At 39.2% G+C, this 288,358-nt stretch overlaps 7 protein-coding genes and 2 long non-coding RNA genes across 15 annotated transcripts; 4 read left to right on the top strand and 5 right to left on the bottom strand.

Annotated features, from left to right (window-relative positions):
• The first annotated feature begins 34,635 nt into the window (after positions 1–34,635).
• Positions 34,636–38,692, top strand: LOC112433187 (uncharacterized). 2 transcript variants are annotated; one of them, XR_013099314.1, is made up of 5 exons: positions 34,636–34,954; positions 35,366–35,849; positions 36,016–36,132; positions 36,249–36,352; positions 36,457–38,692. It is a non-coding gene; the product is annotated as an uncharacterized LOC112433187 (long non-coding RNA). The 2 variants fall into 2 exon arrangements; XR_013099313.1 differs by having other exon boundaries at positions 34,637–34,937.
• Positions 38,693–77,789: 39,097 nt separating this feature from the next.
• Positions 77,790–131,255, top strand: sema4ba (sema domain, immunoglobulin domain (Ig), transmembrane domain (TM) and short cytoplasmic domain, (semaphorin) 4Ba). 3 transcript variants are annotated; one of them, XM_004553195.4, is made up of 15 exons: positions 77,790–77,925; positions 107,709–108,117; positions 118,600–118,760; positions 118,963–119,025; positions 119,452–119,550; positions 120,098–120,209; positions 120,429–120,545; positions 120,797–120,954; positions 124,324–124,505; positions 124,830–124,980; positions 126,078–126,288; positions 126,367–126,482; positions 126,890–127,047; positions 127,547–127,638; positions 127,802–131,255. In XM_004553195.4, exons 2-15 carry the CDS (start codon positions 108,000–108,002, stop codon positions 128,572–128,574), a joined length of 2,511 nt encoding a protein of 836 aa, XP_004553252.1. In that variant the 5' UTR covers positions 77,790–77,925; positions 107,709–107,999; the 3' UTR covers positions 128,575–131,255. The 3 variants fall into 3 exon arrangements, with proteins under 3 accessions (XP_004553252.1, XP_004553251.1, XP_004553250.1); XM_004553194.5 differs by lacking the exon at positions 77,790–77,925 and adding an exon at positions 89,836–89,989; XM_004553193.5 differs by lacking the exon at positions 77,790–77,925 and adding an exon at positions 89,836–90,024.
• A 1,202-nt stretch (positions 131,256–132,457) lies between these two features.
• rasef2 (RAS and EF-hand domain containing 2) lies at positions 132,458–143,441 on the top strand. Of its 4 annotated transcripts, none has more exons than XM_004553198.3 (18): positions 132,458–132,606; positions 132,856–133,171; positions 134,830–134,982; positions 137,069–137,159; positions 137,502–137,597; positions 139,756–139,833; positions 139,921–140,036; positions 140,119–140,187; positions 140,833–140,914; positions 141,046–141,116; positions 141,220–141,406; positions 141,486–141,587; positions 141,805–141,949; positions 142,044–142,125; positions 142,266–142,380; positions 142,480–142,593; positions 142,715–142,791; positions 142,888–143,441. In XM_004553198.3, exons 1-18 carry the CDS (start codon positions 132,543–132,545, stop codon positions 142,988–142,990), a joined length of 2,061 nt encoding a protein of 686 aa, XP_004553255.1. In that variant the 5' UTR covers positions 132,458–132,542; the 3' UTR covers positions 142,991–143,441. The 4 variants fall into 4 exon arrangements, with proteins under 4 accessions (XP_004553255.1, XP_076741897.1, XP_004553254.1 ...); XM_004553197.3 differs by having other exon boundaries at positions 132,466–132,606; positions 141,802–141,949; XM_076885782.1 differs by lacking the exon at positions 132,856–133,171 and having other exon boundaries at positions 132,461–132,606; positions 141,802–141,949.
• fkbp16 (FKBP prolyl isomerase 16) lies at positions 142,602–175,235 on the bottom strand. The gene is made up of 8 exons (XM_004553201.3): positions 173,571–175,235; positions 173,176–173,345; positions 172,041–172,129; positions 149,041–149,258; positions 146,046–146,227; positions 145,745–145,822; positions 143,986–144,123; positions 142,602–143,878 (listed from the first exon to the last, which is right to left on the bottom strand). Exons 1-8 carry the CDS (start codon positions 174,010–174,012, stop codon positions 143,792–143,794), a joined length of 1,404 nt encoding a protein of 467 aa, XP_004553258.2. The 5' UTR covers positions 174,013–175,235; the 3' UTR covers positions 142,602–143,791.
• A 1,435-nt stretch (positions 175,236–176,670) lies between these two features.
• LOC101472138 (RNA polymerase II elongation factor ELL) lies at positions 176,671–201,806 on the top strand. Its single transcript, XM_004553202.4, has 12 exons — positions 176,671–176,847; positions 179,640–179,687; positions 189,022–189,149; positions 190,895–191,049; positions 193,000–193,241; positions 194,205–194,329; positions 195,708–195,822; positions 196,614–197,070; positions 197,541–197,604; positions 197,983–198,154; positions 198,271–198,315; positions 198,609–201,806. Exons 1-12 carry the CDS (start codon positions 176,710–176,712, stop codon positions 198,717–198,719), a joined length of 1,800 nt encoding a protein of 599 aa, XP_004553259.2. The 5' UTR covers positions 176,671–176,709; the 3' UTR covers positions 198,720–201,806.
• Positions 201,807–203,603: 1,797 nt separating this feature from the next.
• Positions 203,604–206,409, bottom strand: pex11a (peroxisomal biogenesis factor 11 alpha). The gene is made up of 3 exons (XM_004553203.4): positions 206,014–206,409; positions 205,768–205,883; positions 203,604–204,763 (listed from the first exon to the last, which is right to left on the bottom strand). Exons 1-3 carry the CDS (start codon positions 206,067–206,069, stop codon positions 204,195–204,197), a joined length of 741 nt encoding a protein of 246 aa, XP_004553260.1. The 5' UTR covers positions 206,070–206,409; the 3' UTR covers positions 203,604–204,194.
• Positions 206,410–213,754: 7,345 nt separating this feature from the next.
• On the bottom strand, positions 213,755–216,199 carry LOC101472739 (uncharacterized). The gene is made up of 4 exons (XR_191237.6): positions 215,778–216,199; positions 215,450–215,594; positions 215,002–215,063; positions 213,755–214,717 (listed from the first exon to the last, which is right to left on the bottom strand). It is a non-coding gene; the product is annotated as an uncharacterized LOC101472739 (long non-coding RNA).
• A 12,496-nt stretch (positions 216,200–228,695) lies between these two features.
• Positions 228,696–240,979, bottom strand: gnrhr4 (gonadotropin releasing hormone receptor 4). The gene is made up of 3 exons (XM_004553204.2): positions 240,229–240,979; positions 232,479–232,683; positions 228,696–229,746 (listed from the first exon to the last, which is right to left on the bottom strand). Exons 1-3 carry the CDS (start codon positions 240,742–240,744, stop codon positions 229,283–229,285), a joined length of 1,185 nt encoding a protein of 394 aa, XP_004553261.1. The 5' UTR covers positions 240,745–240,979; the 3' UTR covers positions 228,696–229,282.
• A 39,143-nt stretch (positions 240,980–280,122) lies between these two features.
• Positions 280,123–282,053, bottom strand: si:dkeyp-59c12.1. The gene is made up of 4 exons (XM_004553205.3): positions 281,933–282,053; positions 281,787–281,840; positions 281,618–281,694; positions 280,123–281,184 (listed from the first exon to the last, which is right to left on the bottom strand). The coding sequence occupies exons 1-4, from the start codon at positions 281,979–281,981 to the stop codon at positions 280,759–280,761; spliced, it is 606 nt and encodes a 201-aa protein (XP_004553262.1). The 5' UTR covers positions 281,982–282,053; the 3' UTR covers positions 280,123–280,758.
• Positions 282,054–288,358: the final 6,305 nt, after the last annotated feature.

The raw sequence follows: 288,358 nt of genomic DNA, 5'->3' as shown, positions 1-288,358 counted from the left end.
GAACTAGTATTAAGAAAATAACACTAATAATAAATAGTATTTTGATGTATGCTTTCTGAAACTATTACAGAAGGCACTGCATGCTAGTGACGAATAAAAATTGTTGAAAAGAAAGTAAATAAAATATACTGAGCCTCACATATTTAAAGCTAACAAGCATTGTTTAATATCCCTCGGAATAAAAGGGAGGTTTGGTTGCAGCGTTGCTTCGTTTACAACCTGTGATCAGTGCCTGACTCACATGGTCATAAGGTACTTGTGTTTTAGTAGCTTCTCGTAAGGCCTTGTTTAATTAAGATGTTACTCAATACATTTTAAAGCATATGACCTGAAAGTTTGGCGTCATCAGTTCCTCAATGACACATCTGGACACTTGTGCAGTTCATGTGCTTATGGGTGACTGCTTGCATCACATCCAGGGGAGGTCATACCATTTATTATGTCTCATGTCTTACACTTACTGTTCATTTAGGCAGTAATACCTATTCAACTGCTTGTTAACGCAAATGTCTAATCAACTAATCACATGGCAGCACCTCAGTGCTTTTAGGCATGTACAGTACAGTCCAGACAACCTGGTTAAGCTCAAACTGAGCATGAAATAGTTTCTACTTTCTTGATAACTTATTTTAATCGTTTTAATTTTACCAGTTGTGAAACAGGTAATGAAAAGACTAAAAAGGAGACACGGGAGACTTTTGAGTATTTCTTCCATGCTGGACCACATTTCAGCTTGCAAATGTTCTTATTTATGGCAGTGTATATTACATAATATGTCTCAGCTATTAGGAACATTAAAATGTAGTTAAACTTTTATGGGCTTAACAGTTGCACAAGTTAAGCATTTAACCTGTGTCAAGACATATTTTCAGTCACTTTACTTTGGCGAGCTGGAGTGCGCCTGAAGTCTGGTCAAACAGAAGCTGTTTTGTTTTAATCCGAATACAGCCTTGTAAGTGGATATGTGCTGGATCCAAAATCTACAACCAGAAACTAAAGGCAAATAGCTCCCTGTGTTTTATTCTTTGGAGGTGCTTTGTACTCTGGCTCTGACAGAAACTCCATCACAAGACCCCTTCAGGCTAGTGGTAGTCAGTAGGCCTGTGTGCAATGGGTGATGTTGCGCTCCAGGCTTAATTCTCAGCTTTGATAAGGGGTTTTGTTACGTTGTTGGAATATATCAGTTTCAGTTTTTGGTGTGTGTTTATGATCGGTAAAATCCCCCTCTCTCCTTATAGCCTTTGTACTTCATCCATAATGTGATCAAGTTAAATCTGGTTATTTATATGGTTTCTCTTGGTTGAGAAATTTAAGTTACAAAGGTAACATTTTGGTTATTTTACCAGTGAGATGGCTGGTTAGGTTTTATTTTCGACTTTTATGTTAAATCTTATTAGCCTGCACCTGTGTGGCTGAGTCAAGTTGCATTAATATGTAGTTACAGTAATATGGAGGTGCGTCAAATTGTGTGTAGAGTTTCAGAAGGTTTTGCAGTTACATGCCTACAGCACAAATTTAATGCAGAATCATCCACTAGATTAGTGGCTCTATTGTTAGGACTGTGTATTGTATGCATACGAATGTGTTCATGAGTACATTCTTCTGTGTCTGTTACAAATACAGACATAAACACAGAAAACCAGCTCCACAGAAATTCTATAGGAGAGTATTTCTGCTGCATTCAAATTGAAGAGAAGCAAGATTGGATGACAGATTCACACTGACTCCAAGTGGAGAGTCAGCCTGTATTGATGTAAAAGTAATCCTGTTACCTGTGAGTCTCATAGTAAGAGTGCTTTCTGTTAATTGCGCCGTAACTTCAAGTTACCCTAGAGTGATATAATTCAGTGTTTAATTCAACAGACATAATTTTCCCATTTGTCAAATGACTTTTTAAAAGGTAAAATTTCATAGACCTTTTTTTTAAGCTTAGGAAAATGACTCCTATAAGATCCTTACAGTAGATATGTTTAACAGTGTAAAATACAGTCAAGAGCTTACTTAGGCAGTTACTTAGATTTTTATCAGAATTGTATTATTCCTCTGGGCTCTCTCTTGCACGCAGGAATGAAAATATTTGGACACCTGTTTTTTCTTTCTGAACTTAAAAAGAAGGGCCCGTATTCAGTGTGAAGTGTGTCTAATAACTGTCTCAGCTTTTCTTCTGTAGGCAACACGAGTTCTCATTTTTAACCCCTATCATATCGTGCAGCTGGATCCGTCCATAGGCTTTGTTGTTCGGTTAATGCACAGTTAAGCACTGTGGAAGGGTGTCGGCATGATTGCTACTTCAGTGATTGATGCGGTACTATCAAAGCTTTGCCTGTAACACAGACTTCACCCTCTTCTCACCTAACTATTTGTCAAGTTGTAGCTGGCATAAGAACACATATTGGGTGGAACGGATGCAGCAGCCTGTGGGGAAGGTGATGCAGTTTTCTCTTTTATGAGTTTATATTTGAAATGCTGTATATTATAGAATTAGTTTCACTCTTTGCAGTGGCTCTGCAGTCATTTTAGGGAAATAACAGCCTGACAGAATCCAGGCATTTAGAGTATGTATACCATTGATGTCAGGTAAGTTTACATAGACTCATCATGGGCATTGAATGTCATGGTAATTTGGGTATTTTAATTATTTTTTTGAACAGTTCTTTTTCCAGGTTGGAATAATAGCAGAGCATACATCTTTATTGGTTTTAAAAACAGGAACTGGAAGAAAAAAATTGAATTTATTTTCGATTTTCTCTAATTAAAAAACTTTTAATTAAAAAGTATACATACCTACACCAAGTTAAATCTTTTAACAAGTGGTGCTGAAGGTTCGAGAGCGTCTTTTAACTTGACAAGTCTAAGGCCAATTAACTTGTAGTTAGTGATCATGATTGACTACAGCTGGTAGTTTCTCTTTGCCTGCATTCAAAAGGATTTGTTTGGGAGCATTGATTGGACTGACCCATACTGAAAACAATAGGAAACTTCAAGAAACTTAGTGAAGCTCTAAGAAGGACAATTGTAGGTTTACACAAGTTGGGAAGGTCTCTTATAGCCATTTCTAAACAACGACAGCTCATCAGTTCAAACAAGTTATTAGGATGTGTTACCAATTTGCCAGAGTCTGGAAGAAGACCTAAACTATTACCCCTCAGATAGTAGGAAATTGGCTAGGATGTTCAGGAACAACCCAGGAACTCATCAAAGTTCAAGCCTGCAATGAGCTGAAAACTCCTGGAACACCAGTGTTCACAGTAAAGCCAGTTTCATATTGTTTGAATGAGAGGGTGCTGAGCAAGAAGGAAGCCCCTGCTCCAAAATCTTCACCTTTTTGATGAATTTGCAGCTGCCCACGTGAACGAGCTGCACAATTTTCGTCAGACAAGAGAAAGTTTAAAATATTTGGCAACAATGACCACAGACACAGGTGAGACCTTCAGACCTAACTACACTGTACCAGCTGTCAAGCATAGTAGTTGTAGCATCATGCTCTGGAGCTAGTTTGCTTCCAGTGGTACTGGTCCAGTGGATCGAATAATAAGGACACAATTGGGTGTTCTAGCAAGACAATGATGCCAAAAACACATACAAGCTGATTTTGGAATGAATAAAGCAGGCTAACATTAAGCTGCTGGAATGATCCTGAACTAAGCTACTGCCACCCCCAAACCTACAAGTTCTATGACATTCATCCCCATGATGAGTTCATGTAACTTTATGACCGTGAGTCTACGTATATGCTGGATGTTTTTGTTTGTGTTTTAAATATATTTTCAGCGATTAGTAGAACTGTACATTATTTGTTTATGGTATATACAGATTGTCTTAATAACACTAAGACAAGCCTAAAACTAGCACACCTGTAAGATACAGTTTATTTATTTATTTTTGTTTTCTGTGAGCATGATATAGGGTTAAATATATATTTATACTTAAGAAATGAGAATAAGCTTGTGGCTTAAAGAGTACAAGCAGATCTGTACATGTGTTATAAAGCAGTAGCTATAGCAGCAGCATTATATATATATATATATATATATATATATATATATATATATATATAAAAAAAATAGGCCTGTGAATCATATCTGAAGACTCCTCCTGTGGGTGATCAGAAGTAATACTTGCGGGTTGAGTCCTGTGTTGTCAAAATATATTTTTTCAAAGGGAGCAACATGAAGCGGTTTCAGTAAACGCTGGAGGAAATATACACACAGGAGGTGCCAGTATCACAAGAGCCCTGTGTGACAGATGGTCAGAAACTAGACTGACCAGGCGAGATCACAGCATGCTCCATTTCAGGGCTTCCTTTGTCTCTGTTTCAAATACCGTAACATAAATCTGATGAGGCATTTTCAAACTCCAAAGAACTGGGCTATTTCTAGCTTATTAAATTATTTTCGCACCCAAGAGTTCTTGTAATCTTGACAGGACTTTTAATGTGACGACATTAAACCTGGGCAAAAAAGAATTTATGTCTTAATTTTTTTCTTTTTTATCCACAGCTAGTGGATTAGCAAAAAAAATATAAATAAATATTATCATCTGGTGTAAAATTTATTGATTAAGTCATATTTGATTAAGAAGAAAATAAAAGCAGTGAAACAGTTCACACAGTTCAGCCACAATAATAAAACCAATTTAATAATACAGATCATCTGCCAACAGATTCTCTTGTGGGGACAACTTGGATAATGCATGTGGATTTTATTTTGATCCATCTAAACAATGTATGAAGCACATACCTTCTCCCCAGTGGCAGTGACCTCTTTCCCTCAGGTCAGTGGGTGAACTTCCAACTGCAGGAAAAGGGTTCAGCAGTGCCTGAAGAAACACCACAAGAAACATAAAGCCACTGAACACCAAGATCCCAGTAACGGTCAGCATCCTGGAGTTAGATTGGATCAAGCCTATACTATAGAAGGTCCATCCTACAGAATCCTCTCATCCTGATAATCGAAGATGAGGACACCCTCAAACTTCTTGTTGTGTACTCAGTTCCTGTGAATTTCTATACTACGTAAGGTCAGAGATGTATGGCAGATCTGCTGTTGGTGTACAATTCTATCTTGCACTTTAACCTCCTAAGACCCGAACTCTTCCACGACATGCATTTTTGATTTCTCTTTGATATTTGAACTGATTGGGACCCAATGAATGTAAAAACAAAGAATTACCAGATTTTTTTTTTTTTTTTACCTGATTTTTGTTTCTAAGAAAAATGACAGCCACATATGAGGATATTCGTTTAGAATTTCGATAGAACAGTAGCAGTATATTGTCCTCGTAAGTGGATATCAGGCCCTTGTAGAGCAAAATAACCCAAAATGTGATGTCCACATATGTGGACGCCAGGTCCTAGGAGGTTAAAGGCTTTTATCTTGGTTTCAGACTTTTGGCTTGAAAAGACTTCCCAATGATAGGATTTGGAAATTGGGAAATTTTTTCTTTTTCTTTTATTTTCAATTCACAGATTTATAAATGTTTGATAAGTTTATTAAAAAATAGGCCAATAGATAACAAAAATAACCAGTATTTTTTGTTGCTGATATCCTGGTAGCTGCCTGACATATCAAACAGAAGTAAAATACTGCATTGGATAACAAATAAATAACTCGGTGTAACATTTGATTTTCAACTGAAGAAGTCACAGCATGAACTAAAGCAAATAATGCATGACAAAACCCATGGATGTGGTGTTCAATAAGCTGGCATTAAAAAAATAGATTCAAGAATGAAAGTAAGCAGTAATGGCTACTAGTTAGTGATAAAGAGAGTTATAGCACCTCTTAAAGAGTGTGTGTGTGTGTGTGTGTGTGTGTGTGTGTGTGTGTGTGTGTGTGTGTGTGTGTGTGTATAAGTAAGTACTGCAGAGTATTGTTTGAAATTATTTATTGATTTATTTGTCATACATTTTTTATGTATTTCCTGTTATGGATGTCAAACACTCAAACCTGAACCTAAACTGTCAGTGCTCATCAATTTCTTTTCTCTCAGCGGAAAGGTTGTAAATGATAATGTGACTCATATGGTTGAAGCGGATGCTAATGAGCTTGATTTTCCTCTGCGTAACCTCTTAACTTTCCAGGACTATAAGCAACCCCATTTGTCGGAAATGTTTTTCTTTCAGTGAGTGCATCTATTTTAAGAACTCCTGAGCGGTCAGACTTCTTCCAGCTCAGTCTCAGTAAGAATGCAAAGGGAAAGGTACAGCAGCTACCCAGTCTGTTTTCTTTGTTTTCTTTCACGCCAGTATATTTGAGCAGATCTGATGTTTAATCCACACTTCAGGTGTGTTCTATTTCTGCAGACTGAATATTGCTTCACTTGTGTTAAATGTCTGAAATTTTAATCTAGGGTTACTTAACCATCTTAGTCATGTGTGTATGTAGTACTTGTTGTCATAGAAGTGTTGACGGTAAATGTGAATTTCCTTATAATAAAGCTTACCCTCACTTTCTCCCATTCATGCAATGCAAAATAGAGAAATGCACTGACTAAAATGAGGATCTTTCTAAATATCTATCTAAGGCAAGTTCCATTTCTCTTTTAAAATCACTTCGATTGATCGTTGAGTTGGGCACCAACGTGATTCAGGTCACTGGATTGTCACCATCGATATTCTTTCTAGTGCTTAGTTTATTGCAGTGCACGTGATTGCCCACCAGGTATCATGTGCCAAAAGATTTGTCCACTTTAGCATGGAGCCATCAATTCTTTTCATTACAGAAGCCAGCCACTAAAATTCCCTGCAGCTGGTTGCGTGATTGTTTAATAATTGGGACTGTTGGATCAATGTCAAACACCAGTCAGTGAGCGTGCATAAGCCCATTTATCTGCTGGTTAGTGCTGTGACAAGCCCAGCTGACCTCAGACAATTGGTGATAGTGGTTTTTAAGAGCACACTATTACACTGTGGCTGCAGTCCATCGTTATTCAAGCACTGCCTTTTAATAAATAACAGCTAGTGGAATCCAAGTTATATATTGCATTTGGTCAGAAACTCATTAAAAAATACTTTGCACTTACATTATGAATAGTTCTTCCATTATCAAAGTCAAGTGGCAACCTCCAGAGCTAAGAAGTGAGTGCCAAAAACTGAATTTCCTCTAATGGCCACTTGACACACCCCTGTTAAAGTTAATAATAACATGTTTACAGGCGGGTAGCAAAAAAAAAACCTTGTTGGCGGCTACTCTATTACACACATTGGATTTTGGAAGTGTGACCACTTTGAGAGGTGTCTTGACACAGTAAGCTGTCTGTTAGGCCTTGCCTCCGCTAATTAAAATCATTGTGTTTGTGGAGCATTTTTACAGAATTATCCGACACATATGAGCTTCTGTGTGCTGCACCTTCTTCAAGAAATGAATGAAATCCAAGGATTTTATCAGTCTGTTGTTTAGCATTAAATAAATATCTGTGTTTCTCACATGTAGCTTACTGCTATATTGAATTTTTTGAGTTTTCATTTATTTTGGGTAGGTTACAACTCTCTACAAAAGAGTGCCAGCATAAGCAAAAAGAGTCAGGTAGCAGCAAAAAATTGAGTTGAGGTGACAGTGGCTCACAGCTACTAAAAAGCAAAAAACAAAGAAAATCACAAGTCTCAACACTTCATTAAACCTACTGCTGCAGTGGCCAATATAAGATATAAGGCACATGCTTCCTGCTACGTGTTTATTAGTTTCCAGTTCATCAGCCCAGACCAGATCATTTTAAACAGTCTAGAGACCAAATGACATCGAAACTAGACGAGCATGCAGATCATAACAAGTAGGGGTCATTACGCTAAAAAGAACTATTATGTATTACACATTACTCCTTACTTTCCTGAAAAGTAACGTAGTACGTTACTTAATTACTTACCGGACAAAGTAATTAGTTACCCTGCTAGTAACATTGCTTTCACGTCTCCGTAAAGTGACACAAATCAAAAATGAAAACCAGCCCAAAGAGATTTCAGAGGGATTATTTAGTGATTCTACTGTAAAAACATGTACAGATGGAAATTGAGGCTACAGTACTTCAACCAAGCTCATCAGTGCCTTTGCTACCTGTTAAAGTTCAAGCTCTGGCTCTTTAGGCTGGAGTCCACATACTAGCTAGCTTTGTGATAGCATGCTGCGGGTCCAAACACTTGACAAGAACTTAAGTTGTGCTAACAATTGTGTCTATCCACATCTCTAATCGTCAAAATCTGTAGATCACTCCAAACTGAAATCAGCTGATTGTAGTACAAGTGAGCAGGAAGAAAAAAAGCACATTTGTGTAGATAACTGAAGAGCCTTTTTAATTTAATTACTGAATTTAGTACACTCCTCCTTGAATCGCTACCTTATCGTGGTGGAGGGGTTTGTGTGTCCCAGGGATCCCAGGGGCTATGTTGTCTGGGGGCTTTTGCCCCCTGGTAGGGTCTCCCATGGCAAACTGGTCCTGGGTGAGGGACCAGACAAAGAGCGATTCAGAAGACCCCCATGAAAAGAATATCGAGAGAACAGTTTACCCTGCCCGGGATAGGGTTACCGGGGCCCCGCCCTGGAGCCAGGCCCGGGGAGGGTGCCCGAGGGCGAGCGTCTGGTGGCCGGGCCTTAGTCCATGGGGCCCGGCCGGGCACAGCCCGAAGAGGAGACATGGGCCCATCCTCCCGCAGGCCCACCACCCGCAGGAGGCGCCATAGGGGTCGGGTGCATTGTGAGCCGGGTGGCGGCCAGGAGCGGAGGCCCTGGCGGACCGACCCCCGGCTGCCAAGACTGGCAATAGGGACATGGAATGCTATGTCACCTCTCTGGTGGGGAAGGAGCCTGAGTTGGTGCGTGAGGTTGAGAGGTACCGGCTAGATATAGTTGGGCTCACCTCTACGCATTGTCTGGGCTCTGGAACCAGTCTCCTGGAGAGGGGCTGGACTCTGTCTCCGAAGGGTGGCTGGCCTCTCCCTTAGAGATAGGGTGAGAAGTTCGGCCATCCGGGAGGGGCTTAGAGTAGAGCAGCTGCTGCTCCACATCGAAAGGAGCCAGCTGAGGTGGTTCGGGCATCTGGCAAGGATGCCCCCTGGGCGCCTCCTGGGCGAGGTGTTCCAGGCATGTCCCACCGGGAGGAGGCCCCGGGGCAGACCCAGGACACGCTGGAGAGATTATATCTCTCGGCTGGCCTGGGAACGCCTTGGTATTCCCCCGGACAAGCTGGAGGAGGTGGCTGGGGAGAGGGAGGTCTGGACCTCTTTGCTTAGGCTGCTACCCCCGCGACCCGACCTCGGATAAGCGGATGAAGATGGATGGATGGATGGAATTTAGTACAGTAATGTTACATAAGTGTGTTACTGAAAAATGCAAGTGATTATAGTAGCGTGTTAGTTTGGAACAATAATTGTATCATGAAAAGTTGAAACTGTCATGAAAATAATTGATTTAGGAGTTCAATCTGGCCTGGGAGCGGTGAGGGAAGATTGGTATTGGTATTCAATGTTGACATGAATTTGTTCAGGAGTTATTTGTGTTTATACGTGATGCAACAATGCAATGGCGCACAATCAGAATATTCAGAGTATTCAGTATAGTATAGTATAGTATAGTGTAGTATAATATAGTATAGTATAGTTATAGTACAGTAGTATACACTATAGATTAATATTTATTTATTTTGAATATTTTTCAAAATAATGTGGAACACACAGTTACTTATATGTTTACAAACCAAATAATGGCATGGTTAAGTAAAAAGGATCACACGCACGCACGCACGCACGCACGCACGCACACACACACACACACACACACACACACGGTATTGTTCTGGTTCAGTATTGTCCATGGTGTTGCTGAGAATTTGAGCAGTTATCACATATCTTTGCACCCTTTGAGCGACTGCCATGTGACCTGGCTGCAGCTAAACATTCTCTGATCTGGTCTGTTTCTGGGCTGAGCTAAGTTTAGAGCCCTGCAGAGAGGACAGGGACCTGAGAGGATTTCTGGGTGAGGCAGATGGAGCCCTCAACTGCTGCTATATCGTCTGCACCCTTTTCCAGTCTTTATATTTTTCCTTTCTGGCATGGTACTAAAATTTGCAAATGTTCTAGCCCAACTTGGAGGATGGTTTGGATGTGAGATCTGAGAAGAAGCCAATTTTTAGTAGTCCTCCAAAAAGTTGATTCTGTTCATCTGGACGTAGCGTTTTTGTGGGAGAAATGTTTCGTCACTCATCCAAGTGACTTCTTCAGTCTCAGCTGACTGCAGGTTTCCCCAATCTTATAAAGAGTACATTTGCATAATGACTGAAACCAGCCCACTGAAGGAACAATGGGCTGGGAGGTCAGTTCCTTAATCTTAATTATGCAAATTCTCATGACCATTGATCGACAACCACTGACCAAAACCCACTGATCAAAGACCACTGATCAATGGCCATGAGTACCATTCACAGAGAGTTGGGGAATGGCTGCAATCACAGCATTGTAAGATGGCGAAAGATGTACCCTTAGGCCCCCTCCTTGATTCAGAGATGGTCTTTCCCTTTTCACATGAATGGCCTCCTTGACTCCACGCTCAAACCAGCGTTCCTCCCTGTCCAAGATGTGTACATCCTCATCCTTGAAAGAGTGTCCACTGGCCAGTAGGTGTAAATAGACTGCAGAGTCCTGGCCTGACGAGGTAGCTCTTCTGTGTTGTGCCATCCGCTTCGCCAGAGGTTGTTTGGTTTCCCCGATGTATAAATCCTGGCAATCCTCCTGGCACTTAACAGCGTACACTATGTTACTCTGTTAGTGTCGGGGGACCCGATCCTTGGGGTGGACCAGTTTTTGGCGCAGCGTGTTTTGGGGTTTAAAAGCCACAGAGACCCGGTGTTTAGAAAAAATGCGTCTCAACTGCACCGAGTTAATGTGATCCGTGATCCAAATTTAATTAGTTTTGTATTTCTGCCATCCAGCAATAAAACCGTGTTTTTGAGCTCATTTTTGCCTCTGTGAGTCTGCATTTGGGTCCTATCCTGCCTGCTTCATGACACTTATGGTTTCAATTATAGAGGAAATCAACAAAAAATAATTATCTAACACAGAAAAGTAACCTAGAAGCCAAGTGCACACAGAATAAATCAACTATTGTCATTATAGCTAAGGAAACTATCATTTTGTATGAATTTTGTCACTGAAATCTTTGCTGCTATTATTTCTTAATAGGCTATAGAGGGCACTGGGCCACAGCGTGTCTTTGTTCAAACAATAAAAATCTCCAAATTATGTTGTGTCTTGAGCCACTTCTTTCAAATAAATTAACACATATAAAATATTGCTAATGCATAATATCAGCAACTAATTTTTGATTTTTAATTATTAATGTAATGCATCTGTTCAGACACTGTGTACTAATCAGCTGCCTAATTTAGAAGCCTTTTACCTCAGCTTTTTATCTTTCATCTGAGTCCTTGAATGCAACTCCCACCTAAGCTTCCTAATGTGACTGTATTATGTACTTCAGCCTGCACCACTGTTAGCATGTATTATGCTCTAAATATTTCATGAAGTGACTCATGAAAAACTGCTGCTGAGCCCACTCCAAACCTTGTTGAAGCCCTCAACATCATGTCAGCTGACTAGCTATAAAAGCTTGCTCGCCTTAACTAATTTCATTAAAATGTATCACAGGGGCTTCTTATATGTGTAGATAGATTTTTGTAATAACTGGTCAGTTCTACATTTCGGTCCACAACAGGGCAAATAAATGTGGCTAAATTGTTATCTCTATGATAGTCAGAACTTTCTCATTATTTGCTTTACGAACGTTGAATGTATAGCTGATCTGTTGTGTTCCAATACTTGGGTACTAAGTGTAAGTGCATAGTAAGTGTTGGTGAAACTACCTTAAATACACTCACTGGCCACTTTATTAAGTACCCCTTGCTAGTACTAGGTTGGAGTCTGTTTTGGTTTCAGATCTGCCTTAATTCTTCGTGGCATAGATTCAACAAGGTGCTAGAAACATTTCATTCTGCTCCATATAGACATAATAGTGTCACAAAGTTAATTTAGATTAGTTGGCTGCATGTCTGTGATGTGAATCTTTCATTCCACCACATCCCAGAGGTCCTGTAATGGATTGAGATCCGGTGACTGTGGGGCCATTTGGGTACAGTGAAGGGGCCCAAAGTGTACCAAGTAAATATCGCCCAAACCAGTCAGGATGGATCCATGCTTTCATGTATACCTTAATACATAGTTGCTGTCATGTGATTGACTGAATATTTGTGACCACTTCCTGTAAAAGGTTTTGTTTTTTGTTTTGTTTTATAAATAAACAATATTTACTTAATTGTGCTAACAAGCAGTTGTACAAGTGTATACTGTTCACTGTCCTAGTAGACACACCAGTAGCTAAGATCCCACAGAACATATTTGGATAGTTCTGAGTTTACTAACTGCAAACACTGTATAGTTAATTGCTAGCCGTTTTAGAGGAGCAGTAGAAATTAAAGAGTTTTTTTTTTTTAATCCTGCAGCGTTACTTAAGCTCAGTTTAAGGCTTAAATCTTCTTAGGTGTTGAACAGAACTGTGCTCCTTATGATCTTGAACTTCAAACTGAAACAGCTGATTTTTCATTGGAATCCCACCCTGTCATTAGAAGAGCGACAGAGAGACGCTTGCAACAGTTTAACTGACTACCTACGTGCCCGCATATTACTGAGCTCCTGGCCTACCTGCTTTTTAAGAAGAGCCTTTAAATTACCATTGCCCAATTTGCTCATCTTAGATGGAGGCAGAAAAACTGTAGTTTTGCCATGAAAGTGTCAGGCACTGAGAAGTCTAAGGAAAAGATAATGCTACATACTGAAACAGTGTCACGCAGTGCTTTACTTGGAGATTAGATGTACTTTTGTATCAATGCAAGAGGCAGTCAGTGGACAGAACAGGGTGCTACTAAGGATATATAACGGCTTTCAACTGCCAGAACTGTTGTGTTGGTGAAATACAAAATACTCATTATATCTATATACTAATTTATATATAAAACCAAAGGGAGGATGCTTTTCAATAATAATACAGTACACACGGTGCAGTTAACCTTCAACTTTGTAAGTACAGACAAAACACTTCAGACTTAAAGCATGTCAAAAGCCCTGTTTGCACAGGTTTACTATTATCAGGGCACCTCATGTAATTTAGGGCACATACACATCGGTGTGTTTTGTCCAGCCCATTCACACACGAGAAATCTTTATGTAGTTTGCAGTTAAAGAACTAACATTAACAACTTTTAAAAAATCATCCAAATCAAAATACTGCCATAAATGAGCTAAAAAGCCTAAAGACACCAAAATGCTATTCTCGTTTTTGTCACGGTCCGCTGTGACAGACCGTGCGGTGGTGTGTATGGTGGACCCAGGTGCGAACACAGGTGAGCAGGCGGGAGTGAACTTTAAACAAAAGCGAGCCTTTATTGTGGCTGATGACAAGGTATACAAATACAGCAGGGATAGCGTGGCTAAACGGAAACCTAAACTGGGAATAACTAAGGTAAAGCTATGACTAAGAATACAATAGACCGGGCATGGAAACATAGAGGGTGGAAACACAGACGACGCGACACAGACTACATGAAACACAGAGACTAAATACACAAGAGGGATGATCAGGGGAAGTGGCCACACATGGGAACACAGCTGACACAGATAAACATAACAAGACATGGCAGGAGTAAACACTGACGGGAGACTGTCAAAGTAAAACAGGAAGTACACAGAGGTGCAAACAGGAGGAGAGAGAGAGCACGGGCATAGTGGGCTGGGGAAACATGGAATGAAACACGAGGGGAGATGAGGGCTCACAGATACATAGAGGGGCACACAGGGGATAAGAGTCACAAGGGGAAGTCAAATAAGGAACAACATAACAGGACAACTCAGGAAACATGACCTAAATAAGGAACGAAATACAAAAACACAAGGAACTGAGAATACTGGGCCCGCATGGCCCAGGACCATGACAGTTTTGTTTACTGCAGTTTTATAATTCAGGTGGAGGAACGAGGCAGATGAAAGGTGTAGAAAACACAGATTAGCAACTGACTAATGTTATGACAGGACTACTCTGTTTAGTGAAATATGGTACATAGTATGTGTTGGAATTTTAACTTTGCAAGCTTCAGACATTGCAATTTTGCACAGTTGACCTCTGCAGTTATTACAAATAACTAGAGTTCTTCTAATAACAGTCCTGTGCAAATCAGGCATCTTGTTCAGTACACAGAATTAAAATAGAGCTCCAGTTGTTGCAATTTTAAATTTACAAATTATTATCAAATAATAAGTTAATCTTTTCAGTTGTTACCATTATTGCTTTCTAACATCTGCGTCTGATTTGTCTGTACTTAAATATTTATAGGTATAAGTTATACATTGTCATATAATCCAGATGTATTTATAGTGACTGCCACCTTCTTGATGATGATCATGATCAACTCTAATATGTTTATGGACCAACATGCTGTTGTTCCTTCACTAAGACTAACCGCTAAATATATTCTGCTGAAATATTAGTTTTAAGTGCTCAACACAATGACGCTTGGCCTAATGAGGTTTAGTTTAAAATGCGCCCTCTGAACAACTTTTTAATAAAGTGTAGAAACACAGAAACATTCATTACACAACTGGTAATCTCAGTCACACTTATACTACCTAGTTTTTAATCATTCAGCCATATTTTCAAAGAGTAGCATAAGAAACCAAGAAGTGAATTGCAGTCAATTACATTTTTTTTTTCGTGCTCTGATGATCACCACAAGGCCAAAATGTTTGAACATGTTTATTGACATGACCACAATAAATTGGGGGGAATTGACATATGTCTTTTTTTGTGCAAATGTTAGCTTTTTCGTCTGCCTTCACACAAATATGAGCTTTCTTATTACGTAGGGTTTAACATCCACCCACCATTTGCAGCTATAACAGCTTCAACTCTTCTGAGAAGGTTACGGAGTGTGTTTATGGGAATTTTTTCACCTTTCTTCCAGACGCACATTTGTAAGGTCTGATGTTGGAGGAGAAGGCCTGGACCAGCACCAGCAGAAAGGTTCGGTTTTCAGACCTCAAAAGACAGAACTGGCTCTGAAGTGATACTACATTGGTGGTATTTTTGACTTCTGAAGGATTTTTTTCACATCTGGCACCCCCCTGTGAGCCCCTTGGTGTTGATTGTTGATAGATAAAAGAATAGACAGATAAGATACTGAAAGACATTCTCTTTTCCATCTTGCTGAAGGGCTCTGACCTGTCTTTAGATCAACCTTCTAATGCGATATGCCTGCTTTTTGTTTCTTGGGGGCACGAGAGTAGGGCATGAATGGAAAGGTGAACATAATGGCAGCGTTGCCGAGGGAACGTGGAACATGATACTGCAGTGCGAGTCAGTAAACACGGTGACTGGTTAGGCACTGCTGTACCCTGTAACATAAGAACTCAGAGTACTCACCTGTAGCCTCTTAGATCAGCAGCCAAGACAATGGAGTAGATCCATGTATCATTTCATTAATAGCCAGTGTTTCCAGAAAAGCGTCATTGCTATTTTTATAGCACTTCATCCATTTAAGGCTGGAAATTCATGTATGTGGAGGTGGAGAAAATGTTCAGCATATCACTGTGAAAATGAGAGGGACGCTTTCCATCTGTTGATTGGATGGGAATGATTATTATGGAAAATAATAATAAAAAAAGCTTTGTTCCTCCCTTCACCTTTCAGAAATATATCTCTTCCAAGTTGGTCCGCAGACCAAAGCATGCCATATTAGGAAATAAGAACACTTGTGAGCACATCCATCACTATAAATCCAGCTCTCTTGGAGGTTTAGAAGAGCAAAACATTCATGTTAATGGCACAGTGCCTTTACTTAGCTTTACTCAAACACATACCCAAATACCAGTGCTGGTACTGTGCATGTCCCACATTGTACCAGAGCTTTATCTGAGCAGCTGTGCAAGAAACCCCGAGACCCCGAAGGAAGGTGCCAAGGGCGGGACTCAGTTATCTTTCAGCTGTAAAAGCTAGTGCTGGGGATTAACGTCACTATTCTAAGACGCAGTAATAAGATGCAACTGCCGCCCTTCATCTTTTTACCGATGGCAGCATCTGCTTCTGATTGCCCTAAACACTGTGTTTGGCATCCCTTCGTAAAACTTTCAAGGACATTGCGTGATGGTTGTAAGCAGGGACACGAAGCAACGTGAACACGGAGGTGGTCAGAAATGACAAGATCTACATGAGGTTTATGTTAAAGTAGGTGGTTTATTCACAGAGGCCACTGAGTGAAACTTGTATAAACCAATGTTCAAACTATCTGCTGATGCTCTATATAGCTTGACATACAGTAGGGCATGTGTTTATGTTTTTATTTGAAATAAGCCAGAGTTAAATAGCGACGGAAATCACTTGTTTAAAGAGATGAAGGTATTGTCGCTGCCTTTCTTTTGCTCTGGTGTTTTTGTCCTGTAAAACATACCAGACAGGTTTGTCAGTAGAACAAAATATATACCTGTGTTATATAAGAGCATTAAGTTTTTAGTTTGGGTGTCTTAGACTTGTCTCGCCTAGTATTAAAACCGTCCCGCTTACTAATCTCATAAAGAAAGTGAGGTATGTCATCGTGCACTTTTTCACCTCGGATGGCTTTGCGCGTGCAAATACTACCATTACTTTAATGCTCATGTCAGCTTGCTGTACTCTTCCGCATGTGACAAAGTGGAAATATGAGAGTGCGGGTCATGATGGTTGATTACTCCTGCTGCTTCAGCAGTAGCAGACCAGCCAGTCACCTTTGACCTTTTTAATTCTGAAGTGGTCTCTGGAGCCTGAGGAGCAGGGGGTGGGGATAAGGCTCCTGCTGCTAAGTGAGATCAATCAACACCATGTATCACAGTTGACCATCTCTTCCTGCATGTGTGAAATTTGAATAATTCATTGACACATTACCCTCCGGGGGATATTCTCTTAAATTGGATTATGAAAATGGATCGCTGTATAGGCTTCGTAATAACTGTAATATTTATACATGGTCCAAAGTGGCAGTGTGCATGTTCTTTTACTCTTCAAAAAGGGACTTTTTTCAGACGCAATGAGGATGCCATAATAGGAACATTAAAGTCTTCTCACATCTGGGCTTTTAATGCCATGCTTATAATGGGTTTGTCCAAAAACTTCACATTTGATTTTGTTAGAGAGCTCATCTTTGAAAATTTATGCTTGGAACCTCTGAAAAAGGTCTTTGTATTCGAACAGGATGTGCTCATGTCAAGGTCACTCCCTTGTCTTTCTGTGCTGTCATTGTGTTTTTTTTTTTTCATTTTCCCTTTTGCAAAAAAAGAGCTTGAATCTGTTTGTAACTGTGAAACAGACTTCGCTTTGCCAAAGAGGCTTTTCATTGGAAAAGCTGGATGATTGGCTGCAGTGGCAATAATATTTCAATGCTGTTGTCCCCTCCGGTCACAAGGGGTTCAGCCAATTCGTGTTACCAAAGGTCAGGCCCATCTGGAGTGCTGTTTACATTCTGGGACACCCTCCTTTGTCAGACACCATCCATGAATAGTGTCACACACACTGGAAATCACACGGCCTCGTCCGAGTACAGTCTGTGTTCCAGCCAACCTACAATACTCGGTATGCGAGGAATGCTGTACACTCCATTTTAAAATGAGGCAGACAAAAGAGCAGTTGGATTGATTTTTCCTCGTGTACTGTCACACTTATCGAGGCCTCACATACACTGCTCCTTTATAGTCTTCCTCTGTTTGGGTGCATTGTAACTGAGATAATGTTACTGTTCTAGTGAAGGTCACATCTGCAAGTTGCAATGGTGCATCTGTGCTCTGAGTTTGCTTGACTGTGATACAGTGCACCAACAACTGTTGTTTTATCCTTTATTTTTCATTAAGATGAGGCTCGTACACAATATGTTGGTCTGATTGTTTTGTTTTGTGTGGAGAAAGGATTGCGCATTACAGATAGCAGATGCTCGTTGTCTGTTAACATTACAAGCCAGGCTTTACTTTTAAATTAAAAGAGTCTCTGCTCTGTCATTGCTGCCTTTCAGGACAAGCTGTATCATCTCTGCTTCAGTGTAAACTGGTAGCCTTCATTTTATACTTAGCTGCCAAAACATGCTGTAAAAGCCATCCTTCTGTATTAAAGTTTGCTTTGTTTTCTTTTACAGTTTGCGGAGCTCAACCAACATTAGATTCCTCAGTAAAAATAAATCTTGCGCACTAGGTTGAACTCAACGGTGACCAGAATCCTTCTGTCTTCAGGAAAAAAATATATAGTCCAGTGTATCAAAGCTTCTTTATTCTATATATTGGTCACATGTCTGGCTGCTCATGCCTGCTAATTAGTGTGAATGCTTGAAAAGCATTCACAGTATTGTTGTTGTAATCTTTATTATTAGTGTGAATGCTTGAAAAGCATTCACAGTATTGTTCTTCTAATCTTTATTATTATTAGTGTGAATGCTTGAAAAGCATTCACAGTATTGTTCTTCTAATCTTTATTAGTGTGAATGCTTGAAAAGCATTCACAGTATTGTTCTTCTAATCTTTATTCTATTTTATTAGTGTGAATGCTTGAAAAGCATTCACAGTATTGTTATTCGAATCTTTATTATTATTATTATTATTATATTTTATCTATTCCGTACGTTTTTTGTAATCCTATAACTTCAAAACCGTTCAACTTAGAAAAACCATTCAAAGACCGTTAGATTCCTATTCTTTTGGACAACACTGCTTCTATTTTTCATATTTTTAACATTTATATTTTTAATTTTATTCAACTTTATTCAACAAAAATTTATAATGTATTTCAATGGGGAGACCCTTCAAATCCTCATTCAACTTACTCATTTTTAAACTCTTACTACTTCTACATACATTGACATAGAGCCACCATTCAAACTTTAAAACGAAGACAAGACATTCAACTATTCAACTTGTATTTATCTTTTCAATATCTATTATACTTTTTCTTCAGTTCCAGTTTAAGTTTCATGATGTTTTTTCAGCCGTTTCAGAGTTTATAATGGGTGTGTATGGGACGGAATGTTGGGGCTAGAGTGAGAGAGCTCAACTGCTAGAGTGAGAGGAGCAAAAAAATTAATCTTAAAATCTTTTTTAAAACTGCTGCTGTGTCCACAGCGTTTGCTCTACAGCCACCATTTTACCCTCAAAACGTAGCCATCGCTGTCCTCTTTCATCCAATGTGTTTACTATTGTCCTAGGTGTTATGGTTCTTTCATAAATGTCACCAATGCACAGCCTCCTCCCTCCAACTCTTCCATAGACTCTAATGTTAAAATGGCTCAGAAGGTTCTTTTGAAAATCAGAAGAGCATGGTGTCTTTCCACTGTCACCACGTCCATATAATAAACTCCACAGGCATGAAAACTGAGAATTCAGTAGACTAGACATTGCTGTCGCTCACGGTGAAAGAATTTCGTCAATACGACTTGTACTTTTCATATGGGAACGATTTGTTTCGGCCTGACTTTTCTGTTCATTTTAAGCAGCAAAAGTGAGGTGCATGTCTGTGTCCGTGTGTATGGAGCCATTGGGTGCGGTCACTATAGCAACCAGGCTCACACCTGCCTGCTTAACGAGCTCTCTCTCTCACTCTGCCAAGATTCATCTGAAACACTTCTCTTTCAACTGCTGCTGTCTCCACAGTGTTACAGCCATCATTTTACCCTCAAAACGTCGCCATCGTTGTTCTCTTTCCAACATCTTGTCTTTCAAAGCTCAGAGATGTAAACTTTTTAAACTGTGTGGATCCAAGTGGAGGGATCACATTTTAGTCATTCAGTGATTCAAAGAATATGACCTTTTAATATTCTTTCAGATGTTTTCTGACTCTAAATGTTCTTTTCTCATTTCTTAGGTTTTTCTAATTTACAATTAAAACATTTTCAGCTTTTTTCCAACTTCTTCTTCTGTGTAACCTTCAGCTTTTAGCAGTTCAGCACTTTTGTTTTCAGGTTAAATTCGGGGTTTTTTTTTTTATCTCATTCAAGATTTTTAACTTAAATTCAGTAATTAATTCATTTCAGTGCATACATTCAGATTCAAGCATTCACACTGCAGTTTCTTCAGAAAATGCACTTTCTAGTTTATTATTATTCTGTATTCCGTACGTTTTTTGTAATCTATCTCCTTCAAAACCGTTCAACTTAGAAAAACCATTCAAACACCGTTAGATTCCTATTCTTTTGGACAACACTGCTTCTATTTTTCTCATTTTTAACATTTATATTTTTTATTTTATTCAACTTTATTCAACAAAAATTTATAATGTATTTCAATGGGGAGACCCTTCAAATTCTCATTCAAATTCCTCCTCTTTAAACTGTATCTACTTCCACATACATTGACATAGAGCCACCATTCCAACTTTAAAACGAAGACAAGACATTCAACTATTCAACTTGTATTTATCTTTTCAATATCTATTATACTTTTTCTTCAGTTCCAGTTTAAGTTTCATGATGTTTTTTCACCCGTTTCAAAGTTTATAATGGGTGTGTATGGGACGGAATGTTGGGGCTAGAGTGAGAGAGCTCAACTGCTAGAGTGAGAGGAGCAAAAAAATTAATCTTAAAATCTTTTTAAAAACTGCTGCTGTGTCCACAGCGTTTGCTCTACAGCCGCCATTTTACCCTCAAAACGTAGCCATCGCTGTCCTCTTTCATCCAATGTGTTTACTATTGTCCTAGGTGTTATGGTTCTTTCATAAATGTCACCAATGCACAGCCTCCTCCCTCCAACTCTTCCATAGACTCTAATGTTAAAATGGCTCAGAAGGTTCGTTTGAAAATCAGAAGAGCATGGTGTCTTTCCACTGTCACCACGTCCATATAATAAGCTCCACAGGCATGAAAACTGAGAATTAGGTAGACTACACATTGCTGTCGCTCATGGTGAAAGAATTTTGTCAATACGACTTTTACTTTTCATTTGGGAGCGATTTGTTTCGGCCTGACTTTTCTGTTCATTTTAAGCAGCAAAAGTGAGGCGCATGTCTGTGTACGTGTGTATGGAGCCCTTGGGTGCAGTCACTATAGCAACCAGGCTCACACCTGCCTGCTTAACGACCTCTGCCTGCCACTGTACCAAGATTCATCTTAAGCACTTCTCTTTCAACTGCTGCTGTGTCCACAGTGTTACAGCCATCATTTTACCCTCAAATTGTCGCCATTATTGTTCTCTTTCCAACACCGTATCTTTCAAAGCTCAGGCATTTAAACTTTTTAAACTGTGTGGATCAAAGTGGAGGGATCACATTTGAGTCATTCAGTGATTCAAAGAATATGACCTTTTAATATTCATTCAGATGTTTTCTGACTCTAAGTGTTCTTTTCTCATTTCTTAGGGTTTTCTAATTTACATTTAAAACATTTTCAGTTTTTTTCCAACTCCTTCTTCTGTGTAACCTTCAGCTTTTAGCAGTTCAGCACCTTTGTTTTCAGGTTAAATTCGTTGTTTTTTTTTGTTTTTTTTTTTAAATCTCATTCAATATTTTTAACTCAAAATTCAGCAATTAATTCATTTCAGTGCATACATTCAGATTCAAGCATTCACACTGCAGTTTCTTCAGAAAATGCACTTTCTAGTTCTATTTTATTATTATTCTGTATTCCGTACGTTTTTTGTAATCTATCTCCTTCAAAACCGTTCAACTTAGAAAAACCATTCAAACACCGTTAGATTCCTATTCTTTTGGACAACATTGCTTCTATTTTTCTCATTTTTAACATTTATATTTTTAATTTTATTCAACTTTTTTCAACAAAAATTTATAATGTATTTCAATGGGGAGACCCTTCAAATTCTCATTCAACTTCCTCCTCTTTAAACTGTATCTACTTCCACATACATTGACATAGAGCCACCATTCAAACTTTAAAACGAAGACAAGACATTCAACTATTCAACTTGTATTTATCTTTTCAATATCTATTATACTTTTTCTTCAGTTCCAGTTTAAGTTTCATGATGTTTTTTCACCCGTTTCAAAGTTTATAATGGGTGTGTATGGGACGGAATGTTGGGGCTAGAGTGAGACAGCTCAACTGCTAGAGTGAGAGGAGCAAAAAAAATTAATCTTAAAATCTTTTTTAAAACTGCTGCTGTGTCCGCAGCGTTTGCTCTACAGGTATGATTTTACCCTCAAAACGTAGCCATCGCTGTCCTCTTTCATCCAATGTGTTTACTATTGTACTAGGTGTTATGGTTCTTTCGTAAATGTCACCAATGCACAGCCTCCTCCCTCCAACTCTTCCATAGACTCTAATGTTAAAATGGCTCAGAAGGTTCGTTTGAAAATCAGAAGAGCATGGTGTCTTTACACTGTCACCACGTCCATATAATAAACTCCACAGGCATGAAAACTGAGAATTAGGTAGACTAGACATTGCTGCCGCTCACGGTGAAAGAATTTCGTCAATACGACCTATACTTTTCATTTGGGAGCGATTTGTTTCGGCCTGACTTTTCTGTTCATTTTAAGCAGCAAAAGTGAGGCGCATGTCTGTGTACGTGTGTATGGAGCCATTGGGTGCAGTCACTATAGCAACCAGGCTCACACCTGCCTGCTTAACGAGCTCTGCCTGCCACTGTGCCAAGATTCATCTTTAGCACTTCTCTTTCAACTGCTGCTGTGTCCACAGTGTTACAGCCATCATTTTACCCTCAAATTGTCGCCATTATTGTTCTCTTTCCAACACCGTGTCTTTCAAAGCTTAGGCATTTAAACTTTTTAAACTGTGTGGATCAAAGTGGAGGGATCACATTTGAGTCATTCAGTGATTCAAAGAATATGACCTTTTAATATTCATTCAGATGTTTTCTGACTCTAAATGTTCTTTTCTCATTTCTTAGGGTTTTCTAATTTACAATTAAATCATTTTCAGCTTTTTTCCAACTTCTTCTTCTGTGTAACCTTCAGCTTTTAGCAGTTCAGCACTTTTGTTTTCAGGTTAAATTCGGGTTTTTTTTTTTTATCTCATTCAATATGTTTAACTCAAAATTCAGTAATTAATTCATTTCAGTGCATACATTCAGATTCAAGCATTCACACTGCAGTTTCTTCAGAAAATGCACTTTCTAGTTATTAGTGTGAATGCTTGAAAAGCATTCACAGTATTGTTCTTCTAATCTTTATTAGTGTGAATGCTTGAAAAGCATTCACAGTATTGTTCTTCTAATCTTTATTATTATATTTTATTCTGTATTCCGTACGTTTTTTGAAAGCCTACTCCTTCAAAACCGTTCAACTTAGAAAAACCATTCAAACATCGTTAGATTCCTATTCTTTTGGACAACATTGCTTCTATTTTTCTCATTTTTAACATTTATATTTTTAATTTTATTCAACTTTATTCAACAAAAATTTATAATGTATTTCAATGGGGAGACCCTTCAAATCCTCATTCAACTTACTCATTTTTAAACTCTTACTACTTCCACATACATTGACATAGAGCCACCATTCAAACTTTAAAACGAAGACAAGACATTCAACTATTCAACTTGTATTTATCTTTTCAATATCTATTATACTTTTTCTTCAGTTCCAGTTTAAGTTTCATGATGTTTTTTCACCCGTTTCAAAATTTATAATGGGTGTGTATGGGACGGAATGTTGGGGCTAGAGTGAGACAGCTCAACTGCTAGAGTGAGAGGAGCAAAAAAATTAATCTTAAAATCTTTTTTAAAACTGCTGCTGTGTCCGCAGCGTTTGCTCTACAGGTATGATTTTACCCTCAAAACGTAGCCATCGCTGTCCTCTTTCATCCAATGTGTTTACTATTGTACTAGGTGTTATGGTTCTTTCATAAATGTCACCAATGCACAGCCTCCTCCCTCCAACTCTTCCATAGACTCTAATGTTAAAATGGCTCAGAAGGTTCGTTTGAAAATCAGAAGAGCATGGTGTCTTTCCACTGTCACCACGTCCATATAATAAACTCCACAGACATGAAAACTGAGAATTTGGTAGACTAGACATTGCTGTCGCTCACAGTGAAAGAATTTTGTCAATACGACTTTTACTTTTCATTTGGGAACGATTTGTTTCGGCCTGACTTTTCTGTTCATTTTAAGCAGCAAAAGTGAGGTGCATGTCTGTGTCCGTGTGTATGGAGCCATTGGGTGCGGTCACTATAGCAACCAGGCTCACACCTGCCTGCTTAACGAGCTCTGCCTGCCACTCTGCCAAGATTCATCTTAAACACTTCTCTTTCAACTGCTGCTGTGTCCACAGTGTTAAAGCCATCATTTTACCCTCAAAACGTCGTCATCGTTGTTCTCTTTCCAACATCTTGTCTTTCAAAGCTCAGAGATGTAAACTTTTTAAACTGTGTGGGTCCAAGTGGAGGGATCACATTTTAGTCATTCAGTGATTCAAAGAATATGACCTTTTAATATTCTTTCAGATGTTTTCTGACTCTAAATGTTCTTTTCTCATTTCTTAGGTTTTTCTAATTTACAATTAAAACATTTTCAGCTTTTTTCCAACTCCTTCTTCTGTGTAACCTTCAGCTTTTAGCAGTTCAGCACTTTTGTTTTCAGGTTAAATTCGGGTTGTTTTTTTTTATCTCATTCAAGATTTTTAACTTAAATTCAGCAATTAATTCATTTCAGTGCATACATTCAGATTCAAGCATTCACACTGCAGTTTCTTCAGAAAATGCACTTTCTAGTTATTAGTGTGAATGCTTGAAAAGCATTCACAGTATTGTTCTTCTAATCTTTATTATTATTATTATTATATTTTATTCTGTATTCCGTACGTTTTTTGTAATCCTACTCCTTCAAAATCGTTCAACTTAGAAAAACCATTCCAACACCGTTAGATTCCTATTCTTTTGGACAACACTGCTTCCATTTTTCATATTTTTAACATTTATATTTTTAATTTTATTCAACTTTATTCAACAAAAATTTATAATGTATTTCAATGGGGAGACCCTTCAAATCCTCATTCAACTTACTCATTTTTAAACTCTTACTACTTCCACATACATTGACATAGAGCCACCATTCAAACTTTAAAACGAAGACAAGACATTCAACTATTCAACTTGCATTTATCTTTTCAATATCTATTATACTTTTTCTTCAGTTCCAGTTTAAGTTTCATGATGTTTTTTCACCCGTTTCAGAGTTTATAATGGGTGTGTATGGGACGGAATGTTGGGGCTAGAGTGAGGCAGCTCAACTGCTAGAGTGAGAGGAGCAAAAAAATTAATCTTAAAATCTTTTTTAAAACTGCTGCTGTGTCCGCAGCGTTTGCTCTACAGGTATGATTTTACCCTCAAAACGTAGCCATCGCTGTCCTCTTTCATCCAATGTGTTTACTATTGTACTAGGTGTTATGGTTCTTTCATAAATGTCACCAATGCACAGCCTCCTCCCTCCAACTCTTCCATAGACTCTAATGTTAAAATGGCTCAGAAGGTTCGTTTGAAAATCAGAAGAGCATGGTGTCTTTCCACTGTCACCACGTCCATATAATAAACTCCACAGACATGAAAACTGAGAATTTGGTAGACTAGACATTGCTGTCGCTCACAGTGAAAGAATTTTGTCAATACGACTTTTACTTTTCATTTGGGAGCGATTTGTTTCGGCCTGACTTTTCTGTTCATTTTAAGCAGCAAAAGTGAGGTGCATGTCTGTGTCCGTGTGTATGGAGCCATTGGGTGCGGTCACTATAGCAACCAGGCTCACACCTGCCTGCTTAACGAGCTCTCTCTGCCACTCTGCCAAAATTCATCTTAAGCACTTCTCTTTCAACTGCTGCTGTGTCCACAGTGTTAAAGCCATCATTTTACCCTCAAAACGTCGCCATCGTTGTTCTTTTTCCAACATCTTGTCTTTCAAAGCTCAGAGATGTAAACTTTTTAAACTGTGTGGGTCCAAGTGGAGGGATCACATTTGAGTCATTCAGTGATTCAAAGAATATGACCTTTTAATATTCTTTCAGATGTTTTCTGACTCTAAATGTTCTTTTCTCATTTCTTAGGTTTTTCTAATTTACAATTAAAACATTTTCAGCTTTTTTCCAACTTCTTCTTCTGTGTAACCTTCAGCTTTTAGCAGTTCAGCACTTTTGTTTTCAGGTTAAATTCGGGTTTTTTTTTTTATCTCATTCAAGATTTTTAACTTAAATTCAGTAATTAATTCATTTCAGTGCATACATTCAGATTCAAGCATTCACACTGCAGTTTCTTCAGAAAATGCACTTTCTAGTTAGTGTGAATGCTTGAAAAGCATTCACAGTATTGTTATTCTAATCTTTATTATTATTATATTTTATTTTTCCGTACGTTTTTTGAAAGCCTACTCCTTCAAAACCGTTCAACTTAGAAAAACCATTCAAACACCGTTAGATTCCTATTATTTTGGACAACATTGCTTCTATTTTTCTCATTTTTAACATTTATATTTTTAATTTTATTCAACTTTTTTCAACAAAAATTTATAATGTATTTCAATGGGGAGACCCTTCAAATTCTCATTCAACTTCCTCCTCTTTAAACTGTATCTACTTCCACATACATTGACATAGAGCCACCATTCAAACTTTAAAACGAAGACAAGACATTCAACTATTCAACTTGTATTTATCTTTTCAATATCTATTATACTTTTTCTTCAGTTCCAGTTTAAGTTTCATGATGTTTTTTCACCCGTTTCAGAGTTTATAATGGGTGTCTATGGGACGGAATGTTGGGGCTAGAGTGAGACAGCTCAACTGCTAGAGTGAGAGGAGCAAAAAAATTAATCTTAAAATCTTTTTTAAAACTGCTGCTGTGTCCGCAGCGTTTGCTCTACAGGTATGATTTTACCCTCAAAACGTAGCCATGGCTGTCCTCTTTCATCCAATGTGTTTACTATTGTCCTAGGTGTTACGGTTCTTTCATAAATGTCACCAATGCACAGCCTCCTCCCTCCAACTCTTCCATAGACTCTAATGTTAAAATGGCTCAGAAGGTTCGTTTGAAAATCAGAAGAGCATGGTGTCTTTACACTGTCACCACGTCCATATAATAAACTCCACAGGCATGAAAACTGAGAATTTGGTAGACTAGACATGGCTGTCGCTCACGGTGAAAGAATTTTGTCAGTACGACTTTTACTTTTCATTTGGGAACGATTTGTTTCGGCCTGACTTTTCTGTTCATTTTAAGCAGCAAAAGTGAGGCGCATGTCTGTGTACGTGTGTATGGAGCCATTGGGTGCGGTCACTATAGCAACCAGGCTCACACCTGCCTGCTTAACGAGCTCTGCCTGCCACTCTGCCAAGATTAATTAGTGTGAATGCTTGAAAAGCATTCACAGTATTGTTCTTCTAATCTTTATTATTCCATTTTATTAGTGTGAATGCTTGAAAAGCATTCACAGTATTGTTCTTCTAATCTTTATTCTATTTTATTATATTTTATTATTATGGATTCCGTACGTTTTTTGTACTCTATCTCCTTCAAAACCGTTCAACTTAGAAAAACCATTCAAACACCATTAGATTCCTATTCTTTTGGACATGACTGCTTCTATTTTTCTCATTTTTAACATTTATATTTTTAATTTTATTCAACTTTTTTCAACAAAAATTTCCCATGTATTTCAATGGGGAGACCCTTCAAATTCTCATTCAACTTCCTCCTCTTTAAACTGTATCTACTTCCACATACATTGACATAGAGCCACCATTCAAACTTTAAAACGAAGACAAGACATTCAACTATTCAACTTGTATTTATCTTTTCAATATCTATTATACTTTTTCTTCAGTTCCAGTTTAAGTTTCATGATGTTTTTTCACCCGTTTCAGAGTTTATAATGGGTGTGTATGGGACGGAATGTTGGGGCTAGAGTGAGACAGCTCAACTGCTAGAGTGAGAGGAGCAAAAAAATTAATCTTAAAATCTTTTTTAAAACTGCTGCTGTGTCCGCAGCGTTTGCTCTACAGGTATGATTTTACCCTCAAAACGTAGCCATCGCTGTCCTCTTTCATCCAATGTGTTTACTATTGTCCTAGGTGTTACGGTTCTTTCATAAATGTCACCAATGCACAGCCTCCTCCCTCCAACTCTTCCATAGACTCTAATGTTAAAACGGCTCAGAAGGTTGGTTTGAAAATCAGAAGAGCATGGTGTTTTTACACTGTCACCACGTCCATATAATAAACTCCACAGGCATGAAAACTGAGAATTAGGTAGAGTGGACATTGCTGCCGCTCACGGTGAAAGAATTTTGTCAATACGACCTATACTTTTCATTTGGGAGCGATTTGTTTCGGCCTGACTTTTCTGTTCATTTTAAGCAGCAAAAGTGAGGCGCATGTCTGTGTACGTGTGTATGGAGCCATTGGGTGCAGTCACTATAGCAACCAGGCTCACACCTGCCTGCTTAACGAGCTCTGCCTGCCACTGTGCCAAGATTCATCTTAAGCACTTCTCTTTCAACTGCTGCTGTGTCCACAGTGTTACAGCCATCATTTTACCCTCAAATTGTCGCCATTATTGTTCTCTTTCCAACACCGTGTCTTTCAAAGCTCAAACATTTAAACTTTTTAAACTGTGTGGATCAAAGTGGAGGGATCACATTTGAGTCATTCAGTGATTCAAAGAATATGACCTTTTAATATTCATTCAGATGTTTTCTGACTCTAAATGTTCTTTTCTCATTTCTTAGGGTTTTCTAATTTACATTTAAAACATTTTCAGTTTTTTTCCAACTCCTTCTTCTGTGTAACCTTCAGCTTTTAGCAGTTCAGCACCTTTGTTTTCAGGTTAAATTCGTTTTTTTTGTTTTTTGTTTTTTTTTATCTCATTCAATATTTTTAACTCAAAATTCAGCAATTAATTCATTTCAGTGCATACATTCAGATTCAAGCATTCACACTGCAGTTTCTTCAGAAAATGCACTTTCTAGTTATTATTATCTATTCCGTACGTTTTTTGAAAGCCTACTCCTTCAAAACCATTCAACTTAGAAAAACCATTCAAACACCGTTAGATTCCTATTCTTTTGGACATGATTGCTTGTATTTTTCTCATTTTTAACATTTATATTTTTAATTTTATTCAACTTTATTCAACAAAAATTTCCCATGTATTTCAATGGGGAGACCCTTCAAATTCTCATTCAACTTACTCATTTTTAAACTCTTACTACTTCAACATACGTTCACATAGAGCCACCATTCAAACTTTAAAACGAAGACAAGACATTCAACTATTCAACTTGTATTTATCTTTTCAATATCTATTATACTTTTTCTTCAGTTCCAGTTTAAGTTTCATGATGTTTTTTCACCTGTTTCAGAGTTTATAATGGGTGTGTATGGGACGGAATGTTGGGGCTAGAGTGAGACAGCTCAACTGCTAGAGTGAGAGGAGCAAAAAAATTAATCTTAAAATATTTTTTAAAACTGCTGCTGTGTCCACAGCGTTTGCTCTACAGCCACCATTTTACCCTCAAAACGTAGCCATCGCTGTCCTCTTTCATCCATTGTGTTTACTATTGTCCTAGGTGTTATGGTTCTTTCATAAATGTCAACAATGCACAGCCTCCTCCCTCCAACTCTTCCATAGACTCTAATGTTAAAATGGCTCAGAAGGTTCTTTTGAAAATCAGAAGAGCATGGTGTCTTTCCACTGTCACCACGTCCATATAATAAACTCCACAGGCATGAAAACTGAGAATTCAGTAGACTAGACATTGCTGTCGCTCACGGTGAAAGAATTTCGTCAATACGACTTGTACTTTTCATATGGGAACGATTTGTTTCGGCCTGACTTTTCTGTTCATTTTAAGCAGCAAAAGTGAGGTGCATGTCTGTGTCCGTGTGTATGGAGCCATTGGGTGCGGTCACTATAGCAACCAGGCTCACACCTGCCTGCTTAACGAGCTCTCTCTCACTCTGCCAAGATTCATCTGAAACACTTCTCTTTCAACTGCTGCTGTCTCCACAGTGTTACAGCCATCATTTTACCCTCAAAACGTCGCCATCGTTGTTCTCTTTCCAACATCTTGTCTTTCAAAGCTCAGAGATGTAAACTTTTTAAACTGTGTGGATCCAAGTGGAGGGATCACATTTTAGTCATTCAGTGATTCAAAGAATATGACCTTTTAATATTCTTTCAGATGTTTTCTGACTCTAAATGTTCTTTTCTCATTTCTTAGGGTTTTCTAATTTACATTTAAAACATTTTCAGCTTTTTTCCAACTTCTTCTTCTGTGTAACCTTCAGCTTTTAGCAGTTCAGCACTTTTGTTTTCAGGTTAAATTCGGGTTTTTTTTTTTTATCTCATTCAAAATTTTTAACTTAAATTCAGTAATTATTTCATTTCAATGCATACATTCAGATTCAAGCATTCACACTGCAGTTTCTTCAGAAAATGCACTTTCTAGTCTTAAACACTTCTCTTTCAACTGCTGCTGTGTCCACAGTGTTAAAGCCATCATTTTACCCTCAAAACGTCGCCATCGTTGTTCTCTTTCCAACATCTTGTCTTTCAAAGCTCAGACATTTAAACTTTTTAAACTGTGTGGATCCAAGTGGAGGGATAACATTTTAGTCATTCAGTGATTCAAAGAATATGACCTTTTAATGTTCTTTCAGATGTTTTCTGACTCTAAATGTTCTTTTCTCATTTCTTAGGTTTTTCTAATTTACAATTAAAACATTTTCAGCTTTTTTCCAACTTCTTCTTCTGTGTAACCTTCAGCTTTTAGCAGTTCAGCACTTTTGTTTTCAGGTTAAATTCGGGGGTTTTTTTTAATCTCATTCAAAATTTTTAACTTAAATTCAGTAATTATTTCATTTCAATGCATACATTCAGATTCAAGCATTCACACTGCAGTTTCTTCAGAAAATGCACTTTCTAGTTAGTGTGAATGCTTGAAAAGCATTCACAGTATTGTTCTTCTAATCTTTATTATTAGTGTGAATGCTTGAAAAGCATTCACAGTATTGTTCTTCTAATCTTTATTCTTCTATTTTATTATTATCTATTCCGTACGTTTTTTGAAAGCCTACTCCTTCAAAACCGTTCAACTTAGAAAAACCATTCAAACACCATTAGATTCCTATTCTTTTGGACATGATTGCTTGTATTTTTCTCATTTTTAACATTTATATTTTTAATTTTATTCAACTTTATTCAACAAAAATTTCCCATGTATTTCAATGGGGAGACCCTTCAAATTCTCATTCAACTTACTCATTTTTAAACTCTTACTACTTCAACATACGTTCACATAGAGCCACCATTCAAACTTTAAAACGAAGACAAGACATTCAACTATTCAACTTGTATTTATCTTTTCAATATCTATTATACTTTTTCTTCAGTTCCAGTTTAAGTTTCATGATGTTTTTTCAGCCGTTTCAGAGTTTATAATGGGTGTGTATGGGACGGAATGTTGGGGCTAGAGTGAGGCAGCTCAACTGCTAGAGTGAGAGGAGCAAAAAAAATAATCTTAAAATCTTTTTTAAAACTGCTGCTGTGTCCGCAGCGTTTGCTCTACAGGTATGATTTTACCCTCAAAACGTAGCCATGGCTGTCCTCTTTCATCCAATGTGTTTACTATTGTACTAGGTGTTATGGTTCTTTCATGAAAGTCACCAATGCACAGCCTCCTCCCTCCAACTCTTCCATAGACTCTAATGTTAAAATGGCTCAGAAGGTTCGTTTGAAAATCAGAAGAGCATGGTGTCTTTCCACTGTCACCACGTCCATATAATAAACTCCACAGGCATGAAAACTGAGAATTCAGTAGACTAGAAGCTGCTGTCACTCACGGTGAAAGAATTTTGTCAATACGACTTTTACTTTTCATTTGGGAACGATTTGTTTCGGCCTGACTTTTCTGTTCATTTTAAGCAGCAAAAGTGAGGTGCATGTCTGTGTCCGTGTGTATGGAGCCATTGGGTGCGGTCACTATAGCAACCAGGCTCACACCTGCCTGCTTAACGAGCTCTGCCTGCCACTGTACCAAGATCCATCTTAAGCACTTCTCTTTCAACTGCTGCTGTGTCCACAGTGTTACAGCCATCATTTTACCCTCAAATTGTCGCCATTATTGTTCTCTTTCCAACCCCGTATCTTTCAAAGCTCAGGCATTTAAACTTTTTAAACTGTGTGGATCAAAGTGGAGGGATCACATTTGAGTCATTCAGTGATTCAAAGAATATGACCTTTTAATATTCATTCAGATGTTTTCTGACTCTAAATGTTCTTTTCTCATTTCTTAGGGTTTTCTAATTTACATTTAAAACATTTTCAGTTTTTTTCCAACTCCTTCTTCTGTGTAACCTTCAGCTTTTAGCAGTTCAGCACCTTTGTTTTCAGGTTAAATTCGTTTTTTTTTTTTGTTTTTTTTTAATCTCATTCAATATTTTTAACTCAAAATTCAGCAATTAATTCATTTCAGTGCATACATTCAGATTCAAGCATTCACACTGCAGTTTCTTCAGAAAATGCACTTTCTAGTTATATTTTCTTATTCCGTACGTTTTTTGAAAGCCTACTCCTTCAAAACCGTTCAACTTAGAAAAACCATTCAAACATCGTTAGATTCCTATTATTTTGGACATGACTGCTTCTATTTTTCTCATTTTTAACATTTATATTTTTAATTTTATTCAACTTTATTCAACAAAAATTTCCCATGTATTTCAATGGGGAGACCCTTCAAATTCTCATTCAACTTACTCATTTTTAAACTCTTACTACTTCCACATACATTGACATAGAGCCACCATTCAAACTTTAAAACGAAGACAAGACATTCAACTATTCAACTTGTATTTATCTTTTCAATATCTATTATACTTTTTCTTCAGTTCCAGTTTAAGTTTCATGATGTTTTTTCACCCGTTTCAGAGTTTATAATGGGTGTGTATGGGACGGAATGTTGGGGCTAGAGTGAGGCAGCTCAACTGCTAGAGTGAGAGGAGCAAAAAAATTAATCTTAAAATCTTTTTTAAAACTACTGCTGTGTCCGCAGCGTTTGCTCTACAGGTATGATTTTACCCTCAAAACGTAGCCATGGCTGTCCTCTTTCATCCAATGTGTTTACTATTGTCCTAGGTGTTATGGTTCTTTCATAAATGTCACCAATGCACAGCCTCCTCCCTCCAACTCTTCCATAGACTCTAATGTTAAAATGGCTCAGAAGGTTCGTTTGAAAATCAGAAGAGCATGGTGTCTTTACACTGTCACCACGTCCATATAATAAACTCCACAGGCATGAAAACTGAGAATTCAGTAGACTAGAAGCTGCTGTCGCTCACGGTGAAAGAATTTCATCAATACGACTTGTACTTTTCATATGGGAACGATTTGTTTCGGCCTGACTTTTCTGTTCATTTTAAGCAGCAAAAGTGAGGTGCATGTCTGTGTCGTGTGTATGGAGCCATTGTCACTATAGCAACCAGGCTCACACCTGCCTGCTTAACGAGCTCTCTCTCACTCTGCCAAGGTTAAACCTAAAAATGTTAGATTGTAGTAAGATTAACTTTTTCAAAAGTACAATAAGACAGATTTGACAGGGTTTTGCCACAGATTAATAGTTTGTCACTAGTTAGTATATGCCAACTAAGTAGAGCATTGTGATTGGCACAAAGGTTTTTCAGATCTGGGCAGTTGGAGTCAGTTGATGACTTCAAAATCATCCTTTCTGACTGGATAATTAAAGCTCTCAGCATCTATCGGTCTGTAGTTAATTTCCCCACCTTTTAACTAACGTTTAACTAACCTAGTCTCATTTAATGTCTCTGTTTATAGTCTGTATAGTTTATCTCCCCACGAATACACTCAAAGTAGTCTTAAAATAAAACCCACAAAACAGTTCAAGATTTAATACTTTTTATTTGCTCATTTAATGCCAGTTGCCCTGTTTTTCTGTATGTCACTCATTCGCTTATACTTGGGCAAAAAGGACCAATTTGTACACTAGTATAGTGTATTTTTTCCCTCTATCTCTCTATGTCTGTCACACACAGAGACCAACACACAGACATGTATATGCTCATTATTGCTGTTCAAACTGATGGTCAAATTTCCAAGCACCACCTGAACGCCTCATCTGTTTTTAACCTATCACTGGACCAACTGTCGTCATTCCGCTTTGCTCTCTGCTGTGGTAAGTACAGTACACTCAGTACTGCAATGTTTTATTTTTATGATGGAAAAAATACATGTTTGACATTTAAACTCACATATCAAGTCCAACAGAGTTAAAAACAATTCAAAGAAGAAAGAAAGAAAAAAGAATAACCTTCGCTATCATTTATATACGTTTATTACGTTTTGCTGTTAGCAGCAGTGCTAACGCTAGCTTCAATGCTAATGCTAGCAACAATGCTAACGCTAGCTATAGTGCTAACACTAGCCTTAGCAGTTGTTAACTGACAAAAATAATATTCCTGTGATATTTCTTGCCGGTCAGTGAGACAAAAGTAAGAAATTAGCTTTATTATTGCCATTGTGGCTCAGTTTTAACAGTAAGAGTGCTAGCGCTAGCGCTAGCAGCATTGCTAACACTAGCTGCAATGCTAACGCTAGCTGCAATGCTAACGCTAGCTGCAATGCTAACGCTAGCTGCATTGCTAACACTAACTGAAGTGCTAATGCTAGCCGGAATGCTAGCGCTAGCAGCAATGCTAAGGCTAGTAACAGTCTAACAGTAGCCTTACATAAGTGGCAATACTTCAGTTAACTAGTTTGAATTGTAAAATGACTGCTGTATCAGTTGGTGTGCTATAATTACCCTGCTGACTAGAAGTTCAGTGTATCATGTCGTGTGGGCTTTGTATTTCTGTTAGTCTGATAACACTGTACAGACAACTAACGTATTATTTCTCGTTTCTTTCAGGAACCTGACTGACACTGTGCTTTGCCTGGTAGGTGTGCACATACTGTAAGAGAAGTAGACCAAAATAAAAAAATAATATGACTAATATAAGCTGTAAAGTGATGGGTTCAAACTTTGTGCTAGACCTTTTAAACACAATTTTATAATAAATACACATAAATGCAGCTTAACAATTGGGCTAAAATATTTTTTTCGTACATTTTTGTAGTCACACTACATGTGATTAATTAATGATTCACTCAATCATATTTGTATTTAAAAATATTATTGCTGAATTTAATTAAATATTTATTCTTTTAAAAAGTGCCCAATTATGCAACTTTTTGCACATGGCAGCCGACAACAGTTTAGCTTGAATATTTGTTTTGTCCTTTTGCAGTAGTCACATTTAGTTCATACAATTACCATGTGATATAATTTTAATAAAATTATTTTTTTTTCTTGTTTTTTGTTCAGAGTGTGTAGAAGAAGAAGAACAAGGACCAGATCTCCAGTCTTCTCTCTCACATCCCAACCCCCCAACCCCTCTATCCTCTGTCCTGCTCCACCTATTGTCTCTGCCTTCTTTCCATCTGTATTTCACTCTGTGGTTTGTGAGAAATTTTGCCAAACCAACAATCCTTTTGCGGTTTGATTTAAAGCCGTGTCTCTCCTGCTCTGTCTGTTCTCTCTGCTAAATTTTCTCTCTACCTGTTTTTCACTCTTGGCTTGCTGCTGAAAAACGCCAAGCGACACAGTCCTCCTGTGTCTTCTCCAATCTTCACATGTAAGATCCAACAGTGTGAGGCACATAGCAGCCAGAAACTGTAATGCCACAGAACAGAGAGGCTTCATCATCACCATCTTCATCACTGTACGATCAGAGCGTGAGACTTCACATCTGGAGCACAGGAGACATTCTGTGATAAGTCCTCCTTCTAGCTTGTCCCACAAGCAGTCGGTGAGATTTACTCACAACAAAAAGGGTTAATGACATAATTTCCATGAAAACATGTGTTCATTCTTTGTAAACTGTTTAAATTGTGTTTTCACTTGACCTTAGGAGTGTTAGAGTGTATTGTAATGTCTGTACTCAGGTGTTTCCCTCTGTGATCCATCCCCTTCAGAGCTGAGACACTCAGGACTGAACAGACTGCACAGTTTCTGTGACTGAGCCTCCAAAACACCTTCTTTGAAACCACTCATGATAGAAGGGCTTTATATTTGCAGCAGCACTACTACAGGTATTCAGTTTATTACAGGATGTGTTTGTTTCTTAGGACCAGCTCTGAGTGCACACTACCTAACATATACACCTTTCTGTTCACTACAAACCAACTACTCTGGATCATATGGCCAGTTGGCAGGAATGTTGCTGCAGGAAAACATCCCTGGAGATCACCATCATTGTCAGACTGACTGTGCCTCCTCTGTGCAGTGTCAAGATCCTCCCTAAATGAGTGTGTAAGTTAACATTTTCATTATTTTATTCCCTTTGACAAGACAAGTATCACTGATATTTACATTTACAACTACATATGTTGCTGTTTTCTGCTCTTCTTTTAAAGTTCTCAGCTATCCTGCTTCTGTGCTGCTTGCCACACATCAAACTCTGGCCGGATGACAGGGAGGATCCACTCTGAAGTCACTGGACATGATGAGGATCATATGGGACGTCATAGTTTCACAGTAACATTGTGCTCTGTGATTACAGGTTTTAAATGGATACAATGACTGCCTCTCTCTGATCAACAGGCTAAAGGATTGTTTTCATTGTTAGTGCTCTGTACAATGTATGCTTATTTAGTATTTCATCACAGAGCAAACCTTTATTTATTTAACATATTTTTATTTTGTTTTAATGTTGAATTAACTGTAGGGATTTTTTTAAGTGGGCACTCGGGATGTCATATGACCAGAAATGTGGTAACTGGAATTCAACAGTATGGAAGAAAAAATCTGCTAAGAACAAAACACACACAAAACCCCCCAAGAAAATTCAAATTCATTCCATGTAATCCAATCTAAAACATTTTAAACTGCTGAACAGCAACACAAACAGTGTTAAAAAACAGTGTTAACAGAATGATTATGATGAGTTTGTACCAAAGTTTCAGGTCACATGGCACACCTAGTGTGTAGTGTGGGGTATCAGCTGGTAAGTATAGGTTTTTTCATATTTGTGTCCTTAGAGTTCAGATAGATAAAGACTTGTGTATAATAATTAGTCATAAGCACAACTCAAAGTCAGGGACTAACTAAATTTGGGACTTTGGCTACGTTCACACTGCAGGTCTTAATGCTCAATTCCGATTTTTTGATCAAATCCGATTTTTTTTACTGCTCGTTCACACTACAAATAAAATGCGACAGCAAACGTGCTCTAGTGTGAACGCTCAAAGCGGCCCGCATGCGCAAAAGAAGACGTCACACACAACGCGCTCTGTTTAGACCCAGAGCAACAGTGTTGTTTGACTGATGGCCCTTAATATAAAGACTTCGGACTTCACGTTTCCCAATTTTTGCTTTAAGTTGTTTTGTTATTTACATAATAATGTAAATAACCTAATAATGATCCTTATTGCTGTTTAAGAGAGGAGCGGTGCTTCAAAGGATTAAACAGTACAAATAAAATGTTTACGTTGTCTTCCCAACAGTTTCACTGACATCTACGCTGGATGGCCAGGAAGCGTTCGCGATGTCGTATCGGGTGCTTCTCCGGCGCTGATAATTGGCTTCAGTCTTGTGTCGGTGACGTAAAAGACGGATTTAATGCAACTTGACCGTTCAAACAGCAGTCGCTTTCTAAAACATCGGATATGTATCGGATTCAGTACCACATACGAAAGTGACCCAGATCGGATTTGAAAATATCGGATTTGCGCCGTTCACACTGTCATAGCATGATCAGATATGGGTCGCATAGGGTCAAAAAAATCGGATTTGATGCACTTTCGCCTGCAGTGTGAACGTAGCCTTTGTGTCTGAGCCCAGGTTAAAACACTGTGTAAAAAAGCATTTAGCGGCATGGCTGAACAATGCTGTAAACTATTGATACTTATTTATCCATGTTCACAAAAAGGACTAATGTTTTTATTTGATTATTTGCATGTGTTAAACTGTGTCACCACCTTACGCTTTCATTTGAGTTTACTCAAAAGTCTCTATACAGTTCTCTTTTACCACTGTGTGGACTCTGTTTACATTAAAACATAAAAAAAGAATGAGTAATAAAGAGATGTGTAGACAGATCAGTAGATTAAGTAGACCAATAGAAACAGTTGTTCAGCCATGTTCTAAGAAACCAACACAGTTTAAAGGTTCAGGATTGTGGTTTTAAAAGTGGAATTTTCATGTATTTCATATGTTGCTTATTATTTTTATTTACTTATTTAATTTAGTTATTTTTATTTTTTCTACTAGTCCTTTTCAGAAAGAAGCTGTAAAATATGACTTAAGATTTTTATGTTATTTTCTATGACATACAAAACAAATTGATGTATATAATACCGGTACTATTAAACATGATATACATATGTGTATATGTCTGAAAAACATTATGCTGTATATGAAAGTTTGTATTTTCTCCAGAATGTTTGTTCATCTTTTCAGTTCAATTTAACAAATTTGTTTTTACATTTATTTTTATTATTTTTTTTATGAATTAGAGATTTATAAAACATAATTCCACTCTTTAAGTGATTAGAAGAATATGAACTTTTGTTATTCATTCAGAGGTTTGCTGACTACATTTTCTTTTTGTCATTACTCATCTTTTTCTAATTAAAATTTTAAACATTTTCAGTTATTTTCCAACTTCTTCTGTGTGAACATCAGCTTTCAAAAGTTCAGCACTTTTGTTTTCAGGTTAAAAATTCTTTATTTTCCAGCTAATTCAACATTTTTAGCTTAATATTCAGCAATTAATTCATTTCAGTGCATACATTCAGATTCAAGCATTCACACTGCAGTTTCTTCAGAAAATGCACTTTCTAGTTATATTTTATTTTTCCGTACGTTTTTTGAAAGCCTACTCCTTCAAAACCGTTCAACTTAGAAAAACCATTCAAACATCGTTAGATTCCTATTATTTTGGACAACATTGCTTCTATTTTTGTCATTTTTAACATTTATATTTTTAATTTTATTCAACTTTATTCAACAAAAATTTCCCATGTATTTCAATGGGGAGACCCTTCAAATTCTCATTCAACTTACTCATTTTTAAACTCTTACTACTTCAACATACGTTCACATAGAGCCACCATTCAAACTTTAAAACGAAGACAAGACATTCAACTATTCAACTTGTATTTATCTTTTCAATATCTATTATACTTTTTCTTCAGTTCCAGTTTAAGTTTCATGATGTTTTTTCACCCGTTTCAGAGTTTATAATGGGTGTGTATGGGACGGAATGTTGGGGCTAGAGTGAGGCAGCTCAACTGCTAGAGTGAGAGGAGCAAAAAAATTCATCTTAAAATCTTTTTTAAAACTGCTGCTGTGTCCGCAGCATTTGCTCTACAGGTATGATTTTACCCTCAAAACGTAGCCATCGCTGTCCTCTTTCATCCAATGTGTTTACTATTGTCCTAGGTGTTACGGTTCTTTCATAAATGTCACCAATGCACAGCCTCCTCCCTCCAACTCTTCCATAGACTCTAATGTTAAAATGGCTCAGAAGGTTCGTTTGAAAATCAGAAGAGCATGGTGTCTTTCCACTGTCACCACGTCCATATAATAAACTCCACAGGCATGAAAACTGAGAATTCAGTAGACTAGAAGCTGCTGTCACTCACGGTGAAAGAATTTTGTCAATACGACTTTTACTTTTCATTTGGGAACGATTTGTTTCGGCCTGACTTTTCTGTTCATTTTAAGCAGCAAAAGTGAGGCGCATGTCTGTGTACGTGTGTATGGAGCCATTGGGTGCGGTCACTATAGCAACCAGGCTCACACCTGCCTGCTTAACGAGCTCTGCCTGCCACTGTGCCAAGATTCATCTTAAGCACTTCTCTTTCAACTGCTGCTGTGTCCACAGTGTCACAGCCATCATTTTACCCTCAAATTGTCGCCATTATTGTTCTCTTTCCAACACCGTGTCTTTCAAAGCTCAGGCATTTAAACTTTTTAAACTGTGTGGATCAAAGTGGAGGGATCACATTTTAGTCATTCAGTGATTCAAAGAATATGACCTTTTAATATTCATTCAGATGTTTTCTGACTCTAAATGTTCTTTTCTCATTTCTTAGGGTTTTCTAATTTACATTTAAAACATTTTCAGTTTTTTTCCAACTTCTTCTTCTGTGTAACCTTCACCTTTTAGCAGTTCAGCACTTTTGTTTTCAGGTTAAATTCGGTTTTTTTTTTTATCTCATTCAAAATTTTTAACTTAAATTCTGTAATTAATTCATTTCAGTGCATACATTCAGATTCAAGCATTCACACTGCAGTTTCTTCAGAAAATGCACTTTCTAGTTATTATATTTTATCTATTCCGTACGTTTTTTGTAATCCTACTCCTTCAAAACCGTTCAACTTAGAAAAACCATTCAAACACCATTAGATTCGTCTTCTTTTGGACATGACTGCTTCTATTTTTCTCATTTTTAACATTTATATTTTTAATTTTATTCAACTTTATTCAACAAAAATTTCCCAAAATTTATAATGTATTTCAATGGGGAGACCCTTCAAATTCTCATTCAACTTATTCATTTTTAAACTCTTACTACTTCCACATACATTGACATAGAGCCACCATTCAAACTTTAAAACGAAGACAAGACATTCAACTATTCAACTTGTATTTATCTTTTCAATATCTATTATACTTTTTCTTCAGTTCCAGTTTAAGTTTCATGATGTTTTTTCACCCGTTTCAGAGTTTATAATGGGTGTGTATGGGACGGAATGTTGGGGCTAGAGTGAGAGAGCTCAACTGCTAGAGTGAGAGGAGCAAAAAAATTAATCTTAAAATCTTTTTTAAAACTGCTGCTGTGTCCACAGCGTTTGCTCTACAGCCGCCATTTTACCCTCAAAACGTAGCCATCGCTGTCCTCTTTCATCCAATGTGTTTACTATTGTCCTAGGTGTTATGGTTCTTTCATAAATGTCACCAATGCACAGCCTCCTCCCTCCAACTCTTCCATAGACTCTAATGTTAAAATGGCTCAGAAGGTTCGTTTGAAAATCAGAAGAGCATGGTGTCTTTCCACTGTCACCACGTCCATATAATAAGCTCCACAGGCATGAAAACTGAGAATTAGGTAGACTAGACATTGCTGTCGCTCACGGTGAAAGAATTTTGTCAATACGACTTTTACTTTTCATTTGGGAGCGATTTGTTTCGGCCTGACTTTTCTGTTCATTTTAAGCAGCAAAAGTGAGGCGCATGTCTGTGTACGTGTGTATGGAGCCCTTGGGTGCAGTCACTATAGCAACCAGGCTCACACCTGCCTGCTTAACGAGCTCTCTCTCTCACTCTGCCAAGATTCAACTTAAACACTTCTCTTTCAACTGCTGCTGTCTCCACAGTGTTAAAGCCATCATTTTACCCTCAAAACGTCGCCATCGTTGTTCTCTTTCCAACACTGTTTTTCAAAGCTCAGACTTTTACATTTTTTAAACTGTGTGGATCCAAGCAGAGGGATCACATTTTAGTCATTCAGTGATTCAAAGAATATGACCTTTTAATATTCATTCAGATGTTTTCTGCCTCTAAATGTTCTTTTCTCATTTCTTAGGGTTTTCTCATTTACAATTAAAACATTTTCAGCTTTTTTCCAACTTCTTCTTCTGTGTAACCTTCAGCTTTTAGCAGTTCAGCACCTTTGTTTTCAGGTTAAATTTGGTTTTTTTTGTTTGTTTTTTAAAAATTTCATTTAATATTTTTAACTCAAAATTCAGCAATTAATTCATTTCAGTGCATACATTCAGATTCAAGCATTCACACTGCAGTTTCTTCAGAAAATGCACTTTCTAGTTGTGTGGATGCTTAAGCATCCACACTATTGAGTTCCTGTTTCTCTTTATTCTTTATTATTATTGTGTGGATGCTTTAAGCATCCACACTATTGAGTTCCTGTTTCTCTTTATTCTTTATTATTATTATTCTAGTTGCTTCCGTACACTTTTCGCCGTTAAACTACTTCCACAATTTTCAGCCGATTTTCACCGTTCAAATTTTAAACTATTCTGCTATTTTTGCTAATTCCTGCTACGATTTTTGCTATTTTTAACTATTATACTTTTTAAAATATTAAGCTTTTTTCCTTTAATTTGTCCCATTGAAATGAATGGGAAACTTCTGCAATTCTGCTAAATTTTGCTTGTTTTTGAAACTTAACTACTTCCTCATATTTTCACCTAGAACAACCATTCAAATTTTAAAATGTTCACAAATTATTGGGCTATTCAGGTATGATTCAGCTTTTTCAAATCTTCTACTGTTTTACTTTTATGCCTCTTAAAGTTTTGAGTTGCAAAATTGTGATTTTTCACAAAATACATGCGTTGTTATGGTTGCTATGCTCTTGGCTTCCAGTGTGCCACTGAAGGTTTTGCAATTTTCACTTCATGTCCGAACAACTTCTTGCTACTTGCTCAATTTTCACTCAACTTCCACAAATTATACATCAAAACGTAGGTATTTTTGCTGGCTTTCAGAAAATGTCACTATCATTGTTGTGGGATTTATAGAATTTTTGCAAATCTCCTCAGACCAACACAAGGTCTCAAAACTCTCCATATAAAGTCAATGGAGAGCTTGTTCAAAATCATCGCTGGATTTCTGTAATGAGAGGCATATTCGAATCGTCATATCTCCTTAACGAAGCGACTTTAAGACATGAGGCTTGTCCCCGAATATCTTCAGACACCCCTGACGCTCACAATTCAAGAATTTCTTTCTCACCTATTACCGTTCTGAAATGAGTTGGACTTGTTTGAGGGTAGGAAATTCGTCCTTCGCTCAGATTTCTTCAGATTTAAAACTCTGGAAATGAACCACTTTTTTCTCTCGTCATAACTTTTTTTTGGATTTCCACAGAGACCTGAAAATTTCCATGACTGTTCACCAAAGCCTGCTGTCTCTTACGGTGAAAGAATGATATCGATACTCCAAATAGATTTCGAGTTACAAAGCGTTGTTTGAGGGCAAGTCAAGGCAGTTTTTGCTTCGCTCTACTCAGTTATGGTGCATTAGAAGTCAAATATCTTTAATAATTCATATTTTAATGATAAATTGTAAACACTGGAAGATTCCCCCATCTCTTCTGAACAAAACGGTGTAAGAATGACCGCTCTAGCCCCTACGGTTTAGAAATTATGGTCATTTGTTTGAGGGGAGTCCTCACTATGAGAAATAGGCTGCAATAATCCTGTGCCTCTCTCTGCTGCGTGTGTAAAAAGATGCACCTGTTTTGGCGGGAAAAAGTACACAGGCTCTCTGATTGGTGGATTCAAATTCAGCAGCTCCCAGGCTGACCTAGAAACTTACTTCTCTCTCCCTGTGCATTTTTTTTGCTGATTTTTTCATTTAACAAGTATATTTGAGGGACCCTCAGCATGTTCAGCATTTTTTCAGCTGTCCATTTTGCTTTTCCAATTTTTCTGTTTAACTTATTACTATTGTGCTAAATCATACTGTTTCTGCTATTTTACAAGATTTGTGCTTAATATAGTATTTCTGCTTTTAATAGGATTTGTGCTTAATATAGTATTTCTGCTTTTTATAGAATTTGTGCTTAATATAGTATTTCTGCTTTTTATAGGATTTGTGCTTAATATAGTATTTCTGCTTTTTATAGGATTTGTGCTTAATATAGTATTTCTGCTAAATTATAGTATTTCTGCTTTTTATAGTATTTGTGCTAAAACATAGTATTTCTACTAAATGTAGTATTTATGCTTAATCATAGTATTTCTATATATTTCTGCCAGGTCCCCAGGCAGCCAATCCTCTGTGAGGACTTAGACATTCAAATTTTCAAATCAGGGCCTGCACGGTTTCCCAGCCAATCATATATGTGTCCTGAGGCATTCAAATTTGCATATTGGGGCCTTCATGGCTTCTAAGCCAGCCAATCATATCTGAGGGCTGAGGAATTCAAATCCACAAATCAGGGCCTGCACGGCTTCCCAGCCAGCCAATCATATATGTGGCCTCAGGCATTCAAATTTGCATATTGGGGGAATTCCTGGCTTCTAAGTCAACAAGTCATCCATGTCGTATATCTCTAAAAATTCACATTTTAATGATAAATTGTTAACACTGGAAGATTCCCCCATCTCTTCTGAACAAAACGGTGTAAGAATGACCGCTCTAGCCCCTACGGTTAGGAAATTATGGTCATTTGTTTGAGGGGAGTCCTCACTATGAGAAATAGGCTGCAATAATCCTGTGCCTCTCTCTGTGCTGCGTGTGTAAAAAGGATGCACCTGTTTTGGCGGGAAAAAGTACACAGGCTCTCTGATTGGTGGATTCAAATTCAGCAGCTCCCAGGCTGACCTAGAAACTTACTTCTCTCTCCCTGTGCATTTTTATGCTGATTTTTTCATTTAACAAGTATATTTGAGGGACCCTCAGCATGTTCAGCATTTTTTCAGCTGTCCATTTTGCTTTTCCAATTTTTCTGTTTAACTTATTACTATTGTGCTAAATCATACTGTTTCTGCTATTTCATAAGATTTGTGCTTAATATAGTATTTCTGCTTTTAATAGGATTTGTGCTTAATATAGTATTTCTGCTTTTTATAGAATTTGTGCTTAATATAGTATTTCTGCTTTTTATATGATTTGTGCTTAATATGGTATTTCTGCTAAATTATAGTATTTCTGCTTTTTATAGTATTTGTGCTAAAACATAGTATTTCTACTAAATGTAGTATTTATGCTTAATCATACTATTTCTATATATTTCTGCCAGGTCCCCAGGCAGCCAATCCTCTGTGAGGACTAAGACATTCAAATTTTCAAATCAGGGCCTGCACGGCTTCCCAGCCAATCATATAAGTGTCCTGAGGCATTCAAATTTGCATATTGGGGCCTTCATGGCTTCTAAGTCAACAAGTCATCCATGTCATATATCTCTAAAAATTCACATTTTCATGATAAATTGTCAACACTTGAAGATTCCCCCATCTCTTCTGATCAAAACGGTGTAAGAATGACCGCTCTAGCCCCTACAGTTAGGAAATTATGGTCATTTGTTTGAGGGGAGTCGTCACTATGAGAAATAGACTGCAATAATCCAGTGTCTCTCTCTGTGCTGCGTGTGTAAACAGAAGCACCCGTTTTGGTGGGGAAAAGTGCACAGCCTCTCTGATTGGTGGATTCAAATTCAGCAGCTCCCAGGCTGACCTAGAAACTTACTTCTCTCTCCCTGTGTGTGTGTGTGTGTGTGTGTGTCTGTGTGACAGGGAGAGAGAGAGAGAGAGAGAGAGAGAGAAAGCCTTTTAATGGGATGATCTCATTGTAAGATTCAAATTCAATATATTTAGACTGGGTGACTGAATTTGATCTTGTGTGTGGGTCTCTCTGTGCATGTGTGTTTCCTCATGTGTACATATTTGTAATTGTGTGGCTGTCATAAATTTTTTTGCAGATTTTTGTCATTTAACTAGTATATTTGAGGGAACCTCAGCATGTTCAGCATTTTTTCAGCTGTCCATTTTGCTTTTCCAATTTTTCTGTTTAACTTATTACTATTGTGCTAAATCACACTATTTCTGCTATTTTATAAGATTTGCGCTTAATATACTATTTCTGCTTTTATAGGATTTGTGCTTAATATAGTATTTCTGCTAAATGTAGTATTTATGCTTAATCATACTATTTCTGCGTTTCATAGGATTTGTGCTTAATATAGTATTTCTGCTAAATTTAGTATTTCTGATTAATTATAGTTTTTCTACTAAATCATAGTACAGTATTTCTGCTTTTTATGGGATTTGTGCTAAAACAAAGTATTTCTACTAAATGTAGTATTTCTGCTTTTTATAGGATTTGTGCTTAATATAGTATTTCTGCTAAATTATAGTATTTCTGCCAAATTATAATATTTGTGCTAAAACATAGTCTTAATTTAAAATTACAATATTCATAGTTCATCACAGTGTCTCTGGTAAATCACAATATTTCTGCTCTGTTGTACTATTTTTCTAAATCATAGTGTTTCTGTAATGTTTAAGTATTTTTGGCTAAATATATTCTTTCTGTTATCTTATACTATTTCTCCTAAATTCTTGTATTTTTGAGAAGTTATCATATTTCTGGTAAGTTACAATATTTCTGCTAAATTCTGCTATGCTATTGTATTTCTGCCAAGTATTATGTTTCCTCTAAGATATTGCAGTTCTGCTAAGTTATTCCATTTTAGCAAACTTCTTTTGCTTCTGCAAAGTTTCTACAATTTTCTGCAACTTTTCAGCTTTTTCAGCTACTTTTTGCATACAGCTTCAGCTTTAAGCATCCACACTGCATTTTCGCAGGAAATGCAAATTTTTCTAGTTATATTTTATTTTTCCGTACGTTTTTTGAAAGCCTACTCCTTCAAAACCGTTCAACTTAGAAAAACCATTCAAACATCGTTAGATTCCTATTATTTTGGACATGACTGCTTCTATTTTTCTCATTTTTAACATTTATATTTTTAATTTTATTCAACTTTATTCAACAAAAATTTCCCATGTATTTCAATGGGGAGACCCTTCAAATTCTCATTCAACTTACTCATTTTTAAACTCTTACTACTTCAACATACGTTCACATAGAGCCACCATTCAAACTTTAAAACGAAGACAAGACATTCAACTATTCAACTTGTATTTATCTTTTCAATATCTATTATACTTTTTCTTCAGTTCCAGTTTAAGTTTCATGATGTTTTTTCACCCGTTTCAGAGTTTATAATGGGTGTGTATGGGACGGAATGTTGGGGCTAGAGTGAGGCAGCTCAACTGCTAGAGTGAGAGGAGCAAAAAAATTAATCTTAAAATCTTTTTTAAAACTGCTGCTGTGTCCGCAGCGTTTGCTCTACAGGTATGATTTTACCCTCAAAACGTAGCCATGGCTGTCCTCTTTCATCCAATGTGTTTACTATTGTACTAGGTGTTATGGTTCTTTCATAAATGTCACCAATGCACAGCCTCCTCCCTCCAACTCTTCCATAGACTCTAATGTTAAAATGGCTCAGAAGGTTCGTTTGAAAATCAGAAGAGCATGGTGTCTTTACACTGTCACCACGTCCATATAATAAACTCCACAGGCATGAAAACTGAGAATTTGGTAGACTAGACATGGCTGTCGCTCACGGTGAAAGAATTTTGTCAGTACGACTTGTACTTTTCATTTGGGAACGATTTGTTTCGGCCTGACTTTTCTGTTCATTTTAAGCAGCAAAAGTGAGGTGCATGTCTGTGTCGTGTGTATGGAGCCATTGGGTGCGGTCACTATAGCAACCAGGCTCACACCTGCCTGCTTAACGAGCTCTGCCTGCCACTCTGCCAAGATTCATCTTAAACACTTCTCTTTCAACTGCTGCTGTGTCCACAGTGTTACAGCCATCATTTTACCCTCAAAACGTCGCCATCGTTGTTCTCTTTCCAACACCGTGTCTTTTAAAGCTCACACTTTTAAATTTTTTAAACTGTGTGGATCAAAGTGGAGGGATCACATTTTAGTCATTCAGTGATTCAAAGAATATGACCTTTTAATATTCTTTCAGATGTTTTCTGACTCTAAATGTTCTTTTCTCATTTCTTAGGTTTTTCTAATTTACAATTAAAACATTTTCAGCTTTTTTCCAACTTCTTCTGTGTAACCTTCAGCTTTTAGCAGTTCAGCACTTTTGTTTTCAGGTTAAATTCGGGTTTTTTTTTTTTTTATCTCATTCAATATTTTTAACTCAAAATTCAGTAATTAATTCATTTCAGTGCATACATTCAGATTCAAGCATTCACACTGCAGTTTCTTCAGAAAATGCACTTTCTAGTTAGTGTGAATGCTTGAAAAGCATTCACAGTATTGTTCTTCTAATCTTTATTATTAGTGTGAATGCTTGAAAAGCATTCACAGTATTGTTCTTCTAATCTTTATTATTATTATTATATTTTATTCTGTATTCCGTACGTTTTTTGTACTCCTACTCCTTCAAAACCGTTCAACTTAGAAAAACCATTCAAACACCATTAGATTCCTCTTCTTTTGGACATGACTGCTTCTATTTTTCATATTTTTAACATTTATATTTTTAATTTTATTCAACTTTATTCAAAAAAAATTTCCCAAAATTTCCCATGTATTTCAATGGGGAGACCCTTCAAATTCTCATTCAACTTATTCATTTTTAAACTCTTACTACTTCCACATACATTGACATAGAGCCACCATTCAAACTTTAAAACGAAGACAAGACATTCAACTATTCAACTTGTATTTATCTTTTCAATATCTATTATACTTTTTCTTCAGTTCCAGTTTAAGTTTCATGATGTTTTTTCACCCGTTTCAGAGTTTATAATGGGTGTGTATGGGACGGAATGTTGGGGCTAGAGTGAGACAGCTCAACTGCTAGAGTGAGAGGAGCAAAAAAATTAATCTTAAAATCTTTTTTAAAACTGCTGCTGTGTCCGCAGCGTTTGCTCTACAGGTATGATTTTACCCTCAAAACGTAGCCATGGCTGTCCTCTTTCATCCAATGTGTTTACTATTGTCCTAGGTGTTATGGTTCTTTCATAAATGTCACCAATGCACAGCCTCCTCCCTCCAACTCTTCCATAGACTCTAATGTTAAAATGGCTCAGAAGGTTCGTTTGAAAATCAGAAGAGCATGGTGTCTTTACACTGTCACCACGTCCATATAATAAGCTCCACAGGCATGAAAACTGAGAATTAGGTAGACTAGACATGGCTGTCGCTCACGGTGAAAGAATTTTGTCAATACGACATGTACTTTTCATTTGGGAACGATTTGTTTCGGCCTGACTTTTCTGTTCATTTTAAGCAGCAAAAGTGAGGTGCATGTCTGTGTCGTGTGTATGGAGCCATTGGGTGCGGTCACTATAGCAACCAGGCTCACACCTGCCTGCTTAACGAGCTCTGCCTGCCACTCTGCCAAGATTCATCTTAAACACTTCTCTTTCAACTGCTGCTGTGTCCACAGTGTTAAAGCCATCATTTTACCCTCAAAACGTCGCCATCGTTGTTCTCTTTCCAACATCTTGTCTTTCAAAGCTCAGACATTTAAACTTTTTAAACTGTGTGGATCAAAGTGGAGGGATCACATTTTCTTCATTCAGTGATTCAAAGAATATGAACTTTTAATATTCATTCAGATGTTTTCTGACTCTAAATGTTCTTTTCTCATTTCTTAGGGTTTTCTAATTTACATTTAAAACATTTTCAGCTTTTTTCCAACTTCTGCTTCTGTGTAACCTTCAGCTTTTAGCAGTTCAGCACCTTTGTTTTCAGGTTAAATTTGGTTGTTTTTTTTTGTTTTTTTTTTAAATTTCATTCAATATTTTTAACTCAAAATTCAGCAATTAATTCATTTCAGTGCATACATTCAGATTCAAGCATTCACACTGCAGTTTCTTCAGAAAATGCACTTTCTAGTTATTATATTTTATCTATTCCGTACGTTTTTTGTACTCCTACTCCTTCAAAACCGTTCAACTTAGAAAAACCATTCAAACACCATTAGATTCCTATTCTTTTGGACATGACTGCTTCTACTTTTCTCATTTTTAACATTTATATTTTTAATTTTATTCAACTTTATTCAACAAAAATTTCCCATGTATTTCAATGGGGAGACCCTTCAAATTCTCATTCAACTTACTCATTTTTAAACTCTTACTACTTCAACATACGTTCACATAGAGCCACCATTCAAACTTTAAAACGAAGACAAGACATTCAACTATTCAACTTGTATTTATCTTTTCAATATCTATTATACTTTTTCTTCAGTTCCAGTTTAAGTTTCATGATGTTTTTTCACCCGTTTCAGAGTTTATAATGGGTGTGTATGGGACGGAATGTTGGGGCTAGAGTGAGGCAGCTCAACTGCTAGAGTGAGAGGAGCAAAAAAATTAATCTTAAAATCTTTTTTAAAACTGCTGCTGTGTCCGCAGCGTTTGCTCTACAGGTATGATTTTACCCTCAAAACGTAGCCATCGCTGTCCTCTTTCATCCAATGTGTTTACTATTGTCCTAGGTGTTATGGTTCTTTCGTAAATGTCACCAATGCACAGCCTCCTCCCTCCAACTCTTCCATAGACTCTAATGTTAAAATGGCTCAGAAGGTTCGTTTGAAAATCAGAAGAGCATGGTGTCTTTACACTATCACCACGTCCATATAATAAACTCCACAGGCATGAAAACTGAGAATTAGGTAGACTGGACATTGCTGCCGCTCACGGTGAAAGAATTTCGTCAATACGACCTATACTTTTCATTTGGGAGCGATTTGTTTCGGCCTGACTTTTCTGTTCATTTTAAGCAGCAAAAGTGAGGCGCATGTCTGTGTACGTGTGTATGGAGCCGTTGGGTGCAGTCACTATAGCAACCAGGCTCACACCTGCCTGCTTAACGAGCTCTGCCTGCCACTGTACCAAGATTCATCTTAAGCACTTCTCTTTCAACTGCTGCTGTGTCCACAGTGTTACAGCCATCATTTTACCCTCAAAACGTTGCCATCGTTGTTCTTTTTCCAACATCTTGTCTTTCAAAGCTCAGAGATGTAAACTTTTTAAACTGTGTGGGTCCAAGTGGAGGGATCACATTTTAGTCATTCAGTGATTCAAAGAATATGACCTTTTAATATTCTTTCAGATGTTTTCTGACTCTAAATGTTCTTTTCTCATTTCTTAGGTTTTTCTAATTTACAATTAAAACATTTTCAGCTTTTTTTCCAACTTCTTCTTCTGTGTAACCTTCAGCTTTTAGCAGTTCAGCACTTTTGTTTTCAGGTTAAATTTGGGTTTTTTTTTTTTATCTCATTCAAGATTTTTAACTTAAATTCAGTAATTAATTCATTTCAGTGCATACATTCAGATTCAAGCATTCACACTGCAGTTTCTTCAGAAAATGCACTTTCTAGTTAGTGTGAATGCTTGAAAAGCATTCACAGTATTGTTCTTCTAATCTTTATTCTTATATTTTATTATCTATTCCGTACGTTTTTTGAAAGCCTACTCCTTCAAAACCATTCAACTTAGAAAAACCATTCAAACACCATTAGATTCCTATTCTTTTGGACATGATTGCTTGTATTTTTCTCATTTTTAACATTTATATTTTTAATTTTATTCAACTTTATTCAACAAAAATTTCCCATGTATTTCAATGGGGAGACCCTTCAAATTCTCATTCAACTTACTCATTTTTAAACTCTTACTACTTCAACATACGTTCACATAGAGCCACCATTCAAACTTTAAAACGAAGACAAGACATTCAACTATTCAACTTGTATTTATCTTTTCAATATCTATTATACTTTTTCTTCAGTTCCAGTTTAAGTTTCATGATGTTTTTTCACCCGTTTCAGAGTTTATAATGGGTGTGTATGGGACGGAATGTTGGGGCTAGAGTGAGGCAGCTCAACTGCTAGAGTGAGAGGAGCAAAAAAAATAATCTTAAAATCTTTTTTAAAACTGCTGCTGTGTCCGCAGCGTTTGCTCTACAGGTATGATTTTACCCTCAAAACGTAGCCATGGCTGTCCTCTTTCATCCAATGTGTTTACTATTGTACTAGGTGTTATGGTTCTTTCATAAATGTCACCAATGCACAGCCTCCTCCCTCCAACTCTTCCATAGACTCTAATGTTAAAATGGCTCAGAAGGTTCGTTTGAAAATCAGAAGAGCATGGTGTCTTTCCACTGTCACCACGTCCATATAATAAACTCCACAGACATGAAAACTGAGAATTTGGTAGACTAGACATTGCTGTCGCTCACAGTGAAAGAATTTTGTCAATACGACTTTTACTTTTCATTTGGGAACGATTTGTTTCGGCCTGACTTTTCTGTTCATTTTAAGCAGCAAAAGTGAGGTGCATGTCTGTGTCCGTGTGTATGGAGCCATTGGGTGCGGTCACTATAGCAACCAGGCTCACACCTGCCTGCTTAACGAGCTCTCTCTGCCACTCTGCCAAGATTCATCTTAAACACTTCTCTTTCAACTGCTGCTGTGTCCACAGTGTTAAAGCCATCATTTTACCCTCAAAACGTCGCCATCGTTGTTCTTTTTCCAACATCTTGTCTTTCAAAGCTCAGAGATGTAAACTTTTTAAACTGTGTGGGTCCAAGTGGAGGGATCACATTTTAGTCATTCAGTGATTCAAAGAATATGACCTTTTAATATTCTTTCAGATGTTTTCTGACTCTAAATGTTCTTTTCTCATTTCTTAGGTTTTTCTAATTTACAATTAAAACATTTTCAGCTTTTTTCCAACTTCTTCTTCTGTGTAACCTTCAGCTTTTAGCAGTTCAGCACTTTTGTTTTCAGGTTAAATTCGGGTTTTTTTTTTTTATCTCATTCAAAATTTTTAACTTAAATTCAGTAATTAATTCATTTCAGTGCATACATTCAGATTCAAGCATTCACACTGCAGTTTCTTCAGAAAATGCACTTTCTAGTTATATTTTATTTTTCCGTACGTTTTTTGTAAGCCTACTCCTTCAAAACCGTTCAACTTAGAAAAACCATTCAAACACCGTTAGATTCCTATTCTTTTGGACAACACTGCTTCTAAATTTCATATTTTTAACATTTATATTTTTAATTTTATTCAACTTTATTCAACAAAAATTTATAATGTATTTCAATGGGGAGACCCTTCAAATCCTCATTCAACTTACTCATTTTTAAACTCTTACTACTTCCACATACATTGACATAGAGCCACCATTCAAACTTTAAAACGAAGACAAGACATTCAACTATTCAACTTGTATTTATCTTTTCAATATCTATTATACTTTTTCTTCAGTTCCAGTTTAAGTTTCATGATGTTTTTTCACCCGTTTCAGAGTTTATAATGGGTGTGTATGGGACGGAATGTTGGGGCTAGAGTGAGGCAGCTCAACTGCTAGAGTGAGAGGAGCAAAAAAATTAATCATAAAATCTTTTTTAAAACTGCTGCTGTGTCCGCAGCGTTTGCTCTACAGGTATGATTTTACCCTCAAAACGTAGCCATCGCTGTCCTCTTTCATCCAATGTGTTTACTATTGTCCTAGGTGTTATGGTTCTTTCGTAAATGTCACCAATGCACAGCCTCCTCCCTCCAACTCTTCCATAGACTCTAATGTTAAAATGGCTCAGAAGGTTCGTTTGAAAATCAGAAGAGCATGGTGTCTTTCCACTGTCACCACGTCCATATAATAAACTCCACAGGCATGAAAACTGAGAATTCAGTAGACTAGACATTGCTGTCACTCACGGTGAAAGAATTTTGTCAATACGACTTTTACTTTTCATTTGGGAACGATTTGTTTTGGCCTGACTTTTCTGTTCATTTTAAGCAACAAAAGTGAGGCGCATGTCTGTGTACGTGTGTATGGAGCCATTGGGTGCGGTCACTATAGCAACCAGGCTCACACCTGCCTGCTTAACGAGCTCTGCCTGCCACTGTACCAAGATTCATCTTAAGCACTTCTCTTTCAACTGCTGCTGTGTCCACAGTGTTACAGCCATCATTTTACCCTCAAATTGTCGCCATTATTGTTCTCTTTCCAACACCGTATCTTTCAAAGCTCAGGCATTTAAACTTTTTAAACTGTGTGGGTCCAAGTGGAGGGATCACATTTTAGTCATTCAGTGATTCAAAGAATATGACCTTTTAATATTCATTCAGATGTTTTCTGACTCTAAATGTTCTTTTCTCATTTCTTAGGTTTTTCTAATTTAAAATTAAAACATTTTCAGCTTTTTTCCAACTTCTTCTTCTGTGTAACCTTCAGCTTTTAGCAGTTCAGCACTTTTGTTTTCAGGTTAAATTCGGGTTTTTTTTTTTTATCTCATTCAAGATTTTTAACTTAAATTCAGTAATTAATTCATTTCAGTGCATACATTCAGATTCAAGCATTCACACTGCAGTTTCTTCAGAAAATGCACTTTCTAGTTATTATTATTATTGTGTGGATGCTTTAAGCATCCACACTATTGAGTTCCTGTTTCTCTTTATTCTTTATTATTGTGTGGATGCTTAAGCATCCACACTATTGAGTTCCTGTTTCTCTTTATTCTTTATTATTGTGTGGATGCTTTAAGCATCCACACTATTGAGTTCCTGTTTCTCTTTATTCTTTATTATTATTATTCTAGTTGCTTCCGTACACTTTTCGCCGTTTAACTACTTCCACAATTTTTGTGCTATTTTCACCGTTCAAACTTTAAACTATTCAGCTATTTTTGCTAATTCCTGCTACGATTTTTGCTATTTTTAACTATTATACTTTTTAAAATATTAAGCTTTTTTCCTTTAATTTGTCCCATTGAAATGAATGGGAAACTTCTGCAATTCTGCTAAAATTTGCTTGTTTTTGAAACTTAACTACTTCCTCATATTTTCACCTAGAACAACCATTCAAATTTTAAAATGTTCACAAATTATTGGGCTATTCAGGTATGATTCAGCTTTTTCAAATCTTCTACTGTTTTACTTTTATGCCTCTTAAAGTTTTGAGTTGCAAAATTGTGATTTTTCACAAAATACATGCGTTGTTATGGTTGCTATGCTCTTGGCTTCCAGTGTGTCACTGAAGGTTTTGCAGTCTTCTCTCCATGTCCGAACAACTGTTTGCTACTTGCTCAATTTTCACTCAACTTCCACAAATTATATATCAAAACGTAGGTATTTTTGCTGGCTTTCAGAAAATGTCACCATCATTGTTGTGGGATTTATAGAATTTTTGCAAATCTCCTCAGACTAACACAAGGTCAGAAAACTCTCCATATAAAGTGAATGGAGAGCTTGTTCAAAATCACCGCTGGATTTCTGTAATGAGAGGCATATTCGAATCGTCATATCTCCTTAACGAAGCAAAGTTAAGACATGAGGCTTGTCCCCGAATATCTTCAGACACCCCTGACGCTCACAATTCAAGAATTTCTTTCTCACCTATTACCGTTCTGAAATGAGTTGGACTTGTTTGAGGGTAGGAAATTCATCCTTCGCTCAGATTTCTTCAGATTTCAAACTGTGGAAATGAACCACTTTTTTCTCTCGTCATAACTTTTTGTTGGATTTCCACAGAGACCTGAAAATTTCCATGATTGTTCACCAAAGCCTGCTGTCTCTTACGGTGAAAGAATGATATCGATACTCCAAATAGATTTCGAGTTAGAAAGCGTTGTTTGAGGGCAAGTCAAGGCAGTTTTTGCTTCGCTCTACTCAGTTATGGTGCATTACAAGTCAAATATCTTTAATAATTCATATTTTAATGATAAATTGTAAACACTGGAAGATTCCCCCATCTCTTCTGAACAAAACGGTGTAAGAATGACCGCTCTAGCCCCTACGGTTTGGAAATTATGGTCATTTGTTTGAGGGGAGTCCTCACTATGAGAAATAGGCTGCAATAATCCTGTGCCTCTCTGTGCTGCGTGTGTAAAAAGAGGCACATGTTTTGGCGGGAAAAAGTACACAGGCTCTCTGATTGGTGGATTCAAATTCAGCAGCTCCCAGGCTGACCTAGAAACTTACTTCTCTCTCCCTGTGCATTTTTTTGCTGATTTTTTCATTTAACAAGTATATTTGAGGGACCCTCAGCATGTTCAGCATTTTTTCAGCTGTCCATTTTGCTTTTCCAATTTTTCTGTTTAACTTATTACTATTGTGCTAAATAATACTATTTCTGCTATTTTATAAGATTTGTGCCTAATATAGTATTTCTGCTAAATTACAATATTTCTGCTTTTTATACTATTTGTGCTAAAACATAGTATTTCTACTAAATGTAGTATTTATGCTTAATCATACTATTTCTGCTTTTTATGGGATTTGTGCCTAATATAGTATTTCTGCTTTTTATAGGATTTTTGCTCAAACATAGTATTTCTACTAAATGTAGTGTTTATGCTTAATCATCCTATTTCTGCTTTTTATAGGATTTGTGCTTAATATAGTATTTCTGCTAAATTATAGTATTTCTGCTTTTTATAGTATTTGTGCTAAAACATAGTATTTCTACTAAATGTAGTATTTATGCTTAATCATAGTATTTCTATATATTTCTGCCAGGTCCCCAGGCAGCCAATCCTCTGTGAGGACTGAGAAATTCAAATTTTCAAATCAGGGCCTGCACGGCTTCCCAGCCAATCATATATGTGTCCTGAGGCATTCAAATTTGCATATTGGGGCCTTCATGGCTTCTAAGCCAGCCAATCATATCTGAGGGCTGAGGAATTCAAATCCACAAATCAGGGCCTGCACGGCTTCCCAGCCAGCCAATCATATATGTGGTCTCAGGCATTCATATTTGCATATTGGGGAATTCGTGGCTTCTAAGTCAACAAGTCATCCATGTCATATATCTCTAAAAATTCACATTTTAATGATAAATTGTTAACACTGGAAGATTCCCCCATCTCTTCTGAACAAAACAGTGTAAGAATGACCGCTCTAGCCCCTACGGTTAGGAAATTATGGTCATTTGTTTGAGGGGAGTCCTCACTATGAGAAATAGGCTGCAATAATCCTGTGCCTCTCTGTGCTGCTGCGTGTGTAAAAAGATGCACCTGTTTTGGCGGGAAAACGTAAACAGCCACTCTGATTGGTGGATTTAAATTCGGCAGCTCTCTCCCTCTGTGTGTGTGTGTGTGTGTGTGTGTGTGTGTGTGTGTGTGTGTGTGTGTGTGTGTGTGTTTAGTGGGAGAGAGAGGACCCTGCCCTTATTTGGCAGCATGTCATTGTAGGATTTAAATTGAATATAGTTAGACTGGTTGACTGGATTAGAGCCTGTGTTTGTGTGTCCCTCTGTGCATTTCTGTTTCAATATGCCTCCATATTTGTAATTTTGTAAGTTATTACTATTCTGCTAAATCATAGTATTTCTGGTACTTTTCGGTACTTGTGCTAAATACAGTATTTCTGCTAAATCATACTATTTCTGCTTTTCATAAGATTTGTGCCTAATATAGTATTTCTGCTAAATTATAGTATTTATTATTTTTATAGGATTTGTGCCAAACATAGTATTTCTGCTAAATTATAGTATTTCTGCTTTTTATACTATTTGTGCTTAATATAGGATTTGTGCCTAATATAGTATTTCTGCTTTTTATAGGATTTGTACCTAATATAGTATTTCTGCTTTTTATAGGATTTGTGCTTAATATAGTATTTCTGCTAAATTATAGTATTTCTGCTTTTTATAGTATTTGTGCTAAAACATAGTATTTCTACTAAATGTAGTATTTATGCTTAATCATAGTATTTCTATATATTTCTGCCAGGTCCCCAGGCAGCCAATCCTCTGTGAGGACTGAGAAATTCAAATTTTCAAATCAGGGCCTGCACGGCTTCCCAGCCAATCATATATGTGTCCTGAGGCATTCAAATTTGCATATTGGGGCCTTCATGGCTTCTAAGCCAGCCAATCATATCTGAGGGCTGAGGAATTCAAATCCACAAATCAGGGCCTGCACAGCTTCCCAGCCAGCCAATCATGTATGTGGGCTCCAGGTATTCAAATTTGCATATTGGGGAATTCGTGGCTTCTAAGTCAACAAGTCATCCATGTCATATATCTCTAAAAATTCATATTTTAATATTAAATTGTCAACACTTGAAGATTCCCCCATCTCTTCTGAACAAAACGGTGTAAGAATGACCGTTCTAGCCCCTACGGTTAGGAAATTACGGTCATTTGTTTGAGGGGAGTCGTCACTATGAGAAATAGACTGCAAAAATCCTGTGTCTCTCTGTGCTGCTGCGTGTGTAAACAGAAGCACCTGTTTTGGTGGGGAAAAGTGCACAGCCTCTCTGATTGGTGGATTCAAATTCACCAGCTCCCAGGCTGACCTAGAAACTTACTTCTCTCTCCCTGTGTGTGTGTGTGTGTGTGTGTGTGTGTGTGTGTGTGTGTGTGTGTGTGTGTGTGTGTGTGTGTGACAGAGAGAGAGAGAGAGAGAGAGAGAGAAAGGCTTTTAATGGGATGATCTCATTCTAAGATTTAAATTCAATATATTTAGACTGGCTGACTGAATTGGATCTTGTGTGTGGGTCTCTCTGTGCATGTGTGTTTCCTCATGTGTACATATTTGTGATTGTGTGGCTGTAATAAATTTTTTTTGCAGATTTTTGTCATTTAACAAGTATATTTGAGGGACCCTCAGCATGTTCAGCATTTTTTCAGCTGTCCATTTTGCTTTTCCAATTTTTCTGTTTAACTTATTACTATTGTGCTAAATCATACTATTTCTGCTATTTTATAAGATTTGTGCTTAATATACTATTTCTGCTTTTATAGGATTTGTGCTTAATATAGTATTTCTGCTAAATGTAGTATTTATGCTTAATCATACTATTTCTGCTTTTCATTGTATTTCTGCTTAATATAGTATTTCTGCTAAATTTAGTATTTCTGATTAATTATAGTTTTTCTACTAAATCATAGTACAGTATTTCTGCTTTTTATGGGATTTGTGCTAAAACAAAGTATTTCTACTAAATGTAGTATTTGTGCTTAATCATACCATTTCTGCTTTTTATAGGATTTGTGCTTAATATAATATTTCTGCTAAATTATAGTATTTCTGCCAAATTATAATATTTGTGCTAAAACATAGTCTCAATTTAAAATTACAATATTCATAGTTCATCACAGTGTCTCTGGTAAATCACAATATTTCTGCTCTGTTGTACTATTTTTCTAAATCATAGTGTTTCTGTAATGTTTAAGTATTTTTGGCTAAATATATTCTTTCTGTTATCTTATACTATTTCTCCTAAATTCTTGTATTTTTGAGAAGTTATCATGTTTCTGGTAAGTTACAATATTTCTGCTAAATTCTGCTATGCTATTTCTGCCAAGTATTATGTTTCCTCTAAGATATTGCAGTTCTGCTAAATTATTCCATTTTAGCAAACTTCTTTTGCTTCTGCAAAGTTTTTACAATTTCTGCAACTTTTCAGCTTTTTCAGCTACTTTTTGCATACAGCTTCAGCTTTAAAGCATCCACACTGCATTTTCGCAGGAAATGCAAATTTTTCTAGTTATTATTATTATTATTCTAGTTGCTTCCGTACACTTTTCGCCGTTAAACTACTTCCACAATTTTCAGCCGATTTTCACCGTTCAAATTTTAAACTATTCAGCTATTTTTGCTAATTCCTGCTACGATTTTTGCTATTTTTAACTATTATACTTTTTAAAATATTAAGCTTTTTTCCTTTAATTTGTCCCATTGAAATGAATGGGAAACTTCAGCAATTCTGCTAAAATTTGCTTGTTTTTGAAACTTAACTACTTCCTCATATTTTCACCTAGAACAACCATTCAAACTTTAAAATGTTCACAAATTATTGGGCTATTCAGGTATGATTCAGCTTTTTCAAATCTTTTACTGTTTTACTTTTATGCCTCTTAAAGTTTTGAGTTGCAAAATTGTGATTTTTCACAAAATACATGTGTTGTTATGGTTGCTATGCTCTTGGCTTCCAGTGTGCCACTGAAGGTTTTGCAATTTTCACTTCATGTCCGAACAACTTCCTGCTACTTGCTCAATTTTCACTCAACTTCCACAAATTATACATCAAAACGTAGGTATTTTTGCTGGCTTTCAGAAAATGTCACCATCATTGTTGTGGGATTTATAGAATTTTTGCAAATCTCCTCAGACTAACACAAGGTCAGAAAACTCTCCATATAAAGTGAATGGAGAGCTTGTTCAAAATCACCGCTGGATTTCTGTAATGAGAGGCATATTCGAATCGTCATATCTCCTTAACGAAGCAAAGTTAAGACATGAGGCTTGTCCCCGAATATCTTCAGACACCCCTGACGCTCACAATTCAAGAATTTCTTTCTCACCTATTACCGTTCTGAAATGAGTTGGACTTGTTTGAGGGTAGGAAATTCGTCCTTCGCTCAGATTTCTTCAGATTTCAAACTGTGGAAATGAACCACTTTTTTCTCTCGTCATAACTTTTTGTTGGATTTCCACAGAGACCTGAAAATTTCCATGATTGTTCACCAAAGCCTGCTGTCTCTTACGGTGAAAGAATGATATCGATACTCCAAATAGATTTCGAGTTAGAAAGCGTTGTTTGAGGGCAAGTCAAGGCAGTTTTTGCTTCGCTCTACTCAGTTATGGTGCATTACAAGTCAAATATCTTTAATAATTCATATTTTAATGATAAATTGTAAACACTGGAAGATTCCCCCATCTCTTCTGAACAAAACGGTGTAAGAATGACCGCTCTAGCCCCTACGGTTTGGAAATTATGGTCATTTGTTTGAGGGGAGTCCTCACTATGAGAAATAGGCTGCAATAATCCTGTGCCTCTCTGTGCTGCGTGTGTAAAAAGAGGCACATGTTTTGGCGGGAAAAAGTACACAGGCTCTCTGATTGGTGGATTCAAATTCAGCAGCTCCCAGGCTGACCTAGAAACTTACTTCTCTCTCCCTGTGCATTTTTTTGCTGATTTTTTCATTTAACAAGTATATTTGAGGGACCCTCAGCATGTTCAGCATTTTTTCAGCTGTCCATTTTGCTTTTCCAATTTTTCTGTTTAACTTATTACTATTGTGCTAAATAATAGTATTTCTGCTATTTTATAAGATTTGTGCCTAATATAGTATTTCTGCTAAATTACAATATTTCTGCTTTTTATACTATTTGTGCTAAAACATAGTATTTCTACTAAATGTAGTATTTATGCTTAATCATACTATTTCTGCTTTTTATGGGATTTGTGCCTAATATAGTATTTCTGCTTTTTATAGGATTTTTGCTCAAACATAGTATTTCTACTAAATGTAGTGTTTATGCTTAATCATCGTATTTCTGCTTTTTATAGGATTTGTGCTTAATATAGTATTTCTGCTAAATTATAGTATTTCTGCTTTTTATAGTATTTGTGCTAAAACATAGTATTTCTACTAAATGTAGTATTTATGCTTAATCATAGTATTTCTATATATTTCTGCCAGGTCCCCAGGCAGCCAATCCTCTGTGAGGACTGAGAAATTCAAATTTTCAAATCAGGGCCTGCACGGCTTCCCAGCCAATCATATATGTGTCCTGAGGCATTCAAATTTGCATATTGGGGCCTTCATGGCTTCTAAGCCAGCCAATCATATCTGAGGGCTGAGGAATTCAAATCCACAAATCAGGGCCTGCACAGCTTCCCAGCCAGCCAATCATGTATGTGGGCTCCAGGTATTCAAATTTGCATATTGGGGAATTCGTGGCTTCTAAGTCAACAAGTCATCCATGTCATATACCTCTAAAAATTCATATTTTAATGATAAATTGTCAACACTTGAAGATTCCCCCATCTCTTCTGAACAAAACGGTGTAAGAATGACCGCTCTAGCCCCTATGGTTAGGAAATTATGGTCATTTGTTTGAGGGGAATCCTCACTATGTGAAATAAACTGAAAGAAGCAGGTCTATGTCTCTGTGCTGCGTGTGTAAAAAGATGCACCTGTTTTGGCGGGAAAACGTAAACAGCCTCTCTGATTGGTGGATTCAAATTCAGCAGCTCCCAGGCTGACCTAGAAACTTACTTCTCTCTCCCTGTGTGTGTGTGTGTGTGTGTGTGTGTGTGTGTGTGTGTGTGTGTGTGTGTGTGTGTGTGTGTGTGTGTGTGTGTTTAGTGGGAGAGAGAGGACCCTGCCCTTATTTGACAGCATGTCATTGTAGGATTTAAATTGAACATAGTTAGACTGGTTGACTGGATTAGAGCCTGTGTTTGTGTGTCCCTCTGTGCATTTGTGTTTCAATAAGTTATTACTATTCTGCTAAATCATAGTATTTCTGGTACTTTTCGGTACTTGTGCTAAATACAGTATTTCTGCTAAATCATACTATTTCTGCTTTTCATAGGATTTATGCCTAATATAGTATTTCTGCTAAATTATAGTATTTCTGCTTTTTATAGGATTTGTGCCTAACATAGTATTTCTGCTAAATTATAGTATTTCTGCTTTTTATAGGATTTGTGCTTAATATAGTATTTCTGCTAAATTATAGTTTTTCTTCTTTTTATAATATTTGTGCTAAAACATAGTATTTCTACTAAATGTAGTATTTATGCTTAATAATAGTATTTCTATATATTTCTGCCAGGTCCCCAGGCAGCCAATCCTCTGTGAGGGCTGAGACATTCAAATTTTCAAATCAGGGCCTGCACAGTTTCCCAGCCAATCAAATAAGTGTCCTGAGGCATTCAAATTTGCATATTGGGGCCTTCGTGGCTTCTAAGCCAGCCAATCATATCTGAGGGCTGAGGAATTCAAATCCACAAATCAGGGCCTGCACGGCTTCCCAGCCAGCCAATCACATATGTGGTCTCAGGCATTCAAATTTGCATATTGGGGAATTCGTGGCTTCTAAGTCAACAAGTCATCCATGTCATATATCTCTAAAAATTCATATTTTAATGATAAATTGTCAACACTTGAAGATTCCCCCATCTCTTCTGAACAAAACGGTGTAAGAATGACCGTTCTAGCCCCTACGGTTAGGAAATTACGGTCATTTGTTTGAGGGGAGTCGTCACTATGAGAAATAGACTGCAAAAATCCTGTGTCTCTCTGTGCTGCTGCGTGTGTAAACAGATGCACCTGTTTTGGTGGGGAAAAGTGCACAGCCTCTCTGATTGGTGGATTCAAATTCACCAGCTCCCAGGCTGACCTAGAAACTTACTTCTCTCTCCCTGTGTGTGTGTGTGTGTGTGTGTGTGTGTGTGTGTGTGTGTGTGTGTGTGTGTGTGTGTGTGTGTGTGTGACAGAGAGAGAGAGAGAGAGAGAGAGAGAGAGAGAGAGAGAGAGAGAGAGGCTTTTAATGGGATGATCTCATTCTAAGATTTAAATTCAATATATTTAGACTGGTTGACTGAATTGGATCTTGTGTGTGGGTCTCTCTGTGCATGTGTGTTTCCTCATGTGTACATATTTGTGATTGTGTGGCTGTAATACTTTTTTTTGCAGATTTTTGTCATTTAACAAGTATATTTGAGGGACCCTCAGCATGTTCAGCATTTTTTCAGCTGTCCATTTTGCTTTTCCAATTTTTCTGTTTAACTTATTACTATTGTGCTAAATCACACTATTCCTGCTATTTTATAAGATTTGTGCTTAATATACTATTTCTGCTTTTATAGGATTTGTGCTTAATATAGTATTTCTGCTAAATGTAGTATTTATGCTTAATCATACTATTTCTGCTTTTCATTGTATTTCTGCTTAATATAGTATTTCTGCTAAATTTAGTATTTCTGATTAATTATAGTTTTTCTACTAAATCATAGTACAGTATTTCTGCTTTTTATGGGATTTGTGCTAAAACAAAGTATTTCTACTAAATGTAGTATTTATGCTTAATCATACCATTTCTGCTTTTTATAGGATTTGTGCTTAATATAGTATTTCTGCTAAATTATAGTATTTCTGCCAAATTATAATATTTGTGCTAAAACATAGTCTCAATTTAAAATTACAATATTCATAGTTCATCACAGTGTCTCTGGTAAATCACAATATTTCTGCTCTGTTGTACTATTTTTCTAAATCATAGTGTTTCTGTAATGTTTAAGTATTTTTGGCTAAATATATTCTTTCTGTTATCTTATACTATTTCTCCTAAATTCTTGTATTTTTGAGAAGTTATCATGTTTCTGGTAAGTTACAATATTTCTGCTAAATTCTGCTATGCTATTGTATTTCTGCCAAGTATTATGTTTCCTCTAAGATATTGCAGTTCTGCTAAGTTATTCCATTTTAGCAAACTTCTTTTGCTTCTGCAAAGTTTTTACAATTTCTGCAACTTTTCAGCTTTTTCAGCTACTTTTTGCATACAGCTTCAGCTTTAAGCATCCACACTGCATTTTCGCAGGAAATGCAAATTTTTCTAGTTATTATTATTATTCTAGTTGCTTCCGTACACTTTTCGCCGTTTAACTACTTCCACAATTTTCAGCCGATTTTCACCGTTCAAATTTTAAACTATTCTGCTATTTTTGCTCTTTCCTGCTACGATTTTTGCTATTTTTAACTATTATACTTTTTAAAATATTCCACTTTTTTCCTTTAATTTGTCCCATTGAAATGAATGGGAAACTTCTGCAATTCTGCTAAAATTTGCTTGTTTTTGAAACTTAACTACTTCCTCATATTTTCACCTAGAACAACCATTCAAATTTTAAAATGTTCACAAATTATTGGGCTATTCAGGTATGATTCAGCTTTTTCAAATCTTCTACTGTTTTACTTTTATGCCTCTTAAAGTTTTGAGTTGCAAAATTGTGATTTTTCACAAAATACATGCGTTGTTATGGTTGCTATGCTCTTGGCTTCCAGTGTGTCACTGAAGGTTTTGCAGTCTTCTCTCCATGTCCGAACAACTGTTTGCTACTTGCTCAATTTTCACTCAACTTCCACAAATTATACATCAAAACGTAGGTATTTTTGCTGGCTTTCAGAAAATGTCACCATCATTGTTGTGGGATTTATAGAATTTTTGCAAATCTCCTCAGACTAACACAAGGTCAGAAAACTCTCCATATAAAGTGAATGGAGAGCTTGTTCAAAATCACCGCTGGATTTCTGTAATGAGAGGCATATTCGAATCGTCATATCTCCTTAACGAAGCAAAGTTAAGACATGAGGCTTGTCCCCGAATATCTTCAGACACCCCTGACGCTCACAATTCAAGAATTTCTTTCTCACCTATTACCGTTCTGAAATGAGTTGGACTTGTTTGAGGGTAGGAAATTCGTCCTTCGCTCAGATTTCTTCAGATTTCAAACTGTGGAAATGAACCACTTTTTTCTCTCGTCATAACTTTTTGTTGGATTTCCACAGAGACCTGAAAATTTCCATGATTGTTCACCAAAGCCTGCTGTCTCTTACGGTGAAAGAATGATATCGATACTCCAAATAGATTTCGAGTTAGAAAGCGTTGTTTGAGGGCAAGTCAAGGCAGTTTTTGCTTCGCTCTACTCAGTTATGGTGCATTACAAGTCAAATATCTTTAATAATTCATATTTTAATGATAAATTGTAAACACTGGAAGATTCCCCCATCTCTTCTGAACAAAACGGTGTAAGAATGACCGCTCTAGCCCCTACGGTTTGGAAATTATGGTCATTTGTTTGAGGGGAGTCCTCACTATGAGAAATAGGCTGCAATAATCCTGTGCCTCTCTGTGCTGCGTGTGTAAAAAGAGGCACATGTTTTGGCGGGAAAAAGTACACAGGCTCTCTGATTGGTGGATTCAAATTCAGCAGCTCCCAGGCTGACCTAGAAACTTACTTCTCTCTCCCTGTGCATTTTTTTGCTGATTTTTTTTCATTTAACAAGTATATTTGAGGGACCCTCAGCATGTTCAGCATTTTTTCAGCTGTCCATTTTGCTTTTCCAATTTTTCTGTTTAACTTATTACTATTGTGCTAAATAATACTATTTCTGCTATTTTATAAGATTTGTGCCTAATATAGTATTTCTGCTAAATTACAATATTTCTGCTTTTTATGCTATTTGTGCTAAAACATAGTATTTCTACTAAATGTAGTATTTATGCTTAATCATACTATTTCTGCTTTTTATGGGATTTTTGCTCAAACATAGTATTTCTACTAAATGTAGTGTTTATGCTTAATCATCCTATTTCTGCTTTTTATAGGATTTGTGCTTAATATAGTATTTCTGCTAAATTATAGTATTTCTGCTTTTTATAGTATTTGTGCTAAAACATAGTATTTCTACTAAATGTAGTATTTATGCTTAATCATAGTATTTCTATATATTTCTGCCAGGTCCCCAGGCAGCCAATCCTCTGTGAGGACTGAGAAATTCAAATTTTCAAATCAGGGCCTGCACGGCTTCCCAGCCAATCATATATGTGTCCTGAGGCATTCAAATTTGCATATTGGGGCCTTCATGGCTTCTAAGCCAGCCAATCATATCTGAGGGCTGAGGAATTCAAATCCACAAATCAGGGCCTGCACAGCTTCCCAGCCAGCCAATCATGTATGTGGGCTCCAGGTATTCAAATTTGCATATTGGGGAATTCGTGGCTTCTAAGTCAACAAGTCATCCATGTCATATATCTCTAAAAATTCATATTTTAATGATAAATTGTCAACACTTGAAGATTCCCCCATCTCTTCTGAACAAAACGGTGTAAGAATGACCGCTCTAGCCCCTATGGTTAGGAAATTATGGTCATTTGTTTGAGGGGAATCCTCACTATGTGAAATAAACTGAAAGAAGCAGGTCTATGTCTCTGTGCTGCGTGTGTAAAAAGAGGCACATGTTTTGGCGGGAAAACGTAAACAGCCTCTCTGATTGGTGGATTCAAATTCAGCAGCTCCCAGGCTGACCTAGAAACTTAGTCCTCTCTCCCTGTGTGTGTGTGTGTGTGTGTGTGTGTGTGTGTGTGTGTGTGTGTGTGTGTGTGTGTGTGTGTGTGTGTGTGTGTGTTTAGTGGGAGAGAGAGGACCCTGCCCTTATTTGACAGCATGTCATTGTAGGATTTAAATTGAACATAGTTAGACTGGTTGACTGGATTAGAGCCTGTGTTTGTGTGTCCCTCTGTGCATTTGTGTTTCAATAAGTTATTACTATTCTGCTAAATCATAGTATTTCTGGTACTTTTCGGTACTTGTGCTAAATACAGTATTTCTGCTAAATCATACTATTTCTGCTTTTCATAGGATTTATGCCTAATATAGTATTTCTGCTAAATTATAGTATTTCTGCTTTTTATAGGATTTGTGCCTAACATAGTATTTCTGCTAAATTATAGTATTTCTGCTTTTTATACTATTTGTTCTAAATTATAGTATTTCTGCTTTTTATAGGATTTGTGCTTAATATAGTATTTCTGCTAAATTATAGTTTTTCTTCTTTTTATAATATTTGTGCTAAAACATAGTATTTCTACTAAATGTAGTATTTATGCTTAATAATGGTATTTCTATATATTTCTGCCAGGTCCCCAGGCAGCCAATCCTCTGTGAGGACTGAGACATTCAAATTTTCAAATCAGGGCCTGCACAGTTTCCCAGCCAATCAAATAAGTGTCCTGAGGCATTCAAATTTGCATATTGGGGCCTTCGTGGCTTCTAAGCCAGCCAATCATATCTGAGGGCTGAGGAATTCAAATCCACAAATCAGGGCCTGCACGGCTTCCCAGCCAGCCAATCACATATGTGGTCTCAGGCATTCAAATTTGCATATTGGGGAATTCGTGGCTTCTAAGTCAACAAGTCATCCATGTCATATATCTCTAAAAATTCATATTTTAATATTAAATTGTCAACACTTGAAGATTCCCCCATCTCTTCTGAACAAAACGGTGTAAGAATGACCGTTCTAGCCCCTACGGTTAGGAAATTACGGTCATTTGTTTGAGGGGAGTTGTCACTATGAGAAATAGACTGCAAAAATCCTGTGTCTCTCTGTGCTGCTGCGTGTGTAAACAGATGCACCTGTTTTGGTGGGGAAAAGTGCACAGCCTCTCTGATTGGTGGATTCAAATTCACCAGCTCCCAGGCTGACCTAGAAACTTACTTCTCTCTCCCTGTGTGTGTGTGTGTGTGTGTGTGTGTGTGTGTGTGTGTGACAGAGAGAGAGAGAGAGAGAGAGAGAGAGAGAGAGAGAGAGAGAGAGAGAGAAAGGCTTTTAATGGGATGATCTCATTCTAAGATTTAAATTCAATATATTTAGACTGGTTGACTGAATTGGATCTTGTGTGTGGGTCTCTCTGTGCATGTGTTTCCTCATGTGTACATATTTGTGATTGTGTGGCTGTAATAAATTTTTTTGCAGATTTTTGTCATTTAACAAGTATATTTGAGGGACCCTCAGCATGTTCAGCATTTTTTCAGCTGTCCATTTTGCTTTTCCAATTTTTCTGTTTAACTTATTACTATTGTGCTAAATCATACTATTTCTGCTATTTTATAAGATTTGTGCTTAATATACTATTTCTGCTTTTATAGGATTTGTGCTTAATATAGTATTTCTGCTAAATGTAGTATTTATGCTTAATCATACTATTTCTGCTTTTCATAGTATTTGTGCTTAATATAGTATTTCTGCTAAATTTAGTATTTCTGATTAATTATAGTTTTTCTACTAAATCATAGTACAGTATTTCTGCTTTTTATGGGATTTGTGCTAAAACAAAGTATTTCTACTAAATGTAGTATTTGTGCTTAATCATACCATTTCTGCTTTTTATAGGATTTGTGCTTAATATAGTATTTCTGCTAAATTATAGTATTTCTGCCAAATTATAATATTTGTGCTAAAACATAGTCTCAATTTAAAATTACAATATTCATAGTTCATCACAGTGTCTCTGGTAAATCACAATATTTCTGCTCTGTTGTACTATTTTTCTAAATCATAGTGTTTCTGTAATGTTTAAGTATTTTTGGCTAAATATATTCTTTCTGTTATCTTATACTATTTCTCCTAAATTCTTGTATTTTTGAGAAGTTATCATGTTTCTGGTAAGTTACAATATTTCTGCTAAATTCTGCTATGCTATTGTATTTCTGCCAAGTATTATGTTTCCTCTAAGATATTGCAGTTCTGCTAAGTTATTCCATTTTAGCAAACTCCTTTTGCTTCTGCAAAGTTTTTACAATTTCTGCAACTTTTCAGCTTTTTCAGCTACTTTTTGCATACAGCTTCAGCTTTAAGCATCCACACTGCATTTTCGCAGGAAATGCAAATTTTTCTAGTTATTATTATATTTTATTCTGTATTCCGTACGTTTTTTGTAATCCTATAACTTCAAAACCGTTCAACTTAGAAAAACCATTCAAACACCGTTAGATTCCTATTCTTTTGAACAACACTGCTTCTATTTTTCATATTTTTAACATTTATATTTTTAATTTTATTCAACTTTATTCAACAAAAATTTATAATGTATTTCAATGGGGAGACCCTTCAAATCCTCATTCAACTTACTCATTTTTAAACTCTTACTACTTCCACATACATTGACATAGAGCCACCATTCAAACTTTAAAACGAAGACAAGACATTCAACTATTCAACTTGTATTTATCTTTTCAATATCTATTATACTTTTTCTTCAGTTCCAGTTTAAGTTTCATGATGTTTTTTCACCCGTTTCAGAGTTTATAATGGGTGTGTATGGGACGGAATGTTGGGGCTAGAGTGAGACAGCTCAACTGCTAGAGTGAGAGGAGCAAAAAAATTAATCTTAAAATCTTTTTTAAAACTGCTGCTGTGTCCACAGCGTTTGCTCTACAGGTATGATTTTACCCTCAAAACGTAGCCATGGCTGTCCTCTTTCATCCAATGTGTTTACTATTGTACTAGGTGTTATGGTTCTTTCATAAATGTCACCAATGCACAGCCTCCTCCCTCCAACTCTTCCATAGACTCTAATGTTAAAATGGCTCAGAAGGTTCGTTTGAAAATCAGAAGAGCATGGTGTCTTTACACTGTCACCACGTCCATATAATAAACTCCACAGGCATGAAAACTGAGAATTAGGTAGACTAGACATGGCTGTCGCTCACGGTGAAAGAATTTTGTCAATACGACATGTACTTTTCATTTGGGAACGATTTGTTTCGGCCTGACTTTTCTGTTCATTTTAAGCAGCAAAAGTGAGGTGCATGTCTGTGTACGTGTGTATGGAGCCATTGGGTGCAGTCACTATAGCAACCAGGCTCACACCTGCCTGCTTAACGAGCTCTGTCTGCCACTGTGCCAAGATTCATCTTAAGCACTTCTCTTTCAACTGCTGCTGTGTCCACAGTGTTACAGCCATCATTTTACCCTCAAATTGTCGCCATTATTGTTCTCTTTCCAACACCGTGTCTTTCAAAGCTCAGGCATTTAAACTTTTTAAACTGTGTGGATCAAAGTGGAGGGATCACATTTTAGTCATTCAGTCATTCAAAGAATATGACCTTTTAATATTCATTCAGATGTTTTCTGACTCTAAATGTTCTTTTCTCATTTCTTAGGGTTTTCTAATTTACATTTAAAACATTTTCAGTTTTTTTCCAAGTCCTTCTTCTGTGTAACCTTCAGCTTTTAGCAGTTCAGCACCTTTGTTTTCAGGTTAAATTCGGGGTTTTTTGTTTTTTTTTAATCTCATTCAATATTTTTAACTCAAAATTCAGCAATTAATTCATTTCAGTGCATACATTCAGATTCAAGCATTCACACTGCAGTTTCTTCAGAAAATGCACTTTCTAGTTATTAGTGTGAATGCTTGAAAAGCATTCACAGTATTGTTCTTCTAATCTTTATTAGTGTGAATGCTTGAAAAGCATTCACAGTATTGTTCTTCTAATCTTTATTATTCCATTTTATTATTATTATCTATTCCGTACGTTTTTTGAAAGCCTACTCCTTCAAAACCATTCAACTTAGAAAAACCATTCAAACACCGTTAGATTCCTATTCTTTTGGACATGATTGCTTGTATTTTTCTCATTTTTAACATTTATATTTTTAATTTTATTCAACTTTATTCAACAAAAATTTCCCATGTATTTCAATGGGGAGACCCTTCAAATTCTCATTCAACTTACTCATTTTTAAACTCTTACTACTTCAACATACGTTCACATAGAGCCACCATTCAAACTTTAAAACGAAGACAAGACATTCAACTATTCAACTTGTATTTATCTTTTCAATATCTATTATACTTTTTCTTCAGTTCCAGTTTAAGTTTCATGATGTTTTTTCACCCGTTTCAGAGTTTATAATGGGTGTGTATGGGACGGAATGTTGGGGCTAGAGTGAGGCAGCTCAACTGCTAGAGTGAGAGGAGCAAAAAAAATAATCTTAAAATCTTTTTTAAAACTGCTGCTGTGTCCGCAGCGTTTGCTCTACAGGTATGATTTTACCCTCAAAACGTAGCCATGGCTGTCCTCTTTCATCCAATGTGTTTACTATTGTACTAGGTGTTATGGTTCTTTCATAAATGTCACCAATGCGCAGCCTCCTCCCTCCAACTCTTCCATAGACTCTAATGTTAAAATGGCTCAGAAGGTTCGTTTGAAAATCAGAAGAGCATGGTGTCTTTACACTGTCACCACGTCCATATAATAAACTCCACAGGCATGAAAACTGAGAATTCAGTAGACTAGAAGCTGCTGTCGCTCACGGTGAAAGAATTTCGTCAATACGACTTGTACTTTTCATTTGGGAGCGATTTGTTTCGGCCTGACTTTTCTGTTCATTTTAAGCAGCAAAAGTGAGGTGCATGTCTGTGTACGTGTGTATGGAGCCATTGGGTGCGGTCACTATAGCAACCAGGCTCACACCTGCCTGCTTAACGAGCTCTCCCTGCCACTCTGCCAAAATTCATCTTAAGCACTTCTCTTTCAACTGCTGCTGTGTCCACAGTGTTACAGCCATCATTTTACCCTCAAATTGTCGCCATTATTGTTCTCTTTCCAACACCGTATCTTTCAAAGCTCAGGCATTTAAACTTTTTAAACTGTGTGGATCAAAGTGGAGGGATCACATTTTAGTCATTCAGTGATTCAAAGAATATGACCTTTTAATATTCATTCAGATGTTTTCTGACTCTAAATGTTCTTTTCTCATTTCTTAGGGTTTTCTAATTTACATTTAAAACATTTTCAGTTTTTTTCCAACTTCTTCTTCTGTGTAACCTTCAGCTTTTAGCAGTTCAGCACCTTTGTTTTCAGGTTAAATTCGGGTTTTTTTTTTTGTTTTGTTTTTTATCTCATTCAATATTTTTAACTCAAAATTCAGCAATTAATTCATTTCAGTGCATACATTCAGATTCAAGCATTCACACTGCAGTTTCTTCAGAAAATGCCCTTTCTAGTATTTTATTATTATTATCTATTCCGTACGTTTTTTGAAAGCCTACTCCTTCAAAACCGTTCAACTTAGAAAAACCATTCAAACACCGTTAGATTCCTATTCTTTTGGACAACATTGCTTCTATTTTTTCTCATTTTTAACATTTATATTTTTAATTTTATTCAACTTTTTTCAACAAAAATTTATAATGTATTTCAATGGGGAGACCCTTCAAATTCTCATTCAACTTCCTCCTCTTTAAACTGTATCTACTTCCACATACATTGACATAGAGCCACCATTCAAACTTTAAAACGAAGACAAGACATTCAACTATTCAACTTGTATTTATCTTTTCAATATCTATTATACTTTTTCTTCAGTTCCAGTTTAAGTTTCATGATGTTTTTTCACCCGTTTCAAAGTTTATAATGGGTGTGTATGGGACGGAATGTTGGGGCTAGAGTGAGACAGCTCAACTGCTAGAGTGAGAGGAGCAAAAAAATTTATCTTAAAATCTTTTTTAAAACTGCTGCTGTGTCCGCAGCGTTTGCTCTACAGGTATGATTTTACCCTCAAAACGTAGCCATCGCTGTCCTCTTTCATCCAATGTGTTTACTATTGTCCTAGGTGTTATGGTTCTTTCGTAAATGTCACCAATGCACAGCCTCCTCCCTCCAACTCTTCCATAGACTCTAATGTTAAAATGGCTCAGAAGGTTCGTTTGAAAATCAGAAGAGCATGGTGTCTTTCCACTGTCACCACGTCCATATAATAAGCTCCACAGGCATGAAAACTGAGAATTTGGTAGACTAGACATTGCTGTCGCTCACGGTGAAAGAATTTTGTCAATACGACTTTTACTTTTCATTTGGGAGCGATTTGTTTCGGCCTGACTTTTCTGTTCATTTTAAGCAGCAAAAGTGAGGTGCATGTCTGTGTCCGTGTGTATGGAGCCCTTGGGTGCGGTCACTATAGCAACCAGGCTCACACCTGCCTGCTTAACGAGCTCTCTCTCTCACTCTGCCAAGATTCATCTTAAACACTTCTCTTTCAACTGCTGCTGTGTCCACAGTGTTAAAGCCATCATTTTACCCTCAAAATGTCGCCATCGTTGTTCTTTTTCCAACATCTTGTCTTTCAAAGCTCAGAGATGTAAACTTTTTAAATGGTGTGGATCCAAGCGGAGGGATCACATTTTAGTCATTCAGTGATTCAAAGAATATGAACTTTTAATATTCATTCAGATGTTTTCTGACTCTAAATGTTCTTTTCTCATTTCTTAGGTTTTTCTAATTTACAATTAAAACATTTTCAGCTTTTTTCCAACTTCTTCTTCTGTGTAACCTTCAGCTTTTAGCAGTTCAGCACTTTTGTTTTCAGGTTAAATTCGGGGTTTTTTTTTTATCTCATTCAAAATTTTTAACTTAAATTCAGTAATTATTTCATTTCAATGCATACATTCAGATTCAAGCATTCACACTGCAGTTTCTTCAGAAAATGCACTTTCTAGTTTAAACTGTTCTTCGTTGCTCAGTTCTTTAACAAATTATGAGGGACTTCAAACACCACAACATAAGAGTGACATGGCTCAATAACTAAAGAATTAGAAAAATGTTTTTATTCAATGTTCTTTATTTGATTTTTGTGCACTTGCTTCATTTCAGCTCAGCGTGGGAGTCTCTTCTGCTGTTTTTTGTGCTCAGCTCTGTTCTGCTTATTTGTGCGTCATGGTGAAGCAGTCAGATGTACTGTATACAGTTGAGTGCAACAGACGAAACAGATCACGATATGATTATTCGACTTGGCGACAACTCTAAAAGAGTTGAGAGTAGATTAGCACGAGTTAATCTATCTAAAACAATCCCAAATGTCTGAGTCCTTGGGAAAACACCGAGCGCAGCTGTGTGGTGTTTCTAGCGCCAATATGGCCACCAAAGCTAATCATACGCACATAAGACAATGCTTGCAATTTCACCAAATGCATTTGGAGAAGCACTCCATGAGTGTCTGTGAGCTCAAAATAGAACCGGGTGTATTTTTGATATAAGGCGCATTAAATTGCACAGAGCGGATGATGAGGGCGGTAAGTCAGACAGAGGAAAGGAGAATCGGTTCAGTTTTCAAAGTAAAAGACTCGTGGCAGACTAAACATTCTGCCTCTGACTCTCTGGGGGTTGTGATTTGACCCCATGCAAAGGACAGAAAAAAACAGAGTCAGACTTAAAATCAAAGGCATGCACGTGGTGTAATGCAACCTGAGCATTACACCAGGTGCTGTGAAACAATACAAGCGACAGGAAAAATAACTATTAAAATAACCAGTTGGTTGGCATATATTCGCAGCTTTACTTTGCTAACTCAATAATGCAGATAACTGATCAGCCATGGAGGCAGTTCATTACATTTAAGCACATAGACATGGTTAATACAACCTGCTGAAGTTTAAACTGGGCCTCAGAATGATGAAATATGGTGATTCGAGTGACTTTCAATGTAGCATTGTTGTTGGTGCCAGATAGGCTGGTCTGAGTACTTACTGCTGATCTACTGGGATTTTACCACACAGCCATCTTTAGTGTTTACAGAGAATGGCCCAAAAAAGAGAAAATATCCAGTGAGTGGCAGTTCTCTGGGAGAAAATGCTTTGTTGATGCCACAGGTCAAAGCACTAGCTATTTGGAGTTGTTAGGAAGGGAACAGTAATTCAAATAATCAGTCGTTATAATAAAGGTTAGCAGAAGAGCATCTCTAGGTGCGCAAGACATGAAACTCTGAAGAAGATTTACTACAGCAGCAAAAGAACATATCGACTGCCTCTCCTTTTAGCTAGAAACAGGAAACTGTGGCTACAGATCACAGGGTTCATCAAATTTGGACAACACAAGATGGGGGAAAAATGTTGCATGATCTGATGAGTCTCAATTTCTGCTGCAACATTTGGATGGCAGGGTCAGAATGGAGCAAACAGCATGAAAGCATGGATCCATCCTCCCTTGCATTTATAGTTCAAATGGGATCATTGTGGACGTCTTTTTAACGTCAAACTCATTTTAGACGCCATTTTTTATACAGCTTCTATAGGCTTTGTAGTCCCATGATTCCAGACGGTGGAGGACATGTTTCCTATAGGCTACCAGTTATTTTTTCTGTAGCTTTATTCACACCTTTGTATATGTCTCCATTTATCATCTGTGACTGAGACAATCAAATGTTATTGGAAAATGATCTGGAACAATATGCCACCTTCTGAAATGGTACTATATCATAACAGTTACGTGTAAAGGAATGCAGAGTGATCAGCAGACATCTCCAACATGGTGCGGGCTCTTGACGCTAAAACAAAAGTAAGCAGCTGCATGGTGGATTTTGGAGCAGAAATGTCTCCAGCTTCTCACAGGCAGTTTGCAAAATGCGTGCATTGGCAAAGTCTGTCAAGCAGATTGTTCAGTTCATATATACACACCTGCACAAACGTCTTGCAGTCAACCTAGCGATCACATTCATTTCCTCCTACAATCATGAGCTCTTCACAATAAAACAGGTTACTTGTAAAAATGAACCATATAAAATGCAAATGCTCATTATTAAGCACATTGTACACTTTTTAAAAGGAATTCCATTTTTTTCCTAAACACTTTAACCATTATTGTTTTACATTTTACGTGGATTTCAATGCTTTTAATATTTTTCCACAAGTTGATTAATTGAAAAAAATAAACCAACTTTAAAAAAAAAAAAAAAGTAAAATAATAAAAAACCCTCACATGTGCTGAATAAATCAGTAGGCTAACGCATAATAAATTGTTTGTTTATAAATAATCTGTATTCATATCTATCATGTTGATATTTGTAAATAAAAAATTGTCCACATGACGTCCAAAAAGTTCAAATTTTGAAAGCTCAGTATCATATTGACATCCAGGTTGGGTCATGGTTGGACGTTCAAATTGTGAACCTAGTTTATTCAACATCGTATAGATGTCCGGGATTGGTCGTGGGCCGACAGAGCCAATATAGACACGAGCAGCGTGTCTTTCCGACGTCCAATGTTTAATGGGTATGCACCAGATTTGCTTGTCAGTAGGGCTCAAACTGTCCTTACAGTTAATACTCAGATAGACCTGATTTACAAATGATGTATGATTATTATATCTTTTTTATGATTTTTATTCACTTGAACAAATTGCTTATAGTTTCGTAAACAGTTAATATGATATTTATTTCAAACTGAGTCATAACAGATGTCACTTTAGGGAGAGCTGCAGTCCATTTGCATAATGTGTTACAGTCTGTTTGCTTTATCGACTGCTGTGCCACCTCAAACATTAAACAGTTGAAATGGAATTATTATCATTATTAGTGCTAATAGTAAACTATATATTTTTTCCTCCACAGTAATAACATTAGGGAATGGGTTGGAATCCATCTGTTAATTACCAAAAATATTTGGGTCTCCAGCTTGTTTCACCTCCAACTGGTAAGTTTGTTTTTATTCTGTCTGGTGCTCAGCAGGGAGCATATGGTGGGTTTATTAGAGCTTGTGCTGGAAATATACTTTCGACCTACAGAAATTAATGAGATCTGACTACCCGCTACATGCCAAACATGAACACTAAAACACTCAGCTAAGGCTCCCAAAGGCTCTTCAAAGATGTTTTCATTACCAAAAAATTCATCTGTACACACATCATGGGATACTAAATATGTTGGACTTTTAGTAAGATGGGGAATTGTTGCACTCCAAGGCATAATTATTTTTTTAGAACACACAATTAATCCACCAATTCAGAAAAAACATGCAGAATAATAAATAATATAAATGAAAATTGTCAGTCAAAACAATTACATTTGAAATGCTGAATTTAAGAGCTACCATGATTCCTCCTCCTTTCCACTTTCCTCTTAATGACTTTTCTTCTACCTGGCGTGGAAAGCATTGTTATTAACTGTTGAAGGATTGGATGTATATTGTCAGTTGACCAGTGTATGTCCTTCTGACAACATGTACATAGTTGTGGGAGCTTTGTTTGTGTTTGTTCAGGAAAAGTGGGATCACTTGGTTCTGACTAACCATTATTGTCAAGTGCATTGTTGTCCGTGCCATTGGTCTGCGGTGTACCAGTGTGTAGGTGGTTAACAGCTGTCCGCTGCGGTAGGTGACCCGTAGCGCTCTCGTTATGGTCGCGCCTGCCTCCCAGATGTGCTCAGAGCATCGGCATAATCATGCAGTTGTTTCTGACAAATTTGTTGCGACACATAAGTTTTAATCATCGCGAGCAATCCAAACACTTTTACCTATCCACTCACTGCTCCGAGGAATTTCAGTTGACCTTTTTCCAGGGATGAATATCAGCATGCTTTGGGAGCAGTGGCGAGCAACTGCTAGTCACGCAATTCAATTACCACATAGAATAGACATTGTGTAGGCTTCCATGAGCTGGACACACACTCATGCACGCAGTCTGTGCCCCAAAGGGATGATCCACATTAGAGTGTACATCATATTATATCCATTCTGACAACAAATCCTGGTGAAGGTACACAATTAAGAGCAGCTGAGTTAATGATTAAATAGGTCTTATGCTAACCACCAAGGGCATTTCACAGTTACCAGATCATAAATATTAAATTTGGACTTGGGCACGCAAAGAAAAGAGCTCAACAGTAACAGGGAGCTTTTGCTGCTACGAGGAGCACCTCCCTTCCTCTGTCCACTCCTCTCCCACCCTTCCACAGAGGCAGCCTATGATGTAATGCTCCTGCTGCTGATAGAGCAACCCCCTCTCCTGCTTTTTTTATATATTTATATTTACCCCTCCCCTTCCGATTTGCTACTGCTGCCGTTGCACTCGCTGGTAGTGATAGTGGCGGTGGATGCATGCGTGCGGTGCCGGTTCAACTGCATCCTTGTGCAGGGATCCCTGCAGAGCTTTCTTTTCTCTGTCACCACTTGAATGAGAGCCACTCCTACTAAGCACTGCAAGACCTTGTCCTCTGCTGATGAAAGGTAATTCGTCTGGCATCATGACAGAAGAAATTCACGGGGAAAAGAGGGGAAAGAGAGGAGGAGAGTGAGTGAAATAGGGAGTGATATACAGTACAGAGGGTTGACTGACTGTCCAGTTAGCTGCTGAGTAAATTGGTCTAGTTGCTGAAAGCTTCTTCTCGCCACAGTGCTGGATGTCATGGCAATTGCTCCCTCAGTGTGCGTGCATGTACTGTATGGTGTTGGTTTCCATGGTAAAGATGAGACGGATCCCCGTGCTGGCTCAGAGGTAATTCAGCATGTGTCGTGGAAAGCTATAATTACCTTTATTTTGAAATGATTTCTCATCTCCTGTGCAGAATTTTCCCTCAGGTTCTTTTTCTTTTTTTTATGGATTTAAATATTTTTTAAAGATCACAGCTTTGTTACACTTTCTCTTATAAAAAAGAAGATTTGCATGTGATAATAATTTTGTACTTCCTTGGAATATTTGACCCATTTTGACTTGTCCGCTCAAAAAAAGAAAAAAAGAATAACTGGGCGTGTACAATGACAGCCATGTAGCTGATACGAGCAAAGCAGTGGGCGTTATCTGCATGCAGATTTTCAACTGCTTCAGAAATGAGCAGCAGTTTACAGAGCGTTGTGGTTACAGTGCTTCATCAAACACTTTTTTGAACGGCATGTGTACTTCCAGCGCAGCATCACAGTTGGACGGTTCTAGATGGATAGTAGTTGATTATTTTCAGGAGTTGTTTAACCTTAACTCTTTCGCTATATCAAATGCTAACTTAATATTTCATATTTCGTCTGCCCCACATGTAGATGCCCTTATAACTAATTCATCTTGAGGGTTTTCCCTGTGTTTGAGTCATCACTCTCTTCCTCTTCCTTTTTCTCTATCTAGTCATCTCACTGGGTCATTTCCCCGAGTACACAGTGCATTAGTAGTATAACATTTCTCTTTTGTAGTAATTGGCTTAATGAACTAACACGTCTCTGAAGCACAATCTCATTAGCTCTTTGGGATCATGATTTATTCTGGATTGCAATTTCTGCTTGGATTAGATAAAGAGTAACCATGCTTTTCAAGGTTATTTTATGGTTATCGCACTGGGTAGAAGTCATTTGTAATTGAAGGTGGTTGGACAGAGTATATTATTCATGAGAGCAGGCATACTGTATGCATGCTGTGACTAGGTTAAAACTGAAAGCAACAGTCCCACTTTCCATTTTCACCTCCAACAGTATCACCACCTTAAAGACAAGGTGACATCGACAGAAAAGCAGAATTTTAAAACATACTTAATTACGTTTAAGGGTAGGATGCGGTATGAAGAAGTTCTGGGGACAGATCCATAAACATCAAAAAGTCTTTCCCGATTTAAATGTGGAAGAGTTCCAATTCAAGGTCATCTTCTTGGATCCAGACAGATTCCAGCACAAAAGCTCTTTATAAATGAACACTTAAACTGTGTGCTCATCAGCTCTTGTTTCAAGCTCAAATTTCATGTTTAGGATCACTTTTAGGTGGTAATGAAAGATGGCTCTCTGGCTACAACCAAGCATTTTTAGCAGAGGAGTTGAGGATTTTCAATTTTCAATCCGAGGAGGATGAACAGCATTGTGTTTTTTTTAGATTCAGTAAATCACTCCATGAACTTGTACAGTGTTATGTTTTCACTCAGGCAGTCAGTCCAGACTCTCTCTAATGTCCAGGTGCTTTTGAGGGAAAGATCTAAACAGTGGTGGTGGCCAGAAGCCTTCTGATAAAAATAAAAAACAAAAGCAGCAGCTGCTCTGAAAAACGATCCAGAGCTGTGCCAGAAGAGGATCTTGAATGTGAGATTGTGCAAATTTAAATTGGGTATAGGTTTTGACTTTTACGGACTTACTGACCAATTGTACAATTTTATCATCAAGGCAATGGACTATGTTAAACAATGCGCTGCTAATTTCTGTGTAATGAGAATATCATCTTTTATTACAAAGAAAAGAACAAGAACTGGGGTCAGCAGTGTTACATTTGCAGGAAATGGCAGACCATGGTTAGTGTTTTTGTCAGGAGGATGGCTGCAAAGGAAATTGAAAGTTTGGACAGCATCTGTCATGACAGGATGCCGTTTGATTTTAATTAAACCTTTATTTAATCAGAAAAAACCCTAATGAGATTAATAATCTTTTTCACAAGTGTTCTGGCTTGAGATAGATAGCGCTATCTGAGATGGTGGGAGAAACAAGAGCTTCCGAAGAAAATACAACAAGAACATATAAAACTTCACTCAGGGTTCAAACCCAGGATTTTCTTGTTGTGATGCATTAATGCTAACCACCAAGCAACCATGCTGCTGCAATGGCAATCAAGTGGCTTGTTTAAAAAGTTTTCCCTCATTTTTTTCCAAGCCATCCAGTGCAGTGGACTGGTTCCTCTGTCGGGCCATTTTTGGCCACATGGACACATTTTTAATACCCCTGTTTCATTGGAACTAGAACTTGTAAAGAGACAGTTGAGTTCATTTGGGCATCTGACCAAGATTCCTCCTGGATGCTTCTTGGATCAGGTGTTTTGGGTGTGTTCCACTAGGAGAAGGCCTCAGGACAGACCCAGGACACACTGAAGAGACTGTATCTTTTGGCTGGCTTGAGAAGACCTTGGTGTATCCCCTGGAAGATTTGAAGGTGGTATCCAGAACACCTCATTTATTTAATATGGGGAAACATGAATGCAGTTTGTTTGCAGTCTTTCAGAAATATGTGTATATCTTTTTTTTGTTAATTAATTCATTATACTGTCCCCATCAAAACTGTAAGACCTCTTGAAAAATGGCAAAAAACTCATATGTTGCATGGTTGGATCATAACAGGGTTCCAAGTAGAGCTTCAACATGCAATAAGAAGAAATAGGAGTGAGACAAAACATTTTTGAGCATACAATTTATTGAAAACAACTGAAAGAAGCTGTTTTACAGCTGATCAAAAGTTCTAGGACCACACCTCCAAAAAAAACCTGTAAACCCCCCCCCCCCCCAAAAAAAAAAAAAAAAAAAACAGAAATCAAAGTTTCAAACATGAACTCAGTAATGAGTATCTCCGATGTTATTGTTGATCACTTCAAAAATTTGTTGTGGCATGCTTGATGCAAGTGTTTCCTTGAGGTGAGTGGGAACATTTCTCCAAGTGGTGAGGACAGCAGCAGGAAGGGCATCTACTGTCTGAAACTGTTGTCCATTTTTGTAAACTTCCCTTGCCATCCATTCCCAAAGGTTACCGATTGGATTTAGACCAGGGAACACGCAGGATGGTCCAAAAGAGTGGAAGAAGTCCCTTGTCCTGTGGACATTGTGTACTGTAGCGTTGTCCTACTGAAAAACCCAGTCATTACCACAAAGACGAGGGCCCTCAGTCATGAGGGATGCTCTCTGCAACATCTTGACAAAGCCAGCAGCCGTTTGACGCCCCTGCTCCTGCTGAAGCTCCATAGTTCCACTGAAGGAAAAAGCACCCCAGACCATTATGGCGCTCCCTCCACTGTGACGTGTAGAAAACATCTCAGGTGGGATCTGCTTATCATGCCAGTAACGTTGGAAACCATCAGGGTTAATTTTTTTCTCATCAGAGAATAAAATCTTTTTCCACCTTTCAATGTCCCATGTTTGGTGCTCTCTTGCAAAGTCCAAATGGTCAGTTCTGTGGCATTCAAGGAGATGAGGCCTTTGAAGACACTTTTGTTTTTTAAAGCCCTTCAGTCTCAGATGCCCCACGATGGTTATGGGGCTGCAGTCGGCAATAGTAACTTTGGGTCGAGGATCGTCCAGTGTCTTGACCAACAGCCAATAGGATTTTCCGGCTCAGTGCTGGTGAAATTTTTTGGGGTCTTCCACTTGACTTTTTTGTTCTATTCCAAATGACTGTCTTACTGCCTCCCACCTCAGCAGTGAAGGCGTGCTGTGAGAGACCCTGCTTATGCAGTTCAACAACCACTTCAAAAAGGGAACGTTTTTTTGCCTTTGCTATCAGAATGTCATGACAATGTGACTATCTGGCAGAAAATGAGAGTGAATCCACATTTTTGGACAGATTTGGCCTTTTAAAGGCATGTGGTCCTAAACTTTTTGTCAGCTGCAAAACAGCCTGTTTTAATATATCTGTAATAATAAAAATATATCTTTGTACATATACGAATTTCAGTTGCTTGTGTATATAGGACTACTTTGTGTCTTCCTTCTATATTTTATATCCCCCTTGCCATAAATTTCTAATTTGTGGGATAATAAAGGTATATTCTACTCTATTCTCTATTCTAAAATGTTTTGTCTCGCTCCCATTTCTTCTTGCTGCATGTTGAAGCTCTACTTGGAACCTTGTTAAGATCCAACCTTGCAACATATGAGTTTTTGACATTTTTCAAGTGGTCTTAAACTTTTGATCAGGACTGTGTTAAAAAACTTAAAACTGTATAAATGTAATTAAAAAGTAAATCATTTTTAATTTACAGTTCAGAATGCGAAGATGTTAGATTTACTATCATTTAAATCATTTCCTATAAGTAAGAATAAAAGAAAAAAGCAAAAATCTCATGCGAGAAGCTCAAACCTTTTTAAATTTTTTTGTTTTTGCTTGAAAAAATGTTAAAATTGTATCAAAATATATGCGTTTAAACTTCTGTCAACCCATCTGACTGTGTTGCAGTCTTAATACTGCAATATACTGATATCTAAACTCAAGAAAGATCTGTAAAAATGACCATGTATTTTGTATTTTATCAATCAGAATCAGAATCCTTTTTTGCCATTACATATCAGATGTTCAAGGTGTGGATGTACAAGCAGCATTTAGAATAATAGCTAACAATAAAAACAGATCTAAAATATCACCGATACAACTATACAAATGTACAAGTGAATTAAATAAGATTAATACATACAATAAAAGATACCAAATCACATTAAAAGAGCTGCTTTAAGAGTCTGATATTTCTGGCTGTCCTGATCATTGATTTACAGCATCGCCTACAATCACTTAGTATAACTACTTATATTAAAAGAACATCTAGCTCAGTATAAATAATCCAGAAAAATCACTGACTGTGCAAAAGGTCATATTTCCCACCAGTTTACTCTATGACACGAGTTGTGATAACTCGTGGCTGCTAAATCAAATTTCTGGCTGTGTCAAGAGCAGATTATCCTCCCTCAATTGTAGGACATGGTTGTTACTGTATGTGGTAGTGGGAGGGGGGTGTATGTGTGGGGGAGGGAGACCTGAGGTGGAAAATACAGGAAAGTTGAGCCGCTGCCATGGATATGTTGGGCCACCTGAGGAGCATTCGAGCTGTTCCTCTTGCTCTGTTGGATTTGAAACTGACCCAGTTGCTCTGGAGGTGCGCCCGTTTGCCCCGCTTTAACAAACTGTTTCTTTTTAAAAAGATGAAGATTGGAAAAGGATTAGCGGAGGAAACTGCCACATGTTGTGACAAAGGTCATAATGTGGGAAGGTACACGTAGATTGCGGTGATCGGTTAACCGTGTGACCGTTAATGCTGGGAACCTTTGGTAGCAGTTTCAGATAAGTGAGTAATGCATAAGATGGTGACACAGGGGAAATAACCATGTATGCAACTTTAATGACCAGGGTGAGTCACACGGGCCGCTCGAAAGCTCTTTCTCTATCAAACACACACACACGCACCAGGGTTTGTTCACTGGCATCACCTCCTGCCAGAGGGCACTCATCCCACAAACCCTCTCTGCTGGTGAGTTTCATGTGAGAGGTGGTGGAGTCATGCCTTTAGTCGTGTCATACTGAGCCATCACAGCTTCAATTTTTTTTTCTCCCCAAACACACAAAGCACCGGAGGAAAAATCGCAACATCCCACATTCACAGGTGTGTCTGAAGAGAGTGTGATTGATCGTATGCTGGGTATCTCCCACCATCTGACATGCTGCTCCCATCACATTGGATGTGAAAATGAATCAGTCACCTCAGCTGCGCATCAAACTGTGTCATCTTTGCTGGTACTTTTCTGTATAGTTTAGCTCATATTTGCTTAAATTAAAAATATTACAAATGCAAACATTAATTGAGTTTATATATATATATATATATATATATATATCCTTCAAGCTTGGGTCCTCTATCAGAGGCCTGGGAGCTTGAGGGTCCTGCGCAGTATCTTAGCTATATCAATACTTAGTATCTGCTGGAGCCACTCGCCTAGCTTGGGAGTCACCGCACCTAGTGCTCCAAATACCACTGGGACCACCTTCACCCTCCACATCTTCTTGAGCTCTTCTCTGAGCCCTTGGTTTTTCTCAAGTTTCTCGTGTTCCTTCTTCCTGAGGTTGCTGTCATTCGGAACAGTTATCTATCACTACGCCCGTCTTCTTCTGTTTGCCTACCACCACTATGTCTGCTTGGTTAGCCCCACCATTTTTTTTCTGTCTGTATCTGGAAATCCTACAGTATCTTAGCTCGCTCATTCTCCACCACCCTTGGGGGGAAGTCACATTTTGACCTCGGGACTTCCAGGCCATATTCGGCACAGGTGTTTCTGTATACTATGCCCGCCACTTGGTTATGGCGTTCCATGTATGCCCTGCATGCTAGCATCTTGCTCCCTGCTGTTATGTGCTGGATTGTCTCAGGGGCATCTTTACACAGCCTGCACCTAGGGTCTTGCCTGGTGTGGTCTGACCACACCAGGTTTGGTATATGTAAAGAAATTAGAACAAGCTGAGATTTAAAGTAGAGTTACTACTCCCAACTGGTTGGTGAGTGGTGGCCAGAGATTGTGGAGGGCTGTCACTGAGTGGTCTCTAGGTTTGTGGGACTGGGGCTTTAGTGGCTATCACAGTGACTGCCTGCAACCACTCACCAAGCAGTTGGAAATACACATTTTTCCATAGCAAGGAGTGGTGGCCAGGAAGTCAATGACCAACCTCTAGGCCTGTGTGACTGGGGCCCAAGTTCAAGTCTGAGTCTTATGACTGTCTTTGTCATTGTGGTTTGCTTGGTCATTTCAGGCGTGGTTTTGTTCCTATGTCTTTTGTCTCTGTCATCGTGTTTAGTGTTACTCTTTATGTTTCAGTGTTAAATTGTCCTTTAGTTAGTAATGTTTGCTGTTTCAGTTTTGTTTTTATTTTTGTCTTGTTTTGTTTTACTTACTGTTTTGTTTCTTTCCTTCTTTTTTCACCACCTGCCCCAACTTATTTAGTCTCACCCGAATTTATCCACTCTTTCAACAACTATGATACCCTAATAGCAAATAGCAGTCCGCTAGTAGGTCTGTCATTATGCATCCATACCTTGTGCAAACTAGAAAAAAGTCATTTGAAACTCTTGTGCAGATCCCAGACTTTCAGCTGTAGTAAATATGTCAGGCTTTGTGCTGACAAGAAACAGTCTTGAGTGTCGTGAGTTCCTGACAGAGAGAAGGGAGCTTAGCGTTGTGTAAAGTGCAAAATGTAAATCAAACAGAAGAGCTTGGCGCTCCATAAAAGCTTCTGTTTGAGAATTGTTCTTTGTGTAAACATCATATGGGTTTAATGAAGATTTGGAACAAACTATTGCTGTTACCGTCAGACTGCAGTAAGAGGATTTTTAACAACAAAGAGCTGTCGAACTTTGCCAGATCATCGCCTGACCTGGTGTCAAAGCTGTGCTAATATAAGTGGTATGAGGACAAACAAAGGCCTTAGCTGAGTAGTTGTGACTTTAGTAGCTTCACAACTTTGTTGACTGGAATTTTCCTTTTAGTTTGTAGCACTGAACAGATGCTTGAAGCAAGTGCCAGCCGTGGCCCTGCTGTTACTATGCAACTGCTGACAACCTGTAAGATGCACAGCAGTGTTTTCGCTAAAGGTGAAATATTTTCCAGCTCATGTTAACAACACTTTTATTGCTGAAAGTGAAGGTCTCAGGAGATCTTAGGTGCTTTCTTCTTATTGAAAAAAATAAGTTTGTTAAATGCTTGGCTTGAGCAGAAGCCAAGCATTTGATTGTCACAAGGTCATAAGTAGCCTCGGCATAAAAAGGTATTATTCTGACAAAATGTAGCCGCTAAAATAACGGCGTACAGTAAGGAAGAAGTTAGCCAGTTTGGTTTTTGTCTGTCACATTTTTCTATCACATGCTTTGCACAGTTACGGAGTTTCAACACATTGGATAGCACTGCGTTGACAAACATTGAAACAGAGTTGGGGGCCGGTGTTTCTCAGCTGTCTTCAGCGCTTCTGTCAGCCTCAGTGACTCTTAAGTGCTGCTATCTGGTGTGTTCCCATTAAACTAATATGTGAAACACGAGGGCTTATCGCAGCGCTGTAATTCCTCTGCAGTTATTCATTTATATAGAATGAGTTGTCAGCACTTCTGCTTGCTGTGTGTGAAACATGCAGAGGCTGGAGAATGATCAAACTTGCATTTTCAAGTGGTCTTCTGGAATCAGAAAAGCTCATTATGTATCACATGCTTAATGTTATCGAACTTAAAACTAACTGCATGGGTCTTCTCCAAGATGTCAGGGTTTATTTGCTTCATCAAACATTTCCAGCTATTTTGAGATTTTCAACAATCAGTAGATTGCTTCTGGTTAATTTATGCAAAATGTGGTCCACCGTAGTTGCTGAGTAATACGCTCTGAACAATATTTTCATTACCATATACAGTTGTGGTTTACATACTCTCATCATGGGCATGAATGTCATGGTAATTTTGTGCTTTTAATTATTTCTTTGAACTGTTCTTTTTCCAGTGTGGAATGATTGTACAGCATGTATCTTTAATGACTTAAAAAAAAAAGAACTGGATGATTAATCTTTCATTTATTTTGGATTTCTCTGATCCAAACAGGCTCAAAATGATACATATACCAACACTAACATTTGTTTGAATGGCCTTTAACAAATGGTTCTTCCCAGAATTGGTAGATCTCTTTGAAACTTTTGAAGTTTCCTGGCACAGACCCAAAATTTTGAATAACGTTGAGGCTGTTGCTTTGGGGCGGCCTCTTCAGAAGCTTAATGTTAGCCTGCTTTTATCCATTGCAAAACCAGTTATGATCTGTGTTTGGAGTCATTGTCCAGACGGAACGCCTAACTGTGTCTAAGTTTGAGCTGTCTACCTCCTGATCTGATGTGAAGCAGAAGAATTTGGAGGTAGTCCTTTTTCCTCATTTCATCCACTTTGTGTAATGTACCATTGTCACTGGCAGCAAAACAGCCTCAAAGCATGACGCTACTACTACCGTGCTTGATAATCAAACTTAGCCTCACCCTTGCTCCTCCAAACATACCTCCTGTCATTGTAGCCAAATGGCTTAAACTTTGTCTTGTCTTGCCATAAAAGCTTTGCAAATTTCAGTCGAGCTTGTGGGTGTCAGTTTTGGAGCATGGGGCTTCTTTCTTGGTTGACACTCCCTGTGATGTGACAGTGACGCTAATGTGATTTCAATCCCATGATCAGTCTTTGTATGTAAACAGTAAGCGATATCAGTTTTATTCTTAACACATAAATATTAACCTAAAACCCTATAATAATAATAATGCAACTGCCCTTTCAGAATATTAATAGATAAAAACAAGGAATTATTCACTCAGTTTTTCAAACTTTGTACTCCAGTGTCTTCTTTCCCTTAATATTTATGCTTAACCTAATTCCAAAAGCAGTTTATGGCCGACCATCCCTGAGTAATGTCCTCATAGCCTCCTCTGTGGTAGTTAACCATTTCGCACAGAGGAGCGTTTCTGTGTTTGCTAATTGCTAACTGCAGGAGTGCCGTTTTTGTTGAAGTCATAAAGCAGACGCAATGAAAAGTGACATTTTCAGGGCACGCGCATTAACTGGGCCAGTTTGTATCTGTTTGACTGGTCTGCTCTATGTGTTTAGACATCTGTCAGAGAAGTCCTACGGATTGTTTGAAACTGTCCGCTGCATGGCAGTAGCAGGTGGTTTAGCTCAACAAGAGGTGTGCCACTAATCTGAGGGAGGTATCCAGTAGACGTAAGTTATAAATAGGTGAGTGAGTATCCTCGCTACGGCCTCAGTGTGGAGTCGACTTCGTAAAAGAACACTGAGCTGAAATTCAGAGTCCCAACATCTCAAACTTGGCATCGCATCGCCCTCCTTAGCAGTTGCCTAAAGTGTATAATTAGCATATGCTATTTTCGAAACAGGCGTCCCCGTCTCAACATGCTGTTATCTTACACTTCTCTCTATTTACCCTGCAAATATTTTTGGAGCAGGCATGTAAAGTTTTTTTGGTAACACTTCGCTTCGACTAGACTTTTTAAATACTTTGATGTGTATTTATTAGCATGTTTCAAACAAACCTGAGGTATCAGCATATTAGTATACATTGTAAAAATCATGATTATTATTAATATATTAAGAAAACTATTAGAGCTCTGTTCATAAAGTACAAAAAGAGGTGATTCTTTGGAGTCTGATGTCCCCTTTACAAGTAATGAAAAGGCCTCTTCTAAGACTTTGCATCACCTCTGTCGTACTTTCAGTGTCATGGCCTGAAAACATTGCCCTTGCTACTGTTGTGTGTATTATTTTAGAACTGGTATGTGGCTCAGCTTCACATGCAGGACTCTCTTCTTCACGTGCCTCTCATGTAGCCTTAAGTTCAGTGGATCTCGGCTCTCACTGATTTACATTAAGTCCTAGGACTTTAAAATAAGCACGAAACGGTTACTGTTGGAGCATGCAAAAGGACTAATGCTGCTTTAAAGTTTTAAATATGTAGGAGGCATTGAAGAATGCTTTTGTTGCAATGCTGTGGCTACATGATAAAATTCTAGACATTTCTGTCAGATTTCTGATGATTAACTTGGAAAATGAAAAGAATGTTCGCTGCCAAGACGTAAACAAGTGAACCCTCATGCTCGAAGCTGCGTGTTAGTGACATGTTTCACAGATATGCCATCCAAAGAGAAAGAAGTGTTCCTTTTGATCGTCAGATTTTACTTCACGGAGGTTTAAGTCTGAAATAAAAGAAGCTGTAGCTGTGGTTGGGAGGTATTTGTTTTGAACAGACACTGTCTCAAGATTCGAATGACTATTAGAAAAAAGTATTACTACTAATAATAAGATGGGCGAGCTGCAAAAACAAGTTTACCACATCTCAATTAACACTAGTGAGGATCTTTGTTGTTCTATTTGTTATCAAAAGTTTGTGATGGCTAGATTTTTATTCAGGAATTTAAATTTACAAATAAAAGACTAGGAATACAGATTCATTAAAGGCTGCACATTCTAGCTTTAATATTTACTTATTAACATATTTAAGATTTACATATTTAAGAGATTATAAGTGTTGAAATCCAATCTGCTTTTGTGTCACTATAACTAGTAAGGAAGCTTCTATATGTTACTCGTATCAGTGGAGTCTTGTCCAAAAAAATAGTTTTTGCTGTTGTATTCTCTCTTTATGTTTTCACAACATTGTAGGAATTCTCTTTGAAAGCACAGCCAAAAATGTAATGACCAGAAAATGACAGGACATTAGTGTATTTATTTTAATTTTTAAAAACAAATGATGTTGGGCAAAAATGCCAAGAACGTCTTCTTAAGTTCACACTAAAGAGGAATGTTAGGATATGCATACTAAGTAAAAAAATATAAATCTGATGTTAATAGTTTACTGTCTTTGTGGTTAATATTAGATCTGTTATCTGTCTTTTACTATTGCTTATGTGTTCTTTTTGATCTTCATTGCTAACGTTCCCCATGCAGGATAATGTGAGTGTTTCTATTTTACTCTGAGTCATTAAAGTAGTGCAGAAGGTTGCTGGATTTAAAAAAAAAGAAAAAATGAGTCAACATCAGACTTGTAGAAGTGTACCTCCCTCCCTCTTGTGACTGTGTGTGGGCGGAGCTGCAGTCTGTTGAGTGGCCAGGGGGCAGGCTGTAGTAGACTGTGTCAGACAGAGGGAGAGTGTGGACGTGTGGACTCAGAGCTGTCATCTGAGAGAGATTTAAACTTCTCTGTACCTGTGGATTTTTTTTCTTCAGACGTCCCCCCCTGAAAGAGGGACTGATCTGCCTGTGGGCCACCTAAAGGAAAGCTGTTTTAGATCTGACGTGAGTTTCTGTTTAACAGCTGACTGGGACAGAGCGTAAGTAATGCTGTTACAATGACTACCCTTGTGTTCATTAACTGCGTGGTGCCGTGGCTGCATGAATCATTGATGCGAGTGCGCTGCAGTTCTGGTTACCTGTTAAAACAATGCTAGGATAACCCATCATTTGCCTGTTGGAGAATTATGATGTTTTTATGAGTGAGCCCATGTGAGGTTAGCTTCTCTCTTTAAAAGGAAAAGTGGGTGTGAGTTGACATGAGACAGACCACCATCCTCTCCACTAGGTCTTTATCGTAAGGTGATAGAAGGGCAATGGGGTCATTAAAAACCCACTTTGAGTGCAGCCTCATGCATGTGTGTGCAGTGTGTTCGTATTTGTGGGTCATTGTTCTATCTCCTAAACATGTAGGAGATACCCATGCATTAAGTGATGTTGATCTTGGACTCATTTCCCTTAGAATAATAGGTATTTGCTTGGGTGTGTTACATTTTAACACTTTTTGGCATGTATCGGCTGTCTCTAGCGTCTTTATGCTGAGGCACAGCTCTTCAGGCGTGAGCCTGTGTCTGGGGGTTTGGGCTCCTATTTGCAGGCAGAGGGTAGGAAATGTGGGTGCAATTACCCCTGCATCCTCTCCAAGCTACTTTTTGTAAATCAAGAAGGGTATGGGAAATCAGATGAAAGAACAGAATCATCAGCATGTACTTTTCCAATTGAAATTGGAATCCTTTTTTGGAATTTTGTGTGATAGCATATAGAAACATCAAATAATGTTCTCACTGACATGCTGCTGGCAAAACAATCTACTAATGGCAAACTGTCAGAAATGTGGTTAGCAGTCAATCAGTAGAAGGATATGGTTGATTTTCCCCTATTGGAGTGAGCTTTAGTTTTATTATGTTGCATTTAAAAATAACTTGTGTATTATATTGTCTTTTGTATTCTTACATCACGTTTATTTCATTTCCCTAATATAAAAAGGCTCAATAAATATGGAAATAGTGCCGTCTGACTAGAATAACTTCCGGTTGTGAACTTTGGAGGTTTCAAGCTTCCCCATAAGCTTTTTTTTAAGTTGCATATTTTACTGCAGCTGGCTGAGCGTACAATCATGTTCTCTTTTAGGTGTATGTTTATCATTCAGCACAGTAAAGGTCATTCAAAACATCCAGGCTATTTTTTGGAGTGGACTTTTTGGAGTGGAGGGAAACTTTACCATAAAACAATCTGAATCACTGTGATCTTACAGGATACATCCTCAGGAAAACTTGATATCCTCCTTAAAAGCTTATCTGTGTTTGTCTAGCATCTATCTACCAACAGGGGACATGAGAGATAACCCTCACAAACAATCTTGCACGCAGACACAGATTCTCAAGCGATCAACAAACACCCAGCAGCAGAACGGGAATAAATGCGAGCTTTCATGAATTTTCAAGAATGGCGGATTATTCCACAAGAGGGTGGAATATAATCAACAGTGCTATCACATTTGTGGCAGCGATCGACTTTTTTTCTGGCCCGCTATATGGAGATTGGTCTGTCTGCTGTAGGAGAAAAGCTTGTCTGTGCTGACCTTGGCCTGCTGTTTCTTTTGGTTTGATCCACAAAGAAAACAGCTGGCAGTTGCATTCTGGATGCCGGCGGCCTCGACAATGAGCTGCCTGTATGATGCTGTCAGAGAGGCTTTGGCTCGTTGGTAAAGGATGGTGCCTGTTATATCAATAGCTAAAATCCAGACTTCACAAAAAAGTTAAATTTATGACATGGTGGTTGTTGCTTGCAGTGAGAGCCTGCCTTGACCTGAACGCTGCTGAAACATTCCTCTGCAGACTGAAAGTGTGTTCGAGGCGCTGCTGTGCTGCATCGAGTCTGCTCAAAGTAGTGTAAGCAAGGTGGAACTGTGGGCTGTCAATGGTAGCAGCTCAAAGCAACAAGCAACCTGTTGCTGATTACTAAATCTGCATTGTGGAGAACAGACAAAGAAGAAATTAATCATACTGCATCACACTGTTTTACCACAGCTAATCCTCCGTGCTGGCCCCACGTTCACATTTCTAGTTTGTCAGCACATCCCAGGGGTATTTTCTCAGCTTTAGGCTGCTCTCATCCTCCTTCATCTGTTTATATTGTCAGGTTGACTCTTGCCCCAACATAAAGTATGCATATGCGTGTCTGCTATGTACAGCATTTGTACTATATGTATGTTCTCAGCAGTTGCGAAAAATATTTTTAAGAGATGTGTTCATCCAAAATGTTGCCCAATGACATCCCTGATCTATACTTACTGCAGTAACCTCAGGTATTCTTTTGCATTCATGGTGTTTCTTACAGAGATGTTCCTGAAAATGAGCCCTCAAGTAAAATAAATAAAATAGAAAGTGAAGATTTTGGTAACTTTAGGTCAAGTTACACGATTCTCATCAGCAGGTGGAGTTTACTTAGTGGTCAGGAAATCTCAGATTATTCGGTTTCTTTTCCTGAGTGTCGGCAATCGTCTGTAATGCCTTAACAGTTCAAACTCAGAGTCTGACCAAGACTAGTCTCGCTGCACAGTCCATGTACTAGCTGTTCTGGACTTTTTAATCACGTCACATGTCCTTTAGATGTTGTGATTTTATCTGACTTCCTTTACGTTTTTCTAAGTGTTGTTGAAAACAAGACAAAAAAGGGTTTATGGCCGGGGTACAGAAGAGAAGGGCCAGCCACTTGTAACCTAAAGGTTAAACACAGGCCTTCAGGGAGTCCTATTACTGTGTACTCACTGATGGGAACTCTGCAAACATGCATTCTGGGAGCACAGCGGGCTTCTCTGTTTATTCCCAGTCTAGTGCTGTGCCATGGTGTGGGAAATGACTGTGGACATGGAACATGGCCAGATCAGTGCTCTCACGTCAGCATCTCCTAGACCCACACGTGCCTTTTTAACCCTCATGTAACACGCATCGAAAAAACGTCACATCCACAGGAAGTACTGCGGGACCTTGTCTTGTACGTGCAGCGCTCTATTTTAACTGTACACAATCATTTGAAACAGCTTTACAAAACTATGTGGAGTATGCTTACACACGTGTCAGCATTTCCTACTTGCTGGTGTGAGAGTTGCAAAATTCCCATTTCAGGGTATATTTCCGTCACTCATCACCTCGCACCTGTTCCTCGTGCATGTTTCATTATAAAGCTGTTTTTTAAAACGTAAAGCTATAAAAAGAACGCATCGACTATTGGATCACATACAGGAAATGTACATCATGTCACTGTTAGTGGTTGAATTTGTTTGTGTCCATCCTGATGTAAGTGCGGGAGTAGCTCTGATGATTGAATCAGCCTCCGGCCGAGCCTTGTTTGGCAACTTGTCCCTCCCCCGTAGCCGTGATTTGATATCTCTAAGCATTCCAGGTTATGCCCTTTACTCTGCTAATGGTGCCACTGACCCTTAAAGACATTCCTGCGGCAGCTCTCCAATCACACGTCTGATTGCCCCTCCTTGTAAACATGCTGTCTTTTAACATTGTGATTACTTACTTTACAGAGACATATTCGATGGACATTGGCTGAAACACCTAACTGACATAGTTGCTCTTCTCTAACCTTGGACACAAATAGTACAATGTAGCCCACTGCAAAAGGCACTCTCGCCTCTCATGTGTCATGTTGCACAGAGCTCAAATATTACACACTTTGTTGTAAATCTGTTGATCAATTTTTATGAGAGTGCAGGTGTGATTTTAGTTAGCTAACTCTTATGTGAATATGTAGGCCCTGCTTGGTTGTTTTGAGGTGTCTGAAAATCCTTTGCCCTGAAAAATGTTGACTTTAACTTTATGAAGCACATGAACAGTTGTGGGTTGCTAATTAAATAGATCATCAGTCTTCAGTCTTTATTGCCAATTATGTTGAATTTGGCTCTTGAGTGTGACCTTTCAGAATACTTTCTGCTTTCATATATTGAAATGACGATGAGTCATGTGCGACAGTTGGATGGTTGCATAGTTGTAGCAAAGCTACTTCTGTATTTCTTTGTTTTTTAAAAAACAAAAAAAACAGAAGGCCTTTTATAGATTGATCCTGTTTTCTGACACAGTAACATGATCTCTTTTCCTCTCTACGCCTGCGGTCCGAGAGATGGAAACAGAAATGGAGCAAAGGGGTTAAATGCAACAGAGCCCACAGGACAGCAGTAGACTAAAAGCTTCCTGTGGCAGAGCAGAGTGTAAGCCGGACCTGGCAGACAGGCTGGCAGGGCAGATGTTTTAGGTGAGAGGCACAGTAGATAGCTCTGGTTGAATAATTCATCAGATCGGATTGAAGATGAGATATATTAAGACAGAGTACACAGGCCATCCTATGGCCTCTTTCAGCACTTTTTGTGCAGCATGAGTGGCTGCAGGGCTCAGATCCTCCTGCATCTCTGCTTTCTTTCTGGCAGTTATCCACTAGAGTCCGGGCAGTGCAGGAGACAGTTATAGATGTGCTGGCTCTAGGTCTAGAGAGGCCTCCAGACATCTGGAGGGGTTGAAGCTGTTCAGCATGCAGGTGAAGTTCAAGCTCACAGCAACTAACACTGCTGATGACTACTTCTGTGGTCACTGGGTCTTATTGGGGCATAAAAATACATAAAGAAATACTTTTTTCAGTGATGGGATTGCTTAAACTCTAAAAAATCAGTACCCTGAATAAATCTAAACAATCCTGCACAGAGCTCAGTTTATCAGGTATCTGCATATTAAACTGTTTCAAGTATTAAAATGTCTTCTGGCCTTGCTTTTTGTCCACTTCTCTTTCTGGTTTGTTAGTGATCCAAGCAAAACAAGGCTGTTTATCCTGTCCCAGCTCATGCATCAAATCACTGACTTTACATCTTATAGTTTATAAATAATGAGATGAATCACTTGCTTGGCTCATGGTAACGTCAGAGACCAGCTACAGAGCAGCCTCTTGGGTTTACTGGATGTTTGTTAAGAGAAACTTGAATGTTCCTGTTATCTGCCTATTATTTTTATAAGCCTAAATGAAAATTTGACCTTTTTTTGGTTTACGGGAATGTGCTTCATCATTATAGATAATAGGATTTTTTTCCACATTATCTGTAAATTCAACTGAAAAAAAACATGGCTTGATGTTATCTGCTGAATTTCCTAATTTAGTCCTTTCTTGTCTGCAAAATAATAAACCATCCCTTAGCACCTTCACGTTGTGAAATAGGTGCGGAAATGTGCGCTTCTCTGACATCACAGTGAAAAGGCTCAACTTTCTAGTAACACACCATTTCACCTCCATCTCTCCATGACATCAGCTCCCACCTACACGAATCCAGCTGGGCGCCGTGCAGACATGTCAGGGCTTCGATTGTATCTCGAGCACACGCTGGTGCAAACATGGAGCTACGTGAACTTTAAGGGTCCTTATTATATGCACTGCAGTTCTGCCTTAACTGACTGCTCAGAGCAATTTGGCTTTAAGATGTCATGAACTGGGATGTTTGTTAGATTATTCTTTTTTGTTGTTGTTGTTAAAAATTACTCAGTAGAATTGAAGCAATTTTTAACATACCCCTGTACCTGCAGGCAAGCACACTGAGCTCTGTCATCTGATAGTTTGCTAATCCCCTGATTATACTTTTCTAGTTAAGTAGAAGAGTCAGTCAGTCATCCATTAAATCATCAAGCCACAGGATCAGTGTTGGGCCATATATTTGCTGTGTGCACGATTTGTGTTTGCGATTTAAAGGGCAAATAAAAAAAGGGCACGAGGATAAAAACAGTAAAGAGCAAACATGTGAAGTTGAATCTAAACTGAGCAGTGCTGGCTTGACAAGTGTGACCTTGAGTATCTGGATCAGCAGCAGCCTATAGGCAGATACTCTTGATTGACAAGAGCTCATCTCCCCCGTATGGTTTACCAGATTCGCTGCCCTTATAGGTCAGATCTGGTCGTCTGGGATATTGGATCTCAATGATTGGAATTTAACCCAAATATCATTGTAGTGACGGATTCTCAAGATAGCTCGGATGACTAGGATACCAGCGTTTAAGTGATGGCTGAATACTTCACGTTAGGAATGCGCAGCTTGCTATTGATCGGTACTAAGTGAGGTCACTTGATGTGGGTGGCAGCTGCCCCACTCTCGGACCCCATATAAAGAATACAGACTACCCCCCACAAAAACTTTTTAATGTGGTTTGTTCGCCAGATAAAGAGGTCAAAAATTAACTTTTAAATCACTGAATCTTAAGGGTTAACACTAGAGATAAGACACAACTGAACGAGTATGACTACAAGCACAGGAAAAGGAGTCATTCGTCATTATTTGTGTACTCTCATGAGCTCGGTTTAGAGAACTTGGTTTTTGGTCATTGTTAGTGGACTTCCCTGAATCTCACTGAATGTGTTGTTGAAGAGCGATAAGCCTTTCAAAACATGCCTTTTGCTTCAAGTGGAAGGCCCGAATAAAAGAAGGAAAAGTCTACAATTCCTGTCATGTTAAGAGCTGTGGATACTTAAATAAAAGTTTAGCAATAATCAGATTTACAGTCATATCGCTACTGGTGAACAATCACTAGTTGCTACTTCAGCTCTTGGTATTGTAAATCTAAATCACTTTCCACACGATTGGATTAGGCTATAAACAGTTCTCATAGGTGTCATTTTATACAGAATGTACAATAGATAATTACAGCGTGAACATGAACTTGATTACACCTGCTCGGACGAACACGCCTTTCCCTGGGCTATCTTTGTTTCTAGCTAGGGATTTTCAAAAAAGCTTTGGAAGTATTACATTTCTCATTTATTATATGCTGACAATGTTTCTTTTTAACTAAATTTTATTATTCTTATGGTTTAAGTGATAGTTTTCATTCCAGTATTCTTTTAGATTCATAATCAATATTCATTAGACTGAAAGTTTGGTTGATTGCATTTTGTTCAGAATTGCTTTATTTGTCTATTTAAAAAAAGGACTGAAGGTCACCAGCATGTTCGATCTGTGAGGTTTACAATATGCTTTTTAGCCTTGATGCTCTTGACATTCGGTAAAAGCTGGTCTGTGGCCATTTGGAGAAGTGGACGTTCTGAGCCTTTTATCATTTGTACACAGTGATGGATGGGTGCAGCTCTCTGCCCAGTGGCCTATAGCCTGAGCTTGTGTGTAAGCCTCTAAGCTACTGGAATGCGTGCAGCTTCTTGCTGCGGACATCAAGCGGCAACAGCCGCCGTGTTTTGTTTACGCCCTTTCATGGATGCCACACCAGCCTAATCAATTTTAGCGAGGTTAAATATTTCAATGGATTGTTGTTGATCGAACGATCCATGAGTTTACACGGGCAGCAAATGCAAATGCAGCACATCACTTCGTTTTTGAACTGTCCACAAACTTGACTTCTATGGTTCAAAAGGTTCACTTTGCTTTTTCCAAGCATATAGTGGTTTTTTTTATGGTTGTTCGGTTTTATTTGGCAACTCCTTTACATATGCTAAATAATCTCAGGAGTCAAAAAAATAATAATTAAAAGTTAATCTTTTATTCTTGTAAAACACGGGATGGTAACATTTTTTCGGTGACAGCTGACAAAAAAATCTGATAATAACCTTTCAGTTTAAAGCTGTCCAAGTAGGAAAAAAAAGTATAATTTATAGTACTGTGTTGAGTCCTCACTTTGTGGACATTTATAATTTTCGTGTCTCTGCATTAATGAAACCCTTAATATCAAGTTCCCAATGAAATAGTCGCTTATTGTTACAGAAAGAAAGACATCTGATTTTGAGTGTATATACTGATTGGAGAAAAAGGCTGACTATAAGCTGTGGCACACTATAATGAGCAAACTTGATACATTTACAGTCTATTGCATTTTGTTTTATAAGTGAAACAAATGGTATATTACTACCAAATGTTTTTGTAATGTAATTGTATTTCTGGGAAGGTGCATGTGAGCTGTGCCATAGGCTACCATGTAGGATAACTCAGTGTTACAAATGAAAAGTAAGAGGGAGGAAGTCCTGTTAGGCTTTAGAAAATTTAATGGAAGAGTTTGGCCAACATGTACATAATATGTAGGGCTCAAAAGGTTAAGCAGAGAACTTTCAGCTTGCCAGACTTGGCAGCATGTAGTTCAAATCCTGCATGATGCCAGAATTCAGCACTGACCTATTGTTTCAGCATATGAAGCGCATGCATATATGCAAGGGCTCATCTAGCAGAAGGGAAGAGCTGCAGCTTCTCTGGAATAATTGGTACTGCAGATTTAAGCTTATTCTGACTTTATTGCTAACATGCTGCTCTTTTTAGTCTGAATCAGATGTATTTAAAGTTGTTCCAAACAAAGTTTACTATTGGGAAGAGTGAAAAGCCGTCCATCATAGAATGGTAAAATGTGAAATCATTTAAAAACGGGGATAACATGCTACATTTTCATGCAGTTTCTCGTGGGAGACATTAAAAGTGTTGCACTAGAATAAACATTACCACAGTAGTTAAATAACAAAAGCTAAAATGAGAGCTACAAAGGGAATGCAGTTCCTTGACCCTTGCTCACCTCTGTATAACTCAGCAGGTCAGTCACATGGTGAAATGGGTGTGTATGATGGTTTGTTGGTTTTGGAAGTTTACAGTTAATGGCTGAGACATCAAGTGTCATAAAAGGTGTGGATGTTATGACATCATCACCATATGACAGTTCAGACAGCATAACTTTATGCTTTTAGTACTTGAATTTTTCAGTGTGTCTTCTAAAACATGAAAACTTGTATTCAAACAGCCTCAGAATACTTTGTTGGGCAGCTGTGACTTGGGTGATAGGATGGGTCATCTACAAATTGTAAGGTTAGTGGTTCGGATGCCGTTGCATCCTTAGGCAAGAGCTGTACCCTGAGTTGCCCCTGATGCATCCACTGAAGTGTGAAAGTTAGTAAGCGCGTAGATAGTGATAGATAGTGTTGTATTATAAATGTTTGTGTTTGGTTGAATGAGACTTGTAGTAAAAAAAAAAAAGAAAAGAGTGGAAAGTGGAAAGGTGCATACAAGTACCACTCCATTTAACTTTACTTGTGTTTCACATGCTTATCTTTGAAAAAAACCAAGTTAGTGGATGTAAACAAGGAGAAGCACGGTACAGAACCTGAGGTGAATGGCTGTTATCTCACTGCATTGTGGTCGATATTTCACTCCAGCAAACGCAGACAGGATTTTATTGCAAACAAGTGGAGACATTTCGAATGGCACTGAGTGTTTCAACAGGCCTGACCTACTTTCAGCAGCCTGGGCTGAAACGGTTTCTCACCTGTGTCTGGCAGCAGGCAGGAAGCCTCATAAACTAAAGGCCCTCAATATCTTATCCAGTACTCTGAACAGTATATTACTCTGTGCTTTTATTTCTGCTATAAAATAGTCATCGAAGAATTTGTCACATTTGCTGGAGCGCATATGGTCACTCTCACGGATACAGGCTGTTACTCTCAGCCAACAGTTTGAGAGGGTGAGATGGTTAGGATGTTTCCTGACAGTGAGAACTTTAGCCTGCTTCCATCTGTAGAGTAAACTTCTTAAGCTGCAGATTAGCAACATAAATAAATATAATCATTACCAAACCTCTTACATTTTGTTTATAAGTGGAAAACTCTTTTATTTCACTGAAACTGCAAATTCATAAATAGTTCAAGATTGAAGCCGAGGCACTGTTTGCAGGTCACTCCATCCTCCTCTCAGTAGTTATAAAAGAATAAACATTTATTGTAGTATGAATAGTACTATAAACATTTGTGGTGTAAACAGCAGTGATTTTCTTTAGTGCCACTCCACCAAATGTCAGGACACGCAGTATTATATTTCCGAGTAAAGAGGAACATCTTTTTGTTTTGCAGATCTAACTGTTGAACATCGCCGTCAAAATAGTTTCAGCTTTTGAACACTGATTTTGAATATCTGGATAGTTTATCATACAAGCGATCAAGCGTAAAAGGGTCAAATTATTTACCAAAACCCCAATAAGAGAAAAATGCTTTTAATAACAGGTTGTTTGTTAGTTTTGGTCCCTGAAAGGTGCGTCATAATGAAATGGGAGATGTAGGGTGTTCCCTCTCACTGCAATCGGTGTGACAACAGTACAAGAGACTGTAGAAAAGAAATAGGCCATTTCTGCAAGATCAACAGTGCAGTCTCCTTCCTTAAAGTGGATCAGCTTACACTGGGGCTTTCAGAAGAGTGGCAAAAAGTGCAGAGAGAAAGTACAAGCTTCTATAAACATCATGGCAGTGACTATACGTGAATATTTTTAAGATGCAAGCGCTTTTTAAGCCCTGTTTACCTTTGTTTGGACATGTGAATTGGCCAACGTGCCAAGAAATAAAGGAGAAGCAAATAAGAGAAGCAACTCGCCCTCACAAGTCTGAACGTTGAACTTTGCTGATGAGATTAGCGACTCTGAAGTGATTCATTCCTCCTTACTAGTGTTAATATAAAGATTGGAGTTCGATGAGGTGACCAGCAGGAGAAGGTGGTGTCTTTGTCCTTTCATTTGCTTCTCTTTGTCCTCGGCATTTACGGTATTAAAGCACTTTTCGGCCCGTCGCAGAGCCCCTGCTGCTCTTCTTTCACCCACTTCGACGTTGATAGTAATAGCAGGTCTGGCGACAGACCTAGCTCCGCTACTTTACATTTCATCAGCAAGCTGCTTCTGCTGGCTTCACATCTGTTATGGAAATTTGTGCAGAGGGGAAATGGAATGAAATGGAAAATCATTTCATATATTTTCACTTCTGAGACAGGGTTGGTTTCAGCACTTGTATAGGTTTCAAAGACAGAGGTGATGAAATATGCTCATCCACTTTCACAGCCATATATTACATTAATCTATCAATACATTCTTAGTTCCTGATAGCTTTAAATTTGGGATGCTTTAGGAATTCAGCACTTGTGATAAATTCCACAATTCTGACCCTGTGTCACAAGCCCCAGAGGAGAAGCAAGCTTGATGAATTTAACTCCCCTGAACCTTAAGTTCAAAATGTCCCCTATCTCTGTCCAATAGTTTAATAAGATTTTAATTAGGCAATTAAAAGTCTTTGGAATAGCATATGGTCATAATTACTGCTGTATAGTTCACTTAGGGACGATTGAGCCATTAATTATTCTTAGCTGGGTCTAGGGATTGAACTTAAAAATAGGTCGGGCAGGAAAGAGGGTATTTTCTTCAAACACCATATTCATCTAATCAGCATGCCAGACTTTTGAATGACAAAATATGTTAACTCAGTAGCTGCACTGTGTTGCACCAGCTATTGTGAATCCAAGACTGTATTTGTTTATTAACTTCATTGCAATTTCTTGACAGCTAGAGCTCTAGTTGGCTTTAAGCTTGTTATTTAAATTGCACCACTGAAATTTAAGAAGTCGCTAAGACTTTGTAATGGAAACATTTGTAGCATTACCCAGTTGAAATTGATCAATTAAAGAGGGAGTCACTGTAAAACATTGATTGGAGTATAGGCTAGTATATGCTATAGGCTGTTATAATTTTTTAGTGCAAATGAACATATTTCTCAGCTATACCATTTTATACATGATTTATTATATTTTAGGTCATATCCTATGGTACCTGGTGTGGTCTTCTGCTGCTGTAGCTCATCTGCTTAAAGATTCAATACACAGTGCATTCACAGATGCTCTTCTGCATACCTTGGTTGTAACAAGTGGTTATTTCAGTTACTGTTGCCTGCTTATCAGCTTGAAGAAGTCTTTTAATTCTTATCTGACCTCTGATATCAACAAGGCATTTTCATCCAGAGAACTGCCGTTATTGGTTATTTTCTGTTTTTCAGACAATTCTCTGTAAACTATGAAGACAGTTGTGTGGGACAATGACAGTCTCGACCATGTCTACATGCCTAAATGTACCGAGTTGATGCCATGTTATTGGCTGATTAGATATTTGCCATAATGAGCAGTTGAACTTGTGGCTGTTACTTTACAATTTTACAATTATGTAATAATTAACATAATAGATAGCATAATAACTAAACAACATTTAGTTGTTTTAATGAGAGCTGAGTGAGCATGTTCTCAAACTCTTCTGACTGTGATTAGTCATGATGCACTGGCCTTGGGAAAGAAGCACTGTCATATCTTACTCATAGCCAGGTATCGTTACAGCTGGCCAAGTTGTTGAACATTAACATGAGAGGGCGGTAGGACTAGGGCGGAAGTATGTCAACGCTGCACAGCCACACAACTCACCCAGCAACTCAGCCACTGTCCATATGTGCAGGAGTGCTCCTCCATTAAAGCCACTCCTGAGAGATGATATCCTCCCATCCCACATCTGCTCCGTCACACATCAGAGAGCCCTTCAGTGACGTGGAGGTGTTTCAGGGCCTGAGGGGAAACACTCACAAGTTGGCTGTAACTTGTGGTAGCATGTGACCTACGTTATCTGACGGGCGTGATGTAGGTGGCCAGTATGTCGTGCGTGTATGTGTATGTGTACAGGTGGCTTCGTCAGATGACAGGAAGGCAAAAGGTCATATTTTTCAGGCAACACTTTTCCAGTCAGCAGACTACGTGTGGAATCCAGGAAGTCTTCACCCCTCCTACTCTACTCAAATAGCAAAAGCTAATGGTGGTACCACCTGTTTCAGCAGCATACGCGATGCAGCTATTTATAATACAGTCTTAAAAGTAGCATTGTCATTGGGCCAGCTTTTTCATTCAGTGATACATAGTGATATTTTTACTTTACACGAGGAGCTGTATAACAGTAAATGACCGCCAAACACTGCTAGGAATTTCCCTGTTAGGTTAAATATAAAACTGGGTTCCTCTTTTATAAGATACATTACTGTAAAGTTTTTGGACAGTGTAAGAAAGGTATTATCAATTTTTTTATGACCGAGTTTTACATTGTAAAATGAAGCACCACAGCTTGAGTTTATTCTGTAGCTCTAATCTGACTGTTGCTTATTTCTGGAAGTTTTATTGGCACCCTGTTCCTGGCAGTATGTCCTAATGCTTGATTTATCTCCCTTCCTCTAATTATTTTAATATTGTGTACTGTCAGAAAGGTCTCTGTTACTGTTAGAGTTGAGGAATTAATGAACTGACTATGTTCAGAATGCTGCATATAGACCTGACTCGGCTTATCTTGAATGGGCAAAATGGACCCGCCCTCCTGTCGGTCCACTACCCAGAGGAGGGGGGTGTAGGGTTCCAGTGGTATGTGCACTGGGCTGGAAGCCTTGGTGGCCAGATTGCCAGAACTCATACCTGGAGCATTTATACATTTATTAATTATTAATAGCTAATTAAGTTTACTAAATTAATAATTATATTATATTCATGAAGTATTTACAAACTATTACAATATATCCTAATATAAAGATATTGTTTAACACTGATCAAAGCTGAAAATGTATAAAATAGACTAAAAACTGAGCATATCCTTGATCAAATAAAGTTCAGACATAATTCGTAGATCCGTTGATCCCAGCCCACTCTGTGTCTGCCCACATCATCTGATGGCTCAGCTGATACCCTAACACACATTCAGTTGGAAAGGTTAATATTGGACATACAGTTGCTGCATTCCTGCAAGCTGCTTTGCAACCCATCTGAACACCCAAACATTTTCCATGTTGTCTGACCTAATCAGTGTCATATCTGTTGACAGCGATGCCTTCTTTGTTCTGTATGGGGGGTACGCGCCGGTCTCGCTGCCTCAAGCTTTTCACATCTGCACATGGAAAGGGAGAGAAGTCCCAGTACGGAGTGATGCTGCCAAAAATAACTTACTCCAGATGAAAATGACAGTTTTCGTTTTACTGTAGTGGTCCTGACAGAACATTTATTTTATATCTCCGTTTAGTTGTTTGTTTTGGTTGCAGATATTAAAAGTACACCATGTTAGTCTCTATGAAATGTAATGAAAATGTAAAGCAGCAACACTTTTTACTCCATTGACATGAGGCATGCAAACATAAATCCCATCTGTGTTTTTTAAGAGAAAGGCTAATATAAAGATATAAATACAAATAGCTTTCTTTTAATTTGTTTGAAAAACCAGACAGAATCACCCCACCCACTAATAAAATTATAGTATCTTTAATTGTTGATGTTTTACAATCTCTGGTAAAGAAATGATGAAATTATTCTATCAGGGTGATGTGTTGCTGAAGGGAATAGAGAAATATACTCTAAAAGGATTTAGGAAGAGATCATTGACAGAGAGATGGGAGAGTATCATCCATAGCCAGAGCACACTATCACGTCTGTGTAGAGAGTGAAAGGGATGATTCAGTTTATGCATCATGCAGGAGAGAGCAGTGAAGTGCAGAGTTGCATATAGATTTCTGTGCTGTCAGAGGGGCCCTTGTTCTCCTGCTCACGCTGAGTCGAACTCTCTCTTCATACCTCAGTCGGATTCATGCAGACCGCTTTTTCTGACTGTCACACAAAACCGGGATTATTGTTAATTCTGCCACTCGGTGGTCAAGTAGTGTCTCATTTTTGGTTGTTTCCACACAAAAGATACTAATGATGCTTATGGCTACTCTTTTTGTCAGTTACATGTCATAGTCCACTGACATCATGTAGGTTGCTGACAGGGAGGGATTGTCTAAAAATGTCAGACTGTGGCCGAGCCCAGACTTTTAAAAGCAGAAGCTTTTCAGAACCTTGTCTGTTTTTGTCATCAGGATCATTAAAAATCACAGTCATACTGCTGTAGGTCCAAATTCTTTGCTGTCCAGACACTTGATTATTTTTCCTTTCATAGCTTTTGCGTATCTGACCCAGTGAAAGGGGAGATAATTTTGACCTGATTTTTTTAAACTATAAAAATGTTTTAATCAAATCCTAATTTAACTCTTTCCCCTATAGGTACAACCTTCTCTGTACCCTTAATGAAGATTTTTGACATCTCAATATCTACATCAATAAAGATGTGGTATAGATTGTATAGGCAGAGAGCTCCCTCACTAACCCAGTCTTTTTTGTGGAAGCACACCTGAAATAGTTAATTCTAAGAGGTGTCCTGTGGGCAAAAGATTAAAACAGAGTCAAATAAGTTAAAACTAGAAATGTGGGTAGCACTTTTTAATATGGTCTCCAACTGAGGGCATAATTCCCCAGCAATTAAAGGGAATTCAATGTACTTGAAATTACAATGCGATTATATACAAATACTTAAAGATAGATACACTAGAATAAAGGGACAACAAGTCAGAATTTTTATAGGAAACAAAAAAATAATCATATTGAAGTTAATTTTAAGTACTGCGTAATTTGTGGGTAATTTAGTGGAAAAACAATATTCGTCCATTTCACATCTAAGTACTCTGTACTTTTCGGGATGTGGGCTGTACTATGGAGCTGCTTAACCTTGCCTCACGTCTGGGTATTTTACAGGAAATAAGACACACATTATACTATAAGTAATTTTAAGTACAGCGTAAAAAACAAAAGAAAAAAAAGAAACACGACTGTAATCGTTTTTTTGTTATTCATTATTTCTATCATGCTCTTCAACATAATCAATATTAAATAATGATGTAAAAAAATAAAGATGCAAAAAGGAAGGTACAGTCACTCCATAATATTGCCTGTCCATAAAAAGTACAGGGTATTTACAATTCAGTTTAACTGCATTTAGTCATGGGCCTTATTATAAAGTGTTACCAAAATATGTGTTTTGACGCACCGCAAGCCCTTCAGGCTGAATTGACAGGACATGTCTGCATGGGTTTTTTTCTTGTTTTTTCAGTCTTGTGTGTGACATTGCTGCTGTAGAAATAACCATCTTTGTGTCTTGTCTTTTGGCCTTGTTGTTCTTGCAGATGTCATCTGCCTACATCAGATTTGGACATGTCTGGTTTTGTAATAAGCATCTGACTGCTTATTGACTAAGAGTCAAGATCCCCTTGATAAAAGCCGGAATAGCTTCGCTCCGTACTTCGTGAAATTGATTCTAATACCTCACATGAAACTGAATCTCCTGTTGGTAGCATTTAATGAGGAGCTCCCCGTGGCCACTGTAATGGAGCATTTGCAGTTGTAACTAGAGTAACCATATTGAGTTTCCCTTTAAGTCTGTCTCACTACATTCAGTTCATCAGAGTCTGTGATTTGCCCCCTCAACTCCATTACTGGTCGTGTTGTGGTTTGGACTGACGGTTTCTTAAAAAAATAGCTGGAGAGCTTGTTCATAAAGGTGTTAGTGGAAATGAAAAAATATCTAAAAGTTCAGATTCCCTGATGCGCAGGCTATGCCTGTAAGACTCCTATTGCCTTCATATTAAATAATTTTTGTGAATAATTTTTTTAAATATTTCTTCACGTCATTATGCAGGCCGCAAGTAGGAGTGACATGGGCCGCGAGATTGAGACACAGGCATTAGAGCCTCTCAATGCGTATTTTTTGGGTTTCCACTGGCGTGGAAACCAAAAGTAGCGAGGGCATAGCCTTATGAAACAGGAAAATACCGTTGTGTAATCCATTCATTTCAACAAAGTAACTGTATTCTGAATACCACCTTTTTAAACTGTAACTGTAACGGAATACAGTTACTGATATTTTGTATTTCAAGTACGTAACGGCGGTACATGTATTCCGTTACTCCCAACACTGCTGACGCGTATATCATATTCATTTAAGGAGAAGTGAGCACTGTGCCTATGCAGTTATTCCACAAGTTGTCTTTAGGCTTTAGTTGCTTTTATCCCAGTGAATGCTATGGAAATCCAACTCTTTTATATTGAGACAAGTTCTGATCTGTACATGCAACTTCCTACTACTCTGCAGCGCAATTAAAGTTCATCTGGTGAAAACGATGGGACAGAAGCTCCTGTAGCTCTTGTAATATGAGCTGTGTCTTGGGTGTCACACCTTTTTTCAAGAAAGCAGAGATTACCAAGAAATCTCTGTTTTCTTTCAGTCCAACGCACAGCAGAACAGGTATATGCAGCTCAGATATAGCGATTAAGCTTTCTGAGAGTGTTGGTGTTAGCGCCTTACTAACAGCCTCACACATGAACACCCTGAACTATCAAAATGATCATTTGCTTCCTATGAACAGAAACTGAAAGATAATCATGCAGTCTTTCGTTTTGACCCTTGGCACTTATACACTTTGTTATGAATGCGATGTCATTGTTGCATAATCATGCTTTGTGTTGTGTGGAGATAAAGACAGCTGTGTGCCAAAAAAACCTCTTAATGCCGAGAAAAGATGTTCAGCATTTAGTTCAGGTGAATCAGTCATTCATAAATGAATTCAAAGTAATTTATGAATGACTGATGAGCTGACAATAGGACAGATGTAAAAAGCATAACGATAAGACAATAAGGCTGGAGAGAGAGACTATCAAGCATGAAGATATTAGAGTGATAAAATAAAATATAAAATTGAATTCATATGTACAATCTGTAGGCAAGGGACAAGAATTTGGTACATGAAACCTTCTGGTTTCTGTTTAACCAATCACATTTGGGCAGGCTTTGAACTTTTCATACACCCTGCTGAACCGTTCATGTGGACATCAGCAGATGGCATTACAATTGGTGGACAGGCTAATATATTACAATAGCTCAGTGAACCTGTTGCAAAGTAACGTATAACATTTAACAGATAATTTGAGTGATTTAAGATCACTTTTTCTGTCACTTGGCTTATTATTTCATTTAGCGTGCTAATGCACACTAATTTGAATGCGCTTTCTTTATCCTGATAGGTTTCAGCTGTGACCCTGTGCTGCCGCATATGCATGGAGGCTGATCAATGGAGGCTGTTGCTCTGAGGTCACAAATCATCATTTCAAACCAGCGTCATCGTCTGTAGCCCAGAAGACTGCCCTGAATTCACACCGGTGCAGGCGCATTCTGTTCAAGGAGCCTGGAGCTGCAAGACTAAAGAGAGAGAGAGAGGAGAAGAAAATAAACAAGTGTTATAAAAGACGCTCTACATGAATTCACCAAAAACCTGAAGGGAAATACTGCAAGTTGGCTGGCAGACCTTAGGAGGCATGCGGACAATGAGTATGGCTTGGCTGCATCTCTCTGCCTTCATTGTCCTTCTGCTTGGTTGTTTTCATACGGCTGTCACGGAAAATGACGTAACTCCACGCCTCACCTTTTCTTACAGTAAGTTTCACAACTTCTTCACAACACAAAAACAGCCACTTTACAAATTACTTTTTTTTTTTTTTTTTTTTTAAGTAGGCGTGCTTGGTCCCAAGCTGCACTGCTATCCCATATATGCACATCACACACAGCAAGCCTGCAGACACACCAGGCTCTCCTCCTCTCTCGGTGAGCCGAGGAAATGTGAGGTTTGGAGATGCCTGAGGCTCCAGCTGGAGCGTCGTCGGATCCTTTTGTGCGAACCGCAGCACGTGGCCAACTGTCAAAAAACAGTCATCAAGACTGGCATTGTTGCATTCTCTTCTCTAGGTGCTGCTCACAGCTGTCTAGAGGTAAAAGTTTACATAAGTCCACCTGGGAACTTAAATCATGAACGCTCAACAGAAACATCTGTTTTCTGCTGAGCTGTTTAGTTCTACATTTGCCACTCTCACTTTCTGCTTACAGATCTGGTCGTCCAGTTCCCGGTGGGTTCCCTATTTATTAACCATGTCCACTGAAAAAAGAAAAAAAATCAATGCACTTCTTATGTGTCCATTGTAAGAGCTAAAAGGATTTCGAGGGGTGAAATGGTGTTTGTCTCCATCATGTAAATCCATGCTGTGAATGGCTGCTCTATCAGGGTGGCTCTGACGAGTACCTGCAGGTCAGACAGTAATTACAAATGAACTGGCCCATTGTGTTTTGACTTACTAAGGACAAGTGGACACAATCTCATGAGCGCTGAGAGTTATTGCTCTTATATAATCAGTTTTTTTTCTGTTTGCTTGCAAAATAACTTTGAGCTTAGGAACCTTTCACATTTCACTCTTAAACTATGGTGGAGATATAGTTATATTCGCCCTCATGTATTGTTTTTCCGATGTTCTGTTTTCTCTCCATTGATAGGTTGAGCCACCGGCACCAAGAACTGCTTGTATCCAATTATTCAAATGATATACTGGTACATTTAAGATGACATGTTGACTTTGCACATTAATTGTGCTCTATTATCTCCACAGAGAATGAAACAAAATGATGGATTGTGGGATCGGTAGAGGCTTTCAGTGATTGATCTGCAGTTAGTGACTCATGTTCAGGCGTCATTAGAGTTACTTCAGGGAGGATTATGTTGATAGATGCTGCTTAGTAATCTATTACAGACACGGGTAGAATTTCCAGTTTGGAGCGAATTTTAAGCCGACCGAGCTTTTACATAGATGCCTGTCTGAGCTTGTGCCTTCCCCTTCATGTTGGACCTCTATACAAACAGATAATCTCTCTCACCTCCCAGCCTCAGCGAAGCCCATAGCTTATCCCTTGTGGAGCATTTCACAACAACACACACCATCCATCACTCACTGAAAAGACACTTCACACTTGGGCCTGTTCTTAAGGAAAGATTTGCTTGGAGGGCGTGCTGCTGGTGTTAAACAACAACTTTTAAAGCATGCGTGACGTGACTGTCCAGGAGATAAGCAGGGAGGGTTTTCTGTCCTGCTTCGATTTTTATTATTGGGGCTTACCAGGCTTCTAGTCGGTCATTAGCTTCTTTTATAGCAGCATTTATGTTGCTGTAACTTTAACCTTATTTATAACTTCATGAAGGGTCATGTAGATAATAATTTAACAACAGAAATAATAATTATGTCCCTGTAAAACTAAACAAGCAGTAATTTTACTCTTTGTTGACGCGGTTAAGAGGCCATACTTTTGTAAAATGTACTAGCTGATTTGAAAAGCAACTCTGACATAGAATTTGTGGAGTCACTGGTATTGTTAGTGTTGAAAAGACCAGTTTTATTTTGTGGCTTAAAGCAAAGAACAAGTATTTTTCTTTTTCTTTTCTTTTCTTCAGCAGATAAAGGTTAAGAGGGCCTGGTGACAAAAGTTGTCCTGCTGTGGTAGTGTCTGTTCTGCTACACTGACATTTTCCAGCCTCCCGCAGAAGGGCTTTGTCACATTGTATTTACAGTATCAAAGCAGAATGCAGTGCTGCAGGCCTCAGGGACCTGAACTTTATACAGCAGAAGCTGCCTGAACTCATCATGGTTTCTGGTCCTCCCTGTCTTTTCTGGATGCCAGTTAGCTTGATGGCTTGCGTGCTTAAATGTAGCACTGTAGGCGGGCCAGAGTCCTGCCTGGCTGATATTCATCTAGTACCATATTTGTAGACGGGCTTTATCTCTTACTCTCTCGGTCTCCCTATCACTTTCTATTTGTCTCTCTTTCTGTCTCTCTCTCTCTTTCTGTCCCCTGGTCCCTGCCTATGCCTTAATGAAGAGGGTAATCTGCCATGAATAATGAATGGGGATTTGTATGTGTTATGGTGTGAACACTTGTCTGGTTCTCATTATGCGCCTATCAGGACGGATCATGGGTTCGGGGAATAGAGCCCGCATCTGCTTTTCTCTCTGCTTTTTTGTTCCAGGCTTTAATGCGCACCATGTTGAATGGCTTAGTGTGCTGAGCACTATTTAAAAGACACACCTATAAGCCTTTTAGTTGCCCGTCTTTTCTTGTTGAACCGTTCAGCCCTCTTCCCACCGTGTGACAGTCGTGCTTTAATTTTGTTTAAGGGGTATGCCCACAGCCACACTAGGGAATAAAGCATTTTTAATTATTTAAAAGCTGTCGTGTCTGGGCCAGTTGAATCAGCCACTCTCGAGTAATTCAAAAGGACAGTGGTGTCAAGTGAGATAACGACTTCTCGATACTATGTTGATGCCACATAGCTGAACATTGGTTTCGTGATGGTATCAGCGCTCAAGCAAATGTGATTACATTGCCTAATAGAGACGTGTAAAGTTGTACTTTATATTAAGACTATGTAAGTAAATGGTAAAATTAGGAAGGAAAATGTAGTAAAAATGCATTTGTCAAATTTTTAAATGGCATTTCAAAATCTAACTAATGCGACAGCTTAGTCTTGGTCTCTAGCTTTTAGTAGGGCCTTACCTTCAGTGTAAAAGTGTTGTTGTGAATTTGCACTAATTGGTGAATTGGTGTATTTGCACTAATTTCCTTATCCACAGTTAATGACGAGAATAGCTTCAGTTCAGCTCTTAAAACAAAATGACCCTAACAACAAGTAAAGAGTGCAACTCTTAACTTTTGTGCAGCTGCTTCACATCATTCAGTTTCAGGGTGTTGTGGGGACATAGTGACTTTTCAGTTTCTCTGCTCCTTCTGCAATAGCACAGCGTGGAGTCTGGCTGTTCAGGTCTGAATCTGCTGTATTGCTAAAAACAAGTCAAGACCTCATGTACAGTCTCTTTTTTTCTTGGTGCTTCAGCACTGTTCATAGTAGGGGTCAGGGTGAGTTCCCGGTGAAACCAGCAGCTGGTTTACATTATAGTGGTTAATCCAGGGTCAGCTTTTGTAGCTCCCTGACCTGCAGACTGTCTTATCAAGAGAAAAAAGGATCCTACAGAGCTGAGCTGTGTGAGGTTTTTTTTTTCTTTACAAATGACTGATTTAAAGTATTTAAATGGTAACAGATTGAAGCCCCAGCGTGCTGTATTTTCCCTCTATAAATTACACCACCAAAGCCTGTTATGGCTCATCCCTGTTGCACATATTTTATCTCTACACTTTCCTCAGAATTTACAATATGCCTTTCCAGACTTTGCTTCCTAATGTTGTCTTCAAATTTACCACCTTTCTCTGCATGTGGATGGTGCTGTGGAGACAATATCCTGCTAACGAGATGCAGCCCCACAATTTACCAATACAAACAGCGTGCTCGCAGCTTGCCTAATGAACCTCCCGGTGGATTGACCCTCTTGGCCTGTTGTCTTAATGCATTCCAGATGCTTTAGTCTCAGTCCTTCAGCTTCCCGGGTCTGCTCTCCCACACAATTACCAATTCAGCAGCAGCTCTTAGTAGCTAGTTACAATTACTTGGGATAATGTAGTTAGAGCTCCAGTGTGGGCTGTTTTTATGTCACCAGACTATGCGACAGTAGTAGGAGCTCTGACCCAGCAGGACTCTTCTAATTCTTCTAAAAGCAAATGGCTTTACAAGAGTTCATCTGTTCTACCCTGAGCAAAGTCCTTGAACAAGTACAGTAGACAGATAAAGACAAAGGAAAGACATTCGTTCCGGAGAAGTTCCTTTCCTGCTTCTTCTAAATGTAATTTCCTGCCTCTTATTTTTTTTTACAAGATTATCCAAATGTTGAGGCATCCTAGCTCATCTGGCAATCCTCACTCTTTAAGAAATGAATTACATTAAATAAACTGAATCAGTGTTTTTACTTTACTTTTACTCACTGGACCGATATGTAGGGATGGATAGGCACTCAGTTCTGTAAAAAAGTAAAAAGCTAACTCCCATTTTACCATAGAGGGGTCTCATCCCCCTCACTTTTTAGTTAGAGGCTGATCATGGTTGCCAGATTTAAAGTAAATCGGGTTTTTTCTACATAACACTGATTTGGCTCTGCTTCTGTGTGCATAGGTGTAGTGATGTTTTCCTCAACTGTTGTCATTCGTGCATCCTCTTCTGCCTATTCAACCCTGTTTAAATGTGCTCTCTTAGGACTATTACTGGCAAGTATTCTTCTTCTTCTCCCTCAGAGATGGGAATGTAGGTCATGTTTGTGGTCAGAAGACTGGAAATGGGGCATATGATGTCCTTTAGAGAGGATCTGTCATGAGTCTATTGCTTGCTCTTGAAGGCGATAAAGAGACAAACAGGGGTGTATTTTCTGGGTCATCTTCTAGTGAACCCTGACATTGTACAATTCCAAGCAGATTATCAGTAAAGTCAGGTGTTTTGATAGGGACATTATCTTGTGGGGGGTTTTTTAAGACACCTTTTTTTGCTGTTCAACATATCCAGTTGATGCAGAAGTGGGGATGTTTTTTCTTTTTTTTTCTAGAATTCTGTGGAAAGAAAACAGGAACAGGTGGTTTAAATGAAGTATGCAATCGTCTGATCTCCTGAACATACAGCTGTAAGAGCTGATAAAACAGTTCCCTTATAAGAGGGCGCTGGTTGAATCAGCCTGTTATCATTGCCCTACAAAACAAAGGGACTTAGATCTCTGGCATTAGAGGACACATTTCTCTACAGTTGCTCTCTTAAAAGGATGTTCTGCATTTTTAATGATCGTTTTTTGGGACCAATCAAAAAAAAAGAAAAGATGCAAAAATGCAGAATGACTTCCTGAAGCAGAAGTTGCTATTAATTTTGTCTCTAAATAGATTAGCAAGTTAGTCTGTGCAAGTATTTCAGTCCATTTAGCCCTTTGTCATTTGCACAAATTACTCTTAATTACATAATAATAGCAATAATCTAATATTGCTTACAGATGGCAGAGAGGGTGCTCTTCATGTACTTGTAGAAAAGGTCACAGATGAAGGGATTTAACCATGCTCAAAGCTGCTATTTCAAACCAGAGATTAAGAGGTCAGGCACTGACTTGGTGAAGTTTAAAGCCCTCTATAAGACATCTGCCCGCTGGCTCCATTTTTCGTGGTGCGTTCAGTTGCAGCTCGACAGCACGACATTGTGTACTCATTCTGATCAGTCCATAATCAGCCTACAAAAAATACAGCGGTTGGTTAGTTTTTTCTTTTGCTTCTTCGTCTTTCCTTTGATTTTTTTTTTTATTTTTATTTTTTGAAAATTAGCTTCCTGCCTTAAATATCAGTTTACCCAGGAAACTAAGCAAACAAACAAACACAAAATGAATCGCCTATCCCTGATGGTATGTATCCATCCATATAATTTTGGATTTACCCTTTGAGCTTTCCGCCAAATATCAAATACCATGACATTTAGGTGTGTGTATAATTTTGTTTATGAAACTACAATTAGAAAAACTAGGCAATAATTTGTCTCTCCAGAAACAATGCCTCAGATTCTGGGGCTAATCCACAGGCCTCAGTTTTCCTGGGGAGTTTTTTCTCCAGTGAGAGTGCTGAAAGATCACAGAGTTGGCCATTGTTCCCCAAATGTTGGCTCATGTTTCATTGTTTTTTCTAAGATAACTTACTGGATGACATGTTAGAACCTCAGCAGACAAAAAACATATTTGCTCATCTAGATTCCCGTAAGTGGAAAGATCAGTGTTGAAAGAAAAAAATAACATAAAGGTGTAAGACCGTAAAAAAAGTACAAGTGTGTCTTCATGTAGATCATCCAAGTATTTATAATGAATGAATGCGAGATGCAAGTAACTTGCATGCTGTAAGGTTTCTATAACCAACCAAAAAAAGGGGGGGGGGGGGGAAAGGCCTAAACCACTTTGATACAAATACGCCCTAAAAATAAGCCCATCTGTTGGAGTCATGCACTTCAAAGTAGTCAACACCTACTTTTAGGGACTTCCATGAAAAAGGTAAGATGGACAAGGATGAAATGCTGCAGGATGATACTGTTGTTGCTGTTCTAGTAGTGGCACAGTGGCCACTTCTGACTTGTTTCTCTGTCACGGATACAAAACCTTCTTCCTTTGAACTCGTCTGTCTGTTTCCTGGTGTACACCACAACATTTCTGGGGCTGCATTGTCATGAAATGACCCGTCGCAAATCAACCTCAGACAGTCAAATAACAATAGAGCGGATTCTTTAAGAAACTGTGGCATATGTGGAGCGGAGGGAAAGACAAGTTCATGCAGGATGCATGCAGCTTTTGATGCTGATTTGGTATTTATATGAGCCATTTCTCGTCTAGCGTTTTTTGTTTTTTTGTTTTGTTTTTTACAGTGCAATCCACATTCACCCATTTACACACACATTCAATAACCTATTACACTCTCACACACAATATCTAGCCCTAAGACGTGCTGGTTGAAGGAGCCAGGGATCAAAACGCTGGCCCTCTCTCCTTTGCCACAGCTGCTGGGGGTAAGAGTCTGTACACTGTCCGACCTGTGGGTTAGTCTATTCAGGTTTTGTGCTCTAGGCGCTATAATATCATAAAAAAAAACTTTTTATGATATTATAATTCTTTTTACTTGCAGAACATTGTGGAAAAAATGTACAGCAGTTTAAAAGAATCCATTTAACAAGCTGGAACCACCACTGAATGTTGAACAAATAATTGATTAATTCCGCCGTGAATCAATTAAAACGAGACTTATTGTTACATTGAGTGAATCAAATGATAATTTATGGCTAAGAGCCTGTTATCAACTGATCATTTCAGCAATAAAACTTAACTGCAAGTCATTAATAATCTGTTTTACTGGACAAATTAACTATAGCTCAGGCGGTAGACGGGATCAACTACTAATTGGAAGGTTGGCGGTTCGATCCCTGGCTGCTCCAGTCTTAGTAATACTAAGATATCAACCTCAAGTGAGCGAATGTTTGTGAATGCTAGATGGAAATCACTTAACTATAGGGGGGAGAAAAGAGCTTGTATGAATGTGTGTGCACTCCACTTTTAATTATATGATCCAAGTAGGCATGAACCTTGCTTGGACCGCTTCCCTTTCCAAGAAAACACTACCTACTCTATATAAGGTACTTCAGAGCAGCCTGCAAAAACTGGGCAGGGTTTGACACTGAGTAGTAAAACGAACGAACAGCATTTTTGGAAAAGCAAACTGCACTCTGGCGCTCTCTCAAACATCACTATCCTCGACATGCAATTCCTCGTGTAGACGGATACAAAAAAAACTGTGAAGCATCATCTGTGCCTGTTCCTTCCATTGTTCTCTTGTCTCGCGGATGCATTGTTGTTTTTGAAGCTGTCACAAAATTGTCACATCACCTCATGAGTCTGGTTTGCTGCACCTTGTGCTGAACTCCTGCAGCAGAAAAGTGGGCACCACATTAACATTAGCATTCATTTGGAGTTGTGTTTCCAACCGTCCTGGGACTTTATGATTAAGATTCACTCCCCTTTTACTCCGTTTTGGACTCCAATGTGAGCAAAATGTTAGCTATTTTTCCCCAGTATTGCAGTGAAATTGAAGATGTTTAAAAAAAAAAAAAAAAACAACCAGCTTGCTGCAAATTAAACATTAATTTTAAGACTGTCCAGCCGCTTCTGTAAGCCTGAATGCACCACGTGGTCAAAAAAATGATAAAATGTACCATTTAGCAATTACCGACTCCTCAGAGAAATAAAGCATTGTCAAACAGTTGGTCGCCAATAAATGATCTTTGTTTTCCAAAAGGTATGAAGCAAAAGCTTTGTATAGCTGCAAAACCCTCCTGGATCTCTTTAATGATATTCAATTGGGAGCCTTATTGTTTCTTTTTGTCATCTGTGGTTGCTAAGTATGACAGCGGTGATTTGACTCCAGAGAGTAATTGTGTAGATATTCTCCTCTGTGAAAATCCCTCAAAGCTTTTGTTTTGGTTGAGGCTTTGGCCTTTGTCTTTCCCGCTCTGTAAATCACAGCTGAATTTGCCCACGGCTCTGTGGGGAGGAAAAAAAATGGGGGGAACAGTACCGGCATGGAGCAGCAGTCCATTTATCCTTTAATGATAGTGGGAAGGAGAGAGAATGGCCCCCGTGGGTCCATGTACAGTACATGGAGGAGAGCCTCTTGTGGTTTTACGGACAGATTTAACTACAATATGGCTCACTGTTGCCGTGGTGATGGACCGCTATTAACATGTTGTTTTCCCAAGGGAGAGGAAGTCTCTCGACCTCCTGTACCAGCACACTAAGGTGAGGTTATATTAGGTCACATATACTGCAGGGTATGTACCACATGGTGAGCCTATTGTCAGTAGAACTTAATGGCTTTATCTGGACCGGATTAGTTTAATGCGGTGAAGTGCTATAATTTTAATTATTACCACCAGCAGTAGTGGGTTTAATACAGTTTCACTCTACTGTGCATGTGATGTTGTAAATTTGAACAGTGAAAAACAGTGAAAATGCATCACTGCCACAGTGGGCTGCTACTAGCAGCGACTCTCAAAGCCTTGAAACCCTACCACATTTAAATTTAAGTATATACTCCTTCATTTGGTGATTCGATGATGGCCCTAAATCTCCCACAGGTGTATTGACCCTTTGTGCCCCAGCAATTGTCTTAGAGGTGATCATTCAGAATAACTTTGTACTGATTTGTCCTTTACCTTGTCACCTGTGTACAGTGTAGATAAAGGCGCCTCATCATATCAGCTGATGTGACGAGGCGCTCTAAATGTTGTTGCTGGCTCATAGATCGGAAGTCCCCCGAATACATGAGAGTAACTTTCAAAATATTGTGATACGAATTAAAATAAGTGTGTTTTTTTTCCTTCTTGATGAAAATATGTTAAAACTAAATAAAGGGAAAGAAAAGCAATCAAAGGGTGAAATTGCAAACTGTTTGCATTACTACCTTTTTTTGTATATTTGTAAAAGTTGCATTTACAAATTTAGATTGTGTTCCCCTCACTGTTTCAGCTTTCATTTTCATTTTTTTTTTTGTATGTGCTATTTGCATTTTCTTTTTTCTGTTTTTTTCTGTAAGCATTGCATTTTGATGTGGCACTTAAAAAACTATTTTCTTATTTACTTTCTGTCTAGCTTACAGAAATGTCACAACTTGGGTATATTGTGTTATTTCTTTAACTTCATTTTCTAAATCTTTAGTATTTATGCAGCTATTAGTGTCCGTACTCTTATAGTAGGTGGGTTCAAAGAGGACTCTGTTATTTCTTTTCTTTTTTTTTTACAGTTCACATTTCAAGGCCTGAGATCCTGTTTCAGAACTTCAGTGACTAAGTTTCCATTAGCTCCTGGCTTCTGTTTATGCTGGCATGCCGCTGAGGCGAGTTGTTCACGTTGTGCTGGCAGTGAAGGCCTCCAAACTGCTGCAAGTCTGAGATACACATGGGCTTTTTTAAAGCAGCGATTAGAGGGAGTTAATGGTTTAACTCTTGGCTTTAGTCAGGAGTTGTTGGTGTGGTGGAAACAAAGCAATTTATTTTCCATAGTTGATTTAAAATTATTGAACTGTTGGAGAAATATGGGGAATTTTTCTGATGAGGTGCTAGTAAGATTTGGAAGCTGTAGTTTCACGTACTGTCCAAGCAGACAGAGAAACAGGCACATTCGTTCAGTCATTTATTTATTTTTGCAAAAACCTTCAGGTTTAACAAACACTGTGAGGCCCACATTATATGTTGCTGTTCATCTCATCTACTTGATATTCTCAGCTTCAAAGTCCATCTTTTTCTGGTTCTAGATGCTGAACATGTAGTCACAAGTGAGAGCTGGGTGGCTTTCTCTTGCTTTCACCCTCATTCTTCTCATTTTCACATCAGTTTTCACTGTGTGCTAACTGATGAAGTCAAAAGTGCAAAATAGCAATGCTCATGCAGAGATAAATATTCTATCATTTAAGAAAATCTTTGTCATTAATATTAAGACACACAAAAAGTCTCATTCTGTGTTGTGATTGCACCTTAATTCATTCCCTGTCTTCAGCAGTTTATAATATAGTGATCCGTCCCCTCATTTTAACCTGGACAAGTTCATTTTTGAATTATTACATGTTTATTTTTATTCCTCTGTCTGTGTTTTTGTTTCTGTATAGATGCAAAGGAGAGAACTACCAGAAGTTTCTCAGTGAGCGGAGTCTTCAACTTTACCTCTCTGCTGCTCAGTAGCGAAAACGGCATGTTGTATGTTGGCGCTCGGGAGAGTCTCTTGGCTCTCAGCCTCTCTGATATCAGCGCAGCCAAGCTACAAAGAAAGGTAAGAGTCAGTGTGCAAGCAGCTGTGAACTGCAATACCACATAAACTGTATTTATATGAATTCATTTATGATATGATCCCAGAGGTGTAGTATACGTAGATGGCAATAAGTATGCTAAGCTCCCAGTAGTCCAAAGTGACTATAACACACCTCACTATATGATATCTACTGTATGCAATTGATGCTATTTTTCTTCTGCAGCTTGCATGGAAAACCCCAGAGAGGAAGAGAGAAGAGTGCAGTTTCAAAGGCAAAGACCTGCAGGCGAGTGAACTGATGGTTTCATACACAAGTGCCTAAACTCACACGTGGCTCAAACACGACCAGTGCTAGATGGCAAACAGATCCAGGGCAGAACCCTGGACATTTCCTCTCAAGTTGAGACTTTCCATGCTACAACAATGGATGTTTTTTCCCTCCTTCCAGTCACAGTTTTCCACTTTTTTTTATGGCAGCCCCCAGTCACAGAGCCTTCAGTAAGGGTCACTACATTAGCAGGAGGAATTAGTGCTTTTACTTTACCATTTGAAAAGCTGTCGGATGGAAATGTATTCTTACTTCTTCACAAATTTCTCTAAACTGTTCTATGTTAGAGCATGAAAAGAAAAATGACTTTCTGGACAGTTTAAAAGAAAGAAGTTGGTTAAAACAATCAGTCTAATAGAACTTTTCCCTGTGTTTCTAATACAGACGGATTGCTTCAACTACATCAAAATCTTACTACGCATGAACAGCACTCATCTGTACGTTTGTGGAACCTATGCCTTCAGCCCCATCTGTGCTTACATAGTAAGTGTTTAATGGAGGAGCATGCATCTGTTGCAGTGCCCACATTTGAGCACGCCTGGTTTTGGATATAAAAAAAAAAAAAAAAAAATCTGTTCCATTTGTTTGTTTTTGGAAAAGCTGATTACCCCCGGTGCAAGATTTTATATCTGATTTATTTATTTGATTCTAGAGGAAGAGATGCATTCTGCTTCCTGCCTCTCAACTCACTTAGCAGTCTGGCTCAGGCTCTGCCCGGCCAGATACCATATAAGTGCATTATTTTATTATCTCCTGTGCCTTATGGGAAATGGATCAAAAATATTTAATGCACGTAATCGAATAATGTAAGAATCAATGTCGTTTTCAATCCTTTTCTACAAATCTTTTAAGGCCTTTTAGAGCAATCCATAACAAACAAACACGTGACCTTTGCTGCAGTTTCTAGCAAACACAGACTGACCTCCTTTCCGCTGTGAGACTTGAGTCTGCGGTCACTATCAGAGCAGGTTACAGCTCTACTTCAAACTCAGCGTGTGACATGTGATGTGTGTGTGTGTGTTTCCTCCAGAACACTACAGACTTCTCCCTTGTCAAGAGTGATACTGGTGAGATTGTTACAGAGGATGGACGGAGCCGCTGCCCATTCAACCCTGAATACAAGTCCACTGCCATCATGGCTGGTAGGTCTCACGATGGCTGTCAGCCGCTGATAAAAATCAGGCTCGCTTAAATGGTTTGGATTTATAGAAGCCACTGTGGGAATCAGTAAAGTACTTTGGTAAATCCTATAAAGACAAACTGTGGCATAACCTCTGGATTTCATTACCGCATGTGACGCAGAAGCCCATTCCCTTGTGATAAGTACTCTTATTACGATGGTCTTCTTCACCCTGTTGCAGATGGAGAGCTGTATACTGGCACAGTCAGTAATTTCCAAGGAAATGAACCCATCATTTACAAGAGTCTAAGCCAAGGAACAGCTCTAAAAACAGAAAACTCACTTAACTGGCTTCAAGGTACAGTATAATAGCTGGAAGGCAATGTTTTTTTTGTTGTGTCTCATTTGAGATAAATGACATTGTCAAACTGCTTGCACCAAATCTACTGAATGGGAAGTTTACAGTGTGGCATCACTTGAAATGATGAATATGAAAAAGTGTGTACCTGCAGTCTGTCAGTCCCTGTTGAAATTGGACTGCGTTTGCCATGGGAATAGGGATGTCTGTCCCTAGATCCCATTGTGACAGTATTGTTGGTTTCCTTTCAGATCCAGCCTTTGTTGGCTCTGCCTACATACAGGAGAGCCTTCCCAAGGGCAACCCGGTGGGCGATGATGATAAGATTTACTTCTTCTTCAGTGAAGCGGGGAAGGAGTTTGATTTCTTTGACAACACCATTGTGTCACGCATTGCTCGTGTGTGTAAGGTGAGCGACGCTCCAAGGCAGATAGTCCATCTAAAGCAGCTTTCTTACCCTTGGGTAATGTGTACTCCCTGCTGTCTCTATAGAATTCTATTAAAGCAGGAGTTTGCTTGTTTGTTTGTGCTCAGTACCTATACAGGAATGTACAGTATGTAGTCTACTGAAAGCTGCTTATAGCTCAGAGTCCTTCTGGGCAGTGACGCACGAGCTGTTGTTACAGAAAAACATTTTTCTTGCACGTTCGCCTCAGTTTGATTCCTTTCCATCCAAATCTGCTCTCTCTGCTCTTATCATGTTTCACCAAATATTTGCGTTCAGACAGGATTCAGTATCCAACTACAAATCACTTAGGATTACTGAAGCGTGGGATCTGTGTGCAGAAATGCTTTGACACCTTCTGCGGACCTCACACAGTGTTTGTTCATTTTTAAGCATTATATTAGTATTTATGCCTTGAGAAGTCAGTCCTCCAGATCAGACTGCTGTTTGGCTCTCCTAAAACAATCACACTCACCACTGTGTGAAGAGGGTGAAAAATAGTGATGAGAGTTTGAGATGGAAGGAGGGGGGGTCCATCCATTCATTCATTCACCTTTTTTTCTCCATACATCCATTTAAAGGACAAATATTCCAATATTAATATTGACTCAGGAGCAACTAGTAAAAATAGATTAAAAAAAACCTATTTTAATTAAGTAAAAGAATAAGAAGAAGGAAGTTTTAGTATTTGTTAGTTTTATACTAACATTTTATCAAAGCTTTCCTAATGAGGCATTGATGAATGTCAACAAGACTGTGAGTGAAATCCTTTCAAAATGTTTCATAGAGTAATAATTAAAAAGACTAAAGCTGACCAGTCGCGGCACATGGACCCCCTCCCTGAGCCTGGTTTTGCCGGAGGTTTCTTCCTGTTAAAAGGGAGTTTTTCCTTCCCTCTGTCACCAAAGTGCTTGATCATAGGGGGTAATATGATTGTTGTCTTTTTCTCTGTATGTATTATTGTAGGGTCTACCTTACAATATAAAGCACCTTGAGGCAACTGTTATTGTGATTTGGTGCTAAATAAATAAAACTGAATTGAACTAAATTGAATTGAAAGTTAAACCATTAAAAACTAAACTAAATATTCTTAAATAATAAAAACTGAACTAAAACAAGCAAACCCACTCTGGAAACTAACTGAACCCAAACTAAATGTCAAAACAAAATAAAAATAAAAGCTAATTAGAGAAAAATCAAAACTATTATAACTCTGCTCATGTGGCATTTTGATGATAATTTTCTCACGTACGTTTAAAATATGTAACACGGAACAGATTACCCAGAAGGAAACTGGCAATAATGTTTAAGGTTTTTAGCTTCTTAAGCAGTGCTGAAGGAAATATAAAGCATAACAAAGCTTTAAAATGAGGCAAACGGTCAGTCTCGGTAAAACTTTACAGCGACGCCAGTTCAAGTAAACTATTCACGTCCAGTTTTAGTCTTCCAAAATGTGCTTCACCAACTGTGTCGGCGGCCGTCTCCATGCTTGCTGTATATCCAGGTGTTTACTATTACTTTAGTTCCACTTCATCGAGGCTAACTATGGAATGATAAACAATGTTTTGGTTGAAACAAACACAACAAAGCATGTTCTCATTTGCAGGATTGTTCCGTTTCCCAGAAAGAAGCCATTACCGCCCGCCATGTTCATGGCTTTTTGAACAGCCTTTTGAACAAGGGGTGCTTTTACAAGGGATTAATGAATGGGATGCATTTTCTTCAATTATTCAGAAGTCAGTTTAAGCCCAGAGTGGCACTGAATTATAAAACTCGGTTCAGCCCAAAGGACCAGGGAATATATATGTTGCTCATTATCTGCCTGGGTTACAACAAGTAATTGCTTCAGAAGCTCAGTCTTGGTCATGTGTCATTTCCCTTTCCATCCCGTGCTGCCACTTCCTCTGATTAATGTTATGCTAAGGTGGACTCAATTGAAGCTTCATGTTAAAGACGTTTTATGTGGTTTAGGTCATTTAGCATTTCTCTTGGTCCTCTGGAGAGCTGCAAAACTGATTACAACGGCGAACTTCGAGCTTGTTAGATCTATGATAAACAGATTGTCTCTTTACAAAACTAAATTAAGCTCTTTAATTTAGCTCTTGATGTGCAATCACCTTCCTGAGACCTGTAACACCTCATCAAACAGTTATATATATATACATATCACATACTGTAAATGTCATTCACACTGAAGCACCGAGATGTATTTACTCTCCAGTTTGCACTGATATTCTATCATACAAATCGGTGCATCCTAATTAGTCTGCATGTCAAAGAAGTCCCACATCCCTCATAGCAATTTGAAGGCTCGTGCCAAAGGCGGTGAATCACAGCAGCAGTATCAGTCAAGGAGGATTGTCAGAGAGCAGTGCTTCTTCTTTTTCATTTAAAAGCATTTGCCCTCCTCTAAGCCCCAAGTGTTTTTTTTTATCTATGCCAGTTGTGATGATGTATATTGTTTTCATGACCTAGAAGTCTTCCGCCTCGGGGTTGTAACTATGTTGCAGGCACAATTGATTTAGCTCATTGTGGTTTTACGAGGAGGTTAATGTTTTTCAGTTACGTCAATTTGAACAAATTCACCTTTGGACAGGGCGCTCTCTGTTTTTGTTTTTGTCACAAAGAAGGAAAACAAAGACAGGAGAATGTATTTCCCTACACATTATAACATACAGTGTCTAAGGCAGGGATGTTAACACTCATTTTACACGGTGGGCCACATGCAGCCCACTTCGATCACTCAACCAGTGAAACTTCCTTTCCTGTCAGTGTAAAGAAGTTTAACTACACTAAATACACATTTAATCTCTGTGGTATCTTAATCTAATAAAAAAGCAGTGTAATTTCAACAACACATCTTAGTTTTTCTACATGATAGAAGTAAAGTGTATTAGCACAACTATTTGGGCTTAAATTCACAAAGAATGTCCCTTTCATTTAATTGTTTATCGGTTACTTAATTACTTTAATGTAGTATAAATGGCCATAGGGGAGGTCTTTATCACCAGGAAACGCTGTAAAACTTAAATACAGTTAAAAGTCCAATCCCTGTTTCCCCTCAATTTTCCAAACTGATGCAATGGGCCCCCAGGCCTAATGTTTGACACCCCTGATCAAAGGCATGTTATAGTATGTTTTTGCAGTGTACCATGTGGTGCATATCATCATTTCAGAATATGCACCGCAGATCTGTCAGATCCCATCAAATCACACTTGTGTGTCAAACTGTGTGAGGATATTGTCTATGCTGACCTCAGGTGTCAGATCTCATACTGCAGCGCTTCGTGCTGGAAAAAATCCCCCTCCTAACCAACAGTTATTGTGTTGCAGGGTGACGTTGGAGGTGAAAGGGTGCTGCAGAAGAAATGGACGACGTTCCTGAAGGCTCAGCTCTTGTGTTCTCTGCCCGATGACGGCTTTCCCTTCAACATAATCCAAGACATGTTTGTGCTCACACCCAGTCCGGAGGACTGGAAGAACACAGTGTTTTATGGAGTCTTCACCTCTCAGTGGTGAGAGCTTTTAAATCTTTTGATTAAGATAACAATGAAATAAATGTACAGACACCTTTAAGGTAATTATTTCACACACATGAGGGATTATAAAATGAAAAACAGTGGCATACCTGATTGTGTTTGTGAAGGCTGTGGAGATAAAATGTATGTATAAAATTTACTGTCAAGCAAAGAAGAGTGTAACAGGACTTAACTACCAGTTTTCCATCTGTTTTGGTGGATTTTCACTGTATTATCTCTATGTTTACGTACAGCTTTTTTCAAGGCTTTACAAGTTTGAAAGATTGTAATCATCTGTCAATTGTTTATGTCCTATAAAAGGTACAAAGGTGCATCAGGAAGCTCTGCAGTGTGCTCCTTCACTATGGACCAGGTAGAAAAGGCGTTCAACGGGCGATACCGTGAGGTTAACCGCGAAACCCAGCAGTGGTATACTTACAACCATCCGGTGCCAGAGCCTCGGCCTGGAGCGGTGAGTGCTTTCCTGCTGCCCTCTGCTGGAAAACCCAGTAGATACATCCTGCACATGTCACTACTCTGCACTGTGTCTCTTCAGCTGCATGAGGTCTCTAGGGCTACGTTCACACTGCAGGTCTTAATGCTCAATTCAGATTTTTTGATCAAATCCGATTTTTTTTTTGTCTGCTCGTTCACACTACAAATAAAATGCGACAGCAAACGTGCTCTAGTGTGAACGCTCAAAGCGGCCCACATGCGCAAAAGAAGATGTCACACACAACGCGCTCTGTTTAGACCCAGAGCAAACAATATTGTTTGACAGATGGCCCTTAATATAAAGACTTTGGACTTCACGTTTCCCAATTTTTGCTTCAAGTTATTTTGTTATTTACATAATAATGTAGATAACCTAATAATTATCCTTATTGCTGTTTTAGAGAGGAGCGGTGCTTCAAAGGATAGTTGCAGATTTCTGTCATAATCTGCAGATTATACAGTACAAATAAAATGTTAACGTTTCTCCAACGTTGTCTTCCCAGCAGTTTCACCGGATGGCCAGGAAGCGTTCGCGATGTCTTATCGGGCGCTTCTCCGGCGCTGATAATTGGCGTCTGTCTTGTGTCAGTGACATAAAAGATGGATTTAATGGAACTTGACCGTTCAAACAGCAGTCGCTTTCTGAAACATCGGATATGTATCGGATTCAGTACCACATACGAAAGTGACCCAGATCGGATTTGAAAATATCGGATTTGTGCCGTTCACACTGTCATACCAAGATCGGATATGGGTCGCATAGGGTCAAAAAAATCGGATTTGATGTGCTTTCGCCTGCAGTGTGAACGTAGCCTAGGTTGTTCCCATTTGTGACTGCTGATAGAGGCTTGATCAGATATCTTTTAGACAGGCATCACTCGTCTCCAGGTCCTAAACATGATTCTTATCAAACGACTGTAGGTTTAATTTCCTGACTTATCAAACTGAAATCACTGAAATGACCTGGTAATAAAATAAACACACAAAGAAGTGCTGTACAGCCGCTGCAGGTTTCATTATCCAGTGAACGTATGGGGAAAGCATGTAAAGCAGTATGTTTGTTGTGTTTTCCAGTGCATCACAAACGCTGCCAGAAAACAGGGCATCTCCTCCTCGTTGCTCATGCCAGACAAGGTGCTGAATTTTGTCAAAGACCACTTCCTGATGGACAGCGTGATCCGCAGCCAGCCTCTGCTACTCAAGCGCAATGTCCGCTACACGCAGATCGCCGTCCATCGTGTTCAAGCAGCTAAAAAGGTGTATAACGTGCTCTTCATTGGCACAGGTAAACAGCTCACCGCTCACAAACACTCTTCACCTGCACCCTTGTTTTATCTGACTTCACTTAAACTCTCTTCTCCAGATGATGGGAGACTTCATAAAGCCATTAACGTCAACAAGAAGATGCACATTATTGAAGAGATGGTGCTCTTCCGTGACTCTCAGCCGGTGCAGCACATTGAGCTGGACACTGAAAAGGTACACGTGGTGTTCGGAAAGAAAACGGTCCGATTTAATTCACAGCACTTTCTCATGGTTTAAACTAATGGGCTCAGTAAATTCATTTATTGGCAGTTTAGAGACTCCATGAGCCATTAAGAGTCGCAGCCTGCAGCGTACCCCGTGTTCAGTGAGCTAATTGCGTGCAACTTTCTCTCAGGGGATCTGCAGCTGGGGTTTTAACAGCTGGATTTGTGACACTTCCTGAATCCTGGCATGTGCTTCCATAGATCAGGGCAAAGGAATTCCTTTTAAAATGGATGAAAGAAGTCTACCACATTTAGATCAGGGTCACAAAGAGAGGACTCTGGATGAAAATAGTAACCCAGTATCAGTATTTGGGGCACCTCCTGACTGTCCCCTTCTTTGTCATCTGTCATCCACAGGGTCAGCTCTATGTTTCTTCTTTCTCTGAACTGGTGGAGGTCTCAGTAGCTAACTGCACTAATTATCAGAGCTGTGGGGAGTGCATCCTCTCGAGGGATCCTTACTGTGCCTGGAATGGGAAGCAATGTGTAGATGTCAGACGTGCTACACCAAACAAGTACGTATCCCGCTGCACAATATTTATTTTAGCAGCCAAGGCTTTCTGTGATCATAAACTGTACATAAAAGGTTGAAGTCCTGTTTGAAACCTCAAATTTGGCAATTTCATTGTCACCATCTTGATGAACCAGGCATGAGGGATGCTCTACCCCGAATAATCATGTATTTTACTCTAAACAGGAAAACAATTTACCAAACAAGCATCATGTTGTATTAAATAAGACTGGAAACTAGCAATTAAGACTATAAACCCACTAGGAAACTGTTTAATCCGCTTTACAATCTTTTGTTTGTGCCCAGATTTGCCCCCTGCTCCACATGAGTAAGAACACGGGTTTAAAGATCTTTCACACTGGATTCACTTTTCAGGCCCAGGGGCTCTGTCCTTCTTTTATATTCAGTCTATGCCTGTGATATGCAAATATTAGATGAGAGAGTGCATTTAAAAAAAAAAGAAGATTATGATTATTATTTATGGTTAATTGTATGTGTTTCAGTGCCTGGCGGCAGGATGTAGATGAAGCAGACACATCAGCTATTTGCAATAAGACTGCGGCAAGTCCACGGTTTGCCAGACCTCCACCTACACGTATGTGGCCTCCTCTTCTCTAAGATTTACAGAGCACTCTCCATTTCCGTGCTATGCCTCTCAAAATGAGAGTTGATTAAAAAAAACATTATTCTGTATCAGCCGTGTGGTACAGCCTTTTTTCACGCCATACCTGACTCATCTACGCTTTGACTTTCCGCAGGGATGTCGTCATGCCAGGTGATCATTATCCCAGCCAACACATTCAAAGTACTGCCCTGCAAGCTGCGCTCTAATTTGGCTGAAAGGAAGTGGGAGTTCGGTGAGAGCGCAGGTCATTTCCATTACCCCAGCCCAGAGGGGGGACTGGTGGTGGTAGCTCAAGCGGACAAGCAGGAAACATACGAGTGCTGGTCAGTGGAGGAGGGCTTCAGACAGCTGCTGGCAAACTACTGTGTGAGAGGCGAAGCCAAGGAGGAGAGCACCACCTTGACAGGCCGTTCACGTACGCCGCAGATCTCACAGGAGGAAATCATCATCCTGCCAGGGGAGGCCCGCTCGCCGCAGATCAACACAAAGACCTACTGGAACGAGCTAATCGTTGTATGCGCCCTCCTGGTGTTTTCCCTGGTAGTCTTCTCCCTTTTTGTGGTTTACAGGAACCGTGACCACATGAAGTCCATGCTGAAGGAGGGAGAGTGCCCGAACATGCAGCAGAAGAAGCCCAGAATAGTGGGGAAACCCGCTGAAAACTTGCCGCTCAACGGCAACACAGTCACAACCTCAGCTTCGGATCACAAGGGGTACCAGACCCTTAATGACAACTACATCTGCAGCACTCCACCGCACGAGTGCTCGTCACCTGATAACAGCAAGAGCTTCTCTGAATCGGAGAAGAGGCCTCTGAACTTAAGAGAGAGCCACGTGGAGATTTCACCCACGTGCCCCCGGCCTCGAGTCCGGCTGGGCTCCGAGATTAAAGACTCTATAGTGTGAGGCAGGCTTCATGTTATATGGAGTGACTGCTTTTGAACTCAAAGGAAAGAGTGCACTTGTTGAGAAAGACAAAAACATAAGAGGGAAAAATCAGCACTCTCGTGGAGAGACTTTACATTACACAGATTTTGCACTCTCTCTCTCGCTCCTTTTTCTTTCTTTTTTAATTCTGTCGATGTGGTCCATGTGCGTTTTATTTCGTTTTCCTCTCACCCTCTTATTCAAGTGCATTTGAAGCACACTGAAGAAGCTCCGGCTCGCCTTCAGACTTTCACGTACGGCTCACGGGAATGTAACGAGCATTGACATGGCATCGTGACCACGATTTAGCGAACAGATTTCAGAGAGTTGCCTTTCACAGTCCGTCCATATGACATGCCGGTAATACTCTGAAAGGCAGAGTGATGCTCGAACACGACGCCTGACGCAGTGTTTGCTGATTTATTTTCATTCTGCGAGAGTTTAGCCTTCACTGAGGTTGTGCACTATGTACTGTACTGTAGCAAGGTAAAGCAGAATCCACACGAACAAGTCAAAGACAGGCAAGATATACATACATATATATTAAAAAAGTCCTGTAATGTTTCTTACAGGATAGCCTGTGTACATTCACACAAGTACACTCATTATTTTAGAGTTAATTCAAACACAGCAAGAACAAAGAAATCTGAAAAGATGAAAGCAGAAATGCAGAAACTCTTACCACCTCAATCACTGCACTCCAAGAAAAGAGAGAAATGTGCTTTTTAAGTATTGCCATCTTTACTAGGTATAAATATTTGTCTGATGACGACTGACTTTAAGTTGTTAGATTTGTCTTGGTTTTCTTTCACCAAATATGATAAAAGGGAAGGGAGGGGGACTCATTCCAGGTATTATCACGCTATTCTTCATGAGATAGGCAGTCTATGCAAAGCAAATAATGTGAAGTGGGGTAAACACCGAGAAACACCTCACCTTGAGACTGAGTAAGCACAAAGGTGTTGGCACTGTTAATTACTTTAGATACAGTGGCACTACAAACACACACCCACGCAAAGAGACGCACACTCATTACACCGCAGTCGCAAGTATGCAAGAGATTTTAGCTATTTTGGTGCGTTTTCTGGAGAAAGATGATGCAGCTCGGAAAGGCTGGCGTGACAAAAACAGACGATAAAAGACGAGCGTCCGGAACGGTAATGTTAAATTTGCGGCAGGTCATTTATTGCAGCATGATGAAAGGTTATCAATATTTATTATCGTCATTATTAATATTATTATTATGTGGCCAATAGGTTATTTTATGGAGACATTTTTTCACAGCTGTTCTGTCACTGAATCATACTGAATCTAAAACAAACACCTAAAAATAATGTGATTTCAATAACACACCTGTAGACTGCCACCTTTGATATAAATATAAACTGAAGAGTGTTGATGAAGAAAACAGCCTCTTAGGTGGTTGTAAAGGCAACCATTAAGGCAATAACTCTCATTCTCATTCAGTAATAAACAGGGGAATTGTTCATTTTACTGATTTTTCTCGCTTTAATATAACTAAATCAGATGATTGCGTAACTTGAAAGCGTTTCTCATGTCATCCAATATTTTTTTATTCTTACTTGAGTATGGCTCTAGTATTGTGATCCAGCCAGCAAAATCAATACTTCACAACAACAACAGAAAAAATGCGTACCTGAAGGGAAGGCATATACATCGTGACTCAGAAAGCACAGGATTTGCACATCATGTTAGGAGCCTTAGTACACTGCAGGTTATGGATTTGGTTACAAATCTGCCTTGGGGGGAGGGGTGGGAATGGAGAATGCCTTCTGAAACAATAATCAAGAGATGTGCCTCTTGGGGATAATAAACTAACCAGGTAGTAGTGCTCTGGAGTCAAACGCTACACTGTAGGTGTGACAGGACTGGCCATACTTAAAAAAAAAAAACACGTCAAAACCGTGAATACGTGTAATTTAATTGTGTCAATGTTGTACAATACGTGCTCATGAGAGGTGTCGTTTTATTTTACATTTTTGTTAGGGTGGCTTCAAGCGCAGTCAGGGATTCTATTTTATTCTTAAACTGTAGTGCATAAATAACCACTGGCTGATTTTTCTTTTTTTTTTTAAATATTAAAAAAAATATAAGCATTAGTATTATATTACATTTCCTATAAATGGCACTGCAAAACTGAATTTCAAAGACTAGTCAGCTATATTCACTCATGCAATATGAAAGACTCATGCTTTGACTGTTATTAAAAACAACAAGTGGCAGCTTTTGGTGAAGCGGCTGTCATCAGAACAATATTAAATTTGCAAAGCGCAGAATAAATACGGCGTGGCAGTGATTTAGTCGAATATGTGCAGGTACTGAATATGTTTTTCTGTATTTGAATACAAGCCTACACTATTAATGCCACAGTGAAAGTATCGTCGTCTGCTCTCACTTATTGAACCACTATAGTCGGGCCTTCTTCTATTTGTGACAGTACAAGTTGCTCAGACTCTTGTCAACATGTATTGTAAGTAAACAAGTTTTTATGTAAAGTTGTTTTGTAAATTCAGCTGCCAATGTAAAAAATATTGTGAATTGTATTTTTTTGTATCATACATCACTACTGTTTTCTTTCTTTTTGTATTGTATATAAAAAGCACTTTATTTTAATTTTTCAAATAAAGATAAAATGGAGATTTTTGTTATTTGAAAGGCTCATGATTTCAGTAGGTTAACCATTTCCTTTCAGACAATGGTGCAGGTTTTTGCAAGAGCGTTGTAGTGGGAGACCTCAAATCTGGGTTTTAATGGGTCCATATGCAAGAAATTTTATTTTTTACCATCTAACATTTGATGCAAATACCAATTTGTATCATTTTCTGGTAGAAATTTGTTTATTTAACCTCCAGCTGGTTAAAAGGGAGCTTTCCTTTCCCACTGTTCCCAAGTGCTTGCTCATTAAGGGCTCATTTGATTATTGGGATTGTCCCTGTGTTATTGTAAGGTCTTTACCTCACAATATAAAGCGCGTTGAAGTGACTGTGAATCATGGCCCTAGGTCCGATTTAAATCGCCCCTCGCTCCTACCTTAAAATGTATTATTTATGGACTGCCATCATAAACAGAATAAACTGGAATTTCTTCTTTTACCGCATGGCGGCAGCACCATCTGATATATGTTGCAAATAATAACTACATAAATGCTTTATAAACTCATACAATAGTAAGTGCCGTTCAAAATTAACCTGAGATACTGATATTCAGCAGCTTTACCCAGTTTCAGGTATTCCAGCTTGAGTTGGTACTAGGGCAACCAGGGAAACATCCCCCACACCATTATACCCCCATCAGCCTGAACCACTAATTACCAAGGAGGATGGATTCATGCTTTCATGTTGTTTACCCGAATTTCTGACTATACCATCTGAAAGTTGCTGCAAAAACAGAACAAAGCAATAGTTCCACTTTTCTCTTGTCTCATTTTGGTGACCCTGTGTGATTTATAGCCTTAGTTTTCTATTTGTGGCTGTCAGGAGCAGAGGTCGGTGTGATCCTTTGCTGCTGTAGCTCACCTGCTTGAAAATTCATCATGTTGGGCTCAGAGACGCTCTTCTGCATTACTTCGTCATAACATGGTTTATTTCCTGTTTTCATACTATTAGCTTGAAGCAGATATTTATCTTTCTTGGTACCTAAAACCATGTCATAGTCAAAGTCACTTAACTCACCCTTCTATATTCAGATACTCATTTTGAACTTTCACAATTGGTGCCTACATACCTAAATGCACTAAGTTGCTGCCATGTGATTGGCTGATTAGGAATGTTGTTATTTCAAGGAACACTTATTCTAAATAAGTGGCCAGTGACTTCAAAACGCTGCTGCAGTCCCAGCTGGAACAAACTGTGGGCCCCAACTCTGAGCACAGGTTACCGCTTTTCCTCTCAGGGTGTTGTCAGAAACTCTGCAAACCCAGCCAAACAATGGTGCGCAGGTTATCTGATAAAACTCTCACATGGAGCACACACACCTTAAAGGTAAACACAGGTAAGCACCTGCGTTGTCTGTTGTAGTTCTATTATATCGCAGCGTCACTGCAAACATACATGACATCTAACTCCAGTCCAAGCCAAACGAGGAGGCACATTAGGGTCCATTGATTCGGCTGGTACCCGCCTACAGGCAGGTTTGGACCAATCCTCTACAGTAACTCTGAGACGATGGTGGGGGCTTTTATTTTGGCTCAAGTTTGTTAAATTCTAACATTTTCTGGATTATACTTTATTTTTAAACCAGTAACTATGGAGCGACCCAACCTTCGGAGATTATTCTCTGTTTGCGACGTGAACAAGTCCGGTAAGATCGAGTACGAGGACTTTACTGTAGTCTGCCGTGAGCTCAGCGTCCCTGAAACCGAGATCGGGACTCTGTTTGACAAGTTTGACCCGCACGAAGACGGATACATCGACTACAACAGGTTTTCCTCCAGGTTTCAGGAGGTTTCGGAGACTCTGGATCTGGCGTCTTTCGGCGCAGGGGCATCCCAAGCACAAGACTCCCCCTGGGAAGAGTTTGAAGACAAGGCAGATACGAAATCCATCCTTACCGAAAGGTAAACTCACATCCGGGAAGCTCCAGTTTGCTCTACCCGTATTCTGGCTGGAAATTACCTGGCCAGTGGTTACTGCTGCCCCACTGTTAGCTTTGTGCTGCACTGATTAGTCATGCGGTACAGGTGTGTACTGGAAGAATAAACAAGCTCACCCTTAAAAACGATATACAGCTTGAATGTAATCAAAAAACACTGGACGTTTATACTAAGATAATAAGTATATACCTACGTCCCATAACTTTTGTATCGTCACTGATGTCATCTTTCTTAGTGGCAGGGGCGTTTATAAAGGATTTTTAAATGGGGTGCCACTCGGAACCAAGAGGAAGCCGGAGGGAAGTACAGGAAATCAGAATATCTGTCAGAAAAACATGTGATGTATTAAAAACTGCTGACGCACATGAGTTCAAATAGTGGTTTATACTGAATAGGTTTCTTGCAAAGTGGTCAAAGTGGTAAAGTTCATTTTAAGTACTAAATATACCTAAAATGCCTAAAGTACTATGCACAATTATATTGCTGGACTATTACTGATTAACTGATATCAGGGCACTCAGTGAAAGACTTGGAAAAAAAAGAGACTTTGTTGCATTTGTGACTTTTTTTTTTCCAAGTTTTTATTTGTATGTAGGGTTGATGTTTAGGGGTTAGATCCCATGACTGGCTGGGAGAAATGTGTGTGGCTCTATGACTTAAAGGAGAGGTCAGGCCAGTTTATGGTTTGGATGTAAGTATATGGTTTCAGCAACGATGAAGTCTTAATTAATGCATAAATCATTTTAGCACCATCTGGCAATTTTCATTACTTACTATAATTGTATATGTTAAATATTATTATTATTATTATTATTATTATTATTATTATTAATAATAATAATAATAATAATAATAATAATAATAATAGAAATAAATAGCTTTACATTAAATGGTATGAAATACAAAGTACAATATTTGTATAGAACATTCAAGGACATTTACTCAAAGTAAAATATTAGTATTTGTAATAAGTTACATTTCAGTATTGTATTATGTGACTCAACACTGTAGAAAGAAAAAAAGAAAACAATACAGAAAAATATAGTTTAAAAAATGCAACTATCTTTAAGCATAGCTCAGCTTGGCATTATATTTGTTACATTATTTCTAAATGGAAGTTTTCACAGTTTTCTCTAATGGTGATCAGTGACACACAGAAACCCAAACTGTTTTAGATCTGTATAGATCTTCTCCAAACCTAGAAAAGCTAGATTTTGCTATCTTGCTGTATACTAATGAGATCTAGAAACTTTTTTAACACTGAGAAAAATGTCCTAAACGTAGCTCTGTACACCACATCAGAGTAGATTTCAAACACTCAAGATACCGACTGATGTACTAAGTTTTATCTTTTAATTGAAGGGTTGAAACAGAAATTACAGCACTATTTTGTCAAAAGATGTTTACCTCTACCTTTTTGTTTCACCCATTTATTCCACAGTGGATATCCATCATGAATGGTCTGTTGCACTGCTTTCTCTTTCTGAAACGATCAACTTTTAACACCTATCTTTTAGCCCTCCAGGAGTTTATAATTTGCTGCTAAAACCATATTTTAGTCAAAATATGCAACTGAAAACATGTCAGTTAGCAGGTGGTTACTAACTGTTGTGTTGTCATAGTTTCAGGGAGCAGCTGGCCGATCTTTACAAGGCCATTCACTCCTCTGCAAACATGACTCTCCTGCAGCAGTATGAGGAACTCATCCACTCCCTGATCAGCCAAAGCCTGGACAGCAGACTTCAGTGTGAACAGCTTGAAACCAGTCTGAAGCGGTAAGAGCAACTGTCCTGCGTGTGGTCAGTAGATTTAGGAGGAGCTTGTAAAGTCAAATCAGTATATAACAATCAGCAGGAAGTCACAGCACATGGGTCCCAGTGATGATATGAGCAGATATGAAGTGGCTGCCCTCTTGTGGATGCAGTTAAAGTGCATTTTTAATGTGGTTTACTATCTAACTGCTGAAGCTGCTAAGTGCTTAACCCTCCGGTCTTCACTACTTTTGTCAGTGTGCAATTTGCATATTTTCTTAAGCTAATGTATTGTAATTGTTTTCCCCAAATGAGCTAGAGACACAACAGCAGAGTTAAATGTTTATTTGGGCAGACTGTGAATCTGTGCAGATTTCAACAGTTCTGATTAGTGGAGATCTAACTGCTAGTTGACCCTTCTGATGTTGCTGCAGTCTCATATGCCATCTGTCAGCTGGCTCATCAGTCACTGTTCTGAAATAGAAAAATAACAATAATAAAAGCACCTCTGTGATTTGGATTAGGGTGTTCTTAGTATAACACTGCCAGTGGTTTGCATACACAAGGTCTTCCTCTATCCTTCTCTGACATGGGTGTCAAACTGTGCTTCTGAATCGCATCCTGACACAAAAACTTCCTTTTATACAACAAAGTCTTTTTGTGAGATATTCAACCACTTTTACATTCAGATCATTTAAAGTTTTGAAGTATTTTATGCTGTGTTGCAGGTATAGCGAGCTCTAAATACCACCGATTCCTGTACTCGCCAAATGAGGGGATTGTGAGGGGCTTTTTTGTGCTTTGTTTGAAGACGCTAATCCTAAATTTAAAGAAATCATCTTTTTTAGGTTCAATTCTCTTCTGTGTAGACCCTGTCCATGCATCATGTGGCTGCTCCACTGAATGCCAAACTTTCCTGCAGCTCCTTTGAAGTCAATTCAGTTTTATTTATGTAGTGCTAAATCACAACAAGAGTTGCCTGAAGGATTTTTGTAAGGTAAATCCCCAACACTAATAAAGAGAAAACCCCCTATGAGCAAGCACTTAGTGTCAGTGGGAAGAAAAAACTCCTTTTTAATAGGAAGACAGGATAAAAGACACACTGTGTAAGCGAGCCAGAGACGAATAAAAACTAATAATTGAATGCAAGGTGGTTCATAAATACATGGAGAGTGAAAGTGGGTGAGTGAAGAAATATTGCACCATGGGTAACACCCATCAGCCGAGACTTAACTATCTCAGCTTTTTCCCCTTTGTTTATCTGCTCCGTAAATGTGCAGCTTTATCTGATGTTTTTCTTAGTAGTGACACTCGTAGGTGTGAACCTGAGTTCGAATGGTTGTCTGTCTCTATGTGTTAGGGATAGGCTCCAGCCCCCCTGCAACCCTGACCTGGATAAGCAGAAGAAGATGGATGTTTTTACAAAAAAGTTGATGCTGCTTAAGGTCTACAACCACTCCTGATTGCTTACTTTGAGTAGCCAAACAGTGACTTTTAGTAGTTTGTGTCTTAAAGGGTTAATCAAGGTTTGACTTCAGCCTTTTTAATAATTTCCTGTAAAGACAGTCTGTTAAGCCATGGAATCTCTGTCATAACAAACAAAAGTGAGTGTGTCTCTAAGAGCTTTGTGTGCTTCACTAACTGCATGGAATGGGAAAGTTAACATTCCTTTCTCAAGGAAGTAGGAAGACTAAAATTTGCTGCCCTTCCCAGTCGTTTAATTGTTTCATAGCTTGGGTATTTCCATCTGTTTCCATTAGTTGTATCTATAAAGTAACCTTTTCCCCACATAAAGTAGAATAAATGTGTGTGGGCATCTAATTAAGAAACTCCACTGGCAGTAATCAGTACCTCAGTAGCAATCACCTGGGGAGTCTTGTTTTGAAATTCTGTCCCTCCCTCGACTCTGGTTGGCTCTCGTGTTGTCTGAGCTGAAGAGCGAAGCCACAAGTGTAGCAGGTTTCAAGTCAAATCAGTCAGCTAGATCAAATAAATGGACTCTTCTGGTTTTATGTGCTGCTCATTTTTGTATTCGGATTGCTGTTGGAGGATCTGCTTTGACTGAGCGTGCTTGAAGGATGGACTCAAACAGACTTTTCTGTTCAAACAGAGCCGAGGGCTTAAATCACAGTCAGCTGACAGAGCTGGAGGACGATATACAACAACATCTCGCTAGGACGGAGGAGAGGGCGAGAGACGAGGTGAGTGGAATAGCTGCAGGGTTCATAGTATGTGAAGCGTTGCTCCTGTGATTTACTTCAATACTTAGAAGTTAAACGTAAGAAATTTCATCATGAAAGGCAGCATATTTAATCAATAAACAGCACGCAGACAAGTGGACTAAATGATTGCATTTGATTCCCTGTTGAAGTGGAAAGATTGCACTCATTCCTCAGTGTTTCATGTGAGCTACCTGCAAATTTGTGGCACAGCCCACAGCAGCTAGTTACATGTGTTTTCACAAAGAGCCTCTGTAAAGTCACAGGAAAGCCCCTCTTCAAGGCCTGAGCTGGCCTGCACTTCTAACTGCTTCGGTTTCACAGGAGAGAAAGAAAATGGAAGAAATTATGGCCGGCTTGCAGAGGAGGCATGAGAATGAAGTTGCAGACCTGCATGCCAGTGTGGAAAGACTGTTAAAGGTAGGTTGTTGTTTTTTTTCGTATTTCACAGACAGCTGTCTACTTTGTTCCCCCATGATGTTCTCTAACAACATACAAAAAGAGAAGAAAGCCTCTGTATCTGAAAAGCAACACACAAGCTCTTGTAGGATGTCTAGCTGCTGCTGCTTGCTTTCTGGGAAAGTGTGATGGACCGTGCAGACAGATATAGTCTGCTCACTACCTTTCATCCAGAAATGACAGCATTTCCAGAAAATGTCAAGATTTCGCTTAAAAACAAGACTTTTTACTGGTGCATTTTGCTTCTCCGTTCACATTAGACGTAGCAGAAAATGTAATGTAAACATACACATTTGTGGTTAGCTATACAATAAGTTAGCCTTGGTGATTTGAATAGTGAATAAAAATACAGAGGAAAGATGAATTGAATAAAGGAGGAGACAAAAAAAGAGGGAAAGCATAATTAAGAGAGAGTTGTGTGTATTTTGGAGACTAGCTGCGCTCATTCTAAGGCTTCATATTACGTGCATTAACATAGATGTAAAAGCACACATTGTATAGACACTACCTGTACTGTTCAATCGAACCATGCTGGAGGCATTTAAATGCATAGAGTAAATGAGGCATAAAAAGTGAAGCCAGAAATTCACTCCACACCCATTTAAAGCAGGAACTGGCCAAAACCTTTTTTTTTTTTTTTTTTTTTTTGGCTTCTTGTAGCGAGTTGTCCCTGTGTCATGGCAAACAGTGATTGCCAGTGTCTGCTGAAAATTATCGACTTTAAAGTGTTGTAAAGCACTTGTTGTCATAATTTGTCAGACATATCTCACGGGAGTTATGTATATGTGTGATTTTTAACTTTCCTGTCACAAGTTAGAAGCTGACATCAGTTTTTGGATTTTTAGATATGCTTTTAATTATCCTGGCAAAAAGACTCGCTGAGATAAAAACAAATCTTTTTTTAAAGAGAGGTGTGGCAAAGAGGGAACGAGAAACTGCAACAAATATAACAGTTCTATGAAAATATTTCAACTGGCAAAAAGGACTGACCTGATATAGAATATAGAACAGAGCAAGTTTGATAATGCAGAGTCCTAAGGATGCCTGCAAAACGGGTCATTTAAAAACGAAAAAAACACTATGTGTAACCCCTTTATGTTGACTACAGCCTATTCACAGCCAAGCGTTTTTTGATTAAACACATGAAGCAGCTCTTTGCAAAAATATCAGTTAGTGTTACAGTACCCAGCTGTTTAAAAGCCTTTAAGAAGCTACAGCGTCACAAAAATGCACCTCTATGTGGCTTACTGTAGTTCATCTACAGGCCACACTAGCATTTTGGTGTCCACAATGCAAAAATATGATTGCCACCTCATGCAGCATATGTTGTGTCAGACAAATTTCCAGTGTCTGTGACTATTGTGGATGGTGACCAACATCAGCCCGGTCAAATAAAGACTCTCTGATGATTCACTTAAGCCGTTTTGAATTTAAACCTTCAGCAGAAGTCATCTTAAAAACATCTACTTAAGTTTTTGACAGTAATTCCTGGTTAATAATTTCCTATCAACGAGGAAGACGAGACATTATTACGTGAACTTGCAAAGTAAACAAAACAATGCAATTAGGTTATTATGTAAGACATGTAATTGGAGTACTGTGTAGCTTTAATAGTAAGACTCCTCTGTATTGCAATAGTACCAAATGTCTGCTTGGCACATACAGTATAGTGGAAGCAGTTGGTTTCCTTGTCCTGTAGATGGTGAACGTGATAGATCAGCTGCTCTTACACAGCATTAACTTATTGTGAGCATACAGTTTGATGGATATAAGATGGTACGTTTCAAGAGATTGGAGGCAAGTCTGTGTGTTTAAAGTAATTTAGAAACACTCAACAGTGTTTCTAAATCGCAGCATCAGGTCATTTTAAACTGTAAAACATCCTGTTTGCTACAAATGAGTTGCAATTCTCTTAAAAATCATCCTTTATTTAAATGGTTTGAACTTTATATATAAAAATGTCTAAACTCTGAACTGCTGGTGTTTCATTCTTTCACAATAAAAGATCTGGTGGCTGTTACTTTGTATTTTGGCTTTTCTTTGCTTCATATAATTAAAATGTAAAACTGTTTAACCAAATCTTAATGTAACTGCTTTTGTTTTTTTTAATTGATTTAAGAGTAAAGAAGACTCTGAACTGAACCATTCAAAGGAAGAGATGCTCAGACTGAGCGGACAAATCAGCAATCTCTCACACGTAAGTCAAACTACAAGATTAGTCCAGTAAATCCCAAAATGTTTTTATCTTTATTTTTATGTTGTCATTGACCGAATCTCCTCACAGGAGAACGAGCAGCTACGCGGCTCTCTTCTGCAAGCCCAGACAAACATCGCCATCCTGCACTCAGAGCTGGACAAGCTGAAGAACGTGTATGCGGATCAGAAAGCTCAACATGAACGGTAAAGCTATTGTCAGACCTGACCTGACGATTCTGACGCTCAGAAACCACAATCCATATAAGGTGTGTGCGTCCTTTCACAGAGAAACGGAAGATTTGAAGAGGATGGCTATGGAATACCAGTCGTACTCCAGTCAGATTCAGATTCTCCAGTAAGTCTGCCTTTAAGCTCATAATAATGTGTTTATGCTGACTTTTTAAAACAATAATGTAATGACTCTAGTCAGTACTTTCAAGCTCTTCTACGTGAGTAAATAAAGCGCACAGGTTTGACAGTGTCACTCCTGTTTGACATTTATGAGCTCTATATAAACAACATGAACTTGGATTTGAGAATCCAAGTTCATGCAAATATTTATTGCTCTCCCTACGATGTAATAGAAGAGCCAAGTACCTCCTAAATGCCTCTAATCTTTCTAATCTAGTTGTATGAGTCTGCCACTTATCTGGACTAACTGGGGGTAACAGAATAGTGGGATTTTTGCTATTTGCATAATGACTGATTTTATTAGTTAAATGGTAAAACCTTTAAGGCAGACTAATGTGAACGCTCGTGTGCTGTCTCACTGTGAATTCACTGGACAGCTACTAAAGTGGCCAAAGGTATGCCGCTCCTGGGGATGTTGCGTGCTTGTTTAAATTATGTCTTTAGAATAAAAACTACACATAAATAGTAGCATTGACTGACCATTTATAAGGAGTGTTTGACTGCTTGACAATCCCATACAGTAAAGTAAGGAAGTGCAATAATTGTATGTATATGCGACTCTCACGTATTTCCTTAAATGCATCATTAGGGAACTGAATAAAAAGCTGTATGACAGTAATGACGACCTGCGCTCGGTATTGGCAAGTGAAGCAGTTGCAGCTAAAAGAAGGGTAAGTCTCTTTTGTTCTAATAGCATGTTTCCCTATACCCTCTGGCTCTGTCAGGTAGAAGCTCACAGTCAACTGTTTTCATGAGTTTAAGGTGTTTTTTTTCTCCCTGACTTTCCTAATCTGCTCAACAGCTGTCTCCCCAAAATGAAATCCCAGCCAGGAGAATGAAACCCCTCCGACAGAGCACGCTCAACCATAGCGGGTATATAAAGATTTTTACACACCTGTATGCCTCTACCGATTGATGTCTACGCACTTAAGTGTCACATCTAAAGCCATAGTTTGCGTCGGGTGTTTTCGTACAGCTTGGAGGTCCCGAGCAAACTGACCTACTCTCATGTGGCCACCTGGGCCGATAAATACCTGGACAGTGGGGTCTCCCTGCCGATGGACACAGCTGAGAGCTCGGGCAGTGACTACGACAGCGACGACAGCAGAAGCTCGGTGGAAACTGTGCACTTCAGTTACTCGTGTGTCCCATCTGACATGGAGGTGGGGGACAGGTCCAGGATCGCTCGATGCCAATATGCTCCTCTGCTCTCGGGACATTGAATTTGTGTTTTTCTTACAGATATCAGAAGTGAAATCTGAAGCTGCCGTGTCAATGGCTCCGAGTATGGCCACCTCCATCGCTTCTTCCCTACGAAGACGTTTATCTGTCTTTTCTCCAAAGGTAAACCGGTTCTTGATTTAACGTTTTTGCATTCCCACTTTTCCTTTGGTTTCTTCTTTGGTGTTGTGTTTAGCGTTGCTCTTTCTTGTAATTTTGTATTGATTTAAATTTTAGTTTTGTGTGCTGCGTAGTCTCATTTCTGAAAGGTAACTAAATGATGCTTGCTTTATATGGTCAGTGTTGGGTAACCTTGTTATCTTATGCTCCCTTTAAGCAGCCGTTGGAAGCAGACATGGAAGCATGTGATGAGCCCACCCAGATGTACCGCCTGGTTTTAGCGGGAGACGCAGGAGCGGGGAAGTCCAGCTTCCTGCTGAGATTGACCCTTAACGAGTTCAGAGATGATATTCAGACAACACTGGGTGCGTGCCATGGCAAACATATCTTTTGATTAAACACTGGCACTCGCTTGATCTCAGAGATATAAATCTGCTTTTCTTTTCTTTTTTTCCCCAGGGGTTGATTTCCAAATGAAGAGGATGTTGGTGGATGGCGAGAAGACAAATCTGCAGATCTGGGACACAGCGGGGCAGGAGAGGTACAGCACCTCCATGAGAACCGTTTAATGAAAACTGAAAATGTGGTGCTATCATTTTGGTTCTAACACATGTAAACCTCTTTAATTATTGACTCAATTAAAAGACACTAGAGTAAAATGAGTTTTTATGTTTATTTTAGGTTTCGTAGTATTGCCAGGTCTTACTTCCGTAAAGCTCACGGAGTCCTGCTCCTCTATGACGTGACTTCAGAAAGCAGCTTCCTTAACGTCAGAGCATGGGTGGATCAGATTCAGGTAACTGCAGTGGTGACGATCAGTTGTTGAAAAGATGACAAAAGAAGCACTATTTAAAAACTAGGAACAGAATTTATCGTCTGCTTTGTTTCTTTTAAGGAGTCAGCGGAGGAGAAAATACCCATGTGTGTTATTGGAAACAAGGTGGACCTCCGAGGGGAGCTTCCTGAGGGAAGCTGTGTGAGCAGTTTGCACGGTGAAAAGTTGGCCAAGGTGTGTTATTTTATTTTTTTTCTCCATTTCACCTAGTGGAAAAGTATTTATACAGACACCTGGCGTCTAAGGTGTCTAAGTAAACTGAATGCACTCAGGGATGTCGGTGCTTTGCTTGTAGACGTACGGTGCCTTGTTCTGCGAAACGAGTGCCAAAGAGGGTACAAACATCACAGAGGCTGTGCTTCATCTGGCAAGGTAGGAGGTCAGAGAGAGAGAGTTTGAGTTAATTTCTTTGCTCGTTTTTTGCTTGGTAACCCGTGGCAACACTCCTGCCTTTTTACTTTCACACAGAGAAGTGAAGAAAAATGTCAAACTGAGGCCGCAGTCAGACTCTCAGGTCAGACTGAATCAAATCAGCCCAAAGAAAACTCTTAACAACTGCTGTGGACTGTAGACGACTCATGTCTGTACAGAGCAACGAAGGACAACGTGCTACTTTTATTTAATAAATGTCAAATTTTAAAAACTGTTATATGAAGGTTTCTATTGTGGGAATATTGCACATGTGCAAATATAAATGTACAACATTATATTTCTTTTAAAAAGTTTTATTTATTTGGTAGGTTATTTTATAAAATAAGCAACAGTGTTTACATTTTGATTTAATGTAAGTATTTTAACTGTAACTGCCAGATACACAAACACTTTTTTTCGATCAATGCACTATTTTTTCCCCCCCCAGATTTCTTTTCTAGAGTTGCATAAGAGGGGGAAAAATATTAAATTTTTTTGTTTTCATCGTCACTGTAAGCAATACTACATTGCGGGTTTATCGCTTGTACTAATTGAAGGATTTATCTGTGTGTAAATAAAACTGCTTGTAACTGGGTTTTTTCTTTACAAAAGTCTCACATCCACTAATTTTTTGGGGGTTTTTTGTTGAACATCTGTGATAGCGGAACATTTTCCAGGCCCCATTATTTATAACAAAGAGAAACGTAATCCTTTTTCCAAGTGAAACAGACAGAACTGGAAAGCTGAGAAGCTTCTGTCGTATCGATCAGCAGAAACCTACTGAGAACTCTGTTTTATTATTCGTTTTTCAGACGAGAGCTTTTTAGTTCAGGCTCCAGTGCTGTCGTGTTGAATCAACAGCAGAAAACTCTTTTCATATAAACTTATTAGATGACTCGAGACCAAACTCTGCTCCTGCATATGAAGATGATGATCTTCGAACTACTTCCAGCAGAGGATTTCAGTTTCTTGCAGTCAAAATCATTGACGTCACCAAACTGCCCAGAGCCACCACCAGAGCTCCAAGTATAAATTTCCAGGAAATTCCCTAAAACACAACAAAAACACCACGGTAGTTCCAGTCAATGCCAGATTCGTGGCAATCACAATTTAAAAAAAAAAAAAAAAAAAGTAGTAGATATAATCACAGCTTACAGATGGCTTCTTCTTTGATGGGATCAGGAAAGGTGCAATATTGTCTCCAAGCATCTCTGCTGGTTTGGATTTCCACTCTTGGGTTTCTTTGCCTCCAGACTGCCTTTTGACAAGTTTAGATAACTCAACATGGATTGCCTGTAAGGGGGGGAGGAAGATGCTTCTAGTAAATAAAAATGAAACGCTCAAAGGGTGAAGGTGCAGTTTTAAAAGTGTCCAGCAGGTGAAAGCAGAGATCTGAAAGTAAAGTAGACCTTTATGCTAAAGACCAGGGAATTATGAAAGTCACATTTTAAACTTTATACTAACAGCTTTGCACTTGTAACCAAATTTCACACAGAGGACCTTTTATATTTTTTAAATGGCAGATTTATCATCGGAAAACTGTAGCTCGCCATAAAAAGTAAGCCATTTTTCTTATTTTCAGTGGAATTTCTGATATTTTTTTTTTTTGGGTGACCCACCACTACAGAGTGCAGTGCACCAACTTTCTCACAGAGCAGCTAAATCAGGTTTCTCTAAAGCATTTCATCCACTGCTGGGACAAGCGTGTAATTACCAAAGCAGCAGATATTTTCGTTTTGTCTAGACAAGACCAGGCATATTTGTGACTGTGGCAGTGCGCCCTATAGATCAGGTCACTGTAACATTGGCAGAAATGTACTCAAACTCTGTAGATCAGATCCTGCGGTGCTGGAGTAAGCAATGACCATAAACTAGGATTAATTCAAATCTTTGCAGCATTTGTACATTTCTCTGCTGTAGCTGAAAAGGAGGACTTGGTTACTCTCTCCGCATTACAAAAATGTAAGTTATGTATGTATGTGGTATTTTTGCCAAGATTGCAAGAAAGCACTTAGTGATGTGGTCACATCTGTGGACTGCCAGATGTGCAGTTTGCATGAGCCTCTGTGGAGGATTTGGCAGATTAAACAAACCACAAAAACAAGATGGTACAGGCCTCAACACACCAGGGTTCCTTCAGGCTGATGTGGAGCAAATTTATTTAAAAGCTTCTAAACTTTAATATTCAAAATAAAGCGGTTATGTCCATTTGTGTGAATGTGAGAGATGGTAATTTATCCCGTATCCAGGGTCAAATGTTTTCATGTATTAAAAAACTGGAGATTTTATAGGCATTTAAAAAAATATTGTCAATTTAAATAAAGCGGAAACCATTTTTTTTGTTATCAACCAAAGATTTTTCTTACATTTGTTTATATTTATTTAAGATAAGCCCAACTGTGCATGTTGGGATTAAATAAATCAGTTGCGTTGTTGCACGTTGGCATGGCGATATCAGCATATTGCCCAAAGCGCAATTTTGCTCAAGTATAGCCTCAGAGCGCTGCTATTATATGAGCCCGTGCTGTTTGATGGTTGATCGTTTATAATGTAATAATGTAAAAATATTTTAACACATGTTGAGCGTTTAGTACGGAGCTGAATTTTTCTGAATAATTGCACGAGGCCTGGAAATTATTTATTCATTCGCTGTGCAAGTGCAAGTTTAACAACAGCACTCGACTCTGTCTTTACCCTTGAAATTATAATATGCAGAGATTTTTAACCTCAATAATGGCACATTCGAGAGGTCCTTTTTAAAATAAAAACACATCATTTAGACCGACTGGAGCGTATTGGCAGCCAGGAATAATTTTGGAGCGACCTCTCCCCTGTTTTTTCATTCTTTTTTTTTATGTGGGAGGGATTCACAGGCAGCCTTGGAAGAAGGACCTGCTCACCCATATCATCTCACCTTGGTGGCTGGCTCCAGTTTCAAGGCCCTTTTTAGCACTTCCATAGCCTCTTTGTATTCGCTCTTGTCAGACAGGAGCTGAAAGAGATTAGAAACCCTGCAGTGTGAGCAGAGCTGGAGGAAGCATAAATCAAAAACTGACAGAGAGGAAGATAGCAATATTGTACCTACTATTATTTACCCACAAAAATAATAAAAAGCTAACTATATTAACAAACTCCTCTTCCTTCCAGGAAACCTCCTTAAAATTATAGGTTGCGAGATTCAAATTAGATGCTACACACTGTCTATACATCCTCACCTTTCCTACCCTGAAGAGGGCCTTGACGTTGTTTGGCTCGAGGGTCAGAACGTCTCGGCTGGTGTGCAGAGCCTCGTCAAACTGCTCCAGTCTGACTTGAGTGGTCGCCAGGTTGTTCAAACACTTCACACGGTAGTCCTGCACCTCCTCCTCCTCTTCCTTCACACCAACATCATTACCATCTGCACAGGGAGAGACGCATGGCTTATAACATACCCTTCTGCTTCAACTGTAGCTTTACAATCATTAGATTGAATTGATCCCACAGCCCAAAAACATGCATGTAGGGTTAATTGGCAGCTGTAAACTAACAATAGATGTAAACGTGAGGGTGAATGACTGCCTATCTGTAATATCTTGACTGTCAGGGAGAAACTCGGTGCTATTTATCCCGTATCCAGGTGCTATTTTTGCATTCAGCTGGATGCTTTATCGTTGTCCTGCATGGTTTTACCATTAGGCTCAAAGATGTCCAACTGGCTTAAGCAGTGACTGAAGTAATGAGCACTGGTTAGTGCAAAGGGATTTTACTGCTGGCCCTGAGCATGATGGATGATAAATGTTAGCAGCTTAGGGGCTACATTTTTGTGAATGTGCCACGCAAATGCGCCTGAGCAAGTTGAACAAACGTCTTGGATTTACTGCGCCTGTTTTTGCCTTTAAAAACAAAAACTTATCAGAAATAAGACAGTTATGTTTAGGAAATTATGTACATCACGCATAAACAGGGGGAAAAAAACAACCAACTTTTGCATCCATTAATCTGATCTTTTGCCAAAGAGTGCTTTGGCTGTCAATCGTGAAAAACATGCAACTTAGTTTTACTGAATGAAGCATAATACATGCTGTGCCCAAATGGCTAATCGATTTGCAACATGACAATAGCTAACCAAATATTTGCATGTCAGGATTGTGATGTGGCAATTTGCAAAGAATTAAATCAAAATCAGTTATTTTAAATGTGATCTGACAATAAAGAGGACCGATGACTCTCATGCATGGACCCATTTTTCACAAGCTAATTCAAAATACGAGTCTGTGTCAGTGTCTCAGTGTTAACTGTTCAACCACTATTTCATTTTCATGCAACTCACATCATAGCAATAACTATCACAGACTATAGGCCACCCATCCCCACGCTCACACTGCCCCTGATGACCCAGACCCTAAAACACTTCAGTTTGTCTCAGCACTCGCTCCTCTCCCTCTTTATGTGCACACCTGCTCTTGAAAAGCGCTGTTACAGAGAAAAAGGGGTTCATAATTTTATGCATTTTGTGGCTTAATTGGGGAAGCAGTGACACACTGTCCCCACATATATGTTAATTACTTAACAAAGCATTTTCAACACAGGAAAGCTGAGGAAGCATTGAAAGCAGTGTGATATGAAATAGGCATCACACTACGTGGATGCTGTGCTCGAGTCCAAGTGAAAGGCGCTTGGGCTCACCTTTTTAAACAGCACCTGGACGCATCAAGCAGCGGCCACACTAACAACACGCACTGCACTTCATTGTGCTCGGACAAGGTATGAAACAACTGTTTGGTCTCCAGTTAACTGCAAATATTTAAGCCAAAACATGGGGATCATAGTGTTTTGCAGTGTTTTATACAAAGTTATTAGGTTCTCTATTTTGTTGTAAACTGAATGTATAATAATGATGTGCAGTCCTGCAAATTTTGGCATTGATCCGATATCAAGTAAATGCAGGGCCAGTATTGCTGATACCAATACCAATAATGATATTTTAACATATAAAAGCAGCTTATGTGGCTTTTGTGTGTGTGTGTGTATCATCGTACATTTACCAAATTCTAACTCATGTATTTTGAAACTGTGTTTTTTGGAGACCTGCTATGCAAATGCGCCGGTTTCTAAAACTCCAGCTCCAACTTGTGTGGGCTACATACTGAACTTAGAGGATAGAATCAAAGTATTGATTCTATCGAGCTAGTGTCGATCCGAAAACAATATCAGTGTTGGTATCAATGTGCTACAAATAATTTAGACGGTCATCTGCTCGAGTTTTACTTCATTTGACGCTCTTCTCCCATAAATTAATTATTTAATAATATTTTGTTACTTATTAAATTCGTTTTTTAAAAAGCCTAAATATTGAGCTTGAAAACCTCAAACTCAAACGACATTTCCTCTTCAAACCAAACACTATTCTTTTTTTTCCTTCTTTAAAAGCTGAACAGCGTTTGACATAGAAGTGAAAATATTCCCTTTTTCCACATTTAATAGGACACTTCAGCTCAAATGACCATGTTTCATCCATCCACGCAGTAAACTTAAAAGTTCTTACTTAAAAAAAAATGACACAAAATTAATTTAGTTTTGCATTTCTAATATTTTGCAAGAGCATATTTATTCTTACGTAATTACCAGTTAATTGATTATATTGATTTTAAATCTTCGTGTGTGCCGAGCTGGTTTTTGTGTGTTAGGCTCCGAATGACACAAGTAAGAGATAAGGTCTGTGTTTTCCCTTTTGCTGGTCATCTTCTCATCCACTAATTACATGATCTCGATGCCCTGATAAACTCCTCTCTTCAGTGCCATGGTGACTTGTCTCACCGGTCTGCTGTCATTGTTGCATTATGAAGCAGTGCATGTTTTTCTCTTTGCTGACATGTTCAGTCACATTTTCCTCTTGGCCCGACCCTGCCTCATCAATGATCAAAGTGATTAAGTAAGTAGAAAAAATAAGACCATTGATTAGCTTTGATTATGCAAAAGAAGTAAGCCCAAAAAAACGATCACAGCCCCAGGCTCAGATAGACGTGCCGCTACATCGTGCTGAAGCGATTAGTGTGACGGCAGAAGTGAGGAGAGCGCTAACCTGTTATGTCATCCCCGGCTGATGTGGCAATAAGGTGTCTCAGGTCTCTTAGTCTGTGTTTTATGTGCCCTGGTTTGTGTTTTCTCTGTGTGTGTTTCTTTGTCTCTGCCAAAGCATCCTTGGCACAGTCAAAAGTAAGGGAGTATTACCTTTGCTGCGTGTGGTCAGCACATCCAGAGCCACGCAATAGGCCCGGGCAGCCAAGCTGTATTCCTCCCTCTGGAAATGAAAATTCCCTGTCTCTCGTTTCTGGTTGCCGATGCGGATGCGGTCTGCAATGGGCAGAGTTAATGGGTCCGGTTTCTCTCTGAAGTCCAGCAGCTGCAGCTGGTAGAGTAAAGGAGCCCAGGCTGGAATATCAGGCTCTCTGCACATAAACACAAAAACAAACACAGTCAGTATTTGGGGGCCAGAGGATGGCAGCAGCTTGTAAATGGCCTGTATTTGTATTTACTAGTCCCTAAGGACCCCAAAGCACTTTACACATCCAGTCATCCACCCATTCACACACACTGGTGATGGCAAGCTACATTGTAGCCACAGCCACCCTGGGGCGCACTGACAGAGGCGAGGCTGCCGGACACTGGCGCTACCCTGGGGAGCACTGACCACCACCAGTAGGCAACGGGTGAAGTGTCTTGCCCAAGGACACAACAACCAAGACTGTCCGAGCTGGGGGCTTGAACCGGCAACCTTCCGATTACAAGGCGAACTCCCAACTCTTGAGACACGATTGCCCCAGCTTGTGTGTGTTCTTAAGCTATTGTCTTAACTGTTATTAAGGTCTTATAACTGTATTCCTTTGTGTGCCTTTTTTTCTTGCTCCTTTTTCCCAGTGGAATTGTTTCTACATGAGACCAACTGATGGCACTGAGTACATCAGTAATCCTGAATGGAATGAGTACTGTTATCCCTGATGAGCCAGGGAGGAAATAATGGGGCTGCAGAGCTGGATCTAAGCAGAGAACAAAGAGGAAGAAATATAAATCGTCCATTCCAGCTATCATCATGAGGGCTGTGAGGTATTGGGCAATAAGATCGATGAGCTTGGAGCGCTGATAAAGTCCCAGAGGGAATACCATGAGTGTAGAGGGATGTGCTTCAGGAAAACGTGGCTGAACTTGCACTTCCCAGACCACAGTATGGCACTACTCGGCTTTAAAACATTTTAGCCTTAGAGAGCTTTAATCTGGATGAATTTCACTGTGAATGAAAAGGTGGCGCGATCTTGGACACGTTAGTCTCAAGGAAAGTTTCTGTGACCTAGTTATTGAACTGATAGCTGGTGCTTAGCTTCCAGGATTATTTAGTCACGTCACTGCTTGTGTTTTATCTTTATAGCAAACTCTCCAACAAGAACAAAAGCATCACTTCTCATCCCCTAATGCTGCTCTTAAATTTAAAGACACAGACACAGCTAGAAAGATTTTTTTTTTTACAAGATTTTCAGTTCACGCTGGTACTTATACGGCACTTTTGGTCACATGGTAAATTCCCTAACCCCGTAGGCCCAAGTGTGACATATTTGATACATGACGTTTTGTGAGTTTTTGACACCTGAAAAACTTGAATAAACTTTTGAGCAAAAGTTATACAAATTTAATTCCAAAAACACTTCAGTTTCAAAAAATTAGAATTTTCAGGCAACTAGTTAATGATTCAGGTTTTACAGAATTAAAGTGACGATCAGTCTGGTATCTTTTTTGTTGCAAGTTTTACCAGTTTGTGTTCATTTATTATAACCTCTTTTGAACACTAGAGTTTATAATAAATGAACACAAAGTAGTAAATAACTGTCATCACTTTTCTGATATTTGACTTGATATTTATGCCTCTCTCTGTGCTGGTACGCTATCAGTACAGCGTGTGTTAAATTTCACTGTATCCAACAGGTCATAGACCTTAAAAGCAACAACTTTAAAGATGCCTGAGAGACCCCGGTTCACTTAAACAGACCAGAATTCGACACTGGTGTGAACTCTGGAGCTGTCAATGTGTTCAGTTCACTCAAGAGTCACTCAGAAGGAAAGTTAATTTGGTTCTCAATCATCTGGCTCCTGTGACCACGTTGCACACAATGGCCCATTATCAGTTTCTGTGTGGAAGCTCTGATTCAGATGGGGTGTGTGTGCATGTGCGTGCGTGTGTGTGCGTGTGTGTGTGTGTGTGTGTGTGTGTGTGTGTGTGTGTGTGTGTGTGTGTGTGTGTGAGAGAGAGCGAGAGAGAGAGAGAGAGAGAGGCAGAAAAAGAGACAGAGAGAGCCAAGACAGAAGGCTACGTTTTTAAAGGTTCACTCTGAAACGACTGCAATACGACAAGCGATGAAACAATAATAGAAACTAACACCAAAAGCAAAAGTATTTAATTAAGATCACAACACAAAGGTGTTCCTGCAGACCCCCATTCAGCCTCTGTTTACTGCAAAGTGATAATACAAGGGTTTCTTTAAAATTAGGTTATTAAATATTCACACCGGTTGTGTCAGTGGCACAGTTTCTTTTTGTCTAACGGACCTGTAGTTGTATCCTCGGCCTTATCCTGGAAGGCTGTGTCAGCAGGTGGGATCGGATTACCCTTTCACCTCCCCTCTCTGGAGACCTCATCCACTATCGCAGGACACACAGGAGTGTAAAACCAGCATCTGAGCCAAGCCCTCAGAAACTCGAGCCAGATCCCCGCCCTCACATCTCAAAAAACTCTTTTAGAAGTCTCTTTTAATTATTTAACCTCAATGAGCTGTTTTTGCATACTGCTGCACAGAGCTGAATTGTGCAGCAGGTGTCCGAGAGCAACGGCAGAGACAGAAGTTGAGCTTTTGAAAAACACATGGCCTGTGTTGCATTTTGTAATGTTGGTCTTTCTAATCATATCCCGCTCACGCCATGTGTGTTGCAGGCATAGGAAGAATGTAACACCATCAGTTTGCACCGCACATACTGTAACTGTCTGTACGCTTACTGTAGCTGCTTCTCTCTGCTCTTATCTAAAAATATTACACAATCTCCAGACTGTGTGTTATGTAATAGCGCCTGACATATAACAATAACTCACGCAGAGACCGGCAAACTCCGACCTTAACGTGCCCGGTTCCAGATTAAAGGGGATCTGTGGGAATTCACCCCTGAATCCACTGATTAACCACCACAATCTGAAAGTACATCCAACTAAACTTCTTTTAGTCACCATGAAGACTCAGAATTTATAATCTGTTTTTAAAGTCTGAGTCTCATTAGTTTATTACAATAAGTATGGCTTTCTAGCCAAATATAGCACTAAAATGCCACCAGATCTCAATCCAACACCTTTGGTATACTGGAATGGGAGATTCTGACCATGGATTTACAGACCCTATTAATTCAATGTCAACCAAAATCTCGGAGGAATGTTTTCAGCATCTTGTTGAATCTTTGCCACGAAGAATTAAGGCTTCAGTACAAGCACAGTGTATCTAATAAAGTGGATTATAAAGCTTTGAGTTTGAGAACCACTGCGGACGATAATGATAAACATAAATGTTACAGTGAGCAGCGACTGAGAATCAGTTTATCATTATGTGCATCATTATTATAATCCATCATTATGTAGCGTGGACTTTTGAGTGCTCTATACTGAATAGACTTGCAAATCAGTGCATAGTACAGTAAACAGCAAAGTGTTCTTAAAACTATAAATAGCCTATCACAGAATTAGCTCAAGCTGCTTCACATATTTTTTCTACTTTACAAGAGATTTGGATTAGTTTCTACCGAGAATAGAAAATAAACCTAAGTATCTCATTTAAGAAAGAAAGAAGGTATTTTGTTTGGCCTACAAAGAGATCCGCATTGAATCGAACATTTTGTTCAGAGTTAAAACCTCTCACTCATGTGTCATTAGAGATCAATTTTCTCAGACAGAAGAAACACTTTGCTGCTCATGACTCACAAAGGATGAGACACAATATTTGGGAAGTGATGATTCATCTCTTATTAATCGCTGCAGCCACACAGCTGCTTCAACGTCAACTGTGGAAACCGAATGTGCCACATCAACACTCGACTAACTCCAAGTGATGTGCTACCCTGCGAATGAAACTGAAGTCGCGCACAGGCTCGGGCATTAAACAAAATAAACATGACTTTCGAGATGTTGAGAGTAATCTGAGAACACAGGCTGCTGATAGATCTATAAGGTTTAAAGTGTCATACGGGTCACTGATGATTAGCACCACACCAGTGTGCTACTACGCCGAGTTTAGCCAATGAGCCCCAAGGGTCCTTTTAGTGCAAACAGGAAGCAGAGCCTGTTGGACGGGGTGCGGCCTCGCTGCAAGATCCCAGTGAAACCCGAACCTGTAACTACAGCCCAGGTCAACTTCCTAAAAAGTGAGCTGCAGAGTCAACACCCCCCTCCGCTTACTCCTGGCAGCCTCTCTCTGCTGCTGTTGGAGAAACTAGGGTCATAAATTAATTAATTAATTAATGAAGTGTAATGGTGTAACAATTGCAAATTTTTTGTACTTTCTATAGCAGCGGTCCCCAACCTTTTTTGCGCCACGGACCGGTTTATGCCCAACAATATTTTCAGGGACCGACCTTTAAGGTGTCGCGGATAAATACAATAAAATAAAACTAGTACCGGTACCGAAAAAAATAAGATTTATTCATAACACACGTGAAAAGACCCAGGAAAACCGAGTTAACGATAAAAACGATAACACAATAACGCAAAAAAACCTAAAAACCATACATTTCACACCTGAGCCTCAACTCTCGCGGCCCGGTACCAAACGACTCACGGAACGGTACCGGTCCGAGGCCCGGGGGTTGGGGACCTGTATTCTATAGAACTAAACAAAGCTAAAAGTTAGATTTAACTATTAAAGGTTCTTTGGTCTGTTTTACGCTCTATTCACCCAAGATTTGTAGCCACGTAGTCTGAACCAGCGAGTTTTGCTGTGTATTTGGTGTTCTATGAATTAAGGCTATGTCCACACGTACACGGGTATTTTTGAAAACTGAGATTTTCCATTTTCATTTTAAAAAATAATCCCGTCCACACGTAAACGCAGAAGGAAAACACTGCTAGGAACATGCCAAAGCAACAGGTGGCGATATATTCCTAACCGTGTAGAAATGTTGGCCAATCAGAAGTCTAGAAGCCTCGGTGGGAAAAAGTAAACAAAGCTGGGGCATAGAAGCAGAACCGAGTCGTATGTGTGGAGGGACAGTAACTGTGTGTGTATATGTAAGCATTTAAACACTGCAGAGAGTACAATTAACAGTATTGTAGAAATTCATTTCACCAAAACAATAACGTGGCGCACAGTGTGACGTCAAAAAAGGCGCACACCTTTGACGCTGCGTTTTCTCCGTTTTTCTCGTCGACACGTAAATGCTAAAAATGAGTTTTCGAAAATATCCACCCTGGGCGCGTTTTTAGAAATCTCTGTTTTCAGTGACAGAAAACGCAGTTTATGTGTGGACGAAAGGTGCAAACGCATAGAAAAATCTGCGTTTTCAAAAAGAAGTCAAATTTCTTTGCGAAATGAGATTAATTTTCGCTTTACAAACTCTTTTCTGAGGAGTTTTTGACTTTATTAGTATTTTAATTTAGTTTAATTTTAATCTAGAGCAACGAGAAGACATACAGGAAGGTTTTCTGGGTGGGAGCAGTGGGACAGAGCCCGAGGCTGTGAGGGATCAAATTTCTAGGTGTCACAGAAGCAGTTAACGCCTTAAATAGACTTTCTTACAAAATTTACATACTGAATGAAATGCTGAAATGTTACAGCAACAACACCGATATACTCAGCAGAAATTCCACGAATATCCCATTTCTGTTATCTCCAGTGATGAGGACATTGTCTGCTTCTAAGCGCAGTGACTTTACTGTGCGGCATTTGCGTGACACGGTTGTCTTTGTCATAATGGGCCTGCAGATCAGATTAAAAGCAGAAATGTTTCCACACTTCTCGTGCTCATGTGAATGCGAGTGAGATAAGGATGCGCTTTTCCCTCTTGTGTCACGAGGCGACTATGAATTCATTATAGATGACTTTGATTCATGTGGCTTAGCAAACTTCCTCATTAAGGTGTTTGATAGTGCAGCTGACTCATGCTGTTATCTGTCACGCAGACCCCTGGCTGCTCCGAATGAAAGGAAAAACTCCCTCGGAGAAAAAATAGTGGTCACTTTGACGTCACGCGCTCCATAAATGATGGAAAGGACGGCGATGTGCCTCATCCTGGTTCCTATGGTTACAACCGTCCAATATACCGTAATAAATGCAGTGTGCAGGTGGTATGATAATGCAAAATGCACGAGGATTTATGAGGCTGTTTATTTTTTCCGGTGGTGAAAACATGTCTGTGCGGAGCCTGTTTTGACTCTTGGATGGACAGCCAGCATCAATACAGCCACGCAAAGAAGCTTAGCTATAATCCTGGCAGTGGTGAGACGTCGCAGCTGTTTTTCCTCGCCTGCTGCCGCACTAGTTAATTTGCAGCAAAACAGCCTCATATTACAGTCAGAGATCAAGAAACCAAACTACCAGTGTAAGACTTTTCAGCTGCTGCCGCCGCATGCACTCTCCTCTCCTGTGTGTTTTTAGTTCCTCCTCCAAGAATGAACCAATGAAACTGTGCTCACAGGGATCAAAGACATCTCCTGTCTGCATACTGGTTCTTGAGCCCCTTGAAAGCCCCCTTATAAGCTACAGCACATTCTACTTAGGCCTGTTAAAATGAATCTCATCTCAGCTCTGGGCTACCTGCAGGGCATACAGTGGATTTTTAATCATAGGTACTTGTCCAGTCGTTTCAGAGAGACTCCAGAGGATCATTTGGTTATACAACTTTATTAAGTAGAGAAAGTACAGTACGTCCTGTAATTATCTGCCTGGCATGGGTCAATGTCAGTACTAGTACCTTCTGTAAAAATGACACGAGGATGCGAGTGCAACAGAACTATGCAAACATCAGTATATCCAGTGCAGTTTACGTGCGAAGATCCCACTGGTTACACTGTAACGTGTGAAAAAATAACCAGGTTGTGTCCTTGATATCTAACGCAAATTAACATTGGCTACATTTTGGATTTTTTTGCCAGCAAATCTCTTTTTTAGGATTTTCTCAGGTCCCACCCGTGCAAGTGTGAGTAAAATGTGTGTCCTACAAAAAGGTCTTCAGCTTTTATGTTTAAATTTACTGCATACTGGAATATTTTCATTTTATACAGTAAAAGAGACGTCTCTTTTTTCTGCAACTCACCCAAACCATTATTTAAGTCACTTTGTTAGGTACGCCTGTTCAGCTGCTCGTCAGCCAATCGCATGGCAGCAGGTCGGTTCATTTAGGCATATATTAAAGGTGTCAAAATGATGTGCTGAAGTTCAAACTGAGCATCAGAATGGGGTAGAAGAGCCATTTAAGTGACGTTGAACATGGTATCACTGTCATTGCCTGACCTGACCACAGTATGAAAGATGGATGTAGCTACCGTGACATCATCCACTGTTTCCTGAAGTCCCATTTTGGAGCCTCGAGAAAAAAATTCCCTTATTGCCATCTCAGTTGCAAAAAAACAGAGCAGGTCTGAGCTTGCTCCGGACTTGTGACTGACTAATTTGTAGCCAATCAGTGTGCGGTTTTATACCACAGCTAATCCTCCACTCTCAAGTAGAGCTTAAAATTTTCAAAATAGACTTAAAAAATAACCAAAAAGATTGAGTTAGTCAGTGAACTCAGAAGGTAAGTCTTTACAGAGTTCAAGACAGAAAGCTGTTTTTTAATAGACTTCTATAAATTGAGAGTCCTTTGTGACCACCATCTGGTGCCCTAAAAAAGTCTAAAACACTTTTGCATTGGCTTCATTTCTCCTATAGAAAAGCTACGTCCATGTTTTTACCATCTATGAGTTAAATGAGCAGATGTGAGATGTTCAGAAATGACAGGTCTACTAGGATTTTCCTGAACAACCATCTCTAGGATTTACAAAGATTGGTATGAAAAAGGATTAATATCCAGTGAGCGTCATTTCTCTGAGCAAAAAACACATTATTAATGTCAGAGTTCAGAGCAGAGGTCAACGGTAACTCAAATAACCAAGGCACATACTGTAGAAGGACATCTCTGAAAGGACAAGACCATAAACTTCTTGGGTGCCACTGCAGTCAGCTAAGGAGAGACAAATTGTAACAATTCAAAGCAAAATTGGACAAAAGTGGACACCAAAACTGTTCAATAGACGATTTGAACATTGTTTTCTGGTCTCATGAATCTCAGTTTCCACTAATAATGTTCATACTGAATGCTTCCTCTGCCAAGTAATTACTCAGGGTTATGTTGAATCTTTAATGATGAGGACTATTTTTATGTACTCATTGCTTAGAGTTGTTTGAACTGACTCAGTATTCATGGTGAGCAAACAGATGACGAGAGAGATAACCAGCAAGCATCATAAACAGCACAGAGTTGCAGTGGTTAGTGCAGGACAAGAGTGAGACAATAACAGGACTCAGGTAATCCCGCTGGTGTAGCAGATCAGTGGATTTAGAGATTCATCAAAAGCCACAACTTATTGCACATCATGGAACATATACAAGGAAATGTTATCGTGTCATAGCAGGAAGTAACAACAGTATGCGTGACTTATAGTTTTCACTAAGTGTACCAGTAAGGAGAGTCAGTCTCCAAATAACAAGAATCCTGGAAGTACCTAACGTAAATGGAATGTGGTCAAGAATGTGCATAAAAATGGACCAACGGGTTTCATGTAATCCAGTTTTTAAAGCCTGAAGCTACGAGTTTTCACCTTTGCCATTTTTACTTTTTAAAAACAGACACCAGAAGCATGGGACAGATTTGACTGTGAAACCGAAAGACACTCTTCAATCATATGGCAGGCCCTCCCTAAAACATATCTGGCTTTATCATCAAAGAAGACGGCAATCAGTGGTGGAAAGAATCGACCACGATAACATCAGCTGAAATCTCAGTTGACAAATGGTTTTTGTGTGTGTGTGTTTTTCTAAACAAACTGTTAATGGAGCTTAAAGCAAGAAAACCCTTGCAGCAAATGTGAAGAATTAGAAATTTGATGAAATATTGACCCATTAAAATAAATGTATTTTTGATAAAAATCCATCTGCTCTTAAAATCTAAGAGCGAATTTGCCCCGCAATAGGACACCGGCGAGCTCCAGCTCTCTGCAGTCAATGACTGAGTGAAGAAAGTTCAAAGCTTTGCAACAAAAACAACACCTTTTCTCTGACTCACAGGTGAGCAGGAAGTTTCAGTTTCTACCTTATGCAATAATCTGAAATCTCTCAGCTTTGAGGATCTGATGTGTGGCAGCATCTAGATGAATTATTCCCCTCCACCCCCAGCCCCTAAAAAAAAGGCTCAGAGCTCTTGCTGAGTGTTGGGGAGGATGCAATCTGTTTCCCTGTGAAATTTACCACTGCAAGTCATTATCTATTAAATCACTCTCACTGTTATCTGCAGAAGAAATCTTAGCCCTGGATTGACTCTTAAGTCCATAATCAATCAATATGAACAAGCAGCTATCTCGGAGGTGTGCACGCTCCGGTCAAGAGGCAATTTCTCAGGCAGCCCAAGGCTCTAAGATTTAGCTTCAGTGGATCCACTGAGATGTTAATGTGAAGCGATGGCAGCCAGGTTCTTTCTTTGGGCAGACATTATGTCTACTGATTATATAAACCAAATATTTCCCAGTTTTGGATTTCACACTGGAACTTCAAAGCTCACAACAAATTCAGAGGAAGGAGCCAAAATATCCTGCTCTTTGAAAGATGAAAGTCCTCCTCCTCCATTACTCTTACACTTCACATAAATGTCTGCCCACTTCAGCGGAGCCCGAGCGTTTTATGCTTCCTGATTGGATGATTTAACTTCCATTCAAATCGAAAAATTCCTTTTTCTTCCCTTTTCCCCCCCAGAAAATGTGATTTGAGCATAAAATATGGGTGAGACGTTAATTACCATTCAACGAGGTCTCCTGTTTGCCTCCCTCTGTGTTTGTGAACATTAATGTTTGATCACAAGCTTCTAGTTGCTTTATGTGTGACATTCTTGGCACGGAATAAATGTCATAAAGAGATAGCTATCAGAAATTAATTTCCCTTCTAAGTCTGAACTGTCAAATGTGCATGTGCCGAAACCAGATAACGCCCGCCGAGAAAATGTCACCATTTCTGCAATATCGTTTTGCACAACAAACAGACAGGAGCTATCACGCTCCCCCCGACTCATTATTAATAAACAAGATGTAACTTTGAATCGGCGGTTGTTGCTCCCCCGTGCACCTGTGCACAGCTACACCTGGCCTTGGTGCCTTTTTTTCCATGTTCGACGTGTTTAAAGAGTCATTTACGAGCAAGCATGTTGACTCTCCTGAAGGTGTGCTGTGTGTACATCAGACAACAACGTCATGGCCATTATTCACTGTCACTTCGGTGTCCAGGAGAAATATGACTGCCTCAATAAGTGTGTCTCTATAATCTAACCAATTAAAGCCACAGCTTCTTTTTACCAGCAGCCAGCTGTGCCTCCCTGTGTAGCCTGTGAATGAAAAGCAGCACCCCGAACTCCTGACCTATTAGTCAGGTTGTCATGGAGGAGCAGCCCTTGTCTGCAGGCTCTTTGTCTCTCCCTCCATCTCGTTGTGTCGACTATGAGACCTGAAGCGTTAATCGTGACTAAAACATCCAGATTTCTTAAGAGGAAGGGCTTGGCTTTACTCAACCTGAGCCTGTGGAAAAGGGACAGGTCCCTCTCATCACAGAGTTCTCAGAAAACAAACACAGACGAGCACATTTGCAAAGAATTCCAAGCCATTTATGCTCCTATTATATTCGCAAACACACTTGTTTTCCTCTGCGGATAATGCATTGTTTTGGCACATGAGCTCACTTGTTTTGTCCTTCACCATCTGGAATAACAATATGAAACATTATCAGAGTGCGGCTAATCCCATCAGTGCTATCAAACAACAGAGACTGTTTCATTTATAATGAGATCTCGTAATGAGGCTGAGTTAATCCCTTAAGCTCGAGGACTGCACATCTGATTTTGATTTCGCAGCGAGGACGTCAGCGGGAGTTCGTCCTCAGCAGACGTGTGATGACGGTGCGCTGACGTCTCAGTGCGATGAGTCATGCTCCACGTCCCCGCTGACGGTACCTCTTCATCACCTCAACACACAGACACACACACACACACACCAGTGCCACTTGTCACTCTCCTACAGATCTCTCCTCTGAGCTCCTCGGCTGCACTCGTCACCTCACATCCTTTCACAGCAGCAGCAGCACATTTCTCTACTGACAACCACTGCATGAGCTGATTTGCACAGGCACACTGTCTTCTCTGCCTCAGCCTTCAGAGAGCATGGTACCTTAAACATTAACCCACCTATGCAGTGTGTATGTGTGTGCAGTGTCAGAAACAGCTTGCCCCCTCCAGTATCCCATCTGCTTCCATTCTGCTGCAGTTCCAAATGAACACATACGTGTAAAGTGGCCACTCTTGTGTGTTTTCCCTCATCAGCCTGTTTGAGCTCACTCCACAGGAGAGCTGTAATTTTCCGAGTTTTAAATGTGAACGTCAAGTTGCAAAATCATAATAGGAAGTGTCTTTTGTGAGCCACAAATGACGAGCGGGACAGGGTGGTCCTGGAAGTCAAAGGATCCCAGAGGCAGGTTCTGTGTTTGAGAGAACGATGAGGAAGATTGAAAGCAGCTATGAATACAAAGCAACAAAGACCAGTGTATCCACTAAACAAAGTTTGGCATATGACATGCCATCGGACCACATCAGCAGCAACAGTTATAGCAGTTCTGGACAGCATCACTTGGTTGTCATACAAAGAGGAAAGAAGTAATAACCTTAGTAATTTAGACCGTGTCTTTTAGATGCTCGTCATCTGAAGCATGCTGACCTCTTCACAAGGCTTAATGCCCTTAATTTAAATTTCACACAGCTAACATACAGCACAGTTAACCACAAGCTGCTTTTAAAATCAGGTTTGGTCAGCCATCTAGTCCTTATCATGCTCCACTAATCTCTGTGCCTCTCCATCTGTGTGTTTTGTAGACAGCAGGCATGGATGGTAAAAAAGGTGCTGGTGGGGCTGAAGAGCTGTCTCACGTGTGGTCCTTCATGTCCCCCTGCACAGCAAACACTGGAAAACAGGCTTTTGTTGTAATATGGTGGTTGTTCAACACAGCATACAATACCTAAGGCCACAGTGGACCAACAGTGTGGTGTTTGAGTGCAGGCATCATGTTTTGACACCAAGGAGAGTAACATTTCAGATATGAGGGTTGGTCAGCAGGTACAGATATTGACGTCCCTCTCAAGAAGAGTACTATGGTTAACCGTATTCTGTAGCGGGAATGGGATATATAGTTTATATAGAGAGTTTTACCTTAGGTGGAAATGTTTGGGTAAAAACCAGTTTTTAGCTACGGAGATGATGAGGATTAATACAGTGTAATAACAAAAACACATGAATAAAATAATCACTATTTTATAATCTCAGAGGCCACAGCCAAATGTTCATTTGCTGATCATTTTTTTGTCCTTTTATAAATTTTTGAAAGCTTAAGTTTTAGTTATAATTAATCTTTTTTTTTTCTATTTCCTGTGTTTGTTTTGGACCTGAGCAATGTGATAACAAAAAACGTACTAATATGGCCATGAAGAATTTATAAGACCCCAGCCACACAGGCCTAGAGGCTAGTCCACAAAAAATGAGGGACATGAGGTAAAAAGGAGAGTGGCTGCGAGTGGTTGCTTAAGGCTGATGACAGTCACAGAGAAAATAGAGCTATAGTTTCCCCAAAAGTTGATTCATCTGGACGTAGCATTTTCAGTGGGAGAAATGTTTCGTCACTCATCTAAGTGACTTCTTCAGTCTCAGCTGACTGCAGGTTTCCCAATCTTATTAACAGTACATTTGCATAATGACTGAAACTAGCACGACTGAAGGAACAATGGGCTGGGAGGTCAGTTCCTTGATCATTAATATGCAAATTCTAATGACCATTGATCATCAACCACTGATCAAAGCCCACTGATCAATGGCCATGAGTACCATTCACAGAGAGTTCAGTGGTACTAGTTTCAGTCATTATGCAAATTTTATGAAATCGTCTTACAAATGACATGACTTAATGTGTTTAATTATCCCCACAGTGCATCCACTAAGACAAACTCTTACTGTGTTTTTTCAGTGAGTCAAATTCTGCTATTACATTTTCAATTAGTAATTAAAACTACACTCTGTTTTGGTGATGCACTATGAAATATAAACTATGGATGAGACTGATCTCAAAGCTACCTAGCATTGCATCCAACAAAATAAAATAAAATAAAACAAATGATGGCTTATGGAACTGGATCTGGAAATCCGGCCTCAAGAATTCACACAGTTTACTTTGATGAGAAACACTGAGTGTATATATAGGCTTTGTTTGTTTACTCCCAAATTATGTACTCTGATTACTTCTTTCGCCACTGTTTTTAGTCGTCATCACAAGGATCATTCTTGTGGCCTTCAGATAATATTTTAGGTATAAATTGCATAATTGCAGAATAATAAATCTGTGAAAAACCACACCACAGCAAAAGTAGAGTTAAGGGGAAAAAATGCAGTGCCAAGTTAACCGGGCCTATCAAAGTGGGATAAAAGAGGAACACAATAACCAGCAACCATAAATAAAAAGCTGAAAATAAGCACTGTAAGATTAAAACTAGACAAGAATTATAAATCCTTATCCAGTACCAGTGTTACTCTACCAGGCCTTACTGCTCTAAAATAAACAGTCTACCTAAAATTCAATAAAAGAACATTTCAGTTTAGGAGATTTACTCTCCCTCTAAATACCCCCTGCCTGACCACAGAAAGCAGAAGTAGATATAAATGAGGGCAGTGCTATATTACAACCCAGGCTGTCGATGTGAGAGATAAGCCTGCTAGCAGTAGGGGAAAAAGGTAAACATCCAGGGAGATTAGATGAAGGACATGCACAGTTCAAACAGTGGCCTGAGTGGCAAAATACTGCTCGCGGCGCCAAAACAACTTCATCATCTAGATTTCAGACGGAAAAGCAAAAGGTCAGTTCAGTTCAGATTTAATTTTAGCTTAAGTTTGATACGTTAAAGCCACAATCTACTGGGCAGTTGTTACAAGCAGAAGTAGTTATGCCGACTCAAAGCTGAGCCTGATCTTATCTAGAGCGTGTTACAGCTGTCAGTGCTTGCTGGTCTGCTCCTGAAGCCTGAGGACTGGGTGTGGTTTCAAGTCAGCCTGCTGTCTCTTTGCTGGGAAAGGGACACACAGACACACACGCATAGACCAAAAGCTACAGTCAAACTTGTTCAGGTCACGTGACACAAGTGAAGCCAAAAGTTCATCGTGTTCACATCTGCTTCTGGAATCCCTCACTGATGACAAACAGTGAAGCGAGGCACAAAGTTGCTCATAGTACTGTGAGTTATACCAAACAGCCAATTGTTTGCCTAACTAATTTTGCACAGGGTGGAAACACCAGTGTGGAGATGAATGGTTTATGTAAACGGGTTTTCCACAGAGGAGCATCTCAAAGGTCACATTATTCATTTGACCCAATTGGTTCTGCACAGTGAGTCACACAGAGGAACTCCACCTCAAAGATTTTCTGAATGGACAACATGGTTAGATTTAAAGAGACGGGGGAGGTGAGCTTGTGTGCACTAAAGTGACAGACACCAGTGCACTTGCGTGGCAAGTGAGTCATCCTACCTGTCTGCTGGCAACTAACTAATGTAATGGAAAGCAGAACTGCCAGTTCTTGGCCGTGTCTTGTTACAGTGGGTGATAGGAAGAGAGATTAGCTTGCATAAAGAACAAATGAGCATGCTGGTGGTCCATAGGCGCTGCACAAAGTAGTCTACATGATGGAGCTGTACACTGTCACGTGGGGGCGGTGTCAAAAGTATGTCTCTTGTTTGGCTCATCTCAAGGATTAGCTTCTGTCAGGTAGGACACACAAGTCACAGAGAAAAATAACATTTTTTAGTGAAGTGAAACCAGAAGTTCATATGTGTCCAAAACTGGGTCTGTACTTCTCTTTTTGAGCTTTGATGGTTTGAGGTTCTTCTTCTTCGTGGTGACCTTTGATGTTGTTTCCTTTCCTGCTCAAGTCAACATTTCAACCAACCAGCATTCAAATTATGTTTAGTGTCATCATAGCTGTCCACTGTGAGCTTTTTAGAGGACTCCAGTGTGCAAGTTTGACTACTCTGAATTCCTGTAATCCCTGTCTCTAGCTAGCCAAAGACCCATTAAAACTGGCACCAGTGCATGGCCATAAATCCCACACAACATCCTTTTAATTATTCCTGCAACACAGAACACGTCAAACTGCTTTTCTGTCTGTGTTTTGGACACGAACAAGCCACTATGCCAGTCGTCTATCCTTACTCACAGTCAGACTTGATCAGGCTTGATCACTGTGAATCTATCTGTGCGCTTTCCTGCTTAAAGAAGTGTCGCCGGCACCTGTCTGCTTCCCTCCCTGTCGGATATGGGTGTGCCTCAGAGGCCTTGGGAAAAGATTTCCACACTTAGCTTAACATCTTAAAAAATGCAAACAAACAGAGTGCTATTTCAACGGTCATTGTATACTGTCTGTTTGTTCCAACTAAATATTTGTTATTTTATGTCACACACGCACATGCGTACACTTGAAAACTGACAAGTTGTTTTATCTGTTTTACAAAGGCTGGATGTCCCGTATGTCCGAGTGAGTAGCCTGAGGCTTAACATGAAGTAACAGTTAGATTAAAAACAGGAAATGAAGTGTGCAGGAAATACTTTGGTAGACTTTAATAGCCATGTAACTGTGTCTCTTATGCTATTTATAGACTTTGCTCACTGTCCATTGTTTTTTAGATCGTCACTGGTGAACATTTCAAGCTTTAATTGAATGGCAAACCCACTTATATATTACATAACCAGTTATATTTAAGCCGTCCTTCATTCCCAGGTGTCACTTCAATTAGTCACCTCAAAATTTACCTTGGGTCCCACTCTTTTGGGGTCATTAAAGGTTAATTCATCAAGTGTCTGTATATCCTTGACATTCCTTGATCTCTGGTGACATCACTGCTAGCATCAGCTTGTCAGTACTCATTCACAGTATTGCAGTGTTGGTTAATGGGGAAATTATGGGTCAGCAGGGGTAGTGTGTGGGCAGTCTGTGCACAGGAAGACGGACAGCCCGTCTACCAGCAGAGAGTGTCTGTTGTCAGATGGCAGTAGTGTCAAAAACGTGTGGTACAACCGGTCTATTGGCTTCTCTAGGTCCTTAAAACAGCTGTCAAGAAGAGCAACATTATAAAAACACAAAGAGCTGAAGTGAAACTGAGTGTTAAAAACAATGTCTAGTGTCCACTGCAGCCACTATCTTGACTTTTCATGCTGTACGCTTTCTTTTTTCTTTCTTTTTTAAACATTTTTCCTATTCCTGGTGAATGTCACAGGTGAGATTTTGGAAAACAGCTTGAAAATATGTTTGCGGTGGTTGAAAAATCCTCTCCGTAGGCTCTCTGTAGGCAGATAACCTCAGCAAATTTAGTAGCATAAATTAAGCATAAGACAGTTCACCACTTCACAGTATCATTGGGTCATGGTATTTTAACTGAATTAATATTGTGATGAGAAACCTGGAAAGTGAATGATATCCCTATAAGCACAAACTGTACTGTGTGTTTACAGCTAAGTAGAACAGTAGGAAAAGTTGTTAATATCAGCATGTGAGCGTGTTAGGTTAATAAAGCCTTATAACAGATGTTTAGCCTCACAGCACTGCTTAGATAGGAATAGACTAAGAAATAAAGTGCTGTAAACAGCTGTTCCCCCCCACAATTACATCTTTTAGATCATTAAACAAATTTTAATACAAAGATAACTCAAACAAAAACTATCACCACCATGTTTGACAGCTTGTGTAATGATCTTTTAATTAAATGCTGTTAGTTTTACCCCAGATGTTACGGGAGTAAAATATTCCCAAAAATTTGACTTATGTTTCGTCAGTCTGCAGAATATTTTCCCAAAAGTCTTGAAGATCACCAAGATGTTTCTCTGGCAAATGTGAGATGAGGCTCTGTGTTCTTTTTGGTTGGCTGTGGTTTTCTCCTTGGAGCTCTCCCAGTTATTGTTAAATCATGAAATCTGACCATAACTGAGTAATTTTGATATGCTGGGCTTTTTCCTCCCTTTATAAATGAAATAATCATTTAAAAACTGCATTTTGTATTTACTCTAGGTAACTCTGACTAATATTAAAATTGTTTGATTATCTGAAATGTGTAATTATGAAAAAAAGGAAATCAGAAAGAGGTGAAATACTTTTTCACATCACTATGTGTTTGTTTGTATTTTATTATATTTCCCATCTCTTCCAAGCCAGCATTGCACTCCAACAACACTGTCACACAGACAATCTCAAGGAAACCGATGAAAATCAAGCAGAGATTCTTCTTCTGTGTCGAAACTTGCACACCAATTACCCACAAAGCAATTTGATTTATTTGTTTGGAAGCGTGTAGTCTTCAGACCTAAGCAACACTGCTTCAAGCAACATCTCCTGAGACAGTCTTTACACTTAAAAGAGTCCAAATGACTTTAGAACATTTCTTCACACATGCTCCAGTACTCACAAAGACTTGCAAACAGAATTTGTTGTTCAAAAGTAACAAAGTTTCCCTTTACTGTCAGACAGGAGTGCCTTTCTCAGTCTTTAGAATATTGGAGGAAACCATTCCAGGATTTTATCAATTCTTCAGTCGGATCCAGTGTGATATTAGAAGGAAAAACGTTTTGCACTCACACTGAGATCCATGTATTACAAAATTACAATGATTGTTAAGGTGAGTCTTACAGTACTTTCCCATGAACGGAAGCTTTATAAAGTGTCTTTCACCTTTCCAACAATAAAGTCAGAAGAGTAAAGGTGGTGTAAGCAAAGCTCCAGAAGTTACCAAGCCCACATCCCCTGGGGCCAAAGAGAAGGAGATTCCTCCCCTCCACTTGTTTGTTTTTCTCTCCTCAGAAACTGACAATAGCCGTCTCCTGTTCTTCTGCCCTTCCTTTAGTGGCTATTCATAGGTGTATTGCAATTGCGTTTTGCACTTCACATTCTCTCTTATGAACTTGATGAAGATGAGCAGAGAAAGAAGGAACTAATTATGTTATTTTGTATTTTTTTGATCCAGATAACTGTGTTTAAAATTGTAAGATAGGATTTTGGCCCCTTAGCTAAGAACACTACAATCATCTAGCTATGTGTGTACTTTGATGCTTTACTGTCCTGTCAGGAGATGGTATAACTCACATACTGATAATAAAACCCCAATGGTAACTGAGTCGATCTGACCACACTTATAATAATTCATTCTGGAAATCAAATGAAGGTTTTAATTTTGGATTATTTTCAAACTAAACTCTAAGTGCCACTTTGCCAAGTTTATATGAATGTATCTTAACATTCGTTAGCCTGAAAGCAGAAAAGGGATGTTTGATGAGTGCTCTAAATACTGACAAATATCTAATCAGCTGACCACATGCAAACAACTGTGTATCTACACTGTTGGTTACCATGATCTGCTGAAATTCAAACTCAATATCAGAAAAGGGGAAGAAAAGTGAAGTGGCATGGTTGTTGGTGTGAGACGGGCCAGTTGGAGCATTTCAGAAACATGTAATATAGTGGGTTTTTCCACACAACCACCTCTAGGGTTAATAGAAAATGGTCCAAAAAAGAGAAAATATCCAGTAAATGCCAATTCTGTCTGAGAGAAAATACCTCATTGGTGTCAGAGCTCAGATGAGAATGGTCTGACTCTGCCAATCTGATAGGGAAGCACTTCAGAGGGTCATTAATATGGCCCGAAAAGTCATTGGACATCCTCTTCCCTCCCTGAAGGACCTCTACAGCACTCGCTGTCTCAAGAGCGCACGCAGCATCCTACAGGACTGCACACACCCAGGACACCGGGTATTTGAGCTGCTGCAGTCTGGCAGGAGGTTCAGGCTGCTGTGGTCGCAGACGAACAGATTCAAGGACAGCTTTTACAACAGGGCAATAGCCCTAATCAATGCAAACAGCTGAACTGATTGCCTAATTCCCTGGACTTTTTCAGGGGGTAACAACAATAAAAATAAAAATATTTATATTCATAACAAGGTTCAATAATAACTATGTGCAGTACACATACACTTATTTTTCTTTTTATTACTTTTATTACATAAGTTGCTGTGTTGTGTTGTGATGTGTTGTGTTGTACATGCTGACGTGGGACAGTTTTCCAATTTCATTGTACTATTGTACTATTGTACTATGTGTGGCTGTGCAATGACAATAAAGACTCTTATCTTATCTTATCAATAGTAACCCAATTTGTTACAATCAAGGTATGCAGAAGAGCATCTCTGAATGCACAACACATCAAACCTTGAAGCAGATGGGCTACAGCAGCAGACCAACACTCTGGTCAACTAAGAACAAGAATCCGAGGCTCCAGTTTGCACAGACGCACTAGAACTGGATAGTAAAGAATCACAGTAACGTTGTCTGGTCTGATGAGTCTCAGCTTCTGCTGGGACTTTCAGATGGTAGGGTCAAATTTAGCATAAACAATCTGAAAGCATTAATCCTGCCTTGTATCAACAGTTCAGGCTGCTGGTGATGTAATGGAGTGTGGTATATTTTCTTGGCACTATTTGTAGTACCAACTGAGTATTGTTTAAAAACACAGAGTACCTGACTATTGTTCCTGACCATGTCATCCCTTCATGATGACAGCTTACCCATCTTCCGATGGCTGCTTCTAGCAGTATAACAGACCATGTAACGAAACTCAGATCATCTCAAACTGGTTTCTTGAACATTACAATTCACTGTGTTTAAATGGCCTCCAGAGTCACCAGATCTCAATCTAACAGAGCACCTTTGGGATGTGGTTCAACTGTAGATTCACATCACGGCAGCCAACAAACTGTGTGATGCTCTCATGTCAATCTCTGTAGGATCAATCAATCAATCAATCAATCTTTATTTATAAAGCACTTTTCATACAGAAAAAATGTAGCACAAAGTGCTTTACATAGTTAAAAGCAGCCCACCCCACCCTCCAACTCACTCCCCACACTCTCAATACACATATATCCCCCCACCCCCACCCACACACACATACACACACGCGCACACTTAAAGAGTAAAAATTGGGCTGGGCTCGCATGAGCCAAGTGAGGAAACATTATAACAGAGAGCCGTCTGCACCGGGAGCCGGTCACAGACCGCAGCCTCCGGGCTGGGCACACAGCAGGAGGGAGGCCAAGGAGCCCCCCAACCAGGCTGAGAGGACCCCAGAGACCCAGCAGCCACGGTCAATAACAGCCCCGGTGCAGAGAGCGCCCTCCGAGGATACGGAGGGCGATGTTTCCAGCACATTGTTGAATATATGCCATGAAGACTTAAGATAGTTCTGAATGCAACAAGAGCTCCAACTCAATATTACAATGGTGTACCTAATAAGGTGGCTGGTGAGTGTATATATCATGTAGACATATCATATCCAAGCTTGGCTTTTGCACCACGTCCATGCTCTTAATATTTCTATTTAAAGTTTGTTTTAACATGTTTTATTTTGTAAACCAAGAAATTTAAAGTTGTTGTTATTTTTTATTTTAATAAGTACTTGTAATAATAATAAGCTGAACAGCAGTGCCAAATAAACAATACATGGATTGATGATAAATAGCACACAATACCCTCATAACACATTGTTGCAAAACTAGAATAATTAGCTGGCTGGCACTGTCCATCTGGACTTGGATAAAACTATTAATTTAACTCTGACACTTCCCAGTGGTCTAATTAACTCCACTTTAACATGTATGCCGCTGAGTTAATTCTCAGTAATGCCAGGAGTAAATGTACGCCAACACCTTTGGTGCCAACACGAGTGTTAAACCTTCTGTTTATGTTTGTTGACAGCTGGCCAAAATAACCGTAGGGTGCACTCTCTTCACAGTGAGACAGAGCTAAAAATACATGTGCTGTGCATAATGTAAACTTTTCAAATTACAGTTCCTCCTTTTGCGAGTTTAGTCGTACAGCGAAAGCAGCTACTGGTGATAGATAAAGTTGTTGACTTTGGGGTTGCGCAGGACAGATGAGGTAGGCTCGCTCCGGCTCCTGAAGGTTTTATGAATGCTAAAGTGCCCGTCCAGAGATCAACAGATGTTAGCTTCCACTCCTCTCTGATAATGACCTGCTGATTGAGGGGATGCAGTCTGTGTCTCTGACTAAGTAGCATCTCTCAGCGGGAACAGAACTGACGCACACTTCTGTTCCACAAAAAGGCGAACATGATGAAGTCTTTTGTCACTTGTAGTCTTTAAAGGGCTCTGAGCTTTTCTTTCTCACAGGACAAACGTCAGCGTTCCTTAATCTTTTATTCTGTAACCAAGTGGCTAAACACTGCCAACATTTGCCAGCGTTTCATCATCCTTGTGTTCACCTCCTTTCAAAATTCACATTTGCATTTCATGATCACATTAGACACTGCAGCCAGCCCATCACCCACACTCCGAACTAAAGACCACTCCACCGCCCTGTGCTGAATCACACTGGCACCCTTCTTGCAGACAACGGTGAAGTGGCATTGTGCGCAACAGGTGACTAACACAGTTCAATCCACTCAGCAATGTGCCTTCAAACAGAAAGAGGCTGCTGAGATTTAGCCTCATTGTCTTATATTTTACAGCCATCACGTCTACAGTGAAACACGACATCTGTTGCTGCTTAAATTTACGCAGGCAGGTACAAGCTTATCCCTTGAAACATCCCACACTACTAAAATTCTCAAACGTCACACTAAATATTTAGTTTAGTGACAGACGAATATAATCTAAACCAGCACGAAGCTCTGATTGTCTACCTTTAGGCACAAATAAGTTTGACTCCACAGCACACAGCCCTAATCAGCTCCATCAAAACAATCATTAACTAACCTCCTGCTGTCTCTTACTGCACGCACAACGCTGGGCCAGATTCCAGACAACACCTCAGACACTCCTCGTCCTTACCTCTCACACATCATGTCTCCGTAACACAAACAGAACCTTATGTACAGCACTCATTATAACCTACACGCACACTGGGGGAAAAACACTGTGTTCAGTAAATCTGAACAAAGTTCACTGAACCTTTTTCAGTCTTTCACTGATACATAGTATTTTGGGGCGTATAGATGTTTTTCTTATGAATTACTCTGAATTACAGCTTCTCAGTTAATGGTACAGTATGATTTACACCTAGAAAAAAATGCAGACAAATGTGATATTTGTTACTACTCTCCAGTCAGAGAGCCACTGTCTAATAATCTTTAATTTGCTCTAATGGGTGTGGGGCTATTCAAACATTAGTACAGAGCTCACATTATGGCTTTTAGAATTAAATTAATGGACACAATTTTACTTTTTATGAAATTGCTTAATATGGAATAAAATGCTGTGCGGAAAAAATGTTACAGCAACATCATGCAGGGGGAAACAAATCGCATTAAAAACATCTGCTAATATGTTTTCGTTAAGTCTTTTCACTGGTGTTATACACAATCTCATCTAATCACTGTGGTGCATTACTGTCTCATTCTCACGTGTTCAGGTTATCTAGAACAAACATTTAAACTATAAACAATCGGGTTTTCTGCAGTGACACACCAATCTCCTCTGTGTTTATCCTGACTCTTTAATGGTGTAAAGGTTATAAACCCAAACCAGTGGCCATAACGTGAGCGCTGCGCTCCCATAGGTCGGGATGTTGTGAACGCACCGGTGATAGGCAGCCTTTGCAGGCTGTTAGGAGGAAGCCATCTGCTCCTGTTTATGGTCCATTAACTCTGCTACCCCTGGATAACCAGGCCGCCCCCACAGCAACAGGTTCAAGAGGTCTGGGCGGCTAACTGGGATGATATCTAATTGTCATTCATGCTGAAAAAAAAAAGTAACAGCCCACTTCTTGTTTCCGTTTCATTGCATTTCATTAGTTCATAACATTATCATCAAACAACAATAACTGGAAAGTCCTTACCTTCCCAGAAGTCCATAGGCATACTGCGAATCTGTTAGCAGTAATGTGATCTCTCCTTTCTGCATGGACATGACACACTCCTCCAAGGCCTGCAGGTCTCAAAGTACAAGTCATTTAGAGGATTGAGTACGTATTATTTGAATTACACAAAAGACAGTGTCTGCTTCTTCTAACTGACTGCAACGTTAGATGATGAACTCCAAGTATCTGAACCTGGTTTTCCAATATGCTAGCTTAATGACTGTCAATGTCAGTCTGTCTGGTTGGTCTTATAGGTCTCGTTTGGACTTGGTTGTTTTGATATTAGAGGACAAGCAATAATTTTACTCGTGTGCCGCTGAGGTTTCCTCTTGTGCCACCACAAGAGGTTGATGGTTAAGTCTAATATTCATTGGATGGCTTACCTTTACATTTGGTTTATTATTTATTCATATATAGCTCAGAATATCTTCTGAATAAATAAGACAGAAAAACGTCGGTGAGCAATTCTGTTTTTTTTTTTATGATTATATAACTAATAGCTATCTCATGAAGTTTCTTCCTGTTAAAATTGAGTTTTTCCTTCCCACAGTCACCAAGTGTTGGCTCATGGGAGATCGTGTGATTGTTGGGGTTTCTTTCTAATATTTTAGGGTCTTTACTTTACAATATAAAGTGTCTTGATTGACTATTGTTGAGAACTGGTGCTATATGAGAAAAAACTGATTTGAATTTAATTGAACCTCATCAAGAGGATTCTGCCTCATTTTAGCAGCGCAGCAACAAATTATTTCATCTGTAATTATCTTATGAGCAGTAATTAAGTAGTAATTAACCAGTTCCAGATTTTTGGTTTCTGCCTGGCTCTTGCTTCTGACCTCGACTACACTTTTGGTTTTTTTCTTTTTTCTTTTGTTTTAATCACAAACAGGCCCATGTTCTGAGTCACTCAGAACATGGGCCTGTTAGCATGGGCATGTTAGCATGCTGATGTTAGCTCACGGACTCAGCAGCTTGGCTAGAGAGATTTCCTGACCTACTTTTTGTGTCTCTATCTGTCACTGTGTGATGTAATACAGAGACAAACAAGTGTGATGTAATACACACTCTCAATAATGCAGAAACACACGTTGTGGCAGAGGCTTAAAGCTTTCACCTGGTTCACATCTCCCTCTCCAATAACAAAGACAAGCTTGCAGTCCTTTTCCACCACAGTGCGGTCCTCCAGGACACACTGCATCTTTACAGTAACCTCCTGGTCCCAGGCAGGGTGCGGGCCCTGTGGAGTCCCAGGCTCCAGCACTTTCTTCCTCAACAGCCGGTCCTCTGCGTGAGGAAAGAAGAAAAGATTGTGCAGAAGGAAATGGGGTTAATCTGCTGTGGGTAAACACGTGCTCAGAAACAGCCACAAACAGGCCGGGCCTTAGCTCGGTCACGTTTTGGTCACTTGTTTTAGTTTGTCGTCAAAACTATATGAGACAGATAAAGGTTATAAAATCTAATTTATTAATTTTTTTAAAGGATTTCCTACCAACACATAATGTATCTTACCTGTAATCTCTGTCCAATCTTCTGCCATGAACAGGTCTTCAAAGCTTGTGGAAGTCCACTCCTGTGTGGCATATTCAGGAAAGAGACTCTCCGTGGAGCTGTCCCTCTCCAACACATCATCTTCTGTTGATGGGTCTTGAAATCTTACCATCTTCCAACTGTTTGATTTTTTGAATTTCTTCACTGCCTTGCATCTTGTCTCCCCACTCTCTTGCTCAGGATCAGAGGGGCTTTTTATCTCAGTGTCTTTATTCTCTGCTGCACTTCTCTCTGTTTCAGCCTGCTCACTCCCAAACAGCTCCTCGCCTTCCTCTGCAGGCGCACGGGGCAGCTCATTGAGACTGTTTCCATCAACAAGTCCGAAAATTGCCTCCTTCACCTCAGAATCTGTAGCCATTACTCCAGGGTCATTATGCGCTTCACAACATGGCTCTGTCTCCATTTCACTACAGAGAGCATGGGCCTCCAAAAGAGATGATCCTCGTTGTTCACCCAGTGGTTCCTTAGGTGTAAGTTAGGAGTTCTGTTCACCAACTATGGTGTGTCAGTGCAACAAAATATCTCCTTCAAATAATATTTACAAAAATCCATGTTGCGCTTCAGTAAATCCAGGTCAGATCCTTAAATCCTAGCTTCATCAGTGGTTTTTTCAAAGTGTTGGTCCCATGCCTACTTTCGGTACTTCTGCCGCACTTTGACCTGTCCTTTTTCCGCTCCTATCAGTCTTAGTCTACGTAGTTCAGTGATGACACTTTAGTACACACACACAAAAATGATCAATGTAAAGAAACTGCAACGCATCGACGCACTCTCAGCCAGCAGGGCTTGTGCAGTGGTAATCTACAGGATTAGAAGAGAAAAACCTAATCTGCCAGAACGTCTGTAAGCTTCTTAATGACTTCACCGTTGTGCTCCATAACGCAGTTTCCATGAATGCAGTATCTACCAATGAGCTCTCAGCAGACACAAGCTCCCACTTAATTTACCCCAAGTTGCACTGGAGATTTGTATATTCGCTGAAGTGTCACAGGATTCAGAGATGACCCGTGATAACACCCAGGCTGCAAAGATGACCGTGGATTACAGTTTATGCACAATCCATTTGGCTTTAGTCACAGTTATTTGTTGGAAATGGAAATAAATGCAGTGTTTTATCCATCACACTTTCCATGCGATGTTTGCTTTTGTCATGGTTGTAAAGAAAATATATGCAAATGTTTCATCTTTAAAACACACAAGCCAGATTTTTTTAAGCTGCTATTTAACTTTACACCCCAGGCCAACAGCAGATTTACATTAAAGCAACCCAACATATATACACTACATGAGTAAAAGCACTGGGCTGTCTACATATTACAGCTACAAGAGCTGCTTGGCCATTGACTCATGCCACAAAGCTTCTGGTGCAGTTTCCTGTTGATGTTAATGCCAGAGGAAGTTATTGAATCACTAGCGCATTGGCAACTTTTACAACATCAGTGACCATACTCTACGACTTTACGTGGTCTGTGCCTTTGTGCCTTTTAGTTGCTGTGGTTCTTAAATGCTTCCACTTTGTAATAATACCACTTACAGTTGACCATGGAATATCCAAGAGAAAAGACATTTCAGAAACTGACTTATACTGGTTGCATTGTGTTATAGTATCATGCCCATTGCATGGCTAAGGTGCTTGATTTGACACAACTGTGGCAACAAGACTGAAAAACTCTGACTTTGAAGATTATGAGGTGTGGCCCAAAAGCATTTGTCCAAACATGTATGGGAGCAAGATATTTGGAAAAGTGAGATTTCTTTTTTGTTCTACACTTCCAATTAGATTTATCTCATAATAAAAAGTGTGATAAACTATTCTGCTCTTTTTTTAAAAACTAGGAAGTGAAACTTTTTGGATTTAAAATCCCTTTCATGACAATGCCCATGAGTGCGGGAGCTCAATCGCTGGGAAAAACGCCCTGCCCTGAATCCAGGAACCTCTGGCTGTGGGGCAACAACACTATCGTTCACAGGTAATAATACAATGCTATCAGGTTTCTGCTAATGTAACAGAAAAAACCCCCAGAAAATAATAACCCACTGACGTTGTTTCAATAACAGATCACTGTAAAATTATTCCCCACTTATCATTTTACCATATCAACACAGCAATACCAAAATCTGAAGCATTGCAAAATACACCCTATTAAGTGGTTTATGATCACACTTTTATTTCACAAATAGTTTGTAAACCCTCAAGTAGAGAACTGGCTAATATGTATAGGTAAATAAGAGCTGGCTGTGCTCTTTAATCAGCAGCTAAAGTAAGTTATCTGTTAAGAAATGAATGAAAGTGCTTATTTGATTTCTGCCATATGGAGATAAGATAGGCTACACATGTCTTTATGTAAGGAGTTTGGTTTGGAATTTCTTTAATACTTGCTTTAGTTTTTAGCCAGATTTAAAGGAAATAATAATAATAACAATAATAATAATAATAATAATAATTCAAAAAATTGTTTGGTTCCAGATCCTCACACGTCAATAAATATTATTTTCTTAAAATTTAAATGAAGATTATCTGAATACAATTATATATTATATATATATAATTGTCCTTATCTATCTATCTATATATATATATATATATATACATATATATATATATATATATATATATATATATATATATATATATATATATATATATATATACATATATATATGTATATATATATATATGTATATATATATATATATAAGGACTGGCAGGTTAACTATTTATTATACTTGTCTGCTGTCTGCAGTTAAAACTCGAAAATATGCTATTGAAATTAAACATAAATTACAGCTAACATCCCATCAGGTGTAACTTTTTATAGTCTACCTTATTCTAACGTTGCAAACAGTCACGACATGCATTTACCAAAACCCCGGTGGATGAGATTAACTTCGACCAAACCCCAAACCGCGAACGGATCAAAGAGCAGATAAAAAGAGACCGGGGTGTCCGACGACTGGAACTTCTCGAAAGCGAAAGTACGCGTGTGTACGTGCGTGCGTGCGTGCTCCTGTAAGTGTGTGTTAGCTCCGCCCACAGACGGTCGTCTCCTCGGTGACGTTTCAGGCAGAATGTCGCCAGCAGCAGCTCTCAGTTGTAGAAATGGCAGCGCTGAGACAGGAGCATCGGTATGGGCTCTCCTGTGCTAAAATCAACAAAAACACCCCGAATCAAACTCTGTACCACGTCAAGCTCACTGACACCGCCATCCGGACCCTCGAAGCCTACCAGAACTTGAAGGTAAGACAATTTATCAGGTTCACCAACTTTGGAGTTTGTGTGTCTTTTTTCCTCTCTATATTTTCTTGTTTTTGAATCGCCTCCCAACTCCGGGACCTGCATGAAAATAAGACAGTTCCTTATTTTAGGGAGAAAACTGTGAAGTTTGCCCACTTATCCCGATTACAGACGGTTCAAATGCTGTCGACAAAAGCGTTTTGGTAGATAATTGTGTACTGCGTTACTTTCTTCTGGCTGTGTTACAGTAAAAGGCAGGCTGAGCATGATTTATTGTGATTATAACAAGCAAATCATTTCACTCTGGTGACTGAATTTTCCTGTAATCCGAGAAATTTGTTTTGTTTTGAACAGAAAATGAGAAGTTATCAAATCGTAATCTGCTTGAAAACCAAAAGGTATTAGATTTCTTTTATGACAAAGGTTTGTGGTTATCCCCTGGGCTTGTTTTCGCTGTTTTGTTTTCGTGTGTCAGTACACTAGATCTAAAAATATATGTACATTTAGATTATGGGAAAACGCAGGCGATTTCCTATAAACAAAATGTGGTTGGGGACTACTACCGTCCTCTGTTGGTATCATAAGTTCTGCTTTGCGTTTCCAAATGCGCACTACTTACTGTCCCTGCCGATCATTAAATGTTCTTTAAAAGGCTTTTTTCTCCCCCTGTCTATTCCGCTCTGATGAATAAATTAATGAACAAGCTATCAAGCAAATTATTCGACTGCTCCGAATCTGGAGACTGCTTTATTGTTTTTATGGTCCATTAGATTAGACCGGGATAATTTAGTCTGTCTAAATTGTCTTTCCCAGAGCAATGCTCGATAAGACAGTTAGTCCCAGTTATGACTGAAGTCATATTTGCTTAAATATATTTCTTGTTTGTTTGTTTCCTGTTTAACCATCAAAACAAGTCTATTTCCGGTCACGGACCATAAAAGACAACAGCCCAAAACTAACTCTGGATTTGGGACTCGGTGGATCAGCTGTGTAGTACGCATTGGGTCGGCGTGGCACGGTTTTGCAAGTTGTTGCTGTGCTCTTGTGTATTGTTTTTTGGCCTTTACACGCTTGGACGCCTGCCCATCTCCGGAGCTCATTGGTCTGTGAAGCAGAGTAAACTCCAGAGCTCATAGACCTGACAGCTTCTCCCAGGCCACAGCAGGCAGGCAGGCAGGAGAGGTTACTGCAAAAGTTTTCCAAGTCAGAGACCACCCATAGTAAATACGGTTTTAGACTGCTGGTCTCCCACCGAGCTGTGAAAGATGTTGTCCCAAGGAGCTGCAACCTGAGAGTTTCTGTTACTAGTTATGATTTATTTATGCTTTTCATACATGTGTTTTTATAAAGCACAAGCTAGAGAATGATTTTATTAAGGAAACTACAAAAGCTTATCAAATAAGGTCTGTAGCTGAAGATCTAATGCACTAAACCATTTTATAATGTTATAACAGTTTGTCACAACTGTTATAACATTATTGTAAAATCATAATTAACCAAAAACCAGCAGGTATTTAAGGAAACAAGGAAAACCACTGCTGCTCTCTGCTCAAAAATAAGAATAAGAACAATTGCTTATTTTATGTTGATGAATTAATCTGCAGCTCTTTGTAATAGGTGCCATTTTAGCAAACAACAGTGGTTTTACTAAAGGTCAATAACATTTTTACTAATACTTCAAGTTACAAATCAGTAACAACTTTATGTTTTCCCAAGTTGTAATAAATTCCTTTAGTTTTATTTAAATGTGACGAGCCGTCACTAAACACCCATTAGTCTTCGTTTTCCAATAAGCCGTCATGTTTGCAGTTGTTAATAAATGTGATTTAAATGCCACTGCGGTAGAACAATAAACATCAGTCAGAGGGCTTTTCCTCGACCTGGCAACCCCCTCAAAGAAATCTTGCTAATTAATAAATAAACAGTCTGTTGACATTTGTAAAACCACTAGTTACGTGTTATAAAAGTACTTCAATTAACCAATTATTTCAATTCTGTCAAACAGCGACTCTTTTAGTGAGTAAATGATCAAATCTGGACCTTTAACAAGTTAGATTTAGCCTTACGGCTGTGTTATGTGCTTTAATATTTATTATTCCATTCAATATTAAAAGCTAATGGATTATGAAGAAAATTACAACAATACTCAATAGCGAAGACATTTCTCAAAGCTGTTAATAATAAATTACGAGCCCTGTCAATCACAGGCAAAGCTGTGTTTCGTGGATAACAGTCTCCAGCTATTTACTGGGAGTCGTGTCGACTCAAAAGCAGGCTTCATTTTTAAAGGGATTTTTCAAATATTTCTTTATCATTTAGCTGGGAGAGAAACAATATTGTGTTCAGGAGCTTAAGCCAGGTTTCACTGTGGTCTTGGAGACCAGTACAGTATTTCCAGCACAGTGCAGGCTTGTAAAAGTGCTTTTTTTTTCAAAGACATATAATTGGTTTCAGAGCGTACTTTGTCTTTCCTCTGGGATCTGCTTTTTAGCCTTTTATTCATTTAGAGGGGAAATCAGCCGAAACGCACACCCGCGCACAAACGCGCTCGGCCAGCCGACTGACATGAGCACAGTTTTTTGCAGGATATGGAACGATTAACGCTCACATTACTCTCCTCTGATTAAAGCAAGAAGCATCTGAGCAGCTGGGAGTGATGGCAACATTTTAGCGTTTTAAGTTCCCTAATCCAAACGGCAGTTATCTAGAAACAATGGCGGTATTTCTTTACTCATAATGCATGAGCTGTTGATTCAATCACTGACCAGTGTCTCCTTTTCTCTCTCTCTCCTCAGGCATCACTATCAAATCAGCCAGCGATTTGCTTCAAGGGGAGCCAAGGGGTAAGATGTTTTGCATACTCTCCCGCTGATGTCTGAGAACCTGAACGCTCTAATTACTTCTGATTTGTTGTGGAGCACGCTTATGACAGTTCCTCTGGAAGATGTCTTATATGATTCTTAAGAACACATCGTTGAAGAGGTGGTGATTTTCCAAATGTTTGGATGACTTTATTGTCATAGGTCGATGGGTTTTGCTGCCTTGAATTGTTTTATGAAGAAAATAACAGCAGTCAGTGCACCCAGTTTGAGGGAAAGGTGTCAGTCATTTTCCAAGTCACAATAAGTTGTGTCAACTGTTTCTTTCTCTAAACGTATATGTACAGAAATCAGATACATATCATGGCTTGGTGCTGAAAGTAAGAGGCCATTCCTGTGAAGTGACTGTATAGAAAGATGCCTGTGTCCGGCTAGATTAGCCCGGCCAGTATTACACCCTCCCGAGCTCTGCCTGCTAGGCCTCTACACATTTACCACACAATCAGCCCTGTCTAAAAGGAGCTGTTCTAATCCCCATAAGAGCCGATTGCATTGACGAAAGTGACTTTGCTCTGTACACAAATGCTAGCCCTGTGTGCTCACATGGGCCCTAAGACAGGGTGTGCTACACCCCGAGGCTGCTAGCCAGGTTACTGGGTCAGGCTTGTAACTGGGGAGGCTTTGTTTTTGGGGGGGGGAGGAGGAAGGGGAGTTGGCAAACCCCAGGGAGCCCCCCATGTCTCTACGCCTGTTGTCTCTGCGCAGACATGAAAGATCTGACGAGCAGGGGTGGTAAACAAGTGGAGGAATTTTTACCCAAGAAAATGTGCAAAATATGTTCAAAGTGCAAATGATGAATGTAAACATGTAAAGGAACATCTGTAAAGCCAGCAGCAGATTAACCAGCTTATTGCATCTTTCTGTGTAGCAATGTTAAGTGAGTGCAATTTAAGTGTGCTTTAATCACTGAATAGGATTTGGTGATTATATCTTGGCTGGCACATTACATATTCAAATTGCTTTGCGGAATTCAAGCATGGGCTCCCTCCCCCTCCGACAATAGTCCCAGAGCTGGACGATTGGGCATTAATGAGGTAGCGGCAGCCATTGGTGGTGGGGGAGGCCATATTAAGCCGTTAGTGGGGGGAGGATGCTGGTTAACATGGCAGTCTGGCACATAACAGACCAAGAGGACATCCAGTATCTGTGTCGGTTGGAGGGTTTCACCATCACAGATGTAGACGTTCCCCTTATCTTTCCACTTGCTAACTGTTAGCTGGATCACATCCTTTTCCCCAAAAGCAACATGAGGTCCAAGAGGTCATGCGTCTGCTGACAGCTGCCAACTGTAGAGCTTGATCACAAAAGCCACGACTGCCTTCTTTCTGATGTTTGTCCTTGCTGGCTCATGTCACGTTTCCTGTAAAAAGGGCACTTCCAGGGCCGCAGAAACCAGAAGAATTCTCCAAATCACCGTCCTGGCGTCAGTCCAGGGCTGCGTGGTATCAGGGGCCAGGGTTCCTATCAAGAAATAGCACGCTGAGGTTTTCGGCTGCTTTTCCCTCTGTCCCTGCGGCATTCTGCCCTACTATTGTAAATTGTCTGCCAAGCTTGTAATCATGCAATGAAAGACACAACAGGACTCTGAATCTGGTGTTCAAGGCAACTATGAAACACAAATTACTATAAAAAAACAGGAGAATCTAGCTAACCCCTGCTTTTACTTGTTTCATTTGGACAAACAGATTTAAAACTGCATGTTGTTGGAGGAAAGGAAAGTGAGTGAGTTTGATCAATGACAATACTTTGGGAGCAGTGAGTGGAAAACGGTAAAAAAAAAAAAAGGAAAAACAGCATATTTTGATGAATCAATAAGAACATTGTAGAAGAGAGTTTGAAAAGAAACATTCTGGATTCCTTAAAAGTCATCACTAGGATTAAGGAATATATTCGGAGCTGGTCTGGGTTCCCATGGTCTGGAATTTCACATCCCAGTGCTTATTTTCCTGTGCTACTGGCAATGCTGCCTGCTTGTTGGCATGACGTATATCCATTTAGTAAGAAAAGAACCTGGCCTTTGTTTTATTTAATACATGCTAAAGTCTACTGATAGGTAAAGGTTAGCTGCTTGTTAATTAAATGCGCGCACCTTCATGTTTTCATACATTTATAAGAAATCTCAGTTATTATCCTGCAAAGCTGTAGTGTAGAGTTGTTCGATGTTATACCGCAGCACTGAAAAAAGGCTTGATGAGTCTAATACGTCTGTTGTTGCCATTTCGTTTAAACGCGTGTGCGATGTGCCGTGTCAGCTGTGACGTCGGTTTTATTACCTTTGCAGTGCATAAACGGTCAACTGGAGTTGCCAGAGTAATTGTTTTTGTTTATGGCTCTGTTTTCATGTGCACAGCTGTCACGTACAGACAGTGGCGCTGGATGAGAGGGAATGCAGAGGCGCTCTTAAGATATCCTCACGACGACTGCGTGTGAAGGCAGAGCTAGCTTCCTCCCTCCCGCCTGTCCCCTTGATTATTGTGCCATTTCACCCCATGCCTTGGCTGAATCCTTGCAAGACCATCAGGGCCTCTATCTCACACATGGCTGCTCTGACTCTATTCCCCTGTCACCGCACCACTTTGCCTCGCCTCGCGTTCATACTGCAAATAAGCTCTTCCACTGTGGGAGAGTGTATGTGTGCATGCACACCACACATCCTTTTTTTTCTTTTCGCTCCCCCCTTTTTTTCTGGGACCTAATTAGAATAACAATAACAGGAATGTGGTTGAGAGCTGTCCTCTCCCAGTGGCAAAGCGGTGAGAGGGAGAGTTGTCCCACGTGTTTCTGAAAGGGCACACGCCGCTCTATTCATCCAGATGTGTTAAGCGAAGCAAAAGTCCCTCTGTTCTCTGCCCGTTTGAGGCCCACTGTGTTTGTGCAGATGCAGTTGGGATTTTTAGATCATACAGTATATTTTAGAACAAGCCCCATGAGATCCTAGGGTTAAAGAGGACTTTTTTTTAGTTAGCTTCTCTGTCATTACTGTATTCTTTGGCTTCTTTTGAAGAACACCGGTGTTTTAAGCTTACAAGAGTGATGAAAAGATGAATCAGTGGCTCAAGCTGGACAGGCAATAAGGTGGCAACGTGCAAGTGAGTCAAACAGAATTTTCAGGATTAGAAACACAAATAGTTTTGCATTCGTGTTGCGTCTTTATGCAGTTCATTTACGTTCCAAAGAGGCAAGTGCCTTGTTAGGAAACTCAGAAATAACGCATGACTCCACTGAAACAGATTTGCAGATTTAGATTTTATTTGTTGTTAAATTATGCTCCATATCCCCAAAGTGAACAAGTAAAGCCTTCAACCATAAATTATTAACAAAAATATCTGCAAGGCACCAGAAACTGAGACGTGGTTCCACAAAGAAATTCATCAGATTATGTGACTGTTTTTCGGGATGATTTGCGCTGTAGGTCATGCTGCATGCCACCAGAATCAAGGTTCTTAAAGTGGCTTAAGTCAGAAGTATGAACCTGTATAGTGATAATTCCAGTTCTTGCAAAATGACAGCCCTGCAGCTCATCTCTTTTGAAAGTTTTGGAGATATTTAATGTTTATTTGCTCGTTTTACCTCATTTTCAAGGCAGGGAATTGTTATAGGATTACCAGTCCAGTAATGGGAGTGTAAGCAGAGTGATTGCAGTGGATTGTTGGATTATAAGGGGAACACATTTGCAGAATAACACAATCTGCATGTGTATAGTAGATTTTATTTATTTATTTGGGAAGTTTACATATTGTGTTGAGAGAAAACAGCAGCCTAGCTCTTCTACATTTGAAGGCTATTAAGTGTCGTCTCCATCCCTCTGTGTGTGAAGAGGAAGGCACCTAAAAGAAGGGGTGGGGGTGTCAGGGGTGCTGAGATAGGGAGCGTTTGTTGAGGATGACAGATTAGCTTCAGCTTCTTGGAAAAAGACTGATTCTGCTTGGCATAACAGGCAGTACCTTGGGGGTTGCTCGACAGTTGCCCATCCCCATATCCCCACAACAACTCCCGTCAGTCCCCACCCCCGCTTCTTTTGCTTTTCCTGTATCTACCAACCCCCCTCGATGAATAGATCCTCAAGCATCACCGCCACATCCATCCACCCTCACTGAAAGCTCAGTTCACACTGTAAGAGGTCTAAATGAATCTTTGAGGGTATGTAATTTTGATTTTAATAACTGTCACAGTGGATATGTTGCTCACACTGTAACAAATGATTGTTAATAACAAATTCCTCTCCTTTGTTTTATTATTACTGTCAATCTTAAGTTACATTCATATATTAAACTGTATTTAAAAAAAAAAAAGAAACGTAACCAGTACACTAATTCCAGTCAGGATCCATCCCCCTCTTCTACTGAGATACACATTCCTAAAGGAAGACTATTTAGGGCCATCCTTCATGCACTGGCTCTACTGGGAGTCAACGCCACCCCCATCCCTTCCACGCACACACCCAAACCCCCAATCCCTCCCTTTACCACCCAACAACACACACAGCCACACGTCCCTGCTGTTCATGAATAATCCAGGCGGCCCGACAGGCCCTTGCACTCAGCTTTGTGGGGGAAGAAGCTAGAACAAAAGATGGGCAGCTCACAGAGCAGCTATGGCTGAGTAGGCTCAGATGAGAAGACAATGGTTACTAGTGTCAGTACAGACAGGGGCAGGAGGCAGAGGCTTCAGAGTAAATCACATATCCAGGCGCCTGCTCAGTGCCACCATGCCAAATACCAGAGCTGGGAACCTTGGCCTCCTCGCATTCGTCTGCAGAGCAAAGAAAAGAAAGAAAGAGAGGAAAAACTATCCTCTCATCTTTTTCTGCAGATGTTTGGCTTGCGCGTAGCACAGAGGTGGGCAAACGTAGATCTCATTAATGATCCCTTTCCCCCCCTCGCTCTTGTCACACAAAGACAGGGTTAAGAACTCTGTTTAACCTCATCAAAGATGAGCAGTTTAAACATGCTCGAGGAGTTACAGATGAAGTTTTACAAGGACATCACCATCGGTGCCCTTTGTCCTTGTTCAACTGCTGAGACCCCTGCCAAGGTTTTCTGTTCCAGTCCAGTTCACACCTTAAAACAGCTTGAAAGTATTTGACATCTCCGCACACAGGGCCTGGAGTAGCAGATGTGTCTGGGCTACAGCCACAGAGCCAGTTATTGTACTAGCCCGTGCGCTCGATGGGGGGGCCGCACTGACAAGGTGCTATGGCTCGCCTTTTTGTTGCTCGAACTGTAACTGTCCTCCAGCTAAACTTTTACTCTCGCCATAATAATGAGAAGCAGTGCTGCACACAGCTCTCACCGCTGTGTGCTTCTTAATATTAAGCTGCTCAAATATATTAAACTGACACGTGTTAATAGCACGCTCTGATCATAGTAATACCCGATTAAGCTTTTCTCTGATTAATTAATCGTCAGATTAAAGGACTCGACAATCATAATTGGAATACTGTAGCACATAAGCAATTTAATGAATTCTTTGCCACGTTCTGAACCGGACAAGTAACCCTGAATTAATAGTTATCTCCATAATTATGAACTTTTTACAGCAGGAATCAAGACAGAAGTCAGAAAATATTCAAATGGCGTTCAACAGCGCATTTTTAATAATTCAATTGACATATTTTCCTAACACAACTAAACCCCCTAGAATAAAATGTTTAGAGATAGTTTGTCACTAGTACTGAACTAAAATGAAAAGTCATTAGCAGCAAGCACACGAAGAAGTAAATATTGTTTCAGTGATGTTAGCTACTCATTTATCTCTGAGTTAGTAGCTGCATATAAAAGCTGTGTGTGGATCTTCTATAATTAATTTCCAATTACACTCTTTTTTTTGATTGGATAGTTTGTTTTCTTTTTGTTTGTATTTTTGTTTGTTCAGCGTTGAGCGTTGAGCTCTGACTGATAATAGCCTCTCTGTTGACATTCCACCGAAACAGTCAAATATTTGACCTCTCTCCTTCCGTGTGACCCGTCAGGGTGTGAAGGTTCCTCTGCCTAAAAAAGACAAAAAGACAACACACACACACACACACACACACACTGGCGGCCTCAGGGGATCAGGCCAAAGCTCCATATGTGTATGACTCAGCGTCTCTATGTAAATCTACACCTACTACGTGACTGACAGCAGCCTTGGGATAACAGACCTGTTGGTGCAAGTTCTATCCTTGAGTTATCACATCAAAAGTCCACTTGACTGTGATAATTAGTGTATTCTGCAGCATTTAAAATTATAAACAGATAAACCTGTATTTGCTGATACTTCAGCACTACTAGTTGCTGTTGGTATAAAGCAAAAAAGTAGCAATTTAACCAGGTAACAAGTCAGAGAAAAATGTTATTTAGTGCTCTAAGCTTTTACAAGATAACATACAAAAAACTTATTGTTCAAACAATCAATTTTGGTAAGAAAGTAGCAGCAGTGTTGTTCTAGTCATTTTTGAGCAGTTAAAGAAATAATATTAGGCATATGTTTGTGCACTTTCCTTCTGAGACTTGTTCAAACTCAGGAGGCACCAAAGACGCAGATACGTGATTAGCTGTAAAGGACAAGTGCCTGCAGATGTGTCTACAAAATAACAGACAGTGACTCCTAAATTCTTCAAGTAAATGACTCGCATTTTTAGGTTCAGTGCGACTTACCCTTACTGAGCGCTTCATCATGATCTGTCGCGGCCTCGCAAACCTTATTTTCCGAAATGTAAAAAAAAGGGTTAAAATAAAAGGGTGGTTGAATTTCTGCACTAAAATTGTAGTTCTTGGTTTCTGTTTTTTATTCACAGAAGTTCAAGACAATTATTTAGTTGGACATATTCCACATTGAAAATATCCATGATATCACTCACTAGCTACAAAAAGCTGTTGGACTTAAAATGTTAAATGAAAAATTGTAATATTTTTCCAAATGCTCTGCTTGAATAAACAAATAAACAAATAAATTGATATTCAAGCTTGCATTAATCTTGCATACTCAGTGATATTCTTCAGATCTCCTACTTTCTCAAAGCAAAGAGGAAGTGTCATCAAGCCTCTACAAGTTAACTGATACCAGCTAACCTTTTCTCATGATTAACTGTTTCCTGTCTGATATAGGTTGATAGCTTTTCTTGGAATTATGAGACCGTGGGTCATGTGATAGTTCCACAATTACTGCTGATTAGCTATAGATACATTATCTCTCTTTTCTTTTCTGAGCTTTATTGCTAACGTAGGCAAGCTACTTGGTGTAGCTGTAGCTTCATATATATTCTAAGGTATGAGTGTCACCGGTCTTCTTAGTTGATAATTTAAGAAAGCAAGTAAGCACAGTATAAAACATCTGTGTCACTATGTGCTTGGTCATAGGGGATTATTGGGTTGCTGTTTCTGTCTCTAATGTTGTATGAGCTTTACCTTACAATACAAACCTTACAATTAGGTTGATGTTTGTTGTAAATTTGTGATATTTAAATAAACTGAGCTATGGTTATTGTTCAGGCTTTATAGTCGTCTGGCGCTTTAAAGTTTGTTATCCTGCGGCTACGTAGAAAGGCTCTCCTCGAGAAGTCAGGAAGTGGGAACTAATGGGTTAAAAGACATATGGTTATGAAGCTTGAAAAGGAAGCTGTGAATGAAATGGGGGGCGACCTCTAAACAGTCTGACCTAAGTGACATTGATTAGAATTAGAATGTGAAGTGTGCAAGGTGGCACCGATGGGGGTGACAGGCAGATCTAATGCATGGCTGGAGGGGCTCATAGTGACTGAAAAAGGGGACGTGGTGGCAGTATTGCAATGCTAAATGTGCAAGTGCAACCTCACTTTATCCTAAAGCCTTTGTTTAGCCGTACCCTGATTTTAAAAACAAATTTGCGACTTTTGTTGACTTATAATTTTGGTCGTGGCAGCCACTACTTTACTCTTTGGTCCCGAGGACGTGCCTCGCCTCTTATGCCTGCTCACTTTGATGCTTTTCTGGCTGATCATTTCTAATTACTGTTAAAGGGGGGGGGGGAAGCAAAGCCGACATATGCAGGGCTCTGCTTTACCTCTTCATGTTAACGGTCAGACATAAATAGGTCAAAATTAATGGTCAGCTGTGAGTCTCAACTGTCCCCGGCCTTGTGTGTTGCTTTGCGTTTTGTGTTGACATGGGTGCGCATGAGGGAAAGCTGGGGGCAGATGGGGGGTGGGGTGAATGGCATGCCTTGGGTTTTTAGAAAAGGAGGAGGGGTGTGGAGGAGAAGAGCTGTTCATTGGCTCCCTGCTGCAAAAAAAGTGCTTATGGCTTTGCTGCATGACTGGGCATTTGTGACAGCTATAGTCCTGCCAGCCACATCTGCCAGGGGGACAGCGCTCTCAGCTCAGTCAGCTCATCATCAATCAATCATGAACGGTAACTAAAGAAGTCCATCTGACTGACATTTGTTTTTTCTTGAGACTTGTGCTTAAAGAAACTACTGCATGCTTTGGCCTGAGGAGTTTTACTGGATCTGCCATTGAAGAGGCAAAAAAAACAACAACATTTAGTCCTACTCATCAGTGAACACGTACTCGTGTTTGCAAAGCATGGGCAATAATCACGGGCTTCATCTGAATCTAGGACAGTCTATCAACAAAAGTGCCAAACTGCCCATTTTCAGGCTGAAACACAGCTGCAGGCAGTGTAGCAGAGAGCCACTACCCAGTGTGCTTTAAAGGACATATTACCTGTTGGTTAATGACTTTCTAAGTTGAACTATCCTTTCAGTGGAAGTGGGTTTTCAGGTCATTTTATGTAACAGGCTTCTAAAAGTAATAGACTTCAACCTGCTGGCTTGTTTTGTTGGAACAGAGCCGTGGACAGTCTGTGACAGAAGAGGTTATCGCCGGAGTGAAAAGGTTGTCCACTGTGCTTTTGTTATGTTGTGCCTCGCGAACAGGCTCTTCTTGTGACTACTTAAAGGTCATCATACGTGACCTGGGAGGCCTCTTGTTATGGGCCGCAAACAAAAGATTATTTAGGTGTCACTGAGATCAGGAAAATAAACCCCAAAGTTTGTAAGTTTGGCTGCTTTACTTTGGGTAGTGTTTTTGAGATAACACTGAATGAGTTGAGGCTATATCTGGGGGAGATAAAACATGGTCGTTGCATAACACGGCTCTTAAATTAGCAATGCTAGCACACGCAAACACACACACACACTCAAGCATGTCAGAGAACACTGTCGAACTGTTAATGATTACCAAGGACCGGCTTTTAAACGTTTGATCATAAGCATTTCTTTACTCTGTAAATCAATGTTTTTTAAAACTCATGGTTTTTGTTTCTTTTGTCTCGGATAGTACGTAAAGATCCCCGCACCGACCCCCGAGTCTCCAGATGGATTCAGAGTCTTCTCATTTTACCTATCCAGTGACAGCAAAGACAAGCCTCAGTCCAGCTTCGACTGCATTCATCAGTATGTCTCAGGGTAAGGAACACACACATAACTCTTTCCAGAGTCGACCACGAATGGAATTTGTAGTAAATTTGGTACCAGAGTGAGACCGCAGGACCAGGCCAAACAGTGGCCTCTCTCTTTGGTAATAGTACCACAACAGGCAGAGAATCACCGTCAGGCTCTATTCAACTACAAAAATACCCAGAGGCTGTCGTGCCACCATGACCTCAAAGGTGTGACCACACGTAACTGAAAACAGAGAAGTAGTGTTTATGCTTTGCCGGGTTAAAGGGTTTGTTAAAAGGTTACATTAGAGCAGCTTGTTAGAAATACAGTCATTAAGCCTTCATAATATTTGTTATAAAGAATTTAACTTGGTAACCGGACCAGATTTGGCACAGAGTCATGGAGGAACAATGACAGGATTTTTTTTCCTTTCAGTTGTTCATTTGATGTTTTGCTAAAATGAATGGATGGGATATAAGTGACAAATGAATGACACATGGAATTTAATCAAAGATATCAGCTCTATGTTTTTATGTCTTACCAAATGTCAGATGTAAACATTGGTGCGTGGATAGATCCATACAGTTTCAATAGAGAGAGCATAAGGGAACAAAGGGTTGGCAGTATGTTTGTTTGCAATAGTATTTGCGACTTTATTGTAGTCAAACAAGTTGGTGAGCCAGCGATGGGGTTATCTGTCTCTTTGTCCTTTTGTTATGTTATTTTGAATACTTGCTGGGAAGCTTTAATTGCACTCAAGGTGGCATAGCAAGTTTAATGTTATCTTTATTTGTCTGCCACGCTCCGCGAGGGTAAAGAAGAAGAAGGTGTACTTTATTGGTCCCCGTGGGGAAAATCCCTCTCTGCATTTAACCCATTCACTCAGTGAAGCAGTGGGCAGCCACTGGGCGCCCGGGGAGCAGTGTGTAGGGACGGTACCTTGCTCAGGGGTACCTCAGGGTAGCTGTTCAGGGGAATCGAACCCCCGACCTTCCGATCATGGGGCCACCACTCTACCTACTGAGCTATCCCTGCCCCAGGGATAGCAGGATGTGCACGGTGAAACAGACACAAGAGAAAGATATACATCACTAAATATACATATGTACAAAAGCAATGATTCACTGTCTCTTTATCTGACTAAGGAATGGTGTTTATATGTGATGCAGCGCGGGAAAACCCGGCCAAAGCACAGGCCGTGCACAAAAACAGCCGCACAATGACTGCTGTTTGTTGACTCAGCTTCACCGCGTGCACTCTCTCAAATATCTCCAAGAAACATATCTCCAAAAAATGTAGTTTATCGAACAGCTTGTGATGGATAAACCACAAATAAACAAACATCTCGTCTGTGTGTGCCTCCCTCATTGATGCCTCATTCATTGATGCTGGCAACTTTTCCGTCTTTAGCTAGTGGTGATATTACTCTGTGGATTGCAATTGATGATTTCTTGTAATCCTAGAGGAGTTGATCATTTACAAATGTGCTACAAGTAAGTGTTTAGGTATTTTTATCGTTACTAAAACACTGTAATTCAAATAACAGACATGTGTTCAAGTTAAAACTGTAGAAAGTAAACAAAGGTAGGTAATTGAAATCAGGTTTTTTGCACAGTAGTCTAGAATTTATCACATTTTAGGAAACATAAAAAAGTTTTAAAAAATGGAAAATATTGGTCTTATTTTGGTATTTTCCAGCACCTAATGGTGTCTGAAAAAAATGCTGGGTGACAGTTAGAATTCCTAATTCTCCCTCCCTCTTTACACAGGGAGGGCAGGGATCACCTGGAGGGCCAGGGGAGCATTCAGGACAAGATCACAGTCTGCGCCACAGACGACTCTTATCAGACGACCCGAGAGCGCATGTCTCAGGTGGAGAAGGACATCTGGAGCCGGTCAGCAATTGAGATCAAGCCAGGCCCAAGTACGTTTCTTACAATACGTGCGTCGATATTTTCTTGTGTCTTCCAACTTCATTTTACACAGCAGCCTTCAGGCATTTAGGAATCAAGGACAGATAACTGGAATTTTTTTATGTTCCCGAAAAGCCTTGAAACCACCACCTTTTAATATTTAATCCTTCTGATAATTACCATATGGTGCTATCACATAATAAAGTTATCACATAATTGATCAAAGTGCCGTGTTGCAGTTACTCATGTGAAAGCAGAACCTTTTTCTTCTTCTTGCTTTCATTCTGACAAAATTGCTCAGGCACTTTGCCAGTTTCCCTGCCAGCATCATTAATGTGATTGAGTTTGCACAAAGTATGCGCTAACAGGTCTCATGCTGGTGAAGTTGTCTAAAATGTAATTACACAAATTGAAACGTTAGTCATTTTATAAATTTCCTAAAAACACCTAAATAAATATTTACACACACAACCTGTAGTGATCTGTGCCTGACTCCTGACTGAGGCCTGGTGGCATTCAAGCCCAGCGTTAGCTTAGGTTATGATTTGAGGCTTTTACGTGTGTATTCAGATAATAAATGTCAAAAACCACTGGAGACATCGTGGTGCAGTTACAGAATATCCAGTTTCAGTTAAACATGTCTTTTCATGTACCGTCTCCTGGACACTCCTGCAGAGAGGGAAAGAAATGGATCGCAGTATGCACTGCATGCAGTTGAGACTGCACAATTATTTTGCGGTAACTTGCTGTCTTTTTATGGTACAGTAATGTTACACTGTACAGGGAAAAAAAAGAGTCTATACATCAACTCCTAAATGCAGGCTACAATAGAAAAATGTACATAATTTGGACTGTATTGTATGATTTAATCTTTGGTTATGTTCAGTAGTACACACATTTTGGTGCTTGGAAGCTTAAAAAAGTCTTAAAAGAAAAATAAATTGAGCCATTTCCTGCATACAATTCCATCTCAGGCTGTTTGGTAATTGTGCGGAAATACACCCGCACTACTGCAAAGCGTGTAAACTCTAGTAGGTCACAATGGAAAGTCAGCAAAGCTTCCTTGAGAATCTTAAAACTTCCCCGAAGCGCTGCTTTAATTTATTGCTGTGAAACAATGGCTCTAGTCGCTGCTTGCTGGAAAGTTGCACTACAGGTTGTTTCAGAGCAGGGTGGATATTTGCCTAAAATTGACACGACATGGGTAAATTGCTGGAACAAGCTTGTGCAAGAAGCATGAAATACTGTATACTGCCAAAACTGCAAATTACTGTTAGAGTGTAAATATTAGCAGTTTTCACATTATCACTGTGCTGTAAAGCATCATCTGTACATACAGCACAGTCTGCCACACTGTCCCCGTGAAAGCACTGTTAGTGTTTGACCTACAGCAACCTCAAAGCATGTGTTACAGCTATAATGAGATTACAGTCTGTAGATATCCATAAGCACTGCCTGCCTCGGTCCAACTGAGAAAGGTTCTCTCTGTTAGTTGCTTTAGTTTAAACGCTCTCCTGTTTACACGGCAGCTAAGCGTGCTATCTAACCCACTCACTGTTTTCCACTCTAAAGAACACTGCCTCTGCATATGTGCAGAGAGCGCAGTGTTTAAATTATTTACACGTTAAAACTTTTTTTCCCGATTAGGATGAGAGCGTTGCAAGTCGTGCATGTGCTTCGTTTGCGTTACACTTAAGGGGACTGGCGACACTTACTCCCTCGCAGGTTGGTCTTTCAAAACCAGGTTGTATTTGAATATCTGGCCTGAGGACTGGATTAGCCCCAACATGTTGGCTGCGCTATTACAGGATACTGTGAATCCTGTTATCAGATCAGTTATAATCTGCAAGTTTTGTACAGGGTAGCGACTGTATTGCCTTTCATCAGCCTGAGATTATTACACCGATAACCTTTTAATTTCCTATCTCTAATCAAAGTAAGCTGCTTTGTTTTGACTTTAGGCAAGTGTGTGAAGGTCCAGCGGAAACAAGGTCTGGTGTCAAGCTCAGATAGCAACAACAAGCACTCCCCCAACAACAAGAGGAGCCTGGTTCCCAGCCCTGTGGCACACCGGCCTTTGAGGGATCGCATCATTCATCTGTTGGCCTTAAAGCCCTACAGGAAACCCGAGCTGCTGCTGTGGCTGGATAGGGAGCGGGCAACTCCAAAGGACAAGGCTGACCTGACCTCAGTACTGGAAGAGGTGAGATATCTGGTAAAATGCTATGTAAACACCTTGCCCACTAATGAGAAATTTCCTCAAATGCAACAAGTAAAAAAAAAATTCAGGTGAATACAAACCAGGCTGCTTTTTTTCCTATCAGGTTAAAGACTGACCATGCAAACATAAATAAAACAACTAAGCTGTAGTGCCTCTTCACCTCACTGTACAATACCTTGTGCAATACTTTTTGTAAATAGTCAACAGTGCAATAGACTCAATACTTGAAATGTGCAATTCACTTGTATTTTTATTTTTTATTCCTATTTATTCTATTTATCCCCTTTGTATATTTTATTTATATTTGTCTCTGTATTTATATATGTGTGTGTGTGTGTGTATATATATATATATAACAATTCTGTAACTGTAACTTCGGTCGTTGCTGTGCTTTTTTTGGAAATCGAATTTCCCAGAGGAACCCACCCGAGGGATTAATAAAGTTCTATCTTATCTTATCTTATCTAAAAGCCCAACATGCAATTTACTAGTAAACTACTATTTATACACCCGCTATAACTAGCTTAGTGTTATGCAGCTAAAAACTGTGCTTGAAAAAAAAAAGAAAGTGACGTCAGTTTAGTTTCTTTCAGGCATATTTCCTGTGCTCACAATGTTTGAGTGTCCCACTGCAATCATCGAGACTGTGCCGCCGCTGGTAGCTGTAATTAGGGCTCTGCTTTAATTATCTCTGGACGAGAAGATTGTGTTTTGACAGGAAGGGGGGGGGCGTGTTGTCTCCAGCTGGGATCTGACTACTTTCAAAATTGAAAGTGGTTGGTTTGGGCAGATTTGTATCAGCGGGATTAGGGTTAAACTGTTTATCAGACACAGGTAGTTTTTGTTTTTACTTACACATAAAGCCAAACGCAGCTGGATCTATTTTATTTTTATACTCAATCTCTTTTTTCCTGTGGATTGACTGAAATCTTTGGGGGTTTTCAGGTTGCTAAACTGAGCCCTAAAGACCACAGCTACTCTCTGAAGGATGAGCTCTACAGACACGTCCAGAGAGAATGGCCTGGATATCTAGAAGAGGAGAAGCAGCTCATCCACCGACTTTTGATCAGGTGAGAATTAAGTTTTCAGGTATTTTTTCCATTGAGAGACTTTAAAAAGCAAAATGTTTTAGAAAACCAACAACTGGTTAGCTTAAGACTTGAAACAGGGTAAACAACCAGCTCAGCTCAGCGTAAAGATAAAATATCCACCCACTGGCATCTCACAAATTAATATATTATTCCTTTTTTTATACAAAAACTGGGGCGCTGGAAGGAGATTATCCTAAACTAACCGCCTGCTGGGTTTAGTCCATTATCACACGAATATAAGTGTCTGACTGGCAGCATAAAATGAAGCATATGTCCATTACCCCAAGTTCTTTTTTAGATTTTCAGAGACTTCTCGTAGGCAGATAAGGCTAGAAGAAAGCGATAGATGCTTTGTGACAGTGCTGGCGTTAACACCGAAAGGCCAATGGATTGATGTAGAAGTCTGCTGTGATCATTTTGAAAGAGGAGCTACTAAATGAGCTACTTCTCCGCACTGATGAATCGCTTAATGGACACATCAAAGCGCAGAAAAATATTCCCTGCGCCGTGTTGCCAAATGGCATTAGCATGGAGCGCTCAGAGTTGCAAGGCTGAGCTGTTGATGGTGAGCTTCCACCCCTCGTGCATTTCCTCAGCCTGCCAGCCAACATGCAGGCCATGTGCTTCATGAGAATTTTGGAAGAAGTGCTGTTGTCTGATTGCACAATCTCCCTTGTTTTTTTCACCACCCCCACTGAGTGTAAAAGTCTTACAATTGTAGTCATCGAATGATTCGCCAAGTGTGATAAAGCTGTGACGCTGTGCACATACTGTAAACTGTGCAAACTGTACGCTTCTTCCTTGTAGTTTATCCGTGCATTGGGGAAGGTCCTTGCTGTGAAGGCTTTCTTACTACTCTCATGTACCTCTTGATGTTAATCTGTTCTGAACTGCACTGCGCATTAATGAAGAGGTTTGAAACCACTGGGGGAAGTGACTTTATGCAGTGGCATCTGTTTGAGGAAGGAGCTGTAGGAAGCAGATTACCAGAAAATAGTGTTTACCCTTACAGAGGTTAAATCAGCTGCTATTGTTCTTACACCGGCCTGTGTTTTGTCTTTGTGGTTGCCCCCTTGTGGATTTCATCACCGAAGACACGAACTGTGCCACAGAAACGTGCAAAAAGCAAAACGAGGAGGGAGAAAAATGCAGTTTTGTAAGGTTGATGATTAGAGCTTCTCTGAAAAGGCTGTCATCTCCACATCAAAGTAAATGATAATTTCTCATGTGCTTGCTCAGGAATCTGCCAAAGAAAACGTTGTGACTTATATACTGGCTCTTCCTGTTTAGCTTCACAGGCAATTTACCTTGAAGCTGCTGTCCAACTGAAGGTGCTGTGTTCTCAATCTTTCCTCAGGAAGCTTCAGCCACTCCACAGCAGCCAGCTGAAGAGTCCCCAGTCCAACCATTCATTCCACAAACCCCCCGGGGATTCTCCTTCACAGCTCAGTCCTGCCAAAACTCTCTCTGTGGTAATTCAACGTAATTTTTCCCCCCCCTGTTGCTTCTGTCTTATTAGACTAAGAATAGACAGGGAATTTCCTCTTATGCAGATTGACAGTACACCGTGTAAACATGGATATTGTTTGACATTTAGGGAAATGCATATTTCCATATCGCTCTGGGCATATGGAAAAATTGACACCAGTCTTGTATCCTCTATGTTAAATAAGGGAAAAGCTAGCCTTCAAGGTTTTATGCTCTTCTTTTGTGTTCTTTAAAAAGTTGTTCATGCTGTTGTTTCTTCTTTAACCTTGCAGTTTTGTTTACTTAAACTTAACCAAACTGCAGCTGAAAGCTCCTTTCTCCTTCAAGACCTTGACAGCGAACTTCTCCCTTTAGCACATGTAGCTGGATCTGGGTAGATTAACATGTTTATGTGCCAGATTGTTTCCTGGCAAGGAGCAATTGTTAACAACTAGACTCCACCAAGTAACTAGTCTCGGCAGAGAAAACATCAAACAACATGTTTCTCACATAAGCAGCCTTCAACCCATCCACAGTGAATCTAAAATTAAACAAATTTAATGTGTGAATTTATGCTATTAAGATGATTTTGTTCCCTTTGAGCCAGAGCCTGACTGTAATCGTCACATATTGTGGAATTTTTGCAAAAGTGCTGCTTGCTGTAGCTTTTTATTGATGTAAAGGCATTTGAAATGGGCCAATCTTTGAATTAAAATGAATTCAAAAAACAGCAACCATAAAGTAAGAAGAATATTTCTGATCATACTTTGCAAACTTGTGTTTTCTTTTCCCCCAGAAACGCCCATCAGCTTTGGACCCATCCAACATTCAAACCCCCAAAAGACAAAGGCTATTAGACAAGTGCCAGCCTCTGCAGTCGCCCTCCCATGCTGACTTTGGCACCAATGGGGCTCGTAGCTCCTCTAGTCATGGAAACTCTAGCGGACACATTAAAACAGAGTTTGACAAAACCAACAATCATCTTCAGGGGAGCCCAAACGGTCTGTACTCGCCACACAAACTCAGCGGGTCATCCACGGTTCCCAAAGCGGAGAGGACTGAAGCAGCTCCGACTGCACCCACCGCCAAGCCTCCGCACACTGAAACCTCCATGTGCAATGACCAGCAGTTCACCAACAGCCAACATAAAAAGAAAAGATCCAAAAAACACAAAGACAAAGAAAGAGAACGCCTGAAAGCAGACTGGATAGAAACTAGCCCAGACCTGAAGCAGAATCAAGAAAATCTCCAAGGTAAAGAGCAATAAAACTATAAAATGTCATGTTATTGTCACCCTCCGCGTTTCCTATTGTTCAGCCACCAATCATTATAGTCTTATTTGTGCAGGCCACGAAACCCTTCAGCTGTTAGAATTTCTATATTTTATATATGTTGTTTCTGGAAGACCACAAGGAGAAATCAATATATTTTTCTCAATTTTAATGATTTTAGATGAGCGGTTAAAACTCGCACACTGTCACCCTGTCTTTAGCCTGTTGATGATTGACTGTGGAACAGCTGTGTGACCTACGGTCGAGCGAGTCAGCAGGCAGCGGTTGCCTCCTACTCGGGGCTGCTGGCGTCACCGCTTGCCTCGGCTCGGAAATCTTATCAGACACAGAGATAAATGAGTCCGTCAGCCTTGATATGATGGCCACATTATCACATTTGCATTGGCAGTGCGCTTTAACCTTTTTTCGATGTGTGTTTTTCCTATCTACAGGCCATGAGGGAGAGAAAACACCTGTTAGCTGTGGCACAGCAGAGGATCTGCCTGATTATTTAACGTAAGATTGAATATGTTCTGTGTCCGGCTTTGTTATTTATGTCATATTACCAGATTTAGAAGAGATTCATCTCTCACTGAGGTGTTTAGGTTTCAGAGTCTGGCTGACTGTTGAAGTTCAGCTTCAAAATATTTATATATAGTGAAAAAATGCACATCTAAATAACATGCCACAAAGCTTCCCTGACAATTACTTTAAAAAAAAGCTTTTTATTCGTACATCTGGTCAACATATTAGGCTGTAATCAGTTACATTTCGGGCCTTGAAATCTGCCAATGTGCAGTGCCACCTACTGGAAACACAGGAAACGATGGCTCTGCTTCTTGGCTTTTAAAAAAAAAAGTCAATGTTTTCCTCTCTTTCTTTCCTTTTCTTTAGAAAATACAGCATCATAACTGCGCTGGAGCAGCGTCAGAAGTATAATGAGGACTTCTGCGCCGAGTACGATGAATACAGAGCTCTTCATGACCGGATTGGGGCTATAACAGAGATGTTTGTTCAGTTGGGCTCAAAGATCAACACTCTCTCTCCAGGAACACAAGAGTACAAGGTACTGTCCGGTTTTGGAGGCTACTCTAGCTGCTCCGTTTCTTGTAAATCACCGCAATAGAAAACAGATCAGATCATATGGCACACTAACACCTTTTCTTATATTTGCTTTTTCAGCTTATGGAGGAACAAATACTACAGAAGTATCGCAAGTACAAAAAAGTAAGACTTATTGCTGTTTTTTTTATCTAAACACTTTTATTCAGTGGTGTGCAAGAACCACAAAAACATATTCTGGTTTTAAAAGAGTTATCTCAAGACATCATCTAAGATATGTTAGCCACGTTATCTTCATATCAAACCATTCCTTTTTTTTATTGCTGATATGCATCGATGGCTCTTTTTAAAAATTCTTTATCTACTGATAATCAGAGATAAGCAAAGATAAGCATCTTCTCATAAAATCAGGTTGAAGCCAACAACATCTAACTGGACTCTCTTCCTCTTTCTTTCAGAAGTTTCCTGGGTATCGGGAAGAGAAAAAGCGATGCGAGTACCTCCATAAGAAACTGTCGCATATCAAAGGCCTGATCACAGAATACGACAGAGCGCAGGGACTCTCGTAGTGATCGGCCTCGGCCCTTCGGCAGGGTGTAATACGACTGGACCAAAAGACTCCTAACGGACCCAAAGACTGCCCGGATGGGTCCTGAAGCCGCTGAGACACTATTCACTTTACTCCTTGGTCTTGATGTAATCGAGGAGCGAGGTTCTTTTATTCTTTTTCTTTTTTTTCCCAAAAAGCGGGCCGAGACCACGGACTCATGATCCGATGTTACCCTTCGACACCATCTGGTTTACAGCTGTGATTGCCGCTGGATTCTTTCTGCTGTAAAACGTGACACGGTGAAAGCCAATGGGTGTGATCATTCCAGCCTAAAAATTCTCCTTTATCCCATCTGAACTAAAAAAAAACCTTAAAAAAAGTGTTGATTTTTAAGTATTAAAAGTGATGGTACAATCAGTCCTAGAGGGGAAACAAATGCTACTAAAGTCTTTATATTTAAAAATAGAGAAATTTATGCGCTTTTTGCTGATAGAAAGTCAAATGATGATTGATCAGTCAATGATCAGATCCCATATTGACAGCGATAGGACCGTGCCATGAACAGTTTCTCTCTTTAGACTAGATCATAATTTACTAATTAATTTATATTTCATTACGACGAGACAACAACAACACAAGACACCTTTTCTGCAGGATTGAGACCCTGAAAAGTCGATTTCTCTTTAAAATCTGCTTCTTTAGGCTTTTTCAATGATGGATTTTGTCCTGTAGCTTTCTGCTAGCGTACTGTTTCATTTCTGAGAAATGTTGAAATGCCACAAAACGACTCCTCGCAGTGCTATAACGTTGGTTTTTCGAGAAAGTGCTTGTGCACAGTTTCTGTCACTTTCACCCACATGTAGCCTACAGTACCAAGAACTGCCTTTTAGTGTCTAGTGAGGAAAAAAACAACTATTGATTCAGAAATCTCTCCCAATTTATTTTGTGACAGGTTTACTGACATACATGAGCATGCTGTGTTTACACCTTGGTTATTTAAAAAAAAAAATGGGGTGAGAGCATAATTTACTTGAGTGGGTGTTACATTTTGATATTATTCTGCTGAATGCGACAGCAAAGCCTTTATAAATTTTACTGTGTAATTGTTAGCCCCACAGGGAGTATGGCACTGTAGGTCGCTCACTAAGTTCAAACCACTCTGGTTCGGCTGCGTGTAAGGAGCAGACTGACCTCTAGTGGCTGCTGGCGAGACTTTTAGATGTTTTCATTTAACCACCACCTGCCATTTTATTTCACCCGAATTAGCCTAAAGTGCAAATAAGCAGATCAGATTTCAGTATTCTCTGGACATTTGCATCAGTGTAGCTATACTAACAACAGTTGTCTTAAAGGTGGCTAAAAATGATAGAATGAAGCCAATATTTGCCTTGACATGTACATTATGTCTGACATTTCCACAATCCTGGTACCCCAGTTCTGAAATTGTCTCTGCTTAACCAGCTCAGACTGTTTCTGTAAATGTCTTTTTAGTTTGAAGGATAGCTCAGTTACTGGATAGGTGTTGTGCAGCAGTTGTCTTATCTGTGTTGTTTTTGTATTTTTAGCTTCATTTGTCGTTTCGTTATCTGTCAGATAATCACGTCCAATCCTAGCAAGCACCACTATCAGGAGGAATATTTGCAGAAATCATTGCAAAACCAAGGTCCTCTTGATTCTGTCAGTGCAAATAGACGGTGGGGTCTTTTTGCTATTTTGCAATCATCACTTTTTTGTTTCTTTTTAATTCATTCAGTACTCTGATATATTTGAAGGATTTTAGACTAGTAACATTTCCTCTGTCTCGGCACATATGAAAGTTTCCAAGAAAGATACATTTATCTGCACTGATGATTGGGGAAGGGGAAAATTGTAAGCCCAGGAAGCACCAGCTTTGAACATTCAGTATTACCAGAACTAGATTCCTTAAGCCCCAGTACACAGAAAAGGGATCATTTAGTTAATGTGCCTGGTTGGTTATCTTCTCAGGACCAGATCTCTTTAAGATTTACTGGTTTGAGCAACCGAGCAAATACGCGATAAACACCCGTAGCATTTGTGCTGGTACTAGAAAAAAGCAGCAGATGCTTCAGTGGTAATAAAACACAAGAGGCTCTTAAAAATACAAAACAGTTTATTTGTATTTGGCACAAGAAAGGTACTAAAATGTTTCTACTGTTGGCAGGATGGAGCACCAGCTAGATCACGAGAGTTTAAAGTCGCAATTTAACTATTTCTATTAAATGAAGGGCTTCACACTTACAAATAAGAACCTTTTACAATGATCAAATAAACCGTAAAAGAGGTGAAACTTCCTGGGCAAAATCACAGTATCATGAAGATAAATGTTCCATTTATTTAAATGTGTTTTTGGCAAACCACACCTTTGATTTTTTTTAAGGTGCTTTTCAAGTGCTGTCTGTTTTTTGTACTGTCACAGTAGCTAACTACTAAAGGTGCCTTTCATTCAAAGAGCAGAGTGATTCTACATATAACCATCATCGGTATTCTGGAAAAAGGACACTTGGGGCTGCAGTATTTATAAATTTGTAGTTTAACACTGTGCCACTTTCAAAGTGCTTTTTTCATCTTTTTTTTTGATAAAGTTAATCTCAGATGCCTTTTGAAATGCGTAACTATTCCAGTTAGGACAAGCTGGATTTTTCCAAAATTATAGAAGCTGCTTGATATTTGCTCACATGTGCATTTGAAAGAACAGCCTGGACTTTTATGTTTTGGTTTTGATTCCAACCTGGCAACCCACTTCCACATATTATTTGGTATTGGTAAAAAAAAAAAAAAGCCATGATAAAATGTGAAATGACCCTTTTTTCGTCTTCTTCTTCTTCTTTTAGAAATCACTGCATTTGATCTAGCTAGGAGAGCAAATGTATTTATTATGTTGTGTTTGTTCTTTTATTGAATTCATCTCTGCATAGTTTGTTCATTCTTTACACAGCAAAACCCAAGTACGATGAAAGGGAAACAGGATATATTTTTGCAATTTTTGATTGTGGATGCGTTATCATGTCATCCTCTTGAGAAAAGCTTTCAAGAAAAATGTGTATTGTCTCGGTGAAATTGAAAAATAAAGTTCTTTTCAATTCAACAGTGCGTCATACTTCCTCAAGAGGGCAGTATTGCTCCATTTTTGAACAGTTTTTAAAGCGTCTGCTTTAAAAACAAAGCAGTACTGGGTTAGACGTATTTCTGTGAAGGTTGCAGTCATCCAGGTCATTGTAGTCTAAGGAGCTTGGAAAGAAAAGCGTCTGGACTTCTCTAAGTTTCTTGAAGACGTTCCATTTCTCATCCGAGAAGCTTCTTCAGTTCTAAGAGCAACTGTTGTAGAGTCCCAGATTTTAAGCCCTATTGATCCCCTACCTAATCACAGGAGCCAAGGTGTGAAAACGGGTGTAGGTCACAATCAGCCAAGGTTTCTGATGAACCCATAGTGAAACCTAGCCCCACCCTATCATGTGATATACTGATGTGAGTGGGCGTTAAGGCGTCTGGGAAGGGATCTCAAAACAGGATTATAGATGGCAGACAGTTGGTGTGTAAATCACCACCTCTGTTCAAAGATGGCCGTTCACAGTGGACATAGATGGCTTATTTCACTCCTCTTTCAAACCATCTGTCTTCTCTGTCCAAAATGTGAAAATTGGCATCCAGGAAAGAGTGACGTTTGTCCTTTAGATGCAGATGAACAGCTGAGTCTTGTCCCGTTGAGATGGCTCTTCTTTGCTGTGCCACGCGTACACCAGTTGCTCTTAGAACTGAATAAGCTTCTCGGATTACAGGTTAAACGTCTTCAAGAAACTTAAAAAAGTCCAGACGCTTTTCTTTCCAAGCTCCTTAGAATAGTGGGTTAGACGTACTTTTGCCTTCGGAGCGGCCTGGCATGTTATTTTACAAGTAGTCATCAGAGTACACTGTGGTTGTAGGTTACATACCAGCCTCATTAATACAGGATGAATCCATGTGTTTTTATTATTTATGCAAACTCTGACCCTGCATCTGAATGTTTGATATATATATTTATACACCACTCTACATTTAATCATTAGTTATATTATTAATCCTTGGTTCTCTTCCACATGGCATCTTTGTGCCCAGGTTTCTGGTAGGTGAGGTTTCTTCCTGTTAAAGGGTTTTGTTTTTTTTATGTCCCATTGTCACTAAAGTGTTTGCTCATGGTTCAGATTGTTGGTGTTTCTTCTGTGTTATTTAGGGTCTTTACCCTGCAGTATAAAGTGCCTCAAGGCCTTGAACTGAATTGAATTGACAAATCTGGACTCAAACACAGCGTTTTCCAGAATAATTTTGCCCAATTGTATTGTGTCTGTGTGAACTGGAGCCTTAGTTTCTTGTTCTTAGCTGACAGGAGTTACACCTGGTGTGTTTTTCTGCTGCTGTAGCCCATCTTAAATGCTTAAAGGGTCTGTGTTGTACATTGGGAGAGACGATTTTTGGTTTTAACAAGTGGTTATTTGAGTTAACATTGCCATCCTATCAGCACAATGCAATCTGGACATCCCCCTCGTCTCTGGCACCAAATGGCATTTTCCCCAGAGAACTGCATCATTGGATATTTACTTCACATCATTTTGTTGGAGCTAATCACTCCTGTATTTGACTCTGAACTACAGATATAGAAGCACAAGGCTATGACAGAATCAAAGAGTGCCACTCTTAGATCACCTTTCTTCTCCATTCTAATGGTCAGTTTCAACTTGTACAGTTCGTCTTGACCACGTCTACACAACTAAACGCATTGAGTTAGACATTTGCGTTAAAGAGAAGTTTAACACGTCTAGTTAACAAAGTGACCGGTGAGTTTCTGTGTCTCGAGTATTCAATTCACAGATATGTTCTTATTAGAATGTTTAAAAGGTGACTCTCTCTATAATACAAACATTATTGCATAGTTTTATTCATTTTTCAAACATACCCACCTTCTATTCGTAACATACATCCTATAAATTACTCACGTTCAGCCAACGCCAAAAGAAAAAAACCGAAGCAAATCTCTGAAACTGGTGCTGCAAGTTTTGCCTCATTTTAAGTACAAAGCAGAGTTTAGAAAAAGAAAAACAGTGAACTTAGAAGTGACAGAGTAAGTTTTTTTCTTTTTCATAACCACTAAGTAGCCCTTATTTTCTACTACAGTGTAAAACAGCTGGTGTTGTGCAAGACTGGGATACAAAAGTACCTGTCATTGGATGTTCTAAAGTACAACAAATAGACAAAGTTTCTATATCGACTCGATTTGCTCCCTTTCAAAATTAATTCCAGATATTGTGCAAAACAGAGAAATCCAGTAATTCTAAAAAAGTGCAAGTCCATTAGTTATTACTGACTCAGGGATTGTAAAATGTGCTGGTTTTGTTTTTAACCTCTGTCCACCATTACAGTTCCAGCGACCTCTTGAACGCACCTGACGTGATTAACTCTTTGATCTGTAATCGCTTTGTAATATTTAACTTTGCCCGTGTCATCACGGTGCAATCCTTAGCCTGGGCTGTTCGAGGGTGACAATCCCAATCAGCGATGATATCAGACCACAGAATCCGATCACTCCCCCATTTGACTGGTATAAACCAAGCTTATCTAAGGGAATGAAGAGATCACAGATGTTTTTCACAGAGTCCAAGGCAAGGTCCGGGTGTGATTTCAGGGTTTCCAAAAGCAGAAAGAGAAAGCCATCCAGGTGAGGGACGACAACTTCAGCTACTTCAGGATTCTCAGTGAGATGCTGATCCATTCTCTGTTTAAAGTTTTTATCTCTTGACCTCTTTGTCATCACCTGGAGAACCGCATAAACATCTCTGCTGAGATGCATAACTAATGAGAAGAAGTAGAAGCGGGAGGAGTTTAAACTCCAGCGTTCCTTGTCGATATTGCGGATAAGACCGACACTTTTGGCCCAAAGTACATTGTCACAGATAAAGTAGAGGGTGCGGCTCACGTTGGCCACAGTAAGGCACAGGCGCAGCACTCGGTCCGAGAGCTGCATGGTTCGCTTAGCAGCCTCAATGGAATTTGCTGCATTTCCCAGCCTGAGCACTGACAAAGGAGGGGGACATGAAAGGGTATTAGAGCAGTAATCAATTTAATATGAAATGGCAGGTCAACACTTCATTATAGCAGCCCACAACAGATGGAAATACAGTTAAGGTACACAGAGGATTAACTACAGCATCTTTTCACTATTTGCCTATCTATGTTTACATACTGGAACAACATCAATGCACCCCAGTCTCTTCATTTTAAACTTTTGAACCTTTCACAACACGTTATCACATTTTAAATTGGGAGTCATAAATGACCCTTCACCCAGAAACACAAAGACAGGCAGGCCAGCCCTAGAGGCAGCAGAGTTCCTTAAAGAGATCATTAGTTGGTGCACAAACAGATCTTGGCCTTGGCCTTAACACAGCTCAGCTGCGGCATAACAAAAGAAGCTGCTCTAAGGCACGGCCATATCCTTAATTTCCATGCAAAGCCTGTTTCATTTCAGTCTTTACCTAATTCATACTAAAGCTACCAAATGTCAAGGTACAAAATTTGTCAAATTCCACATGAATTCTAAAGTAAGCACATCTATGAGTGGTACGTTTATCAGAATTACCGTCATTTGCAGCAACAGTCGGTGCAGATTTTACCCCAGCTTACAGAGAGATAAAGAGACAGCTACAGAACAACACTGTCTAAGTTTTAAGTAGACAGTTTGCCAAGAAAAGAAAAAAATGTTCATTTGTGCACTCCTTGGCAGAATTACTGGCCTTGATGATGAAGAAATACAGTGCTCATAGACAAACTCAACAGAGAGACAAGATTCAAGTCATTTGTTAACCAAATGTATGATGCGTTTGTTTAGTTTGAATAACTGTATTTCTGTCTGATGGTCAAAAATAAAATAAGCTCTTTGAATTCATCACAGTTTTTAGAACCACCCATGTTCACAGAAACCAATGCAATAAATTAGGACAACCACAGTGGATTTGAAACTGAAATCCAATTTAACCGCAGCCACTGAACGCCTCCTAACTCCCTCAACAGTTACTCACATTTTCGTCCAGCGCTCAAGCTGGTTTCCAGACTTTTAAGTTTTGCCACAAGGTCCTTTCTGTCAGAGTTGTTTCGAAGTAAATAAACAGCGAGTGAACAAGCATACTGAGCTGCCCTAAAATAAACAAGAAGCAGATGAAGGGGGAAAGTTAGAAGGATACAGTCATGCGGTAACTTTCCCGTTTTTATCAAGAAAATAAAGTAACGTTTGTACGAGCTGGTTACAAAAGCGATGAAAAGCTCACCTGAATATGCGGTCCCTTCCCTGACTCTGACTTGTGAATTTTACAAATGGGTCCATGCTGTTAAACCACACCAATACAGGTTGTTCTAGTTAGCTTGAGCCAAGTTTCCACCTCGTCGAACCTGTGAACATTAATTTGTCGCTACAGTCGGCACGGCATCAGTCACTTTTCTTCTGCTTACACAATGCCAGGCTGATATAACGTCGATGAGTAAAACTCGTTATCAAGTATTTATCAGGTAATCTTGATTTTCAAACTTTATCCATACCCCACTTTTACAATTAGCCAATCTCCTTTCCCTGCAGTCAAACTATTGCAACCGAAGAACACCTATTTGTTTCACTACGGATGGTTTTAGAAACGGACCAAGAGCCGAACTGATTTTCTGGACGGACCAATGCGTTACTACCAGTTACTATGGTAACAGTGAAACCCCAAAGAAGGAAAAATAAAGACTAAAAGAAATTGTAATAAATTGAAGGGTTTTGTTACCGTATGTGAATAAAAATACCAACAATTTAAAACTAAAACGGTCCTTTACGATTTGCTTTTAGTTAAATTTAATAAATACGCAATAAACAATGTAAGAAATGTAAAAAAATAATAATACAAATGTAAAAAAATAAATACATAAATAAAGCGGGGAATAAAAACCTACATTACACACAATAGAAAGTCTCAAACAAACTAATTTATTAATTAAAAAAATAATCTTTCAGTTTGCATGGTTGGATACATTTCATTATTGTTTTTTAACACAGATCCAGGTAGATTTAACTAGTCATTTGACAAACTGAGTTACAAAAAAGCAGTTAAAATACAAAAAAACTATATATTATTTCTAAGAGATTTTTTTCCTCTTATTGATGTGCAGCGAATGTTTCTTATGCAGAAATACACATGAGTATCCACATCACTGCTGTAGCACTGACAAAAGGTCAGCCAAAGGCAAAAGGGATATTGCAAAATTCTAGCTTCCAAGTGCATAACCAGGGAATTTAAAAAAGCAAAATTTAGTGAAGTTACAACAATCCTGAGTGCAAACAGAATAAATACAGACAGACAATTTATCAGTGTTCACAAACATTTTAATGTTACAGCTGGTCAAGCTAGAGCATGTAAGTGATTCTGTGACACTGCAGCCTTTTTTATTAGATTAATATTCTTTGATCATAAACCTAAGAAATGCTGGAGTAGTGTCTCACACTTTGAAAAGACACATCATGACTTTGAGAGAGCCCTTACCTTCAGGTAACGATATAACCTTGAAACTGCTCTTAAATACTTGCCATCATACTAATGGAGAGTGGAATTATTTTTTGCCTCTGCTGTGCAACTGTTTACAGCATTTATTTATTTTTAATCTCTCTAGTTTGACAGCATGTTGACTGTTGGTGAGGTGCTGAATAATTACACTCTGCCTCTCTGGTGTGTGTGTATGTGTGTGTCTGTCTGCTTGGCTCTGTTATGTATTCAGTAATGTAAGCTCTGATGGTATTAGTGGTTTTGATTGCTTGCGGCATATGCCCTCCTCTTTGTTCAGCAGAGGGATACCCATCAGATGAGATCAAGAGAATATGAACATATATTTCTGTAAAAGTATTTCAGTGAAGTCCCAGAGAACTAAAAAGTAAATCTCTGTTTATTGGCAAAGAAGCAGCTCTGTGATCTGTTATTTCAGTTCTTCATTTTGTAATTTTTGGGAAAAAATTAATATATTTATACTTAAAAGTAGCCTTTATTTTGCACCAGACTTCTCCTGGCTCCCTAGTGTGTATGCCAAAGTGCCCTTGGGGAAGATACTGAACCCCAAGTTTTCCCTGATGCATCCATTGGAGTGAGTGTGAATGTTAGGTAAAGTGGTTAGACACAGAATAAAGCACTTGTGTTAATGAAGCTTGTAGTAAGAAAGCGCTTTGCATGCTCAAATTGACTAGAAAAGTGCTGTGGAAAAGTGTGTTGTTGTTGTTGTTGTTGTGTTGGGTTTTTTTGGCATATATGTTAAACTTGCATGTTTTAGATTATAAAATGAGTTAGTTCCATACACCATAGATATATATTAACGTTTTTTTTTTTTTTTTAAATGCATGGAAATCAGTGTGGACAGCCAAACTGTCAACTATGATAGTCAGATTCCAAAATTGCACAGCTACAGTATATTAATTCAAAAGCAGTTCACATTGCCTTGTCCCAGACGGTGAGCTCAGCTTTCTGGGTGAACATGAAGACAACTATATCCACCAAAAACTGAATACTGGAAATGAACCATAGACTGTATATAAATGATGGATGCAAAAATAAATAAAGTGGCCCACTGGTTTGTGACGCCTTAAAGTTTGCTTTTTTGACTATCACTGTGTTAATTTTGTGAAGCGACCATGTTTGGATGACAGGATAGGCCGCTATGTTAAAAGTTAGCTATTGTAAGCTGCAGTGTTAGACGGCGATACACATATGTGGTAATTAGTGCTAAATAACAACCTAATAAAAATACTAGAATTTCACACATCAATACTTAAGCACACACTTCTAAGACAGGCTATTAAAAAAAGGGTGAAAAATGCAACAACGGCACAAACTTGGTGGAGAAGTTCAGTTCAGTGACTCCAATTAGTGAATGCAAGCCACAGCATACACAGTATCCACATGGATAACTTTTAAAAACTTAACCCTCCACAGTTACTATGGAAAAAGCACGGAGCCCAAAATAGTTTTCATTAATCAACTGTAAATATTCTTTTAAATGCTGTAAAGTTGGGATTTTTATTTTGGAGTCTGCTGATTCATATAGCCAACTTCAAGTGGCCACTGGAGGAAGTACAGTTAGTAATCAACTTGATCCTTACAGACTGAGTGAAGCAGGCAGCACACACTGTAAAGGAAACAGAGGTAAAACAAAGCAGCTTTAGAGATTCAGCATCCACTAACTCGAATCCCCAACACCTGAAACTGTCTGGATGGGCAAACAACTGACAGATTTATTAAGATATTATTAAATTTGAAGGTGCATAAAAGTCCAAGATGGGATTATGCTTGCGACATCTTAACAGAATATTGAAGTAATATTGTAGGGTGCTGAACTATTACCACCAGTGTCAAGGCGTTGTCCACAGCCAGTATGTAAATTACAGTATAAGCTTTCTGAAAGCCCACCTTTGAATTCCACTGCTGTGAAAGTGCATGAAAATCAGAGTCGGATGTGGGATTTCAGATCTTCTCAGCTCTTTGTAGAGAAGGTCACTTTGTACTGCAAATATCAACTGGACTTAATTGCATGGACATGAAGCTGCACGGCGGTCTGAGGCTGAAAAATTAACAACGAAATCTTTTTAATGTGTGACCCTTTTCACCCCCCATCCTGTATAAAAAAATAATATTTTTATTGAATGAATATATATATATATGTATATATATATATATATATATATATATAGAACACTCAGTGGGAAAAAATCTATACTGATATGCTGATTGACTAACGTGCTAGGAATGAGAGGATTCCACATCGTTTGATGGAAATGGAAATTATAAACCTACAGAGGTTTGAATTCAAAGAAACCCTGAAAATCAAAGTAAAAAAATGTTGCAGGCTTGTACATTTTACTGATTTTATTGCAGCAACTCAGTAGTTTGTATGATTCCAACATGCCTGACAACATCAGGGGCCGCTCATAATGAGATGACGGATGGTGTCCTGGGTGATTGCCTCCCCGTTTTGGAGCTGGACATCACTGAACCACATTTTTGAGAGATTGAGGTGCAACCTGGTGGCGTCTTATGGACTGAGACATGATGTCCCAGAGATGTCATATAGAATTTAGGTCAAGTGTTGGGGCCAGTCAATGGTATCAGTTCCTCCATCCTCCAGGAACTGCCTGTGTACTCTAACCACATGAGGCCGGGCATTGTCATGCACCAGGAATCAAGACCTACTGCACAGGCGTAGCATCTGACTATGGGTCCAAGGTTTTAATCTTGATACCTAATGGATATCAGGGTGCCGTTGCCTAGCCTGCAGAGGTCTGTGGATATCCCTCCAAAGACCATCACCGACCCACCACCAAACTGGTCATGCTGAATGATGTTACAGGTAGAGTAGCACTTTCCACAGCTTCTCCAGATGTTTCACGTCTGCTTGTGTCAGATGCAGTAAATTATATTGTATTCTGGTAATTAAACAAAACAAATGATTGGAAATATAACTGATGTCATGCTCCTACCACACACATCAGTAATTACTACACCTTTTTATAGACAAAATGCTGAAGCTCTAAAAAACAAAGACTTCTGACTGTATGTGCGTAGATCACTTCCCCGGTGTAGCTTTCTCTGTGGAAGTTATTTAAAACGTTGGTTGCTTTGATGCCATTAATTAGTGAGTGGTCTGTTTACAAGTATGTATCATCTTTTTCTCCTTCTTGACTACCATTATTTTTAATTTAACTAATACAGGAATCATGCTGTGTTTCTATTCAGTGAGTGCTTTTTCAAACATGCACACATTTAATTTCACCCCGACTTGTTTATGTGCCATAAAAGTACTCTCAGTTTTCCTCAGTGTACCTTAAAATATTTTTAACAAGCATACAGCCAATCCCTGTTCGATTTATTCTTTTTTGTTTAAAATATACTTAGTTTCATCCCAAGGGACGCAAAGCAAGGAAGTAACAACACATGAGAATATCTACATTGAGGCGATCTTAACTGGGTTAAGATGAACTTTTTCTGTGAATCCAAGTTTTTTATGTGTAAGAAGAAAAATAATCAATAGACCAGACCAACAACAAAAGCACAACACATTTTCTAAGTGTGGTGCACTTATAGCCCTGCCATGCACACAGAGGCATAAAGGTATAAAGGGATATGAAAACAATTTTTAAAGCGTCAGTGATGAGAGCAGGTCGGATACAGTGTGGGAGAGTCTTCTGAGATTAAAGGGCTACGACCTCAAGCATGCAACATCTCCCTGGAACAGCTAAAGGGTTTATTTTAGATGAGTTGAGGGGATATGGGGTTGAGCATGAGCGTAGGAGTTTAGAGATTAGACTGGGCTCATATACAGCCACAAGCCAACCGACTTTCTTTCTGAGCTGTGCAAAGTTTAACTTATGGAGTTTCTGAGACAGCGATTTGTCTGTGGGCCCCTTCTTTCTGAATAATTCATTTGAAAACCACTTTTATTACTTGCTGTGTATGTAATTTATGACACAACCATGAATGCACCATGTCTGTATTTGACAGGTTTCAAAAATGGCCTCAGTAACTGATTTTATAAAAACACTGCAGTTAATTGCACTTTATACTAATATGTCATTAACACCATATAACAACTCACTGTAGTTATTTATTTTTATTTAATAAACCTAATGTCACCAATTAGGACTAAATGATTTTCTTTCACAAAAAAGGCTCAACAAGATTCGCTGTCATTCAGCTCATGAATCCTGATAAATCACCACAGGCACACGTAGGAGGAGCAGAGTTAAAGAGAGCGAGAGCAGTCTCACATGCAGGGATCAGACACGGCGCGAGGTTCAAAATCCAAGTGTTTCTAAACAAAGCAGAGGTAGGTCAGGCACAAAAATGTAGATAAGGAGCAGGAAAAACGACAGAGTCCATGAACCATCCAGAGATCCAAAGAACCAAACAATGCGTAAAGACTAACGACGCATAAAAAAACAGGGGCAGAGATCAGACACGTGAAACAAAGAGGAATGACACAAGGAGTGTGGAGATGCTCCACTGCTTTGAGGATAAAGACAGTCTGGCACGTGAGATGAATTAGAAGCAACAGCAGGAGGAACTGAAATACAAAAATGCATTTAAACTCTTTCAAAAGAAAAATATGAGAGATAAAATATTGAAAATATTAAAAACACACAAATCATCACAAACAATAGTCAGTATATTAACTGAAAATTGGCATAATTGATTAAAGGTTAATCTATGACTTGGAAAAACAGACAGTTGCTTATCCCTTTTAGGTAGTCGAGCAATTGACAATTGTTGAGCAATTCTTTTTTTTTTTTTTAAAGACAAATCTAAACATGTAGAATAAGTTCAGAAACTGATTTTGAAGGATCAGCTGACTACAAGAAACTTTCACAACGTAGCCACAACTCAGGCAGTGGACCAGGTTGTCCACTAATCACAGGGCTGCTGGTGCCTTTCTCCTGCCATCAGGAGAACTCTCAGGAGGTACTTCTGACAGAAAGCAAGCATCATGCGTGGCATTGTCGTGTAAGTGTGTAGATGTGGTTGGATGTGAAACATAATCTAAAATGCTTTGTATTACTGCAAAGGTCCAAAAGGCGCTTTATAAGTGCAGACCAGTTATATGCAGGTCTTATCCTGATGCTTTTCAGCCAAGCATCCTTATCCTAGTAGTGGAATTAATCTCATCTCATGTTAAATGTAAATAAATAAATAAGTAATCCTGCTCCTTCCTTCTGGTCAGTATTGAAAGAGAAGTCAGAACCTACAGGTTTGAAGTCAGCTAGTATTAAAAGGACAGCCTTTGTATGGAGTATTTATGTTATGTTGTTTATTTCATGTGTTAAGATAAGAATGGATTTTATTTAAATAATAAAATTGTGGTTTATTCTTTGGACTGCATGCCTAAATTGAGAGGAGGGCTGAATGATGTAAAAGTGATGCAAAAACCAGTAGAGACCAAAGCACTGCTACTTTTGACACTTGGGACAAAGTAATCATTGCCTTAATTTGTGGAAAATAACCAAGGTTCTGATTTGCAATAACAGTTGTTGCGAATTCACGATGTTCTCAGAAGTAAAGATGTTTGTCTCTTTTATGGAAAAAAAATATTGTGAGAGGTTATTCGGGGTGTGATGTCAACACTGCAGCTCTCTAGTCTTACATTTTTTTTACAAAAACCCCTCAAACACACTTGTCATTCTTTTATTAATTCAGATGGAAAAAAACCACACGACAGGGCTGTTTTAAAACCTCAGTTGAGACAAGTGACTTTGGGACTTTTAATCAAAACCTCAACCATGTGAGCTGCCTGTTTATCTGCATCAAACAGGATTTCAAGTGTGCCTTCAAGGCAGAGAATCCACAAAGTTTTGAAATACTTTTATAAGATATCTAATTAAGGGTTTTAGATTGATAAAATCAGTGCATGCATCAAAGTAATATCCTCACTTTAAAATCCCATAAGACAGCATTTAGAAATGAATGAGGAGGCCAAGAAATATGAGGACGTTGTGGCCATGCTGTTGCTATGGTGTTGCTGTGCTATAATTAGAACCAGGAAAAGCTCATTAATCTACAGGCATACATTTAAAACTATATGAAGGGGGACTTTGTGCACACCTACTAATGGGGCATTAATAAAATCATCTGACTGCAGTGATGAGTTTTTGAATTTAACCTCCACAGTATGAAGTCACAGTTATGTCAAAAAACATTTTTCCTCTAAACAATTCTCAAATAACACATTTTGAATATCTCTATTATATCTTTTGGCCGACTGGTGTTTTTCTATTTGCTGAATAACTATTTCCAACAGATTGTACATAACAGAAGACAAAAATAATTACTATTGTATGCTATAATATTTGTCTTTATTTATTCTTTTGTACTGCAGAAAAGACGTGAGCACCACAGGGGTCTGCTTCAATTTTTATTTGAATCTATCACCAATAACGAGAGCACTCAGAGATGCTGTTTGCAGACAGTTTAATACAGAGCAGAATCTCAGACCCGTGCAGCGTTATGGTCTCAATTTCATTTGTTTTAATTTAATTCAGCACTGAACATGTTGAGATTGAGTGTAAGAAAGCAAAAAACAAAAAAGAAGGTATGATGGTTAAAAAAATGCACGATGAACAAATTTCTTTGAGGTTACTGAAAGAAAATCCATTTTTTATATCACATAATTCATTACATTTTATATTTGGTCTAATTTATTATTCACGTCTGACTCATAAAAAAAAGTTTTTGTCAAGTCACTGCAGCCTGATATAATCATAAACCAGACACCCAGATCATAACTGACTTTACAGACGTATGGGCGGCCTGAGAGGTGGCGGTCATAATCAGGATTGGAAATAGGTGAACAATCCTCCCACAGAGAAAATGTCTTGAAGTGTTTCCCCACTTCAAGCATCTTTTGCATGTACAGTACTGTATGTGTGCAAACATCTGCATTAAGATTAGGCTGTGATTTCACATTGGTAATGCATAAAATTCAGTCATTTGTTAGAAAAATCATAAGCACATGATGATAAGATTACAGGACATTTTGCATTGTTTAAAACACAAAGATGAAGAGAGACACTTTCAATAATTTCTGTTTATTCTTGTAGAAAAAAAACTTTCATGATTTAAAAAATTCTCTAATTTGCAATGATTGTACAACAAAAATGTGTATATAATAAAAAAGATTGAATTAATATTAAGATTTGAAGGTAAAAATTCAGAAAAAATAGAAATGATAAAACCCAATGGCCACAGCATCCTTTATGTCCTTAGCTTCTGTTTTACTCCTTTTTGTCATTGACAGCCTTTGAGTATATGAAGTAAATTGGATTTGTTTATTGTTTTTCTGTCCTTTCCTGATGAGCTGTCGACCTAATCAGAATGTTTTTTAATAATTAGATGTACACATTATCAGGAGCAAAGTGTCGGTTGGAGGCAGTTAGTATTCACTGGCGTGCTGAACTGCGATCCTTGATGATCACTGAAAACATCAAGGTTAAAATTTGATTTTGAACATCTTGTGTGCAGTGAATAGTGAAAGGTAGACGTGGCACAACAAACAGTATTATGATGGCATTAAGTTATATAAGTTCGTTTGAAGGACGTATGCGTGACCACTGTGGGGATTAAAAGGAAATGAGAGACAATAGATTTAAACAATATTTATGCATGATGTGCTTACTGGTTTTGGGTAATGCAAACATGTAATGAACACTATAAATGAAAGAAACAAAGGTAATGTAAATTAGTATTTAGATAGGCTACCTGGGGCCTGTTGCAGCTGAATCGACGTGTTTAGGCTCTTCTTTTGGCCATTGTCCACACAGCTGAAAAGTCAAATACACATCACAAAAAAGGCTCTTCACTATTAGACTTGCTACACAAAAAGAGTGAAATTTTACTAACTCTTTACTTTACTAATCCACTCCCTGTAAAAGGTAATTTGCTATTCTGCTCATTACTATGTCTAACTGCAAGTTAAATTTATCTGTATAGCAGAACTCAAATTATTATAATATACCCTAACCTATGACATAACCATGTAACAATAAAGTACCGATACAAATGTTTGGCTGCTTTGGCACTCCTGTCGTTACTTGCGGAAAGGAGATGCATCTTACAAACCTAAGTGTGCATCTGCTAATTGTATAAGTTTAATATAAATACAAGTTAAATACATAAATATACACATACAAGAGATACTTAGTCTTACATTGCTCTTCTGTTGATCCACAAGATTGTTGTCTGTTGTAACGGCTCGACAAAAAAAAATTTACGCTTCTTTTTGGGCACGCTGCACGAACGGCCTGAACAGGGCTTAGCTCCTTTTCTTCTTCTTCTTCTTTGAAAGATGTTTGCTGTGGGCAAAATACTAGTTTCTGATGAGCATTCATTTAATCTTTGTAAGCCAGTTTATTTGAAGTATCAGTGGGTAAAGCATATGAATTAGTATCAAAATGTATAACTAAACCAGTTATTACATTTCTGCGCATTGCTCACACATGCTAGTTAAAGTAAAATGTCACTACAAGAATACTTACAAACCAGTACTTCTTTTCCATTGCTCCGAATTTCTGTTAAACTGGGAACCTCTACTGTGATTTTGCAAAAGTACCATCCACTGCATGTTTCATTAACAACAGATAAAATGTGTGTATTTTCACTGCCTTCAGTGGAACTGTTTGCAAACTTGTTAATTATTTTACTGCACAGATTCCCTGAGTTGCTGAATGAAGGTCCATGTGAGCTAAAATACCAAGACACTCGATATCTCTCATATTTCTTTGTGCTCAAGCAGCAGTGCAAAGTCAGAGATGACCCAGATGGAGCAATCACTCTTGTCTGGGTTTTATCCAGAAATACGTGAGTCTGGCCCGATATCCCCACAGCTGCTGCTACCACTGTAGACAGAAAAAAGAAGAAATGTTATACCTTTTGTTTTTTCTGTTTTAATTTTTTATTTTATTTGTGTTAGATATCAATTTTGAGTCATAGAGTGGAGTTTTTAGCAGAACAACAGTGCATGGGAATCAGAGGACACAGGTTAAATCGAGTAAAACAGGAAATAATCAAAAAGAACATAAAGACAGACAAGGGAGCATTTGTGTAAGCACAAGCAGTTGAGACAGAAGAAGGAACCAAGAGGAACATGACACAGATAACAACCTCAACAAAGGAACTAAAACTAAATCCAATTCAAGAATTCAGATCTAACACTACAACAGAAACTCAAAACCAAAAGCCAATAACTGATCTAAACTGGGAGAAACTAAACTCAGAGCAACACACAGGTAACAAGGGAAAAAAACAATAGATGGGGAAGACTAACAAACAACCTGACAATGAACGAAAGAAAACTCACACAATAAATGCACATGGGGTGACGAGGGAAGTGGAAACACATGGGGAACATAGCTGTGATGAACAGACCTAATGACACAAGAGGAAGCAAAACTGAACACAGGACAGGAGACTGTCAAAATAAAACAGGAAATACTAAGACACAGACTAATCCATTGGGACTAGACAGGCTGAGGGGACAACGGGAGGAGACACAAGGAGGGGAAACACGGAACACAAGAAAACTCTGAAAACAGCAAGAAAAACTCAGGACTGACTAGTGAAACCTAAATCATCATAATAACACAAAAACACTTGGAAAAAACACAATAAACTCAAAAGTTGGGTCAAACACCCAGAACCATGACATGCAACCTGAACTTTTAACTGCCTAATTATAAAACAGTGCGAACTGCTGGATTGTCTCTTGAAGTTCTCTCAGTAAAAAAAGATGGTATTTAGTCAATTAGAATTTGATGCCTAAACTATGACTAAAACTAAAAAAGTTTTAAGAAAGTTTGCTGTCAAAATTAACACTGATGAAGCAGCCAATCTACAAACACAATGAACGCTACCAATAACACCACACCACCTTTGATCTACTGAAAGTAGCAATGATGGAGATGTTTTTGATTACATGTGCTTCCCAAAGCTTGACTTTGCATCCAGTCCTTCCCTCACCTACTTGATCCTCACTTACTTTTTGATTGTCTAGTCTTCAAAATGGAAAATTTTCATTATTTCTGAGCAGTAATTTGATGAAGAAGCATGACTTTTTTGTGATTTGTGTTTTTTTTCTATATTTGAATCAGTTTTTAGCAATACTATAATCAAATAATCATGCTAACCTCTTCATGGTGGATTGCATTCCCACTCATCTGTGTTTACTGACCTTAAAAAAGCAAAGAACAAAGTAAAAATGTTGATTGTTATTGAGGGTTTCAATTCCAATTCCCTCCTCGAATGTGTGAAATTATAAGTATTATATTGCTAAATGAATAAGGGACCACAGTGAGCTCATATACTGACTGTAGCACAGTGACACTTTTCTGAGTTTTCTTTCTTTTTTCTTCTTTTTACTTTTATGACATTTACTTTATATGATTTTATAATCACGAGGCTCAAAAACCCTGCAGCACACATTAAGATGACCAGAATAGGGTGAGCCCAGTGTGACTGCACGTAATGGTGACATACTTTATTCCCCAACATTTGAGCCATAAATGAAAATCAGGTCAGTGATCTGTGAGACACTCTCCAACACAGACAAAAAATGTCCAAGATGATTGCACTAACCTTAAACCAGTATCATTTTTCCAAAACAGCTGAACAATGAGATGAAACAGCAGCGGTTATGGTATCATACATAAGAGCTTAAACAAATACAATGTCTCTCAGCATTAATTCAAATTATTTCAGAGGCTATATAAAAAGCAGTTAAATGATACAAAAATTAACTGATGTAAAAATTACAGCATGCAATTAGCAATTAACAGTATAAAAGAATCAAATTTAAAATTTTGGTCATTTTTAAAAGGCTAAAGAAAACAGGAAGCTCGTCCGCTTCCATTAGATCACCTTGGATAAGTCGTACATTAGACCTTTTTTTATATCAACACCTTTCAGTGATGTCTCTTTGCTTAAGTTAATAACAGAACTCGTACTTGTATAGTATGTTTATTAATATAAAATTAATTACTTACCTTTATATTACAGTTCAAATCAGATTGAACCACAGCTCCTGACTCTAACTTGTTGTTAAAAGGGCAGTGTTAAAAAATGCTAAATTCAAAGAAATTTTGTCTTTGTTAATCTTAAAGCCACTGAAAATTTATCATTTTAGGTCAGATCAGTGAGAAGTTTCCAACTACCCATAAATCCCAGTGCGTTAGAGGTTTTCTCTAATTGCTTTGCTGAATGACAAAATGAGCCTGTCTACTACTGCTGCCACCAATATAAACATTTTTTTCTGACTTTATCATTAGATATGTGTATCTTCCCACAAAGTTTTTAATTAACCAGATAGAACTAGTTTGTGATATGTCATGTCTGCTGCTTCAGAAGAATGTAATAGAAACCAGCTGTGGAAAGAAGCAGCCCTGCAGTCAATCAGATTACACCTTGCAGAAGAAAAGTGTGGGTAGGTTCAGTGTTTTATTGATTTCACTGACACCAAACAGAGGACTCAGCTTTCAAGTAGGACAGGTTCTTATTTTCTGTGTTTAAAAATAACAGTTGTTGTCTGAAGTGGGATAAAATAAATAAAAAAGAAATCTCAGTCGGCCACACATACGTCTGTGTCTGACAGCACAGCAGTGATGTGACTGGATCTGTCCTTGGGTTCCAAGAGAAACATCGTCCTCTAAGAGTCTCAGTGATATTTATTAAATATTATTTATATGAATTATACTTTAAATACAACTAAAAAGGGGAGTCCAGCCCAGTGCAAGAAGATTTATAATCTTCAATTTCTTTTTTTTTTTTACATCTTGTTTGTCATATATTTTCATATATTTCTGGAAATATGAGGAGCATCTTGGCTTGGAACTCTATCTTCCTCATTTTACTTTTCATAATCACTGTCTACACTTTTTGAAACAAAAAGAAGTATAAAGTACCCACAGTAGCTTTAGGTTATATAAACAAATCAACAAATCAGTATGAGTTTTGTGAGTTTTCTAGTCTTACTCCCAAAGCCTTCAAAGAGGAACAAAAAAAATTATTTTCTGAGCATTTAAGCTTTATTAGACTTTCAGGTGTACGGTGGATGATCTGCATGTTTCTCAGCAACACAATGCTCGTTGTTTCTTTGTCCTCCTCGAGCATAAGGTGAAAGGTAAAAATTAACTTTTTTAAATGTCTGAACGAGGATTATAACTCTTGAGGACAACGAACTGAAAATTCTTGAATTGTCTTAAGAGATCTGTCTTTATGGCACACATCCCAGCAGATTACCATGGAAACACATGCAAGTTTCACAATGTTAAATCAAAAACGCTATATTTATATTACCATCTCATAGCCGTCCTTCGGTCACAGATGCATACAAACGGCAGCTGATGATTCAGAAAAGAAGGAAGAAACCAACTTTGGCATCATGACATTTTATATTATTTGGCTGATTAGCAAAGATTTCTTATTAAAGATGTAACTTGACCAGTAAAACAATGGCTTATAAGATTTCTTTAACATGCTGGGCCATAGGCTGTGAAGGGGAATGATGCATGCTTTTAATAGCTTGTGGTATATATGTAACTTTGGTCATTTGGGTAAATTGATAGATAGTCAGTATACTTATGAATAATTACGTTTAACCATGTTTGCAACCCCGAGTGCTTTACCAGAGATAATTCAAACATCGAGTGTGTTATGAGTTATTCCTCTCTGTGGGAGAGTTGCACATGTTTTGCAATCTTGAAAGATGCAATAAGAGACGTCGGAGCCATTGCCACATCACTCATTGCATCTTTAACCATGAGAAAATCCATTTTTCTCATGGTTTAACAGTTCCTCAGGACTGCTTTCCTCCTCTCTGCCCTCATACTTCCCTACCCCATCCAGACCGCAGATGTCACTGTTGGGACATTTTGATCAGAGTTTCAAAGCTTCATGAAAACTTTGGACATTTTTCACAGATTCAGCTAAAGAAACTGGAACAAATTATGTGTTTTTGTGACAGACTGATGAAGATACAATTATTACAGTTATTTGCTGAGTTGTCTTTTATGCGTAGACAAAACACCGCTCCTTCCATGAGTTACATGTAGTAAGGGGCATAGAAAAAAACTCCTGGTCCAGCTTTGTTTGGTTTTGATGTTAAGTTACACACCTGTGTTGGTGCTGTATATACCGCTGCAGAGGCGTCAGTGCAGTGTGCCATCAGTGCTAATAATAACCTGCAATATGATAAATATGACTACCGCTCATGTGCTTTTAAAATTACAACCTTAGCTGTACCAAGTGAATTGATGTATGATGATAAACTGTTATTCAATCCAGGATTGAAAGTAAACATACTTGTAAGATCTATGTTAAAATATGTGTTTATGACCATAACTGATGATTAAATAAAATCTAAAAAGAAGTCACAGTTGATGTAAAACACCAGTGTGAATATATATTCAATTATTTATTTCCTGCTGTCCTAGAAAAATATTTTTAGAATTTTGAATTCACATTCATGGCTTTTAAAAGCTGTTATTTCCAAACAGAGGCTTTTGAGACTACATGGAAATGTCATTTTCCTTGATAAAGGACATGGCAACCCACTCCTGAACCTGGTCACCCCTTTACCTCGAGGTGCTGCTATTGCTGGAGACAGAGACACCCACTGCTTCATGTCAGCTGAGCTCACATATGTGAAAGCACAGGACCAAGCAACTTAACATTTTTGTTTAAAAAGGGAAAACTTTGAAACTAAACCTAACTAACCTATCCAGATGGGGGGAAAAAGTCTGAAACATCCCAGTGACATTTTCCAGCATTTTTCAGGTGACCCTTATCATCAGGGCTGGACTGGGACAAAAAATCAGCCTGGGCATTTTGACTAGTGACCGGCCCACCATGGTATTATAGGAAAAGCCATAAAGCCTTTATAATAAACTTAAACCTACACCCTCAAGATGCTTAATTGACAAAACCGATTTTAATTTAATGCACGTATAAAACAAATGCACAGAAATCTATTATTTTTCTCCAGTAATTAAATAGATTCAACATCTTTCTTCAACAAAATTGCAGACCTTCATAGAAGGTGCCTTCCCAAAGGGAAGAATACTATAATTTACTAGGGCATATACTAGACTTAATATTTACTGAATACAATAATGGATTTCTATACATTTTACATCAAATGAAAACTTTGGTTGTAAGATTCAGATAATTATTTATTAAAAGCGAGACATTTTAAATAAGAATAAGAAAGAAAAGTATTTCTTTGTGCCCCCCTTTCCCTGTTAATGCCCTACCTGCCCCCCCCCCCCTGGCTAAACTTTGCTAGATCCACACCTGCACAGTTACCAGCTGTCAGCTACATAGAAAAGGATCCTGGTGTTATTTGTCTCTCAGAAACAGTTCATAACTTCCCTTCAACTCATTCATGTCACCTAAAAGGTAAACCTGTTTCTCCATCACCTGTTCAGCTCTGATGATTCAGTAAGGTCATCTCCTGGTTTCATCTTCATGTTTCCCTCTCACCACATATCCAAACGGATATCATGACCAGCAGCTTTACAGCTGTGGCTCCAGCAAACATCAGCTGATACTAGAAAGTAATATTAAATAAATTACAACAGCTGATAAAGCTTAAACCTGCTGCTGTTGTTTAGCGCGACCTCCGCTGGTTTCCTCTTCCTGGCGCAGAGAGAAAAGCCGATCAGCTGATCATTGATCAGTTTCATGATTGAATTAGCAACTTTCTAGCTGAAGTCGTACGTGACAAATCACGTTCCTTTTCACCTCAACTTTAAAGTTCGACTCTGGGCTGTAATTGGTCCAGCCCAGAGTCGATCATGACCAACTGGCCAATCCACCACTATTAATTTATACCGTTAAAAAAAAGAAAAGAAATAAAACCCCATCGGCCCATAAAAACGAAAAATCACGAGCGGCCCACCAAGCAAATGCCCGGTATGCCCGATGGCCAGTCCAGCCCTGCTTATCACACTGGGAGCAGTCTAAAGCAGCATCTCTCAGTTCAGGTTGGACACTTTGTGGTGCTTACACTTGTATGTGAAGCTCTGTGAAATAGTCCCCATTGCGTCACTATACCTCATTCATGTTTTATTTTAAATAGAGACACTTCAGTTTATTGAAGGTAAAGTACTCAAGCTCCACTCCTGTGCGTGTCTTTCTCTCTTAAACCCCCAAGAAAACTCAGATTCTGGACCAACTTAATATTTCATTATTCTCCAAACCTGTGGTGGATTTTGTTGCATCATTAAAAATTTGTATGTTCTGTATCACTTTGTGATTTGTCTGTTTTCTGATTTGAACGTAGCAAAGACTCGAGTTTGAGTCTCAAGGACCTTTCAGTTCATTTTATGAATGCTTTCTATGGTATACATGGTCCTCACTTAGGATGATTTATAGTGTACTAACGCTTAATCGCGTGTAGTTATTGTAAAGTGTTACTGCTTAATGTATGTGTTGCAAAGCTTTAACCCCTGAGTTGCCTGCTCTACACCCACTTCACTTCACATTCCTGCCCACTATAGTAACACCTTTGTTGAGTGTGTGGATGATATCTTGGTGGTGGCGCTCATTTCTGGGGGGATGAATCCACCTACAGAGATGAGATGGATCTGCTGGTGTAACAACAACAAATTTCTCCTGAACAATGCAAAGACCAAGGAGCTTATAGGGAGCTTATCGTGGATTTTAGGAAGAAGGCAAATGACATCCTGCCACTCACCATCAACAGGCTCTGTGTAGAGAGGATCTCAGACTAATGCTTACTGGAAGTCATCATCAGGGAGGACCTGACCAAGCAAACTGATGATGTAGTTAGAAAAACCTAAAAGAGACTCTGCTTTCTAAAGGTTCTCAGAGAGAATAACATCCCTGTGAAGCTGATAGTGTCCTTTAATCGCTGCACGGTATTGAGCATCCTGGCCTACTGTTTCTGTGTATGGTTCTCCAGCTGCAAAACAGCACAGAAGAAAGAGCTCCACGGGGTGATATATGGTTATATAACACCCCCTCAATTGATGAACCACACAGACCAAGTCATCTCAGAAACAGTCAGATCCAATATAACTTTCATGTAAAATGTTACAATGTTACAACACAGTCTCATGTTTACATGTTTACAACCACATTTTACCATTGGGGGCTAGTGCAATATGGAAACAGTTGTGTTTGTTTATAGATGTATTTCATATATATTTTTATCAGTCTCGGTCGTTGTGTCCTTGGGCAAGACACCTGTTGCCTGCTGGTGGTGGTCAGAGGGTCCGGTGGCGCCAGTGTTCGGCAGCCTCGCCTCTGTCAGTGCGCCCCAGGGTGGCTGTGGCTACAATGTAGCTTGCCATCACCAGTGTGTGAATGTGTGTGTGAATGGGTGGATGACTGAATGTGTAACGCGCTTTGGGGTCCTAGAGACTAGTAAAGCGCTATACAAATACAGGCCATTTACCATTTTACCATATATTGTATACATATTTTGTATTGATTTGTGTTACATGACTTTTAGATAGTGTAACATATGACTGCCATTACCAACGGCTGATAGCTTAATCATTCTTAACCTGGAGTTGTGCTCTGCTCCCCTTTCTTTTAGCCAAATTTTTCAACTAACTTCCTTCAGTTGCTGCTTTTGTCTTTGATTTTGTGAGTCCAGCGAATGATGAACTGAATAACGTTGCTTCATTTTTTTAGGGGTGAAAGTGGAGGCATCAGAGCCTGCACTACTGTTTGAATCAAAGTTTAGTCATCCAGTGTGAGTTATTCACAAAGTTTAATCATGACACTGTGCCATAACCAATTAAGGTAATTAGAGTGGTGGACTCGACGACCTGACACAGTTTTAAAAGGTTTTTTTAGCAAAGCTCAGGATTAAACAACCACAGGAGAGCTTCAGTTCACAGAACATGCGAAGACTTCTGTCAGACAGGAGAAGTGGGTTAAACTTTCATGCTAGTGCAATACAGTGCAGGAGAAATTTGTAAAAAAAAAAAATTGGATTATTACTTGGAAATGCTGGTGAGGCTGACAGTGGAGGGAGCAACCAGTCATATTTTCCTAGGACATAAAGAGATGGAGGGGAGTGGATGGGCAGGCACGTTTTCAAGTAGGTAAAAACACAATTTCTCTTTTGCAGGAATGGACCTGGACTGGATGTGGATGAGTAGCTGGAAGAGATACTTTTCCAACTCCACGTGAAAGCAAAGAAGAGGAAGAAAGCAAAAAACCCAGCCTGGTTTCATAACACCCGAATTACTTAATAAGAAGCAGTCTCACCACATTGGTGCTCTGGGTTGTTAGTCTCACTTTTCTCCCACACCCCTTACAATAATAAAATTTTTCACTGGTGGGGTTCTCTTTAATAGATAGGTGGTTCAGATATTGCCAGTTAGTGTCACCTGGTGACCTTTAAAATAAAATCCCAAAGAGTTATAGCAGCTTATTATTATCTTTATTAGTATAACGTTCAAGAAACCAGTTTGAGATTATCTGAACTTAGTGATGTGATGCATTATCCTGCTGGAAGCAGACATAAAAAGATCTGTACACTGTGGTCATAGAGGGATGAACATGGTCAACAGCAGTAGCAGCCTGAAGCACTAGTAGAAGACATGCTTTCATGTTATTTACTCCAAATTCTGACCCTACTGTTTGACAGAAATTAGACTTGCCAGACCAGGGAACATTTTTCAGTCTTCTATAAGGTTTTGAAGTGCCCATGCGAAATGTAGCCTCAGTTTCTTGTCGTCAGCTTACAGGAGTTGCACCTGGCATGGTGTTCTGCAGGTGTAGTCCACCTTTACAAGGTTTGACATATGCTCTTCTGCATACTTCTGTTGTAACAACTGGTTATTAGAGCTTTGCAGTTCATCTTGACCATGTCTTTATGCCTAAATGCACTGAGCTGCTGCTACATGATTTACATAAACAACACACTTGAATGGGTGTACTAAATTGAGTACATCAAGCAACTGCAGCAGACACATAAGCGTCCAGCTGTGCACTACTTTTGTTTGTTTTACTGCAATGCGACATTTTGTAAGACTCAATATTGTTTGTATTTTTTATTATTATTAGTGTACTTAAAAAAAACGAATGCATATGAATTTTAAAAAAAAAATTAATAAAGACTATATTTTACCATGGGCTGTAAATAAGAAATGGATGTAGCTAGAGTAAGATTAACTGTTGGACTGTGAAAATATGATGTTCCAGCCTGAGGTTTGGAATTTAAAAGCATCTTTTTTTAAGAACCAGACATGATGTCATTTAGATGGGAGAGAGCTGGGGTATAAAGGAAGCAAAACCAGGCTTTAAATAAAATATACTTAATGAAAAAGTCAAAAGTCAAGCCAACCATCTCCTGCTAGGTTTCATATCACTTAGCAGAAAAAATGCCATTGAGGCTGATCTGCCAGAATTAATGACCTTATCATCCGCTCTAGCATAGCATTTTTCCTGCAGGTCACTAATGAGTATTTCACTCTGAATGCCACTTGTCATATTGGCAGTATACAGGTTCAGAAAGCTTGCCTTGCTTTCTGATATTAAAACAGCATAAGACTTAATTTATCAGCATTAACAATGAAAAAAAAAAAAAAAGATCACTCATGAATCTTCTGTTGGCCCGGCTGTGCATGTTCCCTGTTTAAATTTGCTCATTGCTTTCCAACCAATTGTTCTACCTGAACTAGAGAAGCTTGTGTTAAGTGCTAAACCGTGTGGTTCTCCGAATGATGTCGTTCCACCCCGTTTTCTGAAAGAGGTGTTTCCTACTGTTGGACCACATATTTTAAACATAATCAATACCAGCCTCTTGTCAGGTCAAGTACCAAGTGAGTTTAAGCATGCAGTTATTCATCCCTTACTTAAGAAGCCAGGCTCAGATATTTCAGCAATGTCAAATTTTAGACCCATCTCTAAACTTCCTTCTCTGAGTAAGATCTTGGAAAAGGTTGTTCACATTCAGCTGATGGATTTTCTAAACAACTCTCATATGTTTGAAGTTTTTCAGTCCGGCTTTAGGCCGTTTCATAGCACAGAGACAGCTCTCATAAAGGTTATGAACGATATTCTGGTAGCGACGGACTGTGGTAAACACGTAGTGCTTATACTACTAGATATGACTGCTGCATTTGACACAGTGGATCACGACCTGCTGATCTCTCGATTGCAGCATTGTGTGGGCATTTCTGGCTTTGCACTCCTGTGGATAAAATCATATCTCTCAAACAGGAGCTTCTGTGTTAAGTTGGGCTCGTCATCGTCCTCTGTGGCCCCTCTGTCATGGGGTGTACCACAGGGATCTATTCTTGGGCCATTACTGTTTTCATTGTATCTCCTGCCACTGGGTGTGATCTTTCGTAAACATAAAGTTTCATTTCATCTATATGCTGATGATTGCCTGCTTTATTTTCCTTTCAGTCATTCTGATAGCTCCCAAATTAGACTCCCGCTTGATTGCCTTAGTGATGTTAAGTCATGGATGGCTCAAATCTTTTTAAATTTTAACGAACGTAAAACGGAAGCAATTCTGTTTGGCCCGAATCGTTCCTCTGATATCCCTGATGTTGACCTTGCTGCTCTGACCCCTCACCTGAAGAGCTCGATTACCAATCTTGGGTTAAAAATCGACTCTGCACTTACCTTTGATGGCCACGTGAATGGGGTGGTGAAATCGTCATTCTATCAACTCAGGCGTCTGTCGAAGGTTAAACCTTTTCTTTCAAGGCGTGACTTGGAGACTGTTATCCACACTTTTATAACCTCACCCTTGGATTATTGTAACTCCCTTTTAATAGGGGTTGGACCGGGCACTCTGACACGCCTGCAACTAGTACAGAATGCTGCAGCGCGGTTGTTATCTGGTAAAAGAAAATTTGAGCACATTACTCTGGTTCTGGCCTCCCTGCACTGGCTTCCAATTGAATTTAGGATTAATTTTAAAGTTCTTTTATTGGTTTTTAAATCTTTAAATGGTCTGGCACCTGCGTATCTGTCTGATTTGCTGAAGCCCTATGTCCCCACTCGTTCGCTCCGGTCAGCTGAGCAGCTGTTGCTCTCAGTCCCCAAATCACGGTTGAAACTGAGAGGAGACCGAGCGTTCTTTATTGTGGCTCCTAAGCTTTGGAATAATCTTCCTCTTCACATTAGGCAATCGACATCAGTGATGGTTTTTAAATCCAGATTGAAAACGCATTTTTATTCACTGGCTTTTGATTCAGTGGTTGACTGACTTGTATTTTATTGTTTTCGCTATGTTTATTATTTCATTTTATTTATTTATCATTTATCGTATTTATTATTCTTATGGTATCTATTATGTTTCTGTTGTTCAGCACTTTGGTCAGCCTTGTGTGTTTTTAAAGTGCTATATAAATAAACGATGATGATGATGAAACATTATGAAGTACAGCTCTGCGTATCCCAATAAAAGGCAGAGCTTTGGGTAGTGCAAAATGCTGGGTATAATCTGATAAAAAAAAAAAAATTGTTAAAAAGCACTGCTTATCCATGTATCTGCAGGGACTGTCAAGCAACTTTTCCAGGTTAAGCGCTTTAATTATGACCACAATAAAGTCACACAAGAGATTAGCTGATGATGAATGATGAAAATGTGAACTAGTGCAACTTGTTTTAATCTTTAAATGGCTTATGAGCAATTTTTTGCTATTTTGGCAGTGAACACAGAAGAAGAGATCAGCTTATAGTTACGGGAATGTTAAATCTGACTAAATACCCAATTAAACAAAGAGAGACCGTGGCTGGAGCCAAGTCTCATTCACTGCTGCCATTTCATGTTATTTTACATGCGTATTATCTCATTAAAGAAATTCTTGGATTTTCAAAGAAAACTGGCTTGATTCAATCTGTCATCAGTTGATGTTTCCCAGTGTTTCTCAAATTTGTACCTGTGTACGTGCAATATTCTCTGCATAGATGAGAGCAAGTTCATCACTGAGACACACGTGACATCCTGGAGACACCATAACCAAGCTCGCTGCCTGCAACATCATACAGCATGACCAGCCTGCCAGTCGGGCATTGATGATCTGAGAGAGAAATATCTTTGATATCTTTGTGGGGGATAAAAAAAGAGCAACGATCTGTGACCACCTGCAAAATCTTCTGTTGTTGTTTATAGTTAACCTGTTGTTTCCTCTCTGTTGCACCTTTTGTGTCTTTCATTTGCACCAAAGCTGTTGAAATTCCTAACTACACAGATTTATATCATAAGGTTTAACTGACTGTATGAATTCATTCTTAAATCTAAACAGAAGTTAATCAGTAGAAAATGTAAGATTACAACAACTGGATTTGTAGTATTATTATTATTATTTTTAATCAGATGCACTGCATTGCTCTATTTTGATGACAGATGTACATTAAACTGGTGGGAAATCTCTTACTGTTTGTGAATTAACAAAGCAAAAAGCTGAAGTTTTTATTCAATAAATAAACACATAAATACATTCACATTACAACATCTTGCAGAACAGAAGCAGCACCATGCAAACATTTACTAATGACCACTATTTTGAGGGAGCAAAGGTTTATGTGATGTTTGATTTACTGATAACTTTTTAATACAAAGCTTCAAAATCCAGATATTTTCTTTAGCCTCAGTCACAGAAAGCAACACAGATACTAATACTAATGTGAAATATCCAAATGGCTCTCCTCAAAGATGTTTTTTAGAGCCTTCACTCGAGTCAGATTTTGGTGCAGCACATTAAACACAGAACTGATTTTGGACATGCAGTCAGTATCAACAACATGCTGCATAGGCTCACATTTAATACATTTAATCTGTCTGTACTGAGTCACCCTCAGCCAATGTGGCAGTGCTCTTTCAGATCATATAAGAGGCTTTCGATGTATTAAGTGTGAGAAACCACAGGATTATTGAACTCAAGGTAAGCTATAATACAACATCAATTATATCGGTGGAACATGAACAGATTTATAACACAAAAAGATTTCATTGAGAGAAACACATTCATTTATGGAATTATTTAAGCCATCATATCTTGCTGATTGACATGTCTGGGTTTGAGACATGCTTCATGATGTTGCTTTCTCTTACCACCTCTGTGCTTGCACTGTGAACATCTGAGGCAATCTGCCTGCGAGAGGACAGCCGACTCATTTGTACAAGGCGAGTGTTGTTTTCTAATTCAGTCCGTGCGTTTGAACTTTGACGGCATCTCCTCATACCCTTGTGAAAATGAATGGTAAACAGACCGTAGGTGATGGGATCTAGACAGGCATTGAAAAGGCCAAAAATAAACAGCATATGAGTCAGTGAATGCGAAACTGTCTTTTCCATTTTTTCAGGGAACAACCAATACCACAATCCAAGCAGATAGTACGGGGTCCAGCAGATGATGAATGACGTCACAATGACAATGCTCATTTTAAGAGTTCTCATCCGAGCTTTAGGGATGTTATTGTGGGATCGGCGTAGATGAACATCTCTTGACAGGACTGGAAGAAAAGAAAGCACCACGTCCGTTACTCCATGTCTCCCTGAAAATATACATTCATGTGAAGAAAAGCCTGTTCACAGCACTCTATGCACCCTTACTGCAATCCATAGGAATGATTCACTTGATTAAGTATTCATCAGCAAGTGTAAGCACCTCTGTTAAAGCAAAAAAATTGGTAGAGGTTTTGGACTGGAGCATTTAGATTTCTATTCACATGATGCAAAATCTTCCCAGCGGTGGACATATCATCAAAGTCACCGCAAGGTCGACTGTACAGCAGCTCAAGAGCTACATCTAAAGACTCTACAGGTCTCAGTTAGCATGTTACGTTATGATGAATATGATCCCTTTTGGAAGGACTGCCAAGAAAAAGCCTCTGCTCACTGAGAACAACATGGCAGCACAGCTTAAGCTTGCAATGTGAACAAACCACAAGACTTGGAGCCAAAAGTGGAAATGTTTGGCCATGATTCACAGTGCCACATTTGGAGAAAACAAAACACAATCAGCACAAACACCTCATACCAGCTGTTAGTGGTGGTGGACAGGGGAGGATTTGGGCTGGTTTTGCTGGCACAGCACCTGTGGAACCTTGAAAACATTGAGCCAAACATGCAACAGGACTTTGGGACTCAATTACTAATATTCTCATGGAAATCTACATAAAAAATCTGTTGGAAGGCAAAATTACTGTCGAACTTATGAAACGGGCATATTTTGTTCCCACCACTATGCGTATGTTAGAAGATCAGAATCATTCAGAACCAGCAGCTTTGCGCAATCGCCACTGCTCAGTACCTGTTTCTCTATATAATTAAATATTTTAACCTTGAGGTGAAGCAGAAAAATCAGTCAAGATGTTGTAAGAGAGAAGCCTCAGTCAGTGTTTTGAACCCATTGAGATGGGGTTGGCAGCTTCTGCAGGCAATGCCTAACCGTTGCTATGGGGTTTGGTAGGTGGAAAGCCTACAATTTGGTGATGCAACGATTACGGACTTGATTGGTTGTTGTTTTGGTTATTGCAACAGGTAGAACAATTTGACAAACCACGGGTTTGTATTTATGGGAGGGGGTGTTATGGCCCTATTAGGGCCTCCTCCTGAAGTTGCCTGTGTGGGCATCTCTCCTGCCTTAGTGCCACCTTTTTCTTTTGTACAGCTGACTCACATCAGCAATTAAAGGTATTTAAGGGCAGAGAAAGGTGAGCTCTGGTGGCAGAGTGTCATGTGAGTGGTTGCAGCTAGTGAGCTGTGTGTTTGCGTGTTTTCAGCTAGTGAGATTGTTTTGTTTTGTGATTGTTTGCTCCTGCTTGGTGGAGATGAGTGTGTTTGTTTGCTAACCCTTTTTTGACTTGCTTTTCAGTTTACTGACCGACGCTTGAGTTTTGTTTTGTTTCTTTAAATGGCTTGTCCGTCTCTTTTAGTTGAGTTATTAATAGAAAGTTATTAATAAAACTCTTTCATTTAACCATTTTGCCAATTTGTCTCCTTTTTCTGATCCGGACACCTTTTGTTACTTTCCCTCATCGCCTGGACCCTTTTAGGGGAACATAACAACCTCTAAGGCATGAAATGAGTAGAAAGTCTGAATGTAGAAAGTTGAATAATAGAGTCTGAGGTGCAAGGAAGAAGCCAGAAGAAGCTTAGTTTTGTGTTTCCATGGAGTGACGAAAATATAAATAAAAAAGCAAGACTGAAACTAAAATAACAGGAGTACTCAATATAATTTCCTCTGAGACATTTACTGTGCCTCAAGCAAAAAAATGTTTGGAATTAAAGTTGGTATGAAAAATACTAACAGAGTACAAGAAAAAGTAGAAAAGGACAAAGTGGAGGACAAGGACCAGTAAGCCTAATCTGTCAGCTCCACATGAGAAACTCACTGCAATGAATAAAATAAATCCTCATTCTCAAGAATCCATTTTCGGTACCAAGAAATTATACTGTAAGTGACGACATATGATAATAATAGAAGCTATTTTAAATGACTAATAAGAACATTTAACATAAGGTGATATAAGAGATAATGGAACAAGTTTGAACTCACAGACGGATTAGGGCCACAACTGCAGTGATGCTGCTGCACAGGTCTGTTGTGGAGATGACAGATCTCCAATATCACCTATGGTCATGAGCTTTGGGTACTAACCGATACAAGCGGTGGAAATAAGCTTTTTTCAAAGGGTGGCTGTGCTTTCCCTTAGCAGCAGTATGTTATTTTCTTTATATACCTTTTTTTTTGTAATTCTGAGCATTTTGTGGCTCAAGGAGGTTTTTACAACTGTAAACAATGACCAAAAAAGCATAATAATAATTTTAATTATTATTGTTATTATTAGTAGGCCTATTTAACCATGCTGTCATTTGTTCTTATGCATGGTTGAAGGGATTTCTGAATTTGTTCCTAAAATATGAACAAATTCAGGTATAAAAATACATTTTGGATTTGTGTGTGAAACATTCGTATTCCTCAACCTAAGTGAAATGCTGTGGCGGGACCTTAAGAGAACTTTGTATAAACAAATGCCTACAAAACCTGAATGACCTGAAGTAACATTTCATAAGTAAAGAAGAGTGGGCTAAAGTTCCTCCAAAATAATGTGAGAGAAAATCGTACAGAAAAGTTATTACTTAGGTTACTGCTGCTAAAAAATGACTGAGTAATTCAGGTCTACTTTCTTTTTCACGACTGTTTTTTGAAGCCTTCGAAAAAATAAAAGTAAACACTCACAGTTATTCCGAGCCATGCGGCTGGATATCTCAATGAGGATTCGTGTGTAGCAGAAGATCATGATGGCCAAAGGTAGAAGGAAGAGGCACACAAACGTGAACATGTTGTAAAGGGTCTCCTGCCAGCGCTGGACAAAACTGCCATGGGTGGTGCACTGGGTGAACTTCTCTGGCACCGTGATGGTCACATTGCGAAATATAAACATCTGGATAAAAAAAGACGAGAAAAGTTCTACTGAGCGACGGCACTGCATCCTCGTGATCTATCCTGTAGTCAAGCATGATGTAAGTGGATCATGAATATTTAGTGATCAGTTAATCTAATAAGAAAGTAAAACTGAACACAGTGATATTTTACCATATGCTTGCATAGAATAACACTTAAAGGTGTTTTCTGATCAAATGCTTGGGTCTGAAAATGCTTGGTTAAGGCCTCGTCTTTCATCCTGGGATTGACACTTTGCTGAAGTTAGCAAAGGATACTGGTTTTCTTTAAAACCCTTCAACTGGAAATGCTTTAGAAATTCATGGAGGTGGTCTGGGCATTACAGTCTCTGCCATATACTGTAAAAACATCTGAGAGATAATTGTGAATAAACACAATTTCTTCTTTTTTTTGTCTGTTAAAATCATTTTTGTCTGTTTTACTGTCTTTACAGATCCTCTAATCGATATTGAATCCACAGCCAGCAAGCGAAATGTTCATTCTGACACATTTTAAGGCAGTTGGACCTCGTCAATAATTGTTGTCTGAAAATCTGTGAATAAGAGCAACAAGTGTGAGTACCTGTATAGTATAGCTGTTTATTACATCCCCCACTCAAGCAAAGTATCCCCAGTTCAGTTCTGGGAGAAGCCACAAATCTCTTTGGGCATGTGGTGCCAAAGGCTGCCAAATCAAACATGTGCAGCTTCCCTTTGGGGTGACTCCCTATCAATGAGGGAGAAGCTGAAAGTAGGGATTTCCAGACTGGTTAAAAAGATCCTAGCTACAGTACCAGGAAGAGAGTAAAAAATAGGGATCATCCAATAATTTTAGGGTTAAGGCTGCACTTCTGGCCCTTTATGTTTACATGTCAAGGTATCCTTAAGCAAGGAAGAGACTCCCAGTTGCTACTGATAGACAGGTCATTACTTTGAGTGCATTATTATAACTCATAACTCATAATTCACAATATAATTGCAATCCATTTAATACTTCCATACAAAGAGAAATGATGATTGCTTTCACAATAGAACAGTTTTAAAAAACTGTTAACTTAGACGTGCATTACTTTAGCAGATATTATTTCTGTTTAAGATTCAGCACTCTATTCATTACATGATAGTCCTCAATGTCTTGCTGGAATATACCTGATGAAAGTAAAGCACCAAGTAATCGAACGTGCTGCTTTTGCTGCTGGGCTGCAGTGCAATTACTTGAGGGCTGCTGTGGCTCAGGTGGTAGAGGGTTATCCACTAATGACAGAAGTCAGTGAGATTTTGATGCCCTCGAACCAAGCTTTTAGAAAAACATGTTGCTGGAAAACACGCTCAAAATTAGGACTTGTTTTCTGAAGAACAAAAACACTTTTCAGCTTCAGAATGTAATATTTGTTGTTGTCCTATATCAACTTAAAAAGAAATATTTGCATTCTGTTTGGAAAGCTTAGTTCCAAATCTGAACTCATAATATGTTGCTGTTTTTACGTTAAAAAATTAAAAAACAATTTTATGTTTCACAATCTGAATGCTTCTAGTTTTCAAATCTGCTTTATTATGTGTTCATGAAGATACACAAATAGACAGTCACAGTGTTTCTAGGGAAAGTCAAACCTCGGGGCTCAAGCATTTAGTTTGGATTTGAAGATTCTGTGGAATGTGCTCATAATATAACAGTATGAGGCTGAAGGCGATGTCATTGCTATTGATGTTTTAAAGCGACGTAGACATCGCTTCAACAAATTGGTAAGGGGAGAAATAAAATGCCGTTGGCAGAATTTCAGTGGAACATCCAGTAAAAACGTTTAACCAGCAGTCTCTCTGGTTTTCAAGCTTAAATTGCTGAATGAAGTGCAACCTTATCTGTAATACAGTATATGCATATAACAAACTGTCCTTTTATATCACCTCCTAGCATTGGGATATATGTACAGTATATTAGTTTACATGCTGACTTTCAGTATGAGGCATTGGGAGATTTGTTAGTGTGACCTTACCCAGCAGAGAAATGATCATTTCACCTCTGGTAACTAAAGATCACACTGCTCTTTTGATACAAAGCTGGGGGAAAAAAGTGAAGATATGCACACCCTGCATACCATCTATAAATTTTAGTATAATTCATGCATCCATAAAGTATTCTGGGTTTAATCTTGTTCTGATTGTTTTCTGATGAAATCGTGGGACTCGAGCATGCACGACTGCATTAACATTTGCTGTTCTCTTTTGGTCTGTGAAGAGTTCGAAATAATCAAGAGAGGGTTTTTTTTCCTTTTTTCTTGGTTTTCAGCGGAAGAGGTTTTGAGAGGTCATGGACTTTGGTTACTCGGTGTTGTGCATTATGTGTACAGCGAACAAATTTGAGGGAAGAAAACTGAGAGCTTTAAGTTATTCGCTAATATATATTCTGTGTAATAAGTCACTGAAAAAAATGCATTGCACTTGCAACATAAATATCTTTGTGTGTAACATACACTCACCAGCCAGTTTGTTAAGGTATACCTTGCTAGTACTGGGTTGGACTGCCCTTTTTGCCTTCAGAACTGCCATAATGCATAATAAGATGCTGGAAACATTCCTCAGAGATTCTGGTCCATACTGACATGATAGCATCACGCAGTTACTGCAGCTATGTCGATATGAATCTCCAATTTCACAACATTCCAAAGGCGCTCTATTAGATTCAGGTCTGGTAACTTTGGCCATTTGAAAACAGTGAACACGTTTTTATGTTCAAGAAAGCAATTTGAAATGATTTGAGCTTCATGACATTGTGTTTTATCCTTCTGGAAATAGTCACTGGAAAATGGGTACACTGCGATCATAAAGGGATGGGCATGGTCAGTAAAGAAAATCAAGCAGGGCTGAAAGTGTGCCAATAAGAAGAAGATATCTCCCACACTATTACACCACCACCAGGACTCTAAACTATTGATACAGTACAAGACAAGAAGGATCCGTGGTTTCATGCTGGGGTGGAAATTGAGACTCATCTGACCAGGCAAAGTTTTTAGAATCTGGTCCATCTAACTATCTAATCGTCAATATTTGTCCTGCCCACATATGTAGATCTCTAATTGGAGCACAACATTTGTAAAGTCTGATTACAACAGATTTACAATAAACAGCATATATGGACAAATTTGCATTTTATGGCTGAAAAAGTCCACCTAAGAAACAGAGAGAGGAATGACAATGTCTGGCAGTGAAGCGAGGACAAGACAACAGAATATATAGGAATATGCAGAAGAGTGCAGAGGATTGATGTGGCGTTCCTGCTGGATCTTCCTGTTACAATGCAAGAGAGAGCATTAGAGGGGAGGTTAATAAGAATCTGTGGCCCAAAGGAGCCACAAGATAGCCAGTGATTTTTTTGTTTTGTTTTTGCTGTTGTAACTGTAGTTTCCTCCATTGTATGATCCTTGAAGGACACATTTCCCCTAAGAACTTTAAGTGGTCTTTTTTTCTTTTTTAAGTAGAATGTAAAATCTTGTCCTTTTGAAATGGACATCTCATTCAGTTGGCTACAAAAAAGCATTGAGATGTTTAAAAGAAATTATTCTGGTATAATAAGCGTTCAGGATTGTCTGTCATTCTGACAAAAATCTTTATTTGTATTTTACCACTTGAGTTTAAACAGTGGCAGAAGAATTTGTAATTTTGGTAGAAATGATTTATTCTTTGACACAAAAGTTTCAAGTGTGTTACAACCTTTTAGCATTTTGTTTTATATGAGCTGTTTTAAGAAACTTATATTCAATTAATGTATGTTTCAAGTAAGATTTATAGATAGAAAAAAAAACGTAAACAAAAGAAGCAACACAAAAAGGGAAAGAAATATTACAAAAAGGGAAGCGCAGAAACAATATTAAACAGTTACTTCTATTTTTAATGTGGGGGACTTGCTAGGACATCCTATTAAATTATTTTATGCTGCATTGCGTTTTTTCATAATTTTAAGAAAATCAGGACACACATGCTGATTTGATTCCCAAACTCATGAAATATTCCTTAAAGACATATATAAGTCTAAAATTAGTCTCCAGGGCACAGTAATGATCAAAGCTAAAAAGTGAGCTGATAACACTGTAATAAACGTAATATTTTACATATACAACTTGCAAATAATTTTCCTGCAGTATATAATGTGTTACAGTGTGTCAAACTCTCCGCCTAAAGATGGGTTTCTTATGCATATTCCTGCTTTATAAAATTACACCTGTGTGTAACATTAAAGATAAATACCCCGGAGTACCTGAAAATCAGCCCAATCAGACATTATTGAAAGTGGCCAATGACCACAGGGGTATGTGAAAATGGGAAAACCTCAGTCCATCCATGCACCCATCCTTTTATATAACTACTTATTCAGCAGTTGTGTGTGGCTGTTGTCTGTGCCAGCAGGGCAAAAAGCATGGTACACCCTGGACAGGCTGTCAGCAAAAAATCCTGTGTGGCCAGTGAATTTCTTAATCTGGTTTTTGCTCCTATAGCCATAGACTTTATAAAAGAAGAATGTAGTCACCATTTGATTTGGTCATTTGGTCAGTAGGATCCCAATTTGAAGCTTCAAACTGAGTGTGTTCAATATCACCATTTTGGTGTTTTGTAGGGGTGCAACAATACACAAAATTCTCGGTTCGGTTCAATACTTTGGTGTCACGGTTCGATATTTTTTCGATACAAAAAAATGTTCATGCTTTTTTAATTTGTCATTTATTAAAATTACAAATATATATTTTAACTCAAAAGTACAGTTTTTAAATTTAATGTTGCTAAAACAACAAAGGGATAAAATAATAAATCTATCTGATCGAGAAATCACTCATCTTTGGAAAAGAGAGTTTATTACAGAGAAATGGATCTTTCCGTTTTCGAGTTTTGGATATGATTTTGGAGTATATCTTTGCAGTAGCGATTGACCGCAAAGTAAAGCTACCGGAAATGTACAACCCCACATCCAGTCTCAAACCAGGAAGTTATTATTTTCTCGTGCACGGGGTCAATTCTCAGCAGCATATTAAACATATCAGGTCCCCATAAGGAGAATCATGCTGGGAAAAGGGGGGAGGGGCAGTAGTTACACTCACAGTAGCACAGGAACAGAGCAGGAGGGAGAGAGAGAGAGAAAGAGAGCCAGGGACAACAAGGTCACATTAGAAAGGTATAGTAATCATCCACAACTATTTTCAGTTGCAGATGATAAAGGGTTCAGAAAGTTTATTCATGCAGGTCCGTATGACAGAGAATATGCATCTTCTTTATGTTTTCATATTTTAATTTATATTTAATTGTGTTGTGGTTTGCAGTGTTTTGTGTTGTTTCGCTTTAAATTTGCAAAAGGAAAAAGCTGAAAATCTAAATAGTTAAAAGTTGAAATGTGAATAGTTGATTTTTCTATTATATGATTTATTTATTACATTTTATGTGGAGTGAATAAATAAAAGTATATTTACGGTGGCCCCTACAGACAAAGCACATACAAACTTCAAATCATGTACAAACCCTGAAGCACGTACAAACTCCAAAACATGTACAAGCTCCAAAACACGTAAAAACTCAGAAGCACATAAAAACTCAAAACACGTACAAAAGACAACACAAGTGCTCCAGGATGCTAGGGGCAGTGTTGAGCTTTTGTTACCTAGTGGCTACACAAGCCAGCAAGTACCAATGACCGGATTTGGTGTGTGGTAATAACAGGTAAATGAACTTTTTTTTTAAATTTATTATTTGACTATATATGACTGCTTGTGTATAAATACACAATATAAATTGTGTAATTTAAGTGATCTAGGTAGCTCTGTTTTGGAAGTTCAGTTCATGCTAGAAATGTGTTTTGGAGTTTGTATGTGTTTTGTCTCTAGGGGCCACCGCATATATTTATATATAAACATATATAAATAAAACCACTTTTTTTTTTACATTAGTAATTCCTTTTGTGCATAATTTTATATTATTGTTAATAATTAATTAATTAAAGCAACAAAACAACCTGAAGAGCTGGTTCGGAGCCGAAAGAGCCGGCTCTTTTTAGTGATTCGAGCCGAAAGATCCGGTTCTCTAAAAAGAGCTGGAAATCCCATCACTAGTGTCAACACGTTAACTTGCAAACTGCGCTAACGCACTAGTTCCCACCCATGTAATTGAGCATTGCGTGGCACATCCGACATACTGTTTTACTTTTGTCCATGAGGGGCTTACCTTCAGGGTCATACTTCACATGAAGACCAAAATAGTCCCAAAGGCCAGATCTGAATGAGGGTGGGGGAGGTTCAATTTGCCATGTTGCAACAAGCTTAGCTTCTGTCTTGCTAGCTTGTGCTACGCTCAGTGGAACTGCGCTCGACAGTGCAGCCTAGGCGGAGTAGTCGAACGCAGATCCACTGAGCTCTCAACACAGACAGCATCATCAGAAGGAAAGTTGATCAAATAAATTAAAAATGTTGTATTGTTCATACATATGCATACCGAACCAAAGCACTGTATCGAACGGTTCAATATCGATACGAGTATTGTTGCGCCCCTAGTGTTTTGATATCAGATGTGAACAGAGAGAATCCTCTTTCCTGACACTTAGAATCTCGATAATTTACAAATGTACAAAAATGACTTTATTCTTTATTCAGTATGACCTGTGGCCTGCAGCTGACACCATAAAATCATCTGAAAAGTGTTTACTGAGGTCAAAGAGTAAAGGGGGCCACGAGAAAGAACAGCATCCACTTTTGACCTGAAACTGAACTTCAAGTAGGTCCCATGTGTGAGCACCTCTGCCACACTGGTTTGTGATAAGCACACTGAAAAGTGTGCAAATTGCATCCAATTTAGTCACATGAACACTGTGTATAACAAGTTATGTTGTGAATTCTTAAGTTCCTGCAGGCAACCTGATGAAGGTCCCCAGCCTCCTTTGTTATGCGCTAACTGAAGGGTAAGGGCATGGGGGGAGGGGGGGGGGGGGCTTCATCAGTCTCACAAAGTTACCAGTCTGGCCTGCTGGACAGCATTGGAAAATGTGAGCTGTTTTTACATATTAAAAAAAATCATAAAACACATTGAATTTTATAGCTTTTCCGAATGATAAAGACCTGCACCATAGCCCTTCACACTACACCAAAGTAAATAACTAAGAGATAAACAATTTGTTTCTGAAAAAAGGGACAATTTCTGTCAATTAACAAAAAAATTCTGTTTTAAACTTAAAGGTCAGTCTGGCCAATGAGCAACTAGAGCTTTTTCCACATAGAAAAACTGAGATTTATTATTAAACTTCTTTTTCTCATACTAAAATATATGAGAGATCAAATGTGGAATATATTTTTTTAATCATTTATTTAGTTTATTTAGTCTAGAAATTAATGAAATTTATATTGAAACTCAAAAGTGTTTTCATGCGCTTGTATTTAGTTTACCCACGTGGTATTTTCAAATTTTACGATCAAAACTTGAATTTTGGGTTTAAATAAAATTTAAATAAAAATTAATTCACTTTTTTTTCCTCATTAAATTGCAAACTCACAGGGTAGCAACACCATGTCCTCTTTTACCTGAGGGAGTGAAAGGATGACACTCATGGTCCAGGCCACAGCCAACATGACTTTGCTCTTCCTTTTGGCCTCACTGATTCCCAGCGGATTGAGGATGGCGGACTGTCTATCCAAACTAATGACCACTGTCACAAAAGCGCAGGAATACATCGCCACCAGCTTCATGAACATCAGCAGCCTGCAGGCGACGTCCCCCGCCTGCCACTGCACCGTGATGTTCCACACCGCGTCCACCGGCATCACGATGAAAGTCACCAGCAGGTCGGCCACCGTGAGGTTCATGATGAGGATCCGGACGTGTGACTTGCGCCTGCCGCCGCTGCTGGCAGCCCACAGCACGGCCAAGTTGCACACAGCCGACACCGCGCACAGAGCGAAGGTGATGATGACTCTGACTTTGGCTGCTGTGGAGAAAGTGGGAAGCTCGAGCGCGTCTCCATCTGCACTCTTATTGCACGCTGAGGTGGGTCCCTGACAGCTGCCATTCACTGTTTGATCCGTCAGCTGGTGGTACATAGCCTGACGGAGATCGGACTGACTGGACCCAAAAACAAGATTAAAAGAGAAGAAAAGAAAAGTTAGAATGTGTATCTCTTCTCCTCCAACATCTCCAGCGCGGAACTGCAAGTCTGAAAGGGGAAAATAAAATAAAAAATCTTCATTCAACCTGATAATAAATGCAAAAGGTGTTGTGCCTTATGCATATGTGGCATTTTCTACCGAAGAATGTATGTCCAGCTTTAATTATATTGCCGAATTGCCTGCTGTGCGCAAACTATCAATAAAAAAATGGAAAGAATACACACAAAGAATGCAGAGGATATAGAAGAACATACAAAATAATTCAAAAAGAGGTAAAGAAAATGCAAAAGAAATAACAAATAAAATAACCGAGATGTAAACATTTCCTAAACTTCTAGTCTCATCCTTTAATTTCTCGCTGTTTCATACCTTCCCATCTTCCTGACGTTATTCCAAAGATAAAGAAAGTCAGGGGGGAATAAATCGGAATTAAACCAATTTATGACCCAGAAATAAACGACTTACCCGCCGTTACCAGTGATCGCTAAAAGAGAGCGTGTTACTGCAGTCACTGCAGCTGTTGCTTCAGACCGCTTCATTCGTCCGCTGTGCAAAATGACAACCAACGCCGTCACTCGGGTTAACCATTCACGAACCGGTGCCGCTCCTAATGTTAGATCTGGAGGAAGACAGACGAATTATTTGGCAAGCTGTGAGGGGGGCGGGGGGATGCTGCTGAGGAGAGTAAGCCTCCTTTACCCAGCTTTATTTTCACTGGAGAAACTTCATCATAACATGGATTTGATGTTTGCTTGGAGCTGCAGAGAAGCATTTTACTTCCCATCAAACTGGGACCATAGCAAATACCTTTACTGGTGTTTGAATTCGGTGAAATTTTAAAGCTCTTTCATTTTTGAAGTTTGACGTTTTCTTTGTTGCTGCTAAATTGGAGGGGAAGGCAGTTTTGTTAAATTAAAACAGGCAAACATCCTCCTTTAATCCTCCTGTTACTTTGCGGGTCAGATTGACCCAGAACAGAAGAGATGTCACATGTCATCTGCATCACTACAGAAAACGAAAAAGATCAAAATTATAAAAGAAAATTGTAAAATAATCAATGCCAGTGTTTCTGACACTTTTGGATGAGTAAACATGCCCGAGTCAAATTGACCGGGGAACATAAGTGTTCCTGGAAACCAACATACAACAGGAGGGCTAAGTACTGATGGAAGATAGAACTTGTTACTTTCTGATTATTGTAAATTACATTTCACCTCATCACAATACTATTTTCAAGTGATAATCCTTCCATTTGCGCAACATCTCTAAAATTAGAAATATCCTGTCTCAGAGTGACGCTGAAAAACTAGTTCATGCATTTATTGCTTCCAGGCTGGACGACTGCAATTCATTATTATCAGGATGTCCAAGAAACTCACTGAAAAGCCTTCAGCTAATCCAAAATGCTGCAGCAAGAGTGCTGACAGGGACTAGAAAGAGAGAGCATATTTCTCCTGTTTTGGCTTCCCTTCATTGGCTTCCTGTCAAATCCAGAATTGAATTCAAAACCCTGCTCCTCACATACAAAGTCTTAAATAATCAGGCCCCATCATATCTTAATGACCTTGTAGTACCATATCACCCTATTAGAGCACTTCGCTCTCGCTCTGCAGGCCTACTTGTTGTTCCTAGAGTATTTAAAAGTAGAATGGGAGGGAGAGCCTTCAGTTTTCAGGTCCCTCTTCTGTGGAACCAGCTTCCAGTTTGGATTCGGGAGACAGACACTATCTCTACTTTCAAGATTAGGCTTAAAACTTTCCTTTTTGCTAAAACATATAGTTAGGGCTGGACCAGGTGACCCTGAATCCTCCCTTAGTTATGCTGCAATAGACGTAGGCTGCCGGGGGATTCCCATGATGCCTTGAGTTTTTCCTTTCCAGTCACCTTTCTCACTCACTATGTATTAACAGACCTCTCTGCATTGAATCATATCTGTTATTAACCTCTGTCTCTCTTTTATCCTGTCTTCCTTCTCTCACCCCAACCGGTTGCAGCAGATGGCCCCGCCCCTCCCTGAGCCTGGTTCTGCTGGAGGTTTTTTCCTGTTAAAAGGGAGTTTTTCCTTCCCACTGTTGCCAAAGTGCTTGCTCATAGGGGGTCATATGATTGTTGGGTTTTTCTCTGTATCTATGAAGCGCCTTGAGGCGACGTTTGTTGTGATTTGGCGCTATATAAATAAAATTGAATTGAATTGAAGTGTCAGTATCAAATGTACGAACTTATATATTTGCAGCTGTAACCGTGACCCTGCTGCTTGGGCCGGGCCTCCTGTGTGTGTTTTTCTTCTTCTGTCTGTTTGTGTTGTCTTGCAGGCTTCCTCTGCCTGGAGTTTATCATTGCAACTGACAGCACTAGATCAGTCTCCCGGGAACATTTACATTTACTGTCTTTGTAGTCCCTGCACCATGCTTTTGCTATCTCTCTCTCTATCTCTCTATCTCTCTATCTATCTATCCTGTCTTAAATTCTTGTTAATAATGCACTTTCTGTGTTAATTATGCACATATCACAATGTTAGGGCAGCTCATCTGTTATTGAGAGGAGTTTTGCTCCCTTACAGTTCTCACCGTGGCTTCAGGGAGGACGAAAACTGAAGTGTGGTCTTGGCTCTCTGTTTATACACAGACCTTTTACAGTTTTTCTCAGTCACTTTGGTGCGTTTCTCAGATCAGAATTGAAATTCTCATAACTATTAGTTCAACCTCCACAACACTCAGTCATTTGTGCACATCATAGTAGCAATTTCTCCTCTCTCTGAACAAACTGCAAATGATTTTGGACATGAATCAGTTGCTTCCATACATTTCCCTGCTGCTTTCTGACATTTCCATTTGCTTATGTCATGTCAGTCAAAAGTAATCATACCTATGGATGCTGAACAGTCATTCCCAATAAAACTAATAGTCATACATCCATTGCTTAAGTCATCACACACAAAATTGTTGAACTAGTTATCACATGCCAAATATTGGCCATCTGTCAAGCAAATCCTATACCTTTCTGTATCATTGTTCTTGGAAATGTCTCCGAAATTGAACAATTGATCTCAGGTGAATTACAGCTGTCACTCATGAGGAGGCTCTACCAAATTGGTGATTTTATGTTTACATGTATTCTACAGTGAACAAGTGACTGTAGCATATTTTTCTTTTGCACAATTCTGTAGGATTACAAACACTTCTACACAATGGAAATGTGAGACGTACGTATTCAGTGTCTCAGTTACTCCCAAGACTCCCATAACATCTACAGTGACTTTACTGCACATTTCAGATGGCTGTACAGGTAGGCCATAGTGCTGTCGTCAGCATTTTCAGGTGTCACCAATTGTTTTTGCAATGGGAAACACTGAAATTATAAACTGTCATAGTGGAAACATGACAATGCCATTTGACTATCTTGTTCATAAAGATGGTGTCAAGACTTTTCATTTTGATGGCACTGACAGTTTCATTGACATGGATACTTGCTTTTGAGGTATGGATAATCAATTCTGTGCATGTGACGTGCTTTAGCAGGCTATCCACTAGGTTTTGCAGTTTGCACTAATTGTTTTGGGAAATGCACTAACTGCTGTGCAAATGTTAATGGTGTTCTGAGAAACGCACCAAAGCGACTGAGAAAAACTGTAACCGTAAATTAATCACAATGTAGAAATGAAGTGTATCTCTTGTGCTCAGTCTAGTAAAAGGTGCCCTTGGATGATATTTATGGAGGATAAGGAGATCTTTTTGACAAAGTGTTGGCAGTGAAGCTTAATAGATAATGTTTTGCCCTACCAAAAAACTAAATAAATAAATCAGATGATAATTATGATTTTAAAAAGGGCATTGTCTACTGTGTAAAGTAAGGTCAAATGTGGAATTAAGAAAACAGCTGTCTGTGTTACTAATATACTAATATACTGCAGGGTGTTACTTTAGGGTTTACATTTGAGCACAAATCCAGAGTCCCTTCATAAAGGTCAAGGTGGGCTCCTTTTACGATGCGTCTAGTAAGTAGGTGAATCATCAAAAGCTACCACAGCAGCCAGAGACGGTGTATTTACTCTAATATAATCAGTAAATACAAAGTAATTGGTGATAGTGTCATTTTGTATCAAAATCCTACAGCGTTTGTTTTACTGAAATAAAAACCACAATGATTAATCGTCCCTAAACTGTGATACTCTTTTATGTTAATTAAATTATTGCCTGAATAATTGTACAATATAAAGCGCCTTGAGGCGACTGTTGTTGTGATTTGGCGCTATATAAATAAAACTGAATTGAATTGAATAATTCACATCTCAAGATAAAGACATGGAAGTGTCAACTATAGAAACAAAGGCCAACTCAATGGTAGAAAGGCTAATGGGCTTTGATTTAAGTCGCCACACTGTTACCTTCTTATTTAGCAAATTACCCACTGTGATGTGACAACTCATGTGGGTAATCACAGTCTGGATGGAATGAATGTTCACTTCTCTCTGTGACTTTAGAGTCTGTTTTGTTGGTGAATTAACGCTTCCCTCAAAGCCGCAGATCCATTTAGCCTCCTGCCTACAAACACTGAGGGGAGAGAGATAGACTGAGGAGTGGAAGTGTGAAGGACATTACCCATAATTTCATGCATTTTTCATTTTTCGTTCTCATTGAGCCACTTCTTCCTCTCACGGATCATCTTACCCAAAGGCTTTGGCACACATAATCAGCTATATTTCAACATCACCCTTATAGTGGTGCAAGCAAACGCAGCGATTCATTTCAGGGTAGCACTAGCCTTGATTCAGGAATCCACCCCTCATTTCATCATCTTTTACAGGGAAATACGAGCAGCACTTTATTGAAACATTTGTTACTGTAAATACAGTAAATGAGTCAAAAACAATTGAATAATTGGAACAAGCTTGAAATTCAATCTTTATCTACAGGGATCATTCTTCAGATTACTTGAAGGACATTCAAAGCTCTTCTTCAGATATTAGCTGCCTTTTGTTTTGTTTTCTGTCAAGAAGATCCCACATGGCTTCAAAAATGTTGAGGTCCAGATTCTTCAGATTCATCATTCTGTAAAACAGGTTCAGACTGCACAGACCAGACAGCAGGAGGTGAATGTGCCATGAGACCATGTTTCCACTCCTTTGTAGAAGTGACTCTGTCCTTTTTTAATATCAGAAAACCATTGTTTTTACCAGGCTGTAAAGTGGTGGCTGAATCTTTCAGCACCAGAGGTTGTGGCCCATGCAGTGTGCTTAACTGTGGTCTCTGGGGGAGCGATGTCACAGCAGCCAGCACCAAAACTGATCAAGAGGTTCAAGGCTTTGAAGTCACAGTGGACAGGACACTGATCCAATTGCTATCCACTAGGGATTATCCTGAGCACTCTTTCCATCACCTACATGACAAGCCGTGAGGGACTTCCTCTGACAGTCAAGCCAAGTTGTCACAAGGACCAAGCCAGGAAATCCTGTCTGCTGTAAAGCTATCACCCTTTATAACATTTCTATTTCTGTATATTTCTATTTCCCAGAATATTTGATTGTTTAATTGATATATTGGATTTTCCATTGTCCCCTGTCTGGGTAGATTGTCTTCAGAGCAGCACCAGTTTAACAACAAAATATCTTTTATTTAAACAAAATTTTTTAAAAACCCCTCACCCAATAAAAGCATCAGGATAAGCATCAGTAAATACAACTAGGCGTAAACTACCACCTGGGGAAAAAATGTTTTCTTCTGACTTTTAATAACATTTAGTTTTTGTTCAACTGTATAGATTGTGAAGGACAGTGTCTGGATCCCCATTTTTAAATATTTCCTGACTTACTAAATATTTGAAGCACAGATTTCATCTAAACACATATTTAGATGATCTAGAGGGTGAAACTCGAGTTTATGTCATCATAACAGTGCGATTATGATTTCATCATGTCATAGTAACCATGACATCACCTGTTAGCTAATTAAAACCCAATCTCGAGGCTTTGAGCCGGATTCAAGCCATAAATTTGTGAACAATCCGATTACTTTAACTAGTAAAGTAAGGGATTATTATTGCAAAAACGGTAATTAGATTACAGTTACTTTCCCGTAAGCAAGCTGCGTTACTGCGTTACTAAAACCGTGATTTTTTTGCAAGAATGTCTCATGACAGTGACATAAGCGAGTGCGACGTTCGTGACAACCGTTGTGTGCAGATCAACAATGGATAATATAATGAGTGCGGGAGAGAGTATGAGCGTGCAGCGTTGAAAGCGTGGAAGTACTGACCTTACTTTGAGTTTGATTCCATAAAAAGTGACAAAAACATTAGTACGGAGCCCCGCAGGGGACATGGGAGAAAAAAAAATTAAGACGGACTTTTGCAAAACTTTTGCGAGATCTCGCAAAACAAACTCGGGATCTCGCAAAAGTTGAATTCCAACAATGGCGGCAGCTACTTAGTTGTAATATTACTCTTTCTGGGTCACAAAATACACTTTTAAGATATTTTGAGGCGTGAATGTAGTTGTGTAAACGTCAGATATCTGCTCCGTTTACAAGACATCACATATTTGCAAAAGTGCTCCGACGTTTTCGGAGATCTGACACCCACCATCTCGAAGCTAACGGGAGGTCGAGACCTACTACAGCCGGGAGGAACACCGCTTTCCCGGCACATTGTGCCTCGACCTCCCGGTCGCAAAAGTTTTGCGAGATCCCGAGTTAGTTTTGCGAGATCTCGCAAAAGTCCGTCTTAATGTGTCCCCTGCGGGGCTCCGTACATTAGCGTCCGTTGTGCATGGGAAGAAAACTTCTTTTTACAGCGAAAAACCCCCCTAAACTTCCAAGCAAGCTCCGAGTGCGACCACACACTTACGCTACCACGTAATGGGAAATTCACAGAGAAACTCGCAGGTTCTTCAACTGACCGCTGCGGCACACCTGCACCAGGGCAAACCTCCGCCTACCTCACTCCTGCTTTACAGGTGAAAACAGAGCAACAGGACCGCTAGTCTTTGATTTTATTTATTTTCTGCTGTGTTTTACTTGCATCTATTTGAAAGAGTGAGTGTAAACACAAAAATATTTTTATTTTATGTGCTGGAATGTGCAGAAAATAGGTTTAAATATTAAACAAATTTCTTCCAGTCAGAGAATGTTGCATATAATTACATTTTTTAAAAGATTCAAACTAATAAAACAAGTTTTAAAAAGAGACGTTTTCATTTGATTACATTTTGTATGATGGATTATGCAGAGAAAGTAGAATTGGGCTGAAAGATCTATTGTTTTATCACCTATTCAGGCTGTGAATCGTGTTTTTAAAAAGTAACTAAGTAATTAATTACTTTTGAAAATAAGTAATCAGTAAAGTAACGGGATTACTTTTTTGGGGAAGTAATCAGTAATTAGTTACTGATAATCATCTTGGAGGGCAAGATTATGATGGATGCTGAGAACCTGCTCCAGGCCATGTACATTGTCTTCGGACTTATCTATGCACTGTATCTGAACAGCCCAAAGTACATGAAGGACACTTGTAATTTTTTCAACAAGTACTTCTGAACCTAGGTAAGACAGATCTAAAACCCAAACTACAAACACTTAAAAATCAGTGGAGATGTGGAGGGCAAGTATGGGCTCTGTTCACCCTCCGGTTCTCTCCGTAATTTAATTTTTTTGTTGTTCCATGGACAAATCAGAATCAGAATACTTTATTAATCCCGAAGGAAATTAGGGTTACAGCAGGCAGCGCGCTAATGGTGCATGTGCACTTACAAAGGAACCTTCTGACCAACTTTACACAAACATCACATTGGGGAGACATGTCAGAAAGGTAGGCTGATAGGAAAAAACAACGAAAATACATAACATGAGATAAGAGGAGGAGAAAAAAAAAACTCCACTCAGACTGAGCTCCTAGTGGGAGAACAGTTTTTTTTTTTTTTTTTTTTTTTAAATGACATCAGAAACAGCAGTATGCGACATTACGTGATGGCAGAGCTTCAGTTCATCCTTTGTCATTTTTTTTTTTTTTTTTAAATAAATAGGACAGGGGGAATGAATGAGAGAAAGAGGGGGAGAGAAAGAAAGAAAACCAAAGGGGAGAAGAGACGGTGAGAAGGGGGGGGAAGAGAGAGAAAAAAAAAAAGAACTCCTGGGTCACCTGTATGGAGAAAAAAAAAACAAACAAACAAAAAAAACAAACAGAGGAGACAGCAAACAACAAAGAGCAACATAATAATAGAGAAAACAAAGCACCATCACAATAAACTAGCTAGTCATAGATATCAATATTTACTAAATAATAAACGATATTGTGCAGCACGCAAGATAGACAGCGCACAGTGTGCTTTGAGGCAGCAGCTAAGAAAGCTTTAGTCCGCGTCTGTGAATACCCATGTGTGCATACCTGTGTGGATCAGCATGCTTGCATTTCAAAGGTTTCTCCATGTAATGATCTGCTAGGGAGTGTGGGGGGGCCACAGCCCCGTCCTCCAGGGTGTGAAGCGGGTATGGAGGAGATCAAAACTCCAGACATCCAGAGGCCCCCAGAACACAAGAGACCATGGAAGACCAACAGAGGGGCAGCCGCGCCACTGTTCCAGTAAGAGCTGAGGAGAGTCCCAGATGAGGGCTCGCCCAGCAGCCGCGGAGCAGAAGTCAGGGGGAGTTGCAGTGACGCGCCCGTGAGCTCCGCCGGCCCCCAGCTGTGCCTGAGTGACCGAGCCCCAGGCCGAGAGGCCGGGGGCACCCCACCTCCAAAGGGGCCCGAGCGAGCCCCAGGCCCCAGGCCCCGACAAGCGGCCGCCAAGGAGTGAGCCGGTGTGTACCCGGACGCCCACCCCCAGACACAAAGAATCACCAACACACCGACACCTGAGGGAGTCCGCCACCGGCAGGGGAAGTGGTGGTGGGTGGAGATAGGCCTCCAAACCTTGGAGGGCCTGAGGTGTCCCCAGAGAGGTGGCGTCTGATACCCAACCTGACATATAGACACAGACATACAGGCACACACAGACACAAACATCCATTCCCACCCTCATGCTCTCATATGCACTCACTCCACACTCAACCAACGTGGAGACAGACATAAAGAGACGCTGTACACACAATCACACTCCCCAAGCGTACTCTACAAACCGGGTCTAGGTACCCTTGCCCCTGGAGGGGGGAATTGCACCCAGACCCAGGTGGTGTTACCCTTTTCCCTGCGGTGGGGAGAGGCAGACCACCCCGACTCCGCAGCAGCAGGGAGGCCCCACACCCCAGACCGCAGTCGGACGGCCAACTCCTCCTACTAGCCCTCCCGCTCCAGCAGGCGGCAGAGAATGGGGGTGGGAGAAGACTCCAAACCTCCCTCCACCCGCTCATTGTAGTGTTGATGCATGTGTGTTCTAAGGTGCAATTAAAACCCAGGAGGGCATGGAGCTACCTGCCAAGGAGCAGCAGGTAAGCGCATAGTCCCTCCTGCTAGCCCTCAATGACTAAGTGTATTTAAAATTGAGAGGTGGGCAACGACGTCAGGGGTGAGGTATACACCCTGATGGTAATTTGGACTCCGTGATTGTGCCCACCCCCAAGATCCTATATGTATGTGTAATGAGAGTGTGAATAATGTGAATGTCTAAGTTGTGGGATAAAATTGAGGCAGAGGCAGCCAGAAGGGGACAGGGGGGGGGGGGGTAGCCTCCTCTGCACCCTGGTGACATACCCCCACTCCAAGGCCCTGCATGTGTGGGTGGTTGTGGAGGAGCGGGAAGAGGGAGGCAGCTGGAGATGGGGAGGGAAGGAGTGGGAGAACAGTTTGATAACAGAAAAAACATCTCAGCACAAAAAGCACATGACTATCAATACACCATAGAAACACAAGACAAGCAACAGGGGCAGGTAAAGGGTAAGAGAGAGCCGGTGTAGACAGCGCATCCGGTCCTGCAGCATGTCTGCGCTGGTCCAGTCGACTGCCATCTTCCCCGGTAGGACACAAGCATCAAAGGCGTTTGGAAAGGGAGGGGGGATCAGTGTGTGCATATCAGTGTATGTGTGTGCATGTGTGTGTGTCCACAGTTCAGCTGAGACAGTGTCCTTCACCCCGCCAGGCTAAGTAAACAGTCTTCCAGCCAACCCAGGTGGCCTTGCATGGAATGGGGGGAACAGTCTAAACAGTCGTTATCAGGGTGTTTTTTTCAGCTCCAGCCATGAGGCCGCAGCTGGCGCCAAAGGGGTCTCCGCATGAAGTGATGATGGTTTTTACTTTAGTGCGAACAACTCATATGAATTTCAAAGCTGTTCTAACAGTCCAACACTGGTCTCTCAATCTCCCGTTGGAGAGCCGTGAGCTTTCTATGATGTTATCCAAACTTACTGTAAACATACACGGCAGAGCCAGTGGCATTTTGATGCTTTTTATTAATGCTTTGACGGTTGCTGTCCACAATACTCACAGAGCTGCAGCTCTCCCGCTGCCCGCTCAACATTATTACAACAACCCAACCACAGGACCCAGTACAATATTTAATTCGGCGGGGCGTGATTGCGGATGCCGTGCAGGTGCGTCCGCCTCCTCTGCACGGCACCGCAGGCCACGCCCCGCCACACTTATGTTCCGTGATGTTGTCATTCTTTTTGCTCAAAGAGCAGGTTCTGAGAACTCACGACCGCAGTGCACTTCCCCAAGATGTAATCGAATTTGCGCTCAAAGGTGTTATTCGAGCTAGCCCCTCCAGATGTAATCCAGTTTTTCACTCAGAAGTCTTGTTCTGAGTATTCACGGCAGCCGTGCATTCTCCAAGATTTTCTCCATGCTGCACTCAATGAGCCCATTTTGAGAAACTCACGCCTCGTCCCATCATCTCAATCCCAGCGGGCAGCCTTGTGGGGGTTTGAACAGCCGGTTCCACTTCCTTAATTCTTCGATAAGCCAGGGCTAAGCCAGCTCGATCAGCCAGAACCCTGTTATCATGGTTCCGAATAGGTAGATATCTTCAGCACTCAGGCTCACCCAAGCCCAGACTTCTCGTTGAGAAGGGGTGTCAATTGCATTCAGAGACCAGTTGATCAAATCCATAATTCCTCTTTTAGGTTTTAGAGAACAGACTATGAGAGAGTGTTCAGGGAAAAGTAAGTAAAAACACAAGACAAGACAAGGACATAAGAAGCTAAGCAGGGAAGATAAGGGCAGGAGAGGAGAAAAGTGCGACCGCCTTCGCTGAGAGCCAAAAGAGAAAATTTACAAATTGTTATTTGTAAATGTTAAGATACCAGTGTTCAGCGGGGAGAGTTTTATAATGTCATTTTATTCACCAAATTTCAGCGGACACAGTTCAATATTGTAAAGAAACCATTTTTGTTACTTTCGTTACTGAAACAAAGATATGTTCAATAAAAATTGTTGTATTTCTATTCTATGCTCTATTGATTTAAAGATATATTTTGATTTTTAATAAAGATAAAAGTTAAGTTTGGTCAGTTAGAATATAAAATTTAGTTAAATTGGTAGTGGAGTAATGCTGGGTTAAATAAATGTGTGGTGAATGATTGTTTAAACAAAGTATCTTCAGTTCCTGTAACTATCACAGTCCTGTGTCGGTGCCCCGGTGTTTTGAGTTTTGATACAATGCAGGTGCTTTATGTTGTACAGTATACCCTACAATAATAGATACAGAGAAAAACCCAACAATCATATGACCCCCTATGAGCAAGCACTTTGGCAACAGTGGGAAAGAAAAACTCCCTTTTAACAGGAAAAAACCTCCAGCAGAACCAGGCTCAGGGAGGGGCGGGGCCATCTGCTGCAACCGGTTGGGGTGAGAGAAGGAAGACAGGATAAAGACATGCTGTGGAAGAGAGACAGAGATTAATAACAGATATGATTCAATGCAGAGAGGTCTGTTAATACATAGTGAGTGAGAAAGGTGACTGGAAAGGAAAAACAATGCATCATGGGAATCCCCCGGCAGCCTATGTCTATTGCAGCATAACTAAGGGACGATTCAGGGTCACCTGGTCCAGCCCTAACTGTATGCTTTAGCAAAAAGGAAAGTTTTAAGCCTAATCTTAAAAGTAGAGATATTGTCTGTCTCCCGAATCCAAACTGGAAGCTGGTTCCACAGAAGAGGGGCCTGAAAACTGAAGGCTCTGCCTCCCATTCTACTTTTAAATAAATGGCATTTGTATAGCGCTTTACTCAGTCCCTAAGGACCCCAAAGCGCTATACACTACATTCATTCACACACTGGCAATGGCAAGCTATGTTCTAGCCACAGCTGCCCTGGGGCGTACTGACAGAGGTGAGGCTGCCGGACACTGGCGCCACCGGGCCCTCTGACCACCACCAGTAGATGGTAGTATCTTGCCCAAGGATATTTGGCATGCAGCCAGGAGGCAGCCTGGGATCAAACCACCGAGCTTCTGATTAGTGGCTGACCTGCTCTGCCACCTGAGCTACAGCCACCCTACAAATACTCTAGGAACAACAAGTAGGCCTGCAGTGCGAGAGCGAAGTGCTCTTAGGGTGATATGGTACTAAAAGGTCATTAAGATAAGATGGGGCGTGATTATTTAAGACCTTGTATGTGAGGAGCAGGATTTTGAATTCAATTCTGGATTTAACAGGAAGCCAATGAAGGGAAGCTAAAACAGGAGAAATATGCTCTCTCGTTCTAGTCCCTGTCAGCACTCTTGCTGCAGCATTTTGGATTAACTGAAGGCTTTTCAGTGAGTTTCTTGGACATCCTGATAATAATGAATTACAGTCGTCCAGCCTGGAAGTAATAAATGCATGAACTAGTTTTTCAGCATCACTCTGAGACAGGATATTTCTAATTTTAGAGATGATGCACAAATGAAAGAAAGCAGTCTTACATATTTGTTTAATATGTGCGTTGAAGGACATATCCTGGTCAAAAATGACTCCAAGGTTCCTCACAGTGTTACTGGAGGCCAAGGTAATGCCATCCAGAGTAAGAATCTGGTTAGATACCATATTTCTAAGATTTTCAGGGCCGAGTACAATAACCTCAGTTTTATCTGAATTAGGAAGCATGAAGTTAGCGGCCATCCAGGTCTTTATGTCTTTAAGACATTCCTGCAGTTTAACTAATTGGTGTGTGTTATCTGGCTTCGTGGATAGATAGAGCTGGGTGTCATCAGCATAGCAGTGAAAATGTATGCTATGTCTTCTAATGATGCTGCCTAAGGGAAGCATGTATAATGTAAACAGAATTGGTCCTAGCACTGAACCCTGTGGAACTCCATAATTGACCTTAGTGTGTGAAGAGGACTCTCCATTTACATGCACAAATTGAAGTCTATTAGATAGATATGATACAAACCACTGCAGCATAGTACCTGTAATACCTACAGCATGTTCTAATTGCTCTAATAGGATATTATGGTCAGCAGTATCTAATGCTGCACTGAGGTCTAGCAGGACAAGCACAGAGATGAGTCAGAGGCCATAAGAAGATCATTTGTAACCTTCACTAAAGCTGTTTCTGTGCTGTGATGAGCTCTGAAACCTGACTGAAACTCTTCAAATAAACCATTCCTCTGCAGATGATCTGTTAGCTGTTTGACAACTACTCTTTCAAGGATTTTTGATATGAAAAATAAAAGGAAGGTTGGAGATTGGCCTATAATTAGCTAAGACTGCTGGGTCTAGAGATGGCTTTTTGAGTAAAGGTTTAACTACAGCCAGCTTGAAGGCCTGTGGTACATAGCCGATTATTAGAGATGGGTTGATCATATTTAAGATCGAAGCGTTAATTAATGGCAGGACTTCTTTGAGCAGTTTTGTAGGAATGGGGTCTAAAAGACACATTGATGGTTTGGAGGAAGTAATTATTGAAGTTAACTCAGAAAGATCAATTGGAGAAAAAGAGTCTAACTTAACCCTTTACAGCCGATCGGAGCGGGCACGCTCTGTTTTGCGTAACTATTTTTAAATCCCGGTAGCTCTGCAACCAAGTAAGCTAGCGCAATAATTTTTTTTGCATATGAAACTGGAGGAGTTGTACTTACATCTTATGCCATCAGCTTGTCCTAGGTCACAGTTTCCTTCCACATATAGCTTTGCAAAAACTGCATAAAAATCACTTGCAGCAACAAAAACATGATATTCCAGAAACACGCTTCGCCGATCCATCAGCTGTTTGTAACACTTCCTACGTCCATCAGCGCGAACTATCACATGACCGCATGACCTGCCCGAAACCGGAAGTGACGTCATTTTGCGGAAATGTAGTTTTTTACGATCGGGGCCTTATGAGCTTGTGTTTTACTTGTTATGTGTTTTAAAAAGTTATGTTTGACTTTATGACTTTCTGTGTCGTTTCTGGGATGCTTAGGACTCATATTGCACTGCTGGAAATAGTTTATTTTGATGCATATGCTGTTATTTTGCAAATTTGCACTATAATATTTATTTTCGTTTTTCCAGCAGTATATAAAAATTGGTGTATTTCAAAAATAAAACTATGAAGACACTCAAAATAAATTTCCTGTGGTGGGAAACTAGTTTGTGTAACTTTTTTGTATTTACAGTTTTGAGGGATAAGCCTCTTAAATTTCTCTAACTAGAAATATATGTTAAAAAAACAAAAACGATTTTCAATTTTTTTGTAGTTTATTGCACTTTTTTGCAATTTATGTAATTACTATGCACCTAATGCAGACATATTATTAAAGTTTGGGCTATAATGGTTGTATTGATGTATAGCAACTTGAAATGCTCCCAAAAATGGCTCCACAGCATGTAAAAATATAATATAAGCTCTGGCGAACTTGGTTCTATGGTAGGTCTTAAAGGGTTAACATCAATGGTACTAAGAGTAGCTGTAGATAATATTACATCTGTGGGATGATTATTGGTAATTTTTTCTCTAATGATAAAAATTTTATTTGTGAAGAAGTTCATGAAGTCATTACTAGTTAACGTTAAAGGGATGGTTGGCTCAAAAGAGCTCTGACTGTTTGTCAGCCTGGCTACAGTGCTGAAGAGAAACCTGGGGTTGTTCTTATTTTCTTCAATCAGTGACGAATAGCAAGATGTTCTGGCTTTGCGGAGGGCTTTCTTATAAAGCAGCTGGAGAGGAAATGACACACCATTTCCTCTCCAGCTTATGAGTCATCTGCTTTAGGGTACGTGTTTGAGAATTATACCACGGAGTCAGGTACTTCTGATTTGAGGTCTTAGTTTTCACAGGAGCTACAGTATCCAGAGTCGTACATAGTGAGGAGGTGAAATTATTAACAAGATTATCGACCTCTGTTGGAGTAGTATTCAGATAGCTGCTCTGCTCTATGTTGGTACAGGGCATTGAGGATGATAACAGTGGGTGGATTATATTCTTAAACTTAGTTACAGCGCTTTCAGAAAGACATCTACTGTGATAAAGTCTACTCTCCACCGCTGTGTAATCAATTATTGTAAATGTAAATGTTATCAGGAAATGATCAGACAGGAGAGGGTTTTCAGGAAACACTGTTAAATGTTCAGTTTCTATGCCATATGTTAAAACAAGATCTAAAGTGTGATTAAAGTGGTGGGTGGGTTCTTTTACATTTTGAGAGAAACCAATTGAGTCTAATAACAGATTAAATGCCATGTTGAGGCTGTCATTTTTAGCATCTACATGGATGTTAAAATCACCCACAATAATTATTTTATCTGAGCTCAGAACTAAATTAGATATAAAGTCTGAGAAATCAGACAGAAACTCTGTGTAAGGCCCAGGTGGACAATAGATGATAACAAGTAAGACTGGTTTCTGAGTTTTACAGCTGGGGTGGACAAGGCTAAGCATCAGACTTTCAAATGAATTAAAAGTCTGTCTTGTTCTTTCGTTGATTAAGGCTGGTATGAAAAAAACATTTCACTGTTTTACTCTTTGGTTCAGATGTGGATACTGTATTGTTCTTTCTTTGTGATTTTTTATGTTTAAGTTGTTTGTTGCTGGTTTTTAGTTTGTTTTTAGTTTGTTTGGGAGCGGACACAGAACACTGATATGGAGATGGGTTTGGGGGGGGGTCGTAGCAGGAGGAGAGAAGCTGCAGAGAGGCGTGTAAGACTGCAACTCTGCTTCCTGGTCCCAACTCTGGATAGTCATATTTTGGGGGGTTTAATAAATTTGTCCATATTTCTAGAAATGAGAGCTGCTCCATCCAAAGTGGGATGGATGCCGTCTCTCCTAACAAGACCTGGTTTCCTCCAGAAGGTTTGCCAATTATCTATGAAGCCCACATCGTTTTTTGGACACCACTCAGACAGCCAGCAATTTAAGGAGAACATGCGGCTAAACATATCACTTCTGGTCTGATTAGGGAGGGGACCAGAGAAAACTACAGAGTCCGACATTGTTTTGGCAAACTTACACACCGATTCAATATTGATTTTAGTGACCTCCGATTGGCGTAACCAGGTGTCATTACTGCCAACGTGAATTCCACTATTTTACATTACATTAATACTATTTTATTACATATTCCACTATTCATTCTCACATTCACACACTGGTGGAGGCAAGCTACAGTTGTAGCCACAGCCTCCCTGGGGCAGACTGACAGAAGCGCTATTGCGCTATTGGCCCCTCTGGCCAACACCAGTGGGCAGTAGGTGAAGTGTCTTGCCCAAGGACCAAGACAGACAGAGCAGGGGATCGAACCGGCAACCTTGCGGTTACAAGATGAGCTTCCCAACCCCCTGAACCACGTTCGCCCAAAAACATAAGATAGGACAGAAATCTCAACGATAACAAGATCTTTAGACTCTTTGGAGTCTGAATTGCTATGCTATTGCATTGTTATGCAATTAATGGATTAGCTGCTTTTTTTTAACTGTTCAGTCGAGCAAAACAAAATTAATGCGCTGAAATTCATAAACATGCATATGAACCACCACAGTTTTTGCAATATGCAGATTAACAAACCCTTTTATTCATTTGCATATTACTCAGGTTTATTCATCCCTACTATAATTTCTTGAGGGTTTAATGATTCGTATGCATGTTCATGTAACATCAAAGACTAAAAGAAGAGCCATGCAGCTGTTTGGCTGGCCATGTTTCAGTTTATAGAGTAAAGTTATTATTGGTCTACATGAAAGACAATACATTTCACACTTTTCAATAACAAAAACAACCAGGACGTTCCATATTTCCCTGAAAGTACAACCGGAAGCAACATTTTCAGTGAGAGAAATATTTCATCACTCACCCAAGTGACTTCTTCTTTCTCAGCAGACTGCAGGTTTCACCAGTCTTATAAACCATTTCAAACAGCAATCAAAAGTAGGAATATTGCAAAACATTGATCACTTTCATATACATAAATCAACAGCCATGAGGGCAAGGTTGGCCTTTCCCGCAATGACTCTGATTGGCCTGGTTATATTGTAACAGAAGAATAATTCAGGCAATAGGTCCCCTCCCCGGTTTAAAAGGTCATTTCCATTCTGGGGTTTCCTTACCTGGATTATTGACCATTTATCAGTTTGTGTTTTTCTCATAATCTAGTGTCAGAACACTTAAATCACATACTCTGGTGTTAAGATAAAAATGAAGTTAAAATGACTGTGTGTTTCTTATGAATTTAGAAGCATCTTTTGTAAAAGCACTACTTAGCAACAATTATTTCTAAGACTAGTTTGTCAGCAATTGCTTTCAAACCATTTAAATGCAAACAGGTCAATCCTAAATGTTGCCTCTTCCACTGAATTTGTGCCTTGAACAGCTCTAATCATCTAATCTTGTTTGGCGTCTGAGTGATATAGCATCGATCTCTTGAGAGTGCTGTTTATCCACACTTCACATCTTAAAGCAGCAAAAGTGGTCATCAGTGATAGGATGCTATATCGAGTGAGGGTTTTTTTCTTTTTCAGCTATACATATTCATGGATAGAGAAAGCTTGTTTTCATTTCTCAGAATGCATTCAGTGCTCTAGTACAACTTAATCTGGACTAATTCCTGTTTGTTCAGCCACAGTATTCATGCACTGCATCAGTTTAATTAAGGATCATTTCTTCTTCCTAGAATAGATTCCTTTTCTCCTAATTTACCAGTCGTGTTAGCGAGATCCATTTGCTGTGTGGATTATATTTAGTGAGAACACAGTTTCTATGATGTCGCTATGATATCCACCTGGAAGACAAAAGAGTAAATGCTCAAAAAATGTGAAAATCCAGAACATGCAAAAAGTACAAACCAGAGGTGGGACCAAGTCATTGTTTTGCAAGTCTCAAGTCTTTATCCTCAAGTCTCAAGTCAATAAAAAAAATATCATTTAAAAAAAAAAACTGCATCACCAACGTAGCCTGGAAAACATTTGCTAGTTAGATGAAGTCAGCTATCTCATCGTAGCATATTTATATGCATATTTATAATTATACGGTTCTTGGAGTGAGTGCATACACTCATGAAGTTTAGTAACTTCAGGTCACTGCAACAAGCCCAGGTACAGTTTACCGACGGATGGGTACAGGACCTTGAAATGCACCGAGTAGAACGAAAGACCATCGTACGTATCATAAGTTTACCAGTCTCACAAATCGTCATCATAAATACACATTCGTTAACCGTTTATTAATAGGACCTTTGAGCTCAACGGTAATTAATTAGTAGTGGAAATAATTTCTGGTAGCGTCACAGAAATGTAGCAGTGACAATAATACTGTATGCTGTAATCGTACTGGGCAATTAGTGATACAAAAAACCTGTTTTATCCTGTGAATAAAAGTATATGTTTTTGTCAATGTACCATAATAACAGAAGCGAAACGCAATATTGTGTCAGGACAATTCACTATTTATGCACAATAAATAAAGGAGCATAGCGCGACAATTTCTGTTCAGCGCCAGACTTGCTTGTAACCTATATCACCCTTGGTAGGACCTGGGACCATTTCGTGGCCTTTCCGTTTTTTAATTCCACGCCATTTCCACTGTGTTTAATGGAGTATAGCCAAATTTTCAAACATGTATTTTTTTCCCATTTTATTTTAAAATTTCAGTCTGAGTTTTTTAAATGAGCTTAAATGGCTGAATAAAAGGCATACATCCACTATCAAACCTCGTGGCCGATTTGTGCCCCATTGAAACCCATTATAAACGCTATTTTTCACGCCAGAAAAATTACGGTCAAAGGGATCGTCAGGTTTCCAGCTTAGGTTTCGTTTTGGACTACAGGCCTTAGAGTTGTAATTTTTTTATTTGTCCACCGGGTGGCGCCCTTGCTCCACATGTGACGCCTGCTGGAACATACACATGTTCTCCAGCGGCCTGCTCGAGACAGATACCCGGAAAAGGCAGACTAATTTCCCGCGTACAGCAGCAGCTTGGCCCGCTGCTCGTTCCGGACCATTTTCTGACCTTAGGTTCGTTTGAGGGTGCATTAATTTTTTTTAATCAACAGGAAATGACGTATTTGTTTTCACGTGGTAGCGGAAGTGTGTGCTGCAGACACGGGAACCGAACCATATGCTCCGGCGCTGCGCGAAACACACCCGCGGCAGAGGCACTCCTCCCCGGGGGAGCAGGAGCAGCAGCGCCGCCTGGGGACATTTTTGGCTTCTGCAAAAAAAATTAAAACCGGATCGAAATTAATGTTCGTGCCAATCTTTTGTCCATCTAAAGGCCTAATTATAATAACAATAAAATATTACTTCAAATGTTTTTTTTGGAAAATATTTTATGTTTTATGTTTTATGTTTTTGGGGCAAAAAAAGCAGTGCGCTCATGTGACGAAACCGGGATATAAAGGGTTAAAATCCGCGAAATGTAATTAAAACTTGACATGAATATTTCAAGGAGAAGTAGGTCTAAAAGATTGGCTAATTTAAAGTGGAATAAAATATTAATATATAAATTTTTTATAGCACTTTTTGGGCGTGGTCGATAGTGTGCATTTTATGAAATGCGCTCCTGGAAAAAAAATAAAAGGCGATCGAAATGACTGTTGGTGCCAATCTTTAGTCCATCTAAAGGCCTAATTATAATAACAAACAAATATTACTTCAAATGTTTTTTTTGGAAAATATTTAGTTTTTTTGTTTTTTGGGGCTAAAAAAACAGGGCGCTCATGTAATAAAACTGGGATTTAAAGGGTTAAAACAATGAAAATATAATTAAAACTTGACATGGATATTTTAAGCAGAAGTAGTTTTAAAAGATTGACTAATTTAAAGTAGAAAAAAATATTGATATATAACATTTTTAGAGCACTTTTGGGGCGGGACCATTTTTTGGTCCCGAGGTTCACGAAAGGATGGGATTTTGAGGTTCTACCAAAGGTTAAGAAAAATGACGCATTAACTACAACAGCAGACTGACCTTTGTGGAAATGCTTGGAGCAGACTAACCTGTGAGCTGGAGGGTTCTGGGACGTTATATTTGATCTTTGAATGGCTGCAATCCAGGCCATCCGTCGCGTCTTTGTTACTTCGGAAACATGGCTCGAACAATTTCTCCTCAATGACGTAATCCGATAACAACCGATCTCTTTACCCGTCGGCTTCCCGTGGCTGTCATGCGACCGGCTATTGCAGTTAATAATACAACAGCTTCTTGACATTTTTGTGTTTCTTTTTATCGCTGTATAACTGATTTTAATTGAAAGCCTGCGTGCGCTAGTACCGCTTGCCATGAGTTCCCAGAATCCTTTGCGGTTCTACCCGTGAATGACGTCACATTTTCAATCTCTATATAATATGCATGTTAAATTTTATATTTGGGGTAAAATATCAAGTCTTTTCAAGTAAACCGGTTCAAGTCCAATTCAAGTCCCAAGTCATTGGTGTAAAAGTCCAAGTCAAGTCACAAGTCTTAGAACATTTTTTCAAGTCAAGTCTAAAGTCATAAAATTAATGACTCGAGTCTGACTCGAGTCCAAGTCATGTGACTCGAGTCCACACCTCTGGTACATACAGTCTGGTGATGAAGTAAGTGGAAAGCAAAAGGGAAACTAGCATGTATGTTATTTGCAGTTATTCACTGAGTTTTAGGGTGTTCACAGAGGGAGTTCTTAGACATTTGGTTGCTCATAAGGGGGAGAATTCAAAGAAATAATTGCAATGATTTCTCAGAAAAGACGTCAGTGAAAATCCAATTCTTCAACACTGTAACTGCTCTTTTGTCCAATTCTTTTCTTGAAACCAAAATGTTGTGTTTCCACTGAATAAGGAACCCTGGAAAGTTTTTAGACCTTTGGTTTTTAATAAGCAGAATTCATCAGAGGGAGAATTCAAAAAAATCATTGCAACAATTTAGCACAACAGAGGACCCTAAGTGAAAGTTCTAGTCAATCAAATTGTCACGGCGGGGACGGCCGATGTGTTGTGAAGAGGAGCCAAAAGCAGATGCGGAGAGAGGAGTTGCAGGTTGAACAAAAAGTAAGCCTTTATTTGGCTGAAGGCAGCAAAGAACATGAAAACTATGAAACACTAAGAACAACCATGAAGAAAACCATGGACACTGTGTAAACTAAGGCTCTATGAAACACAGTGAGAACTATGAGGAAAAACCAATGAAGACTGTGGTGAAGATAACAGACAACCTGACAATGAGCGAACAGAAACACACAGACTAAATGCACACAAGGGTGGTTCGGGGAAGTGGAAACACATGAGGAAACAGCTGATGCACCTGAACCTAATGGTGCTACTGGGAAGTGAAACTAAATACAATGACAAAGGCACAGCAGACTCCTTCAAAATAAAACAGGAAACATGAGGCATACAAATGACAACAGAAGCCTGACAGACCTAAATTACAAACAAAAAAGAATCAAAGATGCCAAATAACTCAAAACAGCTGGGTCAGAGACTCGGCCTGTGACACAAATTCAGTAGCTCTTCTGTCCGGACTTTATTTTTATGTATTTATTTATTCATTTGTTTGTTTTGGGTAACCAAAAAGTTGTATTTAAACTATATGAGTATGAACACCTAATGCAAGATTAAACACTGGGTAGAAGAGTGGAAATGAGGAACTTTAAATTAAATTTTCAATCAAACCAAGTCAGAGGTCTGGTTCCCTGACTGGGAACACTCCCACAACACCTTAATTGATTGTCTGTTTTACCATGAAAGTTCATCACTTGGCTGTCTTCAATGTAAAATTAAAAGCCTAAAAGTACACTTCACTATCTCAGTGGGTCAGCTGTAGTGCAGTTTGACCAGAGGTGTATGTGACCGATTAATACAACATTGAGGCTCATGCTGAGCTCATTTGGGAGAAGGTTAGATGAAGATCTAAAGGTCACTGATACTAGCTTATGCTGAAAGTAGGTTGGTACCTGTGCTTGTACGTAATTTATTGATATACAAAAAAGATTCCCACCAAGACAGAGCAAACCTATATGTTTTTGTCTTGAGCAGAGAGATTAGATCATCCCTGTGGTTAAAAACATTCTTGATCAGGCATTAATATCTCTCTTTGGTCTCACCTGCCGAGTCCTCACCAGAATATATGTGCTGACTATCCCCAGTATCCATTTTTATTTTTCCAAAAACAGCATTGTTCTGATCCTCGAGTTTCCCCTGGCAGGTTTACTAACCTCACTATTTTTTCCAACCCTTTTCCAGTGCACACACTTTAATTTGCAGAAAACAACACTATCATCGGCGGAAGATAATCACAGCTCGACCTCTTGCACTGTTGACTGTGGAAACTCACTGTGTGCCTCTGATTTTCTAGAAAAAAAAACCCTTAATAAATTAAATAAAGGCTACTTTTCTTGCTAACTAGCTATGAAATAATTACTTTTTACTCATACGCTAGTTGTGGTGTTGAGATGGAAGGTTCATAACATCATCAGCACTCATTTGCCAGAAATCCAAGAGAACTAAGATCCCTTTTGTAACAGAAAAGCTAAACTAATCTTTCTGTGCAGTCTCACAGACATCGGATTTTACTGAGGATTTTATTTAGTGCCAGCAAGCTTTCTGGGCCTGAGTAGCTCAGCTGGTAGGGCATCAGCCTTTTAATCTGAGGGTCTGGGCTTCAAGTCCCTGTTCAGGCTGTCATACAGTCAGTGTTGATAATGATCCTTTTTCCACTTGCTCTTTCAGCCCAGAAGTGTATGTCAATGTTTGGGCTTCCCTCTTTGCTGTAGTTCAAGCGAACTGGCAAAGCTCCACTGTAGTTTATCTTTTTGAGCTTGTGTCAGATTTAATAAATCCTTATCCAGCTCTACAGGCTGAGAAAAGCACGTGATACACCATTGCCCACTTAATTAGGACATCGAAGCCTTACAAGTGCATTTTGCTGTCTGACTATCTCAGTGGGTCAGTTCCAGTTTAACTACAGGTATATCATTCAGCAGAAGCAAGTTTAACTTTAGTATCCGAATTTATTAGAGGTCTTGGATTGTCACAGAAAGGACCTGTGGAACACATACATTAAACTGTTTGCTCATCTGTCTTCACACATGTATGAATTTAAGTGACACCTCATTCATAATCCATAGGCTTTAATATAAATATAACTATAACAGCTTCAATTCTTCTAGGAAATCTTTCCACAAGATTTCGAAGTGTGTTTATGGGAATCTTGCCATTCTTCCAGAATCACATTTGTGAGGTCAGACACTGATGATGGACAAGATGGCCTGGCTCACAGTCTCCACTCTAATTCATCCCAAAGGTGTTCTGTCGTGTTCAGTTCAGGAATCTGTGCAGGCCAGTCAAGTTATTCCGCACCAAACTAGCTCGTCCATATCTTTATGGACCTTGTTTTGTGCATTGGTGAACAGTCATGTTGGAAGAGCAAGGGGTCATCCCCAAACTGTTCCACACAAAGTTCCAAAATATCTTGGTATGCTGAAACAGTGAGAATTCCTTTAACTGGAATTAAGGGGCTGAACCCAACTCCTAATAAAAAACAACCCCACACTATAATCTCCACTCCACCAAACTTTACACTCAGCACAGTGCAGTCAGACAAATACTGTTCCCCTGGCAACCAACAAACCCAGACTCATTCATTAGATTGCCAGACAGAAACGTGTGATTCGTCACTCCAGAGAACACATCTCCACTGCTCTTGAGTCCAGTGGCGGCGTGCTTTACACCACTGCATGTGATGATTTGCATTGTACTTGGTGATGTAAGGCTTGGATGCAGCTGCTCAGCCATCGAAACCCATTCCATAAAGCTCTCTACACAGTGCTCTTGAGGTATTCTTAAAGCCACCTGACGTTTGGAGGGCTGTGGCAATCGACTAGGAAGTTGGCGACCTCTGCGCATTATGAGCCTCAGCATCTGCTGACCCCGCTCTGCATTTTTTATGTGGTCTACCACTTCCTGGATGAATTGCCAGTCGCTTCCACTTTTGTTACACCACTAGCATTTGAATGTGGAATATTTTGTTCTGAGGAAATTTCATGGCTGTACTTATTGCACTGGTTTGCGTCCTATCAGAGTTCTAGGCACAACAAAAATCTCATATATAGCAAAACCATGCATGACAGTGATGGTGTGCCACTGCATTTGATTATTTTCATATATAAAAACAACAGTCTGGTTTGGCTGCTCAGCTCAAGAGAGTGTTTAAGGGCTTGCCTTTAGTAAATGAAGTAGAGTGCTAAATCTAATGTGTGAAATTACAGTGTCTGTCATTTAAATTCAAAAACATGTTGGGAAAAGCAGAAGAATTTCTAAATAAGAGAACTATTTGTCACGGTCCGGGTCAGCGGCCGTGTGAAGAGTGGAAGGAGGACTCAAACGCAGCACTATTTCAGACGTGAAGGGTGATTTATTGACAATACCAAACATAAAGTGGAGATGGCAAAACTGAACTAAGGACGAACTAAACTGGGAGAAACTACACAAAGGAGTGGCAAACCTGAACATGAAGGGAGAACAGCAGGGCGCGCACGCAGAGGATTTCACAGGGTATGAACACAGACGACGCAACGAGGAGCAGAGGAAAACACACACTATAAGTACACAGAGAGACACTGGGAAATCACACACAGGTGGGAGACACAGCTGGACCTGGTTAACCTGACGAGACAGGGGAACACTGACACCAGGGACCAATAGAGGGAGCACAAGCTCAGAACCCAGTACCTAAAATCCCAAAACACAAACCATCCCAAAACAGCCCATGAATAATAAAGAGAATAATAACAATAAAGAACACAAACACAAAGTCACTGAGTCATGGTCGCAGGACCATGACACTATTACCTTTTTCCTGGGGTTTGCTCATGAGTCAGCCCTGAACAAATGTTTCAAAAATATGTTTTCAAAAAATGTGACCAATCTTGTTTCTTTTTATTATATTTTTAATATAACAGAGACAATAAAAACAGCCCAACGTTTAAAATTTTCATAGGATTTCATTTGTAGTAAAATACCTTTAGGTAAATATGAATGCAGCAGCCACACAAGCCATCTCAATTTCATGCATAATGATGTTTGCAGTCACCGTTAAGTTCCTCTTGAATGTTTAACATCTTTATTGTTTGAAAACAGGTGCGGATGATGGAGAATTTCCTTTCCCAGCTCCATAATAAACCAATTGACATGCACAGGCATAAAGCTAGCATTAAGAAAAAAATAGAGGATGTTAGTATTGTTTCATGTAGATTCAGCCGTATAATCAATGCTCAAATTGCAGAAACTAACATAGAATCTGCGCTGTTTTGTCTAGAAACAGGTGTAAGCCATAATTCTACCCATTTAGCTTCCTTCTACTTGTATTTGCTTGTGCACACGCTAGGTAAATTGCACCCAGTTTCACACAGGATGGCATTCATAGGTGATAATCAGGCTCTCTGTATAGAAACGCAAGAACAAGCATTCTTTCAGGGTGCTCATTTCAATCTTTTACTAAATCATGAAGAGTTGTTTTTGTGTCTAAACCTAACCAGAAATGTTCTTCTTTTTGTTCTTTTTTAAAGTTTTTTAAAGCAGAATTACTCTGACATTTTTTTACCACCTTAAAACACATTGGTGATTGATCATTGGTGGTCCAAATAATTTAATGAATTTTAGAGTAAATAAAGCTATTTTTCCTACAAACTGTATAGTTGCAGGTTCCCATGGTTTCCTCTCTGACTGTACTCATTTGAGAATACTCTGACAAACGACTAATTTTAATGCTGTTACCCTGTGAAGTTCATAGATTTAAAGCTGAATTTCTGCTTTTGGATGAAAAGCAGAAGTTTTCTAATACCTGTAGCATCTTCTGCATCATCCAGTGCTAAAATGATCATAAATGAAACTAAAAACACCTGAATCCAGCTACCACTTGATCACTTTATGTGAGCCACTGCAAAAGCAAAAGGTTTTAATGCAGCTGCCCACTCCAAAGGGCCTTAATTTCCTCAGCAGATGTAGCTTTTTCTTTTTAACTGCAAATGGCTCTAACACACAGCTAAAGATAGTTATTTAACTTTATCTGCTCACCCTTTGCTGATGGATATCTTCAGATCAGCCCCTCTTTCTCTGCTACCGCCAAATAGCTCCATCGATTTTCTGAATTTAGACCCATTGCTCTCCAGTGCTTTTAGGTTTATATCACTAAGAGTCTCCTTTTACTTACTTTTACTCTGTCTTTACACTCTTCTTCTTTTCTTCTTTACTTGTCACTTTAATAATTACAGAAATAGTAATTTCAGGGTTGTGAGATGACTGGGACTGAGAAAAAGATTTGCTAGTATCTATTATTTGGTGTAGAATTGTTATCATGGCACAATGGAAGTGAGGCCTATGTGTCATAAACTATTGACCAGGTAAAGATAATGTCTGACAAGCAAAATGCTCGTTAATACTCACTAAGTGATTAGTGCCAAAGTCAGTATCTGCTGTTAAGTCAGTCTGGCTTCCTCAGCGGGCCACCCGACCTTTGAGCGCACTTATTCGACTTGCAGTTCAGGGATAAAACTAAATGCCAATTTGCTTCTGGCTAAAAATGTCAATGGGAAGCGTGACTAAGCAGAACTGAACACCTTTACTCTATGACCCACTGCATGAATGCCATTCTACTTACGTTGGAAGTGATCTTTGCCATTAAGCCTAAACTGCTAACTCAGATTATGTGCATGAAAACGTGGAAGCGTAACAATCCAGTGCAAATTCTCTTCACAATGACTCTCCACCGCTCATCGCTGTCAGCGGGCCAGCATTCTTCACCGTACGTGGCACGCTGGCTCTGGACTGCTGCGACGACAATTTGGGAAGTGAGCCACACACAGATTAATCTGTTCAGCATGAACCCCCAAATTCAGATGGGTGCAAATTTAAACGCAACCTGTGTTGTCACTAATCCTTTTTTAGACAAACAATGCAACCGTAAACAAAGTAAATGTGCTGCTATCGTTTGCTGACTGATGGTGGTTATGAAAAAAATGTGGATATTTTGAGATTGTGTAAATATTAATAAACTAGATTAAGTAACAGCCATACATGCAGGCAACAGCACAAAGCACAACTGAATGGAGCTGATCAGACTGTTTCTTGGACTCAGCTGCCCTCCTGTGGTTATTTTTTAGAAATTAGTTTGTGTGATACTGACACACCTGTTCATACCTCCCGTAGTTCACTAGAACTCATAAAAACATAATGCGTCTGTGCAGATGAAATGATACCTTTAAAAACGTCTTGTAATACAACTTGTTGTCGCGGCTGTAAGACACGAGTTAATGCTGCAGTTTTTTGCTGCTCTGAGCTGGTTTTTAATAAATATTAATACATTTGTTCTGTTAACATAAACTTTGCTTTGGACTAACCCCACAGTGTGTTTATAACTCCCTCAGTTTTTAGTATTTAATCTTTACTGTCATGAATATTTATGTATGTTAATGCTATGTGAGCATTTTTTCTGAAGTCATCTGCTTCAGCAATAAAATCTGGTATTTCTTTTGGAGTTTGATGCACTGAATCCCAATATGTCAGTTAAGTTGACCTTTCTTTTCTTTTGATAAGAAAGAAAAGACATTTGTCATTTATCACTGCTGAACATTGTGTGGATGAGTTTTAATCATACATTCTAAGCTCCGGTTTCTTCGTGTTTCACCTTTTTTCATTGTGTAAAAATATTAAAAAGTTCTATATAGAGCAGACTTAATTTTAACACATATTGGGATATTCAAGCTCAGTTCACATAAACAAAAGTAAAACTAAAAACTCAGCTGAATTATTCATTTTTAGAACCCAGTCTGCAAGACCAGGTTATGATGTCATATCTAGGTGGGATGTTCATACTTGATACAGTTTCTGTTCACCTCGGCCCAATTTCATAAAAATTGGATGACTAGTTTAGAGAGAGTGGCCATCTGAAAATTGGCTTATACCCCAGATATGTTAATAATTTCTGGTTTCAATTTGGAACGTTTAGTCTTAGAACTGACATAGCTGCATTTTGACTGTAATAATAAAAATTTTGGAGCCTGGAGCCTATCCCAGCTGCCATAGAGGGTGAGGCAGGCTACACCTGGACAGGTCACCAGTCTGTCACGTGGGCAACAGCCTAAGTAGAGCAGTCTACACCTCCTTCCCAGCCACCTCCTCCAGCGTGTCCTGGGCCTGCCCTGCGGTCTCCTCCCAGTGGGACTTGGCTGTAACACCTCACCCAGTAGGCGCTCAAGAGACATCCTTGTGAGATTTCCAAACCACCTCAACTAGCTCCTTTTGATGTGGTGGTGTAATGACTATACTCTGAGCCCCTCTCGGACGGCTCAACTCCTCGCCCTATGTCCAAGTTAAAGGCCAGCCATCCTTCGGAGAAAGCTAATTTTCGCTGCTTGTATCCGCCATCTCATTCTTTCAATCACCACTCAAACCTCATGACCATAGGTGAGGGTGGGGACGTAGATCAAATGGTAAATTGAAAGCTTTGCTTTTGCGCCCAGCTCTCCCTTCACCACAACAGACTGGTACAGCGTCCGCATCACTGCAGCTGTAGCATCAGTCCTGTCTGTTGATCTTCCGCTCATTTCTCCCCTCACTCGTGAACAAGAGCCTGAGATATTTAAACTCCTCCACTTGGAGCAGCTACTTGTCCGTGACCCTGAGTGGCCACTCCACCCTTTTCTGTGTGAGGACCATGGCCTCAGACTTGGAGGTCACCACCTGATGACCATCAGCCAAAAGCAGAGATGAGATTCTGAGACTGCTGGAGTGAAAACCTTCTGCCTCTTGGCTACACCTAGAAGTTCTGTCCATAAAAATTATGAATATAATCAGTGACACAGTGCAGCCCTGGCAGAGTCAAACACCCAGATAAGGATCAAATGGCTTGTAGTAATGGGCCAGACACCCCATACTCCCGAAGCACCGACAACATAATAGTCCAAATGACATCAATAGTATACAGCTTTGTGATATAATGGAAAAAAGCTTGTTTAATTTTTTCAGGAGTTGTCCAACTTCTTTCAGGTCAACTCTACTTCAAAATGACTAATGAGTCAATAATTTCTCCTGACACAGAGGATTCTGCTGTTTCACTGATGTGTTAGACCATTTCCTGCTTTTGACATTTCTGATTGCTGTTTGCTCATAATTTGCTCAGAAAATTGCTCCTTGATGTCTTCTGAAATTTATCGAATCTTCTTGAGAAATTCAGTGTCGAGGGCGCTTAATTTTGTCAACCACCATCGACTTTGAGTGATGCTTTTCAAATGTTTTTCACATTGAAGTATGCTATTAGCACAAGACAAGAAGGACTCTAATTAGTGTATAGCAGTGGCGTTTACTGGAGTTTGCATAGTCTTCTCCAACCTTTGCGTGTGTGTGTGCATTGGGACTGTTTGTTTTCCTCCAGCCTGCAGGCGTGCAGCATATCAGCTCAATTATCTTTACTGTCCTATAGTGATTAATTCAATCGCTGCCGGGCATGAAGAACAACAGAAAACAAAGAATACAAAACTAATTTTCTATGCAAATGCTACTACTTTGAGGTAAAACCAGCCCAGTGGATTGCTTTCAGACAACTTGATGTCCAAAACAATCTTATTATTAGCATATATGTTTATTGATTGCACGTCTTTCACGAGTTAATAATGAAAAAGTGCGTATTCTACTATTAGTTCTCCATCAGCAGCTCAAGTTCTAGATAATATTTGACCCAGCAGTCTTGCTGTGTGACCCCGGATTTAGCTCTCTGAAAACATAATCAACAGCATTCTTCACATTCAGCACACACTCTCTGCCGAGCCCACGTTTGTAGCATAGGTCAGAGGATGAATATCACACACAAAAGAGCCGTTACACAACATCAGACCCCTGCAGTAAAGTCATCTTGGCAGTTAGTCAACGCTGTTAAAGTCTGCATGCATACTGTGAGCGGACATGCTGTGTGAAGTATGCCGTACTCTATGTTAAGCAGACATTGGTAAAACTGTTTGAGTAAAGCCTGTGTTAAAAGGCAAAAATCAAGTTAAGTAATGTTTGTAATAGTTTAAAGTATGTTCTCAGACATATAAGGTCAAAGCTACTTTTAGTGAAGTGGATTCTTTTTCTCCAGATGAATTTAGTGAGGATGATGTAATGCAGTTTTACTGCACGGATAAAATGTAACTGTCAGTGACTCAGACAAAAAATGTTTGAATGTTCTCATAAAGTTATATAAAATCAATCTAATATGTTCATGTAAATCTGTGTAATAACAGAAATGTCATGTATTCCTGTTGCTAATCATTAGCCAAATTCTAATTATTTGCTTCTCATGTACACTTACTCATTTAATGGCTCAATCATATGGAGCAGTTTGGGGTTCATTGTCATGTCAGCAAAGATGCAGAGATGCAACCAGCTCTGCACACTGAGCGGCAACCTCTCCATCACTGAGAGTCTGTTGTGTTGTTCTCGGCTCCATATTTAACCTCAGGCTCACTTAAGTCTTGCTTTCAGTCCTGAACTCTCACCCTAAAAGGCAAACAGCCTTTCACTTCTGATACCCTAAGACTCTAAAATAGTCTTCTGTCCCACCACTAATATTTAATAAGATTTTAAGGCCCACCTACAACCCCTAGCTGTCATTTCAGTCCATCGCTTCACATATTTTATGTCACATCTTTTTTTTTTTTACTTCTGCATTTAGAAGAGCTTATCCAGTTCACGCTGAGTGAGAGGCAGGGTATACCATGGTTAAGCTGCCAGTTCATCACAGGACTTACTTAGAGACACAGATAACAATTCACATCACACTGACATTCAATTTAGAATCACCCTTTAAACTAACAAGCAGGTCTCTCCACTGTGGGAGAAAACAAGAGGATACAGAGGAAAGCCAGATGCAGATGCACGCAAGGTAACCAGCCAGTAGGGTCGCACCCAGGACCTTCTTTATTTGATATACTGATTTATTTACTTATAAGTCATCCAGTTATGTTTGTTTTACTTTCATTGAGCTTTGTGTTGCATCATTTCATTTTAAGATTGTTTTTAGCCCACGCCATAAAACACTGATGGGGTATTGTCGTCAACATACTGTGACCAGCGGGCGGTAGTTTGTGCAAGTCTGTGAGTGCAATAACTTGAGAATGAGAACTAAAAATCCTTAACAAGTTTAAATCTTAGTGACCTTGACCTCAAGGTCAACTTCAAAGTTTTCTGAAAATCTTGTGAATGTGATAAAATGAGAGTGAGGCGATGTAGGATTCTGAAACTGACACCATAGGTGTATCTACTAGAAGGCTGAGAGGCAGCGCCGGCAGCTTCTAGTATTTTTTAGATACATTATCATGTTTATGTGGTTTTCATGCTTTCCCTTTACAATACGTATTACATACGTTTTTGTATACTTGTATAGTACCGTTAATACTTGTGCCTGAGAGCTCTCCGGGGCTCTTGGATCTGTATCCTCCTGTTTTCTCCATGCTTGTTAGTTTAAAGGGTGATTCTGTTCCTAAATGTGCTATAATAATAAAAGTGACTTGACTTGATGTTGATGCCGGTCAAGTCAAATCAAATCCAGCCACTGACCGATTAGCTAAGATCTGAGTGATAACAATTTCTGGCATTGTCATTAAGACAAACATGAATTTTAGACACTTCTGTATTATTAATTTAATATGTTTTTTAGTGTTCTAAATCAGAATCAGAAAGGGTTTTATTGCCAAATGTTGAGCAGGTTTACAACATTGGGAAATTGCTGCGGTACTTAGTGCAAAACGTACTGTCAGTCTTAAATAAACTTAAAAATTAAAATTAAAAGTGCTAAGAAGGTAGATATATACATGAATGCAGGTGGTGATCAGTGCAAAAATGGAATGATGCAGTGAACACAGTGTAGGGTCATGTGTTTGTGGTGCGAACAGTCATATGGTTATTGTTCATGAGTCCAGCAGCAGAGGAGAAGAAACTGTTCTTATGGCGAGAGGTTCTGGTCTGAATGGACCGGAGCCTCCTGCCTGAGGGGAGCAGGTCAAACAGACTGTGTCCAGGGTGAGAAGGGTCACCCCGGAATCTAACCTAAGCCAATGATGTACATTTACTATGTTCTCTAATTGTAGCAAAAATAAAAAAGTAGGCATATTCTTCAATGTAACTTTATTTATACAGCACTTTGGCAACAGCGGGAAGAAAAAACTCCCTTTTAACAGGAAGAAACTTCCAGCAGAGCCAGGCTCAGGGAGGGGCGTTTACAGCACAAGTGTGCTTTTATAAACTCCAACAAGAGAGAGAAAAAAGGGCCAAAACAGCATCAGTGTTATTTCAGCCTTCATACATCCTCTCTGGTGAGCTGCTGTGTTCGATCTCTTTTCATTAATTTTCAATTTAAGGAATGTCGTGATGGAGAGGTCAGAATATGTTTTGTCTGAGCCTCAGTGGAAGACCACTTATGGGTAGTTACAGCAGGCATGGTGTGCCACAGGCGTTGTCTAGTCAACCTTCCACCACCCATTATGCTGCAATGAGTCACTCACACCCCATGCCTGATTTCATTTACTGGCTCACGTGTGAAAATCTCTCTCATTTCCTTTCCACGTGAACCTCTCATGTGAGAGGAAACATTTTCTCAACTTAATCACCCATCTTATATTAGATCAAAGCGTTATCAGCCCTGTCCTCCAGACATGAATAGCCTTTGTGTAGTATGAGGTTAATAAAGGCTCAAATGAGCAAATATATTCTTGAGCTGTAGAATCACACAGATTAAAATGTTTTCAATCAAACTAAGAGCCATTTTATGAGCTGCAGGACAGTCCTGTACTGAATTTGATATCATGCATTATCATGCTTCTGTGTCATAAGATAATAGAGAGAGTGAAGCAGACGTCACTTTAATAAACTACCTGCTGGTGAAATCTGCCATGTTCGTGTCAGTTAACTGACAGATGAGGCTATTGGGTCCTGTAACTGTCTCTCATTATTCTCATGAGCATATTTTACACATCAAACAGCAACTTTACCACGTGCCACAATTAAACTCTGCTGTGCTGTTTGAATGAGCTTGAAAACAAGCAAATAAGCTCTGAAAATCTGCGATACAACATGTAAAAGACTATGTTTGTGTGCATTGGGTTTTAGATTTCAGAGATTGCAGTGAGAAATGCCACTAAATGCTAACATGAAACAGCACAAAGTGCTGTTGAACTCTGCTTTCACTGCTCTCTCTGCTTTCACTGCTGGGGGTAAATTATGGTTGGTGTGTGTAAACTTCCAGGCCTTATTTGGAAAGGTGCCGAGCAGCGCAGCACTGCAGTAGGTCCTTAAACCTTTGTGGGAGAGCTTGGCAAATCCAAAAGGGCACAAGTAAAGGGATAGCTGGCATTTTTTGAACAGTTAACACTTAAAAAAAAAAATTAATATTTAACAACAACAAACAAAAAAAAAGCTCATTGAGCACTTCAGTCTTACAGTCCATACATGCCAGACCCCCCGGAGCAAACATTTTATTAGGAATTTAAAAGTTATTCTCACATTTACAAAGCCTTTAACACCACAAGAGTCCAGGTGAAACCCTTTCTAAGCTAAACGGGGGGCGTTAAGCTTGTGGTGCTTTATATGCTTTATTTTCCTCATATATATATATATATATATAGATAGATAGATAGATAGATAGATAGATAGATAGATAGATAGATAGATAGATAGATAGATAGATAGATAGATAGATAGATAGATAGATAAAATGGCCAAGAATTGTCTCATTTCATACACTTGCCTATACTGGTATACACTTTTTTAGGTACTATGAGAGGAGAATTAATCCTGGGCTAGCATTAGCTGAATTAATAAGTTTCAGTTCACATAAATAGAGTAGCGGCTCAATCAGATTATAAAGGAAACTTCTGCTATAAAACTAACCGTTTACTTCTGCTTCTCGCGGCTCCAGCCACCTTTAAATCAGGCTTTTAAATTGCTGCCTATTTTTTCCCATCTCCATTTCAATATGAATATTGCTAGAATAAACCGATATAAATACCAAGCCCTCCAAGCACTGTAGACTAAACGTGATCAAAATGCAGTTTAAGCCTCTCTAAACCCTTCTCTGTCTCTGTGAAAGCAGTCAGCCAGATACTGTTTGCTCCTTTCCAATGAATCCAAATGGTTCCATGCATTACTGTCTCACAGAATTCATGTGTGGGTTTGTAACATTTACAACTGGGTCCACCTTCTCCTTACATTTTATTTCTTTGTTTACCAGATCATTGAACTTGCTGGCCTCCTAGTCCATGTCGATTTCCCAGTAATGAAATAAGACCTGCTTGCCTTTAATAAGGCAAAAGAAAATTACATTGTGTTACTGCATTGATCAGGTATGTCTCTTCAAAATGTGCCTCCAGCTAACCTGGAAAAAAAATAAAAACACTTGTTGGATTTCTGAGGGTGACTAGGAGTTAAAAATAAAAATGTATGGATTAGATGCTCAATTTATTTATTTTATTTTGTTGTTTCTTTTTCTTTGTTGTCACAGTGACAGAGACACACTGATTATCTGCGAACACAGCTAATCCTGTCCACTTAATTTTATTTTGTGGGGGGTCTGCAATTTTTGCAAAGGAATTTTAAACCATGCTCTACATACTTTTGAGGTATGCTCACTTCCAGAGGTAGCTGTGTGACTTTGACTTCAAGCAGTCAGTCAGGGTTCAGTGCTTTAGCTACTATTTGACCAAATGCTAGAAGGCAGGAGTCCAAGCAGTTTTTGAGATTTCTGAGACCATTAGCTGCCAAACTTATGGGCAGCTGGACAAACCTTTTTCTACAATAATATAAAGAATCACAGCTGGAGTCTTCTAGATAAAAATATGATTAACATATGTGATTTGTGCAATCCACGTTTATATAAGTAGACACGACACCGGTACGCAGTCATCAGCTCAGCGTCACTGATGTGTAGAAAAAGTACATCCCAGAGTACATCTCCTCAAACTCTAAAGTAGTTTCTCCACAGTAGCTTGATCTCCAGCAGTGATCACTGAACCTGAAAGACAGAGGGGTAAACACGAGCCTCCTTATGAGGTGAATCACAATTTATAATACAACATGGCGAAGGCGGTCGTATCAGTTCAAGGTCAGTGGCTGGTTTTGGGTTCCAGAGCCTGTTTTTAATGCAGGCCGTAAACACTGCTTTAGACCACCTTCTATTTTAACAGTAAATAAAGGAGGGTAATGAAGGATTCAGTTTTAGGAACATTAAACATTAAATATTAAATATTGAATTAAGGGCAGTCATTTAACTAAACCTGCAGCATCTGTCACAAACTACTCCACCCCTATTCTCCAAGCTGAAACCTTCTTGTGATCTAATGCATCCCTCTGAACACTATGGGGGGATTGTGTTTTTCAAACCTTGGCACCAAAGTTTTGGAACAATTTACCGCTCACTCTTTGTGCCCTTGACTCTGTGGCATCCTTAAAAAATAGCTTCAAACTCATCTATTCAGACAGTCTCTGCACAGAAATATTTACAAAACGCAAAAGTGAAATAGCATATAATCAGGCTACTTATGTTCAGAAAATGGCCTGCATTTGTATAGCGCTTTACTCAGTCACTTCACACTACATTCAGTCATTCACACACACATTCACACACTGGTGATGGCAAGCTACATCGTAGCCACAGCTGCCCTGGGGCGCACTGACAGAGGCGAGGCTGCCGGACACTGGCGCCACCGGGCCCTCTGACCACCACCAGTAGGCAAACATGGGGTTAGTATCTTGCCCAAGGATATTTGGCATGCAGCTAGGAGGCAACCACCGACCTTCTGATTAGTAGCTGACCTGCTCTGCCACCTGAGCTACAGCCACCGCCAATGGTCACAATAGTCAAAAGTATAATAGCATAATCTTTAATAAGTCAAAAATAAACTATATATACTGGATAAAATGCTAAAACCCCACAGGTGAACATGTGCATTCAGTTAGCAAAATGAGTTACTAGAAGTATGGTGTACTTTTTTCTATATTTATATATCTGCTATAGAACACAAATTTTGGACATATATTAACGTGGACAATTGCATTGTAAATGCACACACAGTGCACTGGTAGCCTCATGTTGTCCTGTTGCATGGGCTCAGATAATATTAGTGTTTTCTGCAGCTGATGTGATAGCATCAAGTGAAGCTGTGAAACACTTTCAGCACCTTCACATGTTTGTGCCTTGAAGTTTTCGGGTTGATGTAAAGGCAGAAAAAGATCTGATGAGCAGCTGCAAAATATCTAACATCTAAAGACTACAACGACCCTGAACAACAACAAAAAATCACTTTATTCATAAGAACAGTTTATGATTTTACTGTTGTTGAAACTCTACTGCTTCAAGTGGCATGAGCTGCATGCTGGTCGAATTTTAATCCAAAAACATGTAAGACATTATAGGTAGCACTTAGTAAGAATCCGATACCCAAAGTGCATATTCATGATGTATGGTCAGCTCTTTGTAATGTGCATGAAATGCACTAAAAGGCTCTTCAAAACCCCTTTGGTGGCTTTTTTGGAACAAAAAACACTTGGATGCAAAATGTTTGCCACATATCCAAAGAACTTGTTGCTGTTTAAACATTCCAAAGCTGTTTCCTCAGTCAATGGCATGACAAGTGGTTACACAGTGCATGCTTTTTAGCTACACTTTTCTCCTTTTTGTAAAAGTTTCACTTCCCTCTAAGTGTCATTGCTCAAGAGACACATCATTTCAGCCCGAGTAAAGCTGCAAGCTGCTCTCACAGGTGAAACATTTTGTCAGGCTTCTGTTCTGTCTAAGCCCTGCTGTAAAGACCTTGAGGGGTCAGAGACTGTGACAAGGTCCTGCAGGGCCTAGACTGCTCCAGTCTTGGTTTGTTAACCTCTGCCTTGTTTCTGTCAAATTCTTCATACACAAGAACAGAAAGTAGGGAGAGCAGCACCAGCTATCTGCCATTTGCCCTCCTCTGCTGCTCCCTTAATAGCCTCAAAGATGGACATCTTCCCAGCACCTGACAGATGAGGCTAAAGGCGAGCGCAGGAGAATGCATATGTCTGCTACCTAATCTCTAGGGTCAGACCAAGTTCACTGGAGCAGGCTAGAAACAAATTAGAGTATTTCTTCAGGGGAAGTGGTCTGCTGGTTGCAGAGTGGAATCTGCAGATTATCATGGAAAAAACGAATGGGTGTGAATTGAAGAAGGGTGTTTCTACAACAACATAATCTGAGTAGATTAGATCTGCACACTTTTCACGATACTCTATTAAACACCCGGTTAAGAAATGCGCCTAAAGAAATGCACCTGATGGACATTTTAATCTGATTGAAGCCAAGAGTTTTCTTCTCTGTGTCAGAGACAAAGAATCCACATACTTGCACAAATGAGGATGTTATTCTGGACAAGCTTTTGTCAGACACGTTGCCGGGTGTGTGATAGCACCCAGGCTTTCTCACTTACTTCCTGATTATTTTTGTGTCTGCTTCGATCGGGGCAGTGGTTCAGTGAGTAAACAACTGGCTGAACTTAGTTGAAGGTGCGCACGCTTGTTTCCAGGCAAACTGATTTAATAGAACATGGTGTTGATATAGGTGATGCTGAGCCTATCACGCTGGGTTTCTGTAGGGAGTCTCCATAGAAGTGCAAAGTACTAGACGCAGACAGGGTATTAGTATAAATTCTTCATCTATTTGGGCTTCTCCCTGCTTTTTATGAAGTAAGAAATATTCCTTTTCTCTCCCAATGATGACAGACTCTGTGGGGCCAGCTGAACATATCTGTAAGCTCGATCTTCTTAAGGGTTACTGGCAGGTTCCTTGTTCTAAGAGTCAGAGAAGCATGTGATTTGTAACATCAGGGCTATTTTCAAAGGATTTTTCACATCATGTAATATTTTCAAAGACCTATCTTGAGAAGACATCTGTAAAGATTGTGGCTTATAGGAATGGGTCAAAGTAAAACTTGAATGTGTTTTATAAGCTCGAAGTTAATGGCATTGGATGTACTGTGTCCTAAATAGATTTGCAAAGGATGTTTTGCCAGTATTCTTTCAAGGGGACATGAAATGAGTCAGCTATGTTTAAGTTAAATAATAGAGGTGAATCATTTCTAGGCTTCAACCCTGTCACTGCTGGTGATTTTACTTGCACTACATCACAGACTTTAATATACAACAAAAGGTTTTGAAAAGTATATGCATCCATTCATTGCACGAATTGTCCAGCTATCATACTTTTGTGCCTGTATTGGCATAAAGCATCAAGATATCCACAGTCTATTTCTTAAGACATGGATAGGAAACCCATGCCCTCTTTCTCACCCTGTCTGGGATGAATCCAGGCTTCCAGGATGATATTATTAAGTTCAAGTTGTAGTATTTCCCATTAGTGTTTGCATTATATTGCTTTCACAAATTTGTCAATTTAATACATTTGCAAATAAATACGAATATTTTTGGATAACAGTCCATTTCATATATGAGAGACCTCAGAAATTATGAAAAACCTTCTTTTCCTTTGTTCTACTTGTAGCAGTGGTTTAAGTGGTCTAATAATGGTCCAAGAATAAATATATCAAGCAGCCTATATCTTCTTAGGCCATCATTAGACCATAATTTTGACTGTGATTGTGACTCGTTGAGCCTATGCTTTGATACACACTTTTGGCCAATTATTTGGTATAGCTAGTGCAGTGTGAGAAAAGTGAACTGGTGGGATTAAGCAAAAATTAAAAGTCGATGTGTTCATGTGGATGTGGAAGCTGTACAAAAAACTGCAAATCTATTCTTGAATAACTGCAACAATCCAGGTCTCAAACAATCATAACACGAAGTGTGATGTGCTGTTAAGTTGTGAGACAGTTTTGAGACATGGGTGTGAATGTTTTAGCCGAGTATCCACCAGAATAGACTTTGCTGATCTCAAGTACACACAGGATCCTCACTCATTTTGGGGTGAGCAGGAATCAATAACTGTAAAACAAACAAGCGCAATAGAAAATCTTTCTGCACATGGTTTATTTAAAATTCTTATAACTTCATACAAACAGTATATTTCAGGGACTGACTTACAGTCAAACAACCAAACATAAAGATATAAAACACTTTGACAAAAAACCACTTTATTCAGTTGTTCGTTTACAGTGTTTAGACTTGAATAAATAGAAATATTACGCATCACTTCCAAGAATTAATTAACGGATTTAGCACTTTTCAGCCACTTTTTTCGGGAGAAGAAACTTTCACTCTAATCATGAGAAATGATCTTTGGCATATACATAATAAGTAAAGGCACATTTAGTTTGTGCATAGAATTTCTTTGGATCTGAAGCCACATCTGAAAAAATCTTGTAAAACACACATACACTGCAAACACAATTCATACATCGCTGCACACTTTTGGATTTTAAATGGCAAGAGGCTGGATGAAGAATGACACTATGTTAACTTAAGTGCAGTTAAAGTGCAGAAAGCATCTGTAACCTCTGTGAAATTGTTTTGTGCCCATGTTCTCTGAAGCATAACAGCTTTTACCTTTTTATAGAGTTTTTTTTTTAACACACATGCGACACGCGGTAATGTTTCACTGACAGATATCCACCTGATGGAGTCTCCTCTTCTTTTGTCACATTTCTACTAAAACGACTCAGTCCGTCTCCTGGCAAACACTGCAGACATGCTTTTCACTATGCCCTTCAACCTTAGAGGCTTCTTCGTGGTTAGCTTGGCATCCTTCAATCTGTCCACCAGGCCGTGAAAGACCATGAGGACACTGTGGTAGTTCTCGGCGGCTGACACCTCATAGAACTGGCAGTCTGTGTTGAGAGCCAGCAGCCGGCCCTCTTCGCTCGTCACTGTCCGTCTGTGGTGCAGGTCCCTTTTGTTACCCACAATCACTATGGGTACTTTGTCTGCACTCAGGCAGTCCTTGGTGGATTTGATAGTCTGAATGAGCCTGCTAACTGTGTTGAAACTGGCCCTGTCGCAGATGCTGTAGACCAGAACAAAGCCATCGGCCCATCGCACCTTCTTCTCAAAGAGTGACGAGTCTGCAGAGAAATCCTGCAAAACCACACACTGAAGTTCATATTAAGCAACAGTTGGAGGCAGAAAGCAACAAAGTACATTTGTCCTAGCATTTTATATTTTTGTACAAAAACAAGACAGTCAGTCATTTTAAATTTTTATTTTGTGATACTCCATTTCTAGGACTTACAGACACGAGCTTATAGATATTTAGTTTTTTATTTATTGCTATCATGACCAGCTCACACATTCAAAATGTTCTTCGAACTTTAAGATAATTTTAAAAATAATATTAGAATAAAAGGAACAGCCTACTTTTACTTTTAATATATTTACCTTATACCAGCACTAATACCTTTGCTTTTACTTAGACTGGGATTTCTTTTAAATTTTTAAACACTATATATCAAGAAACGGGAGTTTTTAAATAGAAAAATTAGAATTAGTAACAACATATTGAAGTTCTTACCTGAGAATAATGTGAATCCCAAATATTGAGAGTGACCGCCCTCCCATCTACTATGAAGCTGTGGCTGTAGATTGATTCTGCAAGACACAAAAGATAGTTTAGGAGATGTTTAAGGCATCAATGCATCAAAGTTAGCAATAAATAAATAAAATAAAGAGTGGGCACTTACCAATATCTCCATACTCTCCAATGAATCTCCGAGTTAACAGGCGGACAGTCAGCGCTAAAAAGACACAAACTTTAGTTCACTGTGTGGAAAAGAGACGTAAGTGTAACCTCTCATCTCCACTGAAAATGTGTTTGTTTGTTTTTTACCTGATTTCCCAACGCTCTCCATCCCCATAACAACAATGTTGGCATCCATATTCAATGAAACAGCTGTATTGTGCCTCTCTGAGGAGGCTGCTGCTGTGCCACTGCTGCCGTCTGACAGCAGTTATTATACGGCAGACAGGTGGGCGGGGTAAACAAACCCCAACCACTTCCACCCCCCACACCACCACCATCAACAACAACAGCAGTAACTTAATGATGTCTCCCTCACGTGGTTCCTCGCTTGCGTCTCTCCTGTGGAGTGCGCTGAAGCAGAGGGAGTAAAGTCCAAAATGGTTCTGTCATTACGTCAGATAACCTCATTTCCACTGTATGCCACATGAGCTTAATTCTATTATATCATCTGAGAGGAAACTAAGCTTTAAACAGGCAAATACAGCTTTTCCTAAATAATCTACACAACTGCTGCAGTTTTAAAAGCTATGAAGGATAGAAAAAATAATTCTGTAATCTATTAATTAGTAAAGTTTTAATGCTGGATTTTTGTTTATGATTGAAGATTGATGTGGACAACACTCTAATACTCTAAAATATAGATCACAATAATTATTTTAACCTCAGAAAGGGTTTACTTGAGTTCATTGAGCTACAACTAATGCATCGTAATGAAGTATAATAAATCCTGAGAACCTGAGAAACTAAACAACGTGGTATAAGCAGGATCTGTTGCGTGTCCACTCTTTAAGAAGAAGAACATCTTTGTTTTTGGGGGGATATTTAAAACAGCCACAAGGTGGAACAAGAGTTCATGTTTTCTTCTGCTGCACACAATTTTGCTTCCTGAAACCAGAAAAAACAGAGCGGATGCTGCTGCTGATCACCGATTGGTTGACCAGAAAAAGACTCTCAGATAATTGGCTGTTTGCACAGACACGCTGTAACGCATGCCTTCTTGTGTGTGTGAGGTGGGATGTGTACTTGTATAGCTGCGTTTGTGAGGACCAGCCTGAGTTTTAAATCTTGGGAGTGAGTACATATATGAGGTCACTGCACTTTGAAGTGTTGATCAGGGGGTTAATAGTTGGTCTTAGAGCCTAAGGTTAGATTTAGATTTAAGTTTGTAGTGATAGCTAAGAAAGACACATATGTGTATTTGTGTGTGTCCTTGTATTACTATTATTTTGGGAACGTGCATCTGCAACTTTACCTCCTTATGGGGACAAACTACAAGTTCCCACAAGGTATGACCTAAGTCTGAAAGGAATTTCAGACTTTGGTTAATGAGTTACTTCTGGTCAAAGTTACAGTGAGATGAGCAGCAGTTAGGTTAAGTCAACAAAAAATAAGATACAATATATTGTCCTCTCAAGTGTTGGAAACACATCTGTGTGTGTTTGATTCGATGTTATCAGCTTTAGTTTCTCCCCTCTGCATGCCGCAATTTCCTGCTTTAATCTGATTTCTCCTCTAACCTGGTTTCTTGTGTAGCTTAGTCATAGAGGGAAAAGTTACTCTAAATCACACAGGACCAAATCATTCTTAGTTCATTAGTCTAAAATGTTTTGTGTCAACTGCTTGTTGTTGTTGTTGGGGGGGGGGGGTACACAAAAAAAAGTTAAATATATGATAACCAAAAATAAGGAAATCGGTTTATTTTGAGTGTATAGTGCACTGTGTATAGTGCTGGCGGAGCGCTGCTGACGTCGACTGAGAAAATTGTCAGGCGGCGGAAGGAATACTTCGAGGACCTCCTTAATCCCACTGACACGTCTTCCGAGGAGGAAGCAGAGTCTGGGGATGAGGGGAATGACCCGCCAATTTCCGGGGGCGAGGTCACTGAGGCAGTTAAACAACTCCTTGGTGGCAGAGCCCCTGGTGTTGATGAGGTCCGCCCCGAGTTCCTGAAGGCTCTGGACGTTGTAGGGCTGTCCTGGTTGACACGCCTCTGCAATGTTGCGTGGAGATCAGGGGCAGTACCTGTGGACTGGCAGACCGGGGTGGTGGTCCCCATCTTTAAGAAAGGGGACCGGAGGGTGTGTTCCAACTACAGGGGGATCACACTCCTCAGCCTCCCTGGGAAAGTCTATGCCAGGGTGCTGGAAAGGAGAGTTCGTCCGTTAGTCGAACCTCAGATACAGGAGGAACAATGCGGTTTTCGTCCTGGTCGCGGAACACTGGACCAGCTCTTTATCCTCTCCAGGATACTTGAGGGTGCATGGGAGTTTGCCCAACCAGTCTACATGTGTTTTGTGGACTTGGAGAAGGCATTCGACCGTGTCCCTCGGGGTGTGCTGTGGGAGGTGTTGCGGGAATATGGGGTGTCTGGCCCATTGCTACGGGCCATTCGATCCCTATACAACCGTTGCAAGAGCTTGGTTCGCATTGCCGGCAATAAGTCGGACTCGTTCCTGGTGGGTGATGGGCTCCGCCAGGGCTGCCCTTTGTCTCCGGTTCTGTTCATAATTTTTATGGACAGGATTTCTAGGCGCAGCCAAGTGGTGGAGGGCTTTCGCTTTGGTGGCCTCAGAATCTCATCTCTGATTTTTGCAGATGATGTGGTTCTGTTGGCTTCATCGGGTGAGGGCCTCCAGCTCGCACTGGAACGGTTCGCAGCCGAGTGTGAAGCAGCGGGAATGAGGATCAGCACCTCCAAATCTGAGGCCATGGTTCTCAGCCGGAAAAGGGTGGAGTGCCCACTCCGGGTCGGGGATGAGTTCCTGCCCCAAGTGGAGGAGTTCAAGTATCTCGGGGTCTTGTTCGCGAGTGATGGGAGAAGGGAGCCGGAGATTGACAGACGGATTGGGGCTGCAGTAATGCAGACGCTGCACCGGTCCGTCGTGGTGAAGAGGGAGCTGAGTGTAAAAGCGAAGCTCTCAATTTACCGGTCGATCTACGTCCCTACCCTCACCTATGGCCATGAGCTGTGGGTAGTGACCGAAAGAACGAGATCGCGGATACAAGCGGCAGAAATGAGCTTCCTCCGAAGGGTGGCTGGCCTCTCCCTTAGAGATAGGGTGAGAAGTTCGGCCATCCGGGAGGGGCTCAGAGTAGAGCAGCTGCTGCTCCACATCGAAAGGAGCCAGCTGAGGTGGTTCGGGCATCTGACAAGGATGCCCCCTGGGCGCCTCCTGGGTGAGGTGTTCCAGGCATGTCCCACCGGGAGGAGGCCCCGGGGCAGACCCAGGACACGCTGGAGAGATTATATCTCTCGGCTGACCTGGGAACGCCTTGGTATTCCCCCGGATAAGCTGGAGGAGGTGGCTGGGGAGAGGGAGGTCTGGGCCTCTTTGCTTAGGCTGCTGCCCCCGCGACCCGGCCCCGGACAAAGCGGATGAAGATGGATGGATGGATGGATGGATGGTTTATTTTGAAAGAAATGCATTGCCTTACAGTGCTTAGAGGACCTCTAGATTAATATTATCATACATTGCTGACCTTAATTGCCTGTTAAATTGTACATAACCAACAAAACATTAAATACGTGTAAGTAAAAGTAAGTCAAAGTCAAAACTAATGTGTTGTGCTTTTGTTTGCTGTAATAGGCGCAACAACACAAAAATCTTTAGCTTTATAGCTAATCTATAGCTAATTGTTAAACTACAAACTTTTTTTTTTTTGCCTGTCCCGTTTGGATCTTTAGCCATCAGAGTTGTTGTCTTACGGTCAAGAAAGATGCCAAGCGGATTTACTTTACCAACTGGATCATCATGGCCTTGCCATATTGGTCCATTTGATTGACCTTTATTATAATTATGTATTTATTTGATTTAATTTTTGGTTGTTACAGATGGGACAGACATGACTGGGGGATAGGACAGGGAGAAAGAATGAAAGAAAGAGAGGGAGAGAAAGAAAAATAGAGGGGAGAAGAGATGGTGAGAAAGGGGGGAAGAAAAAAAACAACTACAAACCTTTGTGATAGAAAATTTATTTCAGCCACTGTACAGACTAAATCATAAACAAATGTGTCTCTGTGCTAATGTGCTAAGAGTTTATTCACACATCTTTCATGGTGTGCAAGTGACAGCAACACAGACTCAGCTTTAATTTCATCAATGTGCCAGACTGACGCGCATGTTTCACTCTTTCTCATGTGACGCATATTGCTAAATGTTCGTGCAGTTAACCATGCAGCCGTCCACAACTAAGAAAGGAGGTTTTTAAGGACTTACTGACGCTAGACATTGTTTTAATCTTATGTGTGCACATTGCTCAGAGTTTTAATGCCCAAGATGAAATAAAAGATATAGAAGTTATTTAGGATAATGCTAAAAATTGTACTAATAACATTGAAAAGATGCTGTAAATAAAATAAATTGTATTAAAATATGGAATAATATGGACCTCTGCAACATTCATTGGATAGTTATGTAATATAACCTCAACAACGTCCTCTCATCAAAGGCTGTTTCACAGGAACCTGCTTCATATCTGTATGTGCTTAAGCAAATAAATCTTCTTCCTGACTTAACTCACACTCGCTTTATGTGTGTGATAATTCTACCTTTCCTTCTTCTGCGGATATGATAAGGAAATGTGGTTAAAAAAAAATATATATATCCTCACAATGAATGGAAAACCAATGGAAACACTGGAAAGCATTCATATATATATATATATATATATATATATATATATAGATAGATAGATAGATAGATAGATAGATAGATAGATAGATAGATAGATAGATAGATAGATAGATAGATAGATAGATAGATAGATAGATAGATAGATAGATAGATAGATAGATAGATAGATAGATCTGGTCACCAGATCTAAATCCAATAGAGCCCCTTAGGGATGTGTTGGAACAGGAGATTTGCATCACTGAATAAAATGTTAACATGTCAGTATGGAAGTGCTTGGAATACCTTGTTGAATGGGTACTGTGAAGAATTAAGACAGTTGTGATGACCATCCAAGTACTAGCAAGGTGCTACCAATAGAGTGGCCAGTGAGGAAGGCATGCAGATGTAACACAATCAGTCAAAGTGTATAGAGCCCGAGTATATGAAATGTCATCATATTGTAATAGCTGGAATTTCCCAGCTTTTAGTGCATGCATTTGTAGATGTGTGCTCAGGGTCGGCACAGATTTTTGTTTTTAATCTCTGTCTTACTGGTTTATATCTTTCCATGTAGCTTACAGTTACAGTTGCTGCTGTGAAGAAGTCATGTTGCACCATCTTCACCTCCCTAAGAAGGAAAACATTACTGTGGTGACTACCTATTTACATATTCAGGGGAATCATTCTGTGACGCAAGTGCAATGTTCAGCCTCCTTTTAGCATTTGGTTTACAGCAATCCCAAGAGAGAACTATCCAGCTATTTAGCTGTAAATTATTTTGGTACTGGGCAATGGAAGTAAAGTGAATTGCCATTCTTATTCAAGCTTTATTACATACTGATTGAGCAGATGAGAATAATAAAAAAAGAAAATAAAAACTTCAGAACTATAGAGTTGTTAACCATAACATTATATCACTCCAACTATAGCTAATGTCATCTGTGCCCTTCCTAACTCGACATTAACAGTTGCTGAAATATAGGTTCAACCAATGTACCGCTCCATTCATTTAGCTTAAACTGTCAATTGATCGGCTTTGAATACATGTATTACGGTAACAGCAGAAATTTGCAAATCATGAAAAGATGCCTAACAGAACTCATTATCTGGATGTCTGAAGACAAAGACAGATGGATCTTTTCAGGCCAAAGCAAAGGGATAATTTCACCAGGACTACTGAAGCCAGTTGCTTGCAGCTGATAAAACTGAAAGCATCCATCATTAGCAGGCACTTATAGGCTGATGCTCTCATCAGACAGCTGTGATACAGGACTATAGAAGAGGGAAGAGCAGTCCATTAGCATATCATTTCCCATACAGGAAAGAAGCTTTCAGACTTGCACCATTAGAATTACTGAGACAATTAATCCACCTCTATCCTTTCCAGTATTGGCAGGAAAAGACAACCAGAGTGCCTGCTCAAAACAAAGTCCAGCAAAAATGGAGAGTGGCTAGTAAACAACTACAATGCTTTACAGAGTCCTCATTTAAATCCTGTTTTTAGCTTGCATCTGATTTGAAATATAACTTGTTTAAGTTCCCCTATTTGACATATACAAATGTGATTTAACTGCACATCGCTTGACTCGACTTTACCTAAAAGCATATCTTCGAGGCTGCTGTCCCACTGCAAAGCGACCATATGTTCACATGTTGCATTTAGTTTGGTTGCATTTGACTTTCAAGAATGGTTATGTGCTTGCTGGGAAAAGTGCTGCTTGAATATTTCATAGTATAAATATGGTAAGTGGTTTGTAATGGCCCCTGAGAGCTCGTCAGAATTTTACATAAAGTCCTCTCCTATCATTTCCATGTTTGGTCTTAGCTTGTGACACAGGATATTTTCAACACAAAGAAAATTATACAATTACAGGCACACTTTTTTAGTAAATTGTCTACT

Source organism: Maylandia zebra, linkage group LG7 (genome assembly GCF_041146795.1).
Source record: "Maylandia zebra isolate NMK-2024a linkage group LG7, Mzebra_GT3a, whole genome shotgun sequence".
In the NCBI taxonomy this organism is placed as follows: Eukaryota; Metazoa; Chordata; class Actinopteri; order Cichliformes; family Cichlidae; genus Maylandia; species Maylandia zebra.
The sequence above is the reverse complement of the archived record's forward strand: the minus strand, read 5'-3'. Positions and strand labels throughout refer to the sequence as shown.

Excerpts from the sequence above, each read along its gene's own strand:
- gnrhr4 (XM_004553204.2), bottom strand. The coding sequence starts at position 240,744 with ATGTACCACCAGCTGACGGATCAAACAGTGAATGGCAGCTGTCAGGGA. Across the intron at positions 232,684-240,228 it reads TCATCCTTTCACTCCCTCAG|ATGTTTATATTTCGCAATGT; the intron begins GTAAAAGAGGAC and ends TTTTTTATCCAG. Across the intron at positions 229,747-232,478 it reads CCGCATGGCTCGGAATAACT|TCCTGTCAAGAGATGTTCAT; the intron begins GTGAGTGTTTAC and ends CTTTTCTTCCAG.
- LOC101472138 (XM_004553202.4), top strand. The coding sequence starts at position 176,710 with ATGGCAGCGCTGAGACAGGAGCATCGGTATGGGCTCTCCTGTGCTAAA. Across the intron at positions 176,848-179,639 it reads AAGCCTACCAGAACTTGAAG|GCATCACTATCAAATCAGCC; the intron begins GTAAGACAATTT and ends CTCTCTCCTCAG. Across the intron at positions 197,071-197,540 it reads GAATCAAGAAAATCTCCAAG|GCCATGAGGGAGAGAAAACA; the intron begins GTAAAGAGCAAT and ends TCCTATCTACAG.
- rasef2 (XM_004553197.3), top strand. The coding sequence starts at position 132,543 with ATGGTGCGCAGGTTATCTGATAAAACTCTCACATGGAGCACACACACC. Across the intron at positions 133,172-134,829 it reads AAATCCATCCTTACCGAAAG|TTTCAGGGAGCAGCTGGCCG; the intron begins GTAAACTCACAT and ends GTGTTGTCATAG. Across the intron at positions 141,407-141,485 it reads GTGTCCCATCTGACATGGAG|ATATCAGAAGTGAAATCTGA; the intron begins GTGGGGGACAGG and ends TTTTTCTTACAG.
- si:dkeyp-59c12.1 (XM_004553205.3), bottom strand. The coding sequence starts at position 281,981 with ATGGATGCCAACATTGTTGTTATGGGGATGGAGAGCGTTGGGAAATCA. Across the intron at positions 281,841-281,932 it reads GGAGAGCGTTGGGAAATCAG|CGCTGACTGTCCGCCTGTTA; the intron begins GTAAAAAACAAA and ends GTGTCTTTTTAG. Across the intron at positions 281,185-281,617 it reads GGGATTCACATTATTCTCAG|GATTTCTCTGCAGACTCGTC; the intron begins GTAAGAACTTCA and ends GTGGTTTTGCAG.
- pex11a (XM_004553203.4), bottom strand. The coding sequence starts at position 206,069 with ATGGACCCATTTGTAAAATTCACAAGTCAGAGTCAGGGAAGGGACCGC. Across the intron at positions 205,884-206,013 it reads GGAAGGGACCGCATATTCAG|GGCAGCTCAGTATGCTTGTT; the intron begins GTGAGCTTTTCA and ends TGTTTATTTTAG. Across the intron at positions 204,764-205,767 it reads CTTGAGCGCTGGACGAAAAT|TGCTCAGGCTGGGAAATGCA; the intron begins GTGAGTAACTGT and ends CTCCTTTGTCAG.
- fkbp16 (XM_004553201.3), bottom strand. The coding sequence starts at position 174,012 with ATGGAGACAGAGCCATGTTGTGAAGCGCATAATGACCCTGGAGTAATG. Across the intron at positions 149,259-172,040 it reads GCCTATGGACTTCTGGGAAG|AGAGCCTGATATTCCAGCCT; the intron begins GTAAGGACTTTC and ends GTTTATGTGCAG. Across the intron at positions 144,124-145,744 it reads AACTGGAGCCAGCCACCAAG|GCAATCCATGTTGAGTTATC; the intron begins GTGAGATGATAT and ends CCCCCCTTACAG.
- sema4ba (XM_004553195.4), top strand. The coding sequence starts at position 108,000 with ATGCGGACAATGAGTATGGCTTGGCTGCATCTCTCTGCCTTCATTGTC. Across the intron at positions 119,026-119,451 it reads TCAAAGGCAAAGACCTGCAG|ACGGATTGCTTCAACTACAT; the intron begins GCGAGTGAACTG and ends TTTCTAATACAG. Across the intron at positions 124,506-124,829 it reads GGAGTCTTCACCTCTCAGTG|GTACAAAGGTGCATCAGGAA; the intron begins GTGAGAGCTTTT and ends GTCCTATAAAAG.